Raw genomic sequence first — 276,025 nt, 5'->3', positions numbered from 1 at the left:
ACGATTAATAGAAGCTTGGAACAATGAAAGAGGACTTGGATGATGCATCCAGGGAATGAGGGGAAGAGGCTGAGGAAGCAGGTCCTTCCTGCTAAAGGATGCCCATTGGATTCTTCCAGGGGACGCAGAGGGTTTTGCGTGTGTGTGTGTGTGTGTGTGTGTGTGTGTGTCCCACCTAGGAGATGTAGAGGGGTGTGTGTGTGTGTGTGTGTGTGTGTGTGTGTGTGTGTGTGTGTGTGTGTGTGTGTGTTCCGCCCAAAGCAATGCCCCACCTAGTCTGGGTTTAGTGGGGCTGTGATCAGTAAATCAATGAGTCCAGTACAATCCCTCAGAGATGCTTTTTCTTAGCCTTTGCTCCCTCCCCTTCCAATCTAGATGATCATTTATCATCTAAACTGCTCGGTGATTTCAATTTTTCTCCCTCCCTTTTGCTGCTAAATGAACCTTCCGGAAAGTCGAGTTTTGCCATTTCATTTCTGTGTTCAAAAACCACGAGTGGCAGAGTGGATAAAGTCCAAATCAAGTTCAAATCTGATCTCAGATACCATCTAGGTGCCCCTGAGCAAGTCTGCTGTATGCCTCAGTTTCCTCAAAGGTAAAATGAGGACTATTAAGAACACCCTGGGGCAGCTAGGTGGCACAGTCTAGAGCCCTGGAGTCAGGAGTACCTGAGTTCAAATCCAGCCTCAGACACTTAAAAATTACCTAGCTTTGTGACCTTGGGCAAGTCACTTAAACCCACTGCCTTGCAAGGATACATAAACTATAGTGTTGAAGAACATCTATCCCACAGGATTGTTGTGAGAATAAAATGTTAATTAGTATAATATAAGGTATAAGATAGGCAATAAAAAATGTCTATTTTCTCTTTCCTATATCTAGAACCATTCTTTTTTTCCTCCAAGTGTAACATTATTTTTACTCACTACAAACTTTCCAGCATAAATTGACTCATTTATTCATTATTTATTCCAGGACACAGATGAGAATTTTGCTTTCTTCATTCTCATCTGTTTCCCTGAATACATTTCTCCCTTTAACAGAAAATTTGGCAAACCTTATCCAACGTTCAAGGTCATTTTGTTTCACAAGGCTTTCAGTAACTACCCCAGGTTACAATGATTATTTCCCTCACTAAACTCTTCCCAAACTTAGAGCCTATATAGATCACTTGGCATCCAACCGTATGGTCTTTTAGAACTTTTAAACTTTTTGTGTATTTGTTGTTTTCTTATGTATGTGGTAAATTCATCATGGCAAAAACTTAAACTACTTAGTCTCTCAAAGATTTCTACAAGTATATTTGACTAGGTAAACTTAAATGAATTTTGATGATGACTATTTCTTATTTTCCTCTTCTTCTATCACTTTCCCTTCCCTGGAATTTCCTTTCATTTCAATAGTAGGTGGTGCAGTGGATAGAGCACTGGTTTTAGAGTTAGCAGGATGGGAGTTTGAATAACTGTGTGACCTTGGAAAGTCACTTAACCCTGATTGTTTTGCATCCAGGGCCATCGCCAGTCTTTCTGGCCAAATGGATCCAGATAATTCTGGAGGAGAAAGTGAGACTGGTGACTTAGCACAGAACCCCCCCCCCCCCCCGCCCCCAACTCATATCCAATTCATGTGCTTGCCATGGCATCGCCTCCCTGATGTCACGATCCTTTTCTTTGAGAACAAAGGACACATATCATTAAAAAACCAACTACCTTGCATTCTAAAGTTTAGGTATTCAAACCCCTCAAATCGTATTCCTCATCAAATCCTTAGGTCAGACTATGTTCTTTTTGTGACATGAAACCCAAGAATAACAAATCTGATTGAGATGTTTAATGGGTTAATAGAATATCATACAGACAAAGAAATGTTTGAATCAATATTCTTTCTGTCTGTCTCTCTCTGTCTCTCTCTGTCTCTGTCTCTCTCTGTCTCTCTCTCTGTGTCTCTCTCTCTCTCTCTCTCTCTCTCTCTCTCTCTCTCTCTCTCTCTCTCTCTCTCTGTCCATGTCTGTCTCTGTGTCTTTTGTTTCCCTCTCTGTCTCTTTCTCTCTGTCACTGTCTCTCTTTCTTTAGAGTCAGCCTTGGAATCAAGCAGAAGTTCACCCAAATCCTTTCACTGACATGTGGTGGTGGTGTGACTCCAGCTAGATCACTTCACCTCTCAGTCTCCCACCACCACCATAAATTGCAGAGAATGCTCCTATTTTTAATGGGGAGAGGATTTCCCTTCACAACAGTGAAATCACAGGTCTAGGCTGTCTTTCAAAAAAAATCTAAGTATCTTCTCTCTCTCTAGTTTGTAAAATTAGACCTAAAATTCTTCTGCTACCCCTTCCTGGTTTTGGCACTGTATTTCAAAAGGGAGTTGAATAGCCATGACCAAATGTTTTATAAAAGGATACAGACTATAAAAAAGCATGGTATGAGTAGACATGAGGAGATCTTTGGATTTCACTGTGAAATCTGTCAAGTCTTTACAAGCACTGACAGGAAGAAAAAATGCATTTCATTTGAATATATCTTAGTTAAGTTAAGCCAGTGCAAGGATATATGTTTAAGAATAAAGTAAGATTGGGGCAGCTAGGTGGTGCAGTGGATAGAGCACCGGCCCTGGAGTCAGGAGTACCTGAGTTCAAATCCGACCTCAGACAGGTAATAATGACCTAGCTGTGTGGCCTTGGGCAAGCCACTTAACCCCATTTGCCTTGCAAAAGCCTAAAAAAAAAGAATAAAATAAGATAGTGGAGGAAATGAGGAGAATGGGGTCAAGGCACAACTAGTCAACATTATGGTATTGATTTGGACAGAAATATTATTTCATTCTTGGTTAAGCCTATAAACATAGATCTTATCATCTGGTGTAAAACAAAATTCCAACCTTGATTCCAAACTTTTCCACAGCATAGTCTGATTTCCTGTGGTGTGTAGGAACATTTCTTTTTTGGGCTCTGTATTTTACTCAATTTTTTAGCTATGAACTTCTTCAGGACACATTTAGAAACTCACTGGTCCCTGACTTTCTTAAATATTTCTTTGAAGTAAATCAAAAATTATAAATCATGGCTTTGTATCCAAGTCCATGTATAGGCAATATTATCTTGGCCAATCTTCAAGAACACAAAATGCAATTGAAGAAATGGTTATATCACATCTTTGGACATTCATAATATATGAAAAGTGATTGTTGGGAAGAACCACAAGATCACTTCAGGGATTCTTGCCTTTTTTGTAATGGGCCCCTTTGGCAAGTTAATGAATCCTTTAGAACTCTTTTTTTTAAAGGTTTTGCAAGGCAATGGGGTTAAGTGGCTTGCCCAAGGCCACACAGCTAGGTCATTATTAAATGTCTGAGGCTGCATTTGAACTCAGGTCCTCCTGACTCCAGGGCCGGTGCTCTATCCACTGCACCACCTAGCCGCCCCTAGAACTCTTTTTAAATAAAAAAAAAATATCTCTATTCTGTCTAGTCTGTGAAATTAGACATAAAATTCTGTTGCTGCCCCATCATTGTTTTGGTATTTCAAAAAACAAGATAAATAGGCAAGAGCAAAATATTTGGGAAAAAAGGCTACAGACTGTAAAAAGAATGATAAGTATCCCCATAGATTTCAATGTAAAGTCTTCTTGGCTCTTTTTAAAATAACGTTTTTAAACATTTACTATAAAATAAAATTTAAAAAGTAAGCTTACAAAGCAAAGCAATTGTATTAAAATAGGATTGGTGTCCTTTTCCCCCAAAATAGTAACAGACCATCTGAAATCTATCCGTGGATTCCTTGAAGGTCTGTGGACCTGATAAAGTATAACACTCTCATTTGACAAATGAGATTAAAACCAAGAGAGTTTAATTGACTTGTTCAAGGTCACATAGTCAGGACTAGAACTGAGATTATAAGTTACAAATCATCACATTTCCTATTCAAAGAAACCATAAACCCAAACCAGAACAACAAAAGATTACTATATTAGCTCTTACAATTCTACTTTCTAAGCCTATTTAATTATTTGGTGGTCCATCAGACTAGGATCAGTTATATCTGTTGTTTGGAATTCCAAAAAAGAGGTTATTTTTCATTAGGAAATAAGTATATTTCACAAGGTCTATTTTAATCATGCTAATGAATTTAAAAATTCAAATCTCTAGATGATTGTGAAGAGTTCTTAGCTGGTTCTTTAGATCAAATGAGATAGCATATATGAAGCACTTTGAAATTTTTAAGTCCCTACATCAAGACAAGTTATATTAATATACATAATTATTTTGATTAATATAGTATTGTTATTATTGAATCTCTCTGAGATAAATAGATTTACATGGGATTCCATTGTTTTCATTTGAGTTTGGAAAATTGGGGTATCTTGCCCAAGATCAAGTTATAGAATCTGGAATTTAAGATCATCAATCCAATTCCATCAGAATCCAAGGAACATGGTGGGGAGCAAGCTGGCCTCAACATCATCAGGAAGATGTGGTTTCAAGGCTGCCACTTCTGGCACATAGTACCAGTGTGATTACTAATAGGCAAGGCACTTCATCTCTCAATGCCCTAAGCAGCTCCCTAAGCCCTTAAGTTGCAGAGCCGGTACTGTTCTACATTGGTAGAGGGAGTTTCTTCACCTGGGGAGTTACCTATAGCAATAAAGTCACAGGTCCAGTCCCTCTTTCCATCCTTCTACTCTGACTATGTAGAGGAGTTAACCACTACCTATTATTATTATCAATCACCTTTTGCCTGTAACCTTTCCTTTAACAAAACAAAACAAAACAACTTAAGAGACTTTAATGACCTCTGGGGAAATATATGTTTGATTTATCTTATATAACACTTGAAAAGGACTGAATAAATTATGATAAATGAATGTGTGGAAATTGATGATTTAAAAAAGAAAGGATATGAACTGGCACACGATGTAAATAGAACCACAACAAGCATACTATGACAGCAAAAGGGAACAAAGGAGAAATTTTGAAAATTTTTATAAAATGATAAAAAGTGAAATTAGCAGGAAGAGGGAAGTATTTTGTCCTACCAATAACACTGAAAAGAGTAACAGCTTTAAGAGCTGTAAGAAACACAACCAATATATAATGACAAGTCATGATTCCAAAGGACAGATGATAAAACATAATACCATTACAGGAAAATGATAGATTTAGAATACAGAATGAAACATATATACTTTTAAATAATTTTCTTGTCTTGACTATATGTTTTTCTTACAAGATTTTTTTCCTTTCTTCCCTTTTTTCTTTTTTCCACTAAGATGGGAGTTGGAAAAGGGGTAAAAATAGATTTGTTATTTTTTAAATGGAAAAGAGAGATGCAACAGCTGTGAACTACTGCATGAACTTTCAGATGATGTCACTATATTATTACTTTAATGCAACTGTTTTATTTTGTTACAAAAGACCTCTAACAAAGTGGGAGTAATGTATAAATATTTGTAATTTAAAAATAAAGCAATTAAACTTGGGAAAAAATAACACAAGATTTCTTATCAAAGAATAAAACTTCCACAATTTCCTTTTAACTTTTAGGTGGAAGACTATCTTCATATTCCTGCCTCTTCTTTTCTCAGAATGTATTAAAAGTTATTTTTAAAATTTGCCCTCTTTTTTACTTAAATGTTTTAGTTACAAATTATATCACTTCCTCTCTTCCCTTTTCCCTAACATTGTAAGCAATCAGATATCAGTTATATATGTGCAATTATGTAAAACATTTCCATATTAATCATTGTGTAAGAGAAGATTTGATAAAAGAAAACCACAAAAGAGTGATAACTAGCATGCTTCAGTCTTTATTCAACCAGTTCTTATTGTAGAGGCAGGTAATCTGCTTCATATGAGTCCTTTGGGACTATCTTAGATCATTGAACTGCTGAGAATAACTGTCATTCACAGTTCTTCTTTTAACAATACTGTGGCTACTGTGTACAACATTCTCCTGGTTCAGATCCTTCACTTTACATCAGTTCATATAAGCCTTTCTAGGTTTCTCTGAAATTATTCTGCTTGCCATTTCTTAAAGCACAATAATAATCCATTACAGTCATATACCTTAAAAAGGTATTTTAGTACATATGTATACATCTTCCATCTGTGAAATTATGCTTGAGTTTGGTCTCTAGAAGGAAGGGAATCTGAGGGTAACCAGACTTATGGCTAAAGGGAGAAATGAAATGAAATGACCCTCTAATAAAGCAAAAATGAAAAATAATTACGTCTTTCTAAAGTACCAGCAGTATATTCCAACTGCACTATGATGGCAAGTTGTTTCTTGAAAACATGATTTTGTTTCTTTGCTAAAATTAATATTTAGGATGTAACAGGTCCAAAGAGTCAGCTACTTGAGCTTCATATATATTTTTGGTAATCTTTAAATTCCTAGAGAGATTGACTTATATGTATTGATTTTTAATGATTCTTGGAACTAGCATTCAACATTGCACAGTAGTGGTTAGTTGTGACTTTATAATAGACTCTTCTTTATTTGAAAGCTGAGTTATAAAGACTTGTAGAATATTACTTATAAAGATGGTTGGAATATTCAGGCATCACTTGAAAATGACTTAGAAGGAATGCTTAATTCGAAATCCCTCCTTATTTCTAGAATATCACTGTCTTTATTCCAAGCACTTTTGTTGGGTTTTCTCAACATGACTGTGAAGCATCAACCACTGTTTTGGTTTCAAGAAGTGACTTAGATCAAAGAATTGACACCAAGAATTAGTAGTATTAAAGAACCCTTCTTACAATACTGAATACAGCTTTAATGTGAATGTGATTCAATCTTTGGATTTTGTTGCAGCAACTTAATTTTGGGTTGGTAGACAAAGATTTTTTTTCTAGAAATTTAACCACAAGTGTAGTATAGGGAGAAAAGTCCTAAATGTGGAGTCATGCAATCTGGGGTTCAGTTTCCTCATGTGTAAAATGAAGCCAACAAACTAGATAACATCTAAATTCCTTCACTTGGAAGTTTTATGCTTTTTTCTCCCTTTGGCACCTTTATCTCTTTGGCAGTCTAGTGAAGCCTATGGACTCCTCAGAATGTTTTAAATCAAAAATTTAATACTTTTTTTACAGTCAATTTATATTGAAATAAAGATGATTTTTTTCTTTCAAGTTCACAGACCTGAAATCTTTCTGAAGACTCTGCCCTGTAGCTTTAGATTTTTTGACCTCTTGACTAATTTTTTTTTGATGCTTAACAAATGTTTATTGAATTGATTTGAATTTATATTTGGTAGAGGAAGTTTTCTTACATGGAACTTCCTTATACCACTGAAATCCAATCCCCATCCCTGTCTTTCCGAAGAGTATTCTTTTTTTTGATTTACATTTTTATTTATTTACACATTACTAAAATAGTCTTGTAAGAGTAGACATAATCCCTTCTCCCACCACAAAAATAAAAAAAAAACCTCACGAGGAATAAAGTGAAAGAAAGAGGAAAAAAATGTACTTCAGTGTGTGTTCAGATACCATCAGCTCTGCCTCTGGGGTGGATCACATTATTTACCATAAGTTCATCAGAGAAGTTACTTCCATATTTTTCCACAGTTGCTGTTGCTGATTGTAATTCCCTCCAGCTATCTCTCCCCGCTCCCATTTATTCTATTTTTCTCTCTCCTTTCACCCTGTCCCTCTTCAAAATTGTGCTGTGGGGCAGTTATGTGGTGCAGTGGACTGAGCATCTGTCTTACAGCCAGGAGGCCTCAAGTCTACATCCCACCCTGGAGACCCACTCCCCCAGTCCCGTGGTCACAGACAGGCCACCCAATCCCACGATCTTACAAAGAACAAAAAAAAGTGTATTATATCTGACTATCCTCTCCCATGATCTGCCCTCTCCTCTATCCCCATACATTCCCCTCCCCCATCCCCTTTCTCTCTTTTTTCTTCTAGATTTCTCTGAGCAATTTCCGATGAGAATGAAGACACCCTCATTCCTCCTCACCTTCCCCCCATCCATACCATTGCAAAAGCTATTTCTTGACTCTTTTATATGAAATATGTGTCTATTCTCTCTTTCTCCTTTCCCTTTCTTCCAGTACCTTTCCTTTTCACCCATTGACTCCATTTTTACAATATATTATACCTTCAAATTCAGCTTTCTCCTGTGCCTTGTCTACATATACTCCTTCTAACTGCTCTAATAAAATGAGAAGGTTCATATGAATATTATCAATATCATCTTCCCATGTAGGAATACAAGCAGTTCATCCTCATTAAATCCCTTATAATTTACCCTTCTTGTCCACGCTCTCTATGCTTCAGCTGAGTCCTGTACTTGAAGAATCCTGTACTCTTAAGCTCTGGTTGTTTCAACAGGAGCATTTGAAATTCCTCTTTCACTGGAAGTCCATCTTTTCCCCTGGAAGAGGATGTTCAGTTTTGCTGGGTAGTTGATTCTCGGTTGTAATCCAAGCTCTTTTGCTTCTGGAATATTATATTCCAAGCCCTATGAGCCCTTAATATGGATGCTGCTAAGTCCTGTGTGATCCTGTCTGTAGCTCCACAATATTTGTATTGTTTCTTTCTGGCTGCTTATAATATTTCCTCTTTGACTTGGGAGTTCTGGAACTTGGCTATAATATACTTGGAGGTTATTATTTTTTATCTCTTTCAGGAGGAGATTGGTGGATTCTGTCCATTTCTATTTTGCCCTCTGCTTCTAGAATATCAGGACAATTTTCCTGTAGAAATTCTTTAAAAACGAAGTCATCTCTTTTCCTGATCATGACTTTCAGGTGGCTCAATAATTTTTAAATTATCTTTTCTGGATTTGTTAACCAGGTCAGTTGTTTTTCCAATCAGATATTTCACATTTTCTTCTAGTTTTCATTCTTTTAATGTTTAATTATTGTGCCTTTGATTCCTCACAAGGTCATCAGCTTCCTTTAGCTCCGTTATACATTTGAAGGAGTTGTTTTCTTCAGAGAGCTTCTTATCTCCTTTTCCATTTGGCCATTTCTGCTTTTTGAGGCATTCTTCTCCTCAATATCTTTTTGAACTGCTTTTTCCATTTGACCTAAGCTGGTTTTTAACATGTTGTTTTCTTCAGTAATTTTTTGTATCTCCTTCACCAAGGTGCTGACTTGGTTTTTATGTTTTTTTCCTGCATCATTCTCATTTCTCTTCCCAATTTTTCTTCTACCTTCCTTCCTTGATTTTCAAAATCTCTTTTGAGCTCTACCATAGTCTGAGACCAACTCCTATATTTTTTGCAGGCTTTGGATTCAGAAGCTTGGACTTTGTCATCTTCTGAGTGTATGTTTTGATCCTCCATGGGACCAGAGTAATTGTCTATGATCAGGTTCCCTTTTTTTCTGTTTACTCATTTCCCCAGCCTGTGCCCTGGTCTTGGGGTGCTTTCTGAGCCTTTGAGTATTATTAAGATACCCCCACAAGGACCTCAGTTCCTTCAAGGTCTTATGAGAAGCTCTGACTCCTCTCCTGGCCTGTGCTCTGGTCTGTGGATGACCACAGGCACTCCCCTCTGCCCTGGGGCTGTGAGAAGGGTCCCTGCTCTATGGCAATGGGTACTCCAAACTGTGACCAGGATCTGAATGTGGACAAAGCACCAGAGTCCTGTCCCAGGGACAGAAGAGAGACCTTGACAGTCTTCCCCCAGCTCCTTACCTTTGGTGCTCTGAGCACTCTGGGAGCAGTTGCTAGGTGGCTCCCTGATGGATGGCTCTGTGAACATGCTTCTGTTTCTTGGGACCAGGCTATGGTGGGGGCCACAGTTGCACTGAGGGCCATGCTGGTTTGGGTGCCATGCTCACTCTGGCGGTTTTACTCACTGATTTTCTGAGTTGTGCTTGGTGCTCCCTGGGTTGGGAGGTCTGGAAACTGCTTTCACTGATATGAGCCAGCACCCCCAGAGACTCAGGCATCCATTGGCTGTTAGTAGAAGGCTGGAGCTCCCTTGCTCTGGTGCATGATTCTGGCTGCACTTCTGATCCCTCCAACCCTGTGGAACAGAGCCTTCCCATGATCTTCCAGGTTACTTTGGACTGAAGAATTGCCTTGAAATTTTTGCCTTGAAAAATTTAGTTAGTCATAATTTTAAGGCTTTTGGAATATTTTAGAAGAGAAGTTCGAGGAAATCCTGTTCTCAGGCTGTCATCTTGGCTGCACTACCCCATCCTTTTTGGCTAATCTTGAAAAAAACATGGAAAGCTATAAGAATCCCTGAAGGTTCCTAGACCACATCAAATCCTTTCTCTTCCTCTGGACTAATTCAATTTAATATTAAATTACTAAACTTACTAAAGACCTTCTGTAAACAAGGCATGGGTCCCAAAGTAAAATAAATCCAGTCTATGTCTACAAGAGACTTTCTTTCTACTGGGAGATACAACATGGAAATAGACCAAGAGGGAGATAGGGAAAGGTTTCCTGTAGGAGATGGCACCTGGAATGATCTTTGAAAGAAGCCAGGAATTGGAAGAGGCTAAGAAAAGGAAGGAGTCCTTTCCAAGACTAGACAACATCCATGAGCCAAGGATGGAATGTTGAGTTTAATTGTCAGTAAGTAGGCCAGGTCAGATTGTCTGGAATGTAGGTTACATTAAAGGTAGTGATGTGAAATAAGTCTGGAAGATGAGTATTACACGCCAGGCTGTGGAATTTGTGTTTTACCCTACAGACAAAAGAAATACACTGAAGATTTTTTTTTAGCAGGAGTCTGACAGGATCAAACTAATGCTTTGGAATGAACTCCAATGATATACAACATGTATAGAATTTTGTCATGTATTAAAATGAAAACTTGATTTTCTTATAAATTAAATTAAAATATCCAACTTCAGGAATCATAAGTATTACAATTAAATAATTCAAATAATTCTCAATATTGAATTAGGCAATAATTAGATCAATATGTATTACTTCACTCCTTTGGTTTCTATAGAATTAGACCTCCTTTGCAGAGAAAGAGAGAAGAGATATCAAGAGTTTGAAACTTTAAGAAGGTGCAGGTTAGGCTTACATCCCTACATAACCATTTTTTAAAGTTTTGTAACTTTGGTAACCCTCCTGATTTCCTGTAAAAATAAAAGGTGAATCAGAACACTTTCAATATTTGGAAGGAGCATGGAAAAGTCTTTTGTAAATGTGGATATCATTGAAGTTCTTTAAATTGGTTGAAATATTCTATTATCTAATCCACACATCTATCAAATCAAAGAATATGAAGACTCGGATGACAAATTAGAAAATCCTAGGAAATGTTTTGGCCCCTGAATTCTTTGTCATCTAGTCTTGCTATTTTGTACTTCAATTCAGTTATGCCTTGTTCCCCTTGGTTGAGCCATGTATCATTTGACAATGAAAAAGTGTTAGTAAAAGCATAAAATAATAAGTCAGCAAGAGCTAATGAATATCTATTTGTTTTATTGATGTGTATCAGCAACATCAATTTCAATTAGAGGAGCACATGTTTATACATATGTCCATATATGCAAACATATATATGTATGATTCCCAATATTTTTAAAAGATTCTACTTATAATAGATTTGAGAGTATGTATGTGTGTATATATATATATATAGAGAGAGAGAATACATTTTACATATATATATATATATATATATATGTATATGCTACTCTCTTTCCTTCTCTCTCCCCAACAGAAGATACTTTAATAGTATTCTAATATACTTAGAATAGATGAGATCACATGTATATATGATTATAATTTATATCTTATCTTATCTTATTTATATTATATGTAATACTATGTATGATCATGCTAATCATAAGTAATATTAGTAATAAGTAGTATTAGTATAACAATACTATTTATAAAAGATTAAAGAGTGTATGTCTTTATATTTATGTATACACATACGAATACAAATTATATGTAATACACACTCTCCAATCTATTCTAAATTGTATTAGGGTTCTACTAGAGTATCCTTCATACCCTATCAGAGAGAATATTAAGTGTGTGTAATAAATAAACACATACTTATGCCCTCTCTAATCTATTCTAAATAAAATACTAATCAGAAGTTTTCATTTTAATTCATGACAAAACTCTATACTTGTGGTATATCATTGGATCATATCTCACATATGATCTCTAATATATTTTAAGTAGTATATACTATTTATACATGTAGATTAAAATATACATTATATGTAATAAACATATACTTATTCCTTCTCTAATCTATTCTAAGTAATATACTAATTGACTGTAAAAGAAATTATTCACATTTATCCTTAATAATTATTTGTAGAGAAGTTCTGCTCTTATCCCCACTGAGACATGGAAGGTCCTTGAAGGCTATTTCAGGGATTGTGACAGGTTATACTTAGTAGGAAAAATTATAAAGTATGGTCCTGGTAACAGACATGTTGTTTGGGGACCACTCTAGTTAAGTAAAGGTAAAAGCTTAGCATAGGAGAAGAATTCTTTGGCCATGGAATCACATGAAACAGATGAAATCACAAAATATCCTTGAATATCATGCAACATTTTCTACAGTATAGAAATGATGTCAGAGGTGCAAGATAAAAGATACTAGGAATCACTTTTTAGACCATCTTTTCAAATTAAATGAACTTTGGCTACTTCAAATGTAAAATACTTTTTTAGTGACTTTAGCCACTTTTTGGAAGGTTGGCTTGTGAGTTCTTGGCAAGGCAAATAAAGAGTTGGTTTAATTTTGCATCTGGGTATATCCAGAAACAAGATTTAATGGAACATATGTACATTTGGAATTACAGTGATTATGATTGGGTGCAGGTAAGGGAACCACTTTAAAGATGGTTGTGTCTATTGCATTAAACTTGGATGTAGAAGATAAAGAAGAAGAAAAATTATATGATGATCTTCAAAGAATGCTTCAAATGTCAACATGTAAATTAATTGATACACTGCCTGAAATGGGAAAGTGGGAATGGCGGAAGATGGTAAAATAACATGTTGGCAAACATGGTTCATGGTTAAGAAATAGAAAAGGCCAATGTTTTGTAGCTTATTTGGAAACCTCACATCTGTATATCAATCAGTTGATCATCAAGTATTTATTATGTACCTATTGTATGCTTAGAAATGTGCTAAGTATGGGAGATACAAGTATAATCAGTTATTCATGAAAATATTGTAGGACGAGGTGAACATTGACACAAGGTAAATAAAATGAATGTCTCTAATCAGACAGGAAACAGACAGATTTGTGGAAATCATTTCCAAATAAGCTGTATATCAGATCACTGATGAATCACCAGATAAAGGTGAAATTTAACAACAAAAATGAGAAAGAAAAAAGATTAGAAAACTGATACTGAAAAACTCCTACCTGTCCTATTTGGACAAGTTGCTGACCCTGAAAAGTAATGAGTCATTATCACTATATCTTACAGACATTAGTCTAATACTTAGGATTTCATTCAAGCAGGAGACCCATATAGCATGCAGTTTCTTCATGAATGAGTTCTTTGAGAGTTCCTATAATTTAAAAATTAGTCATCCAGAAGCAATGCAATGATAAGTATCTTTGAAATTAGCTAGATTGGTCCTTGGATGACAAAAACACATTTCATCACTCAGTCCTCATAGTCCTCAATTTTCATAGTGCTTTCAGCTTTCATGGAACCTGATGTTGCAGACTTCAAAAGCATTGGTTCAGCTCCATGCCATGATGAAATATCAGAGTTAAATTTTTAAAAAGTTTAACCCCCACACACAAAGCAATTTGATATTGAGAAAATTGGAAGACTACAGAAATAATCTTAGCCAGTACTTTTAAATGAAAGTAGGTGGAAAACAGATGTGAAATGGAATTGATTTAATAATGTCTCTTTAGCAATGCAGAATATCTTTGAATCTCATGGCATCAATTCCAGTGAGAAAGTATAAATGTCCCTGAAGAAACTGAAGTCAAGAAGAATGACCAGACCAAGCATAGTCAATAAAAGTTCATACTAGAGATCACAGAATTTTAATAATCCTCAAGAAATCAACTGTAAAGATACAACATATTTAAAAAGTGGAGTTGGGAAATGGAGACCATATTCTTATAAAGGGAAAAAAAGAAAGAGAAGAAATAACTAATTACAAATCATTGTCAACAAACATCTATTAAAATCCTGCAATACAGTGGTAGACATAGGGATACCGAGAAAAAATCACAGTCTGTACTTTCAAAGAATTTACATTCTATTGGAGAATCACAGGAAATCACCTACATACCTTACTGGGGTAAGAAGTCTGCAAAACTCAGAACAGTAGAGCCACAATCAGATAATCTATAGATTGGGTAAACTGTTTGAAGCTCACTAGGCAGCACTTCTAGAATATCTAAAGTTTACAACCCTCAAGATAATATAGTTTAATTTAATTAACCTGCTAGTCAGTCACCAGCATTCTATCCAGAAGTATGCAGTCTGGCACAAACGGAACATCTCAATCTGAAGAGTAAAGTTAGAAAAATTAGTAAATAGAAAATGAAATAAACAATAAGAAATATGGCAGAACCAATGTGTGACACATATTCCTAGAAGAAGAAAAATAGCAAAATAAGTACAAGCAAAGTCTTAAAAAACCATAGTTTAGAAACAAGCTCACCTAGAATTCTTAGAAAATATGAAGCATGAATTAAAAGACAGTTAGATGGAACAGTGAGTAAAGAACTAGACCTGGAGTCAGGTCAAGTTTGACCTCAGTATTTACTACTTGTATGACCTTGGACAAGTTACTCAACTTCAGTTCCTTCCACTGAAAAATAGAAATAATAATAGCCCCTACCACCCAGGGTTGTTGGGGAAATGAAATAAATTAATATTTCTTAATTGCATTGTATTGTGATTGGCCCATAGTGTTATATAAACACTATTATTGTTGTTGATGCTTTGTTATTAAATTACATTTTAAACAAAATTAACTTTCTAGAAGAAAAACTGGAAATGATTTGAAATTTCCAGAGGAAAGACTTGAAAAAAGGATTAATACTTTATTTTTCGGTACAAAATTTTGCTATTGTCAGGGGCGGCTAGGTGGCGCAGTGGATAAAGCACCGGCCTTGGAGTCAGGAGTACCTGGGTTTAAATCCCATCTCAGACACTTAATAATTATCTAGCTGTGTGGCCTTGGGCAAGCCACTTAACCCCATTTGCCTTGCAAAAAAAAAAACCTAAAAAAAAATTTTGCTATTGTAGCAGACTCCATCAAAAGTAAAATGGAAGGAAAATTGCTAAATGACTCTATAAGATAAAAAAATTTGAAAAACTTAAAATGTTGAAAAAAATAGAAGATAAAAGCTCTCATAAAAACTGGAAAACCAAGTCAAGAAAAGAAAATTCCAGGAATTACAGGACTATTTGAAAGCTACAAATAAACAAAGAGAACCCAGAAATCCATTTTAAAAACTTATAAATTTAAACTCCTCAGTCAGATTAGGATCAGAGGGCAAAGTAAGAATAATAAAGATCTAACAGTTACCTCTCAAAATAAACTCCAAACTGAAAACTTCCAGTGACATTATTGCCAAAATCTAGAGTATTTAGATCTAATTATTCCAAGCAGTCAGAAAAAGTTCAAATACAGAACCATAATCAGGATCATTCAAGATCAAACAATTACTATTAAAGAAGAAAGCTTACAATACAACATTTCAGCCAATATAAAATAATATAACATAACAAAAGATTTAAAAGGAGAATCACTTGCCTAGAAAGACTCAATATAAATGTATAGGAGGGGAAATGAACCTTTTTAAAAATATAAGCCTTACAATATTCTTTGATGAAAAGACTAGAGACAAAAAAATAAGTTAAGAGTGTGTGTCTGTGTGTGTGTGTGCGTATGTATGTATGTATGTATATATGTGAAGAGAAAAGATTAGAAGATGGGTGTGTAGTTCCTATTAGTAAAGTCAACAATGTGCAACTCTTAAGTAGTTAAAGCCAAGATATGGCAAAAGTTTCTATCAGTAAAAACCATAATAATTATTATATGAAGTATACCAATTAATGTAAGTCAAAATAAAACACACTGACTGGGACATGACAACAATGACCAGTGAAATGCCTCCCATGCCTTGGACTCTAGTCAAAACAGCATTACTACAGTACCCAGGTGTCTGGGACCCCAGCCCAGTGATGAGCAGAATAAACCCCATAATAACAGCCAATACATACTGATGTGTTCTCTAACTCTTCATTCCTTTCTCTAATTTCTATAATTACCATAGGGATTGGAGGGGGGTAAGAATTTCAATATGTTGTCTAGTCACCTAGATTGGCCCAATGTGAGTATCCCACTCTGATTATTAAACTACTTAATCACTTAATCAATCTGGGGCTGCCCAGCCTCTTTCTTCAGAATCAAATTGAACGCCAGGTTTGAGGGAGCTTTTAATATCCCACTCTCTGAGGATTTTTGGGCAAGACAGCAGGTTTATTCATGGAGCGATCTCACACAAATGAGGCAAACTCCAACCAATGAATTTAAGAGAGAAAGCTTAAGGGGGGGGGAGGAAGCAACAAAAAAAATTAAAAAATAGAGGGCAACTAGCTGTCACAGTGAATAGAGCAACAGTCTTGGCATCAGGAGGACCTCAGTTCAAATCTGGCTTCAGATACTTAATAATTATGTAGCTGTGTGACCTTGGACAAGTCACTCAACCCCATTGCCCTGCAAAAACCAAAAAAAAAAAATTAAAAAGGGGGGAAAGAGTAAAAACATGTGATATGAGACCTGTATAAGGGTGAAAGAAAAGGATCGAGGAATTGGAAGCAGATTGCACCAAGATTAGATCACGAATGCTAAAATTTTAAATTAATTTAAATTAGATTTCTTTGCCTTCTTAATCTTTGTAAAAATGAGAACAAGAGAAAATAAAATGTAAAGTACATAGGGTAGTATAGAAGGAAATACATAATTGATAATGATATGGTAATGGGACAAACTTACCCCCCCAAAAGAAAAAAGATAGCAAAATATTTTAGAAAATAGAACACAAACATGTTGTTTATAAGAATCATGTATGAAACACAAAAATTAACATAAAATTTAAACAAGAGATGAGAAAATTTTATTTAACTTTAGGTAAATTCAAAATCAGGCTAATAATCATGGTCTCAGACCATAAAAATAGATTTAATGAATAGAGATAAACTGGGAAATTTTATGATGTCAGACAATGAATCAATCAATATCAATACATAATATATTACTCAAATTATGTTCTATCTGAATGCTTAAAGAAAAATAAAATTGAGCTATAGAGGGTAAAACCATAAGAACTGGGCTTAGACAAATCTAAAAAGACACATATATAAAATATGAAAGACATTAAGTAATTGAATAGAATTTTAGAAAAGTTAGATATGATAAATCTCTGGTAATTAATATTTTCAATAAAAATACATCTACACATTTCTCAGTAATGCATGATGCATTTGTAAAAATTACCCATTAGATCATAAAAAGTCACAAATTCATAAAGCAAAAACAATAAACTTATCCTTTACTGACCACAATGTAATAAAAGTATATCCAATAAAGAACTATTGAAGAAAAAAATAAAAATTAGATGGATATTAAGAAATTTAATCTTAAAGAATTGCTGGATGAAAAAACTAAAGAAAAAAGATAATTTTGAACAGCTAGGTGACACAATGGATAGGGCACTGGCCCTGGAGGCAGGAGGACCTGAGTTCAAATTTGACTCAGACATCTAATAATTGCCTAGCTGTGTGACCTTGGGCAAGTCACTTAATCCCATTGCCTTAAATATAAATAAAATTTTTAAAAAAGGGAAAAAGGTAATTTTATCAAAGAAAATAAAAGCAATTAGACAATATAAGGGAATATTTTCATCTCAACAACAAAAAAGCAGATCAATTAATAGATTGCACTCCCTCCTAGAGAGAAAGCAATGGGACTCAAAACATTCTTATCCACATAAGTTAAGTAGAATGAACTTCTAAAGAAAACAGATGTGAGGCTTCAATGAAAAAAAAAGAGGTGGGGAAAATTTATATAGAAAATAAAAGATTTGACTTTCCAGAGAATGATGAAGAAAGAAATACACTTAGAGGAGAAAGTAAAGGAAAAGTACAAGGACAAAATTAAGGTTTAAAAAATAACCTTCTTCCTGAAGAGGCTGAATCCATTAAAGAGAAATGAGGTAAATTCCCAAGAATGTTCAAACAGATCCACAGAAGCTAAAAGATGAGAGATGACAAAATAAAGGGCAGATGGAGAAGAAAATAGCAATATTCATTGATAATTCTCTAATCAAGAATAGTAAGATAACTATTTCTGAACCTTAGAACAATATATTTGGAACATAGTAATCACTTAAAACTTCGATGAACAACTGACCTTATACATTGGAGATGCTAGAACAAAAATGATTAAAAGGGAATGAAAACACAAGATAAATAAGGAAATAATAAGATAATACTTTGCTACTCTTGATGAATTCAAATCACATGGACATATATTCAGATCAAGAAGGAATTGGCAGATGTGATTATAGAGTCACTGTTAATCTTTGAAATGGCATGGAAAATAAGAATGACCCTTCAAGATTAGAAAAGGTAAATGTCCTAATTTATTTAAAAAATAAATATTAAAAGAAGGAACATATATTTAAAAAACAAAATAGATAAACTATTGAATTAGCCTGATCATTTTAAATAAGGAAAACAAAATACCCCATATCCAAAATGGAAAAAAATCACAACAAATGAAACAAATAAAGGGAATTACTAAAACTTTTTGTTTTATTATATATCAAGAAAACTGACAGCTTTAGTAAAATGAATAGTTGTGAAAAAAATATTAATGCTCAGATTAATAGGACAAGAAAAATAGAAGTTAAGTAGTTAGATTTCAGGAAAAAAAACAGCTATTGATTAGTCATAAATGAGTAACAACCCCTACCATTAGGATGAAATGGATGGATAAAAAGGACAATGATGATGAGGATAGTAACAATAAGAGCAAACACCTTAGAATTATTTCATTTTTCTTCACAATAAGCCTGACAGCTGAGGTACTAATATTATCCCCATTTTACAGATCAGTAAGTGATTTGCTCAGGATGATACACCTAGTAAGTATCTGCTATTGGCTCTAAGCTTTTTGACTACAATACAAAGAGAACTGTTTCAGAAATCTAGTTTTAAACTCTAAATATAAATAGAACAATCAATTCAAATATTAAATAAACTATTTGTAAAAAATATATAACTAACCAATCCTTTCTATGATACAAATATGGTCTTTACACATGAACCAGGAAGACACAAAAGAGAGAAAGAAAATAAAAAATGAATCTTGATGCAAGCATGAGATTTAGATGTGAAAATTATTAAAGGAATGGTTTTAGAAAATCTCAGGAAGACTTGAATGAACTGATAGAAAATGAAGTGAGCTGAATCAGAGTGAAATTTATATAGTAACAATTTGGTAAAGAAAAATAACATTGAAAGACTTAAGAACTTAGATCAATGCAATGATCAACAACAATTCCAAATGACTGTTAATGAAATAATCTCTCTCACCTCCATCCCTGTGTCTCCTGTCAGAGAATTGATGAACTTAAGGTATAGAATGAAATAACTTTTTTAAGATGTGGCCAGTATGGAAATTTATTCTACTTAACTATGCACATCTAATAAAAAACCAATACAAGTATCCTTGATGAGAGTATGAGAAGGGAAGAGATATCCTTTTTTTTTTTAATCAAACCACATTTTCACAACTACACAATTGAGAGGCTTCAGGAATATGATATCCTAGCATATTTAACAATTTTTAAAAAGCATTTGATAACTTAGAATACATTCTTAAATATTGTTACTCAATAAAGTATCAATGTATATGTTTTATTTTTTTCTTTTCTCTTGTGATTTTTTCCCAGTAAATTGTCCACATTGCCCACTTTATTCCAGCATTGTGCCAATGTGTTTTTTTTTCCTAACCATTCTCTGACACAATGGAGTCCCTCTCAGGAGAGCATTGGTTTCTCCTACTGATCTCTCCCTTTGTTATATTTAAAGGAAGATCCATGGTTCAGCCAGGTATGTTACGGAAAACAAACTTCTTAATGATTTCAGGAACAAAGCATAATATGGGAAAACAATGGAGTTAATTCAATACTTTTTTTGATAAGTAATATAGATAGCAGGAGAGGGAAAGTGAGAAGAGGAAAAGGAAAAGGTGATCCAATATACCAGAGAGAGAGAGAGAGAGAGAGAGAGAGAGAGAGAGAGAGAGAGAGAGAGAGAGAGAGAGGAGAGAGAGGAGAGAGGAGAGAGGAGAGAGGAGAGAGAGGAGAGAGGAGAGAGGAGAGAGGAGAGAGGAGAGAGGAGAGAGGAGAGAGGAGAGAGAAAGAGAGAGGGGGGGGGAGAGAGAGAGAGAGAGAGACAGAGAGAGAGAGAGAGAGAGAGAGAGAGAGAGAGAGAAATCACAATAAGGGCAGTGCTTTTGGGGGGAGCACAGAAATACAAGTCTATGCAGCTAGGAAAGCTATGTTCCAACTACCCTTTTGAGAGTGGGATACTTCTATCTAGATTTTGGATGATCACTTGAAGTTGGCAGTTTTGCATGTCAAAATTCAGGGAACAGAGGATTTTGAGGGTACCCAGAAGAAAAGAAGAAAGCAAGCTACTGCTGAAAAATATATTATTTTAGGGTATCCAATCATACTAATCTTAAAAATATTATTGTCAGTATTTCTTCCTACAAAGATTCTGTAAGTTTACTATCTCCCTTAAGGGGAGATTGTTATGATGCCTTGAGACCATCAAGCATAGTCTTATAACAATAGTTGCAACACAAAGTTTCTATGAGCTACAGCTTCCATTAAAGGGAGATTCTTGATGGTCTCAAATCTCTAATCTTGTAATGAAGACCTTGACAAATATCAACTAACATGACCATAATTTTTTATTATGTACAACTTGCTGCTTTAACTATATAATACAATTTAAAACTAAAGTTCCAAGACAGTTCTTGTTGTATTTTTCTGAATGCCTTTCTGATCTTTTCTGTGCATATTCAATTCAATAAACATTCATTAAACACCTAATATTAAAGTAAAATAAGGATACAAAAAAAGAGAAAACACAATCTATATCTTCAAGAAACTCACAATCTAAATAAAAAGTTTGGATGACGGTCTTACTTTTTTCTTCTGTTTTTGGTGTCACTATCAGTACCCCCTTCTTCTTTCTCTCCCTAGTCCCCATCCTCAAATAAAAGTCCTCTTCATAACAAATAGATAAATTAGAACAAAACAAATCTACCCAATGATCATGTCTGAACATGGATTTCTCCTTATGCATCTCTACTATATTATCTTTCTGAAATGAAGTGTGGCGGTCATTGTTTATATTATTCTACTATTCTATAATTTAATATATTCTGGCACATTTTAAGAATCATTGATAGAGGCAACCAGAAATGACTTTTATTTATTTTTATTTTTTATTTTGAGTTTTACAATCTCCCCCCACCCCACCCCCACACAGAAGGCAGTCTGTTAGTCTTTACGTCGTTCCCATAGTATGCATTGAGCTAAGTTGAATATGATGAGAGAGAAGTCATATCCTTAAGGAAGAAACATATAGTATGAGATATAGCAGAATTAAAAAATAATCTTGCTATCTATATTATGAATGAGAAAAAAGAGACATAGGATTCACCAAATGTTCTATAGTGACATAAAGCATGCCCAATGCAAATTGAGACAGTATTGCATAGTGAAGATGATATTAAATATGGAGTAATGAAGACCTTAGTTTACATCTTTCCTTAGAAATTTGCTATGTGGCTCTGGAAAGTTCACTTCTCTGAGGAAGTGGCACACATAGATGCATCACAATATAAATAATATACATACATAATATATGTCTATATCTATATACATATGCACATGCAGATCTATATGCATATTTGCCTATATATACACACATATAGCTGTGTTTCACTAAGGTCTGCTCTTTGGATGCTATGGGGATGTATGCATGTGAGTGTGCACATACATGCAAATGAAGACTAGGTTCCTGAAGTGGGAGCTGAATCCATGTTTTTCTGCAGTGACCACAGTGAAGGGGAGTGCCATGAAACTGGTGTAGGAGTTACAATCCAAACTGAGCTAGTCAACAAGTCTATGTGAACCAAAAGGAGTGAATGACAAGCTAATGATAATATCATTGCTAATTGTAGGAAAACTCTATACCAGCATCATCTATGCTATGCTCCCACTATGACAAACCCTAAGGAGGTCAAAAAAAATTTTGTGAAGACCTAGAGACCCTTATCATCAATGTGCCAAAAGAAGACAAACTCCTAATTCTGGGTGACCTTAATACTGCAGATGGTTCAGATTATCAGACATGGAAAGGAGTCCTAAGGTAGGAATTGAAGTTGGAAACAGCAGGGGTAATGGTCACCTACTCCTGAAGACTTTAGTCATCTCATGACCTTCTCATCACTAACACTATCTTCCTTTTACTTAAATATGACAAAACTTTGTGTATGCACCCTTGCAGCAAACACTAACATTTAATAGTTTAAGTGATTAAAATGAGAGGAGACAGACAGAATGTGAGTGTGACAAAGGCAATGTGTGCTAGATTCATCCTCTCCAAGTTACATATTTACATTCTACAAAAGCAGCAGCCCCAAGGCAAAATGACTACTAGAAGAATAAATGTCAGCAGATCAGAGCACTTCTCTGAGTGAGAACAGTTTGTGGCTAACTTGGAGGAAAAGCTGAGCCAACACACAGTTGGCAACAGTCCAGCAGAAAATGAGTGGACAGCTTTCAGGGATTCAGTGTATAGCACCCATTTGCTCATCTGGATCAGAACACTCACAAACATTAAGACTAGTTTGATGAAAAGGAAGGGAGAAATTCAGAAGCTGCTAAATGAAAAATGACAATTTCACAGTTTACCAGCAGGACAGCTCTAAGAATGCAGCATTTAATTCCATTAAAATAAAAACACAAGCAAAGCTTCGAGAGATGCAGGATTCCTGGCTCAGTAAAAAAGGCAGATGAAATTCAGTTTTAGGATAGTAACAATCCAAAGTGATTTTATGATGCCCTGAAGGCCAGTGATTGGCCAAAGACCTATGGTGCATCTGAAGTACTCAGAGCCTATTAAACTACATTGATAAGTGATAAGGACATGATCCCAGAGAGTTAGGCTGACATTTCCATATTATTCTCAACAGACAGTCATCAATAAATGCGGAAACCATTGACTGCTTACCTCAAACTGAAATCAATCCCTCCCTAGTTGAAGAGGTGTTGAATGACATTAGGCTCCTTTCATGTGGCAAAGCACCTGATCTTGATTCTATTCCAGCTGAGATTTACAAGGTCAATATGTGTGGGCGTTCATTGTTTATACAAAAGCTGACTGAAATTTTCTGTTATATAGCAAGGGAAAGTTATTCCCTAGAAGTTCAAGGACACCTCCATTGTTGTCTTTATAAATGCAGAGAAATAGATTTCCCTGTGCAAATCAGTTTTTCTCTTAATCATTGCTGGTAAAATTCATCACAGTATCCTCCTTAAACTGAATTTTTGTTTGCAAATGATTGTGTATTCAATGCAGCCTCTGAAGCTGAGATGCAACAAATTATGGTTCTCTTCTCTGCTGCTTATGTTAATTTTAGCCCAACAACACCAACAAAATACAGGTGCTCCACCAACAATGAATTATTGTTCTAATTTTTCCACATTCCTTCCAACTTTTGTCTTTCAATCATTTAACCAATCTGATATGTGTAAAATGATATATTAAGATTTTTTAAATTTGCATTTCTATAATCAATAATGATTCAGATTTTTTATATGATAAATGGTTTTGATTTTTTCATTGGAAAATTGCCTATTCCTATCCTCTTATCATTTGTCAACTGGAGAATGATTCATATTCTTATACATCTGACAAAACTATGTATTTGAGATATGAGACTTTTATCTGAGAAATTGTCTATAAGTTTCCCAAATTTTCTGCTTTCCATTTAATCTTGGCTATGTTTATTTGAACAAAATCTTTTTTAATTTAATGTTTCAAAATTATCCATTTTACACTTCATTCTGCCCTTTAACTCATATTATTTATTCTTGTTGATCCTTTATCTCTTGTTCAACTATCCATAAATCTGATCAATAATATATTCCATGTTTTTTCAAATTCTCTTGTAATAACTCTATAAGTAGGTCACATATACATTTTGACCTTATCTTGGTAAATGATGTAAAATACTTGTCTGTGCCCAGTTTCTGCCATATTGCTTTCCAGTTTCCCCAATAATTTTTAACCAAATAATGAATTCTTATTCCAAAATCTTAAGTTTTACACTTGTCAAATACAAGCATACTCCATTTATTTACTGCTACAAACATTTCTTAGTCAATACCAAATAATTTTGATAATTCCTGCCTTATAATATAGTTTAAAATTGAATAGCACTAAACCTCTTCCCTTGTTCCTTTGATATTCTTGACTTTTTTCCAAATGAAGTTATTTTTTAATTTATTAAAATATTTTAGGTAATTTATTTTGGATATATAAATTAGTTCAGGTAAAATAGAAAGTTTTTTTATTGACCCTGCCTATCTATGAACGATGAATATTTCTTCAAATATTTAAATCTGATTTTACTTATATAAAAAGTTTTTTTTATAATTTTTCTTATATACTTAGTTTGCATTATTTTGCAGTGTACTCCTAGGTATTTTATTCTGTTAATAATTATTTTAAATGGGATATCTCTTAATATTTCTTTTTTGTTTGTGTAATATAGGAATGCTGATTATTTAGGTGGATATGCCCTATATTCTGCTACTTTGTCAGAATTATTGTTTCAACTGACTTTTTAATTGATCCTTTGGGATTATCCAACTGTATCATCATACCATTTGCAAAAAAAAAAAAAGGTAATTTATTACCTCATTCCCTATTCTAATTATATTTCTTTTTCTTCTCATTTCTATTTCTAGAATTCTAACACAAGGTTGAATTTCTAGAATTCTAACACAAAGTGGGTATCCTTGTTTTATACCTCATCATCCTGGAAGAGTCTGACTTATCTCCATTATAAATAATGTTTGCTGATGGTTTTAGATAAATTCTTTTTATTAATTTAAGAAAAACTACACTTAGACAAATATTTTCCAGTGTTTTTATAGAAATATTTTTTCTTTTTATTAAATCTATTTTAACCATAACTTTGAGATCATAATTTCCACATCTGCCTCTTTTTTTTGCATCAGTTGAATGGTGTGGTGGGGGTCAAGGAAAAAAATATATTCATTCATCCATTCAACTAATATTTCTAGATTGCTCAGGGAGGTGACCAACTGAGAGAAGTATTGGTGGCAATACAAAGTTTAAATGAGACATGTTTTCTTATTTTTTAATAGGTGGATAAGACACCAACCCAGATAGCTATGATACATGATAGTATATAAGTGTCAGGATGACAAAACAAACATTTTTTGAGGTTGCTTGGAGAATAAATTGGACACACCCTGTCCTTAAGTAACTCCCAATAAAATGGAAAGAAAAAAAAATAGCGATTCTAGATTTGAACTAGATTAATCAGACAGGAGTCATCAGCATGAGGACAATAATTTAATCCATTAAATGAATTAAATTCTCTGGGGTAAAGATTGTAAAAGTGAAGAGTAGAAAAACTTGGGGATTTGTGAGAGGATGAGAAGAATCATCCTAGAAATGTATAGTATGAGAGTCAGAAAGGACCACAAAAGTCCTCTTCTAAAGTTTGTATGAACAAACATTTCTTCTACAATATTGCTTCTAAGTTGTCAGTCAACCTTTGCCTAAAAATCTCAAGATAAGGTGGTGGAGGAATAATGCTTCATGAATTAGATCATTCCACTTGAGATATTTCATTGTTCCCACATTGAATTATGAAACCATATTTTCCCCAGTATTCCTGGTGTGATACTAAAAAAGAATGGAATATCTAATGTGCTTTTGTGATGTCCTGAAGACATGGGCTAAAGATCTATGGTGTATCTCATCTCCTCAGTGCTGACGGATACATACACACTGATTAGTGAGAGGGACAAGATCCTAGAGAGATGAGTTGAACACTTCCATAGAGTTCTTAAGATTGACATCAATCAATACAGAAGTCTTAACTGTTTACCTCTAGTTGAAGTCAATTTGGCCTTAGCTGAAGCTTCAACTAAAGAAGAGCTTTTGAATGCCATTAGGTTCCTTTCATGTGGCAAATCATTTAGAGATGATTCTATTCCAGCTGAAATCTACAAGTTGTGGGGTCCATTGCTCATCCAAAAGCTGACATTTTTAAGATTATATGGCATGAAGGGATTATCCCCCAGAAATTCAAGGATGCCTCCATCTTCCATTTCTATACAGGTAAAGGGGTGACAATCACAGGTGTATTTCTCTTTTAGTTATTGCTGGTGAGAATCTTGCCAGAGTCCTTCTCAATGGGCTGATCCTTCACCTGGAACTGGTCACCTCCCCGACAGCCAGTGTGGCTTCAGAAAGGCTGGAGGAACAATCAATATGGTGTTTGTTGCCCAACAACTCCAGGAAAAATGTCAGGAGCAGAACAGTTTGTATACCACACTTGTAGATCTGACCAAGGTGTTTGATACTATCAGTCAGGAGGGCTTTTTGAAAATTATGTCAAAATGTAGTTGCCTGGAGAAAGTCATCAGTATTGCTCATCAGCTTCATGATGGTATGCTTGTCGGGTTCTGGGTAGTGGATTATGCTATTGAGATTTCCCAGTCACCAAATGAAGTGAAAGAAGGGTGTGTCCTTGCTCCCTTACTTTTTAGCATGATGTTTTCAGCCTTGTTATCAAAAGCCTTCACTGAGGATGAACATGGCTTCAAAATCAGCTTCCCCACTAATGGTAACTTCAACTTGAAAAGACTACAAGCCAAGACCAAAATGGAGGTAGTGTTGGTACAGGATCTTCTGTTTGCAGATGATTGTGCCCTCAATGAAGCCTCTGAAGCCCAGATGCAACAAAGTATGGATTCATTCTCTGCTTCTTGTGCTAACTTTGGTCTAACAATTAATACCAAGAAAACGCAGGTGCTCCATCAGCCAGCACCACACCATCCATATGTGGAACCATTGATGAGAGCAAATGGAGAAGTAGTGTGGACAAGTTCACTTCCCTTGGCAGTGCCCTTTCCATTGACAATGAGGTTGACACACTCACATTGCTAGAGTTAGCTCAGTATTTGTGAGGCTCCAAAAGAAAGCGTGGGAGAGAGGTGTTATTAGACTGACTAACAAACTGAAGGTCTACAGAATTGTTGTGCTAACTCATTGGTATATCCTAGTGAAACCTGGACAGTCTTATCAGTGCCATGTAAGGAAACTGAATTGCTTCCATTTAAATTTTCTTAAGAAGATTCTGAAGAACACCTGGCAGGAGAAGGTGCCAGACTCTGAGGTCCTTTCTGGAGCTAAACTGCCTAGCATCACACCATTACTGCAGAGAGTATAACTACGATGGGCTGTACACGTTGTTAGAATGCCAGATGTATGCTTGTGGAAAACACTTTTATGGAGAACTCACTCAGGGCAAGTGCCCACAGTAGGGTCAGAAGAAGTGCTACTGAGACACCCTGAACATTTCATTGAAGAATTTTAGAACTGATTGTACAGATGTAGCCACTGAATTGTTTCTTGGGTTCAGTTCTGCCATGCAATGAATTGCGACTCAGACTCAGGAATGCAGGTTTCAGAAAGAAAATAGAGATTTATTAAAGGAAGTTACAGTATATTAAGAAAGTAATAGAAAATTTAAAAAGGGTTTAAAGAGAAGACCATGTGAATTGCTGACTCAATTGTCCAGGCCAGCTGGTTCAGCAGGAGACTGGAAAGTAAAAGAGAGCAAGCCCCTTCCTCAATCTCCTTAAATTCTTTCCCAGAGTCCATGGGAAGGGGTGGTGACCTGGGAGTGACCCAAGTTCCTCATTAGAGATTTTGCCTTTTGGGGAGGGGTCTCTTTGTGTGGTCTTGGGTGTTTCCAGGGCCTGTGCTCCCTGACTGCCCTACCAGAAAACAATGCAATCCAAATCAGGTTGAAGGTCATACCCTCAGGTGTGGCCTAAATTAAATGATAAAGGAAGAAGAAAGATGCCCTTTACAATGCAAACAAAAAATTTACAGTTTGTCTCTAACTGATCTCATCATTCCCATGTGCAGGTTTCTCTGCATCACAGACGCTGGCACAGGATCACCCAGCATGGCATGCCCTCATCAGTGAGGGAGCTGCACTCTATGAGGAAGGCAGAATTGAAGCAACTCAAAGGAAATATGACATCCATAAGTTTAGAGTACCCACCCCAGATGTTCACATGGATTATTTGTGCCCAACCTGTGGTAGAGCATTCTAAGCTCCTATTGGTCTAATCAGCCATAGTCAGATGCACTGTAATTTGTCCCAAACATAGTGATGTCATTTTGGTCTTCTTCAATAATGAAGGACAAGAACCAACCAATATGAAAAAAAAATTATCAACATGTTAGGGAAAAAAGACGTGCTATTCAAGCCAAAAATTCAAAAATCAAATTTCTGGGTATACAGATGATGAAAGAATTTAAAATACCTCAGCTGTAAGTTATTCAGACAGAAAATCTTTTTAAGTGCCTACTGTATGCAGCATATAGTGGATCCCACTGTTCTTGGGATGCAAAAAAGTCTCTTCCCCCCCCAAGGAGCTCACAGTCTAATAGGAGAAATAATATGAAAATAATTACATACAAGCAAGATATATACAGTTAAAGGTTGGGAATCTCAGAAGAAAGACCCTAAGATTAAAGTACACTACGAATGACTTTTTTGTTGAAAGTGGCATTTTAGCTGAGACTTCAAAGTGATACAGGGGAAAGATGAAGACAATTGTGAATGTAGAAATTGGTTAGGGTTTACCACCATCTACTCTTATGATGTAAATGGACTTGAAGTAGATAATTATGATTGTAACAGAAACAACTGTAATCTCAAAGGCTGCTTGGGTGGAGACCCCTCCCCATTCTTGATGAACCATTGACTCATTGTTTAATGAAAAATTTGTATCCTGATCTCCTTAGGCTTTTTCCTCTACCTAAATCTCGGTCTAGTATAGGGGAAGGGAGTTTACCTTTTGCCCTCTGGATGAGAGGCAAGACATAAAAACCTGGGTTGGACCCTGGCTCAGGACCACAGTCTTTGCTGCTTGGATGTTCTTTTGTCTCTCTCTCTCTCTCTCTCTCTCTCTCTCTCTCTCTCTCTCCCTCTCCCTAGCCTTTCCTATGTCTTGTAACCTTTTTTTTTTGCAAGGCAATGGGGTTAAGTGTTTGCCCAAGGCCACACAGCTAGTTAATTATTAAGTGTCTGAGGCTGGATTTGAACTCAGTACTCCTGACTCCGGGGCTGGTGCTCTATCCATTGTACCACCTAGCCCCTCCCCCTTGTAACCTTTTAAACAAATTTTTGTTTTATTTCTACCCATGCTTTCCTGAGTCTATAATGATTCCTCATAGTCAGAACTGACCCCAAGTAGCCAGTGGCTACAAAAGAAGCTAAGGAAGTCAGGAAGCAGAGAGGAAGAAGTCTGAGAGACAACCAGTGAAATGGTTGTATTTTACATTTTGGTATTTTTTCAGTCATGTACAACCCTTTCAACTTCATTTGGAGTCTTCTTGGCAAAGATATTGGAGCAGTTTGCCATTACTTTCTCTAGTTCATTTTATAAATAAGGAAACTGAGGCAAACAGGCTGAAATGACTTGTCGACAGTTACACGGCTAATGGATTTGAACTCAAGTAGGTGAGTTTTCCTGACTCCATACCCTAGAATCTATCAATTCGGTCAACTATCTTTAATTTATATATATATATATATATATATATATATATATATATATATATAGACACACACACACACATACATATATAATATATATGTTATATATATATGTAATCTTCAATATACATATATAAATATATTTAATTTCAAATATATACATTTGTGTATATGTGAATATATCTAACACATAAACATACTCCTATGTTTTATTGAATTTAATCTAAGGATACATTTTATATATATATATTATTCATATATTATATATGTGTGTGCATATATATATATATATATATATAAAAACAATATATTTTGCTTTGACATCACTTTTATTTCCTAATATGTACCAGCATGACAACAGTTATCACAAAAAGAAGAAAAAAGGAGTTAGGAAAAGTTAATTAATTAATATATAGTATAGGTTAGTATATGATGCCATAGTACCCAAATACTGCAAAGAAAATGAGACATATTTTCACATCTCTTTTTCATAGCCTAACTTGTTTATAAAAATTCCACATCCTATTATAAAATATAAAAATGGTCAATGTTTGTCATACAGCTTTGAAATATTTTCTTTGTATTAATCCTGTGAATTGAGTTTGGCTTTATTTGACTGGGGATGACTTATAGAATGTCAGTTTTATGCTAAACACTCATCTTGTGTTTTGTTTTTCAAGTTTCACAAATTCTGCAATAAGCACATTCTTTGTAGTGAAAGGATTTCCTGTTAATATGTTTTTTTGTAAACAGGAAACTTTCTAATCGTAAATATCCTACCATTAGCCACTGAAATGTGGGAGGGAGAAACTTCAATGTGCCCACTTGTAGCTGGGATGTTGATGTTTCAAAGGACCTTTAAGATCCTACCCCATCGTGACTGAGCATCAACTTCAAATCTTTACGCATTTTCATTTTGTGTTTCATGAGCTGCCCGAAGTGTAATACTCATGAGTCACAAAAGGGCCCTTTAAAATGCTTGGGGGAATAATGTCATGGACTTATTATTTAGAATAATAACTCATGGAAACAATAATTTTCCTGGGTGTTTTCACTTGAACACCTTCAATGAGAAAATATAACTGACTCATGCTTCTGTTGACTGAAATGAGTAAACCTTGCACCTGAGATGATTTGGAAGGCAGAGAACTTTGTAAAGAACATTGAATTTGAAGCCAGAAGATATATGTTCAAATTTTGGATCTGCAATGACTGACTGCATGATCCTGAGTGAGTTAAATAAAATAACTTTGGACCTCAGTAAAGGAGAGAAGTGGATCAGATGACTTCTCAATCCCCTTTCATCCCCAGATTTATGATCTTATGATCTCTCTAAATCTTACTTTCTTAGTCTAGCAAATGAATTTTAAATAATCTTGCTATAGGACTTACTTCCATTATTTTTTAAATGAGACTATTAGTTAATAAGCAATTATTAAAAACCTACCATGTTCTAGGAGGTACCTTGCAAAGTGCTGGGGATTTAAAAAAAGGTTGGAGGAGTAATCAGAACCATGAGTCAACTATATTTTCTCATTGAAGGTGCTCAAGTGAAAACACAAGGAAGATTTTAAAGGACCCTTCTCATGAGTATTACAGTTTGGACAACTCATTTAAAAAATGAAAATGAGTAGGGTTGAAAGTTGAAGCTCTCAATCTGGAACTATGTCCAAAGGGCAATAAAACTGTTCATATCATTTGATTCATCCATACCACCATTAGGTCTGTATTCCAAAGAAATCATTAAAAGGGGGGAAAGATCCATGTGTACAAAACTAGTAATAGCAACTCTTTTTGTAGTGACAAAGAATTGGAAATTGAGGCAATGCCCATTTCAGTCAACAGAATGACTGAACAAATTGTGGTATATGAATGGGATGGAGAATCATTGTTCTGTAAGAAATCATGAACATGTGGACTTCAGAAAAGTCTGGAAACACAAGCCTAGTTAAGTGAACAGAATCAGGAGAACATTGTCCACATCATTAAAAACAACATTGTATGATGATCAAATATGATGGATTTAGCTCTCCTCAGAATAATAGAAGACAATTCTAAAGAACTCATCATGGAAATTATCATCTACATTCAGAGAAAGAACTATGGAGTCTGAATGCAAACCAGAGCATATTTTTTCATTTAAAATTTTGTTTTATGCTTTATGTATTTTTGCCCTTTCTTGGTTTTTTGTTCCCTTTTGGTTGAAATCATCTTTCACAACTTGACTAACATGGAAATATATTTAATATCATCATAAATATATAATCTATATCAGATTACTTGCTGTTGAGAGGAGAGAGGAGAGAAAGAATGTAGGGAGAAAATGTGAAACTCAAAATTTTACAAAAATGAATGCTAAAAACTACCATTGCATGTAATTGAAACAATAAATAGATAAATTCAAATTTGAAAAAGAAAAAAGAAAGTTATTGAAAGATATTGAAGACTGTACTCTCAAGGATTTAATAATGTAATAGGAAAATATACCAACCAAATATAATTCCAGATAAACTATATACAGGCAAAATAGAGTTAAGCAGGTTAGGGGAAGGCTTACTATAGAAGGTAAGATTTTAGTTGAGATTTAAAGGAAGTTGGGGAAGACAAGAGGTCTGGAGAAAAGAGGGAACAACATTCCAGGTGGGGTGGGGGAACAACCAGAGAAAATGTCTGCATGTTTTATTTGCATTAGACTATGACCTCTAAGTGTCCTATCAGCTCTTGTATTCTGGGAGTCTATAATACCTAGATATCATTACTATAACTTCAGATTGGCCTCATTGAATGTTATTAAACAAACCTCATTTACAATGGAATTTCCTATTCACTGATGTTGATAGAGGAAAGGCAGGACAGTGGGTAATCTGAAATTCATTCATATTTTACTTTAGCATTTAGTATTAATTTAATATAAACTCAACCTTGCATAGAGAATAACAAAACTACCAGTCCCTTCCTCTTGACACCTTCCCAGATAAGAATAATTGAAAATGATAATGTAATAATGGTTGAATCTTAGAATAAGGTTCTTTGTTGATCAGGAACTCACTAATTAATGAATACACTGAACCAGAGATTTTGACATTCTGAATCTTGATTTTTACCAGTTACACAATTAGGAGGTGATGATCTCTGAGATCCCATCTAATACTTTATGATCTCCAATTCTAAGAAACTTGCCTTCTGAGGGGTTGGGTCAGATGTTATAATTGCCTCAAAAGTATGTAATTTCTATGAGGGGTTATGATCAACCTTGATGGACTTGCTCATTCCATCAGTGCAACAATCAGGGACAATTTGGGGTTGTCTGCGATGGAGAATGCCATCTGTATCCAGAGAAAGAACTGTGGAGTTTGAACAAAGACCAAACTTTAACTTAGGAAAAAAACCCAACCTGTTATCTTATTATGTAATTTTGCTATCTCTTATACTTTATTTTTCTTCCTTAAGGATATGATTTCTTTCTCATCACATACAATGTGTACCATAGAAACAATGTAAAGACTAACAGACTGCCTTCTTTGGGGGGTGGGGGGAGGGAAGCAAGATTCGGTGAAAAATTATAAAATTCAAAATAAATAAAACCTTTCTAAAAAAATGTAAGTGATTTCTGATAACATACAGCCTTGTCACTGACCAAACTGAACCCAAAATATGACTTCAGGAGAAGATCCATATACAGTGGAGAAAAACTATCTATTAGGGGCTTGCTAGTCTAATTTGCTAAGAAAGTTATATAGGGAATACAGTTGAGGATGTTTGTAAATCTCCATTTTCCTCCTAAATCAGCTTTGAAATTGTACTACATATAGGAGAACATGGTGTAATGGACTTGATAGGAAGTGGAGCAGAATAGCTAGATAGAATAATTGTTAGTTAGCCCTCGCCTCAGAGTCAATAAATCCTGAGTTGTAGTCTGGCTACTGACACCTACTGATTATTTTATATGGGGCAAGTTATGTAACTTCTAGAACTGTTTTATCTTTGGTAGAAGAAAAATTTTTTTTAATAAGGAATTGCCTCTACAATGAAATTATGACTCTAGACCCCAAGAAGAGGCATTGACTTTTCCTAGAAAATCATCTTATAAACTCTAAAATTATTTAAAATGAATTGTGATTAGTATTATATATTTACTGATTTTGCTCCTAGTAGCTAGAACTTAAGACACATGACATAGCTACTTTTGAGATTATTTTCCTAGCATTACTTTTTAAATGCCTCCCCAATTCAGACACTTTTTTCTGAATCAGTACAACTTTCAAAAGCTATGATAAGATTAAAAATCAATGTGTCCAGAGTCAAAATTAATTTCCATCTCCTTAAGCCAATTGCTCTTTCAAACCTTCCTATGTCTTTCTTGTGAAAGTCTGCTATTCTTTCCCCTCATAACCCATCCTCTATTCCCCTCCTTCAGCTTCCTAATACCTAAGCAATTGCCAGCTCTTGTTAATTCTGCCTCCATGATTTTTCTGGCATAAATTTCCCTCTTTCTACTCTACTTCCTTGACTCAGATCCACCTCATTGTATCGCCTCTCATTTTGTAGAAGACTGATGTGTCTCACTGTTTCTTGGGAAAGACTATCATCCAGAGAAAAGAGCATTGACTTTTCAATCAGATGATCAGCATCAAATTCTGGCTCTGACATTTAGAAATATTGTGGGATCTTGGGCAAATTTTTAGACTGTTTAAACCTCAGTTTCCTCACTTTTTAAATGATATGAGTGGACCAGATGGATTCCTAGTATACTTTTGGTTTTCTAGAGCTAGGACTTGATGAACCTATGATCCTCTATGCCATTGTCAAAATAAACTTCCTAAGGCAGAGGTCTGATCATATCATTTTTCTAAACAAAATTACCTTTAGTGACTCTTTCTTATCTCTGATATAAACTCTTCATCTTTGCAAATAAATTTACAACTTATCTTTCCAATTATTTATTATTTTTTATGCTCCTTTTCACGTACTCTCTGATCTAACCAAATTGGGCTGCTAGCTATCTGCAAAATTGACATTTGATCTCCCACCTCCACATAATTTCACAAGCTCTCCCCCATGTCTGGACTGCATCACTTCCTCATCTGTGATTCTCAGAATCCTTATAGTCTTAGATCAGGTGCTGCCTCCTACCCAAAGCTTTCACTGAGAACCCTACCCCTGTGGCCTTAATCCTTTCTACTTCCTCAAATTACCTAACATTTAATTATCTTTGTACTTGTTTCATCCATCCATAGAGTAGAAGCCACTTAAATAAAAAGTATGGATTGTTTCTTTTTTTAATTGGGTTTTACACACAGTTTAGCACAATATCTTCCACACAGAGAGAGCTTAATAATTACTTCCTAATTTAATAAGAATGAAAATCAAATTCTTGCTTAAAAAATGACATTTTCTATTGAAACTCTACCACTTCTGAACCAGTTTCCTATATCCATCCTTCCATCAAATGAGTAGAGGTCAAACATGGCATACTTAGATGATTTAGCCAAAATCCTGGATGTTATAGACCACTATGGAGAAGTGAACTGAGTTTTCTGCACTGACCAAGAGTGGATACCCCTGTTAATTCTCCCTACTTTTCTGAAACATTTTCTTCATATTTCTTACCTTTTATAAATATACTTGATAAAATACAAACTCTTTTGTTTACTACATAAACTTCTTCACAATCTATCTCTAGTTCAGCTTTTTAGGTTGACTGAACATCAAATACTCCATCCTTTCATCAAAGGGCCCTCCATGTTGTTTGCCAAACATAACATTCCATCTCCCACCTACACTTTTACCTAAGCTATATCTCATGAGTTGAGTACTCTCTCTCTCCTCATCTCCACCTCCTGAGATTCTTTAGTTTCCATCAAGGATCATGAGACAAGTTCTACCTCCTACAAGGGGACTTTCCTGATTTCCCCAGTTGTTTGTGTTTCCACATCCCACCCAAATATTTTATTTGCTATCCCTACCTCACCAAGTAGAATATATGTTCTAAGTGGGCAAGAACTGTTTCAGTTTTTGTCTTTTTGTAGCTAGTGCTCGGTTCATAGTTGGCATTTCATAATGTTTACCAAAATAAAATGAAATAAATTCTGCTAAAAACAGACTTTTAGGAAATCATTCCAGATTTATGACTTCAGGAAAGGGAATCAAATTCTTACTAGATGCTCAGGTGATCAGAATCATCTCCCTCTCCCTCTCTAAGGCCAGGTCACCACTAAGTTTCAGCAACCAGAAGAAATATTAACTTCTGGAACCTTTGAATATGGCAGCTAGAGAAAATGAATTGTCTTCTGCTTTGGCTCTTCCTCTAAGCATGAATTAGCTAAAAGGCATCCTAAGACAGTACTCCTTCTTGGTAAAGGGGATGGGACCTATACTTCAATAAAAAGTAGCAGAGTTCGGGAGCTGTTTCTTAGGCAAGATTCACCAGAAGAATCCACACAATTCTTCATCTTTTTCCTTTTGACTTTCATGTTCAAACTCTGTTGACTTAACCCTTCAGTGACTGATTTCCCCTTGTGTCGTAACTCCAACCCCAGAAGAGCTGGGACCCAAGGATTCTTTGCCCTGAACTACTCTTCCTCCACCCCCCCCCCATTTTTCCCTACCCAAAGACATTTGAAACTAGTCTTCTGCCTTCCTTTGGAGGAGCAAAATGTGTCACAATAAAAGTCTATTGTTTTATACGTTATTGGTTTTTATAGTTCTTTGAAAATTTCTCAGTTTATAAGGAAACTGAATCAAAACTCTTGCTAGAAGTAGGTTCTATTTAAAAAATAACTAGAGAGTTTATCTTTGCCTTTTCCTGTAGGATTTGATTCTATAATTCTCCTCCCATTTTCATTCAAGACAGTCCCCCCCCCTTTAGCAGAGGTTAGACTTTATGTTCAAGGGTACAACCTTAAATCTAAAATGTGTTAGTACTAATTTTCTACCAAGGCAGCCTTAGGTCAACCCAATCTTCTCTAAGACTCACAAACATCATCATATTTTAAGGGGTATTAGGACAGGACTGTGTCATTCTTTGGACAATTCTTAGGATTTTTAATTTTATTATTTTTTTAGATTTGAGATTATAAATTGAGACTAATTTTGGCAGCTGAGTTTGTAACTAAGGAGACATAAGAATTTTGGAAAAAATGTTATCATTTTCCTCTATGTCACCCTTTGCCTTGAACCTGTGATCAACAGATTCAGTGATTTTTGGTCAATTATGGGTTTATATATTCATGAATACAAAATTTCTTGGCTTGTAAAAGATATGTCCTGAAGGCAGAGAGGCAATTTATGGACTTACTAACAACATTAATGAAAGGAATGAAAGGAGGAGGAATCTGGATATGGCTAGGAAGTCTGATTTCAAAGATCTCTCTGGAAAATATGTTGAATTAAACTATTAGAGAATTTAATGGAAGCAAGAGACAATAGAAGATTAGAATTGCCTCAGTGGGCTTAAAGAATTGCTGGGCAAGAAGAGGATCAGTTCTTCCAGGATGGTCAGTCTTTCACTACCTAGGAACTTAGAAGACTCCAGGAGAAGTTTGAACAGCTTCATGAGTCATTAGAACTTGCATAGGACCATAGTATTCATAGATCTCGGGAATCCAGAAAAGGCTTATATCTGAGAAGTCAATTAAATCATTAGGTGGATCTGGATGTAGTTGGTCTATTGTCTGTTTTTAGGTTACTAAGATGCTTGAACCACAAAAGATGAGTTGCTCTTGAAAACAATTCTCTGATGATGTTCAGCTAGGGAGGGACTGAAATTTCTAAAAGATATAACTTTGGTAGGATAGAATATGCCACCCTACCGTGCCCCCTCACAGTAGTCAGTGTTAGTGTTGGGAGCATCCAAATCTTGCCAAAGTGTTAACTATGAAGCTCCACTTTTACACTGCAGGCATGGGCAAGCCAATTTCTAAAATTTGGACCAGGGTTAGAGGCAGCCATAAAATAGAGTTCCAAGCATGGGAGTGGGGATAAAATGTAGATCTTATTGCTTCATTTAGTAGGCACCCTTTCATGTAGGAAGTTTTAGATATAGCTCCTAGGTTTGAGTATGAATACTGAGTTGCTATGGAGAAAACCACTCATTAGCTTATGGGGAGGTGGTAGTAAAATTGTGCAATTGTCAGTTTTTAGATAATCCAAAAATCAATAGTCCTTAGGGAGACCTACTTGGCATACCAGAGAACCCCCAATAGTACTTCAATTTGGGGGGGGAGTTATTGAGACCACCAAGAAAACATTATCAGATGATCTTAGGAGTTCGATACTACTTAAATAGGGCAAAATTTAATTTCTAGGTCATGCAGGATCTCACTAAGGACTATTGGTTTGGAGATTATCTAAAATCTGAACTGAATAATCAATTTGGTACTCTTTCTATGGCATTTAATAAAATGTTAATTGTGATAGATGAACTTTGTGGAGAGGATTTATTGCCAGGCACTGGGGAAGACATTTTAAGGACATTACCTTAAGACTCCCCAGAATTTCAGAGACATTTTCAGAATCAGAAATGTGGACAAATATGCCAATTGCATCACAGTTGATTTGTTGAGGGCATAAAGTATTAGGGAGGGTGAATGTAGTGGATAAAAATGAATGATTACTTTAATCTGTGGAAATTTAAGCCATTTCTAACAGATCATTTATTGGGCAGGGAGTTGTGAAATTTGGGGTATTTTGAGATGATGTAAGAATCCCTGGATGATGCTTCAATGTCCTGGTCCCCAGAAGAATTTTTTAAAATTCAGAATGACCATCAGTCTTAAGAAAAAGAACAATAAAATCGGTCACTAAGAGAGCTAGATATTTTAACTTGCAAAATAAATGTGTTCAGTACTTTCTCATTAGCAATCATTCGTAATTTTACATGTTTTTTCCTCATGTAAACTGAAATCCATTTCATTTGACAATGCCTTTATCAGAATGATTCTAGAATATTGTATTCATTTTTTTAGGTCACATCATAGGAAGACTTGATCATTTAGTTTCCCAAAAGAGGGCAACTAAAACAATGATAGGACTGGAAATCTTGTAGCAGAAGGATTGGTTGAAGAAAGTAGGGTTGTATAGCCTGGAGAAGAGGAGACCTAGGAAAGGCATGAGAGATATATTTGTAAGACTATCATACGAAATAAGAATTAAGTATTTTCTACTTGATCCAAGAAACAAAGTTAGGGAAATGGGTATAAAGTAAAGAGAGCCAGCTTCATTTTCATGAACGGAAAACTGTATAACAATTAAAGTAATCTAAAAATGGAATGGACTAGTTGGAAGAGAATGAATACTCCCTCCCTGGATGTTTTCTATCATTGTTTGAAAGACCATTTGTCAACCAGAGTCAATGGGGGTGGGGTGTTGATTTGGTATGGCTTGGATCAGACATCCTTTGGGATTCCTCCAAACTCTAAGGGTCTGTATATTTGCTGGCACTAAAAGCATACCATTTCTAGACCATTGCGCCAGATACTTTAATTTTCTTGAATTCTTCTCAAGTTTTACAGATGGTTATGATCAAATAAAATGGTGCTGTTATCATCATTAAAATAAATTTATTTTCAGAGGCCACCGGTCATGTCCTATTATAACAAATTCCACAGAAATTTCTATATAACAAAGAGATTTCCCAGGTGAGAGTCCAATTGTTTCAAGAAATATTCATATTACAAATGAAACAATTTGGTTGGTCTTTCAATTAATTCAAACACTTAGCAAAGTTGTATTAACTTCATACTATCTGTCAAGGATAGGATTAGATGCTGGTAGAGATACAAGGTTTAGATATAAATAAATTTCCTGCTAAAAGGGAACCTATAATCTATAGCCTATAATCTATAGGCTCTCTTTTAGCAGGAAATTTATTTAGGAAGGATGTTTAGTACCCTACCAATCAAAATTCCAAAAAATTTGCATTAATGAGTTAGAAAAATTATAACTAAATTCATATGGAGAAATAAAAAGTCGAGAATCTCCAGAGATTTAATGAAAAAAAAGTGCAAAAGAAGGTGGCCTAGCCTTACCAGATGTAAAATTATATTGTAAAGCATCAGTCATCAAAACTGTCTGGTATTGGTTAAGAAATAGAGTGGTGGATCAGTGGAATAGAGTAGGTGCAATAGCAGGAAATGATTATAGTAATCTGCTGTTTGATAAACCCCAAGAGTCCAGTTATTGGGATAAAAACTCTCTCTTTGATAAAAACTGCTGGGAAAATTGGAAGTTAGTATGGAAGAAACTTAGATTAGACCAACACCTCACACCCTATTCCAAGATAAGATCCAAATGGATAAAGGATCTAGACAAAAAAAACCCCAATATTATAAGCAAACTAGAAGATCAAGGAATAATTTACCTGTCAGATCTATGGAAAGGGAAGCAATTTATGACCAAGGAAGAGATGGAGAACACCATTAAAAACAAACTAGATAATTTTGATTACATTAAATTAAAAAGGTTTTGCACAGACAAAATCATTGTAACCAAGATCAAAAGAAATGTAGTGGAAGGGCGGAGCCAAGATGGCAACAGGAGAGGATCTTTCCTCAGTTGCTCTAGAGCAAAACTTATAAGCTAAGGACACTAACTACATTTTCAAGAGACAGAACCAACAGAGGGATACAATGAGGCAATTCTCCAACCCAAGGTAATCTGGAAAAGAACAAAAAGGCTCAGCTCCATGGGTCAGAGGGGTGGCCCACCACAGTGAAGGACATTCAGCTTCCCAGAGCAAGCCCTAGAGTACTGGGAGCCATGGCAGACAGCAGGTGGTGGGGCAGTTTCCTGACCTACACCCTGGGGAGCACCAAGCATGGCTGTAGCAGCCCAGATCCAGGAACCAGAAGCAGGCAGAGCTGGTAAGCAGGAGCCCCCAGGGCAGGAACGCATTGAGCCTAGGGAGGGGAGTGAAGAGAGAGACTGAGCTCTGTCCTCTGTCCCTGGAACAGGACTCTGGGGTGGTTCTGACTACATTCAGATCCTGATCGCAGTCTAGGCCCCCTCATAGAGCAGCAGGGCCCCCCCACCTCAGTCCCGTGGCGGGGGGTGGGGTGCTTATGGTCATTCATAGACCAGGAGGGAGGACAAAGCTTCACACACTCAGATTCTTGTGGGGGTGTCCCAAAAGCTCAGGAAGCACCCTAAAACCAGGCTCAGGCTGGGAAAACGAGTAAGCAGAGAATAAAGAGGAACACAATTGAGAAATACTTTCCCTGTGATCCCAAGAAGGATCAAAACACTCAATCTAAAGATGAGGAGGTACAAGCTCCTGCATCTAAAGACTCCAAGAAAAACAGAAATTGGGCTTAGGCCATGACAGAGCTCAAAAGAGACTTTGAAAATCAAGTGAGGGGGATAGAGGAAAAATTGGGAAAAGAAATGAGAGAGATGCAGGAAAAAACATGAAAATGAAGTCAGCAGCTTAGTCAAGGAGATCCAAAAAAATGCTGAAGAAAATAATATGTTAAAAACCAGCATAGGTCAAATGGATAAAACAGTTCAAAAAGTTATTGAGAAGAATGCTTTAAAAAGCAGAATGGGCCAGATGGAAAAGGAGATAAGAAAGCTCTCTGAGGAAAACAAATCCTTCAGACAAAGAATAGAACTCAGGGAGATTGCTGATTTTGTGAGAAATCAGGACTCAATATTTCAAAATCAAAAGAATGAAAAATTAGAAGAAAATGTGAAACATCTCATTGAAAAAACAATTGATATGGAAAACAGATTTAGGAAAGATAATTTAAAAATTATTGGAATACCTGAAAGTCATGACCAGGAAAAGAGCCTTGACATCATTTTCAAAGAATTACTACAGGAAAATTGCCCTGATGTCCTAGAAGCAGAGGGCAAAATAGAAATGGAGAGAATCCACCAATCTCCCCAAGAAAGAGATCCAAAAGAAACAACCCCCAGGAATATTATAACCAAGTTCCAGAACTTCCAAGTCAAAGAGAAAATATTACAAGCAGCCAGAAGGACACAATTCAAATATCATGGAGCTGCAGTCAGGATCACACAGGACTTAGCAGCAATTACATTAAAAGCTCATAGGGCTTGGAATATAATATTCCAGAAGGCAAAAGAGCTTAGAATGCAACCAAGAATCAACTACCCAGCAAAACTGAATGTCCTCTTCCAGGGAAAAAGATGGACTTTCAATGAACCAGGAGAATTTCAAATGTTCCTGTTGGAATGGCCAGAGCTGAACAGGAAGTTTGATCTTCAAATACAGGACTCAGGCAAAGCATAGAGAGTGGAGGAGAAGAGGAACATATGAGGGACTTGATGATGAACTACATGTATTCCTGTATAGAAAAATGATACTGATAATACTCATATGAACCTTCTCAGTTAATAGAGCAGGTAGAAGGAGCTTTTATAGATGAAGCCCAGCAGAGAGCTGAATTTGAAGATATATTGTGGCATAAAAATTAGAGTCAATGGATAAAAGGGAAATGTAATGGGAGAAAGAAAAAGGAGAGGAGGAATAGACTAAGATATTTCATATAATAAGATTTTTCTTTATTACAATGAGCTATTGCAATGATATGAAAGGGGGGAAGGCAAGGGGGAATGAGGGAATCTTTGCCCTCATCAGAGGTAGTTAGGAGAGGAAATAGAATATATATATATATATATATATATATATATATATATATATATATATTCAATGGGGTATAAGACATCTGTAGTAAGAAGAAGAGAAGGGGGACGGGGGAAGAGGGGGTATATGAGTGATGGAGGAAAGAATGGATCATGGGGGGAGAGTGGTCAGATATAACACATTTCTTTTTTACTTCCTGCAAGGGGCTGGGATTGGATGGCCTGTCTGGGACCATGGGACCTGGGTATGGGTGGATGCTGGCTAAGGGGTGCTATGTGGGTTTGGGGCCTCTTGGCCACAGGGCTGGGGATCTGTCTTCTGAGCCACTCAACTACCCTACAGCAGAGACAGAGGGAAGGGAGAGAGAAAAAAATAGTTCATGGTAGTAGAGACGTATGAATGGAGGGAGTTGTTATCAGCAGTGGCAACAGTGGAAAAATATGGAAGTAAAATTTGTCATGGACTTATCCTAAGACATGTTATCCACCTGCAACAGAGCTGGTGGTGTTGGAACACAGAATGAAGCCATGTTTTATTATTATTATTTTCTGGGGGGTGTTGCAGGGCAAATGGTACTGGGTGGCCTGCCTGGGGCCACACAGCTGGGTGATTGTTGGGTGTCTGAGGCTGGATTTGGACCTGGGTGCTCCTGGCTCAAGGGCCAGTGATCTGTCTGCCACCCAGCTGCCCCTACTATTATTATTACTATTTTATTTTATTTTGTGTCTTTTTTGGGGGGGTTGGAGGGCAATGGGGTTGGGGTGGCTTTCATAGGGTCACACAGTTGGGTGGTTGCTGGGTGTCTGGGGCCAGATTTCAGCTCGGGTGCTCCTGGCTCCATGGCTGTTGCTCCGTCCACTGCACCACCTGACCATACCTACAATTACTATTATTTTTTATTTTTATTTTTTCTCTCCCCTTTATGACTTATACAGGTCTATATTTTCTTGGGTGGAGGGGGTATTATGTTTACTCTTAAACAAGAATATTTTAGTAATGTATAAAAAATATTATTTTTACAAAATAAGAATAAATAAATAAATAAATGGGGAAAAAAAGAAATGTAGCAAATTGGGAAACAATTTTTATGACTAGTGTTTCTGACAAATGACTCCTTTCTAAAATATACAGAGAACTGAGTCAAATTTTTTTTTAGGATTTTGCAAGGCAAATGGGGTTGAGTGACTTGCCCAAGGCCATACAGCTAGGTAACTATTAAGTGTCTGAGTCCGGATTTGAACTCAGGTACTCCTGACTGCAGGGCTGGTGCTCTATCTACTGTGCCACCTGGCCACCCTTTGAGTCAATTTTTTTAAAAAAAGACAAGCCATTCCCCAATTGACAAATGGTCAAAGGATCTGTAAAGGCAATTTACAGATGAGGAAATCAAAGCAATCTATAGTCATATGAACAATTACTCTAAATCACTAATTATTAGAGAGAGGCAAATTAAAACATTTCTGAGGTACCACCTCACACCTCTCAGACTGGCCAATATGACTAGAAAGGACAATGATGAAAGTTGGAAGGGATGTGGGAAATCTGGGATACTAATATATTGTTGGTGGAGCTGTGAACTCATCCAGTCTTTCTGGAGAGCAATTTGGAATTATGCCCAAAAGGCAACAAAAATGTGTATACCCTTTGATCCAGCAATACCACTCCCGGGTCTATACCCTGAAGAGATGATGAAAAAGGGTAAAAACATCACCTGTTCAAAAATGTTCATAGTAGTTCTCTTTGTGGTGGCAAAGAAATGGAAACTGAGGGAATGCCCATCAATTGGGGAATGGCTGAACAAATTGTGGTATGTGTATGTGATGGAACACTATTGTTCTATTAGAAACCAGGAGTGATGGGAATTCAGGGAAGCATGGAGGGATTTGCATGAACTGATGCTGAGTGAGATGAGCAGAACCAGAAGAACATTGTACACCCTAACAGCAACAGGGGAGTGATGATCAACCTTAATGGACTTGATTATACCAACAGGACAACAATCAGGTACAATTTGGGGGTATCTGTGATGGAGAATGCCATCTATATCCAGAGAAAGAATTGTGGAGTTTGAACAAACACCAAAGACTTTCTATGTACCTTTAATTTATTTTTAAAAATTGTCTTATTATGTAATTCTGCTATCTCATATTATATGTTTCTTCTTTAAGGATATGATTTCTCTCTCATCACATTCAACTTCGATTAATGCATACTATGGGAATGATATAAAGACTAAAAAATTGCCTTCTGTGGGGGGTGCAGGGAAGGAACCAAGATTGGGGCAAAAATTGTAAAACTGAAAATAAATAAAATCTTTCTAAAATTTAAAAAAAAATTTAAAAAGAAAGAAAAAAAGGAGGAAGGAAGCTTTCTATCTTTGAAATTAGATGAAACCATGAATTTCTGTTAATCTGGTCAAGTAATGTAAAATGTAAATTTTAACTTGAAATGCTTATATATTTAGGAAAACTTTGTTCCATACTTTGAGTGGTTATGCTTCCCCCCACCCCCATCTGATAATTTTTGATGCTTAGTTTCTAATAGTCATTTGGATTTATTATGAGACCTTTATCTGGATCACGTTCCAGATGAAGACATTCCAGGCAAGAGAGAAATGAAGCATTTAGTATGACTCATTAGGTGCTCAGGAATGAGATAGTCCTCAGGGAGATAGGATGGATATAAAACCTAAAATTTTATACCAATAAGAAGCAGAGCATCATTAAAAAACTCCTCCAAATTCATTCTGCTTTGATTCAAAAATGCTGAAGCAAATTATAATGACCAGATGAGATTAATGTTTACGACTACATGAATGAATTTTCTTACAAGTCAGTCAATTTCATCCCCATTTCACTGGTCCTAGAAATATAGTTAAAAATTTAAGGTTAATATAAAAGGCACAAACTTATTTTAATATGTACACACTTATATTGTCCATCTAATTCACTCAACAGTATTAGAAGCACAGTGCACGTTCAATGAGTGTTTCCATTCATTTAAAGATATCCCCTCATCTTGACTTGTTTTCTCTCTTCATGTTATTTCCAGGCTTTATCTTTTATTTCCAGGCTTTTATCTACTTAACTGGTCTTGTTGCTTCTAGAATTTTCTCCTTTCTGTCATTCTTTTAAAAGCTGCTATACCTCCTTAATTTTGTTGTTGTTTAATCATTTTTCAATAGTGTCTGATTCTTTGTGACTCTTTTTGGGGTTTTCTTGGCAAAAATACTTTTACTTGGCAAAAAAAAATGGCTTGCCATTTCCTTCTCCAGGTTATTTTTGCAGATAAGAAAGCTGAGACAAGGAGGGTTAAGTGACTGGCCCAGGGTCACATAGCCAGTAAGTATCTGGTACTGGATTTAAATTCAATTATTCCTCATTTTAGTTCTGCAATCAATCTACTATGCCATCTAGCATGACAGTTCGACAGAACTATTAACAAATCTAAATTGACCAGTTTCTTCTCTTGGCAATCTCTTTAGATCCTTTACCACTCCTCCCAATATCTGAATTGTATCTGAAGATTTCATTCTTGAAGATCTTCTCATTCTTCCTCGGATAAATGTCACCTGTAGACAACTGTGACAGATGTCAAAGATATCAAAGACAAATGTCAACATCAAAGACAGTGTGACAAATTCCCCATAATTTTTTTTTTTAGGTTTTTGCAAGGCAAACGGAGTTAAGTGGCTTGTCCAAGGCCACACAGCTAGGTCATTATTAAGTGTCTGAGGCTGGATTTGAACTCAGGTACTCCTGACTCCAGGGCCGGTGCTCTATCCAGATTGCAAATTCTGCCTCTACTGATCATCACCGCAGGATTATCTCCCATGTCTTCTCCTCTGGTTCCTGTATTTTCACAGTCATGTATATCTTCTACAAAATTCTATTCAACAGCATTCTTTTTCATTACCTAGTTTTAAAGAAGTTATAGATTTTCTTTATCTTTTTTTTAGGTTTTTTTCAAGTCAAATGGGGTTAAGTGGCTTGTCCAAGGCCACACAGCTAGGTAATTATTAAGTGTTTGAGACCAGATTTGAACCCAGGTACTCCTGACTCCAAGGCTGGTGCTTTATCCACTACGCCACCTAGCCGCCCCAAAGTTATAGATTTTCAATCATATCATGTATTATCTAACTTTTGGGATCTTAGGAGCAGCCTGTATGTCATCTTGCCTTACTGTAGCATCTTTTGTACCAAGTCATTTAAACTTGCGAAGTCTCAGCCTCATCTAAAAAATGAGGAAGTTAGATAAGTATGAACCTATGATCCATTATATAGAAGAAGGCTGACAATTTTGATAAGGCATCTTGGTAAAAACCCGCATAGTCTGCTGTTCCAATTGCCATACCTAGGATTTTGTGATCACATTGCTACCACGAATCTAGGTTGTTTCTGTAGCATGCTAGGAAGTGATTATTTGTTTATAAGGCTTAGCAGAAATGCTCTCATTTTAAAGAAAGAGTTAAAGTATATTCTGTCTTCTTTTTCCAGGGCAGTTGATCCTACCCTTATTTCACTAGTCTTAGGAACAAGGCTTCATGAGATGAATGGGGACAGAAACTTTGATAATGGCTTTTTACCATTTGCTTGGATAATCTTCATTGATTACAATGTCAATTGCAATTACAATCACAATGAGTTTCTTGAGGATAATTCTTTCTAATTTCTGCCCTCATCAGAGATCACTGGAAGCATGGTATTCAGTCTTAGGGGCTCAAGAAGACAGATAAATTTTAGCATGTCCCAAAGAAGGTTAAAAAGGATAATGAAAAATCTTGAGTCTATGGCATATGTGGATCATTTGAAGGAAATGGACATATTTAGCCTGGAGAAAAGAAGACTGGGAGAAAATTCAATAATTATGCTCAATTGTGGCACCTCCCTGTAAATTAGTGATAAAAGGGACTTTGGCCCTGTTTCAGCATACTACAGTTTCCCACTTCAGAGTGGGCACATGTATTCTCTAATTCATATCTACTAAGATGGTATACTTAATTAAATGATGAGGCAGAAATCCATGGATATACTAAAAAGAAATCCCTCCCTCTTAGACCTTTCTTCCTTCCAGCCTCAAGGACTAAAGAATACTCTGAATTCATAAGGTTGGGGGAAGGGATTATCCTTGTTTGTGAAGTGATCCAACCATTCTGAGAGCAATATGGAACTATGCCCAAAGAATAATAAAACTGATCATACCCTTTGACTCAGCAATTCCAATTCTAAGCCTATAACCAGAAGAAATCATGAAAAATGGGAAATGTCCCAAATGTCCCAAAATATTCATAGCAGCTCTTTTTGTAGTGGCAAAGAATTGGAAATTGAGGGGATGTCCATCAATTGAGGAACGGCTAAGCAAGTTATGGTATATGAATGTTATGGAAGATTATTATTCTATAAGAAACCATATATGGTCTAGAGAAGCATAGGACAAATTACAGGAACTGATGCTGAGTGAAGGGATCAGAACCAAGAGAACATTTTACACATTAACAACATTGTGAGTTGATTGATTCTGATGAATGCAGCTCTTCTCAGCAGTTTAGAGAGCTAGGACAGCCCTGGGAGATGGGCTATGGACAATGCTATCCCCATCCAGAGGAAGAAAAATAAAATAAAATAAAATAAACAAAAAGTCTACAGAATCTGAATGAATACCACATTCACTTCAAAAATTTTTCTTATGTTTCTTTCTTATCTCATGGTATTCTTTCATTTCCCTTAATCCTAATTTCTCATCCTGAAAATTACTAATCTACAAACATGTTAACACAAATGTGTATGGACAATATTCACCTGACTGTTCATTGTGAGGGGGTGGGGTGAGAAGGGAGGGTTGAAGGAAGTTATGTAACATAAAAATATGTATATTCATGTGAACAATTGTTGATAAACTCATAACATGAAATTGGAAAAATAAAATATCAATTAAAAAAAGATATTCTCCAGGAAAATTGCCCTGACATCCTAGAAGCAGAGGATAAAATTGAAATTGAAGAAATTCACCAGTAACCTCCTGAAAGAAATCCCAAAATGAAAATTTCTAGGAATGTTATAGCCAAATTTCAGAACTCCCAAGTCAAGGAGAAAACATTACAGGAGGTCAGAAAGAAACATGGAGCAACAGTCAGGGTAACATAAAGATTTAGCAGCATCTACATTAAGGGCTTTTAGGGCTTGGATTATGATATTCTAGAAGGGAAAATATCTTGGATTACAACTGGGAATCAATTACACTGCAAAATTAAACATACTCTTTCAGGGGAAATGACGGACCTTCAATGAAATAAGGGATTTTCAAACTTTGCTAATGATACCACCAGAGAAAAACAGAAAGTTTGATTTTCAAGTACAGAACTCAGGTGAAGCATAGAGAAGGTGGACAGGAAAGGCAAATCATGAGGGGCTTAATGTTTTCTTTCATGGGAGGATGATACTAAATACTCATGTGAATCTTCTCATTTATTAGAGAAGTTAAAAAGAGCATATATAGACAAGGCACAGGAGGGAGTTGAATTTGAAGGTATAATATACTAAAAAGATGGAGTTAATTGGGAAGAAAGAAATGTACTGGGAGAAATGAAAAGGAAAAGTAGAATGGAATAAGTTATTTCACATAAAAAAGGCAATTTTTTTCTTTTTTTGCAGTAGAGTGGAAGAAGGGGAAGATGAGAGGGGAATGAGTGAGCCTTTATCTTCATTTAAAGTGACTCAGAGAGGGAATAACATACACATTCAATTGAGTATAAAAATCTATCTTACCCTAGAGGAAAATAGGAGAGGAAAAGAATGGGAGGGGAGGGGAGCTGTACTTGATAGAATGGGAGAAAGTAGTCAGATGCAATACACTTTTGATGAGGGATAGAGTGAAAGGAGAGAGAGAATAGAATAAATGGGCATGGGGGAATCAAATGGACGGGAAAACAGCTGGCAATAGATTTATTATAAAGAATGCTATCCATCCTAAAGACAGAGATGATGGTGTCTGAATACAAACTATTGCACATTTTTTTCCTCACTTTATTTTTCTTGAGTTTTCTCTTTGTTTCTGTGGGGTTTATGTTTACTTTTATAATATGACCACTGTAGTAATGTTTATCATGGATACATGTTTTTAATCTACATCAAGTCATCAAGTAACTTTCTTTCTCAATGAGGGAAGGGGGTAGGAGAAAGAGAGAGAATTTGGAATTCAAGGTTTTGCAAGTAAATAGTGAAATTGGCTTTTTTACATGTAGCTGGGGGGGGAAGAGTTCAAAAATTAAAAAAAATGATAAGCAGGAATGTTTCAGAAAAACTCAGAAATATTTACATGAAAAAATGCAGAATGAAATTAAAAGATTCAAGAGAACACTATATATAAATAATGAAATATGTTCTAAATAATATGATTGGTCTTATCATCTATGAAGGACTTATGAGGAAAGAGATTATCCATCTCCAGGGAAAGAACACTGATATATGGAAGTGTGTATTATATGGTTTCATATATACATATATGTATATATATGTATATACATATATATGTGCATATATATATATATATTAAATGTTCTTCTCTACTATGGGGTTGGAAAAGGGACAACTTGAAATTTAAAACTAACAAAATATATCAATGATACTTTAAAATCATGCAAAATATTATTATACACATTAGCCATATTATGAAAAAAAAATAAGAAAAATTATACTTCAATAAGCACTGAGTTCAGTTCTTTAAAGGTGGATAGCATTTTTTCATCATGAGACCTTTGTAATTGTTTTGGGTCTTTGATTGATCAGAGGAGCCAAGTCTTTTGCAATTGCTCACCAATGCAACATTGCTATTGCTGTACACAATGAAATCTTGTCTCTTCTAATTTCATTTTACAACACTCATATAGGTTTGCCATATTTGTCTTAGACTACTTATTATGTCTTATGCCACAATAGTACTCCACCACAACCAAATACCACAACTTGCTTGGCCATTCCTCAATTGATCAATTTCCAACTCTAAACACCTCTAAAAGGGCTATTACAAATATTTTTGTACATGTAGGTACTTTTACTTTTGCTTTGATCTCTTTGGGACAAAGACCATAGTGGGTCAAAGGGTATATGACCTTTGAGCATAGTTCCAAACTTTTCTCCAGATTGATTGGATTGCTTCAGTATTCCAATAGCAGTTCATTAGTGAACCTATTTTCCCCCCTTCCTTTCTGGTAGGTGTGAAGTAGTACCACAGAATTTGTTTTAATTTGTCTTTCTCTAATCAGTGGCTAATGTGGAAATATTTTTCATTGTATCACACACATAATTATTATTATATTACTTGCTTTCTCATTGCATGGGGGAATATTAAGAGGGAAGGAAAGAATTTGAAACTCAAAATTTTAAAAGAATGTTAAAGATAATAAACCATATAATTTTTGATATTAAGAATACTGAAACAACTGTGTTAAATAAATTATAGGATTTTAAAGTCATTTGGGACATTGGTACTCTTTTTTTCATACATTTTATTAAATTTTCTGTAATTTGAATTAATCTCATTGACTACAGATTCTTCAATTTTTCTTTCTTTGTATTGTAGTAGCAACTCAGTTGCTTCTCATTTTATGAAATCAAGACTAATGGATAAAAACTGAAGAGGGGATTTTTACTTAATTGTCAATCCATTACCATTGAAGTTTGTGAAGTTGTAGAATCATAGTTTTAGAGCTGGAAATGAGTTTAAAAATCAACTAGTCCAACACTCTCATTTTACATAAGAAAGGACAGAGGAGTCCAGAAGTGTGAAATGTCCACAGTCATACAAGTCTGGCAAGGTTGGAGGTAGATGGAGAAATTTCATTCTAGTTCCTTTGACTTCTGTACCAGTGATCTCTTCTAATATATTACATTGATCCTTATTTTTGGAATATATGATTTAGAAAATGAAGGGAGCTTCAATTATTGCCTAAGCCAGATCCATCACTTCTCTGAAGATTTTTTTTTGGAATGGACAGATAATTGTATTTCTAGAATTGATTGAATGAAGCCTTACCTAAAGACAAGGGCATAGAGAGGTAGAACAAAAAAAATACTAGACTTGGAGTAAGAAGAAACTTGAACTGAGTCATTAGAAGCATTGAAATGTTCAGTAGGAGGAGGAAGAAGAGAGAGGAAGTTATGATAGCAGATGCTTCTGAAAAGGAGAATAGAATAGATAGGAAACTTTTAGAAGCTATGCTTGGGAGAAAATTGAATGCTCTGCTACTATTATCCTTCAGACAGAACCTCTTCAATGGTGTCTGATTGATTTGCTGCCCCATTCCACTTTTGTGAAGAAAAAGCATAAGAAGAAAAACATAGATTCTGCTGCTACTTTACTATCATCATAGATTAAAAGTTGGTTGATGATCAAACATTTTGTTGCATGAAGAATTAGTGGGTTCATTTGCATTGAGAAGAAAGACAATCTGAGCAGTTTGCTAGGAAACAGACATCTGTTGAATAAAGAGCTTACTGGGTTTGTTTGTATTGCCCAAAGAATCCACCTGAATTATCTGTCTTAAGGGAACTGCTTGTCTTTATGATAACATAACATTTTATTATAGCCCATTTAAAGGCAATATTACATGATAAGGGCTTGTCACCATTTCTCAAGCTTGAGGTTAGGAGAGGGACAGATTTGCCAAATAGGAGAATGATAAATAGCAGAAGGGAGTAGCTAGCAGAAGAAATTACTTTGAATGGTCAAAATTGTTCTTGACAAGATGAAGGAAATTAGGGTCTGGGTTGGGTTATACTTTATTATTTTGCCATTCAGAATCAGAGATTTCTGTGTTTGCCCATTATTTCCACAGACTCTGTATATTGTTGGTACATGACCCAGATTATATGGAGACTAGGTTGTACTTATTGGGAAAAATAATCCATTTGGATTCCTACTCTATTCCAATCAGTATTAATCGATACTCATATAGTGGATCTCAAACTTTAATGAAAAGCTCATCGCTATTTTCCAGGTTATGAAACTCACTTGTGCAAACACAAGGATATCTCCATCCCGTTTTTTTCCATCTAGAAACCAAAGACACTCTGATGCTTTTAGATGCATGCCCAACTTATTTTTTCACTCCTAGACTATTTTTATTGTTCAATATGAGCAAGTAAACAATATTATGACCACTAATACAGTAGAGATGCCCTATATTTCACTCAACTTGTGACCACTCCAAAAACCTGTGATCCTCCAAAACAAGTTCTATCAGTCAATGAGATTCTATGTTTCTCACCATGCCTCTTTTACATATTTTGGTATCAAACCTATAAAACAAAGTCTTGCCTTAGTGATTTTTCTTGTAAGTAGGTTGGGCAATTAATTCCCACATTCCACCTTCATTCACTTTATGTTAAAATGGTGGTATTAGTTATTATGGTATTTATTTATTTAAAATTTATTGAACATTTTATTTTTAAGTTTTTGTTTTAAAAATATTGATAAGTAATGCTTTATGGTAGCAAAGTGCTGGAAACAAAGTGGATATCCATTGATCTGAAAATTGGTGAAGTTCATAAAGGACTCCCCAATTCTGCAATCACATATATATTCAAAGCTGAATTGATAGGATTTTTTTTTCAGAGTTAGATGCAATAAACTATGTGAAGCAAATTTATATGTGCCTCCTTATTTAGTGTATAAATTGATTTTTATATTCAGATGATCATTGATCCAACCTTTTTTATGTCCCATGAGATGTATGGTCCTGACATTTTATTCTAACAAATTTCCATATTCCTGACAAAGGCAACATTTTCCTTCTCTTAAGCTCATATATTTTTCATAACATTTGACTTTTTCATTTTTCCTTCCCCCACATTTTCAATAAGTGATGTTATTACCTCCCTAATCTCTCTCACATCAAACATCTTTTCTATTGATATTCAGACTTTCATCACCTTTCACACTATTGCAATAGACTTCTATTGTTTTTCCCCATTCCAGTGCATCATACATACTGCTGCCAAACTTTCCTTCTATGAAAGTTTGATCATATCACTTTCCTATTTAATGAATACCAATGACTTCTTATTACCTCTAGTATATAATAAAAACTTCTAGATTTAGTTTTTAAGGTTTTTCTCTGTAGCATGATGTATCTGTCCAACCTCATTGTTTTTGCTTTCCTTCCCACCCCTGAGATGAAATCAGTCTGTTCTTTCCTTTCCTCACACATGCTACTCCACTTCCTATTTCTGTTTCTTTCCTTTGGCTATCCTACATGACTGGGATATCAATACTGCCTCTTCTCTTCTGTCTTAGAGAATCCCTCTCTTCCTCAGTCATAAAGTATAAATACATACACATTGTCTCTCCCATTAGAGGCTTGAACATAATTAAATATTAGCCAGACCAGAAGAAACAATGAATGTGAAAACTAAAAGGGGTCATGAGAAGACTTATATGAACTGATTGATTTTGATTGTTGTCCTTCATTCTTGAAAGGATCAAAAATGACTTAACTATACTTGAGTCATAATGTATATGAGTATGACTGATAAAATAGATATGATCTCAGAATGCTCTACCACATGTTGGACATAAATAAGCCATGATATATTTGGGATAGATTCTTTAAGTTTGTGATGCTTGCATTTTGAACTATTACAATTCTCCCTTCTTCTCAGAGCACTGTACCTTCTCTGATGAGGGCATACCAAGCTGCGTGGTCCTGTGCCAGTGTCATCTATGCTGCAAAATCAGTTCCAAAGTCCTTAAAAGAAACCTTGAGGGTGTCATTGTATTGCTTTTTTCTGACCACCATATGAGCATTTGCCCTGTGTAAGTGAGTTCTGCATAAAATAAAAAGTCTTTCTGATGAACATACTTTTGGCATTCAAACAATATAGCCAGTCCATCAGGATTGCACTCTCTGAAGTAGAATTTGAATGCTTGAAAATTTAGTTCAAAATAGAACATCAGTGTCCAGTCTCTTTTCCTGCCAGGTGATCTTCAGAATCTTCCTAAGACAATTCAAATGGAAGTGATTTATTTTCCTGGCTTGATACTGGTAGACTTTCCAGGTTTTCATAGGCATACATCAATGAGGTCAACACAACAATGCTGTAGACCTTCAGTTTAGTCTTCAGTCTAATGCTTCTCTCCTACACTTTCCCTTGGAGTCTCTCAAACATTTAGCTACTTCTGACAATGTGTGTACCAACTTCATTCATTATCAATGTGAATATCCCTGGAAAATTTATTGTCAAGGTCAATGAACTGATTCATGGTATTCCAAACTTCTTCATTTGCTGTAACCAGTGGTCCGACATATAGATGCTGAATTATGAATAATCTGTGTTTTCTTGGTGTTAATTATAAGATCAAAATCAGCAAAAGCTGCAGAGAATCAGTCTCAACTTCAGAGGTTGTATGGAGTGCATAATCAGCTGCAACCAAAAAATCATGCTCTCTCCACTTTAGTCTTGGTTTGCAGCCTTTTCAGAGTTGAAGCATTTATTATCAGTACAGTAGCTGACATTGATACCATGTTCACCCTCGGTGAAGGCATCTGATAGAATGGCTGAAAACATCATGCTAAAAAGCATGGGAGCAAAGATACATCCTTAGTTCACTCCATTGGAAATTGGAAAAATACAAGAGCACTGTCTATCATCCAGTAAGCATACTGTTTTGAAATTGATACAGTTTCTCCTCTAAGAATATGGATGCTATACCACTAGGGGCATATACATCTAATAATGGTGTAACTTGATTGCCTATGGTGCCATTTAAGAAGCTGTAGTTTCCGTCTTTAGTTCTTTTAATGAAGTCTATTTTTCCTGTTGCTTTGTCTGAGATTAGGATCACTATTCTTGATTTTTAACTTCTGCTGAAGCATATTATATTTTGCTCCAGCCTTTAACCTTGTATCTCTCTGCTTCAAGTGTTTCTTATTACTAACATACTGTAAATCTGGTTTTTAGTCCATTCTGCCCTCTACTTCTGTTTTATGGGAGAGTTCATCCATTCATTTACAGTTAAGATTACTAGTTCTGTATTTCCCTCCATGTTCTCTTTCCCTGTTTATACTTTCTTCTTTCCTTTCCTCTTATTCCTCCTCACCAATATTTTGCTCCCTTTCCCCTTTGACATTTCTTTTAAATTTTAGCTTTAACTTTATTTTTACTTTTACCTTAACCTTCCCTTTTATCAGTCCCTTCTTCCCCTTTCTTTCCTTCCCCCCTACTTCCCTATAGGGTGGGATAGATTTTTACACACATTTGGGAATGTATATTATTCCCTCTCTGTGTCAAATCTATTGAGTAGGATATTCTAAATATTCATTCTCCTTTTTTTCTCTCTCTACTATAATAGTCTTTGTGCCTCTTCATCTGGTGTTATTTATCCACTATCCTTCTCCTAATATAGTCCTTCTTTTATTGTCTTTATTGTTTTAATCCTATCTTGTCCCTACAAGTCCTTTGTCAAAATATCCTCCTTTTATCTAACCTGATAGAAGTACTATTCTCAAAGGCTGATTGATTGATTGATAAGCAGCATTGCCTCAGTAGCTTTAGTCTCATTAAAAATACACTTCTCAAGAGTAATAAATCACATCAAATTATAGTCAATTCATACCAAACCTCTTTTCAAGTACTCTCCATGGTCATAATATCCTTATGAACCAAAGCATCATGCAAAGCCAAATCATTTCATGAACCATTTTTACCATCATTCCTCACTCCAGTTGGAGCCAAAGCATTAAGCAAAGCAAAATCTCTTTATGAAGTTTTCATGTCCAGTCCTTCTAAGTACACTCTCTCCCTCCATCTCTTTAGTACTTCAACCTACAGCCCTACTCAACTTGTGCCCATTTCAGAAAAAAACATGTATACAAATTAGATTTCAGTAATCTGGCCTTCATTTGCCAGCCTCAGGGTTGCCCTTTGGATGTGATATTTGCTGTACACTCTCACAAGAGCTGTTCCTATTTCAGCTCCATTAGATTTCTGCTGTCTATGAAAGTGCACACATTCCATATGTTGATAGTGAGAAGTTTTTGTACATTGTTTTGTATATATCATGGCAGGATGGAATCCCATAATCAGACCAACATTGGTTGGTCAAGCAGTCAATTTTTAGGGTCCTTTTCTAGTTCTTTTTTCAAACCAGCACTTAAGCAATGTGATCCTTAAAAGGCTGCTCAGACATTCAGGAGACTGAGGATTCCCAGATAGTTTTGTGATCTGGACCACCTGTATACAAGGTGGTAACTACAATTCCTAATGCAGCCACTTCCGCTTCTTTATCACTTGCCTGTCACCACAAACTTTGAGATAGATTAAAATGGTAAAATGGTGTGTAATGTCTTTTTTTCAGGTGTAAACTGGGATTTAAGTGAAGTATACTTACATGAACTTGCTGGTTTCACTCTCTCTTCCACAGTCATCACAGTCCCGGGGCAAGACAGTAAAGACAACTGGTGATGTTTTGAGATGCAGTGGATGACCTTTGTGTCTTTGGTATCTAACCAAACTCTAAGTGTCCCATGGAGCCTGCTTCAGCTTCCTCAATGGTAGTTGGAACAAATTATTCACATCTGCCCATTCTTCCAAGAGAAGCCTTCACAGACTTCGCTTAAACAACCCCCCTTACTCACTGATGGGTTTGAATCCCCTCAGTTACTCTCAGCCTGGTTTAGCCTATTTGTCAAAAAAGTTTATTGGAGGTTGGCAATTGTGCATGAAAGTTATTTTAGGAAAGATACCATTTTAGAAAAAGAAATTTTAAAAATAAATAAACAAACAAACAAAAAACAAATAAACAAATAAATAAACAAACAAACAAACAAACAAACGAATGAATGAATGAATAAAAAAATAAGTAAATAAATATGAAGTAGGGGAAGCTAGGTGGAGCACCAGCCCAGGAGTCAGGAGGACCTGAGTTCAAATTCAGCCTCAGACACTTAATAATTACATAGCTGTATGTCCTTAGGCATGTCACTTAACCCCATTGCCTTAAATAAGTTTGAAAAAAAAATAAAATGAAATAAAAAAGGAAGTCGAACAATCCATCAATGAATTTCCTAAGAAAAAAACTTTAGGATGAGATGAATTTATAGGTGAACTCTACCAAACATTTAAAGAACATTTAGTCCCAATTCTTTAAAAACTATTTGGAAAAATAGGAAAACAAGGAGTCCTGCCAAATCTTATGACACAAATATGGGTGCTGATCTCTAAGCCAGAAAAAGCCAAAGCTGAGAAAGAAAATTATACATGAATTTCCCTAATGATCATTTTGTAAAAAAATAAATAAATAAAATATTAGCAAAGATAATACAGAAATATATAATGAGAAAATTACATTGTGACCAGGTGGAATTCATACCAGTAATGCCAGGTTGGTTCAATATTATGAAAACTATTAATGTAAATGACTATTTTGATAATAAAGCCAACAGAAATCATAGGCTTACGTCCATAAATGCTGAAAAAATTTTTGGCCAACACTCATTCTTATTAAAAACACTAGAGAACATAGGAATAAACGGAGTTTTCCTTAAAAATGTTAGGCAGTAACTATCTAAAACCATCAGCCAGCATTATATGAAATGAAATAGACTAGAAGCATTCCCAATAGGCAGGGGTGAAATAAGGATGCCCATAATCATTATTCAGTGTTGTACTAGATATGTTAGCTTTAGCTAAGAAGAAGAAAAACTGATGAAATTAGAATAGGTGAAATGGAAACAAAATTCTATCCCTTTGCAGATGGCATGATGTTATATATAGAGTCCTAGAGAATCAATGAAAAAAATACTTGAAACAATTAACAACTTTAGTAAATTTTCAGGATATAAAATAAACCAATATAAATCATCAGAATTTTTTGTTGTTTTTTATTTTTTAGAAAAATTTTATTTATTTTGAGTTTTACAATTTTCCCCTAAACTTGCTTCCCTCTTCCACCCCCACAGAAGGCATTCTGTTAGTCTTTACATTGTTTCCATACCCTGAAGAGATTATGAAAAAGGGTAAAAACATCACTTGTACAAACATACTCATAGCAGCCCTGTTTGTGGTGGCAAAGAAATGGAAATTAAGTGAATCATCAACATTTCTATATATTATCAACAAAGTCCAATAGCAAGAGATAGAAACAGAAATTCTATTCAAAATAACTCTAGACAACAAGAAATATTTGGGAGTCTACCTATCAAGACATCCATGAACAATATGAACACAATTTCAAAACATTTTCCATACAAAGTCAGATCTAAATAACTGGAAAATGATCAATTGCTCATGGTTAGACTGAGCTAAATACAATAAAAATGACAATTCTACCTAAATTAATCTACTTATTCAGTGCCTTACCAGTTAAACTGCCAAAATTATTTTGCAGAGATAGAAAAAATAATAATAAAATTTATCTGGGAGAACAAAAGATCAAGAATATCAAAACAAGTAGTGAAAAAATGCAAAGGAAGGTGACCTAGTCATACCAGAACTAAAATTGTATTATTAAGTGATAATGATCAAAACTATTTGGTATTGATTAAGAAATAGAGTAGTGGGTCAGTGGAATAGGTTAACTTCTTAAGATACAATAGTAAATAGCTATACTAACCTGCTGTTTGATATATACAAAAACTTTAGCTTCTGGGATAAGAACTCACTATTTGTCAAAAACAGCTGGGAAAATGGAAAATAATATGTCAAAAACTAGACATTGGCTAATATCTCATATTCTATACAAAGATAAGGTCAAAATGGGTACATAATTTAGATAGCATAAGCCTATTTGGAAAGTAAGGAGTTTATCTGTCAGATCTATGAAAAGGGCAAAAATTTATTGCCAAATGAGATAGAAAACATCATGAAATGCAAAATGAATAATTTTGATTATAATAAATTAAAAAGGTTTTGCACAAACAAAATCAATGCAACCAAAATTAGAAAGAAAGCAAAAATCTGAGAAGCAATTTTTGCAATCAGTTCTTTTGGTTAAAGACCTCACTTCTAAAGTTTATAGATAACTGAGTCAAATTTAGAGGAATGAAGATATTTCTCAATTGATAAATGGTCAAAGAATATTAATAGGCATTTTAGGTGAAAAAATTAAAGCTAAGTATAGATATGTAAAAATGCTCTAAATCACTATTAATTAGATAAATTCAAATGAGATACGACCTCATGACTACCAGATTGATTATTATGACAAAAAGGTGAAATGATTAATGTGGGTACATTGGGACACTAATGCATTGTTGGTGGAGATGTGAACTGATCCAACCATTTTTGGAGAGCAATTTGGAATTAATACCCAAAGGGCTATAAAATTGTGCAGTTTCTTTTATCAAGCAATACCACTAGGTCTGTATTCCAAAGAAACCATAAAAAAGGGGGAAAACTCATATGTACAAAAATATTTATAGCAGCTCTTTTTGTGGAAGTAAAGAATTGAAACTTTAGGAAATACCCATCAACTGGGGAATAACTGAACAAATTATGTTATATGAATGTAATGGAATAATATCATTTTATATGACATGATGAGCAGGTGGACTTCAGAAAAACTGGGAAAGACTTGCATGAACTGATGCTGAGTAAAGTGAACAGAACCAGGAGAGTTAGATGTATCATCTGGACATCAACAGTGGAATGCAGTCTGAAAAGGACTTGGCCTGCTAAGTACTGGTCTTTCCTGAATAAACCCTACACCCATATCAACTGATATGGAATAAAGAAATCACAATTAGAACTAAAACAAAAATATTATGTAAACACACAACTTTAAAATATAAGAACTCTGATCAGCATAATGGCCATCTATGATTACAGAGGACCAACAATAAGTAATTCTACCTGATAAAGAAATAATAAGACTCAATATGGCAGAATTTTGAATATGGCTAATGTGAGAATTTGTCTTACTTGATTATGCATTTTTACTTCAAGTCATTTATTTTTATTTTCTTTTTTCTTGTTCTGGGTGACAAGGAAAGTGAGAGAAAAATAAATGCTTGGTAATTGTAAAAACTAACATAAAAGTGGAAGCTCCTTTTGAGTTTTGTTCTTTGTATTGTACCTCTAGTATTCAACACAGTGCTTGGCACAGAAATAATGCTCACAAAATGCTGATTGATTGATTTATCATTGATCAAGAATCTTACAATGAGAGAGCTAACAGTTCAGCTAATATTTATAGATGATCTTCTTTTCTTTTTCCAACACTCTGCTACTATCACACTAAAGGCGAAAGAAGTCACACAGAAATGAAAACATTTTCCTTGATTTCATGAGTAGTTATGATCAAAGAATCCAATAACTATTAATCAACATACCAATGATGAACATCTTTGTTCATCATTCTGGCCTCCAGAATGCAGATAATTCAATGCTGGAATCACTTTAGATATTTCTTGACTCAACCTATCTTATCAGAAATGTATTTTTGCTACTTTGTGAACACAGAGTCCTTTCCCTTCTATAATGAGGCTTCTAAGTAGACCATTGTTAAGATTTATAACACATTATATAAATGTTATTCACTGTAATGTGGAGACTCATTTGTTTAACTTTCATCTATTTATTCTATTTCTTGTACTCAAGATACAAGCAGAAAAGGAATCATCATTAAAGGTGATTCATTTCCTTCGGTTTATTTATTGCTGGGAATGACTTCTGCATTGTTTTGATTTCTAAAGTAATGTTAATTCTAACCTGCAAACATTACATTGTGAGTTTTATAAACATTTGCTGTTCTCTTTAGAAAATAATGTTCCTGCTTGCATCAACAGTAGAACATTTTTTTTCAAAAGAATCATAAATTTTGACCTTTATTTTGGTCTGCAGTGTAACCAAGTCCATAACTGACAAAGTAGAGCCCTTAATATAACATTCCATTTTTTCTCTTATGAAAATTCAATTTTTTTGGTTATAAATGGCAGCAAGAAAATCGACAATTATAATAGTTTTTTTTTAAGTAAACAGAAGTTTGTACTCATTTCTGGATGCTCAGGTCAGCTGAAATATGATTAGTACATGTTCCAGGCAAGATTTAAACTCCAGGCTTCCTGAATCTGACCATTCTTCAATTCTTTAACCAGGGTTACTTAAGAGTCTTCAGGTTGATGAAAAGATTTTAGGGAGTCCATGAACTTATTTTTCTAAAATATTTTGATAACTTTATGTCAATAAAATGGTTTCCTTTGTAATCTTATATATTGTATTTTATGTATTCAAACAAATATTTTCAGAAAGAGTCTGTGAGTTTCATGAGACTGGCAAAGGTGTGCACCAAACTGCCTCTCCATATAAAAACTACTTTCAGTCCTAGAATAATTCATTACTAAATTTTCTTTTTTTAAAAAATTACATTTCTTGGGGCAGCTAAGTGGCACAGTGGATAGAGCACCAGCCTTGGAGTCAGAAGTACCTGAGTTCAAATCCAACATCAGACACTTAATAATCACCTAGCTGCGTGGCCTTGGGCAAGCCACTTAACCCCATTGCCTTGAAAAATCTAAAAAAAAAATACATTTTTTTAGGAAGTCTACTATTCGTTTTTTTCTTTTCATTACCCTTCCATGCTGCTGCCTATGTGTGTAGGGTCTTTATAAATCATTATTAAATAAGTGAATTAATTTTTTCAATATTTATTGAGATCCTATATAGAGATCAGATGAGTGAATGCATAGATGGATGAATCCTTCTGCATATTTCTTCAAATAAAATTATTATTATCTCTGATTTATAACGACCAGTGTCATTCATACTCACTAAGTGGACATGTTAAAATGCAGTATCTTAGAGATAAATGGAAAAAAATAAATTTAGACTTAGAGGGGATCTTGGAGTTCACCTAGTCTAATTCTCCCATTTTACAGAAAAGCAAACTGAATCCTAGAATAGTTCAATTCAGCTTTCTAGCTTTCTCAGTTTCATCAAGTGCCAATTTTCAAGATTTTCTATAGCTCTGACATATGAAAATTGATTAACTTGATCTTAACTCAGGAATGCAAGTGCTGCAAACAATGCTCACATACTCATTATAACTTTGTGTAAGCATGGTTCCCATTATAGTTTATCTTGGTTTAATGTCTTAAGTGAAAAAAAAATACCTTTCAAGGAGACATAGATCTAAATAAAAATATACCATTGACTATTCTTCCTAAAGCATCATATTGAATTTCCAATCAATGAATAAATAAAGTTAAATTTTATATAAAATCATCTAGCTGATTTCCATCTTCCCTGATATCAATTATTTATTCTTCCTGATTAATGGGAAGGTGTTACATTTCCAAACATTTTCAACATCCACTGAAGTTGAAATATTTTTCAAATCCTCTGAAACAAAGATGATTTTAAAACAGCTTTTAAGAATTTGGGATCCAAGTTTTTAAGTGTATAGGTATGAAAGTCTTTAACAAGTGACACATAATATAGGATTATAAAATCATATAATAGTGAAAACATTTCTAAATATTCTTTCTATAAATTTCTTTATATCATGAACTTCTTTCAAAAAAGTGGTTCCTTTTTTGAAAATAATTGTATTGATATTATTTTAACAATAGTCATTTACAAATTATTTTGAGTTCATAAAAGGTCTTTTGTAGCAAAATAAAATATTCAATTAAAACTACTAACTCAATGACACCATCTTTAAGTGCTTTCAAAGTTTATATCTGTAGAACACTCCCCACTTTTCTATTTTTAAAAAAAGAAATCTATTTTCTTTCTTTCCCATCACACCCTTCATTAAAGAGGGGAAAAAACCCTTTTTGTTTGTAGCAAAGGTGAAAGGTGTATAGTCCAGCAAAGCAAATTCCCTCAATGACTGTATTTTTAAAAATATATATTATTCCTTACCCTAAATCTATAACCTCTGGAATCATGGATAGTCATTGTATTATGGATCATAGTTCACATAGATTTTAGAATTTTAGAAGTGCTATCGTTCTTCTTACTTCTTTCTGAATCACTTCAGAGAGAAGTTCCCCCCACCCCATGTCTTTATGAAATGATTTATTTCCTCATTTTTATAGAATAGTAATTCATCATATAACTTTACCTTATTCCTCAGGTGATGAATATTCCATTAGTTTCTATTTTTTACCACCACAAAAAGAGCAGCTATAAATACCACTGTTCATAAAAGACTTTTTCTTCTTTCTCTGATATTTTGGTTATTGGCCTAATAGTGCTATCACTGAATCAAAAGACACATGATTTTTTTTTACATTTTGAGTATAATTCCAGCTTTCTTTCCAAAATAGTTGTCCTCATTTACAGGTCTGCCAATAGCATATCAATGTATCTGTTTTCCCACAGCCCTTCCAAAATACATCTTTTTTAAAAAAATCATCTTTGGCGGCCAGCTAGGTAGCATGGTGGATAGAGCACTGGCCCTGTAGTCAGGAGTACCTGAGTTCAAATCTGACCTCAGACACATAATAATTACCTAGCTATGTGGCCTTGAGCAGGCCATTTAACCCCATTGCCTAACAAAAAAAACTTAAAAAATCATCTTTTTCATTTTGATAGATGTAGGGTGAGAATTTCAAGAGAAATGATAGAAAAATTAACAAAGAGGTACTACCAGTAACAGATCTCAAATTATACTATACTACAGGATTATTTTTTAGATTTTTCAAGGCAATGGGGTTAAGTGGCTTGCCCAAGGCCACACAGCTAGGTGATTATTAAGTGTTAAGTATTAAGTGTCTGAGGCCAGATTTGAACTCCAAGGCCAGTGCTCTATCCACTGAGCCACCTAGCCAACCCTGCTATAGGAATTATTAAAACAATTTGTTATTGGTGGAAAAATTGAAGAGATTAACCAGTAGAACAGATTAGGAATATAATACACAAAACATATTTAATATTCTAGTAATTGATAAACACAAAGTCTCTGTAACTTGGATTCAATCATTTTTCAGCTATGTCTGACTCTTTGTGACATCATTTGGGGTTTTCTTGACAAAGCTGCCAGAATGATTTTGCATTTCCTGCTTTAACTTATTTCATAGATGAGGAAACTGAGGTAAACAAGGTTAAACAATTTGCCTAGGGTCATATAGCTAGTAAGTGTCTCAGGTCAGATTTGAACTCAGGAAGATGAATCTTCCTGACTTACAGTAGGCCTGGCACTCTATCATGCCACACAGCTGCCCCTAATACTTAGATAAGGGCTCACTATTGACAAAAACTATTGGGGAAATTGGACAGCAAAATGAGAATAGACTGAAACTGTACCTCTCATACAATGGTAGACTCCAAATAGACACATGATCTAGAAATTTAAAAATCACATCATAAACAAGCTAGAGAAATATAAAAAATTTACTTATCAGAATTCAAGATCAAACATGGAATAGAGAATATATTAGAAGACTAATAGCAAAAGTGTTGATTACATAAAATTAATTTTTTACAAACACCTAATAAAACTCATATGAAAGCAGAAATAATTAATTGGAGGAAAGTTTTGCATCTAGGTTGCTATAATTTCCCCCAAAAAACTGGTTTTGTTCATGTTATCTAAATATATATATATATATATATACATATATATATGTATGTGTATGTGTATATATGTATTTCTCAAGTAGAGAAAAGCAGGCCACTTATAGCCAAATTTTTAAAAAATTTGCTGAGTCACTGCCAGTTAGAGAAAATGCAATTTGAAAAGTCATTACTTTCTCATTTATTGTGAGAAACATCACTTTTATTTTATGTTCAAGATATGTAGGGAATAAACACATAAAGTCAAAGGCATTCTTCCATGAATTACCTGGCCAAAGAAATAGTTCTCAAAAGAGATCATTAACCATCAAAGGAAAGAGCATTCTAAATCACTACTATTACAATGTTGAGGTTTCACAGAACATATATTGAATTATCAAGGATGATAAAAGATGAAAATGGTCCAGTTTGAGGGCTTGTGGCAAGTCAAGCACACTGATGTATTGTTGTTGAAGCTGTAAATCTATCCAACTATTCTGGAAAGCAAATTTAAATCATGGTAAGACAATAATTAAAATATACCATCTTCTGACTCAGAGTCACCACTGTTAGACATATAACCTAAGGAGGTCAATGAAAGAAAAGACCCCATATCCATCACAATGTTGATAGCAGGTCTATTTGCAGTCACAAAGCACTAGATATAAAATTATATTCAAGACTGGTGAATGGCTAAACATATTGTGGTACACGAATGTGATGGAGGAAACAATGAATGTGAAAAATAAAAGAAGGCAAGGAAACCTTCTATGAACTGATTAAAAAAATGAAGAAATGAGAATGAGCAAAGCAATATTCACATGCCTGCAATATAAGTGGAAAGAATATCAACACAAACAAAATGAAAATAGACATTTAATTTTATTGATGAGTGAGGGCTTTTTTTAGTGATTGACTAAATATTGGCATGATGAATTGAGATCATGAATTTTGAACAATGATATTGAGAACAGATAAGTAACTTACCTTATAAATGTTAATATTCTTAAGTGATTACTGATACCGATACTGATTAACAAGATTAATATCCTCTTGTTTAGACTTTGAGGTTATTTTAATTGAATCTGTCCCTTAAGCACATTAATGTGCAGTGCTACTGATATCCTTGCTTGAGATATTCTGATTTACCCCAAATCTTCTACATTATGCTGAAAAACATCATAAAATCCTCATTCTCCTACTCTGGTCTACTCCTAGTATCAGTAATCATTTAAGAATATTAACATTTATAAAGGGGTCTCCTTGTATATTCTCAGCATCATTGTTCAAGACTCATGATCTCAATTCATCATGCCAATATTTAGCCAAACACTAAAAAACAATTCACTAATAATGAAACAATTTAGTCCACTCATCCAGGTACATATAAACACAGAAATACAATAACAATATTTACATAATAGCTGAAGTTTTCATCATTGATTAATAACCATTATTATTCATAAATAATCAAACTTTACATATATATATTTATAGGTTAGGTCAAAGGAATTTGGTTTGGTAAAATTCAGAAACAAATGAATTCCCCAAATATGTATATCTCAATACAAAAGAAAAAATAAACAAAAATAATATGGTAGCCATAACAAAAAGAATGAACTAAAAAGAATCTTCTTAAAAATTACCCATTAGAGCCAGGCAGAGTGGTACATACTTACAGTTACTTCTACTTGAGGCTAATGGTTTGCATAACCTCAGAATGATCTGAGCTACAGTAGGGCTAACATCAATCAGACACCACACTGATTCCAATAAGAAATGATAGCGGTGGTGGTTGGGTGTTGATCACCAGGCTGCCTAGAAGGAGTAAACCATCCCAGATCAGAAACTGAACAGGTCAAAACTTTCTCAATAATCAGTAACAGGATTGGGGCCAATAATTCCAGTCTGAGCAGGATGTATTTATTTCGGGTCTGGATGAAATAGAGTGACCCAGTCTCACACACACACACACACACACACACACACACACACACACACACACACACACACAATTATTGTGATTAATTCAGCTTTCATTTCAAGACAGAAAAATTAAATGAATTACTTATTTAAATTGAAAAAATCAAGATCAGAATTAAAATCCTTGTAGTTTTGCTATAATAAAGTTTTGTTTGTTGTATTATAAAGAATAGTATGTAAAAGAAGCAATGAAAGAAAAAGATTTGAATAATATTAACTTTCGATGTACAGAAATTAAAACAATGATATAGTCCTAGGCCAAGATTCCCATTTGTAACCTCTAGGTGTCACAACAGTCATGAAAGTTAAACTCTTCCATCTAGAGAAATGAACAACTGGGAAATCCCTTTTGGAGTGCTAATTTTTGAGATCCAAACTTAGAACAAGGAGAATTCCCTAGTCAGTGTCTTTTCGTATGACAAAAGCTATACATTCTGTTGTTATTCACACTCAGGTTATGAAAAAACTCAAGAAAATATACATGTTTGGATCAACCATAGATGTTTATAAGAAACAAAATTGCTTAGTAAAAATATAATTTTAGCAAGATACATAAATGAACTCAGAAATGGATGCTAGTCTAGTCCAGGTTTAAACAGGGCAAAAGGGAAGGGGATAAGGATGTTCAGCTCCTCCACATTCCCCACATTGTACCTGCTCCCACCAGCACTTCAGTCATATATGCAAATGGCTGCTTTGAATATGCTTTTATATCTTGCCACTTCCCTCATGCCTCCCCTTCCCTTGACTTTTTATTCTTCACCCCTATGAGCCTGGAAAGGGAAATATATCTCAACCACTACCCTTAGTGTCGTTGCTATTTCAAAACTATTTTCTGCCAGTTTTGTTTGTTCCATTGACTCTCTTCACTGCTAGAAAAGGGAACAATCGTTTCCTTCTCTCCTCAGTTTCTTTTCTTTCCTTGGTTCTAACAAAATTCCATCCCTGAAAAATATGCTACCAAAAATAAGTGTCTACATATTTTCTTGGATCAAAATTTTAGCAAACCTAGAAATCCCACATGGGTCCAGACTACTCTTCTCACCTGCAAAGAAAGTCAAATCTTCATCCTCCACCCTAATCTTTGAGGATGGTATTTATATACCTTATTTTTCCTTCGGTTTGTTTCAAAAAGTTACAAACTGAGATGAGTTTGTAAGCTGGTGAAACCAAACAAGATCATCTCTCAAAACTCATCTACTCAAATAACTTTATGATTTCAAGATTTCAAGGTTCTACCCATCCCCATCAATCAGCTCAAAAGTATTTATTAATCACCTACTCCAGCCATCTGTTCAGCAATGGAGATGCAAAGACAGAAATTAAATAGCCTTTAAAGTAAAGGAAATGGATATAGATTCATACATAAAGTAATATGTACAGAATATACTCAAATTGAATATGAGAGAATTTGAGGAGGAAAGCAATATATGCTATAGGGGACTGGAAAGGCTTCATATCGTAGGTGATGCTTGAACTGAGTGTTTAAATGCACAATAGTGTATAAAAGGCAAAAGGAGTTTCCTATGTCAATGATCTGATTTTTAAAGCATGAATAAAATCAATTGAGATATTATTTAAAAAAGTGATAGAGCAGGAAAAATAACTAATAACACTAAAACTCTGATACAGAAAAAAGTAAAAGGAATTGAGACATGTATGATCCCACATGGATAAGTAAATACAAAATGTAAACAGGTTTCAAATGATTTGCAAAATAAGCATAATAGCTAGCACAAATGTATGATATTAGGTTCATATGTTATTATCTATCAAATATAGGTTATATATAGTATTATACATACTATATATAGTATATAACATTATATAGTTATATAATGTATGTTTATTTATTACTGAACTTTAAGATTTTTAAAACTCTACTTACATTATCTCATTAGATCCTCCAACAAGTCTATCAAAAAAAAAATCACCCTGATGGTTCATTTTGCAGAAAAAGAAAAAAGTTGAAGGAAAGTAAGTGACTAGCCAGCAATCATACAGGTACTAAGTGTATGAGGTTGAATTTGAGCTCAAGACTTTCTGATTTGAACCCAAAGGTCTTATTCACTGAGCCACCTAGCTCATGAAATCATGCTCTGTAACTAAAACATTATTTTAGGCAATTTGTAAATGAAGAAATTATAAAGTATTAAGAAATACAAATAAGACTCCAATTTTATCTCATTTCAATCAAATTGGTAAAGGTAAATAGAAGATGGTTCCATCTTTTTTCTCTTCAAATTGATGTTGGAGGGGCTATGAGAAAACATACACTGTGATGTGCTGCTTTTAGAATTATGGAGTGTTCCAACCATATTGGATTTCAATTGGGGACTATACAAGAAAAGTGACTAAAATATCCCATCTCCTTTATTATATTCCTCTATTGGTCTTATATTCTAAGGAAATGAAAGACAGGAAAAGGGTGCAATATACAAGATATTTATAGTAGCTCTCCTTATGACAGCAAAGAACTGAATGAACTGGGCGCTTATTGATTGAATCATTTTTAATAAAACCTTTTTAAATATTCCTGCCCACATTCACCACTCCCTTTTTGAACTACCTATTGCATACATAGTCTGCACCAATATAATTTAAGTCTTTATTTGTGTCATCATATTATTCATGGAAATATTTTAATTGTTTCCTAGATCTCAAATTTCTAAAAAAAGATAGTATGCAGATTTAGAGTGAGAACTAGATCTTATACATATTAAATATTATCCATAATGCCTCTTAAAATACTAAAAGCATATTAAAAGCATATTAAAAACATAAAAAATTGTTTATTGGAGTTGGGGAAAATTAGTTGACTTTTAAGAGTCTATGAGTTGAATGCTATTTGGGTCAGGGTTATGAATCCCTTAATCTAAAATATGTGCTAAATCATTTCAAAATAAAAAGTAGTAAAATATCAAATGAAAAATGGTAAGAAAGTGTCTTTGAAAATGCTGCTGGAGGATGATAGAGATCATAGATGAAAAACTTATTTCAGAGGATAAAATATTTGTTATTCATGAAAAGAGACTGAAATAGGAAGATATTCCCCTTACATTAGAAGCTGTTTATTTGCTCTAGGAACTTTATGCTTATCATTTTGGCAGCTGCCACCAGATGGCAGTAATATCTTGTATAGATGCATCAATAAGGTTGGTCCTTTAGGAGGAACAAAGGTTATTTTTCTTAACAAGAGAGAGATAGGGAGAAAAAGTAGGAGGAAACAAGGAGACCCCTGTAACAAATAAAGCCAATAAAGCAAAACAAATATAGTGGTAATGTTAAAAACTGTACCTTGAGTCCATTACTCATTCATCATAGGTCCTTTGGAGACTTGATTGATTATTGTTTTTATCAGAGGACTTACATCATTTTTCTGGGTTATTTATTTTTAAAATGTTGTTGTCATAGTATACTTTGTTTTCTTGGGGTTTTTTTCATTTCATTCTGTATTATTTCAGATTCCCAGGATTCCCTGAAGTAGCCTGCACAATAATTTCTTAGAACAAAATAATATTCTATTGCAATCATATACCACAATCTATTTAACTATTCTCCATGCTGTCTTAACATTGTTCACTTTTGTTTCTCTTCTACCAAATTTTCCTTCTGCTTGAGTTTTTTTTTCCTCCGTATTTGACTAACAAGTCACTCTTTCACCTCTTTAAAGAAATTCTCCATCATAGATTCAATTTTTCTAATGGTGTTTTTAAATCCCTTGCTGAACACAGTGTTTTTTATTGAGTTCCAATTTTTAAATTCATTCCTAATTTTTCCTTTTATGAACTTTCTTCCTTCATCTCCTTTTTGAAGTTTCTTGTTTTTCCAGAGTGATGGAAAGATCCACAAGAAATCTATTTTTCAACTGATGTATTTTATCTTTCATCCAGTTCACTTTCCTTTGCATTATAATATTTACTAACTGGATTTGGCTTCTCTTTTGAGTTTTTTTTTCCTGCTTCCTTCTGATGATTAGGATCCTCTCTGTTGGTTTATCTCTTTGTGTTCTAGGTCTTTGCACTTTGATATAATTCATGTTTCAACTCTTTTCTTTCAATCTCTAAGCCATTTCTCTTTCTTGATGCCAAAGTCCCTAGAAGTTGGGCAGGATGGGGGCAATCTTGGGTACTTCCAGAGGATGATTTGGATCCAGTGGATGATCCCTACCCTAAGTAATTTCCAAGTATGGAATTGATCTTACCTGGGTTTCAGTGTTATTTTCTTCAAATGCTCCTCCTTTCCCAGTTCCTCCCTCTATTTTTCTCCTTTCCTTCCTGTGGGTTTGTCGTAGGGCAACATTTGCCTCTTCTTGCAGAATGGAAGAATTGGGAGGTATATGGCAGAGACACTGCAGCTAAGGATCATTTTACACCTTAGACTCAGACCTTGTACAAGCAAGATATTAAGTTTGTGCCCCTATTTGGACTAGTGGACATTGGAGCAGTGGGAAGTGAGCTCTCTGAATATTAAGAATTATCTAGAGTTAATTCCGAATAGATTATACCTTAGATAGTTTCTGATCTTTTCATATGGATTCAGTTATTACCTTTCTCTTTCTGATGAATAATTCTTTTTAGTAGTAGAAGGGTTGTGAAGAGATTTGGAAAAAACGATTAATCTGTTGCATTATCCCACCAAGCTCTAGATGTGAAATTCATCGAGGAACCAATAATTTCACTGCATTGGGATATCAATACAAAGATGGAAACAAAACTAGCCATTCTCTGCCATCAAAGGACTTACATATATATATATATATATATATATATATATATATATATATACATATATATATACACACATATTATGCAGAAGTCAATAAACAGAAGAATATTTGGATAGGGAGAGAACACAAGTAACAGGGAAGAAGAGACAGTGCATGAACTGAATTCTGAAGCAATTCAATCATTTTAAAAGGTGAAGAAAAGGAGGACAATCAACTTTTCCAGCCACAAGACAGTTTATGTAAAGGCCCAGAGTTAAAAGATGGAATATCAAGTTCAGGCAAGCAAAGTCATTTTGAATGTGTAAAAGGTAGTTTTGAGAAATGAGTCTGAAGGCAAATATTTGGATCAGTTTGTATAGGATTTTAAATATCAGCCTCTGCAATTTGTCTTTTATCAGTAGTAGAGGCCCTTCAAAAATTATTTTGGAATTGAGGAGAAGCCTAATCTGACCTGTGCATCAATTAATTTGGCAATTATGTGAGGGATGTGTTAAATAGTAAGGAGACTAGACATAGAGGGATGAATCAGGAGAATATTAGGAAATAAGAGGTGATGAGAGAAAAGACGTTAATGTTCTGGAGCAATGGATAGATTTCAATGGGAAGGGTTATGAACTTGTTGGGGGGTGTTATAGCTTTATTCTTACTAATCTCTAACTGAAATATATTGTTTCCTAAAGTTATATCTATAATATTAGGTTTCACTATATTATCAGTGGAGTCCTTGACACAAAAACAGATAAGTAACCCTATTCTGGAGAAATCCAGTTGACATTGGAATGGGGAGACCTAGAACAGAAAGAATTAAGGACGATGCTGAAGTTTTCAACTTGGGTGACCAGATAGAGGTGACCTCAACAGAAATCATGAGATTTGGGCAAGGCTGAAGGTTCAAATTCCAACTCAACCATTAAACTCTTCTGTGACCTTTTAAGGATCACTAGGTGGCATAGTGGATAGAATACTAGACCAAGAGTTGAGGAAGATCTGAGTTCACATTGGAACCTCAGTCTGTGCCTAGTTTTGTGACTCTGGACAAGTCACTTAACTCTGCATTAATTTCTTCATTTGTAAAATGAGCTAGCATCTTTGCCAAAACACTCCAAATGAGGTCACAGAGTCAGAATTGACTGAACAAGTGCCCATATAAAATTATTTAAATTCTCTGGGTCTCAGTATCCTCAGCTGTAAAATGGAGTCTGAATAAATGAATGACCACTGAATTTCCTTTCAGATATAAATGTATGATCCTATAAACTCCTAAAGAAATATTTGTATATACATAAAGAATAAAATTATTTTGTTTAACTCATGTCAGCTTTCTAAGAATAGAGAGGATCCTCAAGTATTTGGCTTGTGTCTAGTAACTCCAAGCACCAGAGAAGCTGATCTCCAAATTGCAGGGATGGTATTAAAGGAGCAAATGAGAAGATTCTACAGATCTGCAACTAGGTGGTGCCATAATGGTTAGAGCATCAAACCTGGAATCAGGAAGACATCTTTTTGTGTACGAATCTGGTCTCAGATACTTACTAACTGTGTGACCCTGGGCAAGTCACTTGAGCTCATTTTTCCCATTTATTAAAAGAGCTGAAGATATAAATGGCGAAGCATTCCAGCATCTTTGCCAAATGGGATCCCAGATGGGATCATGAAGAGTCGGACATGACTGAAATGAGTGAACAAGTCATGCCTTGCTAATCCAACCTATTTCACTGATGACAAATATAAAGGGGTTTTGATGAGAATTCAAACTACCTATAAATTATATGGTGTTTACTTACCACAAGTAAGGAATAGAGGCAAAGAAATTAATCATAAGGGCGTGGGGGCAGCATTTCCTCATTAGGAAGTACACTAATTAGCCTAAAAGAATGTAGTGATGGAAAAAAACACAATTCTAGACTCAGAGACCTTGAATTCAAATGTTGCTTCTGCCATTTAGTGTTTAGGTGATCTGGGAAAGTCATTCTTTATCTATCTCAATTTCCTCATCTTCAAAATCAGGGATTTTGAAGAGATGTCCTATAAAGTCTCTTCAAATTCTAAATCTCTGATACCATGAGAATAATAAATAATTAATTCTTCTCACCCTCTGTTTCTTCATCTGTAAAATTAAGAGGTTGGGCTAAATGACCTCTAATATGCCTGTCAGTTCTAAATTCTACAATTAGATAAGTCAATGTGCTGCTTTTTCCACAAGAAATCAAAATCACTGACATTTAAATATTACTTCAAAATTTTAAAAGAACTTTATGGATATTATCACATCCGACCCTCACAACAACTACTCCTATTATTATTGCCCCCATTTAATAGATATGATAACTAAGATTAAAAGGTTAAGTGATTTTTCCAGGGTCACTCAAATAGAAAGGGTGAGGTTAGGATTGGAACCCAGGTCCAGCCCCATTCCCTCTCAATATGGAGATTAGCTCTGTTTGGCTGAATCAAAGGATACAGATCACATTCCCAACTCTTGCATAAGCCTGTCTTGCAGGCTGGGGTGAGATCAGAAACCTGTGAAAGTATGGAGATGACAGACAAGGTCTGAGTCATATTTGCATGCCAGCACCCATAGATTAGCTGTGCCAATTTCTTCAGTCTACTCAGGATGTGAGAATATTTAGTGGACATATTTGCTTAAGACTCAGAAAGGAAAACTGTCTCTCTAAGTTATTCATAATTTCTGGAGGATAATAGGGACCTCAATGATATTTCCTTATTAAATTCAGAATTTGGATCTGGAAGGAACCTTAATTAGATATCATTTTTTCTCATCCCCTAAGTGAACAGATGAGGAAATAGGACTAGAGAGTTTATTGGTGTTTAGTTAAGTAAGTGAATGGAAGAGTATGGGGAAATGGATTGAGTGTCCATGTAGTAGTCAGAACAGTGGGATTTGAATCTCAGCAAAGATGTGGCCACAGTCAAGTTACTTAAATTTCTTTGGGATATATGGAATGGTAAGGAAGCACTTCTGATACAAGGGCTTACTGAACCCTTTAGAGGTCTACTCATCCACTCCTGGGGTCCCACCACTTACCCAACTCTCACCTGTGGGTCCATGTAACTGTATCATGTGTAGTAGGCATAGCCCAGCACACTGTCTCAGCATAGCACTGTTGGCTAAACCAACAGACCTCCAATTCATTGGTGAGTTAGAGGGCAATCTTCCCCAAGCATGTGAAGACTTTCCCCACAGCAGTTAAGAACAATCTGTTCCAATGGCTTTGGAATGCTTAGTACTTGGTTAGACATTGAAGATGCCAGGGTCATCCACTACATAACCAGCAGTCCTGACTTTTGTCTCACTAGTCTTTGATGATTCTGGAAGAGACAGTGAGACTGATGACTTTGTGTAGCCCTATCTCATTTTAATCCAATTTACAAACAAATCAGTGCATCATTCTTTGACGTCATTGTTCCTCCTTGAAAAAGAAGACAAACAACAAACAACTTAACCTTTTTTTCTCAACTATAAAATCCTTCCTGACAGATTCCTGATGGGGGGAAATTTCTGTAAAATACCATAGCGATGTGAGTAATCATCATTGTTATTCCAAGTGGCAAAGCTAGTAGTCTGAGTTGGAATTAGGATCTGTCTCCTATCCCTTAGTTTGTCTCAATTGTACTGCACAGTCCCTCTCTCTAACACTAATTACCTAGAACAATAATACCAACAATAATTAGAAAACCGATTCCTTTCAAATTCTACTATTTGTGAGATTTAGAGAACAAAACACAATAATGAATATTAAGAATTGTGGTTTTCGGAGGTGGCTAGGTGGAGCAGTGGCTAGACCACAGGCCCTGGAGTCAGGAGTACCCGAGTTCAAATCCAGCCTCAGACACTTAATAATTACCTAGCCATGTGGACTTGGGCAAGCCACTTTACCCCTTTGCCTTGCAAAAATAAAAAACAAAAAGAATTATGGTTTTAAATGAGTCCCTGAATAATTGGAGCCTTCTAACTCTGTGATTCCTCATACCAGTAGTTTTCAGAATTTACCAAAATTCAGGGTTTTTTTTCAGTTTCTGTTAATAAAATATCAATTCATTCTCTCATTTTATATTGTGTTGTGTTATTCAGTCAATAAGTTTAATTAATTCACTTGCATGTTATGACAAAGCCTCTCTGATGTCATGGTCTTCTTCAAGATCAAAGAAGAAACAACAATTTAGCACCTACTAAGTACCACTGGGAATACAAAGAAGAGATAAAAGACCATCTCTAGGGGCTCACAAGCTAATGGGAGGGGCCACAACATGTGAGCAACTAGGTTCAACAAGTTACAAATGGGAAAAGATTTCTATATCCAAGTCACTCCTTAATTCTCCTAATTTTAGGAAAAACCTTGAAAATGTCTGAATCTCTTTAAATTCTTAACAATTCTTGAGCACCTTTCCCCAAGAACTTTTATTTATATGGTTTATAGCTATTGATTCTTGGTGTATTAGGAATTAAAACACTTTATGTTATCATAAAAATGTTTTCCACCTTGCAAATTCCTTGAAAGTATCTTGGGGACCATTGAGAATACCCATAGCTCCAGGCTGTTAGGTGGCACAGTGGATAGTGGCCCTGGAGTCAGGAGGGCCTGAATTCAAATCAGACCTCAAATACTTAATACTTGCTTAAATGTATGACCTTGGGCAAGTCACTTAACCCCATCACCATAAACAAACAGACAGATAGATAGATAGATAGATAGATAGATAGATAGATAGATGAATGAAATAAAAGGAATACCCATATCTCATTTTGAAAACTATAAAGCTAGAAAGCATACACAGTAGGGCAAGAAGGTTGGTGAAAGTCTGGTACTTAAAACTCCATCAGGATCAAAGAACAGAGGTAGGTTAACCAGGAGAAGAGAAAAGTTGTAGGGGGCTGATAGTTGACTTCAAATATTTAAGGAACTTAAAGAAGTCATTCAGTGATTAGAATGTTGACCCTGGAGTCAGGAAACCTCATCTTTCTTCAAATTTAGCTTCTAGCATGTCCTAACTATGTGCCCTTTGGACAAGTCACTTCATCCTTTTTGCCTCTGTTCCTCATCTATAAATGAGCTGGAGAAAGAAATGGCAGAAAACCACAAATGGGATCAGGGAGAGTTGGGTACAACTGGCCAACAATAAAATTATTAGGTGGTATTAACTAGTCCTGCTTCAATAAACCAATAAAGATTTAATTGCCAACTATGCCAGGTGCTAGGTTTACACAAAAACAAAATGAAACCTTTCCTGCTTTTATTCTATCAAGGGAGAGCACTGTGTCAGTATTATTATATGTAGTCTCCCTTTCTGAGCTCAGTCTCCTAAGGTCCATTTCACTAGTAAACTGGGTCCCTAGAGGATGGACTATTTATTTCTCTTAAGAACTAACTCAGAGGGACAATCATTTCTAATATTATCATTGAAAGTGCTTCCCTTCAGTTTCAAATAACTTCTTAAAATCAATTAAATTTTATAAAAAGGTATTTATGGAGATGTTACAGTAAGAACAGTAGAACTTTCCTACACAACACATCAGGGGAATATAGATTCACCTTTTTCTCTTTCTGACACATCAGATCCCTGAATAGAATGAACTTCGACTTGAAATACAAAGGTAGTGATGTATGCAGGTAGGAAATATTAGCTCCTCTTCTGACTTCTGGGTTTAAGAGTCCATTTTTCTCCTCAAGGATTCCCATACTGCCTTTGCTTCTAGGTATGGTCTTAGCAATGGGTGAGTGGCTCTTAACTGAACTAACTCTTAAAATTGTCCTTTCCAAAGGAGGACTCTTTTGTAGATGCATAGGAATTGTACTATAGGTCTTACTATGTGTAGTACAGAGACCTTGGGAGAATTTTGAATGTTTTATGTTAAAAAGAAATGCTAAATGGAATGCCTGAAACAATTCAGGAGGATTTACGATTAAAAATGCTTTCCATCTCCTGAGAGAAAATTGGCAGAATCTGAATGCAGATCAAAGATCACTTTTTCTTTTCTTTATTTTTCTTATTTTTTTTTGGTCTACATTTTCTTTCACAACATGACTTAGAAGGAAGCATGTTTTGTTAAGTTTAATTATATCAAATTGATTGTCTCCTTAATGAGGGGGGAGTGGAGGCAAAAAAAGGAAAGAATTTGGAGCTCAAAACATTTTAAAATGAATGTTAATAATTATTTTTTCACATCATTGGGGAAAAATGAAATATTAAATTAAAAAATAAAAGGAATGTTCTAAGGAAGAGTTTAGACCCAGGAAAGGTTGTTTTTCATTTAAGAATGTAAGAATGATTTCTAGTTGACCACCAGACCTAAATTCCTATAGAGAGAACTTTACATGTTCTGGGAAATTCTTTCTTTACATTGGTGAAGGTCTTTGGAATGACAAAAATAAACCCTTGTTAACCCCCAAGCAAACAGTAAATTCTGATAAAAAATTTTTAAATGTTTTTTGCTGTATTTGAGGGCAACAGTGGTTTCCACTGATACCTATATCACTGCCTATGTAAGATCTCTGCTATGTTAACTGTTTTGATACTCATTCTTATATGAGGAAGAAAGTGTCAGATAATACTTAAACCTCTGAAAATCTCAGACAACTGTTCAGAATTAGGGATATGAACAATAAGTTTAAAATGCATTCCAGATTTTTTTCTAGAAACAGCAAATTATTAACTGATGGAAAAAGTGTAATAAGGGAAATGGTCAATTATCTTGAAGTATGCCCAAATTGTCAAATAGTGAGTTTTATGAAACATGTACAGTATTTTGATGACAGCCTTTGGAAGTTCTGTTTTGACTCAAGAGTAAAGCCTTCTAATTGACATTTTTGACAGTATTTTATTTTTCTAAGATAAATTTTAACATTCATTTAAAAATCTTGAGTTTCAAATTTTCTTTCTTATTTCCTAAGACAGAAAGCAATTTTATATTGCTTATATTTGTATAATTATGTAAAACATGTTTCCATATTAATCATGTTGCAAAAGAAGAAACAAACCAAAAGAAATGTGCACACACACAATAATAAAGAGAAAAAAGTATGCTTCATTCTGCACTCAGACTCCATCAGTTCCTTCTCTGAATGTGAATATATTTTTCTCCATGAGAACTTGGGAATTGTCATGGTCATTATATTGCTGAGAATAGTTGTCATTTATAATTTATCAATATATAATGTTGCTGTTATAATGTACAGTGTTCTCCAGGTTCTGTTCATTTCACTTTGCATCAACTCATACAAATCTTTCCAGTTTTTCTATTGAAATTCTTTTATCATTTCTTACAGCACAAAAAAAATGCCATTACTATATTATATACCACAACTTCTTCAACCATTCCCCTATTGATGGTCATCCTCTCATTAACTGCTTTTTTTTATGGGATAGACTTGACTCAAGGAAGACATTTCTTTACTAGTTTAAGTTTGAGATTAGAACAAAATGAGTACAGGTTATTCAACAATTAATAAAGGGAGATTAGCTGAGTCATGCATACCAGATGAAATATATTCAGCAAAAGTATTCATGGAGGATACTATCAACAGATAGTTTAATGAAGTTTAACAAAGTTCCTCCTTCTGAATAGTTATCTTCCAATCAAATTTGAGAATCAGATTGTTTTTGCTGTTTTTTGCTTAGGCAACCTAGGAGTCAACCATTTATTTTACTAAGTGCTGGGGACATAAAAAGAGACAAAAACCTATTTCTTCCTCTCAAGGAGCCCATAATCTCTTAGGAGGAAAACAAGCAAATACATATAGACAAGCTATATACAGGATAAATAAGAAGGAAAAAAAGACTTTCTATGGAAAAAAAAGCATTTTAGATATGACTTAAAGGAACAAAGTGTAAACTATATGAGTTCTTCATCTCCTAAGATAATTCTGTCTCAAAGATGGTCTCAATACCTTTTAAGGGGGAGAAAAATTACCTATGCACATGAGAAAAGGAGATTAAGCTATTGCTCACATTATTGATTCAACCATTCTGGAGAGCATTCTTGAACTCTGCCCAAAGGGTGATTAAACTGTGTATACCCTTTGATCTAGCCATACCACCATCAGGTCTATATCCCAAAGAGACTATAAAAATAGGGGAAAGACCCATATATACAAAAATATTTAGAACTGAATTCTTTGATATAGCAAAGAATTGCAAATTGAAGGGATGTCCATTAACTCTGGTGTATGAATGTAATGAAATACTATTGTTGTACAAGAAGTGAAGAGCAGGTGATTTCAGAAAAAACTGGAAAGATTTCTATGAACTGATGCTGAGTGAAGTAAGCAGAACCAGGAGAACACTGTACCTATTTTCAGCAGGATTGTGTGATGATCAGCCAAGATGAATTTAGCTCTCATCAGCAATACAATGATCAAAGAATTCTAAAGGCTTTGTGATGAAAATACCATCCACTTCCAGAGAAACAACTATGGAGTCTGAATTCAAACCAAAGCATACTATTTTTCATCTAAAAATTTGTTTTATGCTTTTTTTTCAATTCTTTCAACCCTGTTATGGCAGTTTGTTCCCTTTTTTCCTAATTCATCTTTCACAACATGACTAATATGGAATGGTGTTTAACACACATCTATAAACTATATCAGATTGCTCACTGTCAAGGGGAGAGGGGAGAATAAGAAGGGAGGGAGAACAGTGTGGAACTCAAAATCTTACAAAAATTGAATTCTGAAAACTATCTTCACATGTGGTTGGAATAATAAATAGATACATTTTAATTTTAAAAAAGAATTAAAAAAAGATATTACTCACATTACATCTTTGGAACTAGAAGTCCTGGTGACACAAGACAGAGTCAGGACTAAATCTATATACAAATTTTAAGATGAAAATCTCTTGTTTTCTTCTCTGGAGGGTTTCCAGTAAAGAAGCCTCCAATGAAGCATCATGTGGGAAAAAGAGGACTTGTCTCCCTTAACCCCCTCTCAGCTTCCATCTATTCCTTTGATGGAAGGATTATCATCATCTACCTACCTTCATGCATGTTAGGCTAACTTTTCCCTTAAAAAAATAGTTTAAACATTTTTAGACTTGATTGGCATAGGAGACCAAAGACTCAGACTCTAGATTAAACTTCCTGGTCACAAAATAAACACAACTTTCTATATAAAAACCCTGAACCTGGGCTAGTAGAATACAATGGACAACTGAAGCAGGAGAATTTCATTCACCTGAACCAATTTGGGATGTTCTTAACATATATTCTTGCTTAATATCCTTCTGTGACTAAGTAAATATCTTCTTGTTAACTGGAGAATGATGTGTAAGCATCGCATTTCATTGTGATATCAAACATAAAGTACCTTGTGATTGATCTGAGTCAAGCCCAATCCCAGTCTCTGGGCACATGGAGCCTTTTTGTTTTGTGTTTACTCTTTCCTGATATTAAGGGAATGAGTATCTAGAAATAGAATGAGACACAGGTCACAGGAGAATTCATATGAGTCTTCTGAATTTTTGCTGTATGATAATGAAAAACCTCCTGATTTTTGTTTTTTTAATAATTTAATTTTTTCTAATAACATGTAAAACAAATTTTGACATTCATTTAAAAACTGTGAATTTCAGATTTTCTTTCTTCTTTTCTCATATTTTTTTCATTTTTAAGAAGCAGTTTCATATAGTTTCAAAAATTCAGAAGAGCCAGCAGAATTTTTCTCAGCAATTGATTTAGGAGCAAAGACCATAAGAGTCAACACAAGAAGAAGCAATCTAGTGAGGAGCCAATCCAACTAAGCAAGGAAATTACTACTAATGTCACAACCAGAGGCAAAATCAGTGGGGACACCTCAAAGGAAGAAAAGTTCTCATGGGGGCAAGGGGTTGTGAGGTATTTCTAGTTCTACAAGAGTGCCTTACCACTTTTCTACTTCATATGGACTATTTGTACCTTACTTATGGTCAAGCATTCCAAGATCTATTTGATCTGATTAACCATAGTCAAGGCATACTATAAGACTCCACCATAATGATGTTGTTTTGGTGCCCTTTGAGATCAAAGGACAACTACCAACCAACTTCAAAATTTCAATGGACCTTGTGTAAGGACGGAACTGGGAGAATGTTTTTCCCTGACTCTTTTAAATTTGATTCCTCTCTCCTCAAGAGGTTTACATTTGGAATAAGATTGGGTGATCCATCTATGAGATGTTTTGCAACTTTAGTCCATGTTTTTACCTTCTTACTAAATATCCATTTACTAATTGATGCCACCTTGTTGATTGATATTGAGGAACAAACTGAATAGGGGATCAAAAATAATAGTATTAGAAGACACAACTTCTCTGTGTTATTCCTATACTCATGAAGAGGGGTTTGCCATTGAGTTGGGGTTGGGAGAGGAACTCAGATTTGGAGTTGGGGTTGGGAGAGGAACTCAAAGAAGATTATACATAATATATGAAATATATTAAAAATAAGAAGCAGAAATAGAAGCAATGAATCAAAGTTAAAAATTTTCCTAATAATTAAAGGTATCCAAATGTGGAATGGGTTGTCTCTAGTTGAATTCCTTGCTCTGGAAGATATTAAGAGAAGCCTACATGACAACTTGTAAGTTATACTATAGAGATGATTACCATTCTACAAAGAGCTAGACTAGATTATCTCTGAGATAATTCTGTCATTCATCTTTTGCTTTCTGAAATCTTGCATTTAATGTATCTGGAATATTACATGTATATATAGGTTGTTTTGTAGTTAATTTATTGCTGGGATGCAAGTTAATCTTCTTTAGACTCCATGAAATCATTTGAGGACAATTCTACTAGCAGACAGAACAAGAGAGATCAGATCTACCTTGTCATGACTTCTGTTAGGTTTCTATATTTTAAAAACTTTTCACTTCATCTCATTTGGAGATGTTGAATATTCTGTATACTGACATTTTAAAAAATATATTCTCAAGTTTGTTTGTTTTTTAAGTATACTATGGGGGCATAGTGGATAAAGCACCAGCCTTGGAGTCAGGAGTACCTGGGTTCAAATCCAGTCTCAGACACTTAATAATTACCTAGCTGTGTGACCTTGGGCAAGCCACTTAACCCCATTTGCCTTGCAAAAACCTAAAAAATAAAAAAAATAAATAAAGTATACTATGTTAGGGCAGCTAGGTGGTGCAGTGGATAGAACATCAGCCCTGGAGTCAGGAGTACCTGAGTTCTATCCTCAGACACTTAATAATTATCTAGCTGTGTGGCCTTGGGCAAGCCACTTAACCCCATTGCCTTGCAAAAAAAAAAAAGAAAACCTAAAAAAAAGTATGCTATGTGGGGTCAGCTAGGTGACACAGTGAACAGAGAACTGGCCCTGGAGTCAGGAGGACCTGAGTTCAAATCTATCCTCAGACACTTAATAATTACCTAGCTGTGTGACCTTGGGCAAGTCACTTAACCCCATTGCCTTGCCAAAAAAAACCCTTTAAAAAGGATACTATATGCAGGCAGTTCATGTAGAGTGATGCCCTGGTTCCAGTAACAGTTTATTTGTTGAATTATGGGTTTGTCGTATGGAGATTTTTTTTTCTATTACTTTCAAAAGATAGTTAGATTCTGTTGAATAATTTTAGTCTGTGCCCTTCTAGCTAGAAGCTGAATTTTGAAAGTTTTGTGGGTTGCTTGCTTTTGTAGTATTTCCAGTCTTCTCCATCAGTTCCAACCCATGGTCCTGGTATTTTGGGGAGTCTTAGGATCACAAGATGCCTTCAATGTTCATTTGCCTCTATATTCAGGTAAGAAACACAAAACAGAAGAGGCAGTCCCATGCTTGAGCTACTTCCCTGAGCTTCCCAGATCTAGTTGCCACATGAAAACAGTTACTGTGATGCTGAGATGGAGGGAAGGGCACCATCCCCACTCCCACCCCTTTAGCAAGAGGATCACTTACTCACTTGTTCTGCTGACAGAAAGAGAGAGGGGGACTGAGGGTGGATCACTCCCTTTTTAAAGTCGATTGAGTCATCAGCTCTTCCTGTTCAGTGGCCAATAAGGGGATTGCTTCATCACCCCCAAAGTGCTTGAGTCCCTAAGCTCTGAATCACTGCAAGCTGCCAGGGTCTTGGTTACTCTGGAAGTACTGAGCTAGCACCTGAGGTCAGCTGAAAGCAGACAGGATAGCTCTGTGCAGGCTGGCTCACTAAAAATTCCCAATCAGTTGTTCAGACATTTCAGTCTGACTCTTTATGACCAAATTTGGGATTTTCCTGGCAAAGATACTGAAGTTTTTTGCTCTTTCCTTCTTCAACTCATTTTACAGATCAGGAAACTGAGACAAACAGAGAGAAGTGACTTAATCAGGGTCATAGATTTAATATGAATATGAAACCAGACTGGAACTCAGGTCTTCCTGGCTGCAAACCAACTGAGGTAAACAGAGTGAAGTGACTTGATCAGGGTCATAGATTTAATATAAATATGAAACCAGATTTGAATTCAGGTCTTCCTGACTCCAGACATTGCACTCTATCCCAATTGATTGGGAGTGTATTATTTTGGCATTTGGAGGTAAAAGCACTTTTGAATAATAGCAGTAGGAACCCCTGGCCTACAAGTGGTGAGACATATTTCTAGTTTTCTTATGATGCAGTTCCTGCTATATAACAAAACATGTATTAAGTTCAGCATTAACCAGGTAGCTCAGTGGATAGAGTTTTGAACCTGAATAACCAGAGTTCAAATTTGACCTCAGACACTTTAACTAAGCAAGATGACCCTGGGCAAGTCCCTAAACCTTAGTCTAGATCAGTTTTCTCATCGTCCTAGGATTGTTTTGAGGATCAAATGAGACAATATCTATAAAAGGACTTCAGGCTTCTTTTGGACCTTTCCAGGTCTTATCTCAAGATATAAAGACTCCCAACTGGGCATGACACTGGCTGGAATCCCTTCCTGCTTCTTGCCCTTCTCTCAATATGACAATACTTAGAACTAGTAGACCACCCAGCTGCCACCTAACTGGAGCAAGGTACATGGTCCTACTTTATTAGTAAGGAAGGGGAACCTTTCATTGTCTCACTCCCATCCTCCAGTCATCTTCATCTAATGCCCAAATGCAGCTGATCTCTTTTGACTATGCTGTTCCTTGAATCGCCCAACCCATTCTCTTCCAGTCTTCCCTTAGGTACTGGGTTAGACTCTACCTGGATACTGGCATACAGTTCTACAGTTTACAGATCAGAAACCTTTTTTTTCACTTTTGGATTTCTAGCTTTATATTAAAAGAAGAAAGGGAAGATTCCCCTCTCTTTTGAGGAGTACAAAGTAAGATCCAATTGATCATATTTCTGCTAAAGTTCCTTCACAAATCTATCCTTGTCTAAGATTTCTCTTCATGGAGCCAAATTATATTATTGTTCCAACTTTGGGAGACAGAAGGTAGTTTCTTTGGGGATCTTTCTATATGGTTTTAAGGATTCTAAAAATCCTGATTCATTGAGGTGTTAGACGTAGATATACAAAAAGAAATATGATATCTCTCATCCAGAGATGGCCTTTACTCCAGCCTTTACTGAATTTCAATTTGACTGGTTTTTTTCCAAAGCACATGGAAAAATCCAATAACTTAAAGATATGTAGAGAAGGCATACTTAACCAGCCTCATTCTCTCTCCCTACCACATAATCACATTCCTCAGCTTTATGAGATGTACCTTTGGAAGGCAGTGGGTGTTTCCCAGAACAAGAAATATCCCATGTGTCTTACAGAGGGAGTGAGGCTTTGGGTTGGACAGATTGGGCTCCTGGCAACTTAGCTTCTTTGCTCCTTATGAAATCAGGGGCAGGACTTGAGGATTCTGGGCTATATGGGGATGGAATCAGTTGAATCGGTTTGGAATGAAATTGGGATGATGTACTCCGGAATGTAGGGCTAGGAAAAAAGTTTGGGTGGATGTCTAGCTTAGCCATGCTAATCTGTCAGACCAAATGCAAATCCTTCCAGCCTGTCTTGACAGATGCTTAAAAGGTACTATCATTAATCAGTCTGGCAATTAGAGACCACCCCTGTAGGGGTAGGATAATATGGTCAATGCGAGGCAACTAAGTAGTGTCATGGTTGGATAGAGCACTGGACCTGAAGTCAGAAAGACCTGAGTTCAAATGTGGCCTCAGAAACTTATTAGCTGTATAACCTTGGTCAAGTCACTTAACCTCTGTTTGCCCCAGTTTCTTCAACTGTGAAATGAGAATGATAATAGCACCTATTTTAACATAGTGCCTGGCTCATAGTAGGTGTTATATCTATCATTTTTATTATCATCATTAGCATTGTTCATATATCAGGTTAGGTGAGTTCTCCAGAGCCACTCATCAAGGGGAAAAAATTTGTTAAATATGTTTATTTATCTATGTTAAATAAATAAACCCAGGTTGCTGATTATCTCCATATTATAATTTCTCCAGTTGATTTTCAAATAGGGATTGTGGATGATGGTCTTTGTGAGGCCACTAAATATAGGGCCTTTACTGTTCCAGATTTACATCAGCAGAATAATAGAGTTATAGCCTTTAGAATTTGAGGGATAGCTATACCCCAGTAATCTCAATTTATATAAAGAAATGAACCAAAGATGATAATTTTCTTCCTCTAAAAATTCTGACTTAAGGAAGAAAGAAACTAGGTTTAAGTTATTAAGGGGTAAGGAGGGGAAAAATCATTAAATATCACTCTAACTGTACACTTAGAGGCCTGGAGAACAGTTAAAAGAACAGAATGAAGTGAACTCAAAGTCAATGGACTCTCCATCAGTTCCACTTAACCACTATGATGTCATCGACCTTCTCTTTCCACTTTCCCAAAGTAGATAGAGATTTGTCATTGTTGAGCCCTCCTGACAAAATACAAGTAGATATAGACATCACAATTGATGAGTAAATCAATGAACAAATATAACCTCTTCAGCACTCAACACTGTTTTCTTTACAATGAATGAAAGAAAAAATCGTTAGGGAACATCAACTCAAAATTCATTGTCAGCACCTAATATAAAATGGTTGTTTGATTGGATTGAAATTGATCTCCTTTGTGGTTAGTCTTTCTTCTGGACAATTTTAAAAAGTCTCTAATTTGTCTAAAGTGCTCATTCCTACATGGCTTCTATCAATTTAGATATTTATTTCAACCAGGAAATCTTTGGGGTCATTGATAGAATGTTAAATCCTTGATGGAAGGGACAGCTTCACCCAACATCTAGCCCATTAAAGGTTTAAATAAAATTGATGTATTGATTGATACAGTAGCGACAAGCTGGTTTATATACATATATTACCCAATATATCACATTGGAACAAAAGATTCTTTACTGAAAATCAGATAACAGCATTTCCATATGAATAAAGGGCAGAGAAATACGTTGTGTCTGAGGTATGAATTTTCATACACTACTGTCTAGAATTTGACACAACTTTGGTGGGTGGATTTACATGGTATGATGCAATGCAATTATTTTCAAATTTTAATACAGGCTCACTTGGGGATCTTTGAGATTTTGCCAAGAGGTCCATAAGGTTAAAATAATTTTCATAATAACATCAAGACTAATTAATTTTCAGACTGAAAAATGTAAAAGAATGCAAATGAATAAAAGCTCTTGGGTTGGCATCTTCAAAACTTTTTGAGAGTGTAAGGAGGACTTGAGACCAAAAAGTCTGATAATTTCTATTGTAATGGAAAAACATTGGAAGGAGGTCAGTAGAGTTCCAGATTCAAATCATTTAATGGTTTCATGACCATGGGCAAGTCTCAGTCTCTTTGAGCAACACTTCCTCATTTGAAAAATGGGCATTAAGAGGTGGCTAGGTGGTGCAGTGGATAGAGCACCGGCCCTGTAGTCAGGAGTACCTGAGTTCAAATGCAGCCTCAGACACTTCATAATTACCTAGGTGTGTGGCCTTGGGCAAGCCACTTAACCCCATTGCCTTGCAAAAAAAAAAAAAGAAAAAAAAATGGGCATTATGAGCCTCATGAGTTTGTTGTGAAGATAAAATGAGAAAATGCATATAAAACATTTTTTGTGATGTGATGGAAAACTAGAATAACTCCTGGAAAACTACTGCACAAAATAATTTAATTTTTATTCAAATAGTATTTATTAAGATGCCAGGTTTCAAATTGGTTCTGTTCTATTTCTCACCCCCCACCACAATCCTAATTCTTTTTCTTAATTTCAAATGTGTATGGTACTGTGCTAAGGAAATTCATTTTTACTAGTGTTTCTATCTTGCAAATATTTAAGAGTTCCCTCATCTGCATCTCTTTAACCATACTTTGTTTTTCTTGCCTGGATTCTCTCCAGCTTATTTGCTTCTCTGAGAAATGCCTCAGAAGAGCACACATAACAATCTAGGTGTGGCCTCCTGGAGTCATTGGAGAGGGAGTGACCATCTCCCCACTCCTTAGTGTGATGCAAGCCTAGTATCCTGGGTGAAGACATAAAAGTGCTGATGTGCCGTCAGTTGGCCTGGCACCAGTCTTCAAAAAAAGAACAACAAAGGAAGTCAAATATTTTCTACTCAAGGGAAAGCTGAATTATGTGAGAAAGTCTGATTCAAGAGTGAATAATGAGGAACTGTTTTATGGAAGTGAAAGAATAATTGTCAGCCCTTCCAGGCAAGGATAGTAGGTTGCAACAAGGCTTTGATCAATCTTGTGGACACAATAGTTTTAGCAATTTAATAAATAAATATTCCCACTTTTGTTATAGGAATTAAAAAAATAAATTAAAACAAAGTCTTTTGACTTTCAATAATATATTCTATTTCAACTATGTCCATGGTTTCTGGTGAGTGATCCAGCTCCCAAAGGTTTAGAAAGGAGCTCACCAGCAGAGTATCTATTTTCACCAATTCAGCCTCTAACTGGGAACTCCCTGGTAAGACTTGTTGCAATGTTAGTAAATAACTGAATTCTCCTAAAATGTCTGTCTTATGTTTTATCTAAATAATACCTTTAGTTTTTTTTTTTTATTAAAAACCATACACACTGATACTCCAAAGGGGAAAATCATTGATCTGCCAAGAGAATTATATAAAAGTTTCTCTTTTCCCTTTCATATGTCTTGGATCTTTGGAATAATAGACTTGGAGATGTAAGGAATGTCAGTACAACTGATTGATTAAATATAAACCCCCTAGACAACAGAGAAATAACCATTTGGTCTCTCTTAGAAGCTTTCCTGTGTCAGGTAGTTCACTCACTACAAGATGGTCTACTCCACTTCTGGCTTCTTAGAAAGTATGGGATAGGAAGAGAGTTTTGGACCTAAATGTAAGGAGCTTCTACCTTCAGTTCTTTCCTTTCAATTCTTGTTGTGAATGGTTTCTTCCTGAATGACCTTGAGTCAATCATTTCCCTTTTTCAAAACCACATTTTCCTCATCCATAAAATGAGGAACTTGAACTGATCTAAAGTCCCTTTAAATTCCAATTTCTATGATCTAATTGCTAAGAAGTTTTCCCCTCTGTTTAATCAAACAGAAGCTCTCTCTAATACCTATCAAGAGTTCTTTTTACGACTTCTGTCCATTGTCTTATTCTAAGTTATACTCAGAGAATAAAATTTACCTCTTCTAGGTGACAATTCTGCAAATGTTTAAAAACACCTATCCTATGTTTTCTTTTAAACGATAGGCATCTTTGCTCCTTTCTCTAGATTCTAAAATGCATGGTTTTACATGCTTTCATCATACTGGTTGGTCTTAGATTAGCTACATACCTATTAAAATGCTTGTGGGCAAAGGAAGTTAACAGTGAGACTATTAATTTTTGTGCTTTATGAAATTGCATAATTTATTACTATGTTTGGGGTCATAATCATACTGTTGACTCATGTTTGCTTGTGGCTCACCCAAATTCAGTGATCTTTTTCACCTAAGACATATCTATGTCATCTTTCCTCATACTGTACTCAAGCATTGGAGGGTTTTTTAATTAAAGAGCAGGAATTTATATTTATCCTTATTTTATATTTGACAAGTCATTTAGATTTTCTTCTTCACCCTTAAAAAAAACAAGCAATTTAACAACAGAAAAAAGGACCAAGGCCATATGATGTTCCTCTAGAAACTTCCCCTTGGGTTAGGATGAACTCACAATTAATTCATTTCATTAGCATTGTAGCCACATAACTGTACTATCCTCAACACATGCAGCATTCTAAGAGATTTTGTTAAATGTCTCACTGAAATCCTGATAGATTTCTGGTCAAAACCGGAAATGAATTTCTTCTGGTATGGTTGCTTTTCAGTAACTCATCCTGGAAATGACCTCTTTTTAAATGCTAATAATAATAATAATAATAATAATAATAATAATAATAATATATAATAGCAATTCTTCAGTATTGAAGAAGACCATTCCACCAAGTAATTGGTGGTACAACTTGCACAATTATGTTTCAAATTCTAGAATTTTAATAATAATTGACTTCAAACTCCCTACCTTTTAGTTTGAAGATTCTACTTTCTTCCCTCTCTGAAAATTCAGATTGATTGATTGATTGATAGGTGGATATAGATATAGATGCCTATGTATATGTTATAACAGAATTTCCATATGAATAAAGGGCAGAGGAATATGTTGTGTCTGAGGTATGAATTTTCATATACTACTGTCTAGAATTTGACACAACTTTGGTTGTGTTATTATACATACATATATATATACACATATGTCTACAATCCTGGAAATCCTCTCCTGTTCTCTAGAATTTCTAAAGGTTGCCAATTGCTACTCAACTCTCATGTTCTTTGAGTATTTTGGTTCAGAGTTTGTTTGGAAGAGGGAAAACTGGGACTCATTGATGTAATGAGGTCTTTTCTCAGTCCTTTCTCATTTATCTGGGGTTTCAAGGTGTATTTAATACTTTAGAGGTGATGAGGTATTGCCAGTCTGGAATCAGAAAGACTTGAATTCAAATCCAGCTTTGGATCCAGTGATCAAATCCACTAACCAGATGTGTAACCTTAACCCTTATCTGCCCAAGTCAGGCAATGAACATCAAAGAATTGTGAGGATAAAATAAAATAATATTTGAAGTGCTTTTCATACCTTAAGATTCTACAAATGCTACTTCTTATTTCTATTTAATGAAAACTAAAAGTAAATGCTACATTTTTACATAGCTAGCATTCTTTCTTTGCTTCACAACTCATTTATATTAATCCTTAGTAACCATTTCTAATTTCCATAGAACTTGCTCTTTAGCATCTGAATAAGAGGATGAGATAATTGTATAATTGCACTGTGCTGGAAGAGATTGCAACCTGAGTTCAAATCCCACCAAAGCAAATTACTAGCTGGGCAAATGTCTTAACCTTTCTCAACCTTAGTTTCCTTATTTGTTGAAAAAAAAGATCATAATAGCACCCACAACCCAGGGGAAGATCAAATGAGATAACAGCCTTAGAGTATACATGCTACTCTTCTTGTTCTTTTTGTTGTTGTGGTTCAGTCATTTCAGTCATATCCAACTCTTCATGCCCTTTTGGGGATTTTCTTCACAAAAATAATAGAGTAGATTGACATTTTCTTCTCTAGCTTATTTTACAGATGAAGAAACTGAGTCAAACAGAGTGAGGTGACTTACTAGAGGGTCACATAGTAAGTATCTGGGGCTTGATTTGAACTCAGGTCTTTCTGACTCCAGACCTACCCCCTCTATGCACTATGCCCCAGTCTATTATTATTATTATTATTATTATTATTATTATTATTATTATTATTATTCAAGAACCTCCATCTCACATACTTTATGGAAAAAACTTTGGCTTAAAAATTGAAAGTTATTTGCTTAAGGTCACCCACTTAATGAATAGTAGAATCGACTTGAGCCAAAGTTCTGATGTGTTGACTTCCCATTCAATGCTTTTTGCTATACTTTTCCAACCTCAATCTCTTTCATGTATACAGATAGTGAAGAAATAGGGAAGAAAAATTCCTTAGTTCATGAACCAGTGAAGAAATCACCATGCTAGGGCAGCTAATGGCACAGTGGATAGAGAACCAACCCTGGAGTCGGGGGACCTGAGTTTGAATTTAACCTCAGGCACTTAATAATTACCTAATTATGTAACCTTGGGCAAGTCCCTTAACTCCATTGCCTTGCAAAAAGAAAAAAAAATAAATGATCTTCCTCAGTCTAAACTTAAGGAAAAACTCTGGACCACATCTCACATTGGACAATATTCTTATTACTTTTACATGGTCATTCATTAAATCATACATTTGCTATCAGGAAGAGACTATGAATCAAGGGGACCGTTGTGGTTGGGGCACAGCATTTTGTGATCCATTCAGAGGAAGAAATGCTTTGGTAGTTTTTGACTCCTTTTGATAAAGCTCTTGCTTCTTCTGAATATCACCCACCTCCCTTTATAAGTGATAATACAGTGATAAGACAACTTGGTTATAAGATTTCTACAGATCTTTCATTTCTAGAAATAAGAGTTTGCTTTGTGAATTCATTCCTGGGCCACTGCAGCCTCATTAACACTGGTTTTGTTTTAAAAAATAGTTATCACATTCATTTAGTAGCTTATTTAAAGGGGGTAGGTCCACATTGTGGACAGCCAAGAAGCCAAATGGGGCTAATCCTACTTTCCAGTAGTAAACAGGCACCAGGAGAAAGTACAACTATAGTTCTTTTCCAAATTCTGGCCTTCCACAGATAGGGCCATCCACATAGTGAGGAGTTCTGTGAAAATGTCTCTTTTCCCTTCCATATGCCATGGAATTTTGGAGCAATAGATTCTTAGAGCTAGTTGGAGTGCAGAAGTCTTGCAATCTAATCAATAATTTAAACATGAATTTCGTCTATAACAAATGTTTGTTGAATTAATTGATTCTTGCAAGAATGACTGCAGCTATCCACACCTGATATTATCAGAAGAAAAACACCAAATAGTCTTGCATTGAACACAATAACACCAAAAAAGACTCAGGGAGAGTCTAGGATTCTTGGTTTCAAAACTCCCATGATAATCTTCATCACCACTATCAAGTCTCGTGAAAATGAAGTGTGTCCATTCATTCATTCCATGGGAACTCAGAGCATGGGATAGATCAGCAAGTGTTTGATCTATTCCTCTTCTTTCTGTGTTCGCCAAGAACACGATATTTTGCTGTATTCCCTTGGAAAATTTCAGTTCAGTTCTGGCCCACATCTGCGTCAACTAGTGATGTTTTGCTCACTTCTTGCAGTGACCTCTTCTCTCCAGAGCAGACTTCATAAAGGTTTCAATTTCATGAATCTAAAACAAAGCATTGAACTCAATACCAATTCACCAATGGTGGATAATTGTAGACCAGTCTAAGACTAATAGCAATTCAGTTTACAATATAACAAAGACCTATAAGATACTGTTAGGTTTGCTTTAAATGGAATAAACAATGAAGATCTTTTATATGCTATTTCATGCACATAAACGAAGTATTGAATACAAAATCAACCCAACAACTGGAGATAACTGTAGAATGATATAAGACTTATATAAATCCATTTAGTAATATAACAGGGACTTACATTATCCTGTTGGGTATGTATTAAATAGGAAAATAGAGATCTTTTGCATAATTCTACAACTAATGCCTATCTCATATAAATATCAAACTTTATCTTTCCTTTCCTGTTCCCTTCTGACCATGGCCATCACATCCACATCCACATTTAAAAAAGGTAAAACAAAACCAGTTCTACCCTCTCTTCATCTACTCTAAATCTTTGCGTGTTGGCATTGAGATTGGAACTACGATTTTATAGATGAAAAGAACTCCCCAAATGAGTAATACCCATATGTGTCTATACCTACTTTGCAACTAATATTCTTAAGAATTTGGCTGAAGCAGTGAAAATGTAAGTGCTTTGCCCAAGTTTAAGGAGCAAGTATGTTTTATATGACAGACTTATACCCAAATCTCCCTCGTTCGAAGTCCAATTCTCTTTCTGCTATACCAGTAATAAAAAGAAAGGGGGATAGTTCTATTTATGTTTTTTTTTTTTTGAATGTCTACTAAGCATTGTGACTGTGTAAATTTAGTTAAGTCACTTAATTGCCTTAAGTCTCAACTTCTCCCTCTGTAAGATGAGGGATGGCCTTTCCTCTTATGATCCTGTGTTCTAAGGAAATACTTGGGAAGGGGAATAGGAAGACCCTACCAATCTTCCCACCAACCCAACAACACCAGAGCAGGGTCTTTTTTCAAGGACTACAGACTACTAAGTTAGGAAAGAAGGCTTTAGAGTTTGTATATGTGGGCAATGGGAAGTAGAAGGGTAAGGTGATCTTAGAAGGCAGGATGCTGACAATACTGTCCTGCTTATGAGCTTTGACTTTTGGAAAGTTGTTTTCAGAAACCCAAAATAGGTATCCCAAATTGACCACTGCTATGAATCTGTTCATTTTTACCTCTGATGGGGTGAGAAGGGCAAGATAATAAAGGCTGGAACTTATAGCTAGATACTTTCATTCACGATTCACTATTTGCTAAATGTGAACTTAGATCTGGGCAGTTTGGTGTGCATTTCCATCTCCTTTTCTTAGGATTCATGGGGGAAAACAACAAACAAACAAAAAAACGAAGAAAAAGGTACCAGAACTGCTGTCATGAATGATCCGGCCAGTTTTGCAGTCTGAATTTCAATGCAAGGCTGTCCATGCCATATTCCTGCTTGAGCCATATCTCTTTCTTACATAGCAGTAGATAATAGCAAGGAAGAGACTTAATAGCAATCCGACGCCAATTCCAACTGCGATATATTTTTCATAAGAATCCACAGCATATGAATTTAATGTTAAGTGCTCACATCTTTCTCCAGTATAACCTGTAGTGCATCTAATATATATATATTTTAAAAATGTTAATGATGCAGTTACAAAAGATTTCAGTTTCAATGAATCAACAAATGTTTGAGTGTTTAAAAAATTACTGTAGAAAAGGGGGTAATTAAATTAGAAAGGCAGGAATTTTAAATAGGAAATAATTCTCAATCTGTCAAAAGCATTGAAATACTAAACAAGGTCATTGTTATTTTTCTCAAGATCATTTCATTCGGTCCTCTGATCAGAATGAAAATTCAGTGACTAAATAAAAATCTAGCTTCTGTTCTATATTTTCACTAATGGGGAATTCTCAAGGGAACTGCCCTCATTAGTATCGATCTACAATTTCTCTGAAACCTATCTTAGAAAATGGCCATTGGAGACCACACAATTCAACTTACTCATTTCACAATTAAGGAACTTGAAGCAGAGAGACGTGACTTGTTTAGGGTCACACTCCCTCTATGAGTCTGATACGGGGCATTTTATAGCTCAGAGAATTCGGACACTTTATAGATCAGAGAATCTGGAGCTGGAAAAGACCTCAGAGATCATCAGACCCAACCTTCTTATTTGATAGATGAGGAAACTGAGACTCAAAGAAGGGGGAAATGACTTTGTACAAAGCCAGCCAAGAAATAAATGGCAGACTTGGATTGAAATCCAAGTTCTTTGATGGCAAAGTCTGTACCCTCTCCACTACACCAAATGCCCCTTCAGTTAAGACAGAAGAAAGCTGAGAGAATGGTGCAGTAACTTTAGCTTTGGATTCAGAACATGGGCTCAAATCTGATACTTATCATATGTGCAACCCTGGTTGAGTCATTTCTTTCACCTCAATGCACCTCAGTTTCCTAATTTGTAAAATGAGGTGAGACTCTGATTTCTGAAGATTTTCTGTCTCTAACCTATGATTCTACAATCCCATGAATTTTCTCAAGCACAAAAAATGCAACTAATATCCAGTTAGCTCTTTTAATTTCCATCTTCTCCTTGTTTCACCATATCAAAAGAAGTTGAGGTCATGGCGTCTTTATCTGTACATTAATAACTACTCCCTGACTATCTTATGAGAGCTACCATTGATCGTATAATGGCTAGAGAGTTGGCTTTAGCAGCATGAAGATCTGAGTTTAAGTCCTAGCTTTGGGACTAATTTAGTCTCTCTTATCCTCAAATCCCCCAAAGCTAGTGGGCATTTAATAAGTGTTTATTGAATTTTACAATTGACTCTTGGCAAATCATTTAAGATCTGAATGATTGGGGCAGCTAGGTGGCAGTGGATAGAGCACTGGCCCTGGAGTCAGGAGTCCCTGAGTTCAAATCTGACCTCAGACACTTAATAATTACCTAGCTGTGTGGCCTTGGGCAAGCCACTTAACCCCATTGCCTTGCAAAAAAAAACAACCTAAAAATAAATAGAAATAGAAAATTTAAAATTCAGCAAATAAGCCATTAAAAAAAGATCTGATTGACTGATGACAGGCAACTCTCTAAAACAAAAATTAGAAGTAAATTGCTGATATTTCCAAGGGGAAAAAGCACTGGTTTGGATTTGCCCCGTCTCTGTTCCTAACTCCCTGGGGTGGTTAGGAAATGGCAGGTTAGTAAAGAAAGAAATAAAAAAAATTATTAAAATGTTCTTGGTCATTAGAAAAAGAAAATTAAATATAAATCAAATTCTTGATTTCTTCAAGAAAAATTCTTTTCAGCTCTTGTGCCTCTTTAAGTTGGTTTGAGCAGATTTGTTTGCTAATTAATATAAGAGACCACCAGCTGAGCAAGATACTGTTATAGGGTGGGGGGGAGGGAAAGTAGGATTTTGTTTACCTGCAGATGGCTTTCTTGAGTTCATGGTGGAATGCACAGATACCATTGATGCAGTAGCTATGATGATCTGCAAGACAAGGGTGAGAGAACTTCAGGGCTATGGGCCCCTCTGTGTATTCAGCTGAAAGAAGGAGACATGAAAAATAGATTAGGGTTAGAAGAGCAGAGAACCAAAACTTGTGAACAACTGATTTTTTAACTGGTGCTCAGAAGGTAGAGCTAATCCTATCCAGCTAAGTCTTTAAACAATTAAAAGTAGGGATGGATTGTTTGTTCTTTCAAGTTCAAGGAGTTCAAAACAAGGGACACTTGAAATGGGTGTGCACAAATTCACCAAAAGATGGCAGCATTGATTCTATCCTCCTAGCATTTACAGATGGCCACTCTACTAATCATTTTCCTTATTGAAGGGATGAAAATAAGCATGATTGCTATGCTTTCTCTTTTCGCTTCCATATATCAGAATCCATTATTCATTATGATGTGAGATATTGAGTTCAAGCCTCTTTTCTTTTGAGTAAAGGACAAAGTGTTCTAAACTTGCAGGGGAATTCCTCTAAAAGTTGCCTCATGAGTAAGACTGTCTCTCTGTCTCTGTCTCTCTCTCTCTCTCTTTCACACACACACACACACACACACACACACACACACACACACACACATTAAAGACATGACAATAGAAAGCAGAGAAATATCTTCTTTTTTTTCATTAGAACCATTATAATGACCTAAAGACTTAAAATTAATGAACTGATTTGCCTATAAAAATAAACCCCCCAAAAAAGTTGGGGACTCAAACTACTACACAGAATAAATGAACATATTGCAATGTATCAAATGCCAAGACAAATAATAATGGAAAAGAGTTTTTCTTTTGAACCAGGAAGAACTGCAGTTTCTTATGGCCTGGGGAAGAAAATCAACAGAGAATGGACTGTTCCTTTTGCAGTATTGTCCAGCAACCCCCAGTGCATTGGAGAGGAGTCTTTTCTGCTTGAGTGTGTTTAGCACAGCACTGTCCAATAGCAGCAGCTTACACACATCATTCAAGATGAAGCGGGGGTGAGGGGCAGCTAGGTGGTGCAGTGAATAGAGCACTGGCCTTGGAGTCAAGAATACCTGAGTTCAAATCCGACTTCAGACATTTACTAATTACCTAGCTGTGTGGCCTTGGGCAAGTCACATAACCCCATTGCTTTACAGAAAAAAAAAACTAAAAACAAAAGATGAAGCAGGGATTCAGGAGGAGAAATAATCAATGACTTATGAGCCTATCCAGGAGAATTGTTCTACGAAAGGGCTCACCTCTTAGTGACTCTGGAGTCTGAGAATCAGAATTCTAATTCCATCAGGCACCACCTGTGTGACTTTTTGACAAGTCATTTAAATTCTCTACACTACTGACTCTATATTCATCTTAGAGATCACCATAAATCCTAGAATTAAAAGTAGATCTTTGCCTTGCCCATGCCCCCTTTGAGGACCCAATCCTAATTTAAAGAGGGGAAACTTATAGTGTTTTCTCTAAGAAGCCTTTGTACTAAGATCCAATTGTCTAAGTCTCTTTAAAAACCTCACTTGATGGATATTACCTTCAGGTCTATTCTGTGGGAACAGGTGACACTATTTTATATGAGGTCTTTTTGGCAAACCAGTAATTAAGCTGTCTTGACATATTATTATGAAGAACATCTCTTGGCTATTAGATTGTTGTTTGTCTTTCATTTTCGAAGAAAGCCATGACATCAGGGAGGTGATGCCATAATATGCATGTGAATTGGATTTGAGAGGGGGGCTGTGCTAAGTCATCAGTTTCTATTTTTTTCTTCCAGTCATCTGGGTCCAGTGACCAGATATGGCTGGGGTGGGACAATTGTGGGGGGGGGGGGAGGTTTTTAGTGATTTGCCCAGGATCCTACAGCTAGTAAGAGTTAGGTGTCTTAGGCCAGATTTGAACTCATGTACTCCAGACTTCAGAGTTCATGCTCTATCCATTGCACCACTTAACTGCAATTAGAGAGAATCCAGACCAAGTTTTGTTTTTATTTTGCTTAATTTTGCTAAATGTGCTAAAAAAAAGAGTCTCAATGATTGTCTCCTGGGGTAGGCACAGGGGGTTGAGAAGAACTGAGTCTAGAAAGCACAAGTTTTGTAATTCCTCACAAAGCACTGTATTTAAAGAATGGTCTTGGGTAGAACTGTTATAAAATCCCCGAATTAGTTAAACTAAATCAAACTGAGACCTACTGCTGGTGTTTTGAGAATTTTAGGTAAAAACCAACATCTATTTAAACAGAATGGTCTTCATGGAGAAAAACAAAACTGGTCTTCAGGAAGGCTACTGCTTATAAACAAGGATTTGCTAGAAAAATAAGTTATTGAAAGCTGGTCTTCAATTATGAAGATCAATGACTATATTCATGTTTGGATGAGAAAAGAAAAAAAAGAGGTAAATAAAAATAAACTTTTATGGTCTAAAAGTACTGGTAGCTTCTAAGAGGGCTTTATATCGGGCCATCTATGCCCACATATACATATTTAACTATATACACATCTAGATAATATGTAACACACATATGCAAACTCATATGTAGGTATTGTGCATAAGGAGACATGAGATATAATTTCAGGAGTGAAAAGTGCTCCCAAGAAGGAAATTCCTGGAATAATTTTTCTACTTCAATATTGTTCATACAGATATTCTAAAACCACATATTTGAAATGACCCTCGTCTTCTACTTGCCTGCCAAGCTATGAGGTCAGGATATGGTGTTTCCTCTCTGCTTGATAACATCACTAATCTTCAAAGCAGCATGGGGAATGTGGCTTGCGTGAGAATCATAAAGACTTGTGCTCAGGTCTTGGCAGGTAACAAGCGTTCCAAGTTCACCTCCGAGAGTTCAAACAGGTTTGAAAAAATGCTGATGCTCAGAAGCTACTAGTAGTTATTGTAATCATAATTAAAAGAAATGCGAGAGGCTGGGAGCTCTGCAGATGCTAAAAGAACTTCCTGAACATGGGGAGAAAGTGGATTCAGATGCTGACTTTCTTCAGATTCCCTTGGCAGAAGGTGGTTTCATTTCACACATTGTGATGCCAGTTCCCGAGAATGCTAAAATGGTTAAGGTCTTTGTTCACCAAGAGAAGCCAAGTTTTAAGGGAACTCTTGAGTTCAGAATCTCAATAGGCAATTACACAACCATGCACCTCCAGGTCAGTGAATTAAACTAAAATGTGGTTTTGGTTTTTTTTCCCAGGTTTTGCAACAGATTAGAACAGATTAGAACACTTCCACGAGACCCTATCCTGCTAAGTTACCTCTTGAAAGTATTTAACTGCAAATAATTGAGCCTGTTTTCATCAGAATCCAGTTTTCTTTAACAGTAATTATCAACACTTGAAATATAAATATATGGAAGAAAATACCTTCTGTTTTGTTAACTGTCCAGTTACTTTGTTGGCTTGTTATTGGTGTAGAAAGATTAACAGCTGCCTCTTTACTCAATGATACCATGGCTGTATTAGGAAGAAGAAGAAAAAAACATCCTGGCATATTAATTTCCCAGAGCAACTTATTTCAAGCCTAAGAAGCATATCTTGGAGTTATTCCTATTCATGATGCTGTTTGGGTTACTAAGAATACATTTGCAATAGAAACAAAAGAAATAAAAAAAATTGAAATGGCCCTATATTGCATTTTTTTATTTAAAAAATGCAAAACTCTCATTCTGGTGACTCTTTTATTTTAATTGAATGATATAGGAAAAAACATTATTTATTAATAGTGAACATAACAAAAGTGGGGACATTGGAAAGAATACTCAATTTTGAGCTGGATTCAAATCCAGATACTGCCATTTATACTACCTATATAACTCTGGGCAAATCACTGAACTTTTTGTTTCTTCTTATATAAAATGAAGGTATAAATGAATAGATGAAATCTCAATTCCTTTCTTACTCAAAATCTAGTCTCATTTATGGTATATATAATATATGTTCTTTTATGTATAATATAATATCTATAATTTATAAGTATACATGCTTATATAGATGTCTCTTTATACCTACATAACTGTAAGTGTACATGTATTTATAAATATATAAATATAGTTGTAAGTAGGCATAAATATAGTATATAGATATAAATGTCCATATATACATTTTAGTATAAAATATAAAATATAAATGATGGTTTATATAGGTAGATATATAGACAGATAGTTCTATATACTTATAAACTATATCTCTATAAAGGCATAGACAGATATAGGCATTTATAGATTTAGAGCTGTAGATATGTATGTATAGCTAGATATAGATATATACTGATACAGCTACCTAAAGACAGTTATATTGGAATCAATTAAAGGCCTTAAATGTCCTATAATTGTTTTAAAAATAGGATCATTATACGTTCCAAGAGAAAGGAGACAAAACATCAGAAAAATCAACATTCATCAAATAAAAACCGAGTGGTAGCTGGTTCCCAGAATCTCTGCCCTAATCTATGTCACAAGCAAAACTTGTTGAAACTGACTTCTTTTCAAAAAAAAAAAAGAAATTGAATCCCTTTCGAGCAAAGATTGAAGTAAAGAATGCCTACCATTGAGCAGAATGTACAAAGGAATTCCAAATGCCATCTCTTGCTGTTGATTAATAATCTCTTTCCCTTTTCTTTCCCGACTGACAGGTTGTTCTGTTTATTGGCCTCCCTCTGTCTTCCTTGTTTTTATATTTCATGAAACGTCACCTGGCAATTCTTACCAATCAAAAAAATGTATGTCTGGCAACAACATAAAGCCTTCAGGCACTCATACATTATTGAGGAAACTAGCATTATCTAACTGTGGGATCAAGTTTTCTTTTGAAACATTAGTTTCCTGTTGCCTGTGGGTATCATTGCAAATGTAAAACCACTTTTTAAAAATTTTCTCCATTTTTAAGTGAAACCGGGCATCATTTGAACAAAATGATGTTCATGCAGAGGGAGACAAAAATGAAGTATTGCCTGTAAATAGGCATTTTCTGCAAAGATTAAGCTGCAAAGGTCATTATCAGGTTTGGAAACTCTGTAACATGACCATTAACATGTCTAAATGAAAAAATACTGAATTATGTTGAGATCCATCAAAAAATAGCTCATTCAAGTACATAGTGCAAGTATTTTGATGTTGGCTGAAATAAATGGCACTGAGAAAATTGCCATTATTGGATAGATCAACCCCAAATTTCTTATTTTTTAGCCAATTTCTTTTGACAGGGAGAGATGATTTTAACTCTCTAATCTTTTGGTACGAGTATCCTCCTTCACAAGCAAACTATTTTGCCATATAAAGATTTCATAAATGTAGCAACATCTATCTTCATATTGCAATTTTTCTCTATTGTAATAATTATGATAATAACACATACTTTATGATATAAGAAACTCTTTCCTCCCTAGAAGCTTAGTTGTTCTTTTTTGGAAAAATAGAACAGGGTACTAGATTCAGAGGTTAATAGTGACTAAGGATGCATCATATATATTAGCATTGAGAGAAGCAATGAATCACTTTTAAAAAAAGATCTCATTAAGACATAATTATTGGTAACATTCAGTAACTGATTCATCTAGCATAGAAGTTCTTTAGTTCGTGAACTTTTTAAAAATTATATTTTGATAACTGTATTTCAATAAAATCAGTTTATTTTATGATCTTTATATTATGAATTTTAAAATATTCTCAGAAGCAGTTCATTGATTTCCTCAGACAGTCAAAGAAAAAGATGAAGAATTCCAGATTTGGTGTTTGTTTTTAAAACTCAAAAATAGCTAAAACATTCAGAATATCTTTGATATTAATCTGGTCAGAATGAATAAAATTATTTTTAATATCCAAACAGTTGATTGGAAAACAAATCTGCCATGTTCTCTCAATATTTTAAGAATTTTCCATCATTTTTCTTTCCATCCAATTCAACAAAGGTTTATTAATTAATAAGTGCCTATGTCTGAATAAGCTACGGAATCTATCCCAACCCTAGGGATAGATTAGTTTCATTTACCTTGTAAGGATACAGTTGTCAAACACAGGACTATGATACAAGTTGATAGTTTTGGTTGTGATGAGTTCTGGCCTTCTATGCATCCCTTTCTCTCAACAAAGCTTTATTCTGGTTGGTGGCTTTTGTACCTGGCTTAGGGTGAGGATCTTGCCAGTTCTGGAAAAGGAAGTAAGAGCCCCCTCAAGCTGAATAATTTTTTCTGAGCCTGATGGAACTTTCAGGTTTTGTCACCAGTGGAAAGGTTTCTATTATTCTTGAAACAAAGAAACCTCTGTGCTCTGACTCCTTCCCACCTATCTTTAATTACTTATTGTGCCCCAGGATCTCCTTCAACACAAGTAAGGTGAAAAGGATTGACCATTGCCTATTTCCTTCCACCTTTGGATTGACTCAGACCTCCACACTCAGTTGAAATATAATGTATAAAGTCTGAGTCCAAATTCAGCCTTAGACATTTATTAATTGTGTGATCCTGGGCAAGGCACTTAACCTTTCTTAACCTGACACAGTTTTCTCAACTCTAAAATGGGAAAATAATATTTATCTCTCAAATAGTTATTGCTAGGATCAAACAAGATAATATTTGTAAAGAACTTAGTGACTGGCACATAGTAGATGCTTCACCATTTTTGTTTCCTTACTTTCCTCTTTCTTTCTTTCTTTCTTTCTTTCTTTCTTTCTTTCTTTCCTTCCTTCCTTCCTTCCTCCTTTCTTCCCTTTCTCCTTTCCTTCCTTTTTTTTCTTCTTTCCTTCCATTGGCAGTATTCTAAGCAATATTCAACAAGAACAAAGCTTTTTTTTAATTAAAAAACTGTTACAATTAAACCATGGATCAAACCCAAAGATTTCCTACTCTTCCTTCTAGATCTTGGAGAAGATATTCTAAGACTCCTTCCATAGTTGCTTTTTTTTCCCTGAAGGTATCCTCCCTTAAGGGAATGAAGCTACCTGCTCTCTTATGTTCCCTAATGATTCCTTTCTCTGAAATTGGAATTTGGATCCCTCCCATCCTAGAGTTTTACCCATTATCTGAGTCAGTCCAATGAATTTGGGTTAACCAAATCCAAAAGACCCCTATGAACTTTCCACCCTCTCAGCCCATCACTGATTATACAACAGATTTATCTCTTTAATGTAGTCAGGGTTGATGATACCCCCTACCACAACACTCCCTCCTGATCTGAACCTGACTTGTGTTTGGGTTGACCAAACCATCTATCTGGCAAAGCAATTTTGAAATAGGGTGGTACCACCTAGGTAATTGGGGGGTGGGGGAACAAGTTATCTTCTTTTCCTGGGGCACTGCCAGGTCCACTCCAGTGGCTCCCAATATGACAACTGCTAGAATTTTTTAAAAAAATAATACAGTGATTTATTGGAATTATCTCTGTGTATACCTCCCCGGGGACACTCTTAATTTTTAGTGCTACCCTTCAATAACTCTTGGGTTAGTAGTGTTCCTTCTTCTTTAGGCCACTATCTATGGACAGCCATTAATATCATTCCCCCCAAAATAGAGCTCTAACAAGTTTCAGTAGGCCCAGCTCAATCTAGTCTTATGATTCAGCTTCAGGATGGGAACATGAGGAAGCATTTGTGAATCATATAAAATCCAAATAAAAATAAATTTACTTCACAATAAAAGATTTAAAATGATTCAAATAGGGGTGGCTAGGTGGCGTAGTGGATAAAGCACCGGCCTTGGAGTCAGGAGTACCTGGGTTCAAATCTGATCTTAGACACTTAATAATTACCTAGCTGTGTGGCCTTGGGCAAGCCACTTAACCCCATTTGCCTTGCAAAAAAACCCTAAAAAATAAAAATAAAATGATTCAAATAAATGGTGCTCTCTCTTCTCACTTCACACTCACTATGTAGACAATACTGGGTCAGAAAGACATTTTTTTTTAACAGCAGAGGGAATTACAGCAGTTCTGCCTAGGCTTACACTCTTTAAAAAGTCTTATGTAAGAAGGACCAACCAATCAAATCCTAAGGATGGCTTCTCTGCTTCCTTAATGGGAAAGTGACCAACAGAAAAATGGATATCATACCCACAATAGCTGCCTAAAATGGACTGTTGGGGACTAAGAATAACATCCAAGTCCCTACAAATTCACAGCAGTAAAAGTGTAAATAATAAATTTGGTGTATTGTTGGGTTTCATTTTCACTTTTGTATTTCTATAATTGTGGACTCTGACTATACACAAAGATTCATCATAAGGCATCATAAAACACTGAGTGTCTATTGTCGTGGTCAGAAAATTTTTCTGGGAAAGTAAGATATTATACCAGCTAAATGGTAGTATTGGGTGGCATGATGATGGGGTGCCAGACCTGGAGTCAAGAAGACCTGAGTTCAAATCTAGTCTCAGATCCTGGCTATGTGACTTTGGGTCTTATTTTACCCTAGTTTCCTCAACTATAAAATGGGAATACTGATAGCACTTCCTCACAGGGTTGTTATGAGGACCAAATGAAATGATATTTATAAAGTGATTAGCACAGGGTTCTGGCAAACAGTAGTTAATACATGAATGTTTATTCTCTTCCTCACTTTTTCTTCCTCAAGGAATGCCATAGTTAGATTAACAAACCTTAGTCAGAAAGTTATGTTTACATCTAGTAGTCTATATACTTACTAGCTTTGTGCTCTAGGCAAATCACTCAGTCTATCTTCCTCAGTTTCCTTTATTTATAAAATGGGAGTAATAAAGCATCCATATTCCCAGATTTATTTTAAGGGAAAAATGAAATAATATTTGTGAAACACACTGGAAGCTTTAAGGGTTACATAAGTCCTAGATATTATTGAAATTGTTTTTGTCATGCATCCAAACTCCATCTTTTCAAGAATTTAATATCTAAGCCAATATAGGATAAAAGTAGGAAGCTCCTTTTCAGAGGGAAGATCCTGAGATTTGCCATCACAATGCCACTATTACCAGTTTGCCTATCAAATCCATATTCATTTAGAACTGACTGTAACATTTAGAGAGGTTCTACCTCATCAAGTCTCATCATCTATGATTTAAAACAGGAAGAAGTTATTTATTTAGTTAACTTTAATAGTAGCAAATTCATAGTTGTAGCATGAGACATGAAAAACTTTGAAAAATATAGCCATCTATATAAGGTCTTTTTCTAAAATCCTCCAGCTCTTCTTCTCTTCTTGGTTTAATATATTCTAATAGCAAACATCAATTTCAAAAAATAAAACTATCACATCCTAAAATTCTACCCAATAAGTGAAAATGTGAATATATGTTCTTTAAACTGGGTTGTATAGTCCCGAGTTTAAAAATCTCATTGTTTAATAGCAATACTGGTAGTCTTGGTTTCAATTATGATTGCTTCTTTGTTTTTTTTTCTACGAAGCATTTTGGCCATCTCTTCCCTTAATAGTCAGGGAGAAAGATTCTACCCTTGAGAATTAAAATCTTAACACTTACGACATCAGTATCTTGGAGCAAACAAAAACCCTATCCCCAAAGATCTGCTGATACTTTATTTCCTTATTCCCTCTATTTCTCAATATTATATGACTGGAAAGTGGTGCAAGTAAGAAACTTTAGAAAATACAGTTTAGTTTCCAATTGCCTATTTCTTCTTTCTCATTTCTCAGAAGCAAAATTATTTTTTGTTATTCACTCATTACTGATCAGTCCAAGAGATAAAATGAAATATGCCCAGATCAAGTGCTCTCAGACTGTTTTGTACTGTTGACTCCTGTAACAGTCTGATAAAGTCTATGGAACCCTTCTCAGAATAATGTCTTCAAATGCATAAAATGAAATATATTGGATTACATGGGAAGGATTGTATTACAATTATCAAACTATTTTAAAAATGCTGTTTGGTACCAGGTTAAGACCTAGCTAGATAATCAAACTCAGAATGCAAAAACAGATTTTTTTTTAGTTTGTTTTTTAAGTGGCTTTCCCAAGGCCACACAGCTAGGTCATTATTAAAGTGGATTTAAACTCAGGGACTCCTGATTCCAGGGCCAGTGCTCTATCCACTGTGTCAGTTAGCTACCCCCAAAACAGATATTTTTTTTAAAAAAACTAAATTGTTTAATTCATTCTATTACTTTTTATTTTTTTAAGGTTTTTTGCAAGGCAGTGGGGTTGTAACTTACCCAAAGTCACGCAGGTAATTATTAAGTGCCTGAGGCTGGATTTGAACTCAGGTCCTTCTGACTCCAGGGCAGGTGCTCTATCCACTGAGCCACCTAGTTGTCCTATATTTTTCTTAAAATAACCTTTGCTCCAATTATATGTAAAAACAATCTTTAAAAAAAAACTTTTAGGTTCCAATCCTGTTCTTTTCTCCTCTCTTTCCTCCCTGAGAAAATAACCAACTTGATAGAGTATACATGTGTAGTCATGTAAAACATTTTCATATTGGTAATTTTGTGGAAGAAAACTTGGAACAAATTAATATCAAAGAAGGAAGAAAAATGAAAAATACTATGATTCAGTTTGTATTCAGATTCCATTAGCTTTATCTCTGGAAATGGATAGTATTTTTCAAAATGAGTCTTTTGGGATCGCCTTAGATCATTGTATCACTGACTAGAGCTAAGTCTGTCATAAAGGATTATCACATAATGTTGTTGTTACTGGGTACAATGTTCTCCTGGTTCTTCTCATTTCACTCTGCATCAGTTCATATAAATCTTTTCAGGTTTTTCTGAACTCATTCTGCTTGTCTTTTAGCACAATAATATTCCATTACAATCTTATACCATAACTTGTTCAGTCATTCAGCAACTGATGGGCATAATCTCAATTTCAATTCTTTGCCACCATAAAAATCTGCTATAAATATTGTACAGATAGGTCCTTTTCCTTCCTCCACCTTTTAAAAAAATCTTTTAGGGATACAAACCTCATAGAGACATTGCTGGGGCAATGGGATTAAGAACCCTTTTAAAAACCGTTCGGATCAATTCACAACCCCACCAATAGCGCATTAAAAAACAGACATTTCTGACAGTACCCTCACTCTACATAAAGCAAGGCAAATCAATAAGTGCCAAGCACTGGGAATATAAATAAAGGAGGAAGGTAGCAATCATTTATTAAACACCACTATGTGTCAGTCTCTGGACTAAATGATTATGAATATTATCTCCTTTAATTCTTTCAACAACCTTATGAACTAGATGCTATCATATTCTCATTTTACACTTGAGTAAACTGAGGCATACAGAGATTTGTGAGTTCACTAACACCTCACAGGTAGTAAGAGTCCAAGGCCAGATTTAAACTCATAACTAGCTGGAAAAATTTTCTCTCTACTGTAGGTAATCTTTGCTTAAAGTTTCCCAATCCTACCCTACCCCCACTTTTTTCTTCTATATCTCCCTTTTTCTTCTGTCTCTCCCAAACTATCTGCTCAGGTTTGTTGGGTCACACAGTCTTATCATACAAGTGGGACTTGTTCTACTCTGTTCACAACTCTTGTGTTCCAGAGGCCTGGGCTAGTACAAGATCAGCCCAGATAAGGTAGGTGGATGGGTATATAGAAACGAGCTAGATCCATGTCATTTCTCTCTCATTGCTTAAAGCAGAAACTATTCTTGCCACCCTACTCTATTGGCCAGATGTATCAGGGGATCTAAACCCAGTGACAAAACTGTTTTGCCTTACAAAAGGAAGTTAACTTCTCTTCCCAAAACAGAGTTGTCCAACACAAAATGCATTCTAGTTGTTCCAGTGAGACCCAGCCTCCCGTGTCTCCTTTTTTCATTTATGGAGACCCATTCAGGTTGGTAAATTTTGCCTAACAGTGAAGCACATACCAGGCTTGAGGAGACATAAGACCCTCACTTCAGGGTTCTGGAGGTGCAGAACCAAGCCAAAAATGCTTCCACCCTTAAAGAACTTTCATTGTCACTGGGGCATTATCCTTGGGGGCAACAGCAGGAAACAGATGAAAAGAAAGTTGATAAAGGAAGACTGGGTATTTTCAAAATGAAACAAGAATAAATAATGGGGTAAGGGCTAGAGGATTCCAGAAAGACATCATGGAAGAAGAGGCACTTCAAAGAAAGCTGGAGGTTGATTCTACAGGTGGAGAAAAAGAAGATTAATTCCAGATATGGGGGAACAGATAGAGTAAAATCAAAGGAGCAGGAGGAAGGTTGTCATATTGGAGGAACAGCTAGTTGGTCAATTTGATTAGAATGATGAGGTGGTGAGTAATATGAAATGTCTTTAAAGGTAGGTAGAGACCAGACTGTGGCTCCCATAGGTCCCTCTCCTTTTTTGGTTATTTGTCCCATAGGTTTTAATGAAACCCAGTACCTTTCAACATAGGAATTTCAATTGCTCATATCTCCTGTCTACTACCTCTGGCACCTGTTCAAGTGCAAATAGGTTATCAATGGCATCATGAATGAACTTGCTAAACCCATTGTCACTTGGGCAAGTTCATGCAGCAAGAAATTAAAGTAATATAAAATGCTTGCTCATGTCAAATATTTCTTCCTTTTTCCCATATTTGGTCTCTATGCTTTGTCAGTACATGATGGTCATTTCTAGGATATTTTTTCCTGGCAAATACCATGTTGTACTATTATGAAATGACTGTAATTGATGAGTTAAAAGTAAAAATCTTTCACAAGTGCTGAATTGAATCTCAGATGCCCTGACAGGTCCAGGAAGTAGATAATGGGGGTTGACGTGAGCATCTTCATTTTAAGCTGAGGAAACAGGCACACATAATCAATGAAAGATCTAGATGCAAAACCCATGTATCCTAAAACTTTCCCCAGGAGAAAAAAAAAATGTGATAAAATGGAACATTTCAATTTTTCAGAGATTATTTGCAGCATTGACAGAAATGAAAATGCTCTTCACACATTAATAGGCAAATTTCCTAAGATGCCATGGGAAATGATGATGGTGATATTGATAACCAAACTGCCTCTCTGAATTTGATGAAATTGGTCCTCAGATGCAAGAATCACAGTTCATTTCTGGATAAGGACTCAGTATCTTTCCTACTGGCCTCTAGGTGGTGCAATGATAGAACACTGAACTTGAAGTCTGGAAGGCAGATGAAAATTTACCTAATTACCTGATTACTTCAGTTGCATTACTTTGGGCAAATAATGAGAACATTAATAGCATCTATCTCAGAGTTGTTGTGAGGATCAAATGAAATTGATATATAAAGTGTTGCCTTAACTTTAAAGTACTAAATAAAATGCTTGTCATTATCATTATAATAATTATTATTGATTTATTGTTATTGTTTCCAATATATGTTGCTTCCAGCATAGAGAAGTCATTTTACTTTTCTTCAAGAATGAAAGACAACATCCAACCTATCAATGTTTCCCATGTGACAGAGTCTGTGCCCTACTATTTCTGCTTCTGAGAGCCCAATCCATATCATATTCAGAAGCTATTAAATTTAAGGCACCATGAAACTCTGGGGTCTTTCCTCAACCAGATTAAAATTTAACTAGGGAAATGTTCAACAAAATAAAAATTATACAGTATAATATAGATATTTTGTAGTTTTTACGTGTAACCTAAAATGATTAAGGGTCCTTACTGAGTTTTTGCCTGTGATAATAAATATGCCTTAACCTTCCCAGAGTTGGTCCTAATCAAGGACAAATGTTACCAGAAATTTTGGCCTTAAGAAAGACCAAAAAACAATTAGGTTAACATTGTCATTTATTGATTCACATTTAGTGATATTTCTCTAAGTCAAGAATTATGCAGTTAGAGAACCAGATCCTCCAAAATGGAGTCCTATGCTTGGCTTTTTATGGCTTTGACCATCAGAAGGTGGGATCTCAAACATTACTTCTATTTTGTCCAATCAAAGAAGAGTATGATCCTTCATACCAGCATGGGGTGGGGGTAACTCAGGTGTGGGAAAGTGGGGGAAGAGCTGGGAACTTAAGATATCAGGCATTCCAATAAAAGAAAAGCCTTATCAATTGCCTTCCACTGCCACCCTATATTAGTAAATGTCTATATTGGTAAATGAGGCATCAACTAAATTGACGGTCTCCCTTCTTGGTCAACATCACCAGATGGCAAAGATTAGATTCTTGCCTCTTTGGACACCTTAATTCATGATATCTGTGATAAATACCATATCAGTTGTGTCTATGGCAGTGGCATCCCAAATAGCCAGATAGCTTTTGGGGCTCCTAATAAGATTAAAGTGGCAAGCTTTAACTTCTATTTATAATTGAAGAAGCTTACTCAAAGAACCCTGTTCAACTGAGCTATGTGAAAGTTGATCTTCACCCACCAATTCTGCTATTAAAGACTCCAAAAGTAATTCAAATATAATGTGTGTACAATATGTCTTTGATATATGTGGTAAAATTCAGTGTGGACATTTTCTAAGTTAATATGCAGCAGACAGATATCCATTTCTAAATGAGTGTGATACCACTTAATGATAATTGATTAAAAAAATTAGGCATATTTATATTGAGGAAGAAAAGGCTAAGTGGGAAATGTTAGTTGTCTTTATACATGTTGCATTTGACTTCTAAGATCTTAACTTGGAGCAATTCACATAAATAGCGAAAATGTCAGGGAATAAAATGTCCAAAAACTATCCAAAAAGGAAAGGAGCATCCTGATTAATCTTATTACACAAAACTCTCATGTGTTTTCTTTTGGAAATTATGGAAATACACTTTAATGAGATGAAAACATTCAAAAAAAATCAGGAGCACTCAAAATCTTCAAAAAGTGTTCCTCTGCAATGGGAGGTCCTTTAAAGAGATTGGATGACTTTGCATACAATGTAATTATGGCAGGTATTCTGTTCCAGAACAAGTTGGCCCTCCCACTCAAATTTAACTATTTTTGTGAGAGTGGAAAGCCACAGTTGGAGAGAAGGATTTCTGAATTCCAGGACAACAAGGGTCAACATTAAAGTAGATAAAACTTTGGTGTTTCTCTTAACTCCTCACTCTCACTTACAAACAAAATCAGTTATCTGATCTTATTGTGTTTATATCCACGGCATCTGTTACATTCATTCCTTTCTTTCATCATCTACATCCATTCCTTTTTCTTCACTTCCACAATTTCGATCCCTTCCCCACCCAAGCTGCCAATGAGATTACCTAAAGTGCAAGTCTGATCATATGTCTCTTTAATATAATCCACAGATTTACTATTATCTGTAGGATCAAATATAAACTCCTTTCACAATTTGGTCCCATTCTCCTCTTTAAGCTTGTTATACCTTGTTTTTTCTTAATATACTTTTTCATATGTTACCCCTGGTCCTGACTCAGTGATTGACCTACTAGAGAAGTTGAACTCAGTACTAGGGGAAGTGAAAATGGAATCATTGTCTTTTTAAAAATATATATTTATCTAAGGCATTTGGGTTAAGAGTGACTTGCCCAAGGTCACACAGCTAGTAAATTGTTAAGTGTCTGAGGTCACATTTGAATTCAAGTTCTCCTGACTCCAGGGTCAGTGCTCTATCCACTGAGCCACCCAGCTGCCCTGGAATCATTGTCTTTCGAGGGGAGTCAGGTTTCTATGAGGTTAAAGGGCAAGGGATTTCAGAGGAAGAATTTTAAAAGAAAAGGAAATGTTACTAATAGAATTGAACTTACAGAGAACACAATGGAAAGGAAGAAGAGAACAAACCCAGGACTAAAGAGGGGTAGGGCTAAGATGGAGGGGAATGAGGGAGTGAGAACCAATAATAAAAGAAAGAATATTTTTCTTAAGGACTCTGCAACTTAATCACAGAAATAAGAACATATATAGGAAACATAGGAGATAGGTTACATAATGATCAGAGAGTTGAACCTAGATTTGAGTTCAAATTTAGTCTCAGACACTAGTTTGTGCCATTGAGCAAGTCTCTAAACCTTTGCTTCCTTCTTTTTTTTTTACTTCAACTTTCTCAATGATAATATGGGTTTATTAATAGCATCTACCTCAGAGGGTGGTTGTGAGAATCAAATAATAGAAAATTACTAAGCGCTTTAGTCCTGACTATTAAGTACCATTTCCTTGGAGCTATCCCCAACAAAGGTTCTGAAAAAATGATGGAGGGGGTCATCTATGTGCTCTCTTTCTTTTAAATATCAGGGGCAAATAGGCATGGGATCTGGGATGCTAAAAGTTCCATGATCTGGGGGACCACACTGAACTCCCATTTTACCATCAACTTATTTGCTTCATCTTGATCAGCAAGAGATGACAGTCAGAAGGAATTGTGTACTTGGCTCCTGTTTGGGTTTGCTGTCTGAGACCTTGCTCTTTACATAGTGTTCTTATGGTAGGAAGTTTTGTTTCAAAGTCCCTGATCAGTGCTGTTCTATTGATTTTTTAAAAAATTTATCTCTCTGGCTGTTGAGAGTTCTGATGGGAAGAGAATTTTATGATAGTTATAGAAGATTGCTTGAAAAAGTGAATGGTAAGACATAAGTAGAGTAAAACAGGGAAAAATTAGGTGAAGAGTTCTATCTAGATTTTTCTTTACTTCATCTAATGCATAGACTTTTCATTAGAATGTTTCTTCTTATAAAAATAAATTTTAGGCATGGCTAGGTGGCACAGAGAACACAATTTTGTTCTCTTCTTCCTTTCCATTGTGTTCTCTGGATAGAGAAGCAGCCCTGAAGTCAGGAATACCTGAGTTCAAATCTGGTCTCAGACACTTAATAATTACCTAGCTGTGTGGGCTTGGGCAAGCCACTTAACCCCATTTGCCTTGCAAAAACCTATCAATAAACAAACAAACAAACAAACAAATAAATTTTAACTGATATCTTTAAAATAGCATATTGGATATACATTCAAATATTTAAAGCAAGAAGAGACTTTCAAGACTATTTAGTTTAATATCTTGATTTTATCAATAAGAAAATTGAATACCAGAGAAGTAAAGTGACTTACCAAAAGTTATTCATCAGATTTGACAAGATTTTAAGGATGGCCTTCTGATATGAGAGTAACACTTATTCCATGGGAGATTTCTTGATTAGTCCTATCTTGAATTTAGAAAAAGAAAACCACATCATAGGGACAAACTGTTCCTCATTCATTTATTCTCTAAAACAAATATTTCTTCTTGTTGTTGCTGCTATTGATGTTGTTCATTCTTCATTCTTGAAAAGGGCCAATGATATCATGATGGTAAGGTCTTGACTTGCAAGTAAATTGGATTTAACTAAGACAGAATTGTACAAAGTCATCATCATCTCTTCCAGAGTCATTGGAGTCTATTGGCAAGACAAAAGTCAAGATGACTGGTGATGATCACAGTCACTATTAACTGAATTTCTACAATATATTTTTTGGTGCTTCAGGTGGAACTTGTCCTCAAATGAGGACAGATTATTTATAGACTATGTCTGGAGACATTGGTGCCATTCATATTCTTTCTTTTATTCTGTAAAAGCTGGCAATCACTGTCACCGTATATTAGTAAATGTCCTACATGTTCTAAAATATTTATAACATCTCTTTTTGTAGTGTCAAAGAATTGGAAATTGAAGGGATGTCCATCAATTAGGGAATGGCTAAATAAGTTATGGTACATGACTACCATGGAATACTATTGTTCTATAAGAAATCATAAATGGTCAGACTCTAGAAAAGATTGGAATGACTTAACAGGATCTGATGCTGAGCAAAGGGAGTAGAGCCAAGAGAACAATGTACACACCAACAACATTATGATATAAACAACCTTGATGGAAGCAACTCCTCTCAAAAGCCCAGAGAGCTAAGTCCACTGTATTTGACTGGTTATGGACAATATTATCCCCAACCAGAGGAAGAAAAAAAACACATAGGGAAAAAAACTGACTCTTCCAAATTTGATTAACACTTTATAAAAATTATCTCATGCATCTCTTTCCCTTAATCCTAATTCCTCATGCCAAAAATTACTAATTTGTAAATATGTTTAACAAAATAAGCGCGTAAAATGCTAACCTGCTGAGGGGGGTGGAAAGGGAGGGTGAAGGGAAATTTTGTAACTTGGAAATATGCATGTACAGATGGATGAAAATAAATAAATGAATTTTTAAAAAGCAAATGTCTGTATTGGTAAATGAGTCATCAACCAAATTGACAATCTCCCTTCTTGGCCAACATCATCAGATGGCAAAGATTAGATTCTAGTTCCCAATAATTGCCTCTTTGGACACCTTAATTCATAATGACTGTCACAAATACCATATCAGTTGTGTCTATGGAAGTAACATCCCAAATGGCCAATTTGGTCATTATCAATGAAATACTTTTCGGTGTAAAACCCATGTTATTTTCTTCCACCACAATCATTTTATAGTCTCTGCTGTGTATACCAGCTTAAAGGTGAAGAAGAGCTCACCACCTCTCTCCTGGTCTGCTAGTTGTTATCTCGACCTCAAGTCCCTCCTTATTCTAGTCTATCTCCACTCATGGGACAAAATTGACCTTCTTAAAGGTCTGACTATGTTATCCTTCTGCTCAACAAACTCTGTTGACTCCCTATTACCTCTAGGATCAAATATGAAATTCTCTGGTTAAGCATATTATGAAGTGATTAGAGAAATGCAAATTAAAACACTTCTGAGGAGCCACCTGACTTCTATCAGATTGACTAAATAACAGAAAAGGGAAAAATAATAAATATTGGAGGAGATGTGGCAAAATGAGGACACTAAAGCATTCTTGGTAGATTTGGGAAGTTGATCAAACTATTTAGAAGAGTCATTTGGAATTATGCCCTAAAGGCTATTAAACTCTGCATACCCTTTGATCCAGTAATACCATCACTAGATCTATAGCTCAAAGAGATCAAAGAAGGAGGATGTACAAAAATATTTTTAGTGCTTTTTTGTGGTGTCAAAGAATTGGAAATTGAGAGTATGCCCATCAATTGGGGAATGACTGACCAATTTATGATAGATGATTGTATTGGAGTGCTATTTGTGCTATAAGAAATGATGATAGTTTCAGAAATCATGGAAATACATACTAACTGATACAAAGTGAAGTGAACAGAACCAGGAGAACATTGTATATAGTAAGAGCAGTATTTTGTGATGATCAACTATGAATGAATGAGCTAATCTCAACAATACCACAAGACAATTTCATGAAGCTCCCGATGAAAAATACTGTCCACCTCCAGAGAAAGAACTGACGGAATCTGAATGCAGAACCAAAACATATTATTTTTGTTCTATTTGGTGGGGGGGGGCTGTTTTCTTTCATAACATGGCTAATATGGAAATATTTTATGTGATTTCACAGGTATAATCTATATCAAATTACTTGCCTTCCCAAGGAGGGGGAGGAGAAAGAGAAAAAAAATTGGAACTCAAAATTTTAAAAAAGTAATTGCTAAAAAAAGTGTTTTTACATGTAATTAAAAAAAAGATTTAAAAGGTGAGAAAAGGGCATCTAGGTGGTGCAGTGGATAGAGTACCAACCCTGGAGTCAGGAGTACCTGAGTTCAAATCCGGCCTCAGACACTTAATAATTACCTGGCTGTGTGGCTTTGGACAAGTCACTTAACCCCATTTGCCTTGCAAAAAAACTAAAAAAAAAAAAGAGGTGACTATAGTAAAGTCTATCGCAATCTGAATCCTACATATCTTTCCATTCTTCCTACACTTCACTTCACATACTCCATGGTCCAGTAATACTGGCATTCCTCTTGCTTCTCATATATAGTACTCCATCTCATCTCCCCACTACCACCTCTTCAATTGCTATCCTTCATGCCTAGAATGTCTTTTCTCTTCACCTTTGCTTCCTCATTTCCTGAAAGCTCTACTCAAATCCTACTTTTTGGAAGTGGCTTTAATTCTCCCCCACCCCAAACTGCTATGGATGTCCATCTGAAATCACCTCTGATCCAAAATGTATTTATCCATCTCTCTAACTCTATTATCTATCTACCCACCTATCTACCTATCTGGCTGTCTGGTTCCATTCCTCCATCTACCCATCCATCCATTTATCACTATATTTTATCCATACAAGTGTTTCTTTGTATATAATTTTACTATATATTTTACTATATACATCTAGTTTTACAACTTGCTTCCTATATGGAACTGGGAGCCCCTTAAGCTAAAGTTGTCTTTTGCTTTTATTTTTAATCCCCACGACTGACACCTAAAACCTTGCATCCCTAATGGATGTTTAATAAATACTTTCTGACACTGAACAAGGTTGCTGTTCTTCAGTCATGTTTGACTTTCTGTAATCCCATTTGGGGATTTTCTTGGCAAAGATATTGGAAAGGTTAGCCATTTTCTTCTCCAGCTCATTTTATAGATAAGGAATTCAGGCAAATGGGGTTAAGTGACTTACCCAGGATCACACAGCTAGTAAGTATCTGAGGTTGGATTTGGACTTGTGAAGTTTTCTCTTCTGCCATAATTTTCCTTTTTCCAAGTCCAGTGTTCTATCCACTGGATCATCTAGGTGCTCCTACTACACAAGAAACAAGGCTTTTATTGACTAATAAGCCATCATATATTATATTCAAAGAGACCTAGGTTCAAATCTCAGATCTGAATCAACCTTGATGGACTTAGATCCTCTCAGTTCAGTGACCAAGGACAATTCTAAATGATCTATTATGGAAAAAGTCATCCATAGCCAGAGAAAGACCTGAAGGAGTCTGAATGCAGACCAAAGCATCCTATTTTCATCTTTTAAAATTTGTTTTATATTTGTTTTTCTATCTCATAGACTTTCCCCCTTTAGTTCTGCTTCTTCCTTCACAACATGACTATTATTGAAATATCTTAAATATGATTGTACATATATAACTTATGCGAGATTACCCACTGTCATGGAGAGGAGGGAAGGAAGAAAGGGTGGTGGAAAAATGTGAACCCAACAGTTTACAAAAAGATAAATGTTAAAAACTACATTTGTTTGCAATTGGAAAAAAATAAAATGTTCAAAAATGAGAAGAAAAAACTCAGATCTGATACTTTGAAATTGTTAGACTTTAGGTAAGTCACAAGTTTCTAGTATTCAATTTCTTCATCTATAAAATGAATATGATGTTAATTTACTGTACATCTTGCATATCTGTTGTGCAAGAAATGTTTTGTGAACTTTAGAAATGTGAGTTTTTATTATTATAATCTTCTACCTAACAGGATTCAAGAGATACAAAATAGAAAAAGACCTAAGATAGCTAGATCAGTCTTTCAGGCCAAAGTTCCTTCCTTTCTCAGTACAATGCTTAGTACATAGTAGATAATTGATTAATATTTATTTATTGATTGATTGACATCATGACCCTAGATCTAATCATTTCCCATGGTAGCTGAGAGTCATAATTAGCAATTTTGGCATCTTAAGGCAAACTTTGTGATGATAATGATGTTGTTTGTCCTTTGTTCTTGAAGAAGACCATAACATCAGGGAGGTGATGCCATGACAAGCACTTGAATTGGATTTGAGTGAGGGGGTGTTATATTAAAGTCACCAGCTTCACTTTCTCAGAGCCATCGGGTCCAGTGGTCAGATATGAGCCAAGACAACTGGAGATGACCCTGGACATGGAGGCAATCAGGGTTAAGTGAGTTGCTCAAGGTTAAGTAACAGAACTAATAAATGTCAAGGGTTGGAGGCTGGATTTGAACTTCCATCCTCCTGACTGCAGTGCTCTCTCCCCTGTGTCACCTAGCTGCCATGATGATAATGCCTAATACAAAATAAGATGCACATCAACAAGCGATGGTATGACAGCGGCGCAAACCAGGGCAACTGTGATCCTTTCTGGGAATGATAGCCCCTGGAGAGGAATGATGTAGACAGGGTGTAGAACTATCTGGTATCAGTTTTGCTGACTTCTCCATCTGATGGTTAGCAACTTGGGATATTCTGATGCCTTGACTGTCTCACCTTAGTTTCATTGATTTTTCTTGCTTCCCAAATTACTCATCCTTTTCCTTGTTGATATTTTTTATGTTCCCTCTTTATAAGTGGCCCTCAGTTTTGCTTTCTATTTTTTCATTACTCTGAATTCCTTATTCCTAAAGTCCTTACATTTAATTATTCTCTATTTTTTCTGTCTGTCCCTCAAATGGTCTGTAATCTCCTTAATAACAGAATCATGTCCTCTCACTTTTCATGGAATAACAAAGAGTAAGGATTTAACTTATTTAATCAAAAATGTGTGAATCATTTCTTTAAGTATATGTTTATTGATTTAATAAATCAACTTCTTTAAAATTTTCTTTAAAAGAATGTCTATACAAGAAATTTTAAATCAGTGCCTTTAAAAAATCCTTTTGCTCACTAAGTTGATGCTTATAGATACAAATAATTTTTTTTTGCTAACAGACTCCAAACACCAAATGTCTCCATTTTGTCATTAATGCTCTGAAATATAACTTTCTCCCCCCATTCCTCCCCCACTATTCTGGTGAAATTACTCTCTCAAAGATCATCTTTTTAGCCATGTTCATCAATTTTTAATCTTTCTGTAATATTTCACTGTGTTAGCCAATTGATGTTCATAGCAAATACTGTCAAGTGGATGAGGAAAAGTAGAGGACACAGATGGGGGTACCACCAGTCAGTTGCTTGAGAAAGTCCCCAGGGGAGGAATTATGATGGATAAACTAAGGCAAATAAGCTGGGGTGTATGAAGGGCTCGGAATGCCAACCTGGGTTACATAGGCCAATGTGCATTTTGACTGCACTAGGAATGGCATTTGGGCTGGCTCCTGATTTGCACCATCTGTGTTGGTCAGTTGAAGTCACCAAAGTACCATAGACTCCAGCGTAATTCTTAAAAAAAGAGGTAGCACATATGAAATGTGAGAGGGGGAAGCTATTTGAAGGGGAAGGTGGAGAAAACTCTGCAAGGTAGTTATTGTTATCATCCCCACTTCACAGTTGAGGAAACTAAGGCAGACAATGGTTAAGTGACTTGCCCAGGTTGATATAAGAATTAATTCAAGTCAATTCTAAACTTTTGCAATACTAATACCATCAGCAAAAGCATCAACTCTTATACTTGGAAGCAATAACCTTGTGGATATGAAACATGCACAGACAGACCCACTTAATACTCTTAGACCTACCATTTCTACACTTGGCCTCTCATCCACTTACATCTCATCATGTGCTCAATCAGAGTTTTCTTGGAGGGGTTTGTCATTTCCTTCTCCAGCTCATTTTACAGATGAGGAAACTGAAGCAAACGGGGTAAGCTGACTTGCCTAGGGTCACACAACCTGGGTAAATGGTTAAAGCAAGATTTGAAATCAGAAAGATAAGTCTTTCTGACTCTAGGTCTGGCATTCTAACTACTGGACCACATAACTGCCTTCCTCCCTGACTTCCCAGTGATTTTGCCATTCCCTCAGATAATACATTCACAAACTGAATTCTTGTATAATTGAGAGATATTAGGGATATTTAGTATTAAGAGAGATATTAGGGATAATTTAATTCCCTACTTTTTCAGATATGGAACAGGTAGAGAGGGGTAAAATTTCTTGTCAAAGGAAGTATTAATTCACTCTTTTTAATAATGTGATTGTAATGCAGTTTTTCCTTTTATGCTTTTATTGATTCTATTTATAGGAGCACTACCACTACCTCAAGTCCAGATTTTAGCAGCCTCCTAACTGGCCTCCCTGCCTCTACTTTCATTTGTTCTAATCCATCTTGTAAATGCATTCTTCTTAGTTCTCCTGAACATCATTTTAATCATATCATTATTCTGCTCAATACATACAGTGAATGGCTCCTTAGGTTGTCAATGGATTAAAGTTGAAACCATCTGGCTTCCAAGGCCCTCTGTAATCCAACTCCACCCTACCCATCCAACCTTATTTCCCAATAATGCCTATACATCCTCCAATCCAGTCAGTTAGACTGGTTTTCTCACTGTCCTACAAACATGTCAAGTTCGTTCTTGTCTCCTTCCCCCCACACCCCCTGGAATGTTCTCCTGCTCTTCCTCTGAGATTATCCAAATCCCATCCATACTTTAAAGCCTGGATCAAATCAGTTAATAGAGATGTGAGAATCCATCTTGCCTGTGTAGAGGAAAAGAGAAGTTCCTCATGGGCTATCCTCTTTTAACTTCTGTATATCCCCAGCCAGGGGGGTAGATACAAATCACAGTGGATTTCTTCTAAGTCCTTTCTAGGTTTTTGTCAGAAGTTAGGTAAAATACCATGATGGCCAGCAATATGCATTTGAGAAACAGGCATAAATATAATCAGAATGTCTCAAGAGTTGATGAATGACCGCCTTGCAGCAGAAACCTTAGGAAGGGTCCAATAACATCAAAATAATGTTTTATGAAGTGGCAGTAAGAACATAGAACTTGGAGTTAAGAAACAGAGTTCAAATTCAGCCTTAAAAACTTTCTAGTCACGTGACACCAGGCAAGTAACAACTCTGCCTGCTTTAGCTACCCCAAATGCAAAACAGTTTTAATAATAGCTTCTATCTCCCAGGTTTGTTGAGATGAGATAATATTTCTAATATTCTTGGCACACAGTGGTGTTTAATAAATGCTTATTTTACCCTTATTCCCACTTCTTGGCATCTTTGCTTCCTCATGTAGAGAAGTAAGTTGAACTAGATGACCTATAAGATTATGGTTGATGATATAAACATCATCATTCTTTTATTTAAAGACCTCCAGTAAGGAGGAACTAATTACCCATGGAGACACCCTATTCCATGTTTGGGGAAGTGTAGGAGAGGAGAAAAGAGGCAGGAGATAACAGAACAAAGAAACCTGAGCTACCGCAGCTACAATTTTGAAGGTGTGGAGGGATCAATTCCCACAATTTTTGAAACGCAGAATGATATCAAATGCTAGATGGGAAATAATTATTGTTCTCCTTCCAAAAAATAGTGACCAAGAAATATTCATAATAATTGAATCACATTTCCCTTTTCCATTTCTACAAAATCTTTAATTAGCTACACACATTTTGACAGCATCTCTGATGAAGACATGAGAAGGAAACAGTCAGGCTTTCATAAATGATATTCCATTGGAGCCCAGATCTTCATAGTTGCACAAGAGACTGAAAACAAGATCCTACTGTGTTGACAGTTGGCTATAAAAGAAAGCATCTGATCCAGGAGAGCAAAACTCTGCCTGACATCCATGCATGTGGTGAAATCATCAAGATTCCTTTAAGGACATGGGTGGAAATATTCTCAGAAACCTGTCCCCTGACTGTAAGTCCTTTATTATTTCAGCAACTTCTAGCTTCATCTTTTTAATAAACCAGTGTTATTCAAAAGTCAAGAAGCAGTCACTGCTTTTTTTTAAATTAAACTAAAATTAAAGGAATAATCTATTAGCAGAGAAGGCATAAGATTTTGTGAGCTGCCCAATTCAAAACCATTACAGACATGAAAATAAATATAATGTAGAAATAAATAGCTTTGTAGTAAAATATAAAGTTTTTAACTCTTGGCTGATAAATAAGCCACATGACATCAGTCTTATTTTGGTGCCATGTACCAAAAGTTGTCTAGTAAATGATCTTCTTGGCTGCCAGAAGGGTATTCCTCAGAAGCATTGCCACAGTCATGGGCCCCACACCGCCTGGCACTGGAGTGATAAACTTAGCTTTCTTCTTAACTTCTGATAAAAGAAACAGAGGACAGAACATGTGTTATTGTGACTCATTATTTAAATAATGCTCTATTTCAACATAAAAAACACAATTCAAAGGGGACATTATACACATATTTATTGTGCATGTGATGACAGAGAAAAAGGAGGGAAAGAGAAGAGAAAGAGAAGGGAGAGGAGAGGAATAGAAAAAAAGAGAAGGGGAGAAATGAGAGAGGAGAGAAAGGAGAGATAGGAGAAAGAAAAAAAGAAAGAAAGAGGCAGAGGGAGATAAAGAAAGAGAATTCCCCTTTGTCCTTCCCCATAGTGATCTACTCATTTAGAGTTAAACTCCTGCTCATAATACAATAAACAAGGGCTTTTCTTTATTTGGAGATAAATTCCATTATAAAGCCAAGGCAGCAAAATAGACAAGATTTGAAAGACAAGGAGAAACTCCCAAGGTAAGTGATTCCAGTTTAGTAGGTAGAGATTACGTGGAGGAGAGGATGCAGGTTGAGATGAGATTAATGGACCAGTATTGCAAATCCTGTGCAAACAGATCACTTCCTAAATGGGTCAGTTAGCCAAACAAGTCTACAACTGCTCATGATGGTGTTTATTTGGGGGTAGTAATGCCTTTTCCTTACAATTGGCTGACTGTTGATTATAGATCTCCTTCACATAACCTCCCTGGCTTACCCTACAGGAGCTCCACTATCTTTCCATTTACCTAGGTTGGAAATTGCTCAGTTGTTCTGTTGTGTTCACACACTCAGCCCACACATCCAATCAGTTACCAAATCTTATCATTTCTATCTACCACAATTCTCATTTAAGTATCTTTTCAATTTAAACAGCCAACACCCTGAGTTTGGTCCCTTCTTTCCTCTCATCTGAATTTTCTCTTGTCTCCATGCCTTTTGTACTTTCTGTCCCCGTCTTTGGAATGCACTCCCTTCTCAACCCCACTTCATAAAATTGCTATTTTCTTTCAGGATTCAGCTCAAATCTCAGCTTTAGCATATAAGCTTACTTGATTCCCATAACTGTTAGTACTTCTACCCAGCAAATTATCTTGTTTTTATTTGTATGTGTTTTGTACAAACTTACGTTGTTTCTTCTGATAGAATGTAAGCTTCTTGAGGGAAGAGAATACTTGTTTTGCCTTTATATCTCCAGCATCTTGCTTTAGGTTTTTTTGTCATTTCCAATCATGCTTGACTTTTTATGACTCCATTTGGGGTTTTCTTTGGCATTTCCTTCTCCAACTCATTTTACAAATGAGGAAACTAAGGCAAGCAGGGTTAAGTGACTTGCCCAGGGTCATATAGTTAGTATGTATCTGAGATGAGATTTGAACTAAAAAAAAAAAATGAGTCTTCCTTACTTATAGACTCATAGCTCTATTCATTTGCACCACCTAGCAGCCTTGTATATAATGGGCTCTTAATATATACTTAACTGATTTGACCCTAATGGAATGAATCAATTAAAACTAACCAAATTGCTATAAAGTATTTCTAGAGACCCTTATAACATGTCTACATTTAACTTTCTATTCATATGTCAATTTATGGCAAAATCCAACAGAAGTTGTCTTGAAACTTTGCTTCTATATTTCCTACTGAGTATTTGGTACTTTTTTTCTTATATAAAATATCTTCCAGTAAATCCCCAAAGACTCTACTCCCATGATCATAAAGGGCATTTTGTGATATTAATCTGTTTCTAACAAAATAGTCTGCTATTCAGTTTCTAATCTTAAAAAGTATAAATGTATTATTATAAGGAAAAGCAATCATGACAATATCATTGTCACTTAAAAAGGTAAAATTTTACCAAAGATAACACTAACTTAACAGTTTTCTTCTTGCAAAACTATAGAAGACTTTTTGGCAGAAGATAATTTGAGACAGAATGTAGAGAAAGGGTAAGGCTTTGGAGCACTGAGATAAAAGCCTTACCTCTAGAGTCAAAGCACCTAAGTTCAAATCCCAGTGTTCAACTTGGTCATTGTATGATCTTAGAAAAATTATTTTTACTCCTTCTGACTTTATAAAATGAAAACATAGGAAAAAGTAAACTCTAAAGTAGTTTCCAGATCTAAATCAATGATATCATAAGTAGAAGAGTGAAAAAATGAACCCTTAAAGAGTCAGGAGATATTTTTAACTATAAAGCAAAGAAAGAGGGGTTGATGAGATTTAAATATCCCACCAGAACCAAAATACTACCCCCCCATTCTGTCTATGAGTCCTTTCTCACTTATCAAAAGGCAGATTGGTGAAGTGGAAGAAGCACCAAATTTGGATGAATTCAAATCCAGGCTTTGATGTGAATTACTCATATGGCCTCAGGCATATCATTGAGTCTCTCTTGGCTAAATTTCCCCATTTTGGAAAATGAGTCAGGGGGTACTGCTGTGGAGTCAAGATAGTAGAATAAAAGTCAGTCTTTTTTTTCCTTGATCACCCATTATATCCCTTCCACAACCACCTAGAAAACACTCCAGGACAAATTCTGATGGGAAAAGCTAAGTAAAATCATAGTGATAATTTTTTTCCAGCCCAAGGCAGCTTAGAAATATTAACACAGATCTGCAGATAATGTGATAAAGGTGATCAGGACCATAACATGACAAAATGTAGAAATAGCACCTGGCTGTGATAGCAACAGTATTGGATAGCAGCCTAGAGCCCAAGGATGGTAAGAGGACTGAACACCTGCACAGAAAAAGATGCCAGAAGACTCCTATTCTAGTACTAGTTATAGGAAGGCATGCCTTTCAGTAACTCTGATGTCTATTACCCAGGTTCAGGTTATAGTTCCATGACCAGGAGTAGTCGTCTCAACCATGATGATGTAGGCATCCTACCTGTGTAAGGAACAAGGAAAATGTTCCAGGGCCATAACTATGTGACTCTGAGACCAAGAATTAAATGAAAAGTCAGTTCTGACTTTTAATCCCTCACATAAGCCTACAGTGGAATAAGCCAGATCAGGGAACAAAAACCCTAAGTAGAAACAGTAGTTCAGTCTCTCCAAATTTTCTGAACCTCTCAGTAAGCTGTGACTAAATCCAACAGCAATCTAGAGAAACTCAACCATACATAAGTCAACAGACCCAGAAAATTTGTAGGACATAGAGTAGGAGGACAGTGAGCTAGGAGGGCTTTTCCTAGATTCCATTAGGAATGCAATGAAAATTTGCAGGGTGTCAGACTGACCTGTGAGAGGGGACAAAGGACAAAAAGACAGAGGGACAAAAAGACAGAAGCTCATGCCAGACATTCCCCAATGATAAGCAGAACCCAACTCAAACACAAAGTTCAAATCAAGAAATAAACTAGAAAAATGAGCAAGCAACAAAACATTCCTTTTTTGAAAACTTTTTTTGATAGCAAAGTTCAAGATAAACTGAGAACATGGTAACCTGAAAACATTATAAAGCAAAGCTCCAAATAAAATGGATTTAGACAGATGTACAAAAGAAAATTTTTAGAAGATTAAAGAGATTATAAAGAGGTAATCATAGGGGAAAAAATGAGAAAAACCATAAAAAAAATATGGAAAAAAAGAATTAACAGCTTGGGCAAATCAGTAAAAAAAAAATTCGAAGAAAATAAAATTGTACTTTTCAAGTTCTAATGACTCCATGAGGCATCAAGGAACAAAAACATAAAGTCAAAAGACTAAAAATTTCGAAGAAAATGAAAAATGACTCGTGGAAAATTGATCAAGGAGAGATAATTTAAGAATCTGAAAGACATGAATAAAATGAGAAATTATGAAGCAAAAATGATTAAGTGAGTGAGCACCAAAGAGCAGATCAATTAAAATCACAACCACAACCCAAATCCCAAAGATAACAAAGAAAAAGCACCTAAACATATAAAAATATTTTTGTCTATTTTATGCTGGCAAATAATTTAAAAATGATGGACTGCTCACCAATTGGGGAATAGCTAAACAAGTCATTTGAAGGTGATGGAATAATATTAAGCTGTAGGAAATGATGCAGAGTTTAAAACATATTAAATTGCCTACATTCTTAGTTGGGGGGGGAGAGAAAAGGAGGGAGAGAATTTGAAATTCAAAATATTTTTTAAAATGAATACTAAAAATTGTTTACATGTAATTGAAGAAAATATATTAAATTTTAAAAATAAAAATTTAAATAAACAGTAAAAAACATGATAAATGATGCAGGGGATGGGTTCAGAAAGATCTGGGGGATTTATATGAATTTATGCACAGAGGACTGATGGATTTAGAGTACAGATTGAAGCTTATTTTCCTCTATCTTTTTTTTTTCTTTCTTCTTTGGCTATTGTTAAATTTGTTTCACAGGACTTCATTTATGTAATTAATTTTTTTATTTTTTGCCTTCTCAGTGGATAGGAGAGCAGATTGAGGGAGAAATGAAATAAAATTGAATTTTTTAAAAAATCACAATTCTGATTGTGAATGGTATGAACTAAATAAAATATAGAAAATTTCAGAATGGATTAGAAAGAAGAGTTCAAAACTATGGTGCTTAAAATAAATACTCTTAAAACATAAAGCTTCACTTTGTACAATAAAAACAGCAACAAAAAATGAAGAAAAATGAAGGGATTGCACTAAATGAGTTCTAAAGTTCTTTCCAGATGTAGATATTTGATCATATTTTCCCTTCAATTATGACCTCTAATCAGTGTTTCATAGCTTATCTAATCTTGTAGTGCTCTTTCTAGGTGTCAGGTCAGATCAATGACCATGACCTCAGAAAGTTTGAGTTGTAGCCATATGGTGGCTGATGTGAGTGGGTGAAACAAGGCATGTTGGAAAGCAAGAGTGTGTGACCATAGCCTAGGGCTTCACTTAAGAACATAAACAAAGTTAAATATTAGAAAAAATCATAAACATAACAAATTGTATAAATAACCAAATTAAAGATAATAATAGACACACTGCCTGTCTCTCATTCAACCAGTCCTTGGCAATCTACTGTCATTCTAAATATAATCAATTTGAAAAATAATTTGAATAAGCAACTATTTTCTCAACTGAAACTTAACTTGATTTAATGATCTTGACTTATATTACTGAATTTTATTTTAAATTTGCAATAGGGACTCTAATATAGGTGACAATAATACCAGTATTTGTCATATATTTAAATCAGTGAAAAAGAAAGTGTCAAGATAGTGTCAAGACAACAAATATTTTTTGAACACCTACTTTGTGCTGGGTACGTGTGATAAAAGAAAGGCAAAAACATAGTTTCTGTTCCCATGTAATCTATGGGGAAAGACAACCTAAACCCAGCAAAATACAACAAATTATGTACAGGAAAAATTGGAGAAAATGAACAGAAGGAAAGCATTAGAATTAAGGGAGATCAGGGCAGTTAGGTGGCACAGTGGATAGAGTACTGGCCCTAAAGTCAGGAGGACCTGAGTTCAAATATGGCCTCAGACACTTAATAACTACCTAGCTGTGTGACCTTGGGCAAGTCATTTAACCCCATTGCCTTGCAAAAACCAAAAAAAAATAATTAAGGGATATCTGAAGAGGCTTCTTCTAGAAAGTGGACTTTTTAGTTAGAACTTCAAGGAAGTCAGTAGGTAGTGGTGATAAAGAGGCAGAAAATTCCTTGCATGGGAGACAGTGACAACATATAGAGATAAGTCATGGAGAGAAAAGGTGGTCATTGTCACTAGATCACAAAATATATGGAGGTGTGCAAAGTGTAAGAAAAATAAGAAAAGAAGGGTACAAGTTTTGAACAATTTTGTGTCAAAGGCTTTTGTATTTAATCCTCGAGGTGACAGAGAGCCACTGGAGCTTATTTATGGGGGGAGGAGAAGGAGACATGGTAAAACCTAAGTTTTAGGAAGATGTTCAGAAGTAAGAAGTTACTTGAAGCATGGAAACCAATCAACAAGCTGATTGAAGTAGCTAAAAGTGTAAGTTGATAAAAGTGGCCCTTGGATAGTCGTAATGTCAGAAGATAGAAGGGGGAATATGTGAGAGATGTTATAAAGGTAGATTCAACAGGTTTTTGGAAGCAAATTGGATATGGAAGACTGAGGTAGAGTAAGAGCGAATAAGGAATCAAGGATGATACCGAGGTAAACAACTGCTCTTTTTTCAGCAGTTTCAAAGACCATTACTGGGTAAAAGTGAAGAAATCCCTCCAAAATATTATTTTAAACCATTGCTATTTCCCTATTCCCCTTTTAAGCAAAGTCATGAAATCAGTTTGACAGGATGTGGGAGCAACAATATGTTTTTCACTATTAACTAGTTTTCCACACTAAGAGAAAATGCAACCATCCAATAACTTAATTGATTTAAGAACCGAGGATTCCCATAGGTTTTCCTCAAGCTTAACATATACCCTTCTGACCAGACTTCATCATGGAAAATGAGAAAGTGAGACTGAACCAATGCTCTTGCTAACCAAAGCTTCTTTTGCTAAATATTATATGAGAAACAGTGTGGTATAATGAATAGAGAGCTGTCCTCCATACCAAGAAGATGTGAATATAGATTCTGCTTCTGATACATAATTATTATGTGAGCTAGGACAAGTCTCAGTGCTTTACGCAATTTTCTAGGATTACAGAGTGAAGAGAAGATGCCAACTTTCATGGGGGGGGGGAGAGTTTCCTCATCAGATAGTTCCCTATAGCAATGAAATCATGGCTTCAGTTCCTATTTCCCAATAGGATGTGATGAAAATGAGATGATTATATCAATAGATAGATAAATATAGCATTCATTTTGATTTTTGCTTTAAAAGAGAATACACACTTAAAGCCTCTTTCCTTAATACAATAAATTGTATTTATTTAAAACCAATAGTGGGTATTATTTGCAATTGTTATTGGAAGACTTCTCAATAAGAACAGGGCTAAAGCAAGAATGCCCACTATCTCCATTTTCAATTCACATAGCTAGAAATGTGATCTATAGCAACAGACCCAGGAAAATAAATTGAAGCAACAAAGATAAAATGATAACCTTAAAGATGGAAGGAAACTTTGAGTTAATTGATCTCTCTATTTTAATAGAAGAGGAAAGCAAAGACTAAGAATAGTTCAATAAATAATGGAAGGAAGGAAGGAAGGAAGGAAGGAAGGAAGGAAGGAAAGAATGGAGGGAGAGAGGGAGGAAGGGAGGGAAGAAGGAAATAAGAGTTTATTAAGCACCTACTCTGTGGCAGACACTATGCTAAGCACTTTACAACTACTGTCTCATTTAATACTAACAATAACCATGAAAAATAGATGTTATTATTATCACCATTTTACAGCTATGCAAACTGAGGCAGATAGAATTTAAATGACTTGCCCAGAATCACAGAGCTGATATCTGAGGCCATATATGAACTTTAGTCTGTTTTTTTTTCCCTTTTCTTGGTCCAACTTTCTATCTCCTTTCCTACCCAGCTACCTCAAGATCACACAGGAATCAAATGAAAGAGGTGAAATTTAAAACTAGGTCATCTTACTCCAAGTACTGTTTCTCCTACACCAAAGTACAATGACAAGGACAAGTCAAACTGTCTTAGTCTGCATGGAGTACAGCTAGAGAACTCAGATGGATAAATGAGAAAAATGAAATAACTAAAATTGCTGGCATACAAATAATATAAAAGATAAATCTACAAAATTATCAACCTTTCCCTTTCTTACAGAAAAAGGATAAGGGAAATTCTGTAAAGAAAGCAACAAATTGAAGCAAATATCTGAAAATTAAATAGATCCATGCAGAATTTAAAAATAAGACTATAAAATAATTTTACAGGAAAAAATAAACAAGAGATTCGATGCTACAACTTGGTTGTATTATCATTAAAAATTCAATATTAATTAATTAAATTAATTAATCTAAAGATTTTTGTGCTATATCAAATTGTCAAAGACCAATTTTATGGAGTCAGTATGACCTCAGTTCAAATCTGGTCTCAAACTCTTGATGATGTTTGTCCTTCATCCTTGAAGAAGACCATGACATCAGAGGAAATGATGCCATGACAAGTACATGAATTATATTGGAGTGATGGGGGGCTGTGCTAAGTCACCAGCCTCATTTTCTCCTCCAGAGTCATTTGGGTACAGTGGCTAGATATGAATCAGGATGACTGGAGATGACCCTGGATGCAAGGTAATTAGGGTTAAGTGACTTGACTTACCCAGGGTCACACAGCTGGTAAGAGTCAAGTGTCTGAGGTTGTATTCGAACTCCTTTTCTCCTGATTCCAAGGTCAGTGCTCTATCCACTGCAGCACTCAGCTGCCCCTCAGACACATTAGGGTTAAATGACTTGCCTAGCTATGTGACCCTAGGCAAGGAAAGGAAGGAAGGAAGAAAAGGAAAGATATTTTATAAAATCAGAGAGAGTAATAATATAATTCATTTGGAGCAAGTAAGAAAAGGAGCACTTGGCACTGCCAGATTCAGACTATATTACGAAGCATCAATAATAAAAAATAGAAAAATCTATTAATGGAATATGTAAAGCAAAGTTTAAGATATAAATGGGAACAGCAACCTACCTTGTGATAATCCCACAAATACAGAGAATTGTCTTTGTGACTACTACTACTATTTGTTTTAGTTCTTAAATTTATTTTAAACTTAAATACAAAATAAGAAAAAATGCTATGTGCACTACAGAACATAAAAGAATTCAATATAAAGCAATAAAATATTCATTTCAAGAAAATCTATATATAATTCATACAACTTATTGTGTTCAAAGCTATCCATCATTTATTTGTTTCCTTGTAAGTTTTTGTTTGCTCTTAGCTGTGCACTTTTTATTTTATTTTTCTCCTTCCTCTCCTTCTCCTCAAGAAGGTTACAATTAAGTAAACATATAAATACATAGGCACATAGATATCTAAAATCATACATATATATAAATATATTTATAAACATATATATACATATATATTTCTACTTCTCCTTTGTCATTTCTACTTGTCCTCTGTTTTTCTAAGGGTAGCTAACATCTTCCTTCCTTCCTTCCTTATTTTTCTAAATCTACAAGTTCATCGTTTCTTATAATACAGCAATCTTCCAAACTTATACTGTCTAGTTATTTTAAATAATCTAAAACAATGTTGATTCTTATGGCTTACATAGTTTCCCTATTTTTCTCTTTTGATTACATCAATTTTAGTTTTGACTGAGATAATACCATACCTGCTTTTGTGTGCATGATTGTATATTTTGTTTCTTCTTAACACTACTATTTCAATGCTGTTCCAACAAATGTGTTTACAAAATTTTGGAGCTGACTCTGAACTATGGTTAATCAGATAAGAAAATTTATTTCACTTTAGGCTGCTCTATGAAAAATAACAGGAGGATTCCTCTTCTGCAGTGCAGTAAATTAACAAATATTCCATTATCAAAATTCATTTTTATTAGCCAGTCTTTCCCTGAGGGCAGACTGATGTTTCTACTTGCTTGGGTTTAGGCATAGCAGGTCAGTTTTCTAAGGATCCACCTATGTACAAAGAGGGTCATGGTTAACAGGCTGGTGGTCACTTGGTGAGAATTTGGGATGGGGGTGGCAAGAAATGGTAACCCAGATGCAATGAATTCATTAGTCCTCTGTAATTTAATAAATAAGAAGTTCAAAATACCTTGAGTCATTTTGTTGGAAAGAGATCAATGGTAACAGCCCAAAGGCCCTTTACTAGCATCAGAGAATTTGAATATCAACTAGATACCAATTTTCCAAAAATCTTATCAAAGCCTGATATACACACCCATCCATCATGAATCAGCACCATCCCCAGGTCCAGGTTCTTTGTTCCACCCTCCATTGCCCGGTCCTGCTCATTTCACATAAGTGTTCTCTAAAAACTCACACAATTTACTAGTTTTTGGTGCCCAGTCTATCCAGGATTCCAGCAAAATGCTCAATTCCACCAAAGGTTCCAGCAGTCCTCATCTGCTTCCACCAATCTCTCTGACTGCCATTCTTTATTGTACATATATCTCCTCAATATAGTTGGCTTGCTATGTTTTCTTCTTTACTCCAGGTCTCCTTGTACCAAACTAATGCTAAGCCAATTCTTGCTCCACATGAATTGAGATGTTATGAAACAAAGAAATACAATAATGTTCTTCAGCAGAGAGCGACCACCTTTCTCTTTTGAAAGTTATATGAAAGCAAGGACCAAAGGATTGGCAGAGGATGCTAAGCATCATGCTATTAAGAGTGCTGATAAACTTTATTTGGGCAATTTGTAATCTAAATGAGCTCCTATTCAATGACTAATTAGTGAACATATTGATGGAAGAGGTGAATCATATTTGTCTTGGTTTTTTGCTATGAGTTAAATCAGAAAGAAGGAAATTTCAGCCAAATGGATGGATGGATGGTTCACAAATACTCCTTGGAGAAGCAGAGCGTGGTTAATTCATGGGATCTCTCAAAGACAATATGATTATTTTATAAGATCTTTGGTGATTTCACATTGTGGTACTTAACGCTTAGAACTTACAAAAAGGTCACCAGGAAATAACTGTAGCTTAATACTACTATTAGTGTCTGAGAATGAAGAAGTTGAGAAATTTAAAGAATAAGATCCAATGTATACTATTACAGTAGGTATCTTCACTGCCAAAAATGTGAAAAATTGAGGATTATAAAAAATTTACATATAATCATGATACAGGAAGCAGTGATGAAAGAAATCAGAGACTTGTATAGTACACATAAGTCTCATACCTTTATATAATTAATAATTTTCTGAGAAAATAATTTAAAGGCTTTGGATATGGTTAGCACAAATAACATTATAAGAAAATGAAGTAGATTATGTTTTAACAAGTAAGAAAAGATTTGTTATTAGGGTTAAGTTATCCCTTAATTTCCTTTCTGTATAGCCAATTGGTTCATCAAAGGTATGATTAGAATAAATTTTCAGGCCACATGATGAGGATGAGGATGATGATGGTGATGATGACGATAAAAGAATTTGTGCACAATTAAAACACTTATACGTTAAACTACTTAAATAAGAAATCAAAAGTGGAAATGGATAACAGAAATGACATCAATACCAATTATATCAACCGTATATAGAAGTTTTTCTATTGTAAATGAATTGCCAGAACAAGAAGCCCAAAAGAACCCTCAAAGTATCTTAGTTAGGAAATATCTAACCTAATTGCCAAAGAGAGACAAATGGCTTCCAAGGGAAATACTGAGTTAGAAAATAAAATCATTTGCAAAATGTTATAAAAAAAAATATGATAAGCAGCTGTGAAAAGTACCATATCATATTAAAGACTGGAGTAACTACTTTAAACAGAACTTGGTAAAAACATTTAATTAAGGAGTCATTTGAGGATGGAAATGGATGGAATATTGCTTTCCTGAGCTGGGCCAGGCTCAGTCCAGTCTCAAGGTAATTTTGATTTGATATTAGAAAATGAAAATTTATTAACAATGAAGAGAGCACATTTTTACAATTTGAGCTTGACTGAAAATATAGAGAGAACATAATCCTATTGTCCTTATTGTTAGCTGCTGATGAAAAAAATGCAATTCAATTGAGGAAAATATTGCCTCAGGCTTTTTCAATGAGATGTCTCTCATCAATAATCAAAATTATTCAAGATTACTTCAACAAAAGTTAACTTCAACAGAACTTAACTATTCAGGTGATCTTTTGATCATAAACATTAGGTAAGAAATAAAATAGGGAGATGCATATTCACCAAACCAAATCTAAATAGATTGGACATGGAAGATTGATTCTTTGGGGATGGTGGTATTTGGATTATCAATGATGCTGAATTAATTGATGGATTATCAGTGGATAACTGGAGTGTCCCACTATATTTCATAAAAATTACAAGAAAGTGTGGAAAGTCCCTAGCACATTGGATAGGTCCTCCTTGGCAAATTTCCCACAAAATTATCAAAGGATGTGCAGATATGCAATGAAATGTATTGTAAAAGCATTTAAATGTTTATGTGTCAAACCCTTTGCAAAGTACAGAAAATATAAATTTTAAAAAAAGATGAAAATCTCAGCTTTTTAGGAGTTCATATTGTAATTAGGGGCAATGGCATACAGGGGATTCCTCTCCTGGAAAGATTGACAGGCCCTTAGGTTCCATGACAGAATGCTAAAGTCTTTAGAGTACACAAGGTCATATGGCAATGCCCAATGTAACTGGAGGGAACTTCAAAAGCAAAGAGATCACATATTAATTTGAATAACAACTAGGAAAACTGGAAGGCAGTCTTACCAAAAGAAATAGATTTGAAGCAGCATTTTTTGACATAATGAATTCCAAACTGAAAAATAAAATAAATATGAAAAGTTATACCCTAAACAAACTGGAAAATATCTCGGAAATCATGGATGTCAAAAATTCCTGACTATTCATATGACAGAAAATATGACAAAACCCCAAATCAATAAGCTTTGTTATATGCAATGTAACTTGTACACAAGTATTATATATAATCAGCTCAACTAGGGAGAATTAAAAAAAAAAAAGAGTTTCAATTGGGAAAATGCATTTGAATCAAAATCTGACAAAATATTATATCCAAAACTATAAAGATTTGACATCAAATAAATAAAATTATGAACCAATTCACTGTAAACATGAAGTCAGATGATATATACATTTCTTAAAAAGAAATTAAAACTATCAAGAATAATTTGAAAAAATTTTAAAAAACTCTAGTAACTGAGAAAATGCAAACTTTGAGAATAAAGGAAACCATTCAAAGTACTGTCATAGTTTATGTAAATGAGTTCTTTCTGTTTTTGTCTTCCTAGTGGTACATGCAGAACAGTAAACCTTCTGGGTCAATTATGAATAAATTAATGAAAAAATAATTTATTAAGTGATTACTATGAAGAACTGAGTATTGGGAAAACAATAAAAAGCATAATAGTCCTTGATCTCAAGGAGATTGCATTGCCGTAAGAAAGACAACACTCAGAGAGGAATGTCGCTGCCAGGAAAAGATATGTTTGGGAAAATCACAGAGGTCCTGAGTGGAGTCACAGTGGAGTAAATTGGGACAATGTTTCCATTAGCAATGGAAGAATTGACTTGGTTATGATGTCAAGGCTCAAAGCAAACCAAAAAATTGTTAATAATTTGAATCATGACTAGGTCTGCCTAGATTATGGAGAGTTCCAAGAGTCTGTCACCAGTCAGGAAAGTGAAAGCCCCAGGCCAGGAGTTCCAGAGTTGAAAACATTGGATTGCTCAGGACATAAAAAGCATAGTTATTTGGATATTTCAATCACTTTCTTAGCATAATATCAAACTACTTATGAAATGTACATTGAAAGATTTATGTCAGAATTAAATATATTAACAGACATGAAAATCTGAGGAGGGGGACTATTGTGCTAAATTCAATTTTCAAAGGGATGCAATTAATAAATGAGAATATAACCATTGAAGAGCAAAGAAGATGACAGTGGTTTTAGAAAAATGCTCCATGAAGAATGGATTAAAAAAAACTTGCAGTGGGGGGTGGGGGGAGGGGAGCAGTCAATAGAGCACCATCCCTGTTGTCAGAAGGACCTGAGTTCAAATTCAGCCTCAGTCACTTGACACTTACTAAACTATGTGATCCTGGGCAAGTCATTTAATCCTGATTATCTCACATATAAAATAATAACAATAGTTATAATAAAAATGACTTGGAGCTGACTCAGAGGAACGTGTTCATTATCTTCAAATATGTTTCAAGTTATTACATGGAAGAAATAGTTGCTTTTAGTCAGAATTTTTATTGAAAAACAAAACTCTAGTATTCAATTCATGATCACAGTTAGTCAATTCATCTTTAAATTACATTGGGCTGTTTCTAAAAGTTATATCATCATCATAAACAAAAGACTGTTCAATCTGAAAATAAAAATAATTGTATGGAAGTGTGTACTAAAGTCTTTCTCTAATGCCTCACTGTGGTGTGGAAGTAATTTTGCATTGTCTAAGGGTAGGGCTGTATATCCTAAAATCCTGAATACTCTATTACACTGGAAGATCTTCAGGTTTGGGTCAAGTGATGGATTAAGTGGTCATTTGAAGGCCAACCTGCCTAATCAGAACAGGTCATCTTTGGTTTGATTGTCGTCTGATAAATATTTCCAGACATGGCAACTCTCCCAGATGGCTTGCCAAACCACAGAAGGGATAGAGAAGAGATTCTGGTGAAGAGAGTATTCACATTCAAGAAGCTACGGCCCCTAAAGCTTTATCCTACTTTAGAACTAGATCAACAGATGAGAAGAATTGTCTAACTTTATGAATTGTCAATAAGGTAACTGGTTGCTCCATGAATTAGTGACTTACTCAATGCTACAAATAAAGATTAACATAATCTGTCAAAGATTTTGTGGCAGAATTTCTGCACTGGGTAGAAGGATAGAAAAAAAAAATGACCTTCAATAAATCTTCTAACATATTTATAATTTTCTTGATACATTTTTTATTTTTATTTAGACTTTATTTGCCAGTGTATTCCCTCTATCTGATGCAGAGAACCACCCCTTATTTAAAAAAAGAATAAAAAAGAAAGAACAGAAAAAAGCAGATTAGTAAAACCAATATATTTTTAAAAAACTCATCATTAAATGTAGATGTAAATGTAAATCAGCAATCTCTGTAAAGAAGGGAGAAAAGGAAATTTTTAAATTTTTGTATCAGAGGCAGCTAAATTGTATTATAATGTTGGGTTCTGAATAAGGAAGACCAGAGTTAGAGTCTTCTCAAACACTAAGCTGGGAGGCCCTGGATATGTTAACTTTCTCTCAGTCTCAAGTTCTATAAAATGAGAATAATAACAACAGATCCTTCACAGGGCTATTATAAGGATCAAATAATATAATAGGTGAAAGGTGCTTTACAAATCTCAAGGTGCCATATAAATATTATTATTATTATTTATTAAATTATGCCTCTTATTTGGGGCCAAGTCTGGTAACTATAGCTACAGGGCTGTTTAGTTTTCACTGCCACTGAAAATGTGTTACTTTCTAATTGTACAAAGTGCTGCAAAGGATACAGGACTGGCTTCATTCCACCCAATAGTGCAAGTAAATCACAAAGGATTTCTGAGTGGAGGAGGTGAGGGAATAAAATAAATATTAAGAAGTTTTTGCAGAATTAGAATTTAACGTGATGTTAAATTTCTTAAGAGTGTGCTTTGAGAATTAGTTTCATAGACTATGGAAAAGTCATGACTAACTTTTGAGTCTTTATAGGGAAAAAAATGTGTATTTCCTCTTAAAAGAAAAATAGGAAGTGGGGAAAGTTCATTTCATCTGAGGAAATAATTTTATTTTAGTGTATTTAAGTTAATAAGGAATAGGGACTGGACCTATGAGTTCTCTACCATTAAGAATTCTAAATAGGAAAACTCTCTCTTTGCCAGTGCAAATAACATTTTCTCTGAAATTTAGTCTTAAAATGTCTAGAGAACTGAAAAGTTAAATGAGACTAGGTGGGATTTGAACCTACCTTTTGCTAGTTAGCAACCTATTTGATTTTTTTCAAATTTATTTTTCTAAGTTTATTCTACTAAGATAATTTCCTGGACCAGGCAATTTCTTTCATAAATATTTAATTAAATATTATATAATTATGATATATTTTAAGTGAGTAAAATATTTAATCCTTAAATAAATGCAGAAAACATCACCTAATCTAAATATAAAATAATATTCATTAAATACTATGATGAATGCTTTAAATAAATAAATACAAATTGCCTAATGCAAATATAATGTATTTAAAATAAATAAAAGAAAATAAAAGAAATAAAAGAAATTGCCTGATGGAGGAAAAGAAAGTAACATGGGATGAAAATCTGGTCTGCTATGTTTCCATTTTGTTCCCTAACTAATGGGTTGGATACTTTTCTTTCCTGAGATTGATTTTAAATTCCTAAGTGGAAGAACTGGGTCAGACTCAGATTCTAGAAGCAGATTATATAAATCATTTTCCTTCTAAAAGTATAAGAGCACAAAAGACATTGGAAATCAATTTATGCTTAAACCATCAGATGACAGGGATGATGGGAGAACAGAGAGCCATAAGATTACATCAGTGCCTAAATTAAATTTTAAAAAAAATCCAGAGGTCACATACAGTCACAGGGTGTGTCTAGATTACTCATGAAGGATACGAATAACAACATAAGGGACATGCAAATATCCTTTTAACAATCCAATTGAGAATAAAAGAAAATGAATATAATGGTCTACCTTTTGGCATCACTCAGTGTCTCTAGCTCAGGTATCATAATTTGTTCTGGCAACCCTTTGCTCCCACCTCTTTTCACCCTGATATTAGTCAAAGTAAACCATTTACTCCCTTAGCAAGTTGCTTTGACTCTTGGATGGTATGGAGTATAATCATTAAAGGGTGAAACTTAGAGTCAGGAAGCTCTGGGTTCATGCTTGACTTATGATGCTTTCTATCCATTTATCCATAGGTTAAGTCATCTCACCTCTCTGTAGCTGGTTTTTCATCATTCCTTTCTCCTCCCCTCCATGTGTGTCCCTGATTCCATCACCTCCTATCTTCTCTGGAAGAATTACCTTCTTAACTATCTCTCATCTTCAATAAATGATCAATCAATAAGAATTAAAGTGACTTCTATGAGATAGGTATTATACTATGCACTGGGGAGATAAATACAAAAAGTGAATCTTTGTCCTCAAATTGTTTATAATCCTCTAAAAATGAGTTCTTAACTTTTTTTTTTTTATCATGGATCCCTTTGAAAGTCTGGTGAAACCTATGGACCTCTTCTCAGATTGTTAATGAACACATTAAATAAAATACATAGTGTAGTGTGTGTTTGTGTGAGTACAGATCTATATTGCTTGGTCTAAACATGGCTTGAGGGGAGGCTTTCATCAATATTGCTTGAATCTTACCTCTTTCCAAGGGAGACTTCAATTCCTATCAAGATTTCAAGGGAAGGAGATTAGGGCCAAAAAACTGGCTCACTCTGCTCTTCACAGGGAAGAAATATCAGACTAGAATGATATCATCTTCTGTAACTCTTAGGTATTACTAGTTAAAAGGAAATCAGAAAATCTCTAAGTTTTAAGCAAAAACTTGGTTCCTTCCCATCAAATGCTAGACAAAGATCATCACAAATATTGAATAGTGAGTAAATCCATATATCCAAGCCATTATCAACCTGAAATTAAAGAAATTATAGATTATAACATAATGCAGAGTGTAAATGAGTGAGATCACCCAGTGGAAACCATGAGACAGATTGTTTAGATCAAGTAAGAAAGAGTCCTTAATCTCACCCAAGGGGAAACTTTCCAAAATCTCTAACAAAGTAATTTGTAAATATGGATATAATCAAGGAAGTAGTTCCTCTATATGTCAGCTACTACCCAGAGTATTTCTCTCCCTCTGAGTGCTTCCACAAGATAGCCTGTACCCATACAACTTTGTTTTCTCTAAAAGACTGATACCAAAAGAATGCTCATCTTCCAAGTTCTTGCCAATTCTACTCCATTCATAGACCAGAACCTTGAGTAATCAATCATTCTTTCTACCAATGAGAAGAGCCTTGTGCAAATATCCATACTTGAACCCAAGGTTACAATGATTACAAAATAAACCAATTATATTGAAATCCAGTTACCAAAATATTTTTTAAGTTCATAGACACAGGTTAAGAACCTCTGTACACAGATTGGGATACACAGATTCACAGATAAGTGTATACAACATAAAAATAAATGCTCTAGGTACTAACAACTGGGGCATCAGAAAAGATATCTTGCAGTAGGTGACATCTGATCTGAAGCTTGAAGGCAACAACTGACTCCCCAAGAAGCAAAGGTGAAGAGGCAGGGCATTCCATGCATTAGAGACAGCCCCTGAAAAATCATATAAACAAAATATAGAATGTCATATGTGAGGAATAGTAGGGTATATTTGGGGAATGGGGATGTGCAAGGATAAATAATGTCCAACTAGGTTGGGAAGATAGGATGGATACTTTTTTGTTGTAGCAAAGAACTTGACCTAATATATATAACCATCAAAGGGAGAATGGCTAAATGAACCATGATGCATAATTGTAAGGTGATATTACTGTGCCATAAAAATAAAATTTTTTTGAAAAGATGAGTATAATGAATTTCAAAGAGCATAGGTTGACAAATGCCTATGACAATATAAAAGGAAAGAATGTTTTTATGCATTTAAAATAAAACACCATGAATTATAATGAACAAGGTAGGCCCAAGAAAATAGAAGAACAAATGTGCTTCCCTCTCTCTTTTCACTTACAGAAGTGGGGAATTGTACATATGCAATATTGGATATTCCATCAGACTCAATTGATGTCATGGTTGATTTTGTTGAATTTTGTTTTCTTTTTTGTTCTTTGTTAAAAGAAATTAATACTCACTACATAAGGGAGAACTCATATATTTAGAAAATAAGCTGATATATAAAAAAATTAATCATTTTTTTACCTAAATTTTGGAACAAGACTGGGAAGAGTTTTAACTGCCAAACAGATATGGGACTAGACTTTTGAAGGAGATGAAGGTTGGATATCTGATGTTATCTACAGAAAGATTTTTGTTGAATCCATGGGAAATGAAGAGATCAGTTGAGGGAGTGTAGAGGGAGAAGAAGAGATCAGTGACAAAATCTTGGAAACTCAGAAGCCAAAACGAGGATGCTGAATCTATCAATTTGATGATGATAAGAACATGAATAATTCTTGCCCTCCATATTTCTATCTTAACCACTACCAACTAAAAAAATGCTTAGGTTTCCTCCATTTTAAAACAAATGAAATGAAACCCTTTCATCTGACAGTATCTTTTACTACATTTACCATATTTCTCTTCTTTCTTTCTCAGTCAAATTCTTAGGAAGGGCTATCTACACTGTCATTGCTTCCAATTCCTTAATTCTCACTCAACTCTTCCAAATTTTTCTATTACATTAAAGAACTCTTTGCAGTCACACCTTTTTACAACTTCCAGATGTCATACTTGACATACTTCTTCCTCACTCCAAATATCCAATCACCTATCGAGTCTCATAAGTTTCTCTTCCATAATATCTCTTAAATCTATTCCATTCTGTCCATTCACATAATCACCATAGATTACAGACAGCTGGATGGTGCAGCAGAAAGAGTACTAGCCTTGGAATCAGGAGGATGGGAGTTTGAATACAGACTCTGACACTTACTAGCTGTGTGACCTTGGGCAAGTTACTTAACCCTGACTGCCCCACATCCAGGGACATCTCCAGTTATCCTGATTCATATCTGGCCACTGGACCCAGGGGACTCTGAAAGAGAAAGTGAGGCTGGTGACTTTATATAATACCCCCTCACTCAAATCCAATTCACGTTCTTGTCATGGCATCACCTCCCTGATGTCACAATCTTCTTTGAAAATGAAAGATAAACATTATTATTACTCTCATAGATTATTCCATGAGTATTCTAATTGGTCTTCCAGTTTCAAGTCTCTGTCTTTTTCAATCTATTCTCTAACAAGTTCCCAAATTCACACATCTCTGATCATGCCACTTCCTTGCTTAATAAATTCCAGTGGCTCTCTATTACCTATAGTATCATATAAATTTTTTTCATTTGCCATCTCACACTTTCTACAATCTAATTCCAATCTACCTTTCCAGGATTGCTTCACACATTTCAGTCTAGCCATACTGTCCAAAATAACATTCTATCCCTTCTCTTGCATTGACTGTATCATCTACCTACAATGCACTCTCTTCTCATCTCCATGTCTTAAAATCCCAAGTTCTCTCCAAAGCTTTGTAGATTTGTAGATTTCATTATCATATTTGTGCTGACATTTCCCTGGTGCTGACATTAGCACCTCAAACTCAACATGTACAAAGTAGAACTTTTCCCCAAAAATCTATCTATAGTTCTCTATTTCTCTTGAGGGAACCACCATCCATCTGTTAATGGGTCCAAGTCTTGGACTCTTCCTTAACCCTTCTCATTCATTTACTGCCTATATCTAATCAGTTGTCAAATTTTGTTCTCCTTGATATTTCTCACATTTCCTTCCCTTCATTCACACATCCTTTTTCTTAGCCCAATCCCTCATTACTTTTGAATCAGACTATTTCAATAGCTTCTTGATTAATTAGTGACCTTGCTTCTAGCCCCTGCACTTCTAATTTCCAGGTCCTTCTATCTTTAGCATTTGATGCTGCTGCCAAATTGATATTGCAAAAACATGCCACCCTTTTACTAAAAGAAAAACCTTCAATGACACCATGTTGCTACTATTACCACCACCACCACCACCATCATCACTACTACTCCTATTCCTACTCTAACTCCATCTCCAACTCCAACTACTACTACTCCAAATACTACTATTACTACTACTACTACTACTACTACTAGTACTACTACTACTACTACTACTACCACTACTACTACCACTACTATGATAACTATTATGACTTTAACAACTACTACTACTGATGATGATGATGATGATGTCATGTCAATCAACTTTTTTGTCTTCCTCATTGTCCTCAATGGTAACATTGAGATCATAACAGCATAAATTTCACAATGTTATTGAAAATATCACATGAGATAATATTTGTAAAACAGAAGTAAAGTACAGTGTCTGGTATATAGTAGATCCTAAATAAATACTTACTCCCTTCCCCAATTTCCTTCTCCTTTCCCATGCATTAGAAGTGTTGAAAAGTCTTTTATGAATGTAGACATGTTTGTTTCTTCTCAATTCACAAACTGATATTTTGTTGAAGTGCCATAGTAAAATTTGCTTTAAGACAGAGGACCTTAACTTTGGCAGTCTGATAAACTCTATGAACTCCTTAAATAATTTAAGGAAATGTTAAACATTTTCAGAGTTCAGTGAAGATGAAGATGTGATTCTTTTCCCCATCTAAGTTCACAGACTCTTTGAAATCTATCTAGGTGACCCTAAGTTAAGAACTCCTATTCTAAGGATTTGATAGAATGGAAGGAAAATATAGTGCAAAGTGAACTGAAATGTTTAATCCAATAGTTCTTTTAAGTTAATATGACATTATCAGAACCCTGTAAGCTTCCTGAGATGTGAAGAAAGGGAATGACTTTCTCACAGTAAAAACCTAGATCACATGATTGGAGTTTCTTTTCATTTAGTACCATAAAATGAAAACTGAATTCCTGGAAATTGCTGAACACATCTTGTATTTATTTTGGGAGGTTCTGGTATCATTCTGTCCTCCTGAAAAGCCAAGGATGACTGCCAATGACTTTCCTAAGATTCTCTGTGTATGTTTCAGGCCCTTAGGCTGACCCTATCCCAAGCCAGACCCTAGGGTGAAAGGGAAGGGCCCGTGGCACTATGGGGCAAAACTTGGCGACTGTGCTTATTTGTTAAAGTACAGCTTCAAAGGACATCCTATGCTCATTTCCCACTGGAAAGAAACAGGCTTTTGGCTTAGATTATGGTCCACACTTTTTCCTAAAGTATGGTTTATTTAACTCTTGAACTTGGTTAATTATTATTTTTCATTCATATATTCTTTCTTTCAAAGAGATTTCATTCCCGTCTATTTGCCTTGGTAGTATATAGTCAGACAAATATGGCCTAATCTTCTTTAACAATGAAATATATTATCCCATGCCAATCCATCAACTGAAGTAATGTTTAAGCTGCCCTCATTGCTCCAATATTGTGTATCCATGCCTTCATGTAAAATTTATGTGTGTTTCTGTTTTTAAAGCTAAAAGAAATAATCATGGGGTAGGTCTAAATCACATTTCCTATTTTTCCTTTTTTTGTTTCAGGAAATAAATCAACTTAAAATGGACATAGAATCATAATAGAGTAAGCACTGGACAGACTCTCCAACACCATCAAATATGACAGATAAGTAAACTGAGGTCCAGACCAAGTTGGATATTGGGATGAAATAAGGTACTTATATATCATTGAAGAGTTAACAAAGGGAAGTTTATTTTGACCTAAGACAGCAATGACATGAAACAAGAATATATTAATACTTAGCTAGGTACCAGGGTGCAGAGAGAGACAAAAATCAAACAGTCTCTGCCTTTGAGGAGTTTTGGGAGAGTCACCATGTCTATATGCTATGTAGAAAATATTTGCGATAAATTTAAGGTAGTTTGAGGGAAAGATACTAGCCACTGACATAGATCAAGAAAGGCCTTATGTGGAAGGTCAAGTCAATCCAAGTCAACTCAAGAAGCACATATTCAATACCTACTATGTGACAAGCACTGGTTGGTTCTTGACTTGAGTTTTGAAGGACATGAAGTCTTAAAGAACAACTTGTTGGGTTGTAGAGTATATTCTTGATCAGGTGTGGCTTGGGCTAGATGTGCTCTGAAGTTCATTATAACTTTAAATGTAATCTTTTCATTGATCAATTGACTGATAACCTAAAAATATCCTTATTCTACATTTTTATTTATATGTATTGGTACATTTTTTTTTATGGCAACACTACTCAAATGTTTGTTGTTACTGTCACTTCAGTCGTGTCTGGCTTTTTATGACCCAAATTAAGTTTTCTTGGCAAACATCTGGAATGGTTTTCCATTTCCTTTTCCAACTCATTTTACAGATAAGGTAACTGAGGCAAGCAGGATGAAATGACTTGCCCAGGCTCACAGAACTAGTAGGTGTCTGATGCCAGATTTGAACTCAGGAAGCTTAGTCTTCCTGACTCCAAGTCTGGCACTCCATCTACTGTACCATCTGACTGGTAGTGCTTAATTATTTACTTATATTTAAACATAGCTCAAGAATCATATTCTATAAGAAAGGTATTAAATATACCTCCCAGAGGTTATGCAATATCCCTAACCAGATTAAAATATAATTAGGAAATATTGAATAAAATTAAAAAATATAACAAAACACAGATAATATTAACATGTGATTTTCTAAGTCAATATTTGACCCACAGAAATACTTATGTCTGGATTATTGGGCCTCATTTCTATTTGAATTTGACCACACTGTTCTACATGAACTCTCTCTTGATCTCCCCAACTGGTAGGATCCTTACTAATTATATTATTTTTATTTCACATTTACTTACTATTTCTATGTATGCAAATTTTAATTCATCTAGTTGAATATTAAGTCATTGCAAGAAGAGATTCATTTAGGTTTTTGTATTCACATTGTCTAGCAATCAGTCAATCATTAAGCATATATTAAATGTTTACTGTGTACCGTATGCCAAACTCTGTGTATAAAAAGAAAATAAGATAATCTTTGCTTTTAGCTTAAGAAATGTGTATGTGGCTTACTTGAATGAATGAATGAATGAATGCGTGAGTGAATTACTTGAATCAATGAATGAATGCATGCATGACAGTGAGTGAGTGATTAAATTTGGTCAATGACCTCAGAATTTGTTTGTTTGGTTTATTTTTGATGTCTTTGTTAGGACTTAGTCATTATTTTCTTATCTAGTTAGATTTATTTTCTTCTAAAGTGAACCAACTGGCCCTATTAAACAGTTATCTTTATTTCTTTTCCTTCTTTAATTTGTCAAGACATTTTTTAATTCTAATCTCAGGTTTACAAATCCTATTCAGTTATTTACTCAGAAACAAAAGAATATTAACTGATTAACATCCCAAATTGTCTTAAGACTGTGGTAAAGGAAGGTTGTACATACATGCAAAAAAAAGATTTTGGTGGCAATTACATCAAATTCAATAGTGAGATAGATGAGAAAAGAGGGAGTAGTATGAGGGGATAAGAGCAGATAGAGTTTTAGAGAGAATAATAATAAACATAGCAGACATCAAATTCAGAGAGGTGATCATAAGTGGATTATTCAAAGGAAGTAAATGAAATATAAGAACCAGTGATTGCAGTCTTGGCTAGGTGAAGAAAGCAGGACAAAGGAGTGGGATCAGATCACTTCAATTTTAGAGTATCTGAATTGATCAGATCATTTCTTTTTCATTCCTTTTCCCTTTGTAAAGTGGGGGTGAACAGATATGAGAGGATGTAGAGGAAGAGAATACAATCAAGAAAAATAACCTTTTATGTAAAAGTGATTAATTCATTCATAAAAAGGAGGATAGAAGAATGGGCTGGATAAATCAAACAACTAGTATTTTTAAACTCTTGCTATATGCCAGAGCAGTTAAGTGGGCAGTAGATACAGGACCAGGGCTAGAATCAGGAAGATAAATTTGAGACAAAGCATTCTTGAACACATACCCTCAAATATGTCACTATGATTAAATGGAATCAAAAGTAATTTTTCCCCTGAGTAATCTCACTCTTTAACAGGACTCAGGTCTCTGCCATAGTCTGGCTTCTCATTCTGGTGGCAGAGAAGGCAGAATTCATTAGGATTATCATAGTACTTCCCAATCCATCTGCAAAGGTGATATCCTCCTCTTTTCCCTAAAGACCCTCCCTGGGAATTGTCCAACGTCTTTGAGATAATCACAGACATAAAAGAAGTTTCGCCATGAATAAGGTATGCTTCAGACTCTGCTACTCATCTCAGGTGTGTTGCTAGGCTACAATGCCAGATGCCTGTTTTGTCTAGAAGTCTATTACAGGTATGTTCTTTGACATATTTGGGAGTACAAAGGTATAACTTTGAACCTGAGGTCAGCTGAACAGGAAAATAATTTGACCTTGGGTACAAAAATCACATACAGAAACACAGATTTACAGCTAGAAAGGAACTTGCATATTATCTGGTCCAATACTCTTACTTAACAGTAAAAGAACTGATGACCATGTAATTCAAATGATTTGCCCCAGGTTACAAAAGTGGCAGAGCCAACTTATTACTATATCCTAGCCAAGACACATCCTGAATATCTTTTGCAAATGTTCCCTTCTATTTCCATTGCCACTCTCCTAGCATATTTCTACATTATATGACTAAATGTTACAATCTAAGTTTAATAACTTGCTTTTGTAAAATGCTAGTCTCATTTCATTGAAAATAAAATTGCAAATCTAAACTACCAGATGGATCTCAGTCAGACCCAGCTGAGAAACAGGCTAGGGAAACTGAGGCTAAGAAGTTAAATGCTTTGTCTAGAGTAATATGAATTAGCTTAGCAAAAATCAGTGCTAAAACTCAAGTCTAGTGCCAGGGTTGATGGTATTTATGCTCCACCATATCCCTTTATTTCTTTTAAGTAAAATTAGAATGATATACCTTCTCATTCCATCATCTTATGTAAAAGAGATTAATTCACTCATAAAAAGGAGGATAGAAGAATTGGCTGGATAAATCAAACAACTAGTATTTTCTAGACTCCTGCTATGTGCCAGAGCAGTTAAGTTGGCAGTAGATACAGGACCAGGTCTAGAATCAGGAAGATAAATTTGAGACAAAGCACTCTCGAACATATACCCTCAAATATGTCACTATGATTAATTAGTGTGTTAATTAATTAATGTATTAATTAGGTGGTCATATTAACCTTAGTAATAAAAATATCTTGTTAACCTTAAAATCATTTAAAAATATTTATACACAGTATTTTCACTCTCAATTCAGAGAATTATTGGCTCATGTTTTTATTTAATAAAGCTTTATTTAAATTGATTATATAATAGTACAAAACAAAATTTTGTCTGCCAAGCAAAAAAGTTTTATTGTGCTTATTACCTTCAAAGTCCACATCACCTACTAATTTTGTCCTTCCTCTTATAGGGTCACGGATATGGTTGATACCAACATCAATTACAGCAGCACCTTCTTTTACCATATCTGAGGTAATCATCTTTGGAATGCCTGAAACAAAAAATACATAGTTGCAAAAGATAAAATCAATGTAGTTTTTGTTTTCAGTTAAAATAGGAATGCTTTTAAGATATGGTTTTTTTAATGCATTAAATTAATTTATAAAAAAAGGAGATATAAAGTTTACTTTTCCTGGTAGGAAATTGAACTGGTAAAGTAAGTTTTAACGGGAATACTTTTATAATAACAAAAATGGTAGCATGAGACTCTAAAGTATAAAAACAAAATTTATGGTATAGAAGAGGGCATCTTTATGGTACAGTCTTTGTATGGAGATGTGCCTTTCTTTTTAGAACTGGAGTAATCCTGAAAAACTAACATGCTTTCATTGATTTCTATAGAAGTTTTGTCCTGGAATGCAAGTGTTGTATAAGACAGTACAATTTTCTTTCTAATCTCATTATAGAGGATGCCAGTGTCACAAACCATTGTTTTCCAAGGTAACATGGCAAATAATTTGGGGTAAGAAGGCAGCATTTATAGTTCCTATTGTGGATGAGAATCTGAAGAGGTATAATTTCACCACTATGGAAGTCATTCCTCTTAGCTCTCCCCAGTTATTGCCAGAGTTTGCATCTTTCTCTACTTGCAACAGAAAAATCATGGAAGATGTGTGTGCAGGTATACAATGAGATCAAGTAGGGGTATATTCAGAAATGAGTCAATGTTTCTCAGATGCATAGCTTAGGAGCACATGCAAACAGAGCTCAAAATATCCAATATCATTTTTTAATCTGCTTGGCCATTTTCCTTAATTTCCTCTATTTCCCATAATTGTTTTTATATCTGACCTTAAACTAGTGATTAAATTCTAAATTTAAATTTATAAATTTTCTAAATTATTTATCAGAGGTCACTGAAAACATGAAACACCGACCTTCATCATCTTATAAATTCAGTGGATGGAACACTATTCCTTATTGAAAGACTCAGTTTTGCTTACATTACCCTACTTTTGGTACCAAGCAAACCTTCCAGTGCAAATGACTATAACATCTGTATGTGTGGGTATACATACATATGTTTTTTTTTGCATTCTATTTTCCTCATTGTAAATGGGATACTAAAAATTGTATATTAGATTTAAAGCTAGAAGAGACCCTAGAAGCCATTACTTTCAACCCTTACATTCCCATTTTACAGTTAAGAAATTGAGGCTCAAAATTGTAAAATGACTTGTTTAGGTTCCTTAGAGAAAATAAATGAAATGATAGGAATAGTGGAACAGCTTCCTTCTGGATGATGTCTTACCAGCTACATGTGCCAATAGTGGAGTAACAACTAAGTAAAGACTTGTTTAAGGATGCCTCATATCTTCAAGGAAACCAGCCTCTATCTATCATCAGCATTTGCTTTCCTGACACAAAGATAACCCTTCCTGACACTTTTTACCTTTTTCTCCTGCCCTAGGAACAGTAATAAAATCAATACTATTTTTGTTATGGGAAAGAGCATGAGAGGACTTCCTACCAAAGACAACAACAACAATTAATAATAATAATAATAATAATAATAAATAAATAATATATTGCTTCATGATTTTCAAAGTGATTTACAAATATCTCATCCTGACTACAGTGTTGGAAGGTAGATACTGTTATTATTCTCACTTTATAGATAAGGAAATTGAGGAAGACAAAAGTTTAAAGGTGTTCTAACACCTCTCACCTAGTAAATGAATAAGACCAAATTTGAACTCAGGGCTTCCTGAATCCAAGGAAAGCATTCTTATCCACTGTATCACCTAATTACTTCTGTAATAAGAAATATAGTTCCCACATACCTATGCCAGCAAAACTCTGAAGTTCACACAAGACTGAAAAATGATCAAGTAATTCACTGAAAAACTTTGTCTTCTTCCATCCCCAAACTGCACAAAATGTAAGCTGGAGACCCTGTCAACAAAGCCAGCACCAGAACAGGGTAGTCTCCAAGCATGGTCAGAGATGGTCAGGGATGTATTTTACAAAGTTCCGTGTCTGGAGGTCGCAAGAGTGAAGAGAATCCCAGGTGGAGGATCTTGGAAACACCAGTCAATGGCAGTGACTACCAAAAATAAAAAAAGGTAAAAATCTAGTGGAGTACTGGTGCTACAACATTCAAACCAGGTCAACTAAGGCGTAGACCTATGGGATCAATATGGAATACTCTACTTGGCTTTTAAAGTCCTTGTCATTCCAACTTTCCAGGGTTCTTCTGCCTTGCTTTCCTCTGAGTCCTCTGGGATCCAATGCTGTCCTCCATGCTGTTACTTAAACAACTCACTCTCCTGACTCCCAGTATTTTTACTGGCTGCCCCCCCCATGCCTGGAATGTTCTTCCTTCTTAACTCCACCTCCCAGCTTCCCTGACTTCCTTTGCATCTTAGCTACAGTTCTACCTTCTGCCAAAAAGTCTTTCTCAATCCTCCTTAATTTTACTGTTTTCCTTGTGAGATCACCTCCAATTTATCCTGCATACAACTTATTCTTCTAAAGGCTGTGCTCGAGACGTTCTATAAGATGGCCCTGTACCCTTTTGTCTTTCTGTATTAGAACATAAGTTCCTTGAAGGCAGAGATATTCTTTCTTTGGTGTTTATATTTCTAGTTCTTAGTACAGAATCTAGAATATAGTCAAAGTTCAAATCATGCTTGTTGAGTGACTGTGACAGCTAAATCAAAATTAAATTGAGTTTGTACAAATTTGATTTCATGGAAATAATAAAATAATACCAGATCACATTGAATGTGAACCAAAAACCAATTGATGTTATACATTAGTATTAGTTGAAGGTGGGTCTACACTTTTCTATTATGTATGAATGTGATATGCTATTACATACCATCATCCAGGAGTCCATAATCAAATGGACAAAACAAAGGATTCTTCATACGGAAGCACTCCCAGCTCAAAAAAGAAGAGGCTGGTAATTACATTAATAGAAAGATTATATTGTAATTTAACAGCATTAACATGGTCATAGTAACTCTTAGGATGAGCTGTTAGAAAACCTGAATCTAGCAAGGTGAAACAAGAAGGTAAAATACAAAGCCATTGGATCTAAGAATGAAACATAAAAAATATATATATTGTTCTTAGAAGGGCAACTATTGAGAACAAAACTTCCAGTTTATTTAAGGCAGTGAAAGATGAAGTAGACAACAAAGAAATCTTTATATCAAGAGCTAGTGGGTTGGATAACTTTAAAATTGAGTTCAATTACATAATGTTAAAATTTTTGGAGAGGCAACTAAATACCCCATTAAAATATAAAAAGGTGAATACATTGACCAACAAATTTTAATGGAAATGAAACAGATTTATTCAGGTAAAAGCTGCCTTCCAAAATTTACATTTCTAAGGAAAATCTCAAATGGATATAAAATGTTTAAGAATTATCTAATACTTTTATTAGGGAACCTGAAGGAGATTTTAATAAAAATCAATACTTTTTTATTAGACCTTAAATCCTTATTTTCTTAGAAGTTACTACAATTACTCCATTTGGTCATTTTAGAAAGCATGGGCATCTTAAGCTTTTTTCAAAGACTGATTTTCAAACTATTTTAGCTCATTGTTGAAAATGATTGTGAGACCCAATAATATCACACTTAAATTATTTCTGATTTTACATAATTCTCCAGGTTATCTACCTATGCTTGGTTCATTATGTTAGCACATACATTTTGTCAATTTTGTGAGCATGTACAATTATTAAAGTATTGAGCACTTATCAGTGGATGTATGAAGATTTAAAAAAAGAAGAAATAGTTCAGTATTAGTTGTCAAAATATTTAAAATAATAACAGCATTTTCATTATATTATCAGTTATTGCAGTAGTCATTTTAAAATGTTTTAAATTTTGATTTTCTATATCTATTCTATTACTTTTGTAGGAAACTAATCAGGAAATAGATTTTTCTCATCCTTTGCTATTATATTACATGTAAAAATAGATATAAACTTATTTTTTTCATGGCATATTCCTTTGGGCTAGATTTTGTGTGTGGAGGCAGTAAGAGTGAAGAGAATCCCAGGTTGAAGACCTTGGAAACACCAGTCAATGGCAGTCCCTATAACTATTTTAATGTTGCTTGGAATAATGTGAACCCCTTCACAATGTTCATTCACACTCAATGGGACCTGGCTTATGCCTTTCTTATCCTAGCATCCCTCTTATATTTCATTCTTTCCTTTCTCTTTTCCTACCTATTTTTCTATTGAGTTTAATAGACTTCTAAATCAAGGTGTGTGTGTGTGTGTGTGTGTGTGTGTGTGTGTGTGTGTGTGTGTGTGTGTGTGTGTATGTGAAACCCTCTTTTATCTGGTTCTGATTAAAGTAAATTATGAGAGCCTACTTCCTTTCTTTTCCACCTACATCCCATTTTTGTGTATCAGCAAATTATTCCCATGTCTTCCTCATTTTATTCCTGATATTCTGCTTGGTATTTTTTTGTTTCTTCCCTTATAAATCAAAAACAAAATAAAATTACACACAAGGCCTCAGTTTCTCTTCTTCAATGACTTTTAAAACAGATGAAGATATTAATATTCTAAAAGGAGTTTCTCTCCTCTTCCCTCATCCCATTAGAACATACTCATTTTATTATTATTTATCTATTCCCTTACAATAGCTCAAACTTACTCTTTCTAAATTCTTTTGATTGCTGTATATGCATTTCAAGGTTTCTATTCAATTGTGATATTTTTATCAGGAATGTCTGACAAATTTTTATTTTGTTAGATGTTCTCCCCCTCTCCCATTATAGGATTATACTATGATTTGCAGAATAAATTTGCCTTTTGAAATATTTTATTACATGGTTTCTTTCCTTTATGGTAACTGCTATCAGGTCTTATGTATTCTTGATTTAATGTTTTAAATTTAGGCTCCCTTAAAGAAGTTGTTACTGAGTTCTTTTTTGTACAAGAGAACTTCAGTAGTCTTTTATTTTTTTGAAACAGGGTGATTGGGTTTTTGCTTGGTCAAAGTTTCTAGGAATTCTTAAATTAGATCTCCTGGGACTCTTTTCCAGGTCAGCTGTTTTGATATTTAACTACAAAATGTGTCCTTTGACTATGTTTAAACCTTTATACTAATGTTTCTTGCTATCTATGAAGTTAGTGAATTAGGTTTTTTCTATTATATAGTCCAGGGACTTCACAATTTGAATCGTTTTCTACTTTTCTAAGCTATCTATACTTCTTTCCAACTTTTCATCTAAATTATAATTTTTTATATATTGCCTCATTTCTTCCAGTCTTGTCCTTCATCTATATCTTGATAGGCCAAAACTGATACTGGGCTTCAAATCCCTTGTTATTGGTGTTCATGCTGGCTCCTGATCCATCATGTGCAGGTCTATTTGGGGGATCTTAAACTGACTTCCCATGGTTTGTCAACTCTTCCTTCCTCCAACAAGGTTCATCTCTTTACTTGAGTTTGCCCTAGATTTCTTGTTGCAACTGCTCTACTAACCTGACTGATCTACTCAAGAGGTTATTCACATAAAGACATATCATAGTCTAGAGAAAAAGAATTCTACATACCCTTCATTTTTTTCCTTTGGTATAATTAGGCTAAATTCTTTATATTGTGGTTTTCATTTAGGAACTCTACCATATTTCAAAGCTTGACAAAATTAGTACAAAAACATGCACAGGTAAGAGCATCTAGAAGATCTCTCAATGATCTCTCTTGCATTTATACTAATAATGTGGTAAAAATCATATTATTCTAGTATCACAGATTTAGAATTGTAAGGACTATTTACTATAATCTCCTCATTACATTAAACCTCACCTGACATTGATATTCAATATCAAGAAATCTTGCATGATTCCATCATCTTACTGTAGCATTTAATAAGCCATTTTACCATACTAAATCAAGTGTGTGTGGTATATGTATGTATATGTGTGTATGTAATTGGATGATCCTATATAGTCTACTTCAAAATATCATTTGCAAATGTTTACCTTTTCTCTTTTATATCTTCAGCAAAATTCCCTTAATAGGTGTTTTAACTCTTCTGAATGTTTTCTAGAGACAGGAAAGTAGGCATATACAAGGATGACTATTCCTGTTCTTTTTCAGAAAATTGAAAATCTATTTCCCATTAACTTTAAAATTGTGTGGCCTTCAGAACAGAGGTCATCTATGTAAACTTTACCTAGTTGAGCTACTATTTCATCTTTGGTTTTCTATTTCTATTTCATCAAATAGTATATGAGGAAATGTAATCTTTTAGTTCAAATATATTGTATCTACTATCATAAAGTTTGTTTTAGGTATTTTTACATATTCCTTCCATTTTGAATGTTTGTTGTTCTCCTCCTTATAACATCATCCTTAAACACATTCAGGAAACTCTAACCTAGTTAGGTTTCTTGCCATGCATTCTGTAAAGTTATTTTCCCCTTCTTTGTGTGCTACTATTTTATGAATACAATAGTCTTCAACTATTTATACATGAGATTTCACAAGAGTTTTTGCCAATATATTTGCTTGGAAAGGAAATCAGGTATTGCTGACTAAAGTTGTTTTTAGGTCTTTTTCATCTTCATAATTACTAATTTATTATTCTTTTTAAAAAATTTAGTAAATTTTCAAAATATTTCTTCCTCCTTTATTTTACAAGTCATCCCTAAGTATCAATTTTAAAAAAAATATATGAGTGATTTTCAGTCCTTAAACTTTATTAAGAAATGGTAACAGTCTGTGCCAATATCTCTTACTAGATTCATTTCTCATTTTTGATGAGAATAGGTCAGTTCTTTTCAGGCTTTTTCTTTTTTTTCTAATTTGGGATTCATTTTGGTCTTTGATCTAACAATATGACATCTAGAAAACTGATTCAGAAATGGTCCCATACTACTTAGTCACTTCATTTTGTTAGAAGATAATTTATTTCATTTGTTGTGATGTTGAGTCATTTACAATTCTCTTATTGAAGAAAGTTAAGAAGGGTGAATATGTTTAAATAATCTACAAAATTTATAAATCTTTGGCACCCATTAGACAGTAACATTTATTAAGGACCTATTATGTGCCTTATTTCTTTCTCTGGAACTAAATTTTCTAACACATTTTAAACTTCACAAATCTGAATTTCCATTAGTCTTTGAGAATTCACATATGATTTATTGGGGGGGACTATAAGTGCTTCTTTTCATTTTTCTGATTCTTTATCCTCTCTTGCTGAGATCACTGAGAAGGCGAATTTTATATCTAGAATGTATTATTTCATGAGATACTTAGCTATCATATTACAATATTAATGTTATATATTTACAGAAAGTCTGCCATGAAAATAATTGTGCAAACAACATTAGTGGGTCATGGCTAAGTAGTAGAAAAATTCTTGACAAGACCCTCTAAATCATATCAATACAACTCTTGATATTTGGGAATTTTGATACAAAGGTAGTAAAATGTGAGGATAGGGAAACTATATGTAGCAAAATATGACTCAGGAGAAAGAAATGAGAGGTTATATTTGTATTTTATATAGAAGTCTTGTGTTTTTATATCATGGTCATTTTATTTATAAAAACAAAATGATTAAGGATTGGCTGCCATGAACACCAAACCAAAAAAATGACATCAACTACATTGTAAAAGATAAGAAAATATTTATTATAAGTTCAGGACTTACTCTTATAACAGTCAGACCACTGATTCATTGAAACAAAGTTCAAAATTTATAATAATGAAGAAAAATAGTAATGAAAATAAATATAGTCTACAATTGGAGGCTGCTAGGTAGTATAATGGTTGGAGTAAGGAAGATTTGACTTCAGATATAGTCTCAGACACTAACTAGCTCTGTGACTTTAGGCAAGTCACTTACTTTCTTTGTACCTCAGTTTCTTCATCTGTAAAATAAGAATAAAAATAGCACCCACATTACATTGTTGTTGAATGTAAGAAATGAAGTAATATTTATAAAGAAATGTTTTTTATGTGTTATTATTATTATTAAGCTTTAGTCTTGAATTTTTTAAACAAATCCTTGAAAATAAAAAATGGGAAATGGACAATTTCACTGCCAAGATAATTTCATTCATAACTTAAACCAATGGAAGTTAGTTGCTGCAAAAGGAGACCAAAAGAGTCCTGAAATTGCTTTAATCAGGAAGCATTTTATTTTATTGCCAAGAGTAGAGAGATGCCTGCCAAAGGTAACATTATGGTCCCTGAGGTGCTTACAGAGGAAATTAAAAAAAAAAGGCACTAAAGAGAACAAAGGTGAGAAAACTTATTAGATTTAATCAAGTCAATTTAGAGGATATTCAAGCTGGAAATGATACAATTCTGAGGAGACAGAGGGACTAATTTATAAATTATTCAGAAGAGGAAAGGTACTAAAGGTATGGGAAAAAATCTGGATCTTTGTTGATTTAAAAAAAAGGTTAGAAAGAAGGAAACATTAAAAATTACTAACCAGCATGCCTTCTCTCTCATAGATATTAAAATCTTTAAGAGAATCATGAATAAAAAATATACTTCCATACTTAGAGGAACAAACTGGCATCGGCAAATGTTATTCAACAAAACTGACTATATCTTTTTGTTTTTGTTTTTTAGGTTTTTGCAAGGCAAATGGGGTTATGTGGCTTGCCCAAGGCCGCACAGCTAGGTAATTATTAAGTGTCTGAGACCGGATTTGAACCCAGGTACTCCTGACTCCAAGTCCAGTGCTTTATCACTATGCCACCTAGCCGCCCCAAAACTGACTATATCTTTACCTTCTGACACCTGAATGAAATATGGAGAAAATAAAGGATCTCATTGGGCTTATTATTTGTTAATTACAAAAAGATTTTAACTTCATAGAACAAGACATGAACTTATAGTCTCTTTCACAAAGGTATCTCTCACCTATATATTATAACCATTTAGGATTCAGGAAGATCTATCAACAGAAATAAACTTATTCATTGACCCTTTAATAAGCAAAGGATAAAGACAGAAGATATATGCTTGCCAAAAATATGAAGGAGATTTAGCTAGGAATTCAATTTGAAGAATTCCCTGTCCTCAAGATGTTCTCATTTGCAGATGGCATTATGCTGATCTAGCCCCAAAACATTGCAGAGCCTCCTGAAACATGTTTGTAATTATTCAAAGGAATATGTTCCAACCTTTGATGTAAATGTTTGGCCTTTATTCTTGAAAAACCATGATATCAGGGAGGTGATACCATGATAGGTACCTGAACTGGATTTGACTGAGGGGAGTGCTGTACTAAGTCACCAACCTCAGAAGCATCTTGGTCCAGTGGCCAGATATGGGTCAGGACAACTGGAGATAGTTCCTGATGCAAGGCAATCAGGGTTAAGTGACTTGCCCAAGGTTAAACAGTATTAAGTGGCAAGTATCTGAGGCTGGATTCAAACTCCCATCCTCCTGATTCCAAGACCAATTCTCTATCCACTGGACCACCACACACACACTTGTGCAAAACAATGTGTGCAATAAATTCTCAATATTTGCTCATTTAATGTTTCTGATTTCAAGCATTCTCATGATTTTTAAAAGTAACCCCATTTTTACTTTTGCATTGACAATTGCTTGGTAGAAAAAAATGAGAGGTATGATACATGTAAGTTGTGAAGCAACTGGTATTCTACTAGGCATTTCACTGATCTTGTTCATGCAAGTGTTAAAAAGAATTCTCTGAGCATTTGTTTATTTTTATTGTTGCCTTTAAAATTCAAGTTTAAGTTGCAGTTATACCCCTACAGCATAGTGCAAGTCCTTTGGATCTAAGGTAACGTCAAGATTCCTCAGTTTCGGTGTCTTCCAACATCAGCAACTGAAGTCCCAGTATTCTGAAAGGGTCACCTTATAGCAGTATAGTATACAATACAATGCCCTCATACCACCATTTGATGTCTTGGAAGGTAAGACTCAGGTGAAAAAATATTTTAGCTTTAAGAATTTTATTTGCTGTATAGTATTTATGGTACTATAGATTTCTTCATGCATTAAGAAAAATTGAATTTTGTCTAAAATCCATGTTTTCTTGTTATTAGCACAAAAGATCATAGAATCCTAAGGAACCGCTAATGAGAAAAATATTTTGCATGTTACCAATTTTATTTTGTATACTGCATTTTATGAGCTATTTCATGAAGACTGTTTTAGAAAATATGTATATTATCAGAATAATTGTTTTATTGTAAAGAATTATATACAGGGGCAGCTAGGTGGTGCAGTGGATAAAGCACTGACCCTGGAGTAAGGAGGACCTGAGTTCAAATTCAGTCTCAGACACATAGTAATTACCTATCTGTGTGACCTTGGGTAAGTCACTTAACCCCAATGCCTTGCAAAAACTAAAACAAAAAAATAAATACAAAAAAGTATATTTTCAGCAACTTCTAGTGAAAGATAGAAATTTTTGGTAGTGGTAGAACCTACCCCTCCTATTTCCCATAGATCCAATGTATCAACAATCACAGTTTTTATTTTTGAAGTTTTCAAGGAACATTATTCCCAGGAAAATTGAAGATTGGCTATTTCTAAGACAGACAATATGAATCAATAGTTAACTGGACCAAGATTTGAAAATGACAAAAGAGAGCAAGCTTTGGAGAAATTCTGAAGTGCCATAATAGATCTCAAATTTCTCATAACAGCAAAGATCTATCTTTTTTAATCAAAAAAATGTTAATGGTGTTATATAGCAGCAAGATAGGGAACCCCATTGATTTTGAAGAACAAGGCTATCATACAAAGGGCAATAAAGAGGTTCATGGTTGGTGTGAGAGGACCACACGATTATCTAATCAATCACTGAACAAAAGAGAAATCAAGGATGTCATCAAAGAAACAAAGGAGAGAAAGAGATGGACTCTTCATTTGGACAGAATAAGGGATGACAGGTGATTGGATGGACAAAGGACTCTACTATAGTCTTGTGGTACAGAAAGAAAAGATGACCTCCAGTATGTAGAGGGAGGACCCCCTTAGAAGGATTTTGATACATTCATACATGGATGGGTTATCTGCATCACTGGAGAACTCCCAAACTGAAGAGATCACAAGTCCTTTTGAATGTTTGGCTGTACTAGAAATGATATAGTAAACAGAACTACCTAATTTTCGACAGACCTTAAGAAAGTTCTCGAAAACCTGATTTTTTTTTGAAAGATTTTTTTTAAAGCAAAATAGTGTAGATTTAAGTTGAGCAATGAATTCATCCTTCAAAGAATCACTGAGAAGACATCCCTTTTGGATAGATTTTATGTAGTTTCTTGGCTTACATATGGAATTAAATGTCTATAATCATCAATAAGTTGAATGGTTCAGTCAGCAGGCTTCTTTTTTTTTAAGGTTTTTTCAAGGCAATGGGGCTAAGTGACTTGCCCAAGGCTCCACAGCTAGGTAATTATTAAGTGTCTGAGGCCGGATTTGAACCCAGGTATTCCTGACTCCCAGGGTTTTGCTCTATCCACTGTGCCACCAAGTCACCCCTAGCATGCTTCTTTTTGAAAAGTTCAAATATATATAAGAAATAAAGAAAATAGTATAAAGATATAGTGTAAAAGCAAAATAGCTTCTCATCCTACTTTGATGGAGTTTAAATTTTAAATGTTTGGTCTCTAGTGGAATGTAGTCAATTTAAGTCCTTTCTGCTCCCATCATTTCAATATTAACTCTTTTATCTTGAGAGGCAAAAAGGTAGGGGTGAAGATACTGTAGGGATGGGTTTTCAATTTGGAGTCAAGGAGGTCTGAGTTTGACTTTTGCCTCAGGTATTTGTTCTCAGAGAATCTGTGTCTTCATCTTCAAAGTGGAAATGAGTATCCTAGTGCCTACACTGTACATCATATAAGGTGGCTGGAAGGAACAATTGAGGGAGTGAATATGAAGTGTTTTGCAAACCTTACAAGTCTCATGAATCTTCACTGTCATTATATACACTTTTGTACCATGAAACACCATGAAAGGCACGCCCACAGCCCTACCTATCTCCCTAATGGAGGTAGTTATCTTTCTTATTTATAGGGATCTACAGAGAGGTAGGCTAAGAAGTTTCAGGGGTCATAAATCAAGCTCCTAATTGGACATTAATAGCATTTCAAAGCAGTTTGCATTTGTTCAGAGCCACAAACAGATCCCCCAAGTACTTGGCAAGTGAACTTCCAAGTAGGGTTCCTCAATTGTTTAATCATCCTATAACCAATTACAGTAGTCTCCAGGAAAAGTCCTCTTTACTATCTAGCCATTTAAACCCATCCCACAGCAATCACATCTGTTTCTAAGCAAAAAATAATGCAGTGTTGATTCTAGGCCTATTCACATGGTGAATTGGTTACAATGAGCATTTGGTAACAACTGCATTGAAGTCATACATACCTTTAATATTATAATTGAAAAAAAAGGCTCACATTACTAATATAATTATATGGCAGAGCCCAAGGCAGTTTTATGTAGGAAGGTTTGTTTCTTTTTTTTCCCCAAGCCAATTAATTCATCTATGAATTTATTTCTGGCAGAGGAAAGAGGTCTATTAATTTGGAATTTCAAAAGTAATTGTGGTAATTATTGTTGGGCGGCATCTTTTCATTGGGGAAACCCAATAGGAAGATGCCTATAGTAGCCAAAGATTTCTCTGTATGAATGAGGCAGCTGGTGGGGACTTCTCTGATCACTGGATAGACTAACAGAAGAGTTTCTCTGAATCATACACCCTTAAAGGTAAATGCCTCTCTATTAGGAAAGTGTAAACTTGGGAGGCTTACAACAGCATTTAAATACTAAAAAAGGAACATAGGTTGTTGCCCAAGCTCAACAAATCAGAACATGAAACCCAATGGCCTCTGGTCCTTACTCAGGCCCTAGCTAAGCCATTCTCCTTGGGAAGGGGAGAGAGCCTGAAGATATTTGGTGGCTCATGGGCAGGGCTATCTTGTCCTTGACTAATCTGGGCCCAAGCTGGGCAACTTCCATGACCATTCAGCGGGTTAGGAATGATGAATTAATGAACTTAGCCTCAAAGAAAGATTGTCTCTTGAATTTCCTAACAAGGCTACCTTTGCTGCCACCAAGTGGCTCAATTAATGCCTTCCTGATAACAGGAAGCTCAGTATTTACCTAGCACTTTAATTAGTGAAGCTCAGAGTTGTGCAGGCATTATCTAATTAACCTCCACAATAACTCAGTGAGGTAAGGGGAAGATTACTTATTATCCTCATTTCATAGAAGGAAATTTTAAGGAGCTGAGAGGATGGGTGGTTTCTTGAGCTCACATGATGATTCAGAGGTGAAACAGGGAATAAGATTCAGGACTCTTATTCAGGTGATAAAAGTAGCATCTTGACTTACCATAATGGCTCCCTCAGGTGAGATGGTCCCAGGGTAGGAGGATTAAAAGCAATGGGAATTAGATGAATGTTACATCTAGAGATACTCATACTCTCATCTGAGATTGGATGGAAAAAATGTTTTCTGTATTTGTCGAATGTATTACTATAAACATTTCAGAATTAGAAGGAACCATAAAGATCATCTAATCCAACCTCACTTAGCAGAGATGTAATCTAAAGCCCAGTGAGAACAAATGATATGCTTTTATAAATTCATTTCATCTCACTTACATAAAACTGACTGGTAGTTTCTTCTTATCCTATTAGAAATGTTATATATTTATATGCAGAGATCTCATTCAGTGCCTAACTCATTGGCATATTAGGTTCTTATATAAAATATTTATTGACTGAGAGAGGCAGCATGATAGTGTGGTACAATGGACAGAGAGTTGACCTTGGAGTCAGGAAGACCAGGGTGAGTCACAGTGCTTTGTGGGACACTGGGAAAATCACTTTCCATGTTCTAGATTCAGTGAGGCTGTCAACTTTCATTAGGAGAAAGAGTTTTCTCAACCAAGCACAGGTCCAGTATGCGCGCGCGCGCACACACACACACACACACACACACACACACACACAGACACACGATATCAGAGAGAGAGAAGGAAGGAAGGAAGGAAGGAAGGAAGGAAGGAAGGAAGGAAGGAAGGAAGGAAGGAAGGAAGGAAGGAAGGAAGGAAGGAAGGAAGAAAGGAAGGAAGAAAGAAAGAAAGAAAGAAAGAAAGAAAGAAAGAAAGAAAGAAAGAAAGAAAGAAAGAAAGAAAGGAAGAAAGAAAGAAAGAAAGAAAGAAAAAGAGAGGGATGATGTTAGATGATACAATGGATAGAATGATAAACTCAGAGTCAGGAAGACTTGAGTAAAAATCTGGCCTCAATTACCTAGTTGTTGTGTGGCCCTAGACAATTGACTTAATAACAGCTTGCCTTCATTTTCTTACCTAGGAAATGGGAATTATAACACCTTTCTCCAAGAGCTTTTGTTGAGATTAAATGAGATTTTGTTAAATGTTTTATAAACCCTAAACGGTGATATAAATGCCAGTTATTATTATTAATCCATAGAATCTGGAGACACAACATGGTATAGTGAAAAAATATGATTCTATAATAAGAGGAATGTTGTTCAAATTCTGCATCTAATTTTACTTCTTATGATTTTTTTTCAAGTCTTTTAAGTCCCCTGGCTTCAATTTCCTCTTCTGGTAAATCAGTGAATTGAATTAGATGTCCAATTCAAGTTCTTTATGTGACTTTCTATAGGGAATCCCTCTTTTATTTGAACCTTATTCAAGACATCAGCTCTCTTTTTTATATCTGGATTGACATAACTGTACAGAAGACTATTCAAAAAATTCAGTTGCATTCAATGAGAGATAATTTGTTAAAGGATCCTCGTCAAGGCTGAATTTTGTTCTGCCGAGTTAAATGGCATTTTGTAATCAATGAGTAAAACCACAGTGTTTTCCTGTATTCTCTGCATTTTTCAGACAGCTATGACATGCTGTAGAAAATTATTTCTGTTAACTTACTTATGTCTACCTCATAATATAACATATTTCTGTGCAGATCATTTTTATAAAGTTAAGAAATAAGCATATGAAATTGGTAGGTATTGTCGCCCTCTTTACTTCCCTTGTTGTCTGTTACCTTTTTTATTCTTTTGATATTCTTCTCTTTGAGAAATACCATAAAATATACCTGCAATGATTTCAAAATTTTTCGTCCAATCCATTCTTTTTTGGTGTGTGTTAGGTCTAGTCTAGCTATTTGCATTGACTTCATAGTAAGTGACTTTTTGAAACCTAAGATACTAAAGTCTCAATGTAGTATTTCCATTATCAATGATAATGAAAAGTAAATAGTTATAGACATATCAACAAATCTGTTCCAATTTGCATCTACTTTGTTGTCCTCTCCCAGTTTTGCCTTTGAATGCTTTGGGGACAGTTTGGCTTCAATGACTTTTATGTTCAATTTTACATAGACCTGTTCTCATTTCTAACTCTTTTTTACTATTTTCTAAAACAATTCTGTTAATAATCTTTCATTATCCTCCTCTGTAGTTTTCTACAATTGAATTTGAACTTTCATCTGCTGTTTTCCTTCCTCCTAGCAAAAAGGTCATACATCTGCTGGTGAAGGAAGTTTCTGGATTCTATTGATTCCTTCATGTTTACCACTCTATACTAGTGATAACCAAAGTCAATAGATTTGCCTTTTTCCATTTCTCAACTTTCTGCAATGATGACTCATTTGAATGAGTCAGGTTTAAGCTATTGTAATTATAGGATGTCATTTCATCTTTATCCAGTCTCCTAATTTGATGTTGATTATGACCTTTGTTCTAGCCAGTCAATTGCCTCATGGTACAGATGACTGACAGGTATGATTTTAACCAAAGATTATCTGTCTGTTGAGATATGGTCAATTTGATTTTATATTTGTGTTGTAGTTTGGTACTCACCATGTTTAAGCACCATGTCCAAGTATCTTCAGGAAGAAAATGATATCTAGACATGAGCCATCTTGAGAAGTCTACAGTTTTCATTTCTCAGATCTGAGTGATATTTTCCAATATCCTATCTGTCATCCTTCCCTGTGTAATCTTCATGATGAAGTCACTAAGTGCTAATGTATATGGTGATTAGTTTTAAGTATCTTGCCAAGTGTTATATTAATTTTTTTTTTGCTTCATCGACTTTGAATGAATTGATGAATGGAAAACATTTATATCATTTTTATTTATATGTATATATGTACATATGTGTATGTATGTAAGTATGTGCATGTGTATAAAAGTGAGACAGTCCCTGATCTTAAGGAGATTTTAGTCTAATTTAGAAAGATAACATATAAATACATACATAAAAGAAATTTCAGTTGCAGGGTGGCTAGAAGGGTCCAGAAGTCCCAGATATTCAGCGCTGGGGTATAACACAGGTTGTAATAGTACTTAGGGTACATTAGTAGATCATTGTGCATAGGATTTGAAATTGTAGAAGAAGGTTAGAAGTCAGGGCTGGAGGACAGTAAGACACAGTGGAAGAGCTAAGAATAAAGTCGAGTGGTCCTCCATCTTACTGAAAAGATAATTTTTGGTGATTCCCATTTCAACTAATTAGTGTTAATAGTTTTGGTGCCTTTACCTGCTGATCCATGGGGTCTAGATTGCTGGGGACACATAAAAAAGGCATGTCAGCCTCAGCAATTTGGATGCCTCAGAGTCAAGATAGAGAGTACAATCAGGGGAAATAGGGAAGTTGCTCCTAATGGCCGATTTCCTCACATTGTTTCATTTCCTTTTCCGTGCACGATGAAATCAGTTGCTTGGCTTGTCTTTCAAATAAGGACCTCTCAGCCATCTAGGTTTCCTTTTGTCATCTAAGAAAAACATTGGAGTTGAAACCATTGGATCCTGATTGATTTAATTACTTAAGTCAATAGGATAAAATTTACATTTTAGCAAACTATAAATTCCTGGAGGTCAATAATGATTTTGCTCCAACATTTCATCTTCAATCCTGCACATTTTATTTTATTTCAATTTATTTCATTTGCTTTGTACTAAACTTATGTTTTTTCCAGATGAAAAACTCCTTTCACCAATGCAGATCAAAAACCATTCTGCAACTTCTGTCCTTTAGAAACATTCCTGAAGGTTAGGAAGCATATCCAAAGTCTCATTGTTGCTAATGCTAAGTATCTAATGGGGAACTTGGATTCTTCCTGACCAAAAGGCTAGCTGACTATCCCTTTTACAATGCTGACTAAGTAAATATCTGCTCATTAATTAATAACTGGATCATACTTTTCTCAATTAATTAAATTCTTTTAGTAGCATTTAATAAATGTTTATTAATTGATAGATACTCAAAACCTTTTTGGCAACACAGAACTCATTGCCTTGGAAGGTAGCACATGCCATTTTTTCCCCTTCAGTTCTAATTGCCAGGAAATTGGTCCTTGTATCACTGAATATTCCATTTAAACTTCCCACATTGTCCCCAAATGCTTCCTTGATTAATCTGATATTGTATTGCCTTTTCTCTCAACTGACTTGAAATTCTTACTCATAACTTGAGGTACCTTTGCTCTTCAACAATGGCAGACACAAGCTCTCCAGAAGTCTACTATTTAAATACATCTTACCACTCACACCTTGGGGCAGCGAAGGAAGACTGTCAAAATCCTCCAGGTCTGCCTAGATCAAGAATTTCCGGGATCCTAAGAACTCAAATAAAATGAACAAAAGTCCTTTTTTTTAGTGGTCTTTCCCATGTAAACAGTCAAAATGGTGGAAAGGGAAAAAACATTTTAAGGTATCTTTTCTAGATTTAGATATGTACCAGAAAAAATATATTTAGTTAAAAAGTATGACTCTCCCATCAAGCTTCAAATCTTGTTTGGAATTCTGGTACTTGTCTTTAAGAGACAAGGCAAAGAACCCCAGAATCTTGATTTGTAAGGGGTCTCATCTATTCAAACCTGAACTTGGAAAAAATCATTAATATAAACAAGAACCAGTTTTTGCTTGAAGCAGTAGAGAGCATCAAAGAATCCTTAATGCCTGAGGGAACTCATTCTCCTTCTAGCTATCCCTAATTGTAGAGAGACTTCTCTTTACATGAAACTAAATTCTTCTATTTGCAACTTTCATTCACTGATCCTGGTTCAGGTCAAACCAAACAAGTCTATGTTCTCTTCAATGGGGCATCCTGTCAAATATTTGTCATATGTCCACTCCTCTCCATGTTAAAAATCACCAATTCTTTCAAGACCCATTACTATTCCAGTTGCCCACTTTTAGCCACTTCTCTTTTTTTTGGTTTTTTTGGTTTTTGCAAGGCAAATGGGGTTAAGTGACTTGCCCAAGGCCACACAGCTAGGTAATTATCAAGTGTCTGAGGCAGGATTTGAACCCAAGTCCTCCTGACTCCAGGGCCAGTGCTCTATACACTGTGCTACCTAGGTGCCCCCACTTCTATCTTAAAATGTGTTATCTAGAATTGGACACAAAATTCTACATGTGGTCTGACCAGGAGAAAATAAAGATAAGCTTTTATATTCCTATTTTGGTCCTGAATCTGAAGCTTACTTTAATACAGATTTAAGATTTCATGGGGCAGCTAGGTAGTATAGTAAATAGAGTCCTGGCCCTGGAATCATAAGGACCTGATTTCAAATCCTGCCTCTGATGCTTACTTGCTGTGTCATCCTGGGCAAATCATTTTAACTGTCTCCCAAAAAATGAAAAAAAATATCTTTCTGGGCTTATGTTTTATCATATTCTTTTTAATTTTTAATTTATGAAATAAAACAAGCATTTTGGTAATATAGTATAATCAAAAAATTAACTATAAAGGACAAAAGAAGACAGATACTATTTGCTTTCAGAGAAAGAACTGATAAATAGAAGTATATGTAGTATAATTTTACATATATCTATTTGTCTCTAATGGTAATCATAGTTTTGATTTACACTGAGTTGTTAGGCCATTAAAAATCCCCAATATCTTTCTAAGTCAAACTGCCATCTTGTTATCCCCATTTTCTACTTGTAAAATTGATTTTTTTAACTGGAGTCAGTCCATGATTCTAGCCTGAGAGGATCTTTTGGAATCCTTGTTATGTCTTTCAATATATTAGCTATACCTCCTACCTCTCTGTCCCTGGCATACTGGATAAGAATGTTATCTAGACCTTTATCCAAGACATTGATTAAAAATGTTAAATAGCACAAGGTTAAAACACAGATCCTTAGGGCACTCTTCCTATAAAGTTGATATGAAATCATTAATGGATACTTTTGAAGTCTACCCATTCAGCCAGCTCTGAATTTGTCTAATTAAATTATTATCTAACCCACATTTCTCCATCATTTGATAAAAATATCATGAGAGAGCTTGCCAAATGCTTTGTTAAAATCTAGTTAACTACTCCCCTGACCTACTAGTCCAGAGGTCAGCAAACTGTGGCCTGAGGGCCAAATACAGATTGCTTTTTTTAAAAAAAATATGGTCTAGCCACTCATACTTGACTATTAAATCAGTGAAGAAAGGACATGAGCCTGACATGACCTGCTATTGATGAAGTCATGTCTTGGTTCTCTGTAACCATTGCTTCCTTTTCTATATGTTTACCCCAATTACCTTTAAGTGATACATTCTAGCATGTTCCAGAAAGCCAATATCATCTCAAGGAAAACTCTTCAGCCTTTGTACCTTTGAACATTGTAACTTGATGAAATAACTGAATAACAACTTTGCTTTGTACAGACAAAAGATGATTAAAAATGAAGCAAATGAAAACACATATTGTGAATTCAGATCAGACTCAGTGAGAGAAACTATAAGCTTCTTCTGGGAACAGTTGGTTCCCAAAGGAGAAAAGAACAACCCAGAGAACATCATTTGAATAGTCTGTTGTTCTTCAATTTTAAACTAGTTAGCTGGCATTAGAGCATGGTGGAAAAAGGGACAGGCAGGGCTCTGACTAAAGCAGCAAGTCACAGATCTAGGGAGTGGTGCCCCAGGGTGGGGCAGCAATTGTAGGGGAGAAAAAGAAAAACAATGAGGAACATGAATGCAGTGGATTTGATTTTCCTTATCTGCAAAATGAGTCTCTGACTAGATTTTTAAAGTCTCTTCCAGTTTGGAAAGCATGCCCTGTTACAATCTGATGAGTCTATAATGTTCTAAATTATCAAAACCAAAGCTAGCACATGTCACTATGGAGAGCAGAGGTTGACTCAGAAGAGTTTTCCTTCTCCTGAAGAGATGGGTCAGATTTCGTACCTTTTGGATTACACCTATTTACACACCAGCTCCAGTGACACAGTAGACAGGGCTTTAAATGAAGCTGGAGTTCAAATCCAGGTGTAGTTACTTTCTAGATATATGACCCAGGGCAAATTATTTAACCACCTTCTGCCTCAGTTTCCCCAATTATAAAATTGAGATAATAATAGTACCACAGGACTATTGTAAGAAACAAATGAGATATATTTATAAAGAATTTAACACAGTCTCCGACATATAATAAATGCCTATTTCTTGCTTTTCCCCCTTCTTTTTTCCATGGGTTGTCTCATCCTTCTTTTTAGGCAGAGAATGGCAAGAAAGGGGATAAATATTTGCACAGTTCCTCTTACTTGTCAGACACCATGCTATGTACTTCCTAAATATTATCTCATTTGATCCCCCATAACCCTGTCTAGTCAACTCCCTCTTCCTCTACCTCATCCTCTCCCATTTCCATACCCTTTAGAAGATTTGCCTAAAGTACCAGTTTCAGAGTGAATTCAAAGTTTGAGTCTTATAGATAATGACCTCAGTTCCAAGTGGTTGCCTTTCTCTGCTTCTAGAGGCTCATTTCTTTTCTTCACTGGTTTAGTAGTCATGTATGAGTGGTTGGACCATTTAAAAAAAAAAAGCAATCTGGATTTGGCCCTCAGGCCACAGTTTGTTGACCTTTGGGCTAGTAGGTCACAGGAGTAGTTACCTAGATTTTAACAAATTATTTTAACAGATTATTAATAAAATTATAATCATAAGATCGTCTCATAGACATAGAAATCAACAAGCCTCCAGATCATAAATTGTCTGATTGTTAGAGCAGGTTTGGCTCCCCTGCCATTTCTTAGTTTTAAGTATCCAAGGTAGTCATTGAAATCCTTACATTTGTTCTTCTTTGATGCAATTAAATATATGACTCAAAGGTAATTGTTATGGATCCTATCTTTATCTAGAGAAAGTAACCTTAAAATATTATCTAAAGCAGAAAATAAATAATCTAAAAACAATATAAACCTCTAGCTTTTCAAGGGAAAAGGAGAGGAGAAAGATAAAGCCCAAAAGCCACTTGGGTTCTTAGGGTAAAACAGTTTTATGATGTCTCAAAGGATTCCTTTAGTGTGCATTGAGGTGACACAAGGGTGGTCCCTGTCATTCCCACAACTCACCAAGAGTACTCATGGAGAGCTTCCCCCCATTACTGCTATTGGTACTACCCTCTAAGCTACATCCCAGAATGCACATCTGGGGGTTTCTCTTGTACTTTTTCAACTCACAGAGGAATTCAAAAATAACTGCTTTGGTGAAAACCCTGCCCTCCAGCTTAGAGTTTGTAATAGGTAATAGTCTCTTCTCAGGTTGGAAAGACTATAAATCCTATGAATCCATTCAGTTGCTGGGAAATCTTCCTCTCTGACCTGCAGGAATGGATCCAAATATGTAGTGGCATCGTCTCCACTAAAAGCATTTCCTAGATTGCTGAATGTATGTGTCTGAACATATATACCACTGAACCATATAAACAAACCTAAGAAATCCACTTAGGAACAAGGTTTACTCATTCCTATTCAGTTATATTTTTACATCAAGTCAGGAACAGCTAATGTTTATAGTGAAATCATGATAAATTCTTCTTCTTTCAGAAAAGATCAATTAGGATACTATTGAGGAGAGCAAGCACTCTTCTCTAATACATTAATAAATCTTTTTTTTTTCCTTTTTAGCTTGAGCATTCACTTTTTGACATTATTTTTGCCATCTCATGGTAGGTAATTCTCCTGGGGCTCTCACAGAATCTAAATTGGAAAATTTTGATAGCTCTATAAGTAATAGAGAAGCAAGAGTCCAATGGTCTCAAACCCAAATAGAAATGGAGGCAAATAAATCATTTGTTCAGTATACTGATTTAGTAAATCATGTTTAACTATTTCTTTTTTATTTGTGAACACATTAAAATTAGATAGGAACTACATTTTAACCTGCTTCTGATTGCACTTGAAACTATTGTCTCTGAACATATCTGACATCTCTGGTGAATTTAAAATATTGGCCATTGGACTAGGAGAAAGAAATACCTAAGTTTAAACTCCACCATATGATGTCTCAAAGGATTCCTTTAGTGTGCATTGAAGTAAGACAAGGGTGGTCCCAGTCATTCACACAACTCACCATTGATCCCTATTAAGAGCTTTCCCCCATGCTGCTATTGGTGCTACTCTCTTAGCTCCATGCCAGAATCCTTATTTGGGTGTAACATTTTTTTGGTGTTCAGTGGTTACTGTAAGATCTGACTCTTTGTGAACCCATTTGGGGTTTTTCTTGACAAAGTTATTGGAGAGGTTTGCCATTTTCTTCTCTAACTTATTTTACAGATGAAGAAACCAAGGCAAATAGGATTACATGACTTGCCATGGGTCACTTATCTAGGAAGTATATGAGGTCAGATTAAAACACAGGAAGGGTCTTCCTAACTTCAGACCTAGCACTCTATGCACTACACCATCTAAGTGCCTCTGAGTGAAACTGAGTGAGACATTTAACCTCTTCATTCTGCAGTAAACTGGAGTCAGACTTTACACCTTCAAAGACCTTTGCCAGCTCTAAATCTATTGTATTATGATCTTATTCCTCTCTCTCTCTCTCTCTATATATATATATATATTCTACCATAATAGAACCGAAGCTTCTCAGTGTTAATTTTAGTAACATCTTTCTCTTGGCAAGTGATCCCATTTATCTTATTGAGTGTGACTGTATGAAGTGAGTACAACCCTCATACCTAATGTTCAAAGGACCAAGTATAATGAACTAAAATTGCCCTTTATCCTAATAGCCCAAGAAAGTCCCCATTGTTATTTGACCGTGGCCTCCAGCGGATTCTCGGGAGACCATTGTCAGAATCTATGAATCATTCTTTTCTCCCATATAGAAAATGTTCTCATTTACATAATTACTCCTGGATTAGGAGTGCACCAACTAGTTTTCATCTAGAGTCCACACTTCAGATTCCCTAAGGGAAAGGAGGTGAAATGAGATTGTGAGAAAATAGTTTATGAATATGCAATAATAAAGGGCAGGTACAAAGATTTAGATTTGATCTGTAAATTAATTCCTGGCCATCAAAGTCATATAACAAATGTCCCAAGAGTCTGGGTCTGGTCCAGAAAGCCAGTCTAACTACATATTTGGTTAAAAACCCATCTGGGACTCTGGCAGAAAGTTATGGAGATGAAGGAATAATTCTTGCCCTTTAGATGAATTATTTTTTCTTTTGTGTGGCTTTGTGAGAGGGTTTTTCATGATGGACCCACAATTAAAGAAGGAAAATTCAGCAGAGTGGACTTGATGGAGATGGAGATGGAGATGGAGAAGAGAAGGGAGGGAGTAAGGGAGTAAATATATATAAAATATATATATATATATTTATATATATATATAAAAATATATATATATATATAATATCTACTATGGACCAGAAACTATGCTAAGCACTTTTACAAATATTATTTCATTTCTCTCTCACAATAGCCTTGTAATACTATAATTAGAAACTGAGACAACCAGAAGCTTAATTACTTGCTCAGGGTGGCCAAAGTATTTAAGCTTCATTTCAGTATTTGACTTTTCAGATGAGGGTAAAAACATCCACACTGAGCCATAGGTAAATATTAATGTTTTTGTTACTTGCTGCTTTTATTTTGGTGAGGTTTTTTTTGCTTGTTTGTTTTGTTTATTTTTTTTGTCTTTTTCCATATAGTTTATCATTATAATAGATTTTGGAGGAGGGCTGGAAGAATGATGTTAAATCTCAATGGAATTTAGCCTTATAAAACATTTTACATGTAATCACATTTGTTGCTCACAACAACATTTTGAAATAGGTGATATTATTACTTCCGTTTTACAAATGATGACACAAAGGCCAAAAGAGATTATTAAATGATTTATCCAAGGACCCATGACTAATAAGTACCTAATTTGAACTCAGGTTATCCCGACTAAAAGGCAATATTTTGTCCTCATTACAGATACCTTTAAATAAAATACTCTTTCCTCCACTACTTCCTTCTTAATTTTAGAGTTTGTAAGAACATCAAAAGTTACTCTTTATGTTCAATGTACTATGAAACTAGGAACTATGGCTATGTAAACACACTTTACCCCTTTACCTTTTTTTTTTTTTTTTTTTTTTTTTTTAGTTTTTGCAAGGCAGTGGGGTTAAGTGGCTTGCCCAAGGCCACACAGCTAGGTAATTATTAAGCTCTGAGGCTGAATTTGAACTCAGGTACTCCTGACTCCAGGGCCGGTGCTCTATCCACTGCGGCACCTAGCCACCCCAACTCTCTCCCTTTTTCTTGGAGAAAGCTGGAGAAGAAAGACTTAAACCAGTTGGTGCCAAAGAAAACACCTGACCTTTCCAAAAGTCATGATGGTAATAGCTAGGAGCTGGGTGGACTACTCGGAGCAATCACTAGAAATTAGACTCATCATTTCTCCTGTTAGAGGTCTGGACTTGATGTCTACAATTGCCTTCCAGTCTTAAGGAGAAGGGAAATATGTCTACTCCTTTTCCAATTTTTTTTTTGTTTCAAATAACTTAAATAGCATCAACAACCATCAACATTTGATTCTGACTTGTCAAAAAAAATTTTTTTTGATGAGTATTTTAGAATTGGAGAACATATTTAGAAAGGCTGCAAGATGCCCTGGCTCTATGTTCATTTGGCTAAGAATGGGACCTTTTGTGAGTCACTTTATGGTTTCCCTGCCTGTTAAAGTGATGAATAACGCATGGAATAACCACCATACAAGATGACAGTGAGGGAGGCAAAGAAGGCCAAGGAAAGAAATCCTAGAAAAAACTGTTAAAACTTAGAAGATATATATATATAGGATACATTGTCATTTTTCTTCACAATCCCTGCTTCAGTATCTTAATTTATGCATGCTAACGAACAGTGGTTCTCAAAGTAGGGTCCGTGAGGCCCTCTGGAGATCCCCGATTCTTTCAGAAGGTCTATAAGGTCAAAACTACTACAGTAATAATAATAATAATAATTATTATTATTAATTAAAATAGAACCTTTTTCAACAACATATTTGTTTGAGGCTAGAATTATTCATATACTTAAATTAAAACATCTCACTGTAGTTTGAATGCAGAAGCAGATAGGAAAGTCCAATCATCTTATGTTAAGCCAAATAGATTTGTCAAAATATGTAAAACAAGGTCACTTTTTCAGTAATAATGGATGTACATAATACACATATAAGGGGCTATATACAGGTAACATACATATATACATATATGCGTGTGCCTATCACCCTGAATATGTATATACTTTATGTATATTATATAGGTATAAATATATATAATTAATAAGTAAACTTTTAAATGGATCAGTTTTAATTCTAATATAATAAATATTGATAGATGTATCCCATAAACAAAAGTGATTTGAGTTCCTCAATAATTTTTAAGAGAGTAAGGGCTTAGGACTATAAAAGTCTGAAAAGGTCTAACAAATCACAAAAGAGAAGGAAGAGAGTCAAAAGGAGCTGGGGCAGAGAAGAGGGCAATCTGGCCTTAAATGCTGTCCCTGGAACAATCTGGTTGTGGGAGCCTGAGCAAGTCCTTTCCAGAGTTCTAGACAGATCTCTGAGAACTCTGTGTAGATATCTATAGCTACAGCTAGACACATGCAAGACACATGCATACATACATATATGCACAGAGAGAGAGAGAGAGAGAGAGAGAGAGAGAAAGAGATTTCTCTATTTAGTTATGTCCCCCTGACAAATTATATAGTGCAGTATCCTGAGGAGGTTGGTATAATTTGCCAGGAATATATTTATCTATATCTATCTATCAATCTATCATCTATATTTATCTATCTATCATCTATCTATCATCTATCCTATCCATCTATCTTATCAACCTATCTATCCATATATCTATTCTTCTATTTATTTCTCTATCTGTCTATATACATATATATCATTCATCTATCTGTCTGTTTATCTATATCTATCAATCATCTATCTATCCTTTCCATATTAACTATCTTTTAATCTATCCTTATCTCTCTATGCATCTGTCAGATTGTCTATTATCATTGTCTATCTATCTATCATCTATCTACATCTATCATCTGTCTATCATCTGTCAATATGTCATCTATATTTATCTATCATCTATCATCTATATCTATCTAGCTATCTAGCTATATCTATCTATCCATCTATCTATCTATCATTTATCTATCAAATGTTTATGTCCACACATATGCATATGAAGGGAATATACACATATATGGGGAGCTATACATATGTATATTTATCTGTATATTCGTATAGATACATTGTCTATCTCCTCCTAAATGTGTATATATGCACTTACATAGAGCCCTTTATAGGAGTATGGTACACATGTATGTACTTCTACTACATATATGTATATATAAACATGAATTCATAAACTATGTATCTCTATATTGTTTGCATACACATAGAAACATATATTCAATATGTATTTATACATATATATTTATACATATACATAAATATATACAGACAGATGTGGTTATAAATATCTATATCTATAAATGTATACCTAGCTATGTCTCTCTTTGTATATATATATATATATATATATATATAATATATATATATAGTATGTATATCTATAAACCACTATCTATATGTCTGTATATATGTGTGTGTGTGTGTGTATGTTTGTTTGTGTATGTGTGTGTGTCTTCCTCTCCAATTTTCTATAGCAGACTGTCCTGAAGTGGAAGAAGAGACAGCGTGTTTAGGGGCTGACAGAGGAAAAATGTGTTTTTATGATGAGGAAATCAAGACGCCAGCAACGAATTGTGAGGTGGGGAAGACCGGTAGCTGTCAGCCTTGGACTGTATTAAGAAGAGGTTGGGTTTTTTCCGCTTTCATTTTTTTTCTTTCTCATTCTCTGGGGTCTTCAACAAGCAGAGTTCCCTTCTGAGCTCTGTAAAACATGACTTGGAAGGTAACTGTTTAGCTTCAAAAAGGGTTCAGAGGGGGTGTACTATCTCTGGGTAAATCACCCCATCCTGAAGAAGGATAGATTATTTAGAAGCCCTCTCCAGCCTTTGAAGCCCTCTCCAGCCTATTGCTCCAGGCAAATCTCTAAGGTTCTGCTTCAGAAAAAGTGCCAAATCGCCTTGTTGGGAGGATTTGCCTTCTTTGGGAATTCCCTGGGGTCATGAAAACAAGGTCTTCTTAAAAGTCTTCCTGCGGAGATAGCTTCCATCTATTCTGTCTACATCTTGGTTATTGCAGATTTGTTTTCCCCATGAGTTACTTCAGACCAGTGATCATAGATTTTCCTTTCTTTGTACAGTGCCTCAGATTTAGTAGGTTCTTGACAAATGCTTCTGTGTTAGAGGCTGCTAGATGACCTGGTGAATGGAGTATTGGACTTGGAATCAGGTAGACCTTGATTTTGAATTCTCCCTCAAATACATACTCACTGTGGCCCTGGTCAAATTGCTTAGTCTCTTTCAGTCTTAGTTTCCCCCAACTGAAATTGTTGTGGGTATCAAATGGCATATTTGTAAAGTCCTTTAAATGCCTTAACTTTTTCTGTACTGACATTTTTTTCTTTCATCCCAGTGCTGAATATTTTGTGCCAAATTTGAGCCAAAATATTAATTTCACAATGAATCAGTTACAGCTGCAATTTATGTTTCATCCAACTTTTTCCTAACTACCCAATAAATTGATTTGAAACAACTAAATAACAAATAAAATTTACAGAAAACATGTATTTCTTCAATATAACATGCTCTCACAGGGGCAGCTAGGTGGCATAGTGCATAGAACAACAATCCTGGAGTCAGGAAGACCTGAATTCAAAGCCTACCTCAGACACTTAATTGCCTAGCTGTGTGACCTTGGGTAAGTCACAGTCCCATTGCCTTAAAGAAATAAAATTTAAAAAAATAACAGATAGTATTGAAATACTCAGAGTTATTGTCTTTGAGGTTGTGGTTGAACATCTCAGATCCCACTGACTACCCCCAACCCTATTTTGTATAAAGAAATTACCAATGTTTAGCCTTTTCAATGAATTTCTAAAATTAAGAATTGATTGTATACCATACAGTGATTGTTCTGTGTGAAGTAAGGAGAGCTTCAGAGGCTACAAAAGATGGTTAAAAACAAAGATTTTTTTTTCTAGGAGAGTTATATAGATTCATGGAGAGGTGGCAAGCCAAAGTGGCTCCTGAAATCCAGGCATCATGAATATCTTCTAGGAATATAGAAAAGGAAAATAAAGGCCTATATGAAATTGCCATTAAACAGTCATTTACCATGAAATTTCCACATCTTACGCTAAGGATCTTCCTTAATGAGCTGCCTATGAATTCTCCTATGTAGCATGCTAAAATCAGAACTCAAATACTTTTTCCAAGAAAAGCATGGCAATTGGTACCAAACCTGCGGCTCAGGGGAGTGAAAGATACTCATAAGCCTCAACCCACTGGTGACTGATCATAGGCCTGATGAAATCATTTTACTTCCTGCTAGTTATTACATGTTAGAAAGTTCCATTCAACACTACACAATCAATATATTCCCTTTTGGAAGGGTCTCTACCCACACTACAAAGTACAGTGATACTCTCTTCCATTTCAGGCATTGGAAGACAGTCACCACTCTTCAATTATGCCTCTGTCCCCCTAACTTGCAGGTGCAGACTCTGAGTCACTGGGCTTGATCTCATGCCATAGTAAGCCTTGGTGAGATGACATAAACAAGATATTCAGAACTGCCAAAGAATTCAAAGGCTGGAGAGGGCTTCTAAATAATCTATCCTTCTTCAACTGCTGGCAAGACCTTGTAAGGAAATGAACTCCCTGTCAATGGAAGAGTTGAACCAGAGGTATGGAATGACCACTTAGCTAGGGAGGACTCTTCTTGGTTTTCCAAGCACGGGGAAGCTGGAAGTTCAGGGATCAGAGGAAAGGATACTGAGAAATAAATGAATAAAAGAAGAAGCTAAAAGAACTTCTAGCTGGACCCTGACTTCTAGAAAATAAATGGATCAAGAGGTCTTTAGAATAATCACAACAGGGGCAGCTAGGTGGCGTAGTGGATAAAGCACCGGCCCTGGAGTCAGGAGTACCTCCTGGGTTTAAATCCGGTCTCAGACACTTAATAATTACCTAGCTGTGTGGCCTTGGGCAAGCCACTTAACCCCATTTGCCTTGCAAAAATCTAAAAAAAAAAAATAATCACAACAAAAATAATCATGAGATAACTCACAAATCACAAATATAAAGGAATATCATCTATTTTCCATATATTTTATTTATATTATTCTAAAACAATGGATCCACCATAAAAAATTTAAATCAATAAACTCAACAAGCAGATAATACCAAGAATTCAGTACTTGCTATATGTAATAGTATGTGTTAGGTGCTAAGCAAATACAGAAAAAGAGAAAGTCATCCTCATCTTCATACAGCATCCAATTTACAGAATGAAATATGTAGTTCTAGTGGCTACTGGCAGTTTCAAAAATAAGGAAAAGTTTCCTTACATCAAGACTGATACAACAAACCCCCTTATTTAAAGAAATACTTAAATATTTCAAAATCAACAGTAAAGAGATCTTATATTATAGGACTTAAACTCTTGACCTGTAAGGGACCTTGGAAGTCATTTATCCAGCCCCTTCATTTTATAGATGCAATAAGTAAGCCCAAAGCTACACAGGTTCTAATTATTAGAAGTGAGAATTGAACCCAAACCTTAAAATTCCAGAAGCAAATGCTTTTCCTAGTACCTTGAAACCACAATTTTTCTTACATATGTAGACTTGGTGCTTTAACCCAGAGAGTTGGGAGCTAAGTGGCACCATGTTGCACAGAGCCCTGGGCCTGAAGTTGGGAAAAACTCATCTTTCTGAGTTCAAATCTGGCCTCTGACATGTTCTAGCTGTGTGACTCTGAGCAAGTCATTTCATGCTATTTGCCTCAGTTCTCTCATCTGGAAAATGGTTTGGAGAAGGAAATAGCAAACCACTCCATTGTCTTTTCCAAGAAGATCCTAAAAAACAACAACTCAAACAATATGGCAAAATGATAAGAATCTAATCACTGAAGCTTACTATCCTTGTCACCTTGAGAAACCATTTAATATTCCTGGACCTCAGCTTCTTCACCTGCCAAATGAGGAAGAGGACTAGAAGATCTTTGAAATCACTTTTGGTTCATCATCTTAAGAATTCTAAGTAAAAGAGAAAAGTTCAATTTTATCCAATAGGACATAAAGAAAAGAGAAAAGAGCAAACCAGCTAACCAATTAGAGATTAAAAACTAATTTGAGATTCAACTCGCTGAGGCAAAAGAAGCTCATTCCAAAGAATGAGATCATAGTCCTGGACCATTCTCGGTGAGAGAATATCCAATGAGGGGCAAAGAAGAGCAGAGTAGATAGAAGTAGCTGATGGTTTCCTTAGGTAGATTGATAAAAATGGAGAGGTCCATTGTTTTCCCAGGCTGTGGATTCAAGACAACATAATCTCTTCAGACTGATCAAGACAACTGAGCATTTCTGGAGAGTTTCTTAATATGCTACTTCTTGAATGAACATAAATTAAAAATTGTCAAAGATTGTGACATCTTGGGCAAGAAACATAAGACCATGGGAGCATGAGTTGAGTTTTATTCATAATTTCCTATTGAAGAAAAGATGCCAAAGAGAAAATTAATCTGGGAAGTTAACAACTGTCTAAGAAGGGGCATCAGAGAATACTACTTTGGTTTTTGACTATAGCTTATAATACAAGAGTCATAAATACCTAGTCAGTCAACCACAAGTATTTATTAGGTGTTGCTTCAAGCACTTTTCTAAGTGTTGAGGATGCAAGGGAAGGCAAATAGAAGTCCCTGCCTTCAAGGAGCCCAAATCTAATAAAGAAGCTCATAAGTATATTACTACATGTGCATATGTAGAAGACGTAGTCTACATGACAGGCAATCTCAGAGGGAATGCATTTGTGACTGGGGAGTTGGGAAAGGCTTTTTGAGGGCAGTAATACTGTAGCTTAGTCTTGAAGAAAGCCTGGGATTCCAGGAGGAAGAGTCAATGAGAAAAAGGATTCTAGGACTAGGAAACAGGTAATATAAAGGTAGAGAATAAGTAAATGGACCCTAAGGAATAGCAAGTGGATCAGAAGAGCTAAATTGCAGGCTGTGTGGATTAGAATAATGTACAAGGGGATTGGAAAGGTTGGAAGAAAGATGTTAGCTTGGAAAATACTTTCAGTGAAAAAATAGAGAAATATACATGGGCATGTGTGTGTGTAAATTTGCATATATTTGGATATATGTATATATATATATATATTTATACACACACATCTACACATATAGGTAGAGAGAGACAGACAGAGAGAGACAGAGAGAGAGAGAGAGACAGAGACAGAGAGATGGAGAGACAGAGAGAAAGAGATTCAGAGAAGTAATGGACTGCTCCGAGAATTACTGAGGTGGATCTAAAAGGTGCAATATGGCTAGACCTATGTTTTAGGAAAATCACTTTGGCAGCTGACTTGAGGCAGAGAGACCTGTTTAATTTGTTGTTCAGTTGTTTCAGTTATGTCTAACTCTTTATGACTTCATTCTCAGTAATGAATACTGGAATGGTTTGCCGTTTCCTTCTCCAGATCATTTTATAGATGAGGAAATTGAGGCAAAACAGGGTGAAGTGATTTGCCCAGGGTGATACAGCTAGTGTCTCAGGCAGATTTGAACTCAGAAAGATGAGTCTCCAGAACTCTATCTACTGTAGCACCTAGCTTCCCTGGTTCCAAAATACTTGACCTCTTTCTCTTTGATTTCTTGAGGAAGTTTTTCTTTAACCTAGAAGCTCTGGATTTTGGTTTTGGTATTTCTGGGGTTATTTAATTTGGGGTTCTTTCAGGAGGTGACCAGTAACTTTCCTCCTTGTCCTGAGGTATTTATTCTTTTTTTCTCTTCACCTTTTCCTTCTTTTCTTCCCCTCATTCATTCTTGGCGTTCTCCTATTCAATCCTTACAATATTCTGGGATTCCATTTGTAACTCTTACATTGTTTCCTTAATCTTCTAGCATTTTACTTTGAGAGTTTTATTCAGTCATAATTCTAGGACTGGAACTTTGGGCTAGGGCAAGCTATGACATCTTCTTCACACAAGAAGGAGGTGGCCACATCCAGAATGTTTCCCAGAATGCAGCATTGTTGTATACGTTAAGTATTTCATTTCTCAAATCTTTTCATATAATAGACATTTTTGAATATGTGTGAAGTGGGAGACTTAAAACAGAGCAAGTGGGAACTAGCCATTGTGCTAAAGTGAAGGGACCAAAGTTCAATGAAATAAAGAGAAACTATTCCAAAGATTTGTATTGTTCTTTGGTTGAATCATGTCAGATTAGTTTAGAGTTTCAGGAATTACTTATTTTGAAGTCACTAACAGTTATGAAATGTAGGTGATGTAAAAGTGTTTATAACATAGGAACTTTTAGATAAAACTTTAATATGATTATACTTGGTGGCATAGTGGATAGATCACCAAGCCTGGAGTCAAGATGACCTGAGTTCAAATCTAGCCTTAGATTCTAGCTATGTGATTGTAGGGAAGTTGCTTAACCACTGTCTTCCTCAGTTTCTTCATATACAAACTGGGAATAATCATAGTACCTACTATCTCCCCCCTAAGAATTGTTGGGGGGATAAACAAGATTAATTTTGCAAAGAGCCTTGCAAATGTAAAAGTAATATATACTGGCTTATTGTTATTAGTGGTGTGCTTGTAATGGTGGTGGTGATTGTTATTAGGGAAGGAAGGAAGGAAGGAATAAGCATTTATGAAGCACCTAGTAAGGACCAGGTTGTGCTTAGTGCTTTACAAATATCCTCTCGTTTTGTATTCATAACAACCCTAGGAGGCAAGTCCTATTATAATTCTCATTTTACAGTTAAGGAAACTGAGACAGAGGTTAAGCAACTTCCACAGAGGTACACAGCTGGTGTCTGAGGTTGTACTTGAATTTTGTACTTCCTGATTTCAGGGACCAGGGCCCTAGCCCTGGAGATTGTGTTGGGCTTCTATGTTTTAGTTGAGTTTACCCAGAATCTATTTTTTTCCAAACCTTAGGCACACATCTTACTTTTGGTTATTATGACCCCTTAATCATCCAAAACTGCTGAAACTACAAAAATTGAAGTAGTATAGTCATTGATTTGTACATCAAAAGAGTTACATTGTGGATGTTTAACAATCAAATATAATTTTTCAATTTTATAAAATTATTGATGAAAATAATAAGAGCTAGGTACTAGACCTATGAACTTTTTTGGTATTGGGAACTTCCAAATGAGGACTCCATCATCAATGCAGTTAATACTTTCATTACCATTTATATACTTAAGGAGTTGCCTAGAGCAGTGATATCAAACTCAAAAAAGAAATATGGATCATCAAAACATACTTGAATAACTCCAAAGGCTACATATTAAGTTTACTTTAAACATATTTTGATATGTTACTGCTATTCAGTAATTTTAGTCATGTCTGACTCTAACACTCATGTGGTATTCATATATGTTTGTTAGTTATAAGACTTGAACCTAAGCCTTCTGGCACTAACAGGCATTTATCTACATCACCATGTTGCCTTGAATTGATAATGATGATAGTAATTATTATTATTATTATTAATATTATTATTCACATATTTGATTTCCCCTGGTCTTCTAGTCAGAATGATTTGCTTTAAGTGGTGATGGATCTCATTTAGGTCATTATCACTTCATTTAGGAGGTTATCATCACCAAACAAGGCATGTCATAGAGGCACGGATTTGCTAAATCATTTCCTGTTGTCAAGGAGAACTTCCAACACAGAGTATAAACAGAAAACGGATTCCCTAGAGATGGTGAGGTCTTCTAAATTCCCCTGTTTATAGGTAGCATTGTGGTGATTGTATCGTTACATGGAAATTTTTTCAGCTACCTAAATGTGATTCATAATCCCTTAACAATTTAATCTAACTATTGAACCAGAAAAAAATATATATGGATAAGGGCAGTTGTCTAGACTATGCTAGCCAAAAGAATTAACCCATAGATGCATAAATCTTATAAAGACTGTTTAGACAATGAACTGTGCCCAGAATCAGTGAGGAGGAAAAGAGGGGGTTTGGATTTCATTTATGAAATTATGCAAATGTTATTACGTAAAACATTATCCATATCCTGGGAAAGAATATGGAGTCTGAATGCATATTAAAGAATATTATTTTCATTTTCTTTTTTTTTGTGGCTTCTCCTTTTTTGTCTGTTCCTTTCACAGCATGACTAATGTGGAAATGTTTGTTCAATTGCACATATGCAACATATATTAGATTACTTGCCACATTGAAGGGGAAGAGGGAACAGAAGGAGGAGAAGGAAAGAGAAAAAATTAGAATGCAAAATCTTACACATAAGAATGCTGAAAACTATCTTTACATGTAATTAGAAAAAATAAAATACCATTTTTAAAAAAAAAGATATCACATAATACTTTTAATGACTCTTAAGTTTATTCTTATAATGAAGGACCATATATTTTTCACATCAATGTTCTTTTAGTAATATCATATAGTTTCAAGTCATGGAATAATACCCTTATCTCCAAAGGATTAAAATTTCTAGTCACTCAAAGGGAATGGTAGGATGAATGAAAAATATAAATAGGCATAACATAGAATGAACAAAGAATTGCTCATAAGATATGATGTAAATTATTTAATCAAAAAGATACATACCTAGATAAAGAGGTGATTCAGTCATGAAGAAAAACAAGGGATAATCAATGATCAATTAATATCCCTCAAATGTCAGATTACCTAGAAGTCACTTGACTGTGAGATCAGTCTTGTGGATGATTCAGAAAATGATATAGACTAGAGCTGAACAGGACAGGTACCTTAGTGGGGTTACAATCAACACTATTGGAAGGAGCAGTCATATAGATTAGTTCAATGATCTTTTGAAGTACCAAGATGCTATATTATTTTTAGGCTACCAGACAGGTATTATGAGAGGGGATGGAAGGATATGAGAATGAGACTTTCTGATGAGGGACAAATTACAAGAAAAATAGCTAGGGAACAAATCAGGGAGGAATCGAAATGGAGTAGAAAGACATTGATTAGATGACAATTGAAGTCCTGTCCCATGTAAAGGATCTGCTGTTATGTGTTTAGGGATGCAGGTCAACAACACCTAATCCAAAGTAGCTACAAATTGTACTCACCAGGCTAGACCTTTTTAAGCTTCTATACTTGAGCCTCTGCCTACCCAGTGTACTAACACCTTGAATATCAACTTGCCCTGTTCCAAGGAGTTGGTATAAGAAAATGGCAGAATGAAAACTTTATTGGGAACACAGAACTCTTAGAAGAAAATTTCTCAAGTTGATAATGCTAATAATGTTGGGAAAGGAAGCAGAAAACATATGAATTAGTCATTTGGCATTGTATAATAGAATTATTAGAATATCCCACAAATTGAATCACCCTTTTTCTCTGCTTTATATAGCAGTGTGTCTCATTAAAGAAGTAGTCCTAGAGATGCTATGATTATGATTATGAAGCTACATTTGTTAAGCAGGACAGGTCATTTATCTTAAAACCTTCTAAGAAGGAAGTGACTCTTACACTTCCTAACTAAAATGGGCATAAAGTCTTTGAGATATGGTTTAGAGGTTGCTATTTAGAGGAGGTAGAGAGATTTATTCTTCCTGGTCCTGAAAATTGGTGGCACTTTCCAATTGATTATGGTCTATAAGTTATATGAAAGAATTCAAATGTAAAGCACTTCTCGTATTCTGCCTAGTTTTCTGTTATTGACATTTCACCAAATTCAACATTTGCTGCAAGAATTGGCAAGAAAGGGGGTGGCTAGGTGGCGCAGTAGATAGGGCACTAACCCTGGAGTCAGGAGGACTTGAGTTCAAACCCAGCCTCAGACACTTAATAATGATCTAGCTGTGTGACTTTGGGCAAGTCACTTAACCCCACTGCCTTGCAAAAACCAAGAAAAAAAATTGGCAATAAAGACTTGATATCCAAAATCTTTGGGGAATTGCTACAAACAAGTAGAGTATGAGACATCTCTCAAAAGATAAGTGGTCAAAAGATAAGAACAAGCAAACTTCAAAAGAAAAATATAATTTATCAATTATTATAGTGAATAAAATGCTCTAAATCATTAATAATAAAATAAATATAAATTAATTTTTAATAATTTTTAATAATTTTACAGATTTTATCTCACATTCATCAGTTGGTAAAATAACAAAGAGTAAAACAGGAAGTGTTAGAGGACTATGGCAATGCAGGAGTTGGAACTGTGGATTGGACTAAATGTTCTAGAAAACAAATTGGAATTATTAAAGTCAATAAACTATATATATATATATATATATATATATATATATATATATATGCCCTTTGACCCAACCATGATCATACTAGCCATATAATTCAAGAGGTCAAAGACAGAAAGAAAGATCTCAGAAATACATAAATATTTTAACCTTTTTTTGGGAGTAGGATACTGGCAAAAATTCGAAAGTGAGTGTTTGTTCATTAGAAAGTGACTGAGGCAGCTAGGTGATACAGTGAATAGAGTACTGACCCTGGAATCAGGAGGATCTGAGTTCAGATCCAACCTCAAACACTTAATTAATTGCCTAGCTGTGTGACCTTGGGCAAGTCACTCTTAACCCCATTGCCTTAAAATAAATAAAAATAAAAAAAGAAAGTAACTGAACATAATATAGTATATGAAAATAAAGGAATTGTACTATGCCACATGAAATGATGAAAATGAAAAATTGCAACAGATAGACTTATATGAACTAAAGCAAAGCAAGCAAAACCAGGACAGTTTATATGATAATCCCAATAATGTTAAGTTAACAACATTGATAAACATCAGAACTTGACTTCATGTATTTATTGTGATTTCTGAAAAGGATGGTAGAGTATGTCTCTTGCTCCCCAGTCAGAAATGATGGACTAAGTATATAGAATGTTGGCTGTAATAATTTGTTAAGAGGAAGAGTTCAACTGGAGGCAGCAGTCATTTGGAAGTAATAGTTATGTAACAATAAGAAAGGAACAACTATAAAACATTTTAACAGAAAAATATAAAATATTACTTTGATAGCTATGTGGAAGGTATTTTGTGAGATAAAAGGCTAAAGGCATGAAGATCAATCAAGGGCATAACAATCTATTTAAATGACAATCCATCCCTGTTTATGAGCAGGAAGGTGGAAAGACAAAGTCCATTTAAAATAAATACAAGCAGTCTACTTGGAAATTTTCTTGCCAAGATACATACAGTAGCTTTATGAACAAAATTGTGAAACATGACTTAAAAAGAAAAAAATTATCTTTAAAAAACCTAGGGTTAGCATTATCTGTAATGAGGATGATAAAAATAATAATACCGTTGCAATAAGATCAGGAGTCAACCAAGGATGCTATTACTATTCAGTTATTATGATGCTGGAAATGCTAGTTATAGCAATGACAATAAAAAGAAATTGAAGAAATAAGCATAGGCAAAGAGGAAACAAAACCATCACTTTTCATAGATTATTTGTCAATTGCTTAGAGAATCCTAAAAAGTAAACAAAAAAGACTAACTGAAATAATATGAGCAAAGTTGCGTGACATAAACTAGATTCAAATGTAATTTTATCATCATCTAAGGCTGGCACCTTATCCTTTCCCAACTATCTCCATTTCTGTGATATGAGGAGGCTCATATTTCCATATCAAATGTTTTGGGGGATAGGAAGGGGACTAGACTTGTGATTTCATCAATATAGGGCACACCCCATAGAGAAAGTTCCTTTGACCAATGCAATAGTCTTTATAAAGGTAACAAATAGTCTATATAAATCTACTTTTTATCTTAGGGAGTTTCCTAAAATACTGAAAAATTTCAGTCGCCCAAGAGCAAACAGAAAGCAAAGGAAAAACTTTTGAATTCATGTCTTAGTGACTTTGTTACTATCTATTTTACAATAAATACTGTCTCTCAAGTCTTCTTAACAAACTTCAAATCATAGGAGCAGACTCTCTGATGTTACAAATCAGGAAACCGAGGGTTAAGTGGTGAAGATGATCATTTAAGTTTATACAGGTAGTTCCAAGATGTGAAACTTTATACTCTTTACCTTTCTACATAAACATTAGTGGACATCAATTCAAAGAAAAATAGATGGTTAAATTCACAATGGTTGCCCTGGCTGAAACTTGAGTACCTCAAAGAATTTTTATGATGCTCTGGAGGTCTTCAGGAAACGATTACAACTGGCTGTCTTTACTCTCCACTTCCCCCCTCCTCCTTCAGTATAAGCCAATCAAAATATTTCCTCATCACATTTTTCATTGTCATCTCCCCGGCATTTTGTCAATCTCCCCGAAACATCAAGTGACTCCTCCTCTTATTCTTCCTTACTTCTCCCAGATGGGATTGCTTCCATGTATGCTGACAGTCAAGTTAGGACAATGATCCAACCCTGCCTGTTCCAATTACGCTATTTGAGATTATTATCTCTTTCTCAGATACTTATTTGTTTATTTCTCACATATTTATATGATGGCTTACTTGAGGGGGGATGGGGAATATAGCCTTATGATCACAGACCTTCCAGAGTGATATATCTCCTAATCCCTCACCCCCACCTCCATCTCCATCCACTCCACCCAGGAAAAGTTAATCTACTCAACATCCAAATAAGCCCAGGGCTGTACTGGCCAGCATGATTATTGAAGGATGTATACCAACCTCACCCCTCTATAAGCAGCCAAAGACTGATCCCTCCCTACTTTTGATTCTCAGACAGGGCTAGGGACTAACCAAGAATCCCCCACCCCACTACTTCTTGCTTGGGGGAATGATAATTGCTACTATGAATGGTGTGAATTCTTGTGATTGATTCCAGAGGCTCCCCAAGGAAGCCACATTCTCCTCTGGCTACCACTCCCAGTTCCTCACAACCATGTCTGTCACCCCCTACTGCATCCCTATCAAACTCTGCCTGTTTTCTTCCTTTATCATCGTTTCTCAGCAATCTTTCTTCTTTGAAAGTTCCCTTCAATGGATATACTATTCACTCCATATCTTGAATGCTGCTCTCTATTGGTCCTTAAATCATTGTCTTCCTATATCACCATTTCTCAGCAAATTCTCTCCTTTGAAGGTTCACTTCAACCAGATGTACTGTTCATTTCAAATCCTGAATACTATTCTCTACTGGTTCTTAAGTCATTCCCCCTCCTTTCTCAAGGAAATCATCTACTGACTGACATTCTTTCTCTCCTCCACAACTTCCATCCTTCTTGGACACTTCCTCCAAAATCTTTTGCTTCCTAGTTGATCAACTCTCAGGAGCTGCACCTTTCTCCACTATGGCTCCACATACGTATGGTAATTCAGGGCTATAGTGAAGCCAGCTCATAACCAGCTGATGGTTAAATTCAGTGTGAGCATTTCTACCCCAGAAACTGGCAAATGCTACCAGAGTTCGACAATGTCTAGGTTAAGAAATAGTTAGATATTAATAATGTAGGCTAACTTATTTTTTTCATTAAACAATTCTTTTTTTTAATTTTACAAAGATTTTATTTATTTTGAGTTTTATGTTAACTTTAAAATGTTTTTGTGCATTGGAGTTTCTTTGGGATTTGTTTGGGTTTGGTTTTAGAGAGTTTGTTCTTAAATATTTTACCAGAACACTGCTGACCATACCCCAGGTCTTACCATCATTACACATGTTTACTTCAACTATCTGTAATGCTGAAGTTCCTCTATACATAACTTTCTGCCCTTCTATTTTTCCTAAAGCTTATCAGGGCAGCTAGGTGGTACAGTGGATAGAGCAGTCAGGATGATGGGAGTTCGAATCTGACCTGACACTTACCATTTACTAGTTGTGTGACCTTGGGCAAGTTACTTTACCCTGACTGCCTCACATCCAGGGCCACCTCCAGTCATCCTGATTCACTGGCCACTGGACCTAGATAGCTCTGAAGGAGAAAGTGAGGCTGGTGACTTAGCAAAGCCCCCCCCCCCCATCAATGTGCGATTGTCATAGTATCACCTCCTTGATGTCATGGTTTTCTTCTAAAATGAAGACAAACATTAAAGCTTATCACTCACAAACCTATTATTTGCCCTTATTACAACTTCTGGTCACCACCTCTCCCTGATTTCCCAGGCACAATCCCTCTTCTGGTCGTATTTTCTTCCCTTCAAAAACTTAAATATATAATTCCTCAGTTACACCTTGTATTGCCTTCCATGTTCCCTGCCCACTGGTCCTAATGCCATTCGAGTCTTTCCAAATTCCAGAATTGATTCAAAATTACTATCTTCCTTCTCCGCTGCCTAAAAGTGGACGGAGAAAATCTCATAAGTCAGTTGACTCAAATGTAGGTTTACTTTATTTAATCTTAACTGGTCCTCCCTTCCTATTGCATTTCAATCCTTTTGATTCTTCTCCCATTGATTCTTCAGCCTATTCACCTCAGCTAATGTCCCACATCTTCTCTCTTATAGTCATTCATCTTATATGACCATTACTCCCTTCCTTTAGCCAGAAGACCTCACCAAACTCCGTATTCCAGATCTTCTCATCTTCATCCCTGGCTATTATCTCCTTTGTTCTGTCTCAGATGAAAAGGTAATCCTTCTAGCAAATATATTAATCCTTTACCTATGTTCCCAATCAGTTTTCTCCCTTCTCCTCCAGTGTATTGCCCCTTTAATTCCCCCACCTTTCCCTAATTTTCAACCATTTCTTACCTCTTTTATGAATCTATTCTGATCGACATCCCACAATAAGATCTCTTATATTTTTTTAATTTTTGCAAGGCAATGGAGTTAAGAGACTTGCCCAAGGTCACACAGCTAAGTAATTATTAAGTGTCTGAGGATGAATTTGAACTCAGGTCCTCCTGACTCCAGGGCTAGTATTCTATTCACTGTGCCACTTAGCTGCCCGCTCCCCCATAAGATCTCAAGAAAAATTTACTTAATTTTACCATTCTCTCAAGTTATAATTCTATGTATCTCATCACTTTCACAGATCAATGCCTAGCCAAAGCTTCTAGACTCACCGATTCACTTGGTCACTTCTTACTTATTTCTCAACCCTTTGCAAGCTGTTTTCCAATCTCATCATTCTGCTGATGCTGCTATCTCTCAGGCTTCTAGCAATCATTTATTTGCCACATCTGATGGTCTTCTCTCACTCTTTATCCTTATTGACTGCTCTGAAGCATTTGGCAATGTTGACCACTCCCTCCTAGTTTTTCTAGCTGCTCTCTCCTGGTTCTTCTCTTACCTGTCTGACTTCTCTCATCACACCTCCTTGATTCATTTTGCTTATGTTGTCCATTTTTTTTCTTAATCAACAGTTTTTGTTGTACAATATCTTCATTTCCAAATATATTCCTTCCATTTTCCCTACCCAGTGAGACATCCTTAGTAACAAAGATTTGAAAATAAAGAGAAAAATTGATCTGCTCAATCCTTTTTTCCCCTTATGTTTTCTCCCAGAGATAGAACCAGAAACGATAGAACAAAAAAGGGTAAAGGGAATTGATACCAAAAGAACAGAAGAGTAGTTATTAAGTATTTATTATTAGTCAGACTCTGAGCATACAAATAGAAAAAAAAGACAGTCTCTGCTTTCAAGGGGTTTACAATTCTCTCTATCTCATTTTATAAATCCCCACACATTTCATATATATTTATATTTAGTATATATCATATATTTATGTATCATATATACAGTACATATTATAATTATACATAATTAATATATTACAATAATGATTTTATATATAATATAATAATGATTCACATGTATGTGTATTATAGGAACATTGCATATATAATATTTGCATGTGCCTATGATTGTATTTATGTGTATTATTTATGTGTATTATAGTTAATCTCTAAATATAGATGACATGCATATTATTTATTATCTGTTTGTTTTATGTCCCTAAACTATGACTAAGGATAAAAGAAGACAGAACACAGGGAAAAAAAAAAACCATTCACAAAGAAAATTTGAAAAGTTAAAAAAAATAAGTGAATTGTTCTTTGGGTGCAAACACTGTTTAGAAAATTTAACACTAGAATTCATATTTCATATTTCATACATATTGTGTGAAGCAGCTAGGTGATACAGTTGATTGAATTCTAGACCTGGAATCAGAAAGTTGTTTCTGCTGTTGTTCAGTCATTTCAGTAGTATCTAACTCTTTGTGACTCCATCTAGAGTTTTCTTGGCAAAGATACTAAATTAGTTTGGCATTTCCTTCTCTAGGAGTCAGGAAGACCTGAGTTCAAGTCTGGATTCAGGCACTTACTAGTGGTATGATCCTAAGTAATTTAACCCTGATCACCTCAGCTTACTCTTCTGTAAAATGAGCTGGAGAAGGAAATGGAAAACCACTTCAGTATCTTTGCCAAGAAAACTCCAAATGGGATCACAAAGAATTGAGTATAACTGAAATGAATGAACAGAAATATTATATGTGCATATATATGTAATATATAGGGATATCCACATAATATGCACCATATGTGAAATATACACACACATATATACATACATATATGTGTATATATATATATATATATATATATATATATATATATGAAAAATGCACAATAAAAACAAAGCAATGAGGAAAATATCCAAGTAGAATCAGGAAATCAAATAGGAGTTGAATTTGAACTAAGCTTTGAAAGAAACTAAGGCAAGAGGGAGTGCATTCCAGACCTGGGAAAAAACAGGATAAAGATAGGGAGACACAAGAGGATATGTTTATGAGGGACAGCATGAAGATCAGTTTGGCTGGAATTTATGGTGAGTAAAGGGGAGGGATATACAATAAGGTGGGAAATATTGACTGGGGTTAGTTGCAAATACTTTTGAATGCCAAACAGAATATCCTCGCAGATTTTTGCATTAAGTTGAAACTAATGTGATAAAAATAATTAGTAGTCCTAGTCTTGGATTCAAATGATCAGCTTTACAAGTATAAGATGGGGGAGAGTAGTATGTCTGAATAATATTTGGAGGGTTGGCTAGATTGCAAATTTAACAGGAGTCAGAAGGATGAAAAAGTCAAAAAAGCTGCCAAACTATGGCAAACTGTGGTCCCTCTACTAGCCTGTTTTTGTATAGTCTTAGAGCTGAGTAGTTTTTAAATATAGAAACAAGTTGTAAGAAACATTTGGCCTTTGGATTTATAGACCATAAAGGGAACAATGTCAGGAATTCTAGTGTTAAATTTTCTAAACAGTGTTTGCACCCAAAGAACAATTCACTTATTTTTTTTAACTTTTCAAATTTTCTTTGTGAATGGTTTTTTTTTTTCCCTGTGCTCTGTCTTCTTTTATCCTTAGTCATAGTTTAGGGACATAAAACAAACAGATACAACTTGTTTCTATTGTCTTCATACAAAATATCTTGGGGCCAAGATTAAGACAAATATGGGTGAACAATATTCTACACACCTAATTAGTGCCCTCTGGTGGTAGGAATATGCCACAGTACACAACTCAAAGAATCTATATTTGATGAGTGGTTTCCAAGGAGGGAATTGATTTGGGCTAACAAAGTCTTCACAGATAAAAAGGACTTTAGAGATTATAGAGACTATAGTGATTAACTACTGTCCTTAGTAGCCTAGAGTCCCAAAGACATTTAATAATAGTCCAGGAGCACAGTTTCAAGAATTTGTTAAGATGTGTAGTTATTTTATCATTTTATTTTATTTAACTGTACTCATCAGGGATATAGATCATTACCAGAATATTATACTTGGGTTTTAACTTCAAGAGGGTAATAAAAAAATTTTTGTAGTACTACAGAATTACTACAAGGATAATTAATGTGTTGAAAAATCAGATGTGGGGGTGCAAGTGTTACTGTCCAGTTGATTTCTCCCTTTTTTAATATCCACACTGCAACTGCAGATTCAAGTTTCTCTCTTCTGTCAATTATTTCTTCTGTGAATGATATAAATTGTTCTTTCACAATTCTTCCTTCTCTTTTAAACCATTTAGGAACATCCTGCTGTGCCATGCTTTCCTGAGCATCCACAGGGTTCTCTATCTCATTAGATGCTAATTCATTTTTTACTTATTTGTAGATGCCTGAACTCTCTCCCCTAATCTAGAAGTCATATTTCCTTTTACAATCAATATCGTTCTACTGATTTATCTGCTTACGTTCAAGATTTTTAATTGAGTATTCTTTCTACTGAGATCTTTGGTAATTTTGGTCTCCCCCCCTTCATTTATCCCATTGCCCACTTTCCGACTCCCTCCCATCTGATGGCTAGTTAACAGTTCAAAGTCTTACCATATACAACCCTGGACAATTTATGATTCATCAGCTTTGATCTATAGCTCATATGACTTTGGGGAGAAAAGAACTAAGTGTGATTGGATGCTGGATACTTTCCCTCAGCCTTAGTTGAATGTACACACACACACACACACACACACACACACACACACACACACACACACAAACATACACAAACACCTTTTGCCCCCATTGCCTCTCTTCCTCTGTTCTCTGGCCAAGTGCCAAAGAGTGCTGCCATGATACTATCACACCTGAATATATTTTTGCTATTTGGAGTTTAGATTTCTATGACACTGCGGGGTGGGGGGTGAAGGTGTTGAGTTCTGTTGCAGGAACAGACATTTGTCCAGAACCCTCCCCACTCTCTATTTCCACTACTCCTTTTATTCTCTGGCTCAGGTCTGTTGTAGCAGGGGGCCTGCTATAATTGCTCACTATTGTAGAGGTCCTCATTGATATCTCAGCCTTAGCAAATTTATGATATTTGACATTTGGAAGTTCTCAGCTCTGTTCAATGTATGTATGAAGGCAGGGAAAGAATTGGTGTCAGGGTTTTGAGTTGAGCTGTGTTACAAGCATCTAGGTCTGCTAATGCAGCTCTCTCGTTTAGAGGTTGCTAAGTAATGGTGAAGAGATGTGAGTAGAAGTTAGAATTAGCCTTTTCTACAATTCAAGATTTGTTTTTGTTTGTTTGTTTTACTTTATATGGGTTCTTAGTGTCCTAGACTATGGAAAGAGCTGAAATTACTTATTATCTTACTATAATTTATATTTTGGAGAGGTGTAAAAAGTTAGGAGGATTAGAGAAATGTCTAGGCTGAATAAACCAGAAGTTTGCATAATCCCACATCTTCCCAATTCCCATTCAAGATGAGGTCATAAATGCCATAAAGTCATAATCTATTAAATCACAAACTGCTAATGGACACTAGCAATTAGTTGTTTATTTATAGGATTCCTGGGATACTGATTTTTCTAATTTATAAGCTTTTATGTCTGGAATTATTTCATTGATGACATCTTGATAAAAGCACGCTAAACATTGCCACCATCACCACTATCACTACCCCTTCCCATTATCTCTTTAGGCAATACATTGGGATTTTAGGCATTGTTCTTTGTCCAACTTGAATGAAAAACACTTATCTGTCTTTCTTTAATTCCAAATGCCTTTCATTAACTCAGAGTTCAGCCAACAGTAATTTATAGGACAATCTGACCTTCCACCTGTTTCAGAGAAGCATGGAATTATTTTTACATTTTTAAAAAATTGATGAAAAATGTAAAAAAAGGATAAAATAAATGAAATGTGAAAAAGTATATGAAATTCACATTTCAATGTCCATAAGTAAACCATGTTCATTCGTTTATGCACTATGACTCCTTTCCTCCAAGAAAAGAGGAGGTGAGTGGTTGAGACAGAGACTGTATATAACACTCATCCTTTCTCATTGCTGTATAACACACTACAAATTGCAGTGACACATTTATAATTTGACATTTTTATTGTAATGTGTCACTGTATCACAACATTTTGCTTATTACCAAAGCACATCCATCATATCAAAATAAGAGGAAAAAATTATGATTTTTTGAGTTCAATAGTGAGACTAAAATTTTGCTGAAAGAGAAGAACCACTTCAACCATTACCATAGAACACGAAATGACCTTTGAAATTAGCTTTTGTTTCAGGTTTAATGTTTCTTAATGAATATGACTTAAAGTTACTAGGCAAAACCGAACTTTTATGTCAAATTTACACTGAAGTTAAATTCAATAAATACTAATATTTGAAACCCATGTCCAGCTGCTTTATATACATACAGAATTGTCGAGTTAAAACAAAAAAACACTATCCAAACAAATTTGTAGCAGATATATTTTCTGAGCTCAAACTACAGTTCCAGAAATGGTTTTTAGACCTCAATGCAAATATAAGAGAAACTTCCACATTTTACGATCCATTTAATAATGCAATTGAGAAGCTTTTGCCTAAACTATAACTGAAAGTGATTGATGTGCATCATAATAACATATTAAAAGCAAATATCAAGAGAAGAATCTAATAGAATCCTATAAATCCTTCCAAGAAATGAATGTGTGTAATAAAAATCATAGGCTTGTGGATTGATAGTAGTATTGGGCAGTATTTTTCAGTATGAAAAGATATTTTCAAATGTGAAGTATGGAGGCTGCTAATGGGTACTTTGGAAAGAATGCTGGACCTGGGGTCAGGAAGCACATGACAGTGCCATGGGACCCTGGATAAGTCATTAACCTTTTTTGCCCCAGTGTCCTCATCTATAAAATGAGGATAAAAATAACACCTAACTCACAGGATTATTGTGAGGACCAAATGAAATATTATTTGACAAAGTGCTTAGCACAGGCATTATATAAATGTTATTTATTATTATTATTATTACTATATAAAATCTCATCACAGATCAGATTACCAGAAAAATATTTGTAATTCCTTTTAATAATAGGGAACACTAAATCTGGGTTCCAGTTAAGTGAAATGTTCTCTCCCTCTCCAAAAAGTAATTCTATTCTTCTAATTAATTGACCTCTATTATAAAAATATGCAGTTATTATATTTAATTTCATCAATATTTTATTTTAAAATAAATTTTATTTATTTCATCAATAAAAATTTCTGAAAATGTTTTCTTTCATTATACCTTTAAAACTGTCTTGATTTTGCCCCTTGGTGAACAAGTCTAAAATACTATCTGATCATTTGCCAAAAAGTTTTCTGACCCCTACCTACATTATGTCCCTTTCCCCACTTAATTAAAGGTAAACCATTTTTTTTTTTTGAGAAAATAGGGTTGGGGTTAGTTTAGGGAGTATCTTAGATCACTTAGGACACAATTAAGACAGTGATTAGATATAGTCCAGAAGCCTTTGGCAGATGTATTTTAGAGCAGTTTCCTTCATTTATAGTCCTTGAAGGATTCAGACTAAGAGGAAGACTGATAACTTCAGGAAATGGTCAGAACTCTTGTATTCACCTTGCACCATGTTAAAAGAAGAATTCTTAGAGGAAGTGCTCAAGAAGGGAATTTGGGGAAATAACTCTCTAAGAAACATTTAAAGTAATTATTGTAATTCTGATAAACTCTGAAACCTTGTTAGGGAATCATGCTTATAGTTATGAAAATTTTAAATAATAACTTCAAAATAACCTGTGAGAGAGAAGTTTTTGAAAGCAGGGTGAATTTCTGTCCCTTTGAATTATTTCCCTGAATAAGCAGAAAATGCTTAGAATTAGTTTTACTTAATGAGACTGTTTTCCATTAAGCTCATGTTCCAAATTCAGAGTACAGAATTTTCTTCCAGTGGACTTACCTGCAGCTACTATGATAATATCAGCCAGTTGTGTATGGATCTTCAGTTGGTCTTCTGGAGTATATCTATGAGCTATTGTCACTGTTGCATCACCTGAAATGAATTTATGATAACTCTCATTAGTATTTGCCAAATTGTGACCATTTTATTATACATATAAGCAGGGAAGCCACTTCTATTCAAGATATTCCTTTGAATGAACAGTCATTCTTTGGAACTCCTAAGATACTATTTATTTCATGAAGTCCATCCTTATTCATTCTTGGCAGAACATATCACAGAGTACAGATTTAGAGTATAAAGCAGGCATTTAATCCAAACCTCTTATTTTGGAAGAGGAAGAAGAGAGTTAGATGTTGATTAAAATAATACAAGTAAGTAGTAGGAGTTGAACCCAGGTATGATAACTACAAATCCAGAAGCAGCCTGCTAATACAGTGAGACTTTTGAACTGTCCAGATATGACACCAAATTCTCAGGCTACAATAATGGAATATAATCTCTTTCAGGTATTACTGAGGTAGAAAGAAAGGCTTGTGCCTGTCATCCTCAGACCAGCCAAACTAGATTTGGACAAGTTCATTTCCAAACAGGTTTCTCGGTGGTGAATATTTTGATTATAGCCACCTTTGATGAGTATCTACTAAGCCAGAAAAGACCTGTATCAATAGTCTTCAGTAGGACTAACACTTTTCTGCTGAAGTATTAAGGGAATGAAGCACTATTTAGCAAATTGTATCTCATATGTTAATGACATCTTGATGGATTTTAAAATCCAGCATGTCCAAATGTTCAATCTATTGCCAGAGTGGAACTTATTATGGCAGGGTAGAACTATACATAACTAAAGTCTTGTTTTGGTATTTTTTAATTGATAGCTTTTGTTACCTCCTCCATTCCCCACTCAGGGAGTCATCTCTAAAACCAAAGAGAGAGGGGGAAAACAATTCAGTGAACCAACCAACACATCAATGGAATTTGGCAATATCAGCAAGACTACACTCAGATTCTTCTATCTAGTATATTATTTCATCTCTAGTCATTTCAGGAAGGGGTTTGCACACAAATCTAATGCCTTTAAGATTATAATTTTCTTCATTATTCCTGAAGTCTCCTTGGATAACGATATATTTAGGTCCATATCTTCACCCATTACAAACTCATAATCAATGACATTGGAATTAACCTCAATGATCAAATCCAAATATGTCTTTCATTCACTGACTTTAGGCTAATTCACTAATTTCAACACTCTCTAATCTTCCCTGAGATTTAATCACACCCTTGAGGTCAAATGCTAGGGCAGATTACAATGGAAAACAATTACACTGAAATACAATTTTTATAAAAAAGTTTACAGACCCAAGATTTAGAACCATTTTCCTAAAAGAAATAAAATGTATGAAAGCCTCCCTAGGCAATTTATAATAATAAAAAGTTGTTATTTTATGTATTGGCAACTCAAGAAACAAATAAAACTTATTTTCATTTTTCTATGTAGTCCTGAAAAGATGGAATGGACTGGTATCTATGGCAACATTTAATTCTAAAATTCCATGATTCTGAGTTTAAATTCTATGCTAACCCCTTCTTTATAATCAGAAACTACTCCTTTAAAAGTAAGTGAATAGGTTCCTCTCTAAATCTCTTTCCTCCTTTGTAAACTGAAGAGAAAAACTACTTCAGCAGAGTTGTTGTAAGAAAAGTGTTATAGATCATAATACCATAAAATTTGAATAATTATTATTGAATGGGTGCCCATCCTTGTTATCAAGAGCAACTGAACATATTAGGTAAGGGAGGGGGAAGGAAAGTGTATGAGGATACCTACTATACAGGAAGCATGTTTAAAGCATAATGAAAAAACAGAGTTAAAATGAGGAAATGGAATAAAATATATAATTCTTCAGGCAATTTCAAAAAAGGTATTAGAACCCCATGTTTTCTAATAAGGCAATGCCAAAATTGATACTGCCAAGAAAGAATAGAGTAATAAAATTGTATTTCTGTGAGTTGAGTGAGTTGCAGATAGATATATGCAAAAACCCCAGAATGTAGTATTAATGAAACATTAAAAACAGAGAAGAAAATGGAAGAAAGTCCAAAGAGGGGCATGGACATGCTGACTAAATTTAATATAAATTTTTAAACTTTATGTTACAGAATTTCATGGTTTCATACAAAATTGTTATTGTTCAATTGTTTTAGTTATAGCCATCTCTTCACTGCCCCATTTGGGGCTTTCTTAGCAAAGATATTGGAGAAGTTTGCCATTTCCTTTTCCAACTCATTTTACAAATGAGGAAACTGAGGCTAACAGGGCAAAGTTCCAGGCAGGGTTACACAGGGTTACACAGTTAGTAAGTGTCTGAGGTCAGATTTGAATTCAGGAAGATGAGTCTTCCTGACTCCAGGTCCAGTGCTATCTATCTGACCATTTCATATAAAATACTCTATAATCATTCTTTGTATATCAAAATGTTCATGTTGGTCAAGGTTGCTAAGTTCATATTTTTTTTAAAAAGAGGAATAAAAAGCAACAAAAAGGAACTAAAATCTCAGAAGTCAGAAAGTATAATGAATACTTAACCAAACATGAGATACTTGAGGAGGAAGTTACCTTAAAGAACATACCTGATGAAAATGGAGGTGCAGAGCTTTATCATTTCCCAAGAGTACATTGGCAAAGTATTATATTGCTTTCAGAATTTTTGTGAGACACAGAAGTGGGGCACAAGAAAGGCAAACATAAATGATTTGACATATGCACAGAACAATTCAATTGCAGAAATGTAAATGCTTTATCTCAAGGCAAATATAATGAAAGAATCACCTGGTCCTTTATTCATTTTAAAATAAATGATAATGGGGTTGCAGAGCTTTCTCAACTGAGATGATCTCAGCACAGTGCCTATCACAGAGTAGGAACTTTATAAATATTTATTTCCTTTCTTCCTTTTATAGGAAAATATATCATTTATGTATACAGGAATCAGAAACTCTTTGGAAGCCTAGGAACCTCTCCACCTACAAGGAAGATTCTACTAAGGCATATTTGAATTCAAATTTGGCCTTCGACACTTGATAGCTGTGGGTCTTTGGGCAAGTTATTTAACTTCTGCCTGCCTTAGAACTGTAAAATGAGGATAATAATTGCACCAATCTCCCAGGGTTATTGTGAAGATAAAGGAGATAATATTTGTAAAGAACTTTGCAGATCTTAAAGAGTTTTATAAATGCTTGCTATTGTTATTATTGTTTTTGTTGTCATTACTGCATTGAATCATTTGTCTTTGTCTTGTTGCCCCACTTCTACATCCCACAGGACAGGGACTGTATCTCATAAAATATCTAAAGTAATCACAATTCATAATGAACTCAGGAAATTTGATGCATTTTGGGTGCTACTGATCACGATGAACATACAAAGAAGAAAGATAGGGCATATTTATATGATGTTAGGGTTCATAAGGCGATTCCCTTACTGAAGCCCTCTGACTTATAAGCATCTGCTAGGTGTTACAGTCTACTAAGCATAAGGGATACAGAGAAAGGCAAAAGACCGTCCCTACCCTCAAGGAGCTCGCAGTCTCACTGACAACTGCCAATCAACTCTATGCAAGCAAGACATAAACAAAATAAAATTGGAGATAATCCACAGAGGGAAGGTATGAACATTAAAGTGATTAAGAAGGACTTCCTATAGGAGAGGGGATTTTCTATGGCACATAAAGGAAGTTTCTCTATCTGGACCTCAGTTTCCTCATCTGTGACAACAGAACCTGAGGAGCTGACTTCCCCCCAGGACAAAATTGACCACAATGAGAAAGAACCTGTGTCCTGCCCTGCTCTGCCCTGCCCTGAGATATTACCATGGGAAGTTTTCCTATATCAGCTCAAGGATTTTATTGTAATTCACCTCCAAACCCTATTTCTGTCAGTTTCATGAAAAATAATTCCTCACAAAATAGATAGATAGATAGATAGATAGATAGATAGATAGATAGATAGATAGATAGATAGATAAAGTTGGGTCCCAGCCCTATATTACCTAGACCTTGAACTATCTAAGAAAAAAGAATCCTCTTTGACTTAAAAACTATGACCATAATCCTATGTCAGCTCATGATGCCTGAAGGTTGTCTGACAAAGAAATCAGCATCCTGAGTTGTCCATGAGCAAGCCAGACTTTGTTGATGTCATTTCACTAAGTTCCAAATTGAACAAAGTTAATCCAACTTTAAGGACTCTATTAGTAAGGAGTGGATATTAGCAGCTCTCAGCAATTCATTATGTTAATAGTGCATGTCACCACCCACTAAGGAACTCTGACAGAGGTGAAACACCCCAGTTTACCTCATTTGTAAAACACTGGTTTTGTTTCTAGCAACAGAAATTAAATTATGCTCCCTCTAATAGCCTCGGGAACATATAAGGGCATTTCTCATTTCCCTGACAATATAATCATAGTGGCCTATTTATACTGCTACAATAAAGACAGGTTCCATATTCTCTGACTAATAGGTATCAAAAAATGGTATTTATTTCCTGTGTTCAAAAAATCATCATATAGATAAAGATGAGGATATTTTTAAATTTTAAAGGAAGGAAGGAAGGAAGGAAGGAAGGAAGGGAGGGAGGGAGGGAGGGAGGACAAGAGGAAGGAAGGGAGAGAGGAGGAGAAAGGGGAGAGGAAGGAAGGGAGGAAGAGAGAAGGGAGGGAGGGAGAGAGAGAAAGGAGGGAGGAAGGAAGAAAGGAAGGAAGGAAGGAAGGAAGGAAGGAAGGAAGGAAGGAAGGAAGGAAGGAAGGGAGGAAGGGAGGAAGGGAGGAAGGGAGGAGTAGAAGGAAAGAAGAACATTTATTGAGGACTTACTCCTCCATGGCTGGTACTGTACTATATGAGAGATACAAATACAATAAAAATAAAAAATCCCACTTATTCTCAAAGAGTTTACATTCTAAGGGGAGAATACAGTGGAGGAGGAGATATAGAAAGGGGTAAAGGGGGGGTGTACCTGTGCAGGAAGAGAATGGGGAGTTCTCCTTCCAGGCAAATTAAGGTAAAAGGCTCATCTATCAAGCTGGGGGTGCTAGGGCTGGAGAGCTATCCAAGCATGGGTTGGTACAACTTGGAAGGAAGACCTATCACTACAGACCTTTAGGCAATCACTAGATGCTTGAGGACTTTACAATTCAATCACAGATGGAACACTATATAGCTTCTGAGGTTTCATCTAACTTCTGTAATTAATCTAAATTCTGTGAATCTCATCTTTTATTCACTCATTAGTTATATGGTCATCCTGGCATCTGTAGACCTACCTTAGACAATTAAATGTGGTTATGCAGAAGAGAGAGAAAGACAGAGAGACAGAGGCAGACAGAGAGATATATCTTAAAGTAACATGTAAGAAGGTCACTCATGGTCATCATATCATTATTAACTAGAGAAAATAAAATATTGAGTGTGGAAAACTGATTTTTAGATGTATTTATTATCGGATGGATGATTCACCATTCCACAAACACCCATCGTATTCCTCTGGGCCTTGTCTCATGTCACTCCCTCTACCCAGAATTCCTTCTTTCCTTTCCCATTTCTGCCTTTTGATATTTTATGCCCAAATTAAATTCAACTCATAGAGGCATGTGTAGCTATTGAAATATTACTTCGATCATCCCCTACTAGATTATAAACAACTTGAAGACAGGAACTCTATCTAATTTATCTTTGTAACTCCCCATTGTTTAGCAAGGTAAATTTGCTGTGAGCTGATGTTTGTGGAATGAATGGAGGAATAAGGTTTTTTTTCAATTTGAAATATTCTTTAGCAATAGGAATGGAAAACTATCATTAGGGGACTGATAGGAATGATGTTTAGGGCAGCTAGGTGTCACACTAGGGGGCAGCTAGCTGATGCAGTGAATAGAGCACCAACCCTGGAGTCAGGAGGATCTGAATTCAAATGCAGTCTCAAACACTTAATAAGTACCTAGCTGTGTGACTTTGGGCAAGTCACTTAACCCCATTGCCTAGCCCAAAACAAAAAAATTAAAATAAACAAACAAATAAAAAAAAAAGAATGATGTTTAGTGTAAATAACCATCTATCTAAAGAGAAGGTGTCTCAAAAGTCTTTGTGCAAAATGTTCAGAGCTTAAAGCTTCACTGAAATTTTGTGGAAGGCTTGTGTAAATTAGTCAGTCTTCATTATTCTCAATGAGCTAAAGAGTAAGCTACAGTTAGCCAGTGGAATTAGGAATAAAATCCTGGAGACAAACAATCAGAATGAATCTTTAAAAAAAAACAACCCTCATTCTTCCAGTGACTTTCCTGAGAGATCCCCTTTAGAATAACTTAAAGTAGGATTTTAAATGATCACTGACAAATACATACACACATATGTGTAGATATATATGTGTGCATCACAGATGATTTATATATATATATCCATATCAACATGCACATATGCATATGTACATCTATATGCATTTTAATATATGCATTGAATATAAACAATCATACACATGCACATATGTGTAGATCACAGAAAGACATGCTCACATACATGCACAGGCATGCATATAAGCACAAGCAGATATGTTTTAAGGTATATGTGTAATGTATAAACACATATGCATCTAAATAATCCCATGTATGTGCACATGTATGTATGTGTGTGTGTTGAGTAGTAAGATTCAAACTCTGAAGTCCAAACATAAAAAAAAGGTCTGAATTTGGAGTTTGAAGACCTGGACTTGAACTCATCTCTATTATCTAACCTAGGTGTGACTGTGCAAGTCATTTTACTTCTCTGTGGCAAAATTTCCCTATCATTCAACTATGGCACTGGAGAAAAGGCAGAAATGTTGACCATCTTTCTATTTTCATGACATTTATTCTATCTTTGTCCTGTGTCCACAGATGTGGCACCCTCCCCTCTCTAGACTGCACCCCCCTCACCTCTGGATCTTGTCATCTCTAACCACCTTCCAAATTCAGCTCTGATGCCATCTCCTACATCAGACCTTTCCTGCCTCTCCCCTACTCTCCAAGTGTTTTTGTTCTTCTCACTCCTCTTGAAATAAATTCTTATTATTTTGAATGAATGATAAAGCATAATTCAGTGTCTACTATGTGTCAGACACTAGGCTAGGTGCTAGAAATAGGAATATAACATTGAGACAGCCCTTTCCCTGAAGGAGATTAAATTTTAATAGAAAGAGACCACACACAGACTTAAAAATAGATCTGAGATCAAGATCTTTGACTTGTTCCCAGTTAGTTGTGTGATACAAGGACATAAATTTCCTTCTCTAATTATAAAAAGGGTGAAAATTTGATAAGGTTATAACAGACAGTGAGGTATAAAAAGAGATTTATAACTGTGTTGTTGTTGTTCATTCAGATCAGGAGTATCCCAGCTTTTTATGATCCTTTCCATTTGAGTGATTTGCCATTTCCTTCTCCAGCTCATTCTACAGATGAGAAAACTGAGGCAAGGAATTAAGTGACATTTAGGATTATACATTGAGTAAGTGTCTGAGGCCAGATTTGAACTCAGGAAAATGAGTCTTTTTGACTCCACGTCCAGTACTCTACTGACTGTGCCATCAAGCTGTGATTTCTCACTGTGAAGTATTCTATAAACACATCTTTTCATTCATCTTTCATTTGAATGAATTTACAATGCCACCAAAAAGAAATAAATCATTCAGATCATATAAGGAAAATTCAATTTTACTTTTTTATAACAAGTATTTGTACATTTTGAAAACTAGTAAGATAGCTTGAATAGACTATCCGGGGACATACCTCCAGGTCTTTCATGATCTCCATCAGTGTGTAGAAGCATTGTAATGGGCATTCCCACATTCTTGGATCTTCCAACCACAACCACATTTTTCCCAAATGTTTCGATTCCTTAAAATACAGAGTTTGATTGAGAAGCAATTTTAAACATCTAAAAAGTTGACTGAAATGGTCCCTCAAACATAAATTAAATTATTCCTCTATGATTTAAAGGCAAAATTATAATGTAACATTTACTCTATTTCTTAACATTTGTTTTAATGCTACTAGGATGAAAGTAACAGATCTTAGAATTTCTCACTTTGCTTCAAATGACCATACAGGTTATATTAAATTGTGTAAAATAAAGTTGTGTAAAATAAAGTTCAAAATAATACCTACTTCCCCAACTAATGATGATTAAATGAGATGACTCTTGTAAAGTGCTTTGCAAACCCTAGGTATCACTATATGAGATCATAGGATTAGAATTGGAAGGAATCCTTAGAGTTTCTTGAGTCTGATCTCTTTTTTAGGGAGGAGAAATGGATATACATAGATAGTAAGTGCCTAAGACTATAGAAAGTAAATTATAAAGACAAAGATTCAAATCTAGGTCTTCTCTTTATCCCAGTCCTCTTTTCACTACATAAGAAACAAGGGAGAATTGTGTAAAAATAAAGAATTATGGTCCAGATCAGGCATATATCCTCCATGTATTCTTTATATCTTTCTTTCTAAATATTTTCCATTATCTTAAGTAATATTTTATAGTCATCATGACAAATATTTTTTAAAAGACCACTGGGAAGATAATTGCCAATTATACACCAACATCTGTTGTAGAAGATTTGAGAGAGAAATTCTCTTAAAACTGAATAAGATTTGGAGCAGCTAGGTGGTGCAGTGGTTAGAGCACCAGCCCTGGACTCAGGAGGTCCTGAGTTCAAATCCAACCTCAGACATTTAATAATTATGTAGCTGTGTGACCTTAGGCAAATCACTTAACCCCATTGCCTTACACACACAAAAAAAGAAAGAAAAACCAAAAAAATCCAACTGAATAAGATTCTGTAAATTAGATTAATATATACTTTAATAACTGATAACTTCAGAACAAACGTGGGGATAGGAAATATGTTGAAAACTACTTGAAAAATGTATCTTTAGGTGTATGTATGTAGATAGATAGATAGATGATAATAGATAAACAGACAATAGACAGATAGATGAAGAATTGTTAGATAGATCTTAATTAGATGGACAGATAGATAAATGGCCAAAAAATTATAGACTATATAGAAGTTTGATGCCCATATAACACAAATAATTTCAAGAAGAAATTCAGGAGCCTTTGGACATGGTAAATAACTAATAATGACAAAAATGAAATTTATTAATGAAAAAATGAACCATTATTGATATGAGAATCATTTATATAGTAGCTATCTTACTTAGAAATGATCAAAACAGTCTCAGATTTGAGGACTACAAAAGAGAAGATACGTTATTCTATTAAACAACATCTATTTGACTATTTAAACATACTATTTATTGATGGAAAATCAAAAATAATTGTTAACAAGGAAATAAATGATAAATAAATTAGGAGATCAAAAGTGTCCAGAAATTGCCTAATCCAGCAAACACTTGATTTTTAATAAATAGAAATACATGGCAGCCAAGGGCAAACCAGTTATAGTACATAAATTTTTGAATAAAATATATTGGAAGGGTATGGCAGAAGATTATAAGTAGTATTATATCATGAATTTGCAGAAAGTTTGTGGTATGAGGACAAATAGATGAAATATGGGAAAGATCCTTCAAGATTTCTATAACAAACTATTCCTCTATCAATGATGCTTGACTTATAGTATTTGTGCTCTAACAGTACTTGCAGGACACTAAAATAAGAAATGTAGAAAGAGCACTTGGGCTAGAAAAGTATCCAGAGAATTCTTGCCAATGAAGGCAACAAAACTTTAAGGGTTTTAAGGGATCTATTCTCTTGATGTCTGAAAGAGGAGAAGATACCAAAAAACTTGAAAAAACAAGTCTCATAAAACGTAATAAATAAAATGTCAGTAATTGTCAATCCATATGCCTACTTTCTTATCTCAATAAAAATCTTTGTAAGACTATTTAGCATGTGTATAAAAGAATTGATTCTGGGCTTATAATCTTTTTTGTGCCTTTGGCCCTATAAAAGTTAGGAGAAATCTATCTACTCAAAATAATGTTTTTAAATACATAAAATGAAATACTTGTTATTATTGAAATATAGTACAATAGTTATCAAAACATTTTTGAAAGAAATAATAAATTTATGAACCAGCAAGTTAAGAAACTCTTAATTGATAAACGTTTGAGAAAGAACTAGAAATGCTTTTATTAGTGGATAGTCCATGGCCTTCTTATATCCACAAAAAAGATTTAGAATTAGATTTCTAACATAAAATATGATACAGAACAATGGTGGGACATGGACAAGAGTCACACAGGATGAGAAGGTATGGATAGCAGCCACCAGACTGATAAACTTAATCAATCTGTGAAAATATTTTAAATATCTTTCACATAAACACTCTTGATACCTTCCCATTTCCCCCCATTTCTCATGATTATGACATTGTCAAGACCAGCAATCTGTCGATCATATATTAGGACCTACCTATTGATTTAGTCAATATCTATTGAGTATCTATTATGTGAATGGAAGGTGTCAGAAGTGATAAATCAATTAACAGTTTAGTATTTGGTACCCATCCTTCTCATATGATTTCTTACCCACCTGTTCTTTTTATTATTTCCCAAACAGCACAGGCAGTGGCTGGTATCATAGAATGCTGATCCAGACATAGTCGTCCAACGTTGACAATATGAAATCCGTCTACGTCTTTTCCAGGTGCAATTCCATTACAGACAGTCCGTTCATCTATGTGGCCTGAAAGATATTCAAAATTGGCTCATTCTTTAGGAATCCCAGGAATCAAATGATAAAGAATCATGTCAAGCTGACTTATTTAGGATCCTGAGGTTTTAAAAATCATTTCATTTTCTGTCACTTCTTTGACAGCACAAACTGTAATAACAAAATATTCTTTTATTATAATATACCTAATATGTATATATATATATATATATATATATATATATATATATATATATATATATATATATATGATATTAAGGACAGGTCTCTTCATCTTTTTTTTCAACATTCACCCATATGCAAATGTATATTTTTAGTTATTTCCTTCCACACTCCCTTCCCACCCCCTACCCCTCAGCAGCCAACAGTCAAGTTAACATTGTACCTACATATTTTTGATAAATATGTTTACAGATTCATCATTTTCAGTATGAGGAATTAGTATTAAGGAAAAGAAATACATAAGAGATAATTTTTATAGTGTTCATCAAATTCTGAAGGGGTTTTTTTTGTTTTATTTTTCTTCCTCTGGATGGGGATCACATTGTCCATAGCAGGTCTAATACGATTGTACCAGCTTTCTGGACTGCCAAAGGGAGCTGCTTCTGTTAAGGTTGATCTTCTCACAATGTTGTTATTAATGTGTACATTGTTCTCTTGGTTCTGCTCCCTCTGCTCTGCATCAGATCCTGTAATTCATTCCATGCTTCTCTCGAGTCCGAACCATTTATGGTTTTTTTATAGAACAATAAAATTCCATAGTATTCATGTACCAAACCTTGTTTAGTCATTCCCCAATAGATGGGCATCCCCTCAGTTTCCAGTTCTTTGCCACTACAAAAAGAGCTGCTATGAATATTTTGGAACAAGTAGGATTTTTCCCAATTTTTATGATTTCTTCTGGATATAGGCCTAGAATTGGAATTGCTGGGTCAAAGGGAATGAACATTGTCATTACTCCACATTGCTCTCCTGAAAGGTGGGATTCGTTCACAACTCCACCAGCAATGCATCAATGTCCCAAACCTCCCATAACCTCTCCAACATTGAGCATTTTCCCTTTTTCTCATCTTAGCCAATCTGATAGATGTCAGGTGATACCTCCTAATTGCTTTAATTTGCATTTCTCTAGTCAATAATGATTTGGAGCCATTTTTTTACATATGATTATATATATATATATATATATATATATATATATATAACTTTAATTTCTTCATTTGAAAACTGTCTTCATATCCTTTGACCATTTGTTACTTGGGGAATGACTTGTAATCTTATAAATTTGATGTGATTTTCTATATTTTTTGGAAATCATCAGAATTCCTAGTTGTAAAGATTGTTTCCCAGTTTTCTGCTTTCTTTCTAGTTTTGGTAGCCTTGATTTTATTAGTGAAAAAACTTTTTAATTTAATATAGTCAAAAATCATTCATTTTGCTTTATAATGTTTATAATGTACTTTATTTCTTGTTTGGTCATAAATTTGTCCCCTTTCCATAGATCTGAAAGAATATTTCTTGGTCTATTAATTTATCTATATTTTTGCCCTTTATTATCTAAATCTTGTACTTATTTTTGACCTTATTTTGGTAAAGGTTGTGAGATATGGGTCTATGTCTAGTTTTTACCTTATTATTTTCCAGTTTTCCCAACAATTTTTGTCAAATGGTGATTTCTTATCCCAGAAACTGATTTCTTTGGGTTTGTCAAACAGTTGATTGCTATAGTAATTTACTGTGGTTTCTTTTGAACCTATCCTAATCCACTGATCCATTATTCTAACCAGTTCCAGTAACCACTTTTGAGGACTGCCGCATTATAGCAATTTTAGATCTGGTAGAGTTAGACCATCTTCCTTTACATTTTTTTTATCAGTTCCCTTGCTATTCTTGACATTTTGTTGCTCTGCTTTATGGTAGTTTTAGGTTTGGTAGAGCTCGGCCATCTTACTTTACATTTTTTTCATCAGCTCCCTTGCTATTCTTGACCTTTGGTTGCTCCAGATGAATTTTGATATGATTTTTTTCTAGCTCGGTAAAATAGTTATTTGGTAATTTGAATGGTATGGCACTAATAAGTATTTCAATTTGGATTGAATTGTGATTTTTATTTTATTAGTTTGACCTAACCATCAGCAAGTGACATTTTTTCAATTATTTAGATCCAACTTTATTTGGGTGAGAAGTGCTTTTTAATTGTATTCATACAGTTTCTGGGTTTGTCTTGGGAGGTAGATTTCCAAGTATTTAATGGGGTCTATATTTATTTTAAATGGAATTTCTCTTTCTATCTCTTGCTCTTGGGTTTTGTCATTCAAATATAGAAATACTGATGATTTATGTGGGTTTAGTTTATATCCTGATATTTTGCTGAATATCTTAATTGTTTCAGGGAGTTTTTTAGATGATTTTCTCAGGCTCTCTAAATATACCACCAGATCATCTGCAAAGAGTGAAAGTTTTGTTTCCTCCTTGCCAATTCTGATTCCTTCAATTTCTTTTTCTTCTCTTATTGCTAAAGCTAGCATTTCTAATACTATATTGAATAGTAATGGTGAGAATGGGCATCCATGTTTTACCCCTGGTTTTATTGGAAATGTTCTGAGTTTATTCCTGTTACATATAATATTTGTTGATGGTTTTATATAAATACCATTTATTATGTTTATTACTAAACTTTCTTGTATCTTTATTTTTTTTTATTTTTAGGTTTTTGCAAGGCAAATGGGGTTATGTGGATTGCCCAAGGCCACACAGCTAGATATTTATTAAGTGTCTGAGGCCAGATTTGAACCCAGGTACTCCTGACTCCAAGGTCAGTGCTCTATCCACTGTGCCACCTAGCCACCCCTTTTCTTATATTTTTAATAGAAATGGATGTTATATTTTATCAAAGGCTTTTTCAGCATCAATCGAGATAATCATATGGTTTCTGTTGGTTTTGCTATTGATATATTCAATTATGTTGAATGTTTTTCTAACATTGAAACATCTCTGCCTACTTGGTATAAATTCTACCTGATCATGGAGTATTATCCTAGTAATAACATGCTTTAGTCTCATTGCTAAAATTTTATTTAAGAATTTTGTATCAATATTCATTAGGGAGATTGGTCTATAATTTTTCTTTGTTTTGGTTCTTCCTGGTTTAGGGATCAGCATCATGTTAGCATGATAAAAGGAATTTGGCAGAACTCCTTATTTTTTAAATAGTTTATGTAGAATGGGAATTAATGGTTCCTTAATTGTTTTGGTAGAATTCACTGGACCTGGAGACTTTTTCTTAGGGAGTTTATTGATAGTTATTTTAATATCTTTTTCTGAAATGGGGTCATTCAAGTATTTCATTCCCTCTTTTGTTAATATGGGCAGTTTGTATTTTTGTAAATATTCATCCATTTCACTCTAATTATCCAATTTATTAGCACATAATTTGGCAAAGTAGCTCCGAATTATCTCTTTAATTTCCTCCTCATTGGGTGGTTAACTCATCCTTTTTGTTTTTGATACTTTGTCTTCTTTCTTTTTTAAAAAAACAGATTAACCAAAGGGTTGTCTATTTTATTGACTTTTTAAGTAAAATCAACTCAGTCTTATTTATGAAATCAATAATTTTCTTTTTTTTCAATTTTATTAATTTCTCTCTTGATTTTCAGGATTTCTAATTTTGTATTTAATCAAGGATATTTAATTTGTTCTTTTTCTAGCTTCTTTAGTTGCATACCCAATTCATTGATCTCATCTTTCTCTATTTTATTCATACAGGCATTTAAAGATAAAATTTTCCCTCAAAACTGGCTTGGCTGCGTCTCATAAATTTTGGTATGATGTCACATTAGTATCATTTTCTTGTTCATAATTATTGTTTATTTCTATTATTTGCTATTTAATCCACCCATTATTTAAGATTAAGTTATTTAGTTTCCAATTAGTTTTTGGTTTATCCTTCTATGACCCTTTATTACAAGTAATTTTTATTGCATCATGGTCTGAGAAGTATGCATTTATTATTTCTGCCTTTCTGCATTTGATTATAAGGTTTTTATGCCCTAGCACATGGTCAATTTTGGTATAGTTGCCATGTACTTCTGGGGAAAAAGGTATATTCTTTCCTGTCCCCATTAAGTTTTCCCCAGACATCCATCATATCTAAGTTTTCTAAGATTTCATTCATCTTCTTAACTTCCTTCTTGTTTATTTTGTGGTTAGATGTATCTAGTTCTGAGAGAGGGAGGTTTAGGCCCCCCATTATTAAAGTTTTGCTATGTCACCTTATAATTCATTCAGCTTTTCCTTTAGGAATGTGGATGCTATACCACTAGGTGCATACATGTTTAGTAATAATATAGCTTCATTACCAATGGTGCCTTTTAAGAAGATGTAGTGTCCTTCCTTATCCCTTTTAATGAGATCAATTTTTGCTTTTACTTTATCTGAGATCAAGATCACTTCCCTAGATTTTCTAATTTCAGTTGAGGCATAATATATTTTGCTCCATCTTTTTACCTTTACCCTGTATGAATCTCTCTGCTTCAAATGTGTTTCTTGTAAACAACATATTGTAGGATTCTGGTTTTTAATCCATTCTGCTATTCCATATCCATTTTATGAGATAGTTCATCCTATTCATATCTATAGTTGATTACTAATTCTGTATTTCTCTCTGTGCTATCTTTCTCCATTTATTTTTCTCTTTTCTTTCCTCATACCTTCTCATCAAAATTTTACTCCCTTTCCCCTTGAACTGTTCTTTAAATATTTAACTTTCAGTTTATTTTTCACTTATACCTTTGCCTTCCCTTTTATTGGTCCCTTCTTCCTTTATCTTTCCCTTTCCTCATCCCCCTTCCCTGTAGATTAGGATAGATTTTTTAAACCCAAGTGGGAATGTATCTTATTCCCTCCCTGAGCCAAATCTATGGAATAGAATTTACTCACTGTTCATACTCTCTCTTCTTTCCCTCTAAATTATCAATCTTTGTGCCTCTTCACCTGGTGTTATTTATCACTCAAGTACTATTAATCAGGTATCATCAATTACAGTTTGATTATTTGATTGCTTGATAAGCTCATATTGTTATCAAAGTATCACCACATATTGATTGTTTGATAAGCAGCTTTGTTTCAAATTACAACAAATTATAATTATAATCATTTTTTACCTTATCTTCTTTTCAAATACCCTTCAAGGACACACGATCCTCTTCATGAACCATTGTATCATCCAAAGCCAAATCATTTCTTGAACTATTTGTACAACTCCCCTGGCCTATTTTCTTTCACACTTTACCTTTCCCCTCCCCACCCAGGGTACTTAACCCCTTGTTAAATGAAGCATGGATTAAGTCCAACCCTGATTTAATTAACTACAAGAATCTTAAAGGACTCTAAGTCCTGGGAGAACTTTATAATGATTCTAAGTTATGAGAGACTCTCACTCAGGACCACCTAGTTTATGATACCCTCATCAGACAAAGTGCTAAGCTTTGTCAGCATAGCAGAATTAAAGTGAATCAAAGGATAATGTGACACTTAAGTTTAAAGTTAATACCCCTACTTTTCATCAGAACTTTTTGTCTCAAATATAGTGATGTCATCTTGGACCTCTTCAATGGAGAGAGACAAGACCCAACTCTACTCTTATCCTTTGAGTCTAATCTCTTCAATTATATTTGATCCTTAATTATCCTAGGAGAAGTAAAGTTTGCAAGAATTAGAATTGTTTAGGGTTGTTTACAATTTGATGGTCTTGACCAACATTTGTTTTATTTTGTTTTGTTTTGTTTTTTTCCTTCCCCTTTTCATTTACCTTTTTATGCAACTCTTAACTGGTACATTTGGCAACTGAATTTTCTGTTCAGTTCTTGTCTTTATGTCAGGAAATTCCGGAAACCTCTGTTTCATTGAAGATCCATCCTTTCCCCAATACTATATGCTGAATTTTGCAGGGTAGTAAATTCTGGGTTGTAATACCAGGTCCTTTGTCCTCTGATATATGGTATTCCAGGTCTTCCAGTCCTTCAATACTGAGGCTGATAGGTCCTGTGTGAGTTTGATTGTGTTTTCTTTGTATTTGAATTGCTTTCTTTTTTATGTTTGCTGTATTCTCTCCTTTATTTGAGAGTTCTGGAATTTGGCTATAACAGTCCTTGGAGTTGTTATCCTGGGATCTCTTTTTGGAGGAGTTCTGTGATTCTTTCAATAGTTATATTGTTTTCCTGTTCTAGCACATTTGGATAGTTTTTCCTAATAATTTCCTGCATGGTATTTTTCAGGTTTTTTTTTTTGACCTAGACTTTTTTTGTAGTCCAGTGATTCACAGATTGTCTCTCTTGGATCTATTTTCCAGGTCATTTGTTTTCCCTAAAAGGTACTTTACATTTTCTTCAATTTTTTTCAGCCTTTTTATTTTGTTTGATGGAAACTTGTAGTCTTGTAGATTCACTGGTTTCTATTTGTTCAATTCTAATTTTTAGAGTTTCATTTTCTTCAGTTACCTTTTCTGTTTCCTTTTTAAAAGTGTTGAATTCTCTGGTAAATTTTTCAGAATTTTCCTAAATGACTCTCATTTCTTTTTTCTATTTTTAATCTTCCTTTCTTCTTTGGTTTTTGAATTCTTTTTTAAAGTTCTTTGATGAACTTTTGGATTTGAGTCCAATTCATGGACTATTTTGATACTTCCCCTGTGAGTGATTTTTCACTTATTTCTTCTACAAACATGTCTCTTCATCTTTCTGAACTTTATTATCTGTACAATTAAAATTTAGAACTTAATGATCTCTAAAGTCCCTGTCAGTTCTAAATTCTATGGTACTACGAAAGTCCAATATCAGGATAGGTTGATCAAACCAAAAAGAATTCTTGGGCAATGATATAATATTTATTTGCCCTGAAAGAAGTCACATAATTGATCTGGGTCTCTATTTTACTCCTGATAGTAATAATAGAAGCATTTTGCTACTTCTGAGAATTATCATTAATTTCAATTAGCTGAGTTTGCTGAGGCACTCTAAGAGCCCAAAAGGAGAAATACTGACAGATGTTAAAAAATTCTTTGCATCATCTTAAGTCCATTCAAACCAATAAAATGCTTGAAAAATTTAGAATCATAATTCTTTGGCATAATGTAACCCCGAATATATTTACTTGTTTCTAAAATAGCCAATTATGGGAGGAGACCAATATAAGCTAAGTCATGAATAAATAGGAATTATCACACATAGGCTACATGTGGTGTCATTGTCTAAAATGAATAATAGGTGCATAAATATAGAACTTTGTATTATGTGATATTATTACTCTATATTAAGTAACTTCTGTTATGAATATTCTAAGAAGCTATTAACAAAACAATATATTTGAAAAGGCCAAAATGAAGTTGTAGCAGTTATATTAAAATTCCTTTGTTAATTATTTATTCTATGCTAGTCAGTCAAGTCCTGCTTTTGGCACGTATTGCTGGGTTAACCTAGACTAGTTCCTTAACCTCTTTGTACCTTAGGCAATTTTCTAAAACTACAAATTGAAGAGAAGGTGACAATCTGTATTGGTGAAAAGAGGTTCTTAATCAGGGAGATTCATACAATAAGAAATAATAGGCCTGAATAAATTATTTTTGTTAAAAGTCCACAGTTTGAGTCTAAACATTTTTTCTACAGATTTTTTCTTTAACTAGACCCTGTTAGCTTTTAAAGAAATAGAATGCATTCATTATAATGCAATTAGTAAAGCATGTAATTTCCCACATAGACAAATTGGACTTATTTATATTAGACTACTAAGATTTTAATAATATGCAAAAATTAGTAGTTTAAATCTCATTTTAAAGTAGTATTTATGAAAGAGAAACTATAAATTTAAAAATTCAACATTCTGCACTTGTTCTATAAGTTAATTCCATTTAGTGTATTGTTAGTCAGCTAGGTGACCCAGAGGATGGAGCAATGAACCTGGAATCAAGAAAATCTGAGTTCAAATGTGGCCTCAGACATTTACTAGCTATATTACCTAAAACACTTAACCCTGTTTGCCTCAGCTTCAGTTAAGAGAGGATAATAAAAGCATCTACCTCCCAAGACTGTTTTGAAGAGAAAATGAAATGGTATTCATAAAATTCTTAACAAACCTTCAAGTAGTATATAAATATTGGCTATTATTGTTATTATGAATTCCTTTTTTATTGTGTGCTTTTGTGTATTGTACAAGTCTAGGAAATTAGTATATGCTTTAAAATTGCTTGCTGAATTTCACTAATGAGATAATTTCCAAGGTCAACTTTAAAAATATGTGGATGTCATTGGTAACATAATCAAACCACTTCAGATGGCATCTCTCCATGAGGAAGAAGAAAGTTGCCTCTAGGAGAAACGTGTAAGGAATGGGCCAGGGAAAAACAGCAATAGAAGTGAACATGAACATGAGCCTTTTCTTAATGGCATTCTACAGGCTGTTCACATTGATTAATATTCTCTATGCCTCATTTGTTTCAGGGGATCTCGGTGAGTTACTCAGGGAGTTCAGAAATGGGAGTGGAGACTCCAGCCTTAGAGCTGTGAAAGGTTGGGTAAGTAAACAATGGCAATCCAAGTCAAAGTATAGATTGAACATCTCAGCCCTAATGTCCCAGGGAGCAAGATGTGATTTTCAAAAGTGATTTTTAGGATTTCAGCTCAGTAGAATGATTTATCCAGCAATCATGTAACACTCCCACATGAGAACTGGTGGTGCCAATGCCAGAGTCATCTCCAATCATACTGATCCATATCTGGCCATCAGACCCAGATGCCTCTGGAGGAGAAAGCGTGGTTTCACAGTCTTTCCTCACTTAAATTCAATTCACCTGCATGCCATGGCATTACCTCCCTGTTGTCATGGCTCTTTCCATAAAGGAAGGACAAACAATAGAAAACAACCACAGAATGAAGCTGAGTATAATCTACCCAGAGAACAAGGTGATGGAAGAGCAAGTATGCCCCAGAAGTATTAGGAAAAGTATTTCTATATTTGCACTTGCTATATCTCTGATGTAAATATCCTTTTGGTTAAAAAAAGCCCTAATTGATTTTTAATGGTTAAATGGAACTCAGTGCTAGTTACTGATGCCCCCTGAGAATAGGTAGGGGCAGGAAACACAGCTAGTCAGAGATCCAAATAATTGCAGTAGAAAAAACGTTGCCCAAGTTCCTACTCTGCTCAGGTACCCTTGAAATCTGAAGGGTGATGTATATAAATTGTCTGATGTATATAGATTGTCTAAAGAGTGAGCCAAAGAATTCCATCATAGATTAAATATGAAGCCTTGTTAATTCTCATCATAAGTGGAACAACATTGCCCTCTAGTGATTTAATACTGGTAAAAATCACCTGAAACAAGTGCAACCTTTATTTGAACACTTTCATCAAGAATGTATTTTTTAGTGAAAGACAATCTAGTATAATATTAGAAATTTGTGACCAACATAATTTATTTTAAACAAATTTTAATTGATATCTTTTGCCACTGTGCTTTTCCATTCCCAGTATATTTCTCCCCCTTCTCACTTCCAGAAATGTATCTATTACAAAGAATTTTAAAAGTCATACTTTTTTGATATGTTGATTAGTTTTGCTGAAATATTTTCTCCATTTTTTGAAATGATATTCAATGTTCCACAACTTCAGGTCCAATACTTCTGAAAAGAAGTGGATATGGTGGCTTTTTATATTTTTTCTTTGGGACCAAGTTTGGTCACTATAATTTTATAGCATTTTGCATTGTTTTGTTGCTATTGGTCTTTTCATTTACAATGCTGCAATCATTGTATATACTGTTTTTTTCTGATTCTTCTTATTTTATTGTGTATCAGTTCAAATAAAAGTTTCCCATTCTATGTATTCATCTTATTACTCATTTATTAACAGTACTATTCCGTTATATTCATGTAAAACAATTTGTTTAACCATTCCCCTAATGATAGGCATCTATTGTGTTTCCAGATCTTTTTAGCAATATTTTTTAGAAAAAAATTTCAATAAATATGGGAGTCTTTAAATTTTTCTTTTTCACCGACCTCTTTGCCAAGCAATAATATTTCTGAACGAAAAGGTAGGATCATTTTAGAGTTAATGATATAATTTAAGACCTTCCAAAGTATGATGTAGCTTCGTCATGACATGGAAGTCAGAGCTCATCTGGGTAATCCTAATTTTATAAATGAGGAAATTAAGATCCAGAAAATTTAAGTGATTTTCCCAAGGTCATGCAAGTAATAGGATAAAGATTTGAATTTAGAATGTCTGACTCTGAATTCGACATGATTTTCACTATAGAGAAGATTTTATGTTTTAGAATGTTTGATAACCAATCAACCTGGCTATGTTATGATCCTTCCCAGTGGCAACTTGTGTGTCTACTCTCCAGGGATTAGTCTATTTTAGTACAGGGAACAGGGTTGTTCACAACCTTATCATTGGGTAATTAATTTTTCTAATTAATTTTTCAACCATAGAAACTAATGAAACATGGAGGGAATATTCGACCTTTGTAGAAGGAGAAGCCACACCAGTAAAAGAGCTACTCTTTCAAAGTAGTATATAATTTTTTGAAGGGAGAGGAGTTGTTTTTGTTTCTGGCTTGGTTTGAAAGAATTTTACATATTGATGGAAGCAGGGGAAAATCTGCAAATCAGGTTAATTTGTAAATTGCTCAAAAGACACTAGGAAGATCTTTTCTGTAGTTTACTACAACTTCAAAAACTTTTAATCAGAAAACTAAGCCAGAAAATCTTTTCCCTCTAACCAGTTAATTGCCTGGCTTAAATTGTGGAGGTCTCAGCAAAATTACAGTAAAAGAGAAAAGATTCAACCAATTGCATGATTTTCTTCAAAGCAAAGTGACTTTCCCCAATTGGCAAATGATCAGAGGATATGCAAAGCATCAAAACAATTCATAGTCATATGAAAAATTGCTCTAAATCATTACTTATTAGAGAAATGCAAATTAAAGCTTCTCTGAGGTACCACCTCACACCTCTCAGACTGGCCAATATGATCAGAAAGGACAATGATCAATGTTGGAAGGGATGTGGGAAATCTGGTACATTAATGCATTGATGGTGGAGCTGTGAACCCATCCAATCTTTCTGGAGAATAATTTTGAATATTCCCAAAGGGCAATAAACATGTGCATACTCTTTGATCCAGCAATACCACTACTGGATCTATACCCTGAAGAGATCATGAAAAAAAGTAAAAACATAACCTGTACAAAAATATTCATAGCAGCCCTGTTTGTGGTGGCAAAGAATTGGAAATTAAGTGAATGTCCATCATTTGGGGAATGGCTGAACAAATTGTGGTATATATACGTTATGGATCACTATTGTTCTATTAGAATCCAGCAGAGATGAGAATTCAAAGAAGCCTGGAAGGATTTGCATGAACTGAGGCTGAGCAAGATGAGCAAAACCAGAAGAGCATTGTACACCCTAACAGCAACATGGGATTGATGATCAATCTTAATGGACTTGCTCATTCCATCAGTGCAACAATCAGCGACAATTTGGGGGTATCTGTGATGGAGAATACATCTGTATCCAGAGAAAGAACTGTGGAGTTTGAACAAAAACAAAAGACTATTACCTTTAATTTTTTAAAAAGAGTTCTTACGTAATTTTGCTATCTCTTATATTTTTTTCCTTAAGGATATGATTTTTCTCGCAACACATTTAATTTAGATCAATGGATAGCATGGAAACAATGTAAAGACTAACAGACTGGGGGTAGCTAGGTGGCATAGTGGATAAAGCACTGGCCCTGGAGTCAGGAGTACCTGGGTTCAAATCCGGTCTCAGACACTTAATAATTACCTAGCTGTGTGGCCTTGGGCAAGCCACTTAACCCCATTTGCCTTGCAAAAACCTAAAAATTAAAAACAAAAGACTAACAGACTGCCTTCTGTGGGTGTGGGGTGGAAGGAGGGAAGCAAGATTTGGGGGGAAATTGTAAAATTCAAAAATAAATAAATTTTTTAAAAAATAGCTTGTCCTTAGAAAACAATCCATCTTATTATGTTTGATATGTTTCTTAGTTCAAAGTCCAATAAAAATAACTGAATTTTTAAAAAAATAACCATACTAGAGTCATTAGAAAATAAATTTAAAACTCCTATGACAAATTCTCTGAATAAATAATTATGACAGTCAGTCATACTAGAACTCAGTCTCTTCTTCAATAAAATGTGAAGGTTAGACTTAACGATTTAGAGTTGTTCATTCACTTCAGTCATGTCCAGCACTTTGTTATTCCATTTGACATTTTCCTGGGAAAGATACCTGGAAAGATACATTTCCTTCCCCTGCTCACTTTATAGATGAGGAAACTGAAGCAGTGTTGCCATACAACTAGTAAGTGTTTAAACTCAAGTCTTCCTTACTCCAGGCCCAACACATTATGCATCCCACCACCTAGTTGCCCACTGGACTAGTGTTTCATGACTCTGTAATGGACTGGAGTCACTTATAAGATATTTACATATACTACCATGTTTTGCAAATGGTCTATAGAAAAAAAGAAATATTAATATTCTTGGTAGAAACAAGTGAGTACTTTAGCATCAATAACAGTTAAAATACACATTAATGTGATGATAATGACAACCCTCTAACACAGGGATTTAAGGATTGCAAAGCGCCTTATATATGTATATATATATATGTATATATATATTAGCTATATATGTGTGTTGTAATAATTTATAAGACTTACAAACAGGATCATATCTTATCTTCATAGCAACCCTAGAAGGTGGGCACTATTATTATCATCATCACCATTTTACAGATGAGAAAACTGAGGCAGACAGAGGTTAAGTGACTTACCCAGTGGCTAAGTGTCTGAGGATGAATTTAAATTCATATTTTCCTGAATCTAGATCCAAGGCCCTATCAACTGTACCATCTAGCTGCATAATAATACAATTAGCTAAGTCTACCACTATCTACTGCATCACTTAGCTGCTTATATAGGATGATATATTTGGTCAAATTGTGGGATAGAACTATATATACTTTCACATCTAGAAATAGGCATATATATATATATATATATATATATATATATATATATATATCCTTTCTCCTTGAACATAACTGATACCAAATAAATGCTTGCTGAATTCCACAAGTTATATTATCCATTGATCAAAACCAACAGGAGAACATCTTACAGAGTTATGCAATATTGTATCTTCGCTTATATTATCATTTGTCTTCCTACTTTGTGGCATTTTAATCTACTCTATTGCAAATAAAACTACAGAATAAAGGAATTTCAAAAACCTCCAGCATTTTCAGGCTAGAATAAATACATCTTTATGCTACTCTCTTTTTCAATATTTTAAAAATGAAATTCAATACTCTGAAGATAACTATAAAACATGCCATTTCTCCCCCTTAAAATTATACCCAAAGTGTATCATAAAAAATTACATTACCTGGCAAAGGCAGCTGAACTAATATACCACTAACTCTTGAGTCCATGTTCAATTGCTCAGTTATGTCCAAAAGTTCTTCCTGAGAAACATCTTTAGCTTTCAGAATGACCTCACTACCAATGCCTAGAAGAAAATATATAGGAGTCAGATAATAACCATTCAGATACTCATTAGATGTGGCTGGGACAATGAATCAATAACTCTATGCACAGCTCTCTCTACACACTGTACCACCTAAAGGTTGAAACTAGTAGATGACTTGAGCTCAGGGATTCTGAGCTGTTGTAAGGCTTGGTCATTTGGATGACTGTACTAAACCCAGTGTCAAGATAAATTCTCTCAAGGAAGGGGAACATCTGGCTGCCCAATAAGAATTGAACCAGTGCAAATCAGAAATAAAAAATGTCAAAGTTCTCATAATAGTCAATAATAAGAATAATCCTTTGAGTGAGTGGCACACTTCCAGCCTGGTAGATAGACAAATAAAAATATAAAATGAAATAAAAATAAAATAACACAAAACAATATTAAAAGCACCAGAATATTGTAATATTTGAATCTCATTTAATTGTGTGATCTATTGTGTAATAACAATCCATTTGTGAAATTCTGGTAGCTGCTCTCATTTTTCTTTTTATCAGACATTTGATTTCTTTGATTAAAAAAAAAGATCTTCCATTAGGAAATTCTCCCTATCAATGTAAACCAACATCTATCCTTTAACTTCTATTTTTAGTATATTCTGGAAGCACTATGAAGTTAACTGACTTGTCAGTGTTATGTAGTTAGTACATGACAGAAGTGAGACATGAAGCTAGGACTTTTTGACTAATTTGAGGCAACACTCCCCAATATACCATTCTTTCTCTCATTTTATTATCAAAAACATCATTGATATATGCATAGATCATTTTCATAAAGATATGGACAAAAATCTATTCTCCCAAAAGAAAGGGGAGAAAATCTTGTATGACCCTAAAACAAAAAATCTAAAAAAACTAACAAAAATGTTTTTTTCTCATAAGATCTTATATTCTTTTTTAAAATCAAATTTTAATTTTTAATGTCCAAAAATATATTTTTTTCAATCCACAATGAGTCCATTCCCTCTCTATCAGGAGATTGGTAGCATGTTTCCTTAGTAGTTATCTGGTCAAATCAGAGTTTATGTCTTTTAAATTATTTGTCTTTACAATATGGTTGCTATTCAATAAGTTTTCCCTGGTTCTACTCACTTAATTCTGAATCATTTCATATAAATCTTCCCAGATTTCTCTTAAATGATCCCTTTCATCACTTTTTTACACCAAAGCAGTACTCCATCAACTCATATACTATAATTTGTCTAGTCGTTTTTCAATTGATGAGTACCTCAGTTTCCAATTCTTTGCTACCACAAAAGTAGCTGCTATAAATATTTTTGCACCTTTGTGTGCTTTCCCTCTTTCTTTGATCTGATCCACAAAGAATAATTTTTTTAAAATTATTTTAGGAAGAAAGTATCCCTATGTCTCAAAAAAAATCCTGATCTTCTACATTTTTTTGAATCTTCACCAGTTTAAGGAAACTTGAAAATTATATAAACGACTTTAAATCTATATGGCTTCATTTGTGGATTTCCTCTTTGTGCATTTGGTCAGTTCCATCCATACTTTCTAAGTTCATTTTCTATTTCTTCATATATCATATCAGAGAGTTAGATTACAGACAGTCAAGATATGGTCATTCCACTGTTACTGATGATTAAAAAAATAATCCACTCTAGGAACAATGGCAGATACATATCATCTTATAGTTATTTGTTTCCCTCTTCAAACTTCGTCTATAAATGGTCTTAAACTTAAGTTGAATCAAGTTTTCTGGAGGCTACCTATCTACTTTACTGCTTTTCAATGATTTGTGATTACTAATCATATTCTTTAAGACAATAACTCATGGCAATAATCATTTATTAATGTCAAAGAAAGCTCGTAGTTTAATGGGGGAGGCAATATGAAAAATATTAGATACAAAGAAAATATAGACAGAAAATAATTATTAAATGTGTAAGGTTAGAGATAATGTGATTACATTCAAGACTTTCTCACCTTTATCTTTTCTACCAATTTGACATTCATTTTTATCTATGTTCTAATAGCATCAAGAACTCAGTGTTAATCAACAAGCTTTTATGAAGAATTGAGCTAAATGCTAGGGATTCAAAGAAAAGCAAAAACCCAGTCTTTGACCTCAAAGAATTCACAGTTTATTGAGGGAAGACAACATATACAACTATGTCTATGAAAGATACATATGTTGTAAATTAAGAATGATCAACTAACAATTGATTCTGAAATAACTCCATGACAGCCACCATTCATTTCTGGTTATATGGCCTTTTTCTTCTTTTTTGTCTTTCTGATTCTCTTATAGAAATATTAATGGCAAATGGGCATATGGTTTATGAATCTTTGGCTCTGTCATTTTGTTTCTTTCTTGGTAATTGGGTCCCCCATCTGTGGTCATTCACTGTTCTAATCCTATCACTGACTGGTAGGGAGTTTTAACTGACACAATTTCAAATTTGGGGTAGCTTGTCCCTTCTAGGTAGCTTGGAAGCCTTCTACTACTAAGAGTTCATCATATTGGTGCCAGATTTATGTAGACTTCCAATCATCTTAGCCCATAATAGCTCAGAAATCCCAGATTCAAGGAACCCATTAACCTCTGCCACTCTGATAGCAAAAATTTAGGCATGTCCCACCATGCCTGTCATGCTTCTCTTTTTAATCCTAAATAATATTTTTTGCCATTTCCCATCATCTCCTGGGTCCTCATTTTTGTTGAAATAACTAAATATCAAGGCATAGTTTGACTTGATTTGTAGGCTTTTAAGGTCATCAGAGAATCTCTCTCCTTTTTCATCTTCTGAAATAGTTGGTGACCTATATACTACAACTATCTTAATTGTAGTCTATTGCCTTGTAGCCATCTTAAGCATACTAAGGAAAGATGACCAAATTTCCTATGAAATCATGTCTCTTTTTGTCCTTAGATTCCAGTAAAATCAATTCTGTCAACTCCTTTATTTCCAACCTGTCAAACACCCTTCAATGTATTTGTGTCTTCTGAATTTGTTTTTCTTTTTCCTTTCCTCAGGACAAAGCAAGTTTCTCTCCAATTGGAAACATTTAAATTGAATTTAAATGAACACTTGTTAGTGACACAACAGATGGCATTCATAATCTAGGGAAGTGTTCTAGATAACCCTTGCTATTTCATGTCCCTTCCAACTTTAATATTTTATAGTTCCTGAATACATAACCAGAGACATCTATCCAGCAGAATGTCAGTCACACTAAAACACACCAGGCTATGTTTTTAAATTTAAAAAAATGATTAATTAACACTAATGCAGAAAAAGATAAAAACCTTTGATTTTTTTCTAAGTTGTCTCTTACATTCTATTCCAGTAATGAGTAACCAAGCCATATTGATTTAAAATAGCAGAGAATTCTTTAAAAATTAAATCTGTAAGAAGACCCGGCATGTGAAGAATGCATGTGAATGCTTTATACATATAAGTGTTCTCACAAAATGTTTACTTACCTACAGCTGTAGCAGCTTTTATCTTATTTCTTACATAGGTATGACTTGCTGGATTGTCTCCTACCAAAATAATACTGAGATGAGGTTTTCTGTTCCCAAGGGACACCCATGATTCTACTTCATGACATATTTCTTTACAGATTTGTCTGGCCATTTCAGTTCCTGAGATAATTGTGGCTTCACATCTATAAAAACAAACAAAAAAATTTTTAAAAACATTATTAAGTTCATCTATGAGGAACAAATTATCCAAGCTAATGGGATAGTGTTTATTCATCCAAGGTAAGGTCAACAAATGTAAATGGTTATCTAAATCACTGTAAATGGAGAGGAGATGAAAGTTTAGAGTTAGAGTGGGAAATGATCTGTTCATGAAAGCATCTATTTCAATCTACTCATTTTACATATAAAGAAACCAAGGTCCAGAGAATTGAAGTAATTTTCCTAAGGTCATGCAAGCAGTAAATGGCAGAGTCAGGAATGGGATCTAGGTCTCTTGACTCAAAAACCAAGTACTCTTTCAGTCCCAGGATATCAATCATAGACAGGAGTAGCAAGGCCTGACTTGGGAGAAGAATGACTATAAGAAAATAGTTAAGTCAAGTTGATACCATAGTGTCTGCAGAACTGCAAGATCAAAAAGGGCTGTCAGAGGCCTTATTGATCAGAGCAAAGAATTAGATTGTACAAAAATAAAAAAGTTGGCCTTGAAAATATCACATTACATCATTTTTGGCAATCAATTACCACCAAAATTGCATCCTTTCTGGTCCTGTGGTGAAGGAAATCTGTAGTGAAATCTAATGTTACTACCACTGAGCAAGATGAATGTAACTAAAGTTGCCTCATAGCTGTGCTCAGCTATAGTTTTGGATGACTAAGTATAGTCCTTAACAGGCTCCAGGGGTCTACTTTAGGACTGAAATGGAAAAAATACAGCATTTCCCATCAAGTGTTCCCAGGAGAAATATATGTGGAATATATTTCCCTTGGAAATAAGCATTACTGGAAGGATATACAATTGAATCCAGTATATGTCCCAAATATGCTTCTGATAGTTTAATTTTATTATCTCTTATTGAGGTTTACTGACATTAAACATTATGATCCATAAAGTTTTAGCAATTTAACAGTATCATATTTCAAACTATATTACAAAGCAGTAATTATGAAAACAATCTAGCTTTGGCTAAGAAATAGAATGGTGATGGATAAGTGGAATAAATTATGTATACTATACATAGTCATAAATGACCCTAGTGATCTAGTTTTCAATAAACCCAAAGATTCAAGTTTTGGGAAAAAAGAACTCACTATATAACAAAAATTGCTGGGAAACTGGAAAGCTGTTTGGCAGAAACTACATACAGACAAACATTTCACACTATATACCAAGATAAGGTCAAAATGGTATATGATTTAAACACAAAGGGTGACATAAACAAATTAGGAGAGTAAGGAAAATTTTACCCACCAGATCTATGGATAAAGGAAGAGATTATTACTAAATAATAGAGAAGATCAAGGGAAAGAAAAATGAATAATTTGATTACATGGAATCAAAATTTTTGCACAAATGGAACTAATTCAGTCAAAATGAGAAGGAAAACTGGAAATTGGGACCAAATTGTGATGTAATACTATTGATTAAGAAACAATGAGCTGGATGGTTTCAGAAAAACCTAGAAAGAATTATAGGGACTGAAACAGTGAAATGAACAGAACCAGGAGAATATTGTACACAATAAGAGCAATACTGTAATGATAATCAACTGTGGATGACAGCTTTTCAATGAATGCAGTGAGTCAAGACAATACTAAAGAAGTCAAAAAATTAAAAAAAAAATTCACCTCAAAAGAAAGAACTGATTAACTGAGTCAAATTGAAGCTTTTTCTTTTATTTGCTTTATTTTCCTTACTTTTTTGGCAACACAAACAACATGAAAATGTGCTTATATGATTTCCCATGATATATTGCTTACTTTCTTAATTGGTCAGAGAGGGGTTAGAGTTAAGGGAGAAAATTTATAATTCAAAGTTTTTAAAATAATGTTAAATGTTTATTCAAAATACAAGTTGCTCAAAGGACAATAATATCCCATGGAAGATTTTGTGTACTCTACTATATTTGCCCAAAATAGTTTTTTGGAATGAAAGCAAATATGTAATATCTTTTTCATTTATTTTATTTTTTGCAAGGCAATGGGGTTAAGTGACTTGCCCAAGGCCACACAGCTAGGTAATTATTAAGTGTCTGAGGTCAGATTTGAACTCAGGTACTCCTGACTCCAGGGCTAGTGCTCTATTCACTGCACCACCTAGCCGGCCACCATTATCATTTATTTTTAAAAAAGTTTTAATCTGTTATTTTCAATGACAAGTAGATTTTAATAAAATAGAACATATATGAAAAGACTAAAACAAACAATAGCTTTTAAAAGAAAATAAATAAAAGGTCTAACTTGTAAGAATCATGTCATGGGGCAGTGGGGCAGCCAGGCAGCTAGAACACTAGCCCTGGATCAGGAGGACCTGAATTCAAATTCATCCTCAGAAACTTAATTTCCTAGTTGTGTGACCTGAGACAAAAAAAATCAAAGAAACAAAAAAAGAATGAAGTCTTATTCCAAATTCTGGTTTGTTTTTTAAGACTGTACATCACCCCTCTAAATGTAATACCTTGGAATGAGAGTGATAACAAAGAGGAACCTATTGTAAATAGTACCCTGCAGACCTAGCACTGATTAATTTATAAGGTGATATGAAGGTGTTCTCAGGTGTTTTATCCATAGGGACAAAGATAGAGAAATGCATTTTCTCCTATTGGAACCTAATGCCTCAAATATGACTTTGACCAAAGGCAATTCATTCTCTCTGACTATAACTGAAGAGGGGCAGGAGAATGAATCAAGGCAAAGGACAAAGAATCTAGGGGAAAAAAAGATTAACATGTAAGGAAAAGAAATAAGTTGATGACACAAGAAGCTTTAGAGATTCTGTATTGCTTCTAGAATTTAAAAAATCCTATTTGGTAATTAAACCTTATGCAAAGTGATTCCAACTTATCTTTCTGGACTTAAATCAAGCACCCTATGCTTCAATCAAAGTACCCTACTCAATTACTCCCAGTGAACAACATTCCATCCCATATCTCCATGTTATTTTTTAAATTATTTTTTTCAATCAATAAAAATGCAGTCTCTCTCTCTCTCTCCTACCTACCTCTGGTTCCAAATAAAATAAATAGGTTTTTAAAAGTTAAACAAAACAAATCCCCACACTGGTCAATGTGTGTGTGTGTGTGTGTGTGTGTGTGTGTGTGTGTGTGTGTATACATATATACACATATACACACATATACATATGTGTATATATGTGTATATATGTATGTATGTATTTCAATCTGCATACCCTCTTTGCATGAGGTCTTTGTATGTCTTTGCAGTATCTTGAATACAGTAAGTATTTAATAAATGCTTTCTGAATCATTGAAAGGAAACTAAAGAGAAGCTAAGGTCAGGAAAGGGAGAGAAAAGTTGTCTATATAAGGTAAGGTAATAATTTAGGCTACAATTTGTACATAAAATGAGAAAATCTAAAGTTGAAGGTCCCCACAGGGACTTTAACACAGCCCTTTGCCAAAGAAGTGACAACTAAATGAAAACAAGGTATTTTACCCAAAGAAAGTGGATATAAGATAGTAATAAGAATAAATGTGAAGGCTAACACTTGGGTTCAAAAAATCAATTGCCCAAGCATAAGAAGCAAGTACATCTGAAAAGATTTGTAAGTTTCATTTGGAATTGAAATTTCATTATGAGTCAACAGAGTTAATTCAATAATTCAGCTATATTAAGAGGAGGCTAATAACTCCATGGTTCTCTGCCCTGGTCAGACCACATCTGAAATAGTATTTTCATTTTGGGGCAGCACATTTTAGGAAGAATGTGGATAACCTAGAGAGTGTTCAGAAGGACAATCAAGAGAGTGAAGGACCTGGAGATCATGGCATAGAAAAACTAGTTAAAGGACTGGATGGTATTTAATCTGAGGAAGAGAATTCTTTGGGGGTAACATAATAGTGATCTTTTTAATTATTCTTAATAATAATAATAGATTATCAACTGAGATACTTGTTCTGTTTGGACTCAGAAAACAGAATTAGAAAGAGGCATCGTGGTAAAGTGTAAAAAAGCATTGGCTTTGCAATAAGCAGATTTAAGTTCAAATTTTACTTGTCGTTTCTTATCTAGGTAATCATAGTCCCATCTTTTCCACAGCCATCTGAGTTCAAGATGAATCCATCTGGGCAAAATGATACAATAGGTAAAGAAGTGACTCTGAAGTCGGGTTATTCAAGTTCAAATCTAACCTCAGACAATTGCTAGCTGTTTGACCTTGGGCAAGTCACTTAACCCTGATTGCCTCACATTCAAAGTCATCTCCAGTTGTCCTGATTCATATCTGACCACTGGACCCAGATGGCTCTGGAGGAGAAAGTGAGGCTCCTGACTTAGCACAGTCCCCCCTCCCCCACTTAAATCCAATTCAAGTGCTTGTCATGACATTACCTCCCTGATGAAAATGAAGGATAAGCATCATCATCATCATCATCACCATCATCATCATCATCATCATCATCATCAGGTAATCTGTGGCAACTCACTTTACCATCATAAGCTTCAGTTTCTTTTTCTATAAAATGAGGGATTGGGACTCTTATCCCTTCCATATCATGGTGATTAGGAGTATAGTACCCCATAATCTAGAAAAATTACATTAAAATTTTTGGCCCTCTTCATACTAGAGAATAAAACTGACTTATTAAAGCATTAAAAGATAAAATACATTGATATTATACAACAGTATATGTACATTTTATGCATTTCTTAGTTTCTAAACTTTTTCTGTTATCTGCTGCCTGTTGAGTAGTATCTATAGTTTTTTGCAAAACTCTAGAAAGATTCTCATTTAATTTCTTGTACTAACTCAAAATATATTGAATTTGCAATGGGAAAAGATGTGCTGTGGAAGGGATAATAGTAGATGGTCTCTAAGAATAATATATGATCTACAAACAATGAACACAATGGACAAAGAAACAAGTTTGGGTTCTAAACAAAAGCAGGGGCAAAAAAACCCCAAAAGTCCTAAACAAAATCTACAAATGATGAGCAGAATAGACAATAAAACAAGTTTAGGCTCTAAACAAAAGCAGTAAAATGAACCACAAATGGAATTGGCTGCTTTAGGTGGCATAGTGGAAAAATTGTCAGCCTAACATTAGGAAAATTCATCTACCTGAATTCAAATCTGACTTCATTCACTTAACTCTGTTTGCATCAGTTTCTTATCTATCAAATGAGTTTAAGAAGAAAATGGCAAACCATTCCAGTATCTTTGCCAAGAAAACCCTAAATGGGTCATGAAAAATCAGATAAAACTGAAACAATTCAACAACCTAATATAGGAGAGGTGTCCTGTAGGACAAAATTAGACACTGAAGGAAGTTAAAACGCCAAGTTAGGAGAAATATAGTTCTTACTATATTTCAGGGCCTGGGGTAAGTACTTTTACAAATGTGATCTCATTTTATCCTCACAAAAACCCTGAGAGTTAGGAATTAATATTATCCCCACTTTATAGCTGAGGAAACCAAGGCACACAAAGGCTGCCAGGATCACTTATCTAGCAGGGATCTGAGGTGGAATTTGGATTCATTTTTTCCTGACTTTAGGCCCAATACTCTATCGCCCATTCCACCAGTTGCTTCCAACCCTACCCACCCACCCACCTACTCACACTTTTTTTCTGAGAATATAAATTGTCAATAACTGATTCTAACTATACTATTGACATGTAGTCCTTCCCATCTCCCCACCCCACTCCTTTACTTAAATCCAATTTATCATCGGATTAAAGTTACTACTTATTAGTCATTTTTCTAAGCACTAATTCCCTTCATAGTATGGGGCTACCCAAGGCTTTGTTTTCCTTTTCAAAACACCAAATAAGAGATCAAGAGTTATCATTATGGGGCAGCTGGGTGGTGCAGTGGGTAAAGCACTGGCCCTGAAGTCAGGAGTACCTGAGTTCAAATCTGACCTCAGACACTTAATTGCCTAGCTGTGTGACCTTGGGCAAGCCATTTAACTCTACTGTCTTAAACTAAAAAAAAAAAACAATTGTCATTATGATTACTTTGGCATTTTGATATTTTTATATTCATTTTTTTTACATGAAGCTTGGAACTGGATCTTTTTTCTTCTTGTCTCCTCTCAGTTCAAGGAGAAAATAAATGGTATAGTGGAAAGAGTGATGGGCCTGAAACCAGGCAAAGCCAAGTTCACATGCAGCCTCAGATACTTACTAGCTATGTGATCACTGGGATGCTCACTTAAACTCTGGGTGCCTGTTTTCTCATATGTAAAATGGGGAAAATAATATCTTCCAAGGGTATTCTAATGATCAAATGAGATAATATTTGTAAAGCATTTTATGTCTTAAAGTGCTGTGTAAAAGCTGATTATTATTGTTATTGTTGTTAGTTGTTTTTATTAATACATATGAGAATGTGAAGTTATATAAGAATATTTGACATATTGCATATAATTATATTAAATAAAATATAACATATAATAATTTTTATTATTATTATTACTGTCATTATTTTTATTGCATTATTATTATTAAACAACATCTTCTTAGACTTGCAACTGGGTTCAACTTAACACAATCTTCTATGGGGTCTTAGTGCATTTTTAAAAAATTGGCTTTGTCTGACCAGCACAGTCACTGTCCACAGTCTTTTCCCCTAATAACAGGGAATTCTGTAAAACATCATTTTGTGAAGTTAATCCTTGCTGCTTTTCCTGCAGTAAGTTCTGGGCATTGGAGAGATGCTGGAGGTAGTGAGAAGAGAGATAAACTGGTGAGGGTTTTTCCCAGGTATGGAATGGACTAAGATCTTTGGCATTCTGTTCCCTCCTAAGATACTGTGATTTTCTCTATTAGGAACATTCTAGATCAAAACTAAAGCATGGAAAAAAGTGATACAGTCAGTGAGTGGAAAGGGCTACCACTGATGATTATATTGGACTCCATAACACTATAGATCTAGCTACATCAAACAGTGGGATTAGATGAATTGATTCTTTGAGTCATTAAACACACCATAGTCTATAGTCCTTCAGCAAATTAGTTAAAATGATATGAAAAGAATAAAAGGCTATGGAAGATATTGTCTCAACAAACCACCATTAAACTTGAAACAAAAATTCCATAAATTTCTGAAAGATTGCAGAGGTTTTAAGGATCAACTAATATTCATGAAGTTCTGAAGTCTTTCATTTAAACAGTGTTTATTAAACTTAGTACTAATTGCCCAGGATAGATAGACAAAAACAAGAGTCCCTTCCCTCAAGAAGCTTACATTTTATTAGGGGAAAAATAACAGGAACATAAATAAGAGAAATTAAGTGTATAGAAAGTAAATGCAATACTTTGGGAATGACTAAAGACTAACAAATTACCTTCTGTGGGGGTGGGGTGGGGGTGGGGGTAGGGGGAGGGAAGCAAGATTGGGTAAAAAATTCTAAAATTAAAAAAAAGGAAAGTAAATACCAGATAATTTCCAGACTGAAGAGAACATTAGCAACTAAGAGTCTCAGGAGAGGTCTCATATAAGAAGGGATTTGGCCATGAAAGTTGTCAAAGCTCCATAAGGTAGAAGTGAGGAGGAAATATATACTGAAAATAAGAGATGGACTATGCAAATACACAGTGATGGGAGTTGGAATGTAGAACAATTCAGGCCAGTAGATTAAGTTTGAGATAGAGACAAAATGAAACACTCAAAGGTCATTAGCACAAGATTTAAGTACTCATTACAGGAGAAGGCTATTGAGCAAGGATAGGCTTTGAGAACACCTCAAGTTGATTCAGCCAAGAGAAACCCCCCCATCTCAATCCTTCAGTTAAGCTTCTAAATGTGCCTATTGGGTTATGGCTGCTTTCTACTTAGGAGATGATAAAATACTGTCAATACCATGAGCTTTTCCTCTCCTGAGCAAACTAAATCTAAAAGAATGTTTCAATATCTTTTAAAGAAAAACTAGATAAATTTGCCTGGGGGAAATGGTGAAGATATTACTCCCATCACAAGGAGAAACAAATAGGCTAGTCTGACTGGAACACAAGGAGGAAAGTAACAAAATAAATTTGCCAAGATGGGCTGTCAGCACTTACTATGTACCAAGAACTATATTATTATGCTAAGGACAAACAAAGAAAGACAAACATAGTCTGAATTCCAGAAGCTTACATGGGGAGTTATCTCAGAAGAAGAAATTGGAGAATGTGGGTTAGATTCTGGAAAAGGAAGGTCTCTTATAGAAGGTGGGCTGTCTTAAAGGAATCCAGGGAAGTCAGTGGCAGAGATGAGGAGGGAAAGAATTCCAGGAATGCGTGATATATTGAAAATATAAGAATACTAGAAAGGGAGGGAAAAGTTAGGTTCTAAAAAGTCTTTAAAAAAAAGAGGATTTTATATTTGACCCAGGAAGTAATAGCTACTAGAATTTATTGGGTAGGAAAGTTCTATAGAACCAGAATCCCCCACCCCTGTTTCCCAGCAACAAGTATTAACTTTTCCTGAAATGTGACAAAGTTGTCAGAGGAAACCTTATTAACCCCTGCCTTTCTTGACACAGTTTTCGAGTTACCTGCAGCATAAAAAATTCCATTCATGTGGAATTGGGGTACTTCTAATTTGATGTGTGTTTGAAGACCACTGCAATTATCTTATCCAGTCCATCAGATATAGTTTCAGATGGAGACAAGGAGAGGGGACAAATCTATACAAGCTAATCTTCTGGTATCTCCTTGTCATAATTTGGGTAAGTAGATCTTTTGTTAAATGTTGTCTGGTTTACAAGCACCTCATTTCATCCATCAAGCCTGAAATAATAGGGTTCCTACATCAAACCTGCCCCTACAGGAGGTGACATGATCATTCTTGAGTTTTAAGCAGATCACTTAGGGATTATATAGCAAGAGAGAGAGAGAGAGAGAGAGAGAGAGAGAGAGAGAGAGATGATATAGATATAGATGATATATAGATGTAGATAGAGATAGAGATAGATGATAGAGACAGAGACAGAGATAGAGACAGAGACAGAGAGACAGAGACAGAGATAGACAGAGATATATAGAGATAGAGATAGAGATAGAGATGATGAAGATCACTTAGGGATTACATATATATATATAAATATATATTTTTATTTCCAAATACATGCAAAATAGTTTTCAATATTCATTCTTTCATAAGTTTTTAAGTTCCACATTTTTCTACTACCCTCCTTTCCCTCCCTATTCCCCATGGTAGTGAATAATCTGATAGGTCTGTACATGTACAATAATGTTCAGCATATTTCCATATTAGACATGATGTGAAAGAAGAATTAGAATGAAGAGGAAAACCATAAGAAAGGGAAAAACATAACAAGTTTTAAAAAGTGAACATAGTATGCTTTGCTCTGCATTCAAATTTTCATAGTTTTTGCCTCTGGATATGAATGACATTTTACATAAGAGGACTCTCAGGATTATCCTTGATTACTAAACTGCTGAGAGGAGTTGTGTTTATCATAATTTTCCCCACATCTTTTCCAACATTGATCATTTTCCATTTCTGTCATTTTCATCAATCTGTTAGGTGTGAGGTGGTACCTCAGAGTTAATTTAATTTGAATTTATCTAGTCAATAATGATTTTGATCATTTTTCATATGACTCTAGATAGTTTTAATTTCTTCATCTGAAAATTACCTACTCATATCATTTAACTATTTATCAATTGGAGAATGACTTGTGTTCTTATAAATTTGACTCAGTTCTCTATATATTTTAGAAATGAGTCCTTTATCAGAAACTCTAACTGTGAACAGTGTTTCCAAATTTTCTGCATTCCTTCTAAACCTGGCTACAATGATTTCTTTTGTGCAAAACCTTTTATATTTACTATCGTGCATTTCACAATTTTTATGCTGTTTCTTGTTTGATCATAAACTCTTCCCCTCTCCATAGACCTGACAGACTATTCCTTATTCTCCTAATTGGTCTATGGTATGATCCTTTATATGTATAACCTGTACCTATTTCCAACTCATCTTGATAAAGACTATGAGCTATTGTTCAATGCCCAGAATTCATATAAAAGTTTTTCCAGTAGTTTTTGTCAAATAGTGAGTTCTTATCCCAGAAACTGCAGTTTGGGGGGTTTATCAAACAGCAGGTCACTATATTCATTTACTACAGTTTCTTTGGTACCTACTCTATTCCAGTGATCCACTTCTCTATTTCTTAGCTAGTACCAAAAGACAGTTTGGATAACTTCCGCTTTTCAATATAGTTTTAGAACTGGTATGGCTAAGACCAACAGGATGATCACTTTGGCAGCCAAGTGGAAAATGGACTGGAGCACCAGAGAGACTTGAAATAGAACAAGCAGCATGCTGAAGAGATGAAAGTCTATGCCAGAATGGTAGCTATGTTAATGAAGAGAAGGGAATGTGTATGTGAGATATTGTGATGGAAGAAAAATAAGGCTTGTCAAAAACATGGACTATGTAGGATGAATGTGAATGAGGAGTCAACGATAACATTTCATAAGATTGTGGGAAGTTGGGAGAAAGGAAGGGTTTGGTGATAAAGATAATCTGAACATGTTGATTTAAGATGTCTTTTGGAAATTAGGTTTGAGATGTTCAAAAACAGTTGTAAATGTCAGAATAGAAGTCAGCAGAAATTTAGACTGAATAAATAGATCTGAGAAGTATCTGCATAAAGATGATCATTAAACCCAATGAGGATGGTAAGATCTTTTTTTCAAGAGGCAGGAAGGAGTCACTGGAAGGAGTGACATTGGAGGTTAGATCAGAACAATGATGTTTTAGCATCATCAATTTGGTAGCTGTGGAGAGGATGGATTGGAGGCAGGAGAGAATGGATCCCAATGAGGCAATTTAAATAAAAATCTATTCTGATAGACCAGGTAACAAGTGATAAGTGCCTAAACTAAGAGGTTCACTTAGGTTATTGCAATACTTTGTCTCAAGTCTCTCTTCACTCCAGTCTATCCTCTTTTCTCAGTGTTGCAAAAGAAATTTGTGTTAAGAATAAATATCACCATATGACTTCTCTACTCAACTCCAATAGCTTCCAATTTACTCTTGGATCAAATGTATTTTTGTTTAGCTATTAAAGATATTTACAAACTAAACTTAATCTTTCCTATAATCACTATCCATTACTTTCTCTCCCACACTTTGCAATCCTGACAAACTGTCTGTCCTTCACATACAACACTCCATCTTCCATCTCTCTGTCTTTCACTCACTGTCTACTATTAAGCCCAGATTTCAGCACCTCCATTCCCTCATGGAGTCTCTCTCTCTCTACCTTTAAGATCTAGTTCAAGCACCATCTTTCTGCATGAAATCTTTCTTTATCCCCCCACCTTTGCTTAATGATTTTGCATATATTTCTAAGGATTAAATTCATATTTTTGTTATTTGTATTTTTGTATATACTTGCCTCCCCTATTAAAATATTATGTACTGTGTTACTAGCTCTGTGATAAGCATTGGAAATACAGAGAAGGGCCAACACACACACACACACACACACACACACAAAGAGGCATACAACTACATACAAACACCCATATACATAAACAGGTATACACAGAATACACACATATATACATGCATGGACTAGCACGTGTGCACACACAAACATGCATACACATGCAGATATACAGGTGACCAACATTGGTACACAGAGACACACACATATATACAGTTGTACATATATACAGGTCGACATGGACAGGCATTTATGGGTATGTCGGTATACAGAAACACACATGCACATGTTCAGGTAGACAGACACACACAATACTACATGTGTGTATGGACCTGCCTCGTGTTCATACATGCTCGCACAAAATACTGCCATAAACACATGCCTACATATACCGGTATACAGGTGCATGCACACACAAATGTGTTCTCATGTACACACAAACACATGTGCACATGTCTACTTATACACACATAAACATATAATCACATAATACACATTTCCTTTTCTCATGAGCAATTATCTAAGGAAAGCTAAATAAAGATGAATTTAAAAGTCAAATAGAAAGACTACCAGATTTCTACAACTGTTTCTTGGGATGTCCTTTGGAATCTATTCCCCGGTCTAGGAAGACTGGTCAAAATCAATCCTCTCCTTTTGCATTCAGGTCAGCATTATACTCAGCATTGTACAAGCTATTTTTAAGTTGGTATGTAGCCTAGCTGCTCACTTTTCTCAACAGCCAAGGTATCCCATGGGTCCTTCTCAATAGATGATGTTAGATCTTAGCCCATTGATACATCTATACCTTTTCTTATACCTTTCTATAAGATTTCCTTGCTTGTCACTTCAGCACTAACTGGGCAAATAATGACTAAAAGTCGAGACTAAAATGCATTTTAATTAACTTGGAACTTAAGTGATTCCATCTTCGTTTCAATAAATAACAGAAGTGATTCCATCTTCGTTTCAATAAATAACAGGACTAATATAGTGTGCTGAGTATTTGGTTTGAATAGATGTTTCTTTCTATGTACTTAACTGCCTGTGGGATCCATGAAAAAGAAATGTATGTAAATTATTTTGACCTTTCTTTGTATGCCCACTGTTTAGATGGTGTGTATGTATATGTGTGTTTGTGTGTGTGTTCATGTCTGTGCATTGGCCCTTCTTTGTATCTGCATTGCTTAATAGTGTCTGGTTTACAGCTGGTACTTAATAAATGCTTACTGATTTGACTTGCCTATATCAATTATATCCTTTTTAATTATTTGTACCATGTCACTGATGCCTTGCTTTTCTGCACCTATATCTTTTTTTTTTTCATTTTATTTTTGAAAGGCAGTGGGGGTGAAGTGACTTGCCACAGGTCAGACAACTAAGTATTAAGGGTCTGAGACTGAATTTGAACTCAGATCCTCCTGACTCCAGAGCTGGTGTTCTATCTACTGTGCCACCAAGCTACCCCTACTTCCTTAAAACTGATGTTTCGTAACTAGGATGTTGTTTTTCTGAACTACCGTGCATGCCTATCATCAGTGGCCAATTGCAATCAAGTAATTATTTCCTTTATTATATTACTGTATTAAAATAGAGAAAAATATAGAAAAAAACCAATTTGAATCTGTATTCGAATATAGAATCTCTGAGCCTCTTTCTTGCATCCCAAGTGTTCACTAACAAGGAGAAATAAAATAATTTAAGTATTGTGAAAGAAGGAGTTTATTAGTCCTCTGTGCATATTTCCTGTTATCTATTAGAGTGCTGGAAATATGTTGTAGGACATTCATAAATGTTTACTGATTGATTAAGAGTAGATCCTATGACATTTTTCTGGATCCCCAAATCCCACAAGATGATAAAGGCTCATTGACACTTAACACTTGCTGGTTGAACAGCTGAAATGTGCTGTAGGAATAAATAACAAAATGGAGCCTTAGTTGTATGCAATGTCCTTTCAGCAAAAAGGATCAGCTCAGAAAGTTAGCTAGTCTGTTTTTAAGTAGGCTGTGAGGTGGATGCTCAGCAAAGGGTCAGATACTGATGGTCAGTCAGACAATGAGGGACCTCTACTAGGATTGTCATTAACATCAGGGAAATCTGGATGATGATCACACAGTCAAGTTACAAAGAGGGGCTTGGGTCTAAAGTTTATTTCCCAACAAGACTGTCATGAAGAAATCACATGAGGGCCTCATTGAGCTATTGGCAGTCCTGTTTCTGTTTGTTTCATTTACAGCCTTCAAGCAAATAAAATTGTATCAAAATAATCAGAAATTAAATGTGTTGCTGACTCCCTAGAGTAGGGTAGCTGCCTTATTTTCCAGTCAATCATTTTAGTTTTTTTCCAAGCAAATCAAATTTGGTCCCCTAAAATACACTTAGAATGCAAAGTGTCTTTATTTGCTAATAAACGCCTGGCTTATTACTCACCATATAACTCACTGGTTTTTACAACCTATCTTGATTGTAGATGTTTAAAAATTAAATTGATTTCAAGATTTTATGACCAGTATAAGGTTAAAAAAACAGTTAGAACTCACTACCAGTTCTCTGGAGGTTCTTTTTATAAATGGTTTAATGTTTTGAAACCTCAGGAAAATCTAAATATTTTGAACTCTATTGGCAATATAATAGTAATGTGTAAGTTCAGCATCATTAAATTTGAACTAAAAATGAATCATTTTTGCCCTTCTGTGAGGGCATAAAATGCACTGAATTCAAGCAGTTGCCCTTTATATATTATCATTGAATGATCTAAATATGACATTTGTAATTTCACCAGAAGAGACATATTATTATAAAACAAATAGCTAGATTCTTGAAGGTTGTAAGACTCTTCACAGCACAAGAAAGCTTTATTTATTTCTTTTCATATCCCAAAGGTACAAACTTAGTAATTCACAAAACAGCGGTAGCTCTGATAGGTAAGAAATAATGTTGACTTATGACTGAGCATAAAATCATGTATTAAGTGATTACCTAATAATAATTAATTAGAGCAGGTAGGTGGTCTGAATTCAGAAGATTCATCCTTATAAGTTCACAGCTGACTTCAGATACTTACTAGCTATGTGACCCTGTTTGCCTCAGTTTCCTCATCCATAAAATCAGCTTGAAAAGGAAAAGCAAATCACTCTAGTATCTTTGCCAAGAAAATTCTACATGGAGTCATGAATAGTTGGATAGGATAGAAATAAGTGACTGACAACATGTACCAATCACTATACCAAGCATTGAAGTTATAAACATAAAAACTCACAATCCAATAAGAAAAAAACAATATATTAGAGGGTCTAACTGTAGGGTAGATGGAAACAAGGTAAATGGTCATATATTTTCTTCAGTATTATCCCCATATCCATTTCTGACATTGAACTACTTATAGTAAATGCCAAGAACTTTATTCTCAGTCTTCAGTAGTAAGAGTAGATAAGAGGACTCTGAAAGGTTTGCCGTCAACATCAAAGAAGCCTGGATGATGACTTCAAAGGTCAAGCTAGAAAGAGGGACTTGGATCTGGGGGTTGTTGTTAATGGTGAGTGTCTTGGGCTTGAGGTCCTGAGCTATGTTTCCTGATGTTTGAAGGGAGATGGTAGTGGTTTTGAATGGCCTGGTCCATGCCATATCCTATTTTTTCTTCTAGGTATCTTGTTTGCTCTATTGGTGGTGGTTGGTCAATAGATAATTGGTGGTGGTAGGAATGGGAAGAACCCTCCACAGGAATTGCTCCCCGAAATAACATCTACGATGATGGTTTGAAAGCAATGTTAGTAGATCTGTAAGCACTAGATAGAAACTTGGGCTTAGAATCAGGAAGACTCATCTTGAGTTTAAATCTGGCCTCAAACACATAGTTATATAACCCTGGACAAGTCACTTAACCCTGTTTGCCTCATTTTCCTCATCTGTAAAATGAATTGGAGGAGGAAATGGTAAACTATTCCAATACCCTTGCCAAGAAAATTATAAAAGGGATCACAAAGCATCAATCATCATAGAAACAACTCAACAATGGATACTGCCTAAGAGTTTAGTCAATAAAAAATGACTCAATTATGAAAAAATTAACATTTCTTTCCCAAACAAGATTTTTATGTCATAGACAAAGAGCCCTCAACTGAGGGTCAAGACAGCTTTCTTTTAAGCCCAGTCTCTTTTACTACTTAAGTGAGAAACCTTGAGCCAATCAGAAATGCTCTAGTATTCAGGGTTTTTTTTTAATCTGGGGAAAATGAGATTAAAGAGTCGTTAAGGTTTCTTCTAGCTCATGAGTTCTAAAATCTAATAATGGAGTCTTGAAAAAGAGAAGGAAATAGCAATTTGATTTGAAAACCAGTAATTTGTTTTTGTCTGCCTGGCAAAAGCATTGTCAAAACGTATTTTTTAAAAAAATAAAGATCATGATAAGCCAGATGTAGAACAATTACAGCTGAATGCATGGACCAAAAAAAAAAAAAAGACAGGAGACTGACAAGGTAAAATCTTCATGAATTAAGCCAAAAGAAACCCAAATTGAATCTTTCACTTAGTGCTACTCCCAGACCAGCCTCAGCAAAGTCTGCAATAGAATTAGAAGCTGAGTAATAGACTTGGGTCTGGGAATAATCTTGTCATATCATTATTCCCCTTCAAGAATTTTACCCTGTCCCAACAACATCAATCTGAAAAAGGAGGGAGGAGATGATATACATGTTACTTTCTATGAGAACCAGACCTTCAGGGCTGTGCCCAAAAGACTCCCTACATTCAATTCACTCTGCAAAAAGTAGCATAAGCTATTTGGATCCAAAGCAGAAGAGAGCTCCTAGAGAAAGGGTGGGGGGTGGGGAGGGTGGGGGATGTCAGCCAATGTGCTTGGAAATTAGTACTGAATAAAAGAGGACTGAAACCCAGCTGGGACTAACCCTGTCCTTCCAGAGGGTACACAGGTCAAGGACACAGGACAGGTGACCCTATGATTCCTAAAGGCAAACTTTAGAATTGGTAGAAACTTTGGAGACTAGGGGGTGGCTAGCTGGTGGCACAGTGGATAGAGCATGGGCCCTGGAGTCAGGAGTCCCTGAGTTCAAATCCAGCCTCAGACACTTAATAATTAATTACCTAGCTGTTTGGCCTTGGGCAAGCCACTTAACCCCATTTGCCTTGCAAAAAACCTAATGTTAAATGTTAATGTAAATCATATACGATGTGTGCACTGCTGTCATGTACATTATTATACATGTATGCATATGGTATACATGAATGTGTAATGAATATATTTGCACACATATATGCATGTATTATGCTGTATTGTATTACATAAGTATATAAAATATACATGTTTTATGTAGGCACATATTATGTATTGGTGAAATTTATAGAATATATTATATGCATGTGAGCACATATAGACATATGTATGACCATGTCCTTAGGAATGTATACATTTCTACAGTTATTTAAACTATGTGTTTTAAAATTCACAATGCACTCTACATGTATTTCATTTGATCCTCACAACAACCTGGGAGCGAAATTATATTATTATTTCTAGTGAGTAATGTTAAGTGGCTTGTCCAGGGTCACATAATGAATGCCTGAGGCCAGATTTAAACTCAAATAGATGAGTCTTCCTAATTCAAGGCCCAATGCTCCATCACTATGGCACCACCTAATGGCCCTAGAATAGCCTTTAAAAAAAAAGATTCATAATTGAGTATTTATTATGTGAATAAAAAAATTTGTTAAGTGCCTACCTAGATTATCATGAAAGATTCAGAGGGAGACTGGAAGTTTAGACAACATATAATTCTGGAGCTCAAAGGCGTTAAAACTTAAGTAGAATTGGACAATAGAAATGACTACATCACTGCTAATTAAGGAGTAAAACATATGAAGTGTCTTCATAAGATGTATATTCTAAACAACTGAACTAACCAACTCCATAACTTCAGAGTGCCATGAGAAACTTCAGTGAAGGGCTTGAAATGTGTGGTGTTGATAATGGTAGATATAGCCCTAAGTGTCTGCCTTTCTGCTCTGTCACCTTCTTAAACCATCTCAACCTCATATCCCAGGCTGAGGATTCTTCAAACATTAACATAAAACCTTATATGAGACACCAACTCTTTATTCTCCATCCCAGACAAAGTTTCAGATACAGAAATTCAGATTTTTTAATGAAAATCTCAAAATAATTCAAGACTGAATAAAGTTGATCAAACATTGACTGTTCAAGACACACCACCTATCAATCAGACCTTTCAATGTCTTTTTTGCCTCATTTATTTAATAATTTAATCATAACTCTTGTGATAATTCTAGCTTAATGCTAAGTTACCTTTTAATCAGAGTAATAAGCAGGGAGATTTTGAATGGAAAAACACATTATCTCCCTATAACTGTTATTTCAAGATTGAAGAAATTAAACTTGGAGAGTAATTCAGAGTATTATCTTCTATACTTTAAAAAAATGACAATAAGAAAACAGAAGTATAACCAAGCTATAGAACATTTGATAAATTTCAGTACCAAGAGATAGACTCAAGAAAAATGAAAAGAATAGTGTTTGCCAATAAGCAAAGGAAGAGATCCAATTTAAGAAAATGTAATCTGACAAACCTTTATGAGAGCTGCTGGGAACTAGCATTTAAATAGCTACTTCAGGTAAGTTCTATGCAAAGTGTTTTACAAATATTACTTTAACTGATCCTCACAAACATTCAGTGAAATTTGTATTATTATAATTGCCTTTTTATAGTTGAGGAAACTAAGGCAGATAGGAATTAAAGTGACTTGCCCAGAGTTACAGAGTTATTAAGTGCCTGAGGCTGGATTTAAATTCAAAATTTCCTGATTCTAGGCTGTACAACCTGATATTTGTGCTGAAATTAGTCTCTATATATCCAGTTAGAATAATGACTTAAAAAGTCTAAATGGAGTTATGATCTGAAGGACAGACATAAACAAACATGACCTAATGTCAAATAAAGCCAGCAGAATCAAGAGTAACATATCAGAATATTGTCTAAAACTAGACAAACGGTTGGGCAAATGCTTTGTGTGCTTTCTAGAGTATTCTTCCTGTAAGAAAAATCAAATGAAGTGAATTGAAGCCTTTTTTTGGCCCTAAAGATGAAAAAATACACCTCTCTCCCTTATCTGGATAGGTGGGGGACAATGGATATGAAACAGTATATATGGTGGGCCATGTTGGTTAGTTTTGTTTTCTCTTTTTTCCCCCACTCTTTTTTCTTTTATTCCTTGCTTATAAAGTTAGCTCATTGAATGGGGAATGGGGAAGAATATTCTAAAATAAAGATGATATAAAAAAAGTTAATCAAAAATAGATAATAGAGATGATGTGGAGATAATCTTTGCTGGCTCCCGAAATGTGGATTTTCCAAGAATTAGTCTGAAAGAAATAACATGCCAATACAATTTAAGTAAAGATAACTTTAAAAAAGAGATTTAAATAAATAATTTTTAAAAGTTTATAGACAGGTTGACAAAATTGAGGAAAACAGAAAAAAATAAACATTAAAGCACAGATACAGACTAGAAAAGTAATCTTTCCCTTCTTGGGACTGTCTTGTGCCTTCTTTTGTATCCTAAGTACTTATGGACTCATAGTGCTTAAGTGATTATTTTATAAACCTGTTTAAACTATGAGATTTATAATTTAGATCCTTACAACAACCCTGAAAGATAGATGGGATTTTTTCCCAGATGAGGAAATGAGACAGACATAAGTTAGATGGCTTATCCAGGGTCAAGAGTTAATAAGTCTCAAATATAGTATTCTAACTTTTGCCTTCCTGATTCCAAGTCCAATGATCTATATCCACTGTATAAAAAGAAAAGCTTGATATATTTCTTGAATATTAAATGCTCAATTTCTTGAATTGAATAACAAAGATCTCATTTTCAAAAAATATGGGTTACTAGAAATAATCAATGTAACCCTGAATTTTAAGATAATGTAATTTAATAATTTTGGTGTCAAATTTGTTTCCAAAATTATTTCAACTGATATTTCATGAAAGAATTGCTTTAATATGTTGCATAACCAGAGTGTTCTATCAGCTTTTCAAGAGTCAGAAAACAAACCCAAGAAGACACTTTATTTGTGATGACTACTTTGTTCTTGTTGCTGTGTTGTTTAAAGAAAATCAAAATGGAGAAGTGTAATGATATTTATCAAATGAAATAAAGCTCTCTTTTCAAAATAATTAATACTTTAATTCATATTTTAGGACAATTGAACATTGAGTCAGATTTTACAATCATACCAGCCTATCAGGAAACATTAAATTACTGACAGTGTTATTCTATTAATTAAAAAAGAAACAAACAATAACAAAAACACAAAAGTAGGGACCAATGGGAAGGGAAGAAGACAGTGGTGGACTCTGGAAGATGGAATCTCTTCTCTCTGCTGCTCCTACAAGAGAAAAGAGAAACTAATGAACATCAACACACTGTCTTGTGCCCTTCCCACCTAAGACCCACAATTCTACCTCTTGTCTTATTTTGGGCCCTCAGTGCCCATGCATCAAAAATAGAAGATCAATTATTTAGCCTTCAATAAAAGAGATACATAAAAGTGATTCAGCCCAGCAAATTAATTTTATGTGAATCACAGAGAAAGGATGTTGCCTTAGGAAGTACCACAACAACACTTTTAAAAAAAATCTGCAATATTAACACATATACAATCTCACCACTAAATCTGTATCTTTTAATTAAGAAAGACCATGGCAGAAAATTTCAGGTCTGATATTTAGCTTATCTATAGTTTCGTCATTTAACTTCTCTGGGTCTTTCTCCTCATCAGTAGAATTATGATAATAATACCTGTAGAGTCAAACTCACCTAGGAGATGCTGGAGGTAGGTAGGAAACACAATAGCTAGAAAGCTGGACTTGAAATCAGAAAGACCTGAATTCAAACACTACCTCAGACATTTGCTAGCTGTGTGACCTTAGATAAATCACTCAACTTAAGTTTCCTTATCTGATAGCACCTTCTTAATTAGGATTATTTTGATCAAGTGAATACATAGTAAAGTGCTTTGGGAATCCTAAATTCTATATAAATGAAAGCTATATTAATGTGTGTGCAAATGAGAATGAGGGCAAAATGCTTTGAACATTAGAAAGTTCAAAATGCATTTATATTTCCTTCTCAAATATCTTGAAAACAATCTATCTGATTCTAACATAAAAGATAAGCCAAAAACTAAGAGAAAGGAATAATAGCATTTATCAACACATCTTGACAGTATAGGTTTGGCTCAAATTCTTTCTTTACTTATTTTACAAATGGAATTCAATGGTATCCATTAAATTAAAACTGAAGTAAAGGGTTACATGGTTATAGAGGAGAGATATCCAGACCAATTAGCATATTATTGTCATATCCATTTATAGACTTGTGGAAAATTTAAGACAGGAAATCTCCTAACCATAATTCAACAGCTACAAGAAAAACCATTTAAACAATCAATGAAGCCCTTGAACTACAAAATGCAAGCCTAAGACAGACAACCAAAGAGAGGGGGTGAAATGAATTGTTACTATCAAAGCAGAATTTTGAAAACTATTCAGCTATGGTCTTGATTCTGGGCAAACAAAATTTCCTAAGTGATTCTGTTTAGTTATATAAGGAGTTAAGACAAGGAGACTGCAGTAAGATTAAACTCCCTCGGGCCCAATTTTGCATAAAGCTAAAATCTGACAAACAAGAAGTTTTATTGTGTCAAAGAATAATTTCATGTGGGAGAAGGGGGGGCAGGATTAATTATTCCAAACCAGGAAGGTACCTTCTAGTAACTTCAGTGGATACTTATCAGACCCAGTGACAATGTAACATAAGGGAAAGAGTCCCCTAAAGATTTACAGTGGAGAGGAAGCAGAGAAGTCAATGACAAACATTTAAGTGATATTTTGTGCCAGGCCCTAGGCCAAGTTCTATGGATACAAAGAAAGGCAAAAAGGCAACTCTGTGCTTTTAAAGAGCTTAAATTTTAATGGGGATAGGCATCCTCTAAAGGGGACCAGAAAATGGAAACTTGTGGGGAGGGGGGATTATGATGAGGATATTGATAAGCATGTGGAAATCTGATAAAGCTATGTGAAAGTTCAAATAAAAAAAAGGTAAGGATCACCTACTGGAACTGGGAGATTTATGGGTGAAAAGGAAATGGAAGAACACTAGAACCATGATAGTGTCACTCAGGAAATGCTCTGCTTTTGGGGGGATAAACCCCTATGTATTTCTTGGGGATAGAAGGGACTTGTAAATGATAATTATGTGTTGGTAATGAATTATTCAGGTAATTGAATCAATAGAGTTAACTAAGAAAGAGATTTTATTAGAAACTCAACAATAATACATCAAAAATATCAGCTCATAGTGAACTTGAAAGCTTTTCCTCAGTTTCTCTATGTAAAACTTCCAAATATAACTGACTCCAACTCAGTAGGAAGTTTTTTTTCTCTTTCTTTCCATGGTTCTGCCAAATGGTTGGTACTGTGCCTTAATTTCCTGGTCATGTTTGAATCTTTCAGTTGTGTTTTCATTTGAGTGTGAAGAACAACAAAAGACAAGTTTAGAGTAGACCACAGAGAACAACTTCTTGGATATGTATAGTGAGGATAAATGGGGAGGGAAGAATGACACTCAGCTTGTGAACCTGCATGACTAGAAGGATGATGATACCTTTGACAAATATAACAAAATTCAGAGAAGGAATCTATTTGGAGAAAAAGGTAATGAAATTCTAGGGTTAATTGGCTGTAACTCATCCATGCTTACTGATTCTGTGAGATTCATTCTCTCCCACTCAAAATGAAAATAAGAGTGAGTGGGATGAGAGGGCTTTTATTTCCAAACACTGAGTCCCAGTATATCTCCAAACTAAGTTTACCACAACTTAAAAGTGAGGAATGGGACAATATTTTTCAATGATAACTGGTCTGCCATGTCAGGGTTTATCCAGGTTATGATTATTAATTCCATGAAGGGGCTAACACCCTTCTTAAAAGGAGAAAAGAGTGGGAGGTTTTCACAGCCACTGGAGAAGCAAAATGGAGGATAGTTAGGGTGAATAATGCACGAAGGGTTGGGTGATTATGTTGAAGAAAAGACCTTGTAGCCACTTTCATATTGGTTCATCACATATCAGCCTCCATACTGTTCCTCAACCTTAGCACTCCAGGTCCCAATTCCCCAAATTTTCACTGGCTCATTTGATTGCCTCATGTCCAGAATTCTCCGCCTTCCCAGTTTCTGCCTCCTGACTTTCAAGACTCAACTAAAATCTCAACTTTTCTAAGAGTCCTCTCCTAGATTCCCCTTAATATTAATGTCCCCTGTAAGGACTTCAATAGTTTTCTCACTACCTCAGTAATCCTGTGCCTGTACTAATTTCTAAAAGAGCCATTCCCCACCCCACCCGTCAATCAGTTCTGAACCTTAACCTACCTACCCTCAATACCGAGTTCTGCTTAATCCAGATAAGAAAGCTGTAAAACACTCTGTTTCCCAGTTTGGAACACCTAATTCCACTCAGGATTCCAATAGGTCATCCCTTGGTCTTCATCCATCCAAAACACTAGACTTTGTCTTTACAGTTCATTCTTAATACCTGCTTTTTCAGTCTTGTGGGGCTCCACCTCCCCCAATTTTCTCCACAAAAACAAAGCTATTTTCCACAACTGGGAATAACAGCCCTAGCAGCCATCTCTACTTTCCAAGCCTCAATTTAAGAGCACAAAGGCTGGACCATAAACTCCATGTTCTATGGTGGGCTCTCCTCACTTTTTCTGGACATCAAGGATATAATTACCGCCTCCTTCCCTAATCATTTCCCCACCAGGATTTTATCTTCACAATATAAGGGGCATATAAGGAAAAATTTTTACCTTTCCCTTTGGTGCTCTTTAGAATCCCAAGTGTCTCTTAAACTAAAATGAAAACACTGTCCTTCTCTGATTATGTCCAATTTACACTGAACAGCATTTGTACATATTGCTGTTTGTATGCTGTTTTCCTCCATCAGATTGAACTCTTTAAGAGCAAGGGTCTGCTTTTGCCTTTCTTTGTAATTCTAGCAACTAACACAGTGACTGGTAATTATTTATTTGAAAAATTTTATTTATTTTGAATTTTACAAATTTTCCCCCAGTCTTGCTTCCCTCCCCTCACAGAAGGCAGTCTGTTAGTCTTTACATTATTTCCATGTTATACATTGATCTAATAAGTTGAATGTGAGACTGGTAATTATTAACTGTTCAATGAATGCTTGTTGGTTTGGCCCTTGGGCCACACATCAGATCTAACCATCCAGTGAGTGACTCCTGAATTCCAATATCACATAATCAACTGTCTGATGCCCATTTCAACTGGATATCCCACAGTTCATCTAATAGATTCACTATATACAAAAACAGAAATCATTATCTTTTCCCCAGACCAACTGTTCCTCCAAACTTCCTACTCCTATGAGGATACCGATGATGAGGGCGTTAGCCTTCATTCTCAAAGACTAAGCAAAAATTGTCATGCCATATGACAAGCATATGATTGGGATTTGAATGGGGAGGGGCTACAGCCTCACTTTCTCCTCTGGAAACATCTATGTCCAATGGTCAGATATGAATCAAGATGACTGGAGATGGTCCTGGATGTGAGGTAATCAGGGTTAAATGACTTGACTAAGGTCACACAGCTAGTCAGTGTCAAATGTCTAAGGTCCTCCTGGCTCCAAGACCAGGACTCCATCCACTGGCCATCAAACTGCCCCAAAAGCTTCAGATTTTCTCACTTCAAAATGAGGATAACACTAACTTTCTAGTCATTCAGATTCTCAACCTAAGAGTTAACTCTTTTTTTTAATGTAATTTTATTTTATTTTTTCCAATTATGTACAATGATAATTTTCAACATTCATCTTTTTGAATTCCACATTTTTCCCTTTTCCTCCTTTCCTCCCCCCCTTCTGATATAGGTTATACGTGTACAATCATGTTTGACATATTTCCATATTAGTCCTGTTGTCAAAGAACTATTAGAACTAAAGAGAAAAACTCATGAAAAAGAAAAATAAAAACAAGTTTTAAAAAAGTAAAAATAGTATACTTTGCTCTGTATTCAGACTTCATAGTTTTTCCTCTGGATGTGAATTGCATTTTCCATGGGAGTTAATTCTTATTCCTCCTTCACCCCAAATGAATTGATTGTTAGTTAATTTTTGCTATTTCTACCACCACGTCATCTCTCACACACTTCTCTACCACCCAATCTCATCACTACCACCCACATTATTGTTAGCAGTCTCTTCATTGTTCTCTCCACACAGCTGCAAGGGTGAGATTCCCCCATCAGACATAGAATCACACCCCTCCTCTATTCAATGAGATCCTGTGGTTTCCTATTACCTCAGAGATCAAAGACAAACTTCTCAGTGCAGTATTCATAGCTTTTCACAACACAGCTTCAATGTAACTCCCTGTTCCTTGAGATTTTCCTTAAAGGAATTTTTCATTTAGTTATGACAACTTTATTATAGAAAAAAACAATTAGCAATTTGTAGGAAGCAAATGCCAAATAAGTGATTCAATTACCATCATTTCTTCTGCTTCATTCTGGAACCTAGCCAAGTAGACTTTCTTGCTGTGCACACCTCACTAACAAAACTCCATCTGTCATCCCTTGGATGTATTTTCTCACCTCCTCTTAGACTCCATGGCTTCCTTCAAAACAATGCTCAAGCACTACCTCCTATGTGAGACTTTATTCTACCAGTAGCCAACACCTCACACTTTCTATTAATTTTTTCAAAGTCTGTTTACACAGGTTGCTTCCTCACATGGGAAGTTACATCCTTTAGAGACAATTTCATGGTTTTTTTTAATTCCTAGTGTCCAACACTAGGGTCTGGTGTATAGTAGGCAATAAATAAATGTTTGTTGATTCCAACTCTGATTCTGTATCTGACTCACCAGCCATTAAATACATATGTACTTCTTCTAAATAAAATGAGACAAATAAACAGCACTTTTATAGGACTTGGCTATGGGTGTTTTTTTAAGAAGTCCTCTCAAAATCACCAGCATACAAAACACAATCTGCTCACAAGAAGCCTTTTGTATCTTGAATCCATATGATCAATCAGAAAGTGGGAAGATTTTTATCCTCTAAATTTCCCAGAGTTAGCTACATAATAGGGAAAAAGCAGAGACTAGTTTCAGAAAGAACTGAGTTTCAAATCTAACCTCAGACTCTTGCTAGCTGTGTGACCCTGGACAAGTTTTATTTACATCAGTTTACTCTTTCCACAAGTCTATAAATGGGGATGAGAAAAAGAGCACCTGCCTCTCAGTGTCATTGTGAAGCTCAAACCAGTGCTTAGCAAAGTATCACCCACTTGATTAATAGTCTCTTTTAAATATTATTATTATTTTTACCCTCATTGCCCACTCTACTCTCATCACTTTGTGCAAGTTTCCAAACTTTCTCTTTCTGAGGTTGATATCAGGGTACCCAGAGCAGCTGCCACAAAGGTGCCATTGGAAAAATCCCTCCCACATACAATTACCCAGGGGCACCAGATCACCTGATGACTGCAACAGGCTCACTTTAGAGGTAAGAATCTTTTCCAGAGAAGTAACCAGTGTTTTGAGACTCTAGTCCTTTCCTTTTGGGGAGACCAGTGCAGAAGACAAGGATGGATTATAATGCCAATACAGATTTCATTAGTGAGACCATTGTGGCAGACAAGGATGGATTATAATGTCAATATAGATTTCATTACACCATCTTTCTCACATCCTCCTGCCTGCCCCTTTCTAAACTTCCTAATATTCTCAAAGGTACCACCATCTTTCCATTTACCCAGTTTCTTACAATTCCAGGATCATGTTAGACTCATCCAACATAAAACATCAGTTGCCAAATCATGTTGTTTCTATAAACATATCTCTTAAACCTGTTTTCTCCCTATTCACCACTAAGGTGCAGCAGGTCCACTCCTCTACCCCTGTTGCAATTGCTCCTATATGATCTCCTTGATTCATGTTTCTCATCTCACAGGCAGCTAGATGGAGTAGTGGATAGAGAACACTGGCCTTGGAATCAGGAAGACACAAGTTCAAATCCAGATTCAGACATTAGACACTTACTAGTTGTGTAATCTTGAGCAAGTCACTTAACCCTGATTGCCTTGCATACAGGGCCATCTCTAGTCATCCTGATTCATTTCTGGTCACTGGACCCAGATGGCTCTGGAGGAGAAAGTGAAGCTGGTGACTTAGCACAGCAACCCCCTCTCTCAAATCCAATTCATGTTTGACATGGTATCATCTCTCTGATGGCATGATCTTCTTCAAGAATGAAGGTCAAACATCAAACTCTCAACTCACATCCATTAGTCATCAAAGCACAAAGCATTGATCTTATGTTATTTCCCTGTCAGGAGGCACCAGCAGATTTCTAATGACTCAAGAATCAAATGTTTCATTTTTACCTTGTTTTAATTTCTATTTTTATGCATTTTAAAATGTATATAACTATTACTTCAGGGCAATTAGGATAGAGGCCCAGAGATAGAAGACTCTCTTCCTGAGTTTGAATCTAGTCTCGGAGACTTACTAGTTGTGTGACCCTGAGAAGGTCACTTAATTCTATTTACCTCAGTCTCCTCATCTGTAAAATGAGCTAGAGAAGGAAATGGCAAACACTCTTGTATCTGTGCCAAAACCCCAAAAGTGGTGAAGGAGGGTACACAATTGAAAACAACTGAACAATAATGAAATGAAAATTATTACTTCAGTCATAATTGTATTCAATTTGTAAATGGCGGCAAATGGAAGACTGGACTTTGAGTCAGAAAGATCTGAGGGGTTTTTTTTAGGGTTGTTTTTTTTTTGCAAGGCAAATGGGGTTAAGTAGCTTGCCCAAGGCCACACAGCTAGGTAATTATTAAGTGTCTGAGACCAAATTTGAACCCAGGTACTCCTGATTCCAGGGCCGGTGCTTTATCCACTGCGCCACCTAGCGGCCCCAAGATCTGAGTTTTAATCCTACCTCAGGTGGTATAATGGATAGAGCGCTGGCCTTGTAGGACAGGCTTTTGAATCTAACCCAAGACACCACAGTTTCTAGTTGTGTGACCTTGGGCAAATCACTTAACCCTGATTGCCTCACATCTCCCAGATTCATATCTGGTCATTAGATTCATATAGTTCCTCATAAAAAAAAGTGGTTGGTGACTTAGCACAGCCCCATCCCACCCCACCCCACACTCAAATTCAATTCATTTGCTTGTTAAGGCATCATCTCTCTGATGTCATCACCTCTGCCTGTCTCTCTGGCTCTCATTTTTCAAGTAGCAAGCATTTATTTTCTTTCCCTCCTACCTCCCTCATTAAAAAAAAAAATGTACGGCCGTTGAACAAACCAATTTACCTCTTTCGCCCTCAGTTTTCTCATTTGTTAACAGGGGGAAGCGGGGGAGGCGATAGTAAAAAATCCTTAACTTGACAGTGTTGTTGTGAGTCAATGATATAATTAGCAGAGTTGTTTGCTGGGTGGCAGTGAATAAAGAAAGCACTAGACCTAGAGCCTGTAACACTTGAAGTCAAATTTGGCCTCAGACGTTAAGTGTATGACCTTGGGCAAGTCACTTAACCTCTGATTCAGTTTCCTTAACTGTAAAATGAGCAGGAGATAGAAAGGCAAATCACTTCCATATCTTTGTCAAGAAAACCCCAAAGCCAGTCAAGAAGAGTCAGACACAACTGAAAAACATCCTAAAAAGTCTGTGTCATATATTGTCCTCAAGTTAATCTATATCATAGATAGAAACCTATATAATAACAGAGTCAATGTAGACTAAACTATATAAAAACATGCTCAAACTTTCTTCCCCTAGGGGCCGCTAGGCTGCGCAGTGGATAAAGCACCGGCCCTGGAGTCAGGAGTACCTGGGTTCAAATCCGAACTCAGACACTTAATAATTTCCTAGCCGTGTGGCCTTGGGCAAGCCACTTAACCCCGTTGCCTTGAAAAAACAAACAAACAACAACGACAAACATCTTTCTTCCCCTGCCAATATACACAGCAAATGCAGACTAAAACCACGCTCAAACTTTCCCCCTATGGATGGGGTTTGGAGTCACGAATGTTTGGGACCCTCTGCCCTACCTATCAATAAATAGCCCAGAGTTCACTGGGCACCCTCAGTGTGGCTGCGCCGGGGCCCTGACTACGGTAAGACGCTCCCCGGGCACGGGCACGGGCACGGTCAGGGCTCACCCTTAGGCCGGGATCTCGGCGGCCTTGAATGCTAGGCACAGAATCCGTTTCCACTTGGCCCGGGGCAGCCCGGGGCCAGCCCCCTTCCAACGGGGCCCCGGCCCGGGCCCTAGGGCTCCCTCCTCCTGCGGGCCCCCGCCTCCGGCCCGGCCTCCCGTCAGGGCCCCCCGCCCCGCTCCTCCCCCAGGAGGGCCAGCCCGAGGTGCCCGGGGCCCTCTGGCCTACCTGACGGCGCTGCTGCGGAGGCTGCGGACCCCGGGGCCGCCTCCTGGTCGCCGGCCCCAGAGGCAGAGGCCCCGGAGCAGGGCCCGGCCGCCCGCAGCGCCCCGCGCCGCCATCGCCTGGGCCTCGGGCCACCCCAGCTCCACCTCCTCTTCTTCCTCTCCGGCCCCCGCTGGCCCGAGCTCCGCCCCGCTCCGGGGGATCCACCGAGCCCGGGGGGGAGGGGCAAGGGGCCAAAAGGGGGGGGCGCCCCCCGCTTGGTACTAGCAGATGACCCCGGCAGGCCAGCGGGTTCCGGCCTCGGGCAGCCTCTCCCCCGGGAAGCCCCGCCGCTCTGGGTGTTCAGCGCGGAAATCGGGGGCGGGGAGATGGGGAGGGGCACATGCTTGCTCCCTTTGGACCCTTTCCTCGGGCCTCAGAGAACCGCAGACTCCAGAGCTCCCGGAGATCTCATCGCCAGCCCTTCGCAGGCTCCTCAGGTCCCCATCTTCTCGGTGCCTCTGCGGCACTGGATGGGGCTGACCTCCTTCTGGACTTGGGGACATGGCTCCCCCTCCGTCTGGGTCCTTTTAAAGGGCTCTGATGGATTCCCAAGGGAATGGAGGAGAAAGAAGTTGGGGGGTCCTTCAAAGGGGCCAAGGCAGGAGAGCTCTATCACAAAGCGGATAGATAGAGATGAGAGAGGGAGAGAGGGAGAGAGAGAGGGAGAGAGAGAGAGAGAGAGAGAGAGAGAGAGAGAGAGAGAGAGAGAGAAAGACAGACAGAGAGACAGACTGAGAGAGAGAGAGAGAGAGGCAGAGATAGAGAGACAGAGACAGAGAGAGAGACAGAGAGAGATAGCAAGCTAGATAGAGAGGTAGGGAGACAGATACAGAGGTAGAAAGATAGATAGATAGATAGATAGATGATAGATAGATGATAATAGTAAATAGACAATCTGACAGACAGATAAGGATAGATTGATAGTTAATATGGATATGATAAATAGATGATTGATAGATATAGATAGATAAACAGATAGATGAATGAATGGAAAGAGGAATAGATGGATAGATAGGTTGATAAGATAAATGGATAGGATAGATAGATGATGGATAGATAGGACAGAGACAGATACATAGATGATAGGTAGGCTAGAGGGATAGCTGATAGCTAGATGATGGATAGATGAATAGATATATAGGGATAGAAAGAGGGTTAGCTACATCAGCATCTACTGTAGATGCAGATATCAATAGCTACATTAATATCTATGTATTTATATGTATATAATTATGTATCTATATACATATGTGGTGACTTCTCTGATTGTCTTTGTATCAAAATTTGGCACATTGTGGCTGCCTAATAAAATATTTGTTGCTTTACTGATTGAATACAACCTGAGTGCAAGCAGGAGTAACACCTTTCTCAAGCTCTAATAGCCCTAATTCTCAGATTATGTATAGCAGTAGCCTTTGTGGTTCACATTGTTCTTTTCAAGTATTCTAAATTAGAGACCACTTCCATGATTGGTTTCCAACCTCAAAATACAAGACACAATGCGTTCTTAGTGTTTGTGGGTGTAATAACCTGGGATGCCTTTTGAAGTTTCCTAAATCTGTATTCCTTTGCACCACCTACAGTTCTAACTATCCTCTATGTAAGCTTTTCCAGTTTAAAAAAAAAAGAGTAACAAATCTGGCATGGGTTTCCTAAGACAGTGACTATATATGTGTGAGATATATAAATACATATATATATATATATATATATATATATATACACATACATATATATGTATGTGTATATATATATATATATATATATAGCCTCCAGAGAGGCCTGTGAAAGAAATTTAGCAGAACTAGTGATACAACAGAAACACATGGGAGCAGGGGGGTGATATTTTGTCATCAATTAGAAACTATTAAGATTTTGATAAATTTTATTTACCTGACAGAAAATAGAAAACTCTAGGGACTTAAATGTAATGAATGAAACAATTCCCACTCATAAGGAATTTGTAGAACACAAAGAGATGTGTGTGGAAATACATACATATAAATATATATTTTATGTAAATAGAAAGCATAAGGCAATAAAAACAAATAAATGGAAGTGGTTTGATGAAAAGGGAACCAGCGGTTAAGTACATTAGGAAAGATTTAATGCAAAAAGTGTAGTTTGGGGGCAGCTAGGGGATGCAGTGGATAGAGTACCACCTGGAGTCAGGAGAACCTGAGTTCAAATCCAGCCTCAGACACTTAATAATTCCCCAGCTGTGTGACCATGGGCAAGTCATTTAACCCTATTGCAAAAAAAGGGGGGGTGAAGCAGAGGTGAAGAGAAAGTACCTTCTAGGAACGGGGACCATCAGTGAAGGCTTGAATATGGGAGACTGAGCACATGTGTGAGAATCAGAGAAGAGGCTATGTTGGCTAGATTTTAAAGGGAAGAAGGAATTATATACAATTGGACTGGAAAAATGTTGGACCAATGTTGTGAAGGGCTTTAAATTCAAGACAAGGAACTTATATGCAAACCAAGAAGTAAAGAGGAGCTAGAAGAGTTTATTTAGTAAGGCAACTAATGTGACCTTTTGTGAAAATCAGTTTGGCTATATGTTCCAGGCCTTTTGATTTGTTTTACTGTTTTCTTTTTTCTGATAAATAATAAAGTTAAATATGTAAAAACCATCCTATAATTTATGAACTAAAAGTATTCAACATATGGAGTCTGAAATGTGAATAGGTTGAAAGAAAATCCTTTGCTTCAAAGGAAAAATTATAGGGAACTTCTGAACAGTTTTGATAGTAAACCCTGAATTATTTTTCCCCATATCAGGAATTCTTAACCAGTTAACTGGATTTTGTATTTAATGTTTTAATAATCTATTTCAAAACAGCAGAATAATTTCTTTTGTATATATATATATATATATATATATATATATAAATATATAAAAGTATATATATATATATATATAAATCCTATGAATTTTATTAATTTAAAAACATTATTCTTAAAGGAAGTCCATGATGCATGCCCTACACTAAAATAGTTTGAATCCATTGGACATGGCCAGTATGGGAAATTTGTTTTGTTAAAATATGCACTTTAGTCACTGTCTTCCCCAATTTTATGTAAAAATCTTTCTTATAATCCATTTTTTAAAATTTTGAGATCCACATTCACTTTTTCCCCTTATCCCACTTTATTGAGAAGGAATACACTTTAATAGATGTTATGCATGTACAGTCATGCAAAATATTAGTTATCTTTATCTTGTGAAAGAAAACACAGACCCCCCACAAAAAAACCAAGAAAAATAAAGGGTTTTTTAAAAAGTATGTTTCAATCTGCATTTAGACAATATCAGTTCTTTCTCTGGAGATGGATAACATTTTTCATCATAAGTCCTTCAGAATTGACTTAGATCATTGTGTTGCTGAGAACAGCTAAATCATTCACAATTAATCGTAGAACATAAACTGTTACTGCATTATTTTGACTATGGCTCCATGATATTTAATTTATTATTTTCCAGAAATATCTCTCCTCACTCTACCATACCAAACTCCATAAAATTGCTTCATAGATAGAAAAAGAATTCATCTTAAAAACCAAAAATATACACCATTAAGAGAACCAATAAAAGAAGTCATAGCAATACTAGATATTAAATTATATAACAAAGTGCTGATCATTCAAATAATCTAGCACTGGTTCAGAAATTAGAGTAGTGGGTTGGTGATTCCAGAATACACGTTAGTAAATGAACATAGTTATTTAGTATATAGTAAACCCCAAAGTCAAAGTTTTGGGAACAAGAACTCACTAGTTGACAAAAATTGCTGGGAAAACTGGAAAGCAGTTTGTCCAAAGCAAAGTATAGCTTAGTGTCTAACACTGTATTCCAAGATAAGGTCAAAATGGTATATAATTTAGATATAAAGGGTGAGATAAGGAACAAATTATAAGACTATGGAAAATTTTACCCATCAAATCCATGGATAAGGAAAGAATCTGTGACCAAATGAGATAAAGCACCTTATGGGATAAAAAATGGATAATTTTGACTATATTAAATTTAAAAGTTTTGCAGGAGCAGAATCAATGCAACCAAGATTAGAAAGAAAACAAGACACTGAGAGAAAAATTTTATTGCAAGTTTCTCTGATAAAGACTTTATTTTTCAAATATAGAGAACTGAGTCAAATCTATAAGAATGCAATTAATTTCCCAATTGATAAATGGTCAAAAGATCTGATCTTGCAATTTTCAGATGAAAAAGTCAAAGTTGTCTATAGTCCTATGAAAAAATGTTCAAAATCATTATTGATTAGTGAAATGCAAATTAAAATAAGTCTGACAACTCTGTCTTTGGAGTTTAGCCCACTCTGAGGGAAGCATCTCCCCCACCCCTCTTACGTTCTTTACTATTTATCCCTTGCACCTTGTCTTCCTTTGGAGGGGAACCTGGTCGGGGCGAGCTTCATTTCCCAAACTGTCCTGCCCCTATGCCCTTCTCTACTACTTATCTTGTCCACTACTTGTGTTGCTTGTCTTATTGTGAAGCTAGCCTATACTCTGAGGAAGTACAGTTCCTCAAACTCTCCCACTCTCTTCTTACTTCTATTGAACCTCATCTGTGAACTTTTTGTACTAACTTGTAAATCTTTTGAGCAATCTATAAATTAAAACTTAAGTCTTTCTTACCCTCCTGAGACAGAGTTTGTGAGTTTCTCCTTCAAATGAACCCACATTTATCTTTGTTTGCCTTTCTCCCCTAACCAATTTTCTCCTGTCTTTGTATATTTCAAACTATGACTGTTATTACATCAATGGATATTATGGGTCTAGATTCTGGGCTCTGATTGTTCTATGTGAGACAGTAATGTGACTTGGATATTCTTACCACAAAAATGCTCTGGATACCCAAGCAATTGTACATAGTGGCTGAACTCACAGAAAGACTGAATGAAATAACTTTCCTACACAACTTTCCTACACAAGACAACTTGGAACATTCATGGAAAAGGTGTAATAACACCAAAGTTAGCAAGGGTCGCAATGCAGCCTGGTCCTTGACAGCTGCCAGAGACACAACTCTGACCTGGAAGGTTAGGGATTGCCAAGGATAACTTGGAAGATCAAGGGAAAAGTGACATACCAGAGAGATTGTGGAGCCTAGTCCCATGCAGGTCTCAATGCAGACCCTACCTTGGGAACCTAAAGCAGGCTATGGAGCCACCTGGTAGGGAACCACCCTGTAGTTGCTTCCAGAGTACTCAGTTCATGAAAGGTAAGGGGGTTGGGGGAGTCTGCAGGATCTCTTTGCTATGTCTGAGGCAGAACTCTGTTGTTTTGCCCATACTTGTATCCAGGTCACAGTCTGGGCCCTAATCTCAGGAAAAGGAGGTTTACTGCCATAGTATAGCAGGGGCCTTCCTCACAATTCCAAGACAGAAGGGAGTGCTTGTGGTCATCCAAAGACCAGAGTACAGGCCAGGAAATCAGTCAAAACCTCACATAAGATCTTGGAGGAATTGAAGTCCCTGGTGCAAAAACCCTCAAAAGTGGGGGGGAAGTTTATCCTTCATTCTGAAAGCAGAGCACCACCTTAAAAAAGAGTTAGGAGTCAAGGTAGACTGCAGAAAAAAAAAATGCCACTATAAACTTTGGTCCCATGGGGAATCAAAATGCACCCTCAGAAGATAAAAATGTCAAAGCTTCTGTATTCAAAACCTCCAAGAAAAAAAAAGTGAATTGGCCTCAGACTATGAACGAGCTCAAAAAAAGATTTTGAAAATCAAGTAAGGGGGTAGACAAAATATTGGGAAGAGAAATGAAAGCAACACAGGAAAATCATGAAAACCAAGTGAAGCAGCTTGGTGAAGGAATTACCAAAACTTATTGGAAAAAATAACATCATAAAAATCAGTTAGGTCAAAAACAAACAAAAAAAAATAGTAATCCAAAAGGTCAAGAAGGAGAAGAATGCCTTCAAAAACAGAACTGGGTAGATGGAAAAAGAGATAAAAGAGATCTCTGAAGAAAATTCCTTCAAATATAGAATAGAGTTAAGGGTAGCTAATGACTTTGTAAGAGATCAAGAAACAATAAAACAAAACCAAAAGAATGAAAAACTAGAAGAAAATGTGTACTATTTCATTGGAAAAACAACTGACCTGGAAAACAGATCCAGAGAGAGAATTTAAAAATGATTGGGCTACCTGAAGGTCATGACCAGGAAAAGAGCCTGGACTTCATTTTTGGAAGAAATAATGCAGGAAAATTGCCCTGATATCCCAGAAGCAGAGGATAAAATAGAAAGTGAGGGAAGACACCAATCATCTCCTAAAAAAGACCCCTCTCCACCAAAAAATAAATAAAAACTCCCAGGAATATTATAATCAAATACCAAAACTCCCAAATCAAGGAGAAAATAGTACAAGCAGTCAAAAAGGATTCAAATATCATGGCACTACTGTCAGGATTACACAGGATTTAGCAGCATCCACATTAAGGATTTGTAGGGCTTGGAATATGATATTCCAGAAGGCAAAAGAGCTTGGATTACAACTGAAAATCAACTATCCAACAAAATTGAACATCTTTCAGGGAAAAAGATGGATTTTCAATGAAATGAGGGACTTCAAATTTTCCTATTGAAACAGCCAGAGCTTAACAGAAAGTTTGATTTTCAAGTACAGGACTCAGTTGAAACATTGAGGGTGGATGGAAATTGCAAATTATGAGGAATTTAATGATGTTTAACTGTTTTTATTCTAGCATGGGAAGAAGATACTGATAAACCATATGAACTTTCTTATTTATTAGGGCACTTAGAAATAGTATATACCAATGATTGTCCTTCATTTTCAAAGAAGACTATGACATCAGGGAAGTGATGTCATGACTAGCATATGAATTGATTTTGAGTAGAGGGATACTGTGCTAAATCACCAACCTCACTTTCTCCTCCACAGTTTTCTGGGACCAATGGCCAGATATGAATCATGACAACTATAGCTGGTCCTGGATGCAGGGCAATCAGGATTAAGTGACTTGCCCAAGTGATTAAGTTACAAGTATCCGAGGCTGGATTCAAACTCCCATCCTCCTGAATCTAAGATCAGTGCTCTAACCACTGCACCACCACTCTGAAGGAGTATTGATAAACAAGGCAGAGGAGGGCACTAAATATGAAGGTATAATATACTATAAAGTTGAAATTAATGGATGAGAAAGGAATGCACTGGGAGAAAGGGAAAGGAAAGGTAGAATAGGTTAAGTTATTTCACATAAAAGAAGCAAGAAAAAGCTTTTGCAATGGAGTGGAAGTGGAGAAGGTGAGGAGAAATGAGTGACTCTTCACTCTCATTGGAAGTGGCTCAGGAGGAAATAACATACACCCTCCATTGGGGCATAGAAATCTATCTTATCCTAGAGTAAAAGATGGGAGAAAGCGGACAGGTGGGGGGGGGGAGGTGGCGGTATATGTGATATAAGATAAGGAAGATCATGTGAGAGGGTAGTCAGATACAACATACTTTTAAGGAGGGACAAAATAAAAGGAGAGGGAGCATAGAATAAATGGGGGTGGGAAGGGAGGGAAATGCAGGTAGCAATAACTGTGGGAAAAAAATATTGAAGCACTTTTTCTGATGAACTTATGATAAAGAATACTAACCATCCCAAAGACAAACATGATGGTATCTTAATAAAGACTAAAGCACACTTTTTTCTCTCTCATTTTATTTTTCTTGAGGTTTCTCTTTCTTATAATAGATGGGAAAATTATGTTTACTTTTACAAAATGACTATTGTAGTAAGGTGAAGAAAAATAAATAAAAGTAAAGTGCTTTTAAAAAAAGAACTGATATACCACCTCATGCATATCAGATTGGCTAACATGAAAAAAAAGAAAAACCATAAATGTTGGAGGGGATGTGAAAATATTGGGACACTTAAGCATTGCTGGTGAAGTTATGGAATACCATATTCCAACTTTCTCAGCCATTCTGGAGAATAATTTGGAACTGTGCCTAAAGAGGTAATTAATCTTTGCATACCCTTTGATCCAGAAATGATTCTACTAGATCTGTACCTCAAAGATATTTACAAAAGAGAAAAGGACCTATATGTACAAAAATATTTATAAAAGCTTTTTCTTTTGGAACTATTCCCAAAGGGCAACAAAAATGAGCATACTCTTTGATCTAGCAATACCACTACTGGGTCTATCCCATGAAGAGATGATGAAAAAAGGGTAAAAACATCACTTGTACAATCATAGTAGCCCTGTTTGTGGTGGCAAAGAATTGGAAATCAAGTAAATGTCCTTCAATTGGAGAATGGCTTAGCAAACTGTGGTATATGTATGTCATGCATGGAACACTATTGTTCTATTAGAAACCAGGAGGGATGGAATTCAGGGAAGCCTGGAGGGATTTGCATGAACTGATGCTGAGTGAGATGAGCAGAACCAGAAAAACACTGTACACCCTAACAGCAACATGGGGGTGATGTTCAACCTTGATGGACTTGCTTATCCCTTCAGTGCAACAATCAGGGAGAATTTGGGGCTGTCTGCAATGGACAATACCATCTGTATCCAGAGAAAGAACTGTGGAGTTTGATCAAAGTTCAAGGACTATTCCCTTAATTTAGGAAAAAAAACAGATATCTTATTGTCTGATCTCGTTATCTCTTATACTTTTTTGTTTCTTCCTTAAGGATATGATTTCTCTCTCATCACAATCAATTTGGATCAATGTACAACATGAAAACAAAGTAAAGACTGACAGATTGCTTTCCATGGGGGGGGGGGGGAAGTAAGATTGGGGGGAAAAATTATAAAACTCAAAATCTTTAATAAGAGAAAAAAAAGTTAAAAAATAAATCTATCAACATAAAAAAGCTTTTTCTGTGGTCACAAAAAATAGGAAATTGAAGGGATACTCATAAATTGGGGAATGACTGTGCTATATGATTGTGATAAAATACTATTGTGGTGTAAGTAATGATAAACTGGATGGTTTCTGAAAAACCTGAGAAGACTTAAAGGAGTTGATGCAAAGTGAAGTGAATAGAACTAGGAGAATATTATACAAAATCAAAGCTTGTTATATGGTGAACACTCATAAATGTCATAGTTATTCTTAGCAATACAATTGTCCAAAACAATTCCAAAAGATTTATGATGAAAATGTTATTCAACCCCAGAAAAAGAACTATTGGAAGCTGAATAAAGATTAAAGGATACTTCTTTAAAACTTTCTCGTTTTTTTTTGTGGAGGGGGGGGTCAATGTATTCTTTTGCAACATGGAAATATGTTTTGCATTATTTCACATGTATAGTTTATAATAAATTACTTGTCTTATCAAGAAGGGGAAAGGAGGGACCAAAGGAGAGAATTTAAAACTAAAAATTTTATTTAAATGTAAGTTGATTTCTTTAAACATGTAATAGAGGAAAAAATGAGAAGTTTTTTAAAGAATAGAATCATGACAGAATGCATGATTTAGAATTATTTGTGGACATGACCTAAAGTTAACTGATTAGATTTAGGACATTTGAGGCAGAAAGGGAGGTATCTGAGTTTTGCCTAAGAAATCAGAGGATAGGGAATGGTGGGAATATGACTAAATAAGACAAGAAACTGGCTCTCTCTAGTTCCCCCACAAATAATTTAAAATATTGTCTAAAAATAAATTTTAGAGCAGCAGAAAGAATTAGAAGTTCTCTTAAAGCATTTATCTAGTCTAAGACAATTTGGGAAGATATTAGGAAAGATTTGCTCTTCCAAGGTGGTTTTCTGTCCTGATTGAAGTGAAGTTGCCTCTGGACAGATACCCTCAAAGCCAACAGGCAATGAACTCTGAATCAGTCTTTGCATACTTATATTTGAGGTTTTCATTCCATGGTTGGTATAAGAGTTGGGTAAGTAATGAGGGAAACATTGTGAGGGCCCTCCATTGGTACTGGATTCAGTACCCAGATAAACTGAATAAATGGGGTCCTAGGCTATGGCTGCAGGTGAGAACAAGTGAGTATATGCTCACTTGTATGGTTGTAAAGGCAGAGGGGTCCTGCTGCTCATGGTCATTCACAAGAGAATGGAATTCTTGGTTTTAGTTCCAGGGTAAATGAGTGGACTAATGCTGGTATCCACCTGAGAAACAAGGAGCAAGAATACTTTCAGTGGCAGCAATGCTGGGGGATCTGGTCTCAGTTCAAAAGCAGAGAGGAGTACCTGAGGTCACTCTTAGACCAAGGTATGAACTTGAGGAGTAATGACCAGTAGTGAGGAGTAGTGATCTCAGATTATAAAATATTGGAAAAAAGCAAAAAGTAAAAGATAAACCTCAGAAAAATAAACCTACCACAAAAAACCTGAAACCTGAGAAATTATCTCCCCCATTCCAGAAGCAGAACCTGACCCTCAGTAACTTGAAGTTAAACACAATGTATAGGCTATTAAAATTAATAAAACACAGAAAAAAGAACCCAACCATAAATAGCTACTATCATGTGTGTGGGGGGGAGAAGATTAGGTTTCAAACTCAGAAGAAGGCAAAACAGCTTCTTGTAAAGTTTTAAAGAGAAATGTAAAATGGTCATGAACCCAAAAAGAGTTCTCAGAAGAGAATAAAAGGAACTTTAAAAATCAAATAAGAGAGGTGGAAGAGAAATTGGGAAAAGCAAGATATTAAAAGAGAGTCAGACAATTAGAAAAAAATCCAAAAACCAAAGAAACTAACTACTTAAAAATCAGAATTGGGCAAGAGGCAAGACTTTATAAGACATTAGAAATAGTCAAACAAAATCAAAAAATTTAAAAAATAGAAGTGAATATCTCATTACAAAAACAACTGACCTGGAAAATAGATCAAAGAGAAATAATATAAGAATTGTCAGACAATCTGAAAGTTGTGATTTAAAAAGTAAGAGAGTCTTGACAATATACTTCAAGAAATTATTAAGGAAAATTGCCCTGAAGTTCAGGTCTAAAGGGTAAAATAGAAATTGAAAACAATCCGATTGTCATCTGAAAGATTTCAAATGGAAACTCACAGGAACATTATGACTAAGTTTCAGAATTCCCATGTCAAGGGGAAAATATAAATAACTACAAAGAAGCAATTTAAATATTCTGGAACTATGGTCAGGATGATGCAAGATTGTACAGCTTCTACATTAAAACACCAAAAAGGTTTGAAATATAATGTTTTCAAGAGCAAAGGAGTTAGGTTTACAACCAAGAATAATCTATCCAGAAAAGCTGAGTGTAATCCTGTAAAGGAAAAAAATAGTATTTAGTGAACTAAAGGACTTTCAGATATTCTTGAAGGAAATAATTGAAACAATATTTGCCTTACAAGAATCAGAAAATAATAAGGTAAACATGAAGAATTATAAAGTATTAAATAAGGTCAAACTATTTACTTCTTATATGGGAAAATATTTGTAACTTTTAAGAATGTAAAGTAGTTTGAAAGAATAATGCATACATAGAAGACTTGGGATTAAATTGATTATGATGAAATGGACCTAAAAAATTGGGTAGGAAGAGGTAAAATGGAACAAATTATCTTACACAAAAGAGGTTTGGATGGAAAAATTGTTTTAGTGGAAGCAGTGGCAGGATTCAGCCAGTTCACACCAGTTTGTCAGAACCAATACCTAATTTTATGTTGAGTTCAGTGAACCAGTTGTTAAATTGGTAATTGTAGTCAGGGTTCTCTCTTAAGGTGAACACTTGGGCAACCACACAATGTGGAAATCACAAATTTATATTCCTCACTCTTTTTCAATGTTTATCTTTGCAACAGTGTTTTCTAAGTGCCTGTAGTTATAGTCATTTTATCCATAGATGAAAAAAATTGATGGAATTATGCTTGTAATATTTATTTATTCATTTCTTAAAATTCATTATACCTTAGACAAAATACTATATTTTAATTCCCTCATTTTTGTTACTTCAATGAACAAATATATAACAAAAAGAACAAATATATAAGAAAAAAACAGGGTAGGGGTGACCAGCTGTAATTTGTTTCCTCTTTGTGTTATGATCTAAATTCCCCTAAGATATAAGAAGTTGGGACACAATTAACCAATAGAAATATATGATCAACTTTAATGGACTTGCTCAATCTATCAGTGCAATAATCTGGCACAGTTCTGAGGTATCGGTGGAGAATACTGTCTGTATCCAGAGAAAGAATTGTGAAGTTTGAACAAAGACCAAAGACTAGTATTTTTAATTTTTTTTAAAAATGTTATTTTATTATATAAATTTGCTATCTCTTATACTTTATTTTTTTCCCTTAAGGATATGATTTCTCTCCCATCACATTCAACTTAGATCAATATATATACCATGGAAGCAATGTAAAGACTAACAGACTTCCCTCTGTTGGGCTGGGGGGAGAGAAGCGTGTTAGACATGTGAAAAAGGAATCAGAACTAAGGGGGGAAAACATGGGAAAGAAAGAGAAAATGTAAAAGAATTATTAAAAAGCAAACATGCTGTGCTATGCATTCAGTGACTTAATTTTTCACTGAATGTGGATGACATTTTCCATCAAAAGTGTTTTAGAATTGTCCTTGATCACTGAATTATTGATTATCTCACAGTGTTGTTGTTAGAGTGTACAAAGTCCTCCTGGTTCTGCTTACTTCACTCACTAATAGTTCATGCAAGTCTTTCTAGGCTTTTTCTGAAGCCTGTTCATTCATGATTCCTTCCAAACAATAGCATTCCATCACAGTCATATAATTTGTTCAGTCATTTCCCAATGGATGAACATTGCTTCAATGTTCAGTTTTTTGTCACTGCAAAAAGAGATGCTATAAATATTTTTGCATATTTTTGTATTATCCCCCTTTTTATGATCTTGAATTATAGACCTAGTAATGGAATTGTTAGATTAAAAAGTATTAACAATTTTATTGCTTTTTGGGCATAGTTCAAAATTGCTCTTCAGAATGGTTGGATCAGTTCATAACTCCACTAACAGTATATTTATGTCCCAGTTTTCCCACATCCTCTCCAAAATTGAATATTTTCCTTTTTTGTCATTTTAGCCAATCTGATAGGTGTGAAGTGGTACTTTTGATTGTTTTAATTTGCATTTCTCTAATCAATAATGATGATAATGTCTATCCCTGTTTCACCCTCTGATCTTACTGGAAATACTTATGGCTTATCCCCATCACATATAATTCTTGCTGATGGTTTAGATAGATACTGCTTATTACTTTAAGAAAAACTCCATTTATTCTTATGCTTTCTAGGAATTTAATAAGAATGGTTGCTGTATTTTGTGAAAAGTTTTTTTCAATATCTATTGTGATAATCATATGGTTTCTGTTAGTTTTGTTATTGATATTATCAATTATGTTGATAGTTTTCCTAATATTGAACCATCCCTGCATTCCTGGTATAATCCCACCTAGTCATAGTGTATTATCCCCCACTTTTCCAATCTTCAGTCCCTCCTTATTTAATTGTTTCTTACTTAACTACATTAAAACATTTCTAAATCTGGGAAAACCAAAACAAACAAGAATGGTCACTAGATTCTATCAACACATGATACATTTGTTCCTATAACACTACTCTCTTAGTTAAATTCTGGGGGGGGGGGGGGATAAGGATATAAAGATTGATTAAGAGTCTACTTTGTGAAAATACTTCTAAGTACTTTTCCCAATTATCTCATGTGTTTCTCAGAGCAAACCTATAAGGTAAATGTTTATTTTGCATTTGAAGAAATTGAAGCAGACAAGTAACTTACTTGAGGACCATGACCTCACATAAGACAATCGGTACTGTGAAATGAGCTACAGAAGGCAATGACAAAACACTTCAGCACCTGTGGCAAGAAAACCTTAAATGGGATCACAGAGTCAGGCACAATTACAGTGATTGAACAACAGCAACAAAGATTAAATTTGAAATTTCAGATAATATAATTTCATTATAACATCATTTTACTCACTTCTAGGAATTATTCATTAACTCCTAGATGAAAATCCAAACCATGATCAACAACCCAACAAATAAAGAGTACATAAAAGTACTATTTGTTTTGATCCCTGAATTACATATTCTTTTCTTTTTCAAGGAGTCAAATTAGGTAATTTCTTTTTTTGTTTGTTTGTTTTTTCTTTTTTTTGATTATATTTTATTTTTATTGAATTTTATAATTTTTCCCCAATCTTACTTCCCTCTCCCACCCCCCACAGAAGGCAATCTGATCGACTTTACATTGTTTCCATTGATCAAAATTGAACGTGTTGAGAGAAAAATCATATCCTAAATGAAAAAGTAAAATATAAGAGATAGCAACAAATTAGGTCATTTCTTAAGCACTTATGAAATGCAAGACATTTTAAAATGTTATAGATGCAAAGAAAGGCAAAGAACATTTTTTTTGCTCTAAAGGAGCCAACTCCTTGCTCATATTTTTCCAGTGATTCTTAAACTCTAAAGGACAGCTATGTACTATGTAACAAAATAGAGGTACATGGAGTGTACATAGAATTCTGGGCCTGGAAACAAGAAAAATTATACTGAAATGATGAAACTTCTTGTACCTGTACTTTTGCAATTCCAAGGGAAAAAAATGATGAGTAAGTAAAAATCAATTTGGAATTCAAATGTAAAATACAAAACATAGCAAAAAATCAGATAAAAGCAAAAAAAAAATCAGAGAACAGATATAGAAGGAGTAGTAATGTTTAAAACTAAAGTCACCAAGAGTCCCAAATGTCACAGACATGGAAAGCTAGGGGCCGTTTTGTGATTCGGTTGAGAAAACTCATGCAACTGGGACCAAAACAAGTATTCTCCACCAGAGGGCACAGTTCACTAGGTATTAGAAGGAAAATTAGAGAGAAAGAAATCCCCTGCCAATTTTACCATGTGGTGGAAATATTTTGGAGCCCTAAGAAAAGAAGATGAAGAAATGAAATGATCTAGAATCTGGAAAATCAATGAATTGTACTGCCCAAGTTAAGTGAGAAATCAATATATTCGGATAAAGGATTACTGGAAGACTAGCATTCAAAATTAAATTATTTTCTTCATGGTCAGCAGATGGCAGCAAAAGATAAGAAGATCTAGAGTGTCATTGCTAAGCCCATGATTATGATTATGTATAAATCAATTTCCATGGCCCTCAATCCACTGAGCTTTGGAACCATTGCCCAGGGGTTAGATTATCCTGCTTAAATACACATGAATCTCCTGTCTAGCAATCCTGGACCCCCAACCCTCTGATGATCCCAACTGATCATCAGTCCTATTTACCCAATGAGGCTATAGAGATGCATTAGGACTAAGTACTAAGGGACTTTATTTGGTAGTAGAGGCAATAGTCTGTTGTATTTGTCTAAATGTCAGAGTTGAGTGAGAGATGGATGGATCTGTGTTCAAGGGAAAACGTCTTTAGGAGAAACATTTAGAGATAGATTTGGATGGTGAGAGACTTAAAGTAGGGAGATCAATTATGCCGTTGCAATGATCTAGATAAGAAATGAAGAGTGTCTGAACTAAGGTGCTATAGTAGAATGTTCCCACTGTAAGTGGAGAGGAAGGATTGAATATGAGAAATAATATGAAGGTAAAAACTTAAGATTTATAAGAAAAATACACAAAATAAAAATATGGGGTTAGAATAATTTTTTATACATCAGTAAAGTTTTTTAAAAGCAGAAGATCAGAAAAGTATGGAAATATCAATGTGAATTGAAGTAGAGTTGAAATATGATATATAAAGACAGAGACATATATATGCATGAATGTGTGTTTATATAGACATGAATGTTTATGTATAAACATATACAGAAATAAGCATATGCACATTAGTATCCAAGCATAAATATGTATATATATATATATATATATATATATATACACAATTACTATCAAAATATAAATAGGAAGAATCACCCAAAAGTTCGAAGTTAATGTTGCACAGAAAGAAGAAATATGAGAAGATATCTATACTCCATCTCTTTGAAGGAATGGAAGATGAACAAGGGTGCAGTATATTGTGCATATTTTCAAACATTTTGATATTTTGATCCAGTTATATTGATTATCTCCTTTTTTCTTGTGATTGTTGGGTCTACGGGGCTGGATGTGGGCTCGGGTGCTCGTGGCTCCAGGGTTGGTGCTTCTTCCATTGTGCCACCTGGCCATACCTACAATTATTACTATTATTTTTTTAATTTTAATTTTTTTTCTTTCCCCTTTGCTTTATTGCTCAAGAAAGTCTGTGTTTATGGGGGGGAGGGGTATTCATTTACTCTTAAACAAGAATATTTTATTAATGTAAAAAAAACATTTGTATAAAATGAGAATAAAAAATAAAAAAATAAAAAAAATATTGCTTCTTCTATGGAATGACTCTCTGGAAGGGGAATAAAGAGAAATACTAATGAAATTATGGTGACATGAAAAAACCAAAAATATCATTTGACAATTGGATGGGAAGAGAGAATGTGTGATGAAGAACTGAGCATGATACTACAGTTATGTATGTGGGAGGATGGTGGTTCTTCCAATGGAAACAGAAAAGTTTGGAAGAAAGTAGGGCTTAAGAAGAAAAATAATGAGCTCAATTTTGGACATGTTGAATTGAGATATTTCTAGGACATGCCACTTGCAAAGTCCCACAGACAATTTATGATTTGGGACTGAACATCAATCAGTATAGAGACTAGGTTGGATATATAAGTCTCAGAGTCATCTGCATAGAGATGGCACTTATTTCCATGGGAGCTAAGGGCATTGCCCTATGTTAGGGGCACAATATGCATGATGATCCAGCAAAGGAGATTGATGAAGGGGTAGGTGGTGAAGTTGAAGAAAAATTTGTCACTAACAGCCCAGAAAGAAGAAAGTATCCTAGAGCAGAGTGGGCAATAATGTCAAATGATTGTTTGAATACATCAAGAACTTTTAGGACTGACAAAAGATCCTCAGATTTAGCAACTATGAATTTATTGGTTACTTTGGAGAGGACAGTTCTAATTGATTGATGGGCTCAAAAGCCAAACTAAAAGTGTTGAGGTGGGAATGAGAGGAGTGGAGTACTCAAAGAATTTGCCTGAGACAAGGGGGAGGAGGGGTTGAGATAGGATAAAACTTGGAGAAAATAGTACAGTTTGCTAATTTTTTTTTAAAGGATGATGGACATGTTTGAAGAAGTAGGAAGGAAACTAGCTGATGGGGAGGTTTGGAGATTGGAAGAGGAAGGATGATGATGGAAAATTTATTGTGCAGCCAACCAAGAAGTCAGGAGGGAATGTGATCAGTTCAGATATTGGGAGAAAGAAAAGGAGGGTGGGAGACTATGGTAAAATGATGTCATTCCTTTGAAAGGAAGAAAATGTTTGTGTTCACCTCATGCTTTCCATTTAATATTTAACCTTCATTTTTGTAGAAGACCATGACATCAGGGAGATAATGCCATGGCAGCCTTACTTTCTCCTCCAGAGTCATCTGGGTTCAGTGGCCAGATAAGAATCAGGATGACTGGAGATGGCCTGGATGCAAGGCAATCAGGGTTAAGTGACTTGCCCAAGGTCACACAACTAGTAAGAACCAAGAGTCTGAGGTCAGATTAGAACTCCCATCCTTCTGAAAGAAGAAAGTATCCTAGAGTAGAGTGGACAATAATATCAAATGTCAAATCCTTCTGATGGGAGTACTTTATCCACTGTCCCCCCTTCCATTTAGCTATTCAAGAGCAGTGTAATTGTCCTAAACCTGACATCCCTTCAATTAGAATGGGAGCAAAAAACCTTAACCAGTTTCCTAAGTACAAAAAAACTATGTCATGGAGCCTAGTTATCATAGGAATACTTACTTGATGTGATTACCAAAGAGGTCCTAATCAGTTGCCTTCCAACTGAGAGCATAGTTGCTACACATAACTTCTTTCTACACATACCATCACAACCATATAGATTAATTTGTGCCATAAATGAGGAAGAAGGGCAAACCCTATGGCCACATATGTAGGAAATAGGAAATTGAAGTTAAACCATCTCCCTTAACTGATATTAAGGGCAATCATCTCTTTTGTCACTTAAGAAAGGTGACCTCTGACCTTGTGCTTTTTGGAATTATAGGGAAGAGGAACATTGTGATTTAGTGATCTTCCTTCACTCCATGATTTGTCAAGCCCTAACATTATCAACCTCTACCAAGGATTATAATGGAGGATGGAGGACTGCCTTTATTGCACTTCATTGATGTCTGAACTCGGACCTGAGTTCATTAATTTGGGAACCTCCAAGTGTGTAAATTCATTCTACTAATGTGCCCTCTTTATAGTATCGAGGGGTCACTGAGAGGCAGGAGCTGGGGCAGGTGGTGGCTATCTCTAACCACCAGCTTGATCCCAAGATCCAACTATGAGCTTTTGAACTGTAATAACTTTAGTATATGCTATTGGAACAGGAATTATCATGACTGATGGCACCAAACTTGTCTTCCATTGGATCCTCATTAAAAAATTTAAAGTGTTACTCATTCCAAATACAGGGCCCCAAAAAACTGTTATCTTTCATCACTACCTCTCCCATACTCAAAGTAGATAATTTGTGCACTTGCTGCCTTCCTTTGGATGTTGTAGACATTTCTCAGATTTCAGAAGTTCAAAGATAAACTGATTCTTTCATATTTCCAAGCACAAACAATGCTGACTCTAGTGATCCAATATTATTCTCATGATCCATCAGATAGTTTCTGGGAAACCAAAGTCTTTGGGTTGGGGGAGGCGGAGTTTGGTTGCAGGCCTGAGAGGAAAAGACTGATGATTAGACCATCAAGAGACAGGTTCAGACATACCATGTTGCTTCCAAATTACTGCCAGAAAATCACATGCTGCTGCTTTGCCTGTGGTTACTGGAGTGCTGTTGCCTCCCTAATATATGAGAGGGAACATAAGGTTAAAGACTCCCACAGCATCCAAGACAAGATCAGAAGTAATGTTTCAGGGAGGCTAGGTGGCGCAGGGGGCAGCTAGGGTGGCACAGTAGATAGAGCACTGGCCCTGGAGTCAGGATACCTGAGTTCCAATCCAGCCTCAGTCATTTAATAATTACCTAGCTGTGTGGCCTTGGGCAAGCCACTTAAGCCCATTGCCTTGCAAAAAAACCCAAAAAACTAATGTTTCCAGGGACAGCTAAGTGGCACAGTGGATAGAGTGCTGACCCTGATATCAGGAAGACCTGAGTTCAAATGTAGCCTCAAACACTTAATAATTACCTAGCTGGGTGACCTTGGGCAAGTCACTTAACCCTATTACCTTGACAAAAAGAACAAACAGAAAAATAATCCTGTTTCCTATTAAATCAGGCCACAGGGTGATAATAGTTCTGTAAAAGACAGTAAGAAGTATATCTTTGAACAACACTCCCCTCACTAGAATAAACATTGTGCAAGTCATGTCATCATTCATTTGATATTATGATCTTTGATTATGAAGGACAATAGCAACCTACTTTATATGGGCCTGAATCATTAATTTTTTCTCAATCTTAAAAGAAAAAAATAGACTGTGTAGTTAGAAGTGTTGATACTCTTTTTTTTAAGATTTTTGCAAGGCAATGGGGTTAAGTGGCTTGCCCAAGATCACCCAGCTAGGTAATTATTAAGTGTCTGAGGTCGGATTTGAACTCAGGTCCTCCTGACTCCAGGGGCAGCCTCCTATCCACTGTGCCACCCAGCCACCCCAGTGTTAATACTCTTACCATCTTCACTCATCTTTTGCAAGGAAAGAAGAGAAGGATTGCTTAAGTTTAGCCATCATGAGTGAAGCAGAGGAAGAAGGAAGGGATAAACATTCTCAGACATCTTGGGACTTGAACTCGAGGAGATTCAGGAAAATTCAAGAGGAAATTCAGGGAAACACTATTGTTCAGCTCTTTGGTATTCAGGAAGGAGTAGATCTGCTCTGGACATGATTACAATTCTCCTGGATGATACCTTTGACCCAGATCTTGGGCAGAAAACAAATGCTGAAGCACTAGAGTTTTGTGCCAAAATAATAATAAGCATTTACATGAGTCAAAATAATAACACTTTACAATTATTATCTCATTTGATCCTCATAACAATCTGAGAAGATAGGTGTTAAATGTACAGATGAAGAAACTGAGGCAAATAGGGGATTTGGGTCACATAGCTAGTAAGGTCACACTCTCTCTACTATGTCATCTAGCTCCCACCTAGCTTGGGCAGAACCCCAGGCAAGGAAAAAATTCCATTGGAGCTTCCATGAGAACCTAAGGCTCTCCAGAGTTCATGTCTATTAAAGGAAAAATTGGATCCCGATTTGGAATTCCTGAGTCTTTCAGCTATGTATAACCTTGTGGATACCACAAGTTGAAATGTTAGTTGGCAACTGTGCCTCATTTCATATATACTTTTTTTGCTCTTCTGTGAAGAGTAACTAGAAAACTAAATAAAGTGAACTTGATTTTTCTTGTTGCCAGAGAACTGACTGAAAGAGCAGCTAGACTAAGACTAGGATTTGGACACTTTTCTTCTAATCTTGTTAAATCTTGCTTAAGCGTATGGTAGATGTACTACTATGAAGTTTTCTTTTATTGACTATGCCAAAGAGTGAGAGGTTAATTGTTTTGAAGGGGAAGGTTCTCATTTTGTTTGGTTTCCGCAAGGAATTACTCCTAAATTGAACTGCTATCTATCATACTTACTGGAATTTAAAGTTAATAATCCCATTGTTGTAACTATATTGTTTTTCTTCAGCTTACATGGCTTCATTTTCTCTTGAATTTATGCTGATTTATGCTAATGCTATAAAAAAACTAAAGTTACATAGCATGGCTATTAGTTTGCATTTTTGCATGGTATGCTGAATTTATGCTAATATGTAAGTTAATTTTGGATTTATACTACACTTACATAATTTTCTAGTTTCTCATTTTAGCAATATAATTATATGGTTGGGTGTTCTTTGGGTATATGTTAACTTGAAGTGAACAGTATAGATTTAGAGCATTTAAGACAACTGATTTAGGGATTGGAACTGAACCCATAGAAATGATTTTAAATACAGGAATGCCCAATATTGACAAGAAAGCATAAAAAATTCTCTGAATAGAAATGTAAGGATTGTTTCACAGGGTCCTGGAACTCTACTGCATATAATAGAGCTTCCTTTGTAATCTTCTGCCTTTTATTTTATGCATTTAAAAATAGGATTATTAGAAGGGCTAAATAGGTTTCATCAGACTTCTAAAGAATTTTTGCTTTCCTTCATAAAAGGGGTTACAAATTCCTGGTTTATAGCAGGGATGGGAATTCAGGGAAGCTTGGAAGGATTTGCATGAACTGATGCTGAGTGAGATGAGCAGAACCAGAAAAACATTGTACATCCTAATAGCAACATGGGGGTGATGATCAACCTTGATGGACTTGCTCATTCCACCAGTGCAACAACCAGGGACAATTTTGGGCTATCTGCAATGGAGAATGCTATCTCTATCCAGAGAAAGAATTATGGACTTTGAAGAAAGACCAAAGGATATTACCTTCAAATTGGAAAAACAAAAAAAACCCATTATCTTATTATGTAATTTTACTATCTTATGCTTTATTTTTCTTCCTTAAAGATATGATTTCTCTGTCATCACATTCAACTGAGATCAATGTATAACATGAAAACAATGTAAAGACTAAGAGAATGCCTTCTGTGGGGGTTGGGGGAGGGAAGCAAGAATTGGGGGGGGGGGAATTGTAAAACTCAAAATAAATAAAATCTTTCGAAAAAATTCCTGGTTTAGAGAAATTATTAAATGTATAAAGGAGGCAGATAGAATATTCTCTATGTACCTAATCAGTGATTCATTTTACTTCCCTGGAAAGATGAGCTGAAGAGATTACCTAGAAATTCATCACTGATCTTTTAATGGAAGAAGGAAGAAGCTCAAGATTTTCCCATAAAGGAAAGACTTGGCTTGTCTGAAGATTTTATTCAATACATGTATGGGTAAAAAGTTCATATAGGGTGGGAGAAAATGAGTTGTATGCAAGATAGAACATGGACTTCAGCAAATAATGATTCTTTTCAGGAGAGTTGCTACATTCAAATGGTGAGAAATCTCTTGAGTTCTGGACAGGACATGTCAAAATGAAACTTCTATAGTTGCAAGCTAGCAAATTTAAAGAAATAGAGGAGATTATTCCAAGATTTTCTTTTTTTTTTTATATTGTTAGCAGTATATTCTTGGTGTGTTGTAGTTTGTTTATTTTTTATTTTATTTGAATAATTTGGAATTTTATTATGACATTCCTAAGCATTTTTCCTATTACATTGCTTTCAGGAAATAATTTTTACATTTTTTATTTCCTCTTTGCTCTCATATTCTCAAAATATGTTTTCATTTTCCTTAAATTTTTTCTCCTTGACATGTTTTATGTTATTAATTTGATAGTAGATGTTTTATGTGTTCAAATTTTTCAAGTTTTTGTTACAGTATTCTCTTATTCTCAGGGAAGCTGTGAGTTTTGTTGGCTCCATTCTATTTTTCAGAGTCCCCTACATTAAAAAGGTGAAATAGCCCCAAGAAGCATCAAATTCAGGATGTCAAAAGAATAATTACTCTATTAATGATTTTTGTTTTATTAAGTATCATCTGAGGATACAAATAATGTTTTTGTCTTTTCAGAGAGACAATCCTTTTTCCACCTCACTTATCATAATTACTGAGAAGGAAGTGGAAAACCATTTTAGCTTCTTTGTCAAGAAAATCTCCCAAAAGGGATCATGAAGAGTTAGATATGACAGAATTACAAACACAACAAAACACTGAGAAGCTTTATGGGTAACTGTATAATTTGTATCAGGGAGACCCCAGAAACTAGTCTCAACCAAGCTTTGTTGTAGAAATCTTTGTGTAAGGTTCTAGGGGGAGACACTAGTGACATAAAAACAACCAGACCCTCTTGAAGTTGAATGCTTCCTGGAAGGTAATGCAAGCCCAGAGTTTCTTGTTGGGACCACATGGCTGTGAGTGACATTTGGGTTTTTTCCAGAGACAATATTTTTTATCTATCTTTAAGGCAACATGGAGTGAATTGGAAGAGTTCATGGGAAAGTTCCATGAAAAGATGAGTAACAGAGTTAGTTTTGGGTTTCATAACTATCAATTTGACAACTGTCTGAAGGATTGATTACTGAGGGAGGTCAATTA

At 35.1% G+C, this 276,025-nt stretch overlaps 2 protein-coding genes across 4 annotated transcripts; both read right to left on the bottom strand.

The window, feature by feature from the left end:
* Positions 1 to 90,073: 90,073 nt before the first annotated feature.
* EPGN (epithelial mitogen) lies at positions 90,074 to 101,840 on the bottom strand. The gene is made up of 5 exons (XM_074228454.1): positions 100,953 to 101,840; positions 99,773 to 99,862; positions 96,347 to 96,467; positions 94,288 to 94,529; positions 90,074 to 92,947 (listed from the first exon to the last, which is right to left on the bottom strand). Exons 1-4 carry the CDS (start codon positions 100,987 to 100,989, stop codon positions 94,334 to 94,336), a joined length of 444 nt encoding a protein of 147 aa, XP_074084555.1. The 5' UTR covers positions 100,990 to 101,840; the 3' UTR covers positions 90,074 to 92,947; positions 94,288 to 94,333.
* A 16,822-nt stretch (positions 101,841 to 118,662) lies between these two features.
* Positions 118,663 to 253,489, bottom strand: MTHFD2L (methylenetetrahydrofolate dehydrogenase (NADP+ dependent) 2 like). 3 transcript variants are annotated; one of them, XM_074228451.1, is made up of 8 exons: positions 252,793 to 253,489; positions 223,621 to 223,805; positions 220,033 to 220,155; positions 206,421 to 206,573; positions 203,651 to 203,758; positions 195,835 to 195,927; positions 147,687 to 147,812; positions 118,663 to 122,013 (listed from the first exon to the last, which is right to left on the bottom strand). In XM_074228451.1, the coding sequence occupies exons 1-8, from the start codon at positions 252,903 to 252,905 to the stop codon at positions 121,901 to 121,903; spliced, it is 1,014 nt and encodes a 337-aa protein (XP_074084552.1). In that variant the 5' UTR covers positions 252,906 to 253,489; the 3' UTR covers positions 118,663 to 121,900. The 3 variants fall into 3 exon arrangements, 2 of the variants coding, with proteins under 2 accessions (XP_074084552.1, XP_074084553.1); XR_012476866.1 differs by lacking the exon at positions 118,663 to 122,013 and adding an exon at positions 149,605 to 149,867 and having other exon boundaries at positions 147,732 to 147,812; XM_074228452.1 differs by lacking the exons at positions 118,663 to 122,013; positions 147,687 to 147,812 and adding an exon at positions 149,880 to 164,567.
* Positions 253,490 to 276,025: the final 22,536 nt, after the last annotated feature.

Source organism: Macrotis lagotis, chromosome 3 (genome assembly GCF_037893015.1).
Source record: "Macrotis lagotis isolate mMagLag1 chromosome 3, bilby.v1.9.chrom.fasta, whole genome shotgun sequence".
Lineage (NCBI taxonomy): Eukaryota > Metazoa > Chordata > Mammalia > Peramelemorphia > Peramelidae > Macrotis > Macrotis lagotis.
This window is presented reverse-complemented; position numbering and strand designations above follow the sequence as displayed.

Excerpts from the sequence above, each read along its gene's own strand:
- EPGN (XM_074228454.1), bottom strand. The coding sequence starts at position 100,989 with ATGGCATTTGGAATTCCTTTGTACATTCTGCTCAATG. Across the intron at positions 96,468-99,772 it reads GACAGTTAACAAAACAGAAG|CTGAATACACAGAGGGGCCC; the intron begins GTATTTTCTTCC and ends TCCTTCTTTCAG. Across the intron at positions 94,530-96,346 it reads CTCAAGAAAGCCATCTGCAG|ATGCACTACAGGTTATACTG; the intron begins GTAAACAAAATC and ends TATATATATTAG.
- MTHFD2L (XM_074228451.1), bottom strand. The coding sequence starts at position 252,905 with ATGGCGGCGCGGGGCGCTGCGGGCGGCCGGGCCCTGCTCCGGGGCCTC. Across the intron at positions 203,759-206,420 it reads GGAAATAATAAAAAGAACAG|GAATCGAAACATTTGGGAAA; the intron begins GTGGGTAAGAAA and ends CTGTATTTTAAG. Across the intron at positions 195,928-203,650 it reads AGATCATGAAAGACCTGGAG|GTGATGCAACAGTGACAATA; the intron begins GTATGTCCCCGG and ends AATTCATTTCAG.